Below are 243,793 nucleotides of genomic sequence, written 5' to 3'. Positions count from 1 at the left end.
AATTGCTTCTTGTGTAGAAAGGCAAGGCAAGTTTGTTCATATATAGAACATTTCAGAGAAAGGACAATTTTCTTTACATAAAAAAGAAAAGTACATTGCAGTGACATAAAGGCAAAACAAATAATCAAAAAGAATAAAAATGAGTATTTATAATAAGATGATCATATAATTAAAAAACAAAATGATTGTTACAAGATAAAAGGAATTATGCTTAAATGGCTCGGTCAAAGACAAGTCTAAATAAATATGTTTTTAATCTTGATTTCCATCAATTTAGCATTTCTGAGTTTATTCCAGATTAGGGGATATTCTGGCTCTAGCCAGAAGATAAGAAGAGAAGGTCTGGAGGACCTGAGTCCATCACTGTGCACAGATTTTCTGCCTGGTTGGTGGTTTCTAGCTGTTTCAAGTGAAGCTGTGTGTTAACTATTGAACTCTCTTCCTTTGATCTTGAAATTATTATTACTTAAGTTGTATTTTGATTCAGCTGAAGAAACAGTCTGCATAATTATGGTTGCATAATTTAGGCTTTTGTTTATTAAGATCTGAGATTAGGGCGTGAATAGGAGGGGGTCTAATTTGGACTTTGGATTTTTGTGATCATTGTTCTAAATAAAGAGAGACTTGGCTCATGGTAGAAATTGTTCTTCATAATTTTAGTTCAAAAGATAATAATTATATGTTTGCACAAAGCTGTTAAAATCACATAGTGTCACAAAAATTAAAGGTTTTAAAACACAGTAGTGAACAATGACTCAATTTCAGTTCTAAAGGAGCATTCCTCTGAAGATAGTCCCTCATAGTGACACACCTGTACACTCCACTGCCCACATGCTCACTGTCTCTGTGGTGGTGCAATGGTGAACATGGCCTCTGCTGTGGATCATGATACACAGTATTATTTATTCATGGCCAACAACGACGGTAGTGGTGTGAGCTTCTCCTGAGTATTGTCCATCTGTTTGCTCGCTTACTGTACACTAACTGTAATGTAAGTCCTCACGAGGGGCACTAATAGCCGCTCAGCTGCTAACGCTTCACACTATTTATCTCTGTAATAATACTGTCGTTGATTATAATTAGCATCCTGTCTCTGGGATGTGAAATATCCATCCCTGAAGAAGCAGGGGGGGATAAACAGTGAGGTAAAGTATGACCTTAACCATTTTTTATTTGATCACCACCTGCACCGACAGGGTTTCCCTTTCTCACAAGACACTTCTAACATGGGAATACATCAAATCTAATTGCTCCCTATAAGGCACCGTAATCAATCTCCGAGGACTGCTGTACAAAACATTTTACACAAAGCCCAAGATAATTTGATTTCCATTGAGGGAGCATTTGGCTTTACAGTTTAATAGAAAATAAAGATAGCTGCCAGACTCCCAAAACAGGTGTCTCTGTATCGGAATAAGTATTAACATGAAGGAGCAAAATCACTGGAGGTTCGTTTTTCAATAAGCACCTAGAATGATGCAGTTTTTTCACTTCACAATCATTAAATCTGTTATTACCTATTAACAAACATATATATTCTGTGCACATTGCTTTAAACATATCTACTAAATTACTGACAATATTCACAATTAGTGCAGAGAGCCAGATCCAATGCAAACTTAGCTTGGGATCTACTCACATGGAGATCCCAAGAGATCATAAATTTACTGGGGACAGCTTGACAAAAATAACCACTTGTATACATATTCAGAAAAACCTCCACAGCTTGATAGTTAGATTCATCGACCATATTAGGCTAATTAGTGTTGGAGCTGAGAAAAATGTGTCCTTTACACTGTAGGTGTTTGCCAGAGGCGGCCAGAGTTTTAATGAGGCCCTGGGGAGAATTTCATTTAAAAGTTCACTTCCACTTCAGCACCAATGAGCCCTTTCTATATACTCAATGCTTGTTTATTATTTTCTTTAATTTGACAATTTAATACAGTCGGGGAAGACGAATCAAATGTAACGTTGTGTTAACAAGCATCCAAACAATAAAATCCCTTTACCTGCTATTCTTATTACAAATGGTTAGTGTCAATATCAGCAATAATTATTAAATTAGCTTTAAATTAGTCTTAGCATAAAATTCAAGAATTTAATGTTTTCCTTTGATTGATTGGTCTCAGAGTGCAGAAATGTACTCGTTATATCAGCTCTAATTGTCATAAAAGAAGACTGTGGCAAAGGAAGAAAATGTGCATGGGATATATACAGTATATACAGTGCATGAACATAGGAAAACTTTTCTTATTTTTATAGTAGGATTATTATACAGGGTTATTGCACAGGGTGTTTACATGTTTTCTATATAAATACCTACGTAAACACCCTGTGTAACACAAGAGGTGGAATTGTTAGCTGTTCAAATTCAGGAGTATTCTGATTAGTTTTTTCCTGTCTCAAATTATATTACTGTTTCATATTTATTTATTTCAAACGTTGCAATATTTTGTTCATTTGTATTTGCAATCCAGCCAACTAGAGATTCACCCATTTATTATCTCTACCGTCTTTACCCTCCACCGCTTCATGGTGAGGAACACCTGTCTTAAGTGGTTATTGGTTTTTAATACCAGTCATTATTATAAAATAAAGAAATAGTTGAAACTATATTAACTTTATCTCTTACTGTGAATGCTTTTGCTGTTTATAACTAAATTAGTAATTATACGCCCAATTTTATCAACCTGTTAAAAAGAAGATAAAATTGAGAAGAGAAAAGAAAATAGAACCAATTTGATGGATGGTGTGCTCCTGAGTCCCCCCAAACCATAATTCAGGCTGAAGCAAAACCTTGAGTTAGCTCTGTCAGCCTACAGTTAAATCATAGAATAATTAAATCAAGCATGGCACACATTCAAATGCAATAAGATCATTATCATTACTTTACATTATGCAGCTTCCATCTGCCGCCAGACACTATGATTGATGCACTGACAGCTATAAAATAAAAATAAAACTCTTCCTCCATTCATAAAGTACTCTTAAAATAAAATGTGCATCAAAGGAAAAAAGAAGTAGATGAATGTATTTTTTTTGTGTGTGCAAAATGATAGTGAATAAATCAGCAAATAAACCTGCAGTGCACTGTTACTGCACATGTGTGTACAGTAACACATACCTGCACTCTACATCAGGCCAGAAAAAAAAACAAAAAAACATCCACATGTTCTGCAATGAGGAAGTGTCTTACTTTGATCTTTAAATACCCTCTAACGTTAACTTTTATGAGAAAGGCAGACACTCCCTTGAATCTGTGCTGCATGAACACCTAGCATCTCTTTTTATTTTTTTAATTTTCATTCTTCCTCCAACACCACCACCATCTGTCCCTTTCTTCCATTTCATGTGCTCAATCCACACCCCTCTCATAGCAACAGCACGTCGCCCCCGCGCCTTGCAGTGGATTTTTCCTCCTCTGGATCTGCGCCTCGCACCATGCAGACGGTCCCTCGGCCCTGCCTGCCTGCCTGACGGCTCCCCCCTCCCCCAACAGCCGTGCTCCTATTTCACTCAAAGATGGCGTCGGCTCTAGAGCCCCTGCTCCTCTGGCTGCATTTTTAGCCTTGTTGTTGTCTTCGCTCCGCTCGCTTCTGGCACTTTCTTTGCAGCGGCTCGACACGAAATTCCGGTGAGTACCAGCGGAAGTCGGATAAGGTTTGAGAGGATTTATTTTTTCCCCCCAATGGAGGAGCTTTACCCGAGCTTCCCTCGGAAACCAGAACCGGACCAGCTTTGGCTTTCAGGGGAACCGCGAGAGGATGCAGGAGAGAGGGGCACGGATGTATGGCTGCTTGCGGAGGTGGGTGGGTGAAGGGGGGCTGAGAGAGAAGGGGAAGCAGAGGCCTAGTGTGGCGGCCTTCTCTCTCCACCTCACCGCAGGCTGGAAGCGACATAAGAGGGCGGCTGGTGGAGGGAGGAAGTCCGCTCGGTGTGTTTGTTCGCAGGGAGCTAGGCCGCCTAGCATCCTGCTGCAGAGCCCACCGCTCAGAGACCCTCAGCGCAGCCCGCTAGCAGAGATGGTCGTTGAAGTTGCATTGTGCCTCTCGTTAAGGCCGCAGTCTGACGTTAGCAACAAGACACACCGAGCTGGATTCTTCTTCTTCTTCCTGTAAACTGCGACCAAAACTGAAATGTTGTGCGGGTTTTTTTGTGCTGCACTGTTAGTTTTTTACAGGCTGTTTATGTCTCCGGTGAGTGAGTGAGGTTAGTAACACTGTGGGAAGGTTAGCTCGCTGGCTACAGCGTTAGCTTCCTAAAGCAGCGGTTAGCGGGAACTCTTGTTTGTAAATACGTACCACGCTGGTAGGGTGTAATTAACCAGGAATAAGATGGCTTTACGACAATAAAGCTTTTATAACGACCTTTGGGTGTTGTTGGTGTTTTACCTAGCATCTAAGCTAATGTTTGCTAGCTGTGTGCGCCTTTGACTACAGAGTGTTTACGTTTAGCAACCCAGCTGATAGACCTGGTTGTCCAGTTTTCAGAATTGTATAGCTGTTATATTTGAGATCTATATTTGTGTGTTTATATCTTTTGTATATTGTAACCCCCTAAACGTTAGTCACAGTAATATTCAATCATATTGTTATTATCAATAAGTAGTGGTGCTATTTTACAGTAATTAGCAGGTCTACAGGGATCTGAGCTTAGTTATCAGCTAGGAGTTGTTTGTGTCTAAAGGAAAGCATGGCTTTGTTTACATTGACCTAGTGACCACACACAAATGAAGTGAAAAATACTCTTTTCCCACCATAGTACCCTTCAATATTTATGTAGAAAATAAGCACTTTTTGTGTCTTGGCTGCAGGAACCCCTAAATTAAACATTTGATGTAGTTGAAGTTGTGACAGTTAATTTATTGGATCAGATCATCTTAAAAAAAAATGAGCGTTTTTAGGGTCTGCAGAGTTTGCATGCAGGCTGTGATCCAATCCAACAGATGAGTTACTGAGCTTTAACTTTTTGTGAATTTAATGTTGTTTCTAACTTTCACAAGAATCCTATTTTTGTTGTTCATAAAGCTATGCATGATAGGTCAACATGACAGTATTTCCTCCACTGTGTTTATAAAAGTTTTGCCTTCTATGTCACATCTCCCCCACTTTATCTGTTATCTGCAGGATAGTTTTTACCTGGTCACACATTTGCTGTCTGTTTTCTGACTGTCTTTTATGTTTTGCACAGTTTCCATCAGATGTTGATGCACGGTGGGCTTGAAGGTGTTCAGACAAGACCTGCGGAGAGATATCTCTTCAACTCCAGATCACTGAAAGAAGAAGAGGAAGATAACTGAAAGAACAAGTGGAAATAAGACGACGCAGATTGAGAAATATTTTCTCTGTTTCCTTCAACACTAATTTTATGTCCTGGAGACCTTGAACATATCTGCCATTTTACCCTGAGAACCGATTACTTCACTACTGGCAGAAACCTGCACGTGTTTTTTGGGACTACTGCTTCAAAGGAAAGAAAACTGTTTCTCTGAAAGGCACCCTGACTGATCTATATCCTCTCTTCTTTGTTGTGTGTTGTGGGAGTTTAACTTGTAAAAGAAGCTGTTGCTTCTTCCACTTCCCCCTGCTTCCTGCCAGGGACGTTTACCTGGCTAGGAGTGGGTGGTAGGTGGACCAGATTTTACTGAATAGTAGGTTGCCTCAAGGAGCTTGTGCTATGATCAACTGCTCTTTTCCGTGTTGTTCACACTCACCTTTTGAGGGACTCTCTGTGCGGCCCCAGGACAAGGGATAGTAAGCTGGTTGAGGACAAAAAGGAGGAGGAGGCGGCGCTACGGCGCAGGCCGGGTCTTAACTTGGCACACAGTTACCATTTTTTTGTTTGTGGTCCTTGCAGTAAGGCCTTTGGGCCCCTGCCTCTGCCCAGACCGCAGCTATGGTAAAGCTGGCAAACCCAGTTTACACCCAATGGATACTAGAGGCCATCAAGAAAGTCAAGAAACAGAAGCAGCGGCCGTCAGAGGAGCGCATTTGCAATGCGGTTTCTATGTCCCATGGTTTGGACCGCAAAACGATTCTGGAGCAGTTGCAGCTCAGTGTCCAGGATGGCACAATCCTTAAGGTCACCAACAAGGGACTTAACTCATATAAAGACCCAGATAACCCTGGACGATTGGCTCTGCCCAAGCCAAAAAGTGGCAGCGGAACTGGAGGAGGAGCTGCAGTCGCCTCCTCAGGAGGCGGCAGCAGCGGCAGCAACAACAGCTGCACTGCGTCTCATTCCCATTCTGGGAAGAAACCCGGGCTCGATTGGAACAAACTGATCAAACGAGCCTTGGATGGGCTCCATGAACCCGGCGGCTCCAGCTTAAAGAACATTGAGCGCTTTCTTAAGTGTCAGGCGGATGTGGCGGCCTACCTGTCAAGCAGCGGTTCTGTCGGAGCCGCCCTCTTCCACCAACAGCTCAGGGTAGCCCTGAAGAGAGCCGTGGCCCATGGACGCGTGGTCAAGCAGGGACAGATGTTCCAGCTGGTTAGCCGTAGCGGCCCCCAGGAGGACGGGACCGGGCCGGTGTCTCTGGAATCGCTGCCGCCTGTACGGTTGCTACCTCACGAGAAGGATAAGGTAACGTCACAGTATGCATGCGGTGCTTATAAACACGTGATGATGGGTACATACGCATCAAACACCTGTTTATCTGAGCTTTGCATTTAATGTATTATCTCTTAGTGCTCTGTTTTAAGTTGAATTCTTCATAATGTTTAACTTTGACCTTGGGGGGGGGTCAACCAGGCGACCTTAGACCTACAGGTGTCCAACATTTATTTCCTCATCTGTGGTTAGTGTTGGTCCGTATGACTCAATGTATGTAATAACTAGAGGATAGTAACTTTTCTTAATGTATTTTACAGTTTCACTTGCTGATTTTGAAATATTTTAAACTGTGACATGAATCACTGCTTCTGCTGGTGTTTATTCGAGAGACTGCTTTTGTTTTTGGTCGGTTTTTAATGCTGAGATGCTTTGTTAGTGTCTGAGTGATGGATTCACGGGTGTGTTTATTTTTGTGCGCGACCTGCAGATGCTGGCTGAGGGTTGGTGGACTTGTTTTCACCCGCTTAAGAGGAAGATGAGGTCAGAGTAAAGAGTCCCATGGCTCCCAGCCTCCTGCAGGGAGGGTAGACCAGCTGCCGGGCTGCCTCCTGTCAGGAGATGCTGAGGAGGAAAGAAAGAAGGGAAGCTAGTGGGAATAGGAAGTAATGTGGATGAGAGAGGGAGAGAAGAAAAAAGAGGTGGTCTGTAGCAGAGCCAGAGGGCGAGCCCTGGATGATGCAAGCCTCTGGAAGCAGAAAGACGGAGAGGAAAGTGAGGGAGACAGAACAAGAGTGGAAGGCAGACATGCAGGCGACAGAGGAGAGAGGGAACACACCCACCTCTGTAACCTGATCAGAGAGAGAGCAGCCGCCTGCTAACCTCCAGCTGTAAGGTTAAGAGACATGTCCACACAGAGCTGATCCCTTATTGTCTTTTATTTGATATCCTAAACCTACCTAAGATGTTCCTTTAGCGAGAACACATGAGGCCTCTACAGCATTGCGAGCTAGAAAAGCAGCCTGTTAGGCCAAACGCTGTCATTTAAACTGGAGGTGACCAAGCTGCGTCTCACCAGTGTTTTGGCTAGCGTTGAGCTTTGTCTGGGATCTTTAGGGCGTGTGAGCCAAATGGGCTTCTGGTGAAGATGCTTATAGCCGTAGATGTAAACACAGAAAACGGATTAGCCTGGAGACCAGGCTGGGAATCACGTGGGGTCGGCCTAACACAGTGGCCTGCTTGGCTGCAGATGGTCCACCTCTAAAGACCAAACGATCAGCCTCTGATGCTTGTTTTGCTTCACAGGCGATTGAAACCACAGAAATGATTATTTTTGTGGATCTATTTTTTTAGGCTGCTTTGGATTTTTGATAAACAGTAGTATAAAATCAGAAATCTGGCTAAAGTGATTGGAAATTACACTTTATGTTTGTCTTCATAGGGAGCTTTGTGTAGAAAGGACATGTTGGATGATTTTTAAGAACAGTAGGAAGTTGTGGCATTCAGGATGTTGGCATTTGTGTCTGGTCTTGGCGTAGTTTCATGGCTTTTCTTCTGCTTTCCTCCCTCCTTCCACAAGGGCGTTGCTGCTCAGTTGTGTGTTTCATCTTTTGCTGCCAACCTGCCCTGCGCTGGTTGAAGTGGCATACGTGTCAAAGAGATTAACGTGTGCGCACAAAAAAGCAGAGATTGTTGTTGCGTAATCACTCCCCTCCACTGGCTGGTTTTCTACTGGTGCATCGCTGCCACATTGCCTCGCATGATTGCTAGCTGTTATGATTTCCCAAGGAAAGTAAGCGAGCCACAGAGAGGGTGTGCGTGTAAAGGCGGGGGGATCAAAACAAATGGCTGAGCACTAGGTTTGACCCCATTTGCAGGGAGATTTGTGTATTCAGTACACTGATGGTTGCATCAGGGCTTTCTATTCATAAGGCATCCCAGACCCTATTTCTGGCTCCTGTCTCCCCCTAATAGGGTGCCATTGTCAGGTCATGAAGGGGGAAGCAAATGGGTGAGGGAAGTCAACTAAGGGTCATGGATATAAAGGTGGCAAACCTCATTGCCTCCCTGAGCAGCCGTTAGTAGTGTGTAGCTGCGGCCATTAGGTGGGATGGGCTTAACATTGAGCTGTTTTTACTGGTGTCTGTGTGGTTATGTACGTCTGTGTGGGTGTGTTGTTCATCCCATCATAATAGGTAAAGGCAATCTTCCTGCCCCGCGGTTGCCCTCTCTCGAACAGCTGGAGCGGGGTGAGCCAGAGTTCTCGATGTAGTCAGGCGGTGTCACGGCGAGGACGTGTGAAAAAGCTGGCTCCGCACACGTTCTGCTCGGACACTGAGCTGTGGGGATTTTATTTTTCCTCCCAACTGTCCCGCTAACCTTCCTCAAACCTTGAAGTAATATTTTCTTCCCTATTGGCTGCAGACAGCTGCCCCCATCTTCACTGGTTAACACCTGGAGCGATCGGGCCCTGATTGTCTTCACTTGCAGGATGATGAATGCAGAATACTAATTGGGCAGCACTTTTTAAGATGCAACCTGCTTCACTGGTCTAGAACTGTCTTCTCTCTCGTCTTCTGCTGCTACAGCATCTTTCTGCTAGTCTGGTGAATACAGTAGCGACTGAGGTGGGATTTAAAAAGCCACGGCTTGGCTGGGAAAGGATTTAACTAGGTGTCATGACATAGTTTGCCCTCTATTTTTCTATTTTGGATTTTCTTTTCTGATTTGTGAATTTCTGTTTCTGGATGATGGCTGTTTTGTCTTTGACGACCTTTGACCAAATATCAATTGACAAGCATCGATAAAAAGCTTTAAATCATATAAGGTCTTTATGCACCTGTTCTTAGCACTGTAGAAGTATGCTATTTAGTGGAAGGGGGAGCCGTCATGTCAGTTGGTTTGATTCTATGTTTTTTTTTTGTTTTTCTTACCCAGTAAAGATCTCTATACTTCCATACAGAAGTCTAATAACTGAGCTTTTTTCCTTAAATCTCTTAGTATAATTTATTTAGATTTAGTAATAGAGCGGCATGTTATTTTAAGGAACTTTCCAGAGACCATTCAATCAGATCATCCAGTCAGAATGGTTGAAATATTCTAAGGAAAACCATCTGATTGCATCAGGTCCTCATAATGAGCATGCATCCAGCGAAGGTGAAGAGGAACAACTCCCTTTAACAGATGGCTGCTCTGTGTGAGCGGCAATCTGCTGAGCCCACCTGGCATTAGAAATTGGTTTTTAGAACACAATTAACCTGCAAAAAATAAATCCGGAGTATATTTGAGGAAACAATGGAGAGTGAAAATGTTTTGAGACCAGGGAGGTGGTTCACCTTCCAACAGAGATGGAAGGAGACCCTACAGATTTGAAGGGGTCTGGCAGCGTATTAGCACGCCGCCCGGCGTGCAGCTAACTCCGCCCTGAAAGTAGAGCCAATGTGTGGAGCAGCTGTGGGACTAAAGGCTGGATCCCGGATTGGCCTCCCTCCTTTTTATGCTGAGATTAAGATTTGTACTCTTTGGCTAACCTTTAATGTACAGTTCCTGTTTTTATGGAGAGCTGATGGAAGACGGGGGGCTGATATTTCCTAATTATATGGGGTGTTTCTAAGTTCTTACAGGCTGCTTAAAAGTTTGGGCTTAAAACTGTTCCCTTTTAAACTGCTCCATGTTTCTAAATAAGGAGCAGGAAGACGATACCAAGAGAGTAATTTTTTTATGATATACATTTCTTATTGTTTTGTCTCTCAGTCTGAAACAGTGAGTTTGTGTTGGAGGATGAGGATAATGTGGTGAGAGGGCAGCAGGGTGGTTAATAAGATCATTGACTCAGGATACAAGGACAGAAGCGACACCTTTCCCGTTTCTCTCATCGCTTTTCCTTTTATCCTCCTCCCTCGTCCATTTACCCTTTATTTCAAACCTCTCCCTCATTGCTCGGCCCTTCCTGTCTCCTTTTCTTCATCTTCTTTTTTGGATGAGACTGTTTGGTTTCTTCCGTTATCCCTGTGTGCAAGCTTTCTAATCTATCATTTATAAAGACATCTATAAGCAAATTATTTTTAAATTGAGCTTTAAGACATAGTACTGCAAGATTTTTGGACAAAAAGGGACTAAAATATAAAATTGCTCTGAAGTTTGTATTGCTGAAGTTATGTGTTAAAGAGAGCATGACTAATGATCTTAGGAGGATTTTCAGACATGACCTTTTGGTTTGCAACATTTAACAGCAAAATAAACAAAAGAAAGCTTGTTAGCATTAGGATATGAAGCTTTATTCTACTTGATGAACTTTTTTCCAGGAAATGCTCACTCTGCTGTTCCTCATCGGTACCTTTTGGCATTAAAATTCTTGCAATCCTTTGTAGCTTCTGTGACTACGGCGTTGGCAAAACGGAGGAAATGTCCAGGAAATCTTTGCTAGGATGGATCTGTATTTCAGGTTGGGCATGTTAGCTGTAATCTAAGGCATGTGTGAACTAAGAACTCCTGGAAGTTACTTAACAAAGTCTCAGTTTAAAGGTGGGAACATTAATGCAAACAGGTTATTTTAGATTAAAATCTTTATTTGTTTTTTTTTTTTTTATTGAAATGTTCTGGATCAGTGTCACATTAATGATGGAAAAGATTTGAAAAGGATTCACCAACGATTTAATCTTTGAATCTAAAAACAAAGCTTATGCACAGGGCGTGCTTACTTTTTTAGGAGGGAGTGATGAGATCAGTTGTGCTCACCTAGCCTTTGCATCTGGGCGTGTATTTACAAACAAAACAACTGTTACCCGCCAGACAAGTTTGAATGCACCTCATGCTACGTTTTGAAGAGCTTCATCTCAGAGCAGCTAACCGCTAACCTTCACCACCAGGTTTGACTTTGAAAAGAATTTGGATCCTAAAAAAAACGAACATCTGCTTAAAAGAAAGAGGAAAAAGTTTCTCCCGCCAAAACATTCCCCCGCCGGTTTTAAAAACCCTGAACACACATGCCATCAATGAAACAACCACCATGACACGGACAGTAAACAGACACTGTTAGAATTTTCTGGAGCGCCGTTGTGGTGTAATGGTGGTCTTGGCAAGCGAGGTAAAAAAATAAAAATAAAAGGCTGAATTGAGGAGGAACAGCTCTCCGGAGGAATGTGTTTTTACTGTCCCCGTCACAGAACCAGGATTAGCTTTTCATTTTTTAGTTTCTCCTGGGGGTTAATTTACAGGCAGCCTGTAATCAGAGCCGCGTTGTAGCAGGTGTGTTTGAAAGGCGACACCCGCTGGCTTCCAGCGCTTACAGTTGACCCGTGTCCAGCGGTGTAGGGGTTAAACGTCGGGGATGATGGAGGTGTTGGTAGTTCACAGGCTGTAGCTGCACATCTTCCCTCTGTTTAGACTTTCCATATCTTTCCCTTTTTGCCCCGTGGATTGTTATTTTTGTCCTCGTGTTTTTTTTCCGCCCTGCTCATCCTCTTTATTTCCTCCTGTCGCTTGGCTCGGTTTCTTTATAGATTTGGTTGCTTCCTACTGATCCACAGCTTTGTTTTGTTGAGATCATTATTAATTATTGTTTTCACAAAGTGTTCAGATCAAACGGAGACCTTTTTGGTCTAATTGCAGCAGATTAAATGATCATAGCTTAATATTCTCCATTATTGGGGAAAGGAAATCTGACAGCTTGTTTACCTCTCGCCGTTAAGCTCCCGCATGTCCCCGCTTATCTTCCTCCTCTCCTCCACCTCCCTCCGTTGTGTGTTTAGCTCTTACTCTCCCTGGATCCTTTCACCGTATCCCTTTTCGGTTTTTCTCAGGTGCTGTGCTGCATGAGGGGGGTAGTGGGAGGGGGTGTTAGAAGCATCTTGAGTCAGAAGGAAATGAACCTAATAAATCAAGTTCTTGTCCCTGTCTCCAACCCGCCAAAACGTCGTGCCTACCTGGCTCTTAGCCGCTGCACTGTTTTGGCCAAAGATTACCTTCAAGCTTAATGAGTTTCTCTGTTAATCCATTTATTTTATTTATTTATTTTACAGAAATTCTGCATTGCACAGAATTCTGTGACCTTGATTCCTTCACCTAGGAGTAACCTAGCAGACTTCTACAGATTTTGACATGTAGATGTTTTTCTGGATAACTTTGCTTCTGCTTAAATCATTTTTTGGGTCAAAAAACTGATCATGCAGCTAAATTTCCCTCCCTGGAGACTAAAATCTTTACAGTTCTTTAAGAATCAATGTCCACTATGGCTGAATTATGTTTGCAAAATATACATATTTCACAAAACATGTAAATAGTGTTATAAATGCTTTTAAATTCACAGCAAGCATTTAACCCACATTATAAATTAAATCAATTGTCTGTTTAGCAACTGGAAAAACTCAAACTCATTCTTTCCTAGTCGACAGCAAAGGTTTATTGAAATAGTTGCTTCAAGCTAACTGCTGTTGTTTTGGCAATCAAATAGCTTGCACTTTCTATATGACTCGACAGTCTTAACAGCTCTGAGTATTTGGAAACTTGTTAACACAGAAATAGAACATCTATTGGTGCCAAATAGGCTCACTTATCTCAGTCCAAGCAAGGACTTAGAAAGATGGATGTTTCAGGGTTTCCCCCCAGAAAACTGTCTAAAGATGGTGTTGGGTGCTGCAGCGGTGAATCACTTTTTTTTTTGTTAAAATGTGTCTTAAGATTGACAGGAAATGAAAAGCATAACTATTTATGTATTATTGTATGACACAAATCACTATATTTGAAACCTTTAATGGAGTACTACAAAAAGGGTCTCTTAAAATACAGATTATAGAAATAAGATTATTTAAAAAAATACTGTTAAAAAATTTATATTAGATTTTGGAATTGGATACATTTTTGTAAGTTTTTACTGAAAAATACCTTTAAAATATCCTAACTTCACTTGTGGTGCTTCTCCTGTTAATATGGTAAAGCCCTCTGCTGCTGTTAGGCGATGGGAAAGAAGGAGAAGACGGTGAGAAAAAGAAAGCAGAGAAAGCGTGTGATTGACACTCCATCAGACGCTCCTCTGGCTGTGATTGGTTGTTTTGACTCGTCCCGAATTATTCTTTCCAGATTGAAATACAGGCAGTATGCGGGACCAATTGAAGCAGTTTTTTTCACAGGTTACATATCACATGTACTGCTGTCTGGGCATAGAGACAGTTTTAGCCAATATGACAAAAAAGTGATTTTTAAAAACTTACAGACTTCAGCTTTAATTAGTGTCCCCTGCTATAGAAGGATATATTATGCAATGACCTGACACAAGTGGAAAACATTAAGAAAGAAATGTAAGAGTCATGAGTAGCAATGAAGCAGGCAGTTTAGGGATAGTTATAGAAAAGTTTTACGGTGGAGTCGGGTTACAAAGCAACAAGCCAAGAACTATTGAAACATTGCCTGAGCTAGCTGCTCATACAAGGAAATGATGAATCACATAAATGGTAAAGAGGAGCGGTTTCCTGAAAAGGGAAAGAACCGCCCTCTCTCGGCCATGTGTGAAGTATCGCCGGCTCTGATGGCTTTTTTTCTTTTTTTTTTTTTCTTTCCCCGTTTGGTTTTACTTGGCAAAATGTTCATTTGATTTGTGTTTATCTGACTGTGGTCATTATTATTTCTCATGTGTTAACATAATGAGTGCGCGTTTGTTCTAATTGACCCATATTATGCTGCGTGCTCCTGTTCTCACCAAGTCCACGCTTTCCTGAGTTATTCTCAAGAACATGCTTTGTGAGGACACGAGTCCGTTCTCGTGTTCTTGTGAATTGAGAAACGGCCAAAATCAATCTTGAAGGAATGTACGGCGTTCTAAGACTGAGCTCCGCCATTAAACAAGGTGAAAAAAAGTCTCCACTTATTTTTATTCTTTTTATTAACATCTGAGGGCAGGTAGGACAAATGAGAAATCTTAAAAAAGGACCTTCGTAGAGATTTTAGAAAAATAAAACTGTGTTTCTACTTGTAGAAAACAAATGGTTGACATGAATTTAAGAGTAGTGTAGCTCAATATGGCTAACTGACCGAGCTAAAAGAGGCTAACCTGTTAGCTAGTAATCACAGCTAGCCACAGCGCTATCCAGCTCTGCCCCTTTATAGCATGGTCTAACAGTTACTTTGTTTACCAGAAACAGTTTTTTTTTCAGGTCTGTTATCCACTCTGCACACCGACGCTGCTTGATGTTATCGTTTTCTGGGCAACCTCAATATTTTACCTCATGTGGCAACTTTCAGCCAATCATGTAGCAAAGGATGATTGTCCAAATTTTCACTGAGGGACTGAATACGAAGGGAAGCCATGCTGTCCAGATTTTATCTGCAAAACATGAACCATTTTCCTTTAACTTCACAATTAGCAACTGAGTTTTGCTCTATCTTATAAAATGCCAACAAGACAGATCAAAGCTTGTGCTTTCAACATGACAACAAGTAGCAACGTTCATGTTAATGAGCCTTCAGGTCATTTTATTGTAGAATTTCGTGATGCTTTTCCAGACGATAGTGTTACACTGAAACGCTTTCACAGTGCTGCTGTCTGGAAGACGAGCCTCTGGGTTTTGACTGACCGCAGCTTGTTGACAGCTTAACAACTCTATGATGACATGCATATTTTGATGTGAACTTTCTCTTTCTGCAATACATCTGGGTGATTACTGCAATCCGCTTCCTGTGCAGATGACAACTGAAACTGTCTGAGAATATTAAACCTGCGTGTGGAGGTTTCAAAAAGCTCACAGAGGAGCAAAGGCTTCAGCTGTTTGTCACAATCTTCTAATTGGTTATGAAATGTTTACCCTGTCGTTTTATGCAATAGAGGCTTATATGTAATACATTTATCATGTGATATGATTAAAGGACACTAAGCACAGAAGGGCTGAAACAGATCCTTGTTGATATTCATAATATTTAACAGAAATGAAGTGGATTTTGAGGCTCTGCTAAACTGCAGGGACTCCAGGAATCAAACTTTCTGTGAGTTGGATCGTAGGGATAATCACAAACTTTTACGTTCTTTTCTTAAAAATAATCAGTCTGTCCAGTTTGAGATGTTTGCCCTCAAACTGTGGGAATTGGACCAACATAAAAGTGAACCCGATCAAAAGCTTTGCTTCAGTGTGGCCAGATTGTGGAATATATTTCCTTCCCTTTGTTTTAGATTTTCCCCACATGGCTGTTAGCGAGCAGAGACCCAGATGTCATGAAACTTGTTTTCACCCGCTCCTTTTTCTCTGCTCAGCTTTAGAAAACCAGCTGTTTTTTTTTGTTTTTTTTTTTTTCATACCCTCCGTGTTCCACATCTTACCCATACAGCTTTGTAGCTGTTCGTCATTATTGATCTTCTCACTGTCTGAGGACATGCTGGACCTGATTATTGTCCTTCTTTAAAGCTACAGTGTGTAATAATTACAGGCATATAAAGTCAGAAATTTAATATATTATACATAACTATGTTATTTATCATCACCTATGAGCTCAGCCTTTTAACCATAATATTTGCGTTGCCTTAGAATTCGTTATTTATAATTACATAGGAGCGGGTCTCGCAGCCATGGAGGCTGACATCTTTGCGCTACGGCAAGCGCAGAGGCAACAAACTAGCGATTGCGAGATCTCCCATGACGCTCGAAAATAACTACGGCAAGTTGAGAGAGATGAACTGAGACGGTACTGAACAGTAGATGGCAGTATTATGCCTGAGAAGCATTTAGTCTGCCTGAAACCAAAGAAGAAGAAGAAGCAGGTATACTGCGCCTCAGTAACAAGAAAGGTGAACAAGGCGGCAGGCGTGAGTGACTTTGCAAACTGTTTGGCACTGTGCGGCCAAACATCAGACGAATGGAGGATCATGCCTACTCTGTATCACAACGAAAAGCGGCGGACACCGAACCCCCGTCATCTAAGAAGCGGAAACACGACGAGAATAAACGCAAGCGTGACAAGAAACGACAAAAAACACGGATCAACATTGGCACGGCATTTACACGATGGAAGTCACTGATGGAGGAAAAAGGTTTTCAAAGTGACGCTCAAGTTGCCAGTTTTCTCTTGGACAGGTAATTAATCCTACACACACAATTGTCTAATATCACTGCAGTTTTTGGAGTACAGGATGCTCAGACCTGTCTAAAACAATAACATGCTGCGTAATGATGCTGTTACTCTCCAGTATACTTATTCAGCAACGTCCCTGACGTTTCATAGGTAATGATTCAGTAATTTTCTGTAAAATAATTTTCTGGATATATACCTCGGTTACTTCTCTCCGGCTCCTTTGGAGATCTTCAAGCCTTTCCTCCTCTGCTCTCACCCCGCTGGCACCCCTCCCTCGCCTGGCCCTAGCTGCACGGCCTCCCTGCCTTCGCCCTCGTCCTCTCCCTCTCCCTCGCGTTGTAACCCCCGTGCCACCAAAATGACTTGGACTCTGTAAACGGGGAATATATATTCTTCCAGCGAACACAATCTCGCTGTTAAACTAATGACTACAATTACTTCGTCTGTTTATATCACCATGCAAAGCAGCTCACCAAAACGTCACAACGACGTAGAAAAAATAACGGGTATATTTATTATCTTAAGTCTACATGAAATCTATACCCTACACAGACTAATGAAATACTATCTGTAAAATTATCTATGTAAACAAACCTCATCACTTGAGAAGGTAGGTGATGTGGACGTCGTGGAAGACATTTTGTCCCGTAACGCTCGCCGTACTGTTGGGGGGGAGAAGCGGTGGGGGGGAGATGTTCATGTTGCTGCGGTCTGCAGTCTGACCGCTAGATGTCGCTGAAAATTACACACTGTAGCTTTAATATTTTCTGCTTAAGTAATATTATTGTGTGGAAAATCTTTTTTGTCTTTCATCTCCATGACACTTCCTGCACACATGGATTAAATACAGATCTTCATTTTACAGTTTACTTCAAGCTGTAACTGCATCAGTGTGAAGATTTGATCTAACCAGTTATGAGTTTGTGTCCTTGAATCACATTATGAGATACAACAGTGGAGTTCAAAGAATTATTTTGCCACCGTTTTGCTCAGTTTTTCTTAGTTTTGTGGCTTTTATCATCATGAACAGGAATATAAAATTCATGCTTTCTTTTTGTTTTTGTTTTTTATTTTTAGGGTTATTATTTTCTCTCATGTCTGAATTATAGTAATGCCCTCTCCACATGTCTACCCCAAACCTCCGGCTGCAGGTTGTTCAGGAGGCTGCTGCCAGGATCTTCCAGATCCTCCATTGTGTCTCTGCTGCTAATTCAAACGCTCCTACTTTAAAGGGCTTTTCAAGAGTCTTGTTCTGACTTCGAGAGCCCTCCGTGAGAGCACTGCTCGATTATGGTCGGATTATAATCATGATTAATTTGGCTGAAATTGAGATCTTGATTAATTAACATTTTTTATAAACTTTAGCATAAAATGATTTAACATTAACAGTGGCTTCTAAGGCAGACTCAGTTCTTGAGTTGGAAATGAATGAAGGGAAGTTTAGTCTTAAGTGTTTCATCTAGACTTTTTAAAAGGGGTTAATATTTATTTTAAATGGAAAATGATTTGCCTAATGGCTGCAGGGGTCATGATGGCCCAGTGGGTGTGTCCTCTATTCCATATAATCTCCAGTTTTAGGGCCAATGGGTTTGATTCTGCCTGTATGAACCGCCAGAGTGCTGCAGAGCTGCAACACAAAGCATCAGCAGCCAATAGGAGTTAAATCTGACGCACCCAGCAGCCTGTTAAACCAAAAGCTAACGTTTCTGAAGGAGGCTGTGATGCTGAACTGATTGTCGCTAAAGCCCCTTTCACCTTGCAGATTTAGACTAGCGTCTGCCTGACGTATGAAAAATCTTGTAAAAATGCTACCATATGTTATGGCTATGTTTTGTATCAGTTATAAGCACGCTGGAACGCGTCGACATACGGCGAGTACTTCAAAAAATTTCGAGCATATTCAATACGTGAGGCATAAGTTACAGGTAAGTTATCTGATCGTTGACATATGTTAATTATAAGTTACTCATAAGTCGTGGCATCTAGCTTATCCAAAACCTATGAGTAACTTGTGCATGATGTATCAAGAACTTATCTCCAACGCATATCAATGTATCTGACATGTTCCAGATGGCCGCTGAACGTGTTTCTAAAGTACAGCTACTGTTTAATGGCGTATTAGCAGCGTTTTGGTATAAAAGGGGTGTTCACAGGAGGAAACCATCAGTTCTTCTCCAGACTTTATCTCCATCATAGTGTGAGTGTGATGGATCCGCCCTGCATTAATAACCACAACCTTTTTACTCGTGTGTTATGTTATTTTTTTTTTGGTGGTTGGTAAACAGCAGCTAGGTTAAAGGAATAGTACACCCAAAACATGATTAGCCTTCATTTTCTACTCACCCCCATGCTGAACAACACTCTGGAGTACTTTTTTGATATCTCAAATGCATCTGGAGATCTGGGAGGCTTCTTGGTGTCTGCTGACATTCAAATAATGGAGGTCTATGGTGCCCGAGACAGAAAGGTCCATAAAAGTCCACAAAAAACTTCCTCCATACTGCTCGTCCAATAAATTCCAAGTGTCCTGAGTGGGTAGCGTCCAGAATTTACTCGAAACGAAGTCATTTAGAATGTTTTTAGAGCATAAACAGTAGTGTATAGGATTTCCTGAAAGCACGCGCCTGCGAGTTCATGAGTCTACGGAAACCACGGCAGACCAAACCAGATGAAAGTGCGCATTCAGCTCGGCAAAGAACTCATGCTCTTCCTAAACACTGAAGTCCTCAGACATTTTTCTTTCGTTGTTTCTTTCTTTGCACAGGTAAACAGCACATTTCTTCTTCTACGCTTGCATTATCGGCAGAGCAGACGCTGAATGCGCACTTTCATCTGGTTTGGTCTGCCGAGGTTTCCGTAGACTCGTGAACGCGCTTTTAGGAAATCCTATACACTACTGTTTATGCTCTAAAAACATTCTAAATGACTTCGTTTCGAGTAAATTATGGACGCTACCCACTCAGGACACTTGGAATACATTGGACGAGCAGTATGGAGGAATATTGACACGTTTTTTGTGGACTTTTATGGACCTTTCTGCCTCGGGCGCCATAGACCTCCATTATTTGAATGTCAGCAGACAGCAAGAAGCCTCCCAGATCTCCAGATGCATTTGAGATATCAAAAAAGTACTCCAGAGTGTTGTTCGGCATGGGGGTGAGTAGAAAATGAAGGCTAATCATGTTTTGGGTGTACTATTCCTTTAATGCAGTGATCAAAGACATCTTTTTATGCAGGCCGGGCGCCTCTGGGCGCATGGCTGGCCCCCTCAGGACACTGGCTTGTGCATCAGTTAATGGGCATTACGCTGCCGTGCGTTATGCATATGTTAGGCTGTTTTTGGACATATGCTCAGGAGTCGTTATGAACACGCCATGTATATGCCCAAAATTTAAAAAATACATAGAAAGTTCAGCGTATGCCAGCATTTTAGGAGATTCTGGGACTTCTGGGCTAAAACGGCAAGGTGTGACGAGGCCCTAATAAAACATAATGTGTTACGCTGCATTGTTACATCTCTGCACTAGAACATGATGTCACTTAGCAGCTGCGTCAACCAGCTGATACGGCGGAGCAATGTGCTGCTTTCCACCGATGCTTTGGCTTTGTTGTGCTGGCGGATTTAACCGGGACTATTTGAAGCAAAGTTTACAGACCATTGCTTCAGACTTACTGGGCTTTCCCTTAAAACCGAAGACAGGATGTGCAGCCAGAGCCTCTAGAGCTATCTCAGCTATCTGAGGAAATGTATTTGGAGGAAATGCTTCTAGTGCAGCAGCAGCTCGCTCACATAGATTTTGACAACTTCATGCGACGTTTCACTCAGATTTTCAGATGGTTATACCAAATAAGAAAAATGACTGCTTAAAGAATGAGTTCCTGTTATCTGCTGAACGTCTTGCTCTCTCACAGTAAGAATGATCTACACACACTTTGACTTGTTTTACTTAAACCTAACTCTCCTCTACTCTTCAACGATTGAAGAATGCTGCAATGACTTGTTGGGAAAACAATCAAACTTTAGGGTTTCTGACAAGCAGATCGTGGACACGTTAGAAATCAGCTGATTCCTGTCAGTTAATTATCTAATTGATTACTGCTGCTTAAAATTGGTTTTAAGATTCCTAAATTTTAAAATATGACTTGGAAATATCTGGAACAAAACAAGGTATCTTCTGTTTTGGTTTTCTTACATGTAAACAGCCATAATAACATGGATAAAAATACATTTATTTAGTTAAATTCACAGATGGTAACATTAGAATTTGATTATTTTGATTTGGTTCCACATTCCACCTGCAGAAATCAAGCTAAACACACAGCGGTCTTATTAAAGCTCTATTCTGGGGTAGGAAAACCCCTGCAGTGTATTCAATCATCACTGGACTCCACCATCTTTAACAATGTGTGCATCATTCTGTCCTTTTCTTTCCTTTGTGCTTCGTCTAACGTTTAAGGCGATCTCACTAAATGAGCAGCCTGGATATTTCACACATTTCTGGTGAACCCTGCAGTCAAAACTTACCCAGCTGAACTAACACGGTCACTCCTCCCGTCCTGTGATCAGCAGAGTTGCTCCAACACAGCATGGTCCATAAATAATAGAAGCTCCCTCATCATGGCAGCTCTCAGGTCCTCGTTACCCTGAACTAGCTGCTCAAACACAGACACACTCTGCAGCGTCATCGTCGTCTGCTGTCAGCTCACTAACATACGCAGCGACATTGACTGCGGCAGGACACGGGGCCTCCATGTTGTTTTTGTTTACTAAAGCTGTTAATTTGACACATGGTCTGAACTTTCTCCTCTGTCCTTCCACCAGCCCGTGGCAGAGCCCATCCCCATCTGCAGCTTCTGTTTGGGGACCAAGGAGCAGAACCGCGACAAGAAGCCAGAGGAGCTCATCTCCTGCGCTGATTGTGGCAACAGTGGTGAGTGACAATCATTAGAGTTCTTAAAGGGATGTAACTAAAGGCTTCTAAATAGTTTAAACAACTTTTTAAAATCACTATGAGCCCAAACAGTTAAGGGTTAAAGGTTAAATAATTGTTGTTCAGCTTATGAAACCACACAGCTTAAAATGCATTATTTTAATGTTTAACAGGTAGCTTCCCATCAGTTTTCTGTTTTTTTTTTAATGGTCAAAATAGCTGTTTCCTTCAGCAGAAATGTATTTTTTTTTTTGCCATTGTTCTCTTAGCTTCTTGTTCAGCAGTTAGTTGGCACTAGTGAAACAACGATGAGGCATATCGTTGTATTGCTAGAGTATCTATATGATAATAAAAAGCCAATCGGATTGTTTCTCTTCTATTTTGAGATAGAAAACTTGGTTGGTGCTTAGGAATTTTAAAGAAAGCAGAGAAGCAGTGGTGCTCTTCCATTACCATTAGCCTTGTGAGAAACAGCAGAGGGCAGGAAAGCACAGCTCTGACAGAATGTTTGAAAACTAACTTTGAGCTTGAAAGCCATTGACGAGTCAAACTTGGCTGCAAAGATGTATGTTTTATTTCTTTTTTTTCCCAAACTTGCATGTGTGTCAGCTGTCAGTCGCAGCAAACAAGACGCCGTTTGTGATGTTGATACAGTTGTTTGTGCGTCTTCCTGCAGGTCACCCGTCCTGTCTGAAGTTTTCCCCAGAGCTCACGGCACGAGTCAAAGCCCTGTGGTGGCAGTGCATCGAATGCAAGACCTGCAGCAGCTGTCAGGATCAAGGAAAGAATGCGGTGAGCGGAGGAACAAACATGGTGAACCAGCAGCTAGACAGCATCCCTCAGTCTTCTTCACTGAAGTGTCACATAGTGTTGCTGATACACATATCAGTGGAGTCGGGCTATTTTAGTCTTCGGCGGCATCATTTATCTGTTGTCTCATCCAATAAGGTGACATTTGATAAAATAATGTGGATAATGTTTATTTTGTTATTAGAATGGGTTCTGTGTAGAATGTGAACCTGGCCGACATCAGCGGGACGATAATTTCGGCTCATATTAGTAGTTTTTCCTGTGCACTGGTTGCAAAATTGGGAAGTATGCCTCCTAGGGATAGCGACGTGTAATTGCAGGGCAGGCTTAGTAAAAATGGTTTGAATAAATGACCCAGTCTGAGAGTTTATATTTTTTTTTTTTTATGGCAGCATTGAATTATTAATGATACTTGGATACAATTAAAAGCACTTTGAAGCTATGTAGATTTAGCAGTTTATAGTAGACTGTAGTTTATGTTATTGCAATTTTTATCTTACTGCTTTTAACTTAACACTTTGTTCAACTGTTAGAAAAGTTTGGAGTGGGGTTAGACATTGCAGGGGCATTTGTGTGGGGGGAAAAAAAAGGGCTTTGGGAACAATTGCCTCTAGCAGGCATGAGTTGAGATCATGTGAAGCACATGCATTGCTGCATATGTTCAGTTTGAGTTGGTAATGTTTTTCTTTATGTGAGAAGTCTGTAATTTATTATCGTTGTGTAACTTTTATCACATAAATGGGAGGAGGGGGAATCAATGTTTCCTCTAAAAAAAACGAGCTCGAAAATATCGGTGGCGCATATCAAGGATTGGTTAGACTGTTAAAATATTGGCTGTCGGTATTGGCCCTAACAAATCTGTTTCTGTTAATCTCTGGTTAGCATTTGAAGTGATGCTGAGAAGTTTATCTAAGGTGTGGATGTGTGTTTTTGCAGGATAACATGTTGTTCTGTGATTCTTGTGACCGGGGCTTCCACATGGAGTGCTGTGATCCTCCACTCACACGGATGCCGAAAGGTAGGAAATACAAATGCGTCGATCTGGCTTTTTTTTCCTTTTTTTTCCAACTTTTCTTTAAGGTCAGTGTGAGGGATTTGCACAAACCAGACAGAAAACCACTGAAATCTTTCAAAAAAAGGCTTAATTTATTCCCAAAATGTTTTGAAAAATGATAAACTGGGCCCGAAAACAGAGGTCAACAAAACAGAATTCAATTCAGGCTTTAACATAAAGAACTCAAGTACAAACTGACCTAACAAACAGGACATGAGGGAAACTTAGATGGTGGCTGATCAGACCACTGTTGACACACAAGGGGGATAACTGACTAATAAACAAATAAACTTAACTGAACAGATAAATACTGGCCAGATACTAAATACTTTTTAAATATAACTTATTAACAAAATTACCCAAACTAAGAATATTTAAACAAATTATAAACAAATTTTCCTTCTCATTACAAATGGTTTGATCCACTGATTAGCCTGCAACCACCAATTGAGGAAAGCTGGAGCTCATTGCAGCCTTCAAACAGCAGATCCCAAGGAAACTGGCAACTCAAAGAAGAAAGAAATTAATAAATTGCATCTTGACAAAAAAACAAAAAAAAAAACAACAACCACCTGACAAATAAAGTTAACTAAATGTGTGCACTGCAAAAAGCTAACTTAAAGTCAGGCTAATGAAAATATATGAAATGTGCAACTCATTTTGAAAATGAAAAAGTTACCACACAGCTTCAGAGTGTGACAGCAGGCTGTCACAGTCAGACTGTTCCTTTTTTTTCTGGGGTATCGTATAAAAAATGTGCTGCAGATAGAAAAACATTTCAGTCCTACATCCCTCACCTTTGTCTGATCTTTGACCAACACCAACAAGTAGAAAGGCATGAATGGTGGCTTTTTCTAGTTTGGAGATATTAAACAAATAGAGAGAGTCTGTTGCTGGTTTTACTAACTGACTGACTGCGATGACAAAGGGGAAATGGCAGAATCAGATGTTCTGATCTGCTCCAGCGAAGGAATGATTCCAGCAATAGAGCCATAAGCATGCATCAGACATCCAGGCATTGGGCAATTCTTAGTTAATGTTTCTCACAGTGCAAACAGAGGCGCTTGTATGGAAGAAGCTTCTGTGCAGATATGAAATTCCCAGTTTAAATGAGACGTCTACTGCTGAGGATGATGCTGTGGTGCCAAATGAAAAGGATAAAAACATCTCTGAGCCTCATTCACTCCAATTTTTACAATTATCTTTTTTTTAATTGAGAAAGTGAGACTTTTTTAGCAAGAATAAAAACAAATCAGTGGTCAAGTTTAAAACACAGAGGAGTCATTTCACTCTGTTACTTTTCTGTTTAGTAAACAGTGTCATAGGTTACATTTGTTTCTAAAGAACTAAACGGGTCACCTGAATTACAGCACTGTCTGACAAGAAAAGAGAGAAATTAAATTAAACTGGGGGGGGGGATGTAGAGGATAATAGAGGTTAAAGCATCTCTATTCCAGCTCCAATCAGTCATTGCTTTTTCATTTTTCTTTCTTAGGCATGTGGATTTGTCAAATCTGCCAACCCAGGAATAAGGGAAAGACGCTTTTACACGAAAAGGCGGCACAGATCAAACGACGATACAACGCGCCGCTGGGACGGCAAAAGAACAGGTACAGAGATCAGAGAGGTAGCAAAGTACTTTGTCCTGTTCCTTGGAAACATTACTTCTACATCCTTATTTTCTTTTTCATGAATTACATTAAAACTGCTCTCTACTTAGAAGTCTGTCGTCATTCTAAAGCAGAAAGAAAAAGTAAAAAACGATATAGATAGAAATCAGTGCGTTCTATTAAGCCCCCTTTAGTCTGAGACTCCTAAATGAAAGCCAGAGCAACTAAAGGCTCTTTGTTACCGTTCTCGTAAACAGAACCGGCTCATCCAGAAAGAAAACCTGCAACAAAAGGTGAGAGTAGCATAGAGTTAAACTTCCGCTGAACCCACATCAAGAAGCACAAAGGAACAGTTTATGATCAAAGCTTGTCCGCATTAGAACAGCCTAGTTAAAGTACTGATCTGAAAACAGTGTCACGTCTCAACAAGGGATGTTCACAGAAACACTCCATCGTGCCAGATCCCATTCCAGCAGGTAAACCGTAGTAGTTCCTAAATGTGGTGGAAAGGGTTCTGCACCTGCAGCAATGGGCTGGGAGATGTGGACATAAAATAATATGTTCTGATGATTAAAAACCTCTTGGTTGCTTCTTTCTGAGGTAACTTTGTCAGTGACTGCAGCTTCATAGCTGTTCTTCAGGACAGCAGTTCCAGACAGAGTGGAGATTTATATTCCTAAATATCCCATAATAACTGTAGTAAATATTTAGACTTTTTTTTAAGGTCATTATCCAATGTAGCCTCTAGACTGTTAATCCAAAGTCTTATCATGACGAGAAATATATCATGATGGCGATAATTAATCCGATAAACATCCACCCCTGTTCTACATGCTGCACAGCACCTTTCAGATTCTATACAACAGAAAAGCATCAACACATTTTCTACCACTTTAAAGGATTCTGCTTTTCACTGCTCAACTAAATCCTGTAATCTAAATAAATAACATATAAAGGTTTCAGTTAAAATTCAACAAAAGCTCTGTTTATGCTTCACTGTAAAGAAAGTTTCACAGCTTTTATCAAGCCTGAGCTTTAAGTACAAAACGTCAAAACGAGCAAATTATTTCTCCAATAAGGTTAACATCAGCTTCCTGCCTCCTTTCCCCCTCAGACCAGGGCGACCGTTCAAGAAGCTGGGAGGCCGAGGGCGGAGGAGGCGCTCCACCTCGGCCAACTCTTCCTCCAGCTCCTCTTGCGAAGGTTACCCCGGTGACGACCGGCTGCTGTTCTCCATGCGCGGTGACAACGAGCAATCCAACAGCAGCCTGCACTTCAACAGCAAGACCAAGGGCCTCATCGACGCCCTCACCAAGTTCTTCACGCCATCGCCAGCAGGCCGCAAGGCGCGGCAGGAGGTGGTGGATTACTCGCAGCAGTGCCGCATTCGGAAGAAAGCGGGTCGAAAAGGAGAGGGAGACGACGGAGGTGGTAAGGATGAGCCATATGTAACGACCGGAGAAGTTATAATTCCGTACCTTCAGCCTGGAAGCAAACACCTTTATTCTGACTGTTTCTTACGTCTTGAGAATTTTTGTACAAGCTAAAGAATTTCCAATCTATTATCCTGATGTTGATGATTTCAAGTAAATTACTTTGTAATCTGTTGTAAGAAGCTTCAGCTCCAATTTAATTTAAAGAAAAAGTCCGTCCAGCAAGGAATAATCAATGGTCAATATTTATATCTAAAACTAATACGTTCGCAGTGATTTAATAAATTAAATCAATTATTTTAAATTTTTTTAAATTTTTTTTTTTTTTACTGATTTAATAAATTAAATCAGTAAAAAAAAAAAAAAAAAAAACTTTTTATTGTCGCGATTACTGAGTCTGGGAGCGCCCATTTTTGCCAAAATATAGTAACACCTCACTCCTGACATCTTCCGGCAGTGACGTCACGGTGCGGTAAGCCTAGCGCCATTCTCCCCGCTTTACAAGCTAAATCAATGGGAACTACGAGCCACGTCTGCAATCAACAACAATTATTGTAGATTTCCAGAGGACTTCACCATTAAAATTCACCAGAGCTATAGTGAAACTGACAATGCCCACGTGCATGGCAGCTGGATGTTGGAATACATCGGGTAGAAGTGAAAAAAAGTTATTTCACCTTTCTGATTCCTGATCCTCCACGGACGGGTTGGTCGTTGGATCGCCAACTTGAGGAGGGAGGATTTGCCATCGAACTTCTGGCCAGAGAAAAAACACGTAATATGTAGCCAACATTTGGAAGAAGAATGATTTCAAGATGACTTGGATAATAGCGCGTTGTGACAACACCAGATAAAGCGCTGGGACTTGATCAACAGCCGATGGTTGCAGTAGTGTTCTATAACAAACATGGATGCCTCCAGTAAAGCACATTTAAATGAAAATTACTCTTAATTAAAAAACATGTATCATTCATTAAACAGTATGTAATAATTTCATATTTAAAGTACTTTCAGAAGTTTAAATTCTGAATATGAGCGGACTTCTCCTTTAACAAATCCATCCATGTATAGCGCAGAGTTTATTCAGTAAACTTTCTACATGCAGCTCTGACATCTGATGTATTTTTTCTCCGGTGCCGATGTTGGATTTGCATTCATGTCAACATCTTTACGATTTGCAGACAATCAGGACGGCAGTGACTGGCGGGAGGACGAAGACAAACTGCCCGGACACGAGAACCTGACAGAGAAAGACATCGAACTGTTCAAACATATCCAGGAGCTGGCGCTTCAGGTACACAGTGGGGTGTGAGGGGGGTGTCATGAATACACAATATGCTGAAGGTCAAAAGAAGACAAAAACTGTGCAACAAGCTGGTATTGATGGATTGTTGTCCCCATGCAGAGCCAGTGTGTGTAAACACATCCACTCCCTCTTCTTGGTAGGGCTCATAAAATGTTCTGTCACTAACCTGACAGGTTAGACAATAGATAGAGAGACGAAGCATAAATTCTGCCCTGTTCTCTCCAGGCCTTATGTGCCACAATAAACCTCTGAGATGGCGGGTGTTTGAGCCAGCCGCCATAAAACTTGGATCCTGACTGAAATAGCCACACCAGTGTCAGTGTTTGGTGCTGACAGGGCAGTTATTTGGCCATAAAAAGTGTGATTAATCTGGATGAATGGCAAAGCAAAGCACGGGATGATTGTCATAAACTACAGGCAGGGCTTGTCACACTGGTCTGTAAAGATTTGATGGATTAAAGTTGCAGGGTAGTGCTAGCAGCAGAGTCTGTGTCTTTAAACCCGCCTGTACGTCTCTACATGTCTCGACACGCGTCCTTCAGGAGTAAAACAGTCAGTTCTAGAAACTCACCAATTAGAGAATCTTTTTGTTTTTGTTTAGAAACTATAAGTGACAACAATATACCTCTGCTTTCTGGGGGATTGAAATTATAGGTAAATTCAAGAAAATATCAATAAATATAAAGATAATTACAATCAAGTCATATTTTCTTTCACCCTTTTCCTTCTTTGTATTCTCCCTGCAGTTCAAACTGCAGGCCTTTGTTTGGTTCATATCAGATATTAATATGCTAACAAATCCTTTAAGATTCAAAAAAAGTTCTGCTTCTTTAGTGAAACTATAAATTATGAGTTTACAAACACGGTTTTTTTATATATAACTTTTGTTTTCCCTCCTTTTAGATAAATTGGTCTGTTCAAAAACATCAGTTGATTAAATTAATATTTAGACATTTGTTGTGGCTATAAGGGAGCTTTAAAGAGCCTTTTCTATGATCTGTTGTTAATGAATCAGCATTTGGATCAGAAGCAGCACCACTGAGCTGCTGGTTTTACAGTTAAGCAGGATTTCAGTGATGTGTTAAAAACCTGCTCACAGCACATCAGACGCTTGAGGCCTCGGCTCCAAGGATTTGCAGAATCTGCCCTCATGGAGATCTAGGGCTGCAACTAACGATTATTTTAAAAATCGATGAATCGGCCGATTATTTTTTCGATTAATCGATGAATCGGACAAAAAATGTTTTTTATATTAACCTCTTTATTCCAAAATAAACATTTTAGACAGAACAAACAAGCACACAAGTACAGGTTGCTCATTAACTGTACTGGTGCAAAATGAAAAATAAATGTTTGTGTAAAAACTACGCAAACTTACATGAGAAATGTAGCTGTACATCCACAAAATATAGGCTACTTTGTTTCATAAAGCGCAAAAAGAGACAGGCATTTTTGTTTTTTAAAGCCCCTAAGGGGTTCAAACAATAGGTCCCCCCCATTTCAACAAATGAGTTTTTTTTAGACTAGAAGAGTTCTGCCTTTTAAGACAGGAAAGTATAGCAGTTAAAGTTGCTTCTTGAGAAAATACTGAACCATAGAGATAAAAATAGCCCTGTGATTCAAATTATAAATTGTATTTGGAATAAAAATGAGAGAACTAGGGGTGGTAAAAAAAAAACACATCCTCCAAAGACAGATATTTACATGGGAATGTGGCAGATAATTAATTGACATATTACTGATCTTGCTGGATTTTGTTCTGCTTTACTTCCATAAATTGCAGGATCTTCTTTTCTTTATCTTCGCCAGAAGATTTAAACTTTAAAAGCCTTGCCTTCATAATTTGCAAGTTAATTTATTTATAAAGAAAATATAAACGCTGCTTAAACAAATTTAAATGAAATTAAAAGTAAAATAAGTAGCCAACCTTATCACTGTCTGTAACCTACTAACAAGGTAAGGAAAGCATCAGATGAGCTACCTGAGAAACTAACATTACGTTTCCCCACTTTAAAACCAAACAAACATGGTTACTCATCCTGCTGATCAGCTCTCTTCACTGCCATCGAAGGCTCCAACGTGTTTTCTTTTCAGGTGCTGCGTCATAACAGTGGTGCTTCCGTGCCATGTTCATTTGTTTTTACAAAAGTTGCATGTTACGACTTTTTTCACTTTACAAAACGCAGGCTATTTTAATTATTGTGATCAATTTGCGCCGTCAATCCCGGGGCATGCGCGCTTCATTTGCAGTCTGGACGCTGAGGGTAAACTCCTCACTAAAATCCTGCGGCTCTGACTGCCGCGCTGAGAGGGATTCCTGTGGGAGAGGGAGAAAGGCGTTGGGATGGGGGAGGTGCCCCACGGCAGGCAAAAGCCGCCAGTGACACCGTAAAAAAGTCGGCAGATTTGTCGCTAGTCGCTTTTTTGAAAAATAGTCGCTGGAGGGTTCTGAAAAGTCGCTGAGTTGGCAACACTGCAACTGCGGCGCTGACTCGCTCCGCCATATTTTTTTTTCTTCCCCCGGATGACGGCGGCGGCGGATGACGCATTAATCGCGCGACACAACTAATCGATGATTAAATTCGTTGCCAACGCTTTTAAAAGTCGATTTTTATCGATTTTATCGATTCGTTGTTGCAGCCCTATGGAGATCATACTCAATTTTGTTTTTACAGTCATGGCCAAAAGTATTGAGAATCACACAAATATATTTTCACATGATCTGCTGCCCTCTGGTTTTCATGTGTGTATGTCAGATGTTATCACATACAGAAATAAAATATCAATCATATGAGAGAAAATAAAGCTTTTAATGACAGTTAGAATGAGTTAATGCAGCAAGTCAATATTTACAGTGTTGACCGCTCTTCTTCAGGACTTCTACGATTCTCCCTGGCATGCTCCCAATCAACTTCTGGACCAAATCCTGACTGATAGCAGTCCATTCTTGCACAATCAATGCTTGCATTTTGTCACAATTCCTAGGTTTTCGTTTGTCCACCCGTCTATTGATGGTTGACCACAAGTTTTCAATGGGATTAAGATCAGGGGAGTTTCCAGGCCATGGACCCCAAATCTCTATGTTTTGTTCCTTGAGCCAGTTAGATATCACCTTTGCTTTATAGCAAGGTGCTCCATCATGCTGGAAAAGGCATTGTTCATCACCAAACTGCTCTTGGACGTTTTGGAGAAGTTGCTCTCGGAGGACATTCTGGTTCCATTCTTTATTCATGGCTGTGTTTTTAGGTAAGACTGTGAGAGAGCCGACTCCCTTGGCTGAGAAGCAACCCCACTCATGAATGGTTTCAGGATGCTTTACAGTTGGCATGAGACAAGACTTCTTCTCCGAACAAGCTGTTTTCCAGATGTCCCAAACAATCGGAAAGCGGATTCATCAGAGAAAGTGACTTTACCCCAGTCCTCAGCAGTCCACTACCTGTACCTTTTGCAGAATATCAGTCTGTCCCTGATGTTTTTCCTGGAGAGAAGTGGCTTCTCCAAGCCTTGCTCCAAGAGTCTCCGCCTCACAGTGTGTGCAGATGCACTCACACCTGCCTGCTGCCATTCCTGAGCAAGCTCTGCACTGCTGGTAGCCTGATCCCGCAGCTGAAACACTTTAAAGAGACGGTCCTGTCGCTCGCTGGTCTTTCTTGGGCGCCCTGGAGCCTTTTTGGCAACAATGGAACCTCTCTCCTTGAAGTTCTTGATGATGCCATAGATTGTTGACTGAGATGCAATCTTTCTAGCTGCTATTCGCTTTCCTGTTAGGCCATTTTTGTGCAGTGCAATGATGACTGCACGTGTTTCTTTAGAGATAACCATGGTTCACAGAAGAGAAACGATGATGCCAAGCACCAGCCTCTTTTTAAAGTGTCCAGTGGTGTCATTCTTACTGAATCATGACCAATTGATCTCCAGCCCTGTCCTCATCCCCACCCACACCTGTGTTAATGGAGCAATCACTGAAAAGATGTTAGCTGGTCCTTTTAAGGCATGGGCTGAAAAGACATTGAAATGTGTTTTGTGGGATAAAGTTCATTTTCTAGGCAAATATTCACTTTGCAATTAATTGCTGTTACGCTGATCACTCTTTATAACATTCTGGAGTATATGCAAAATGCAATAGACTTTGTAAATGTTAACATTTGAATCATTCTCAAAATTTTTGGCCATCACTGTAGAGAGGCTGAGCAAACGTGTTGGTGTTTTAAAAAGGCCCAGATACGAGGAAAAAATAGGATGAGAGGTGAGAAACTAAAAATCTGTTTCCCCAAACAGAAAGTTGGAGTGACAGGTCCACCAGATCCACAGATGCGCTGTCCATCCGTCATCGAATTTGGCAAGTTCGAAATCCAGACTTGGTATTCATCTCCGTACCCACAGGAGTACAGCAGGTAAGCCAACATGTAGCTGGCTCATAAGAGTAGCATTTCCTCCCAACTTAAAGAGAGATTACCTTACAGTTCCCCTCACTTCAGCTTGTAACCAGCCCGGTGCAGGTAGGCAGTTTGTTTGAAGTACCATAAGCTGTCAGGTCCAAAGAACCATCAGCTTCTTGTCCTCAGTTCTTGTCACACATTGAGCTTATCGTCTGTCTTCACCTTTCCAGACTCCCCAAACTGTACCTGTGTGAGTTCTGCCTGCGTTACATGAAGAGCCGCAGCATCCTGTACCAGCACATGAAGAAGTGCAGCTGGTTCCACCCTCCAGCCAATGAGATCTACAGGAAGGACGAAGTTTCTGTGTTTGAGGTGAGGAAAGGATGTTTATACAGAGACAGAGCTGCTGTACTATTCAGCCCAAACACACACATACTCTCTATAGAAAGGCTTTATTTATGGCATGCTCCTCTTTGCATTGATATCGACTTCTAATTGGTCAAATGCTTTTTCTATAGAGCGACTGCAGTTTAAACATCAGGTTGTTTCTGCCTCTAGAAAGATAAAAGTCATCATTGCTGGTGTGTTTCCATTTTTTTCCCCCTTTGGCTCCAGGTGGATGGAAACGTGAGCACAATCTACTGTCAGAACCTGTGTCTGCTGGCCAAGCTCTTCCTGGACCATAAGACCCTTTACTACGACGTAGAGCCCTTCCTTTTCTACGTTCTCACGCAGAATGACAGCAAAGGCTGCCATCTTGTCGGCTACTTCTCTAAGGTAGGATTCAGAACGTCCTGCTTTGAGACTCTTAAATCAGAATTTTTCATCTTTCTCTAGTTTTATGAGATAAATAAATTCAAACCTTTAAAGTGGAAAAAAAAGGCTCAAACAAAACGTTTTCTTACAGCTGCAACCTTCAACGTCTTTCTTTGGGATTTAATTTTACATCAACACCAAGTAGTGCTTAATTGTAGTTTTTTTTTTTTTTTTTTTGCGGGTTCTCAGGCTAATAGTACGGAAGCAGAGAGCGGCCATACTCACCTTTTTTTCTTTTTTTTTTTCCTTTGCCTTCTGGAGATAATGACATAACTATCTCGTTATCACTATTAAACCATTTATTGTTATCTCAAAATGACAAGATAATTATCTGGTCATAATGAGAAAACAGTTATTGATTTGTCGAGATAAAAAGATGATTAACCTGTATGAGTAATGAATGAGGCTGGAGAGCAGACCTGGATTCCCAGGCCATCCATGCCTGCGGGGCCCGTAGTTGTGCATTCGCGATACTGCTTGTTAAAGATGGGCTCTGTGTCTGCACCTTGAAGCTTTCTCTCTCCGGTTCGTTTTCCTGAAAAGAGATCAACCAGGACAAATTCTTCATAACATATATGTATTAAATAACCAGGAGACATGACAACAAAGTCTGATAGAAATTGTAATCTTACTCAGATCAGAGTCAGGCGGCTCATTGCTTTCTGCTGAGGTCCGGTCCAGTCAGCGGCCCAGCAACCAACCTCCACCCCAGCATTGACATCAATTCGGTGCTTGGTTTGGATTCACCCGTTTTATGGTGCAAGTTTAGAATCGTGAGATTTGCATAGATAGGACATGTCGATGGGGTTTGAACTTCTCTGTACATCCATTTCACCCATTGGACTTATTCATCTTTGACAATGTAAACTTGGTTTTGCATTCTATGACCCCTTTAATGAAAATCTTGACTAATTTTTGGGGGTTAATGCAGTTAACAGGCATAACACCGGGGCTGTTCTGCAAACACCCAGTGCTATGTCCCCAGAGGCATACATCTAACTGCTTAGGAATCAGAAGTGAAAGCAAATCATCAGACTAAAAGTTAAACAAGGGATTATTTAGTGAATTACACATAGGCCGCCATAAATTCTCTTTATAAATCCTCTACCACTGATGTGGTATTGAAGGATGTAATCAGTTTTAACACACACCAATCATGTCGTTATGATGAGAAAACGGCTTTCGTTGTCCTTAGATAATTAGAAAATTAACTTGTTTTATCGAGAAAACCGCCTTGATAAAGTATCAGAGGGACACGACCGCTCTGGGCTTCCGTACTAATGGAAATGAATATTCAAGAGTTTATTTAATTACATCAGTATAACCAGTGATTTCTTTAATCAATGCTTCTTTCCATCTTTATATCAGAGGCTCCCAAACATTTCAGCCACTCATGTTGAGTGTGAAAGAAAGGGAGACAAAGTAAAAAACATCCCAGGAGAAAATGCAAAGTAATGCCAGCCTGGTTTGTCCTCCTTAAAGTTTCACCTGATAATGCAGCCTTTCTACACAAAGAGGGTTGGACTTGGACTTAAACAACCAATAAAACATTTCAATAAACAGTAGACTGACTTGTGTTTGGAGCTCAGGAGTACAGATCCAGTGAAACTGTGATTTTCTTTTAGCTTTTAAGAGCGGCAGCTGCAGCTTAATGTTTACTGCTCAGCTTGTTTATGCTGGGGGAAGTCCCGCTACATCCTCTCTGTGAATACTTGATCTCCCCAGTCTGGTGGCTCATAGAGGGACCCTCTATGCAGCCGGAATGCATGCAGCGCGTTTTAGCCTTAGTAGCTGCTACCTGTTGCCCTTCGTTTGCAGGTATTTGAAACTTCTTTTCTGTTGTGTTCAGTTGATGTGTTTACATGGACACCAATACCTGCCAAAATGAGCCTATAAGAGTGAAAACAAGTCATGTAAATATGCCAAAAATGAAATATTATTCCTAATTAGAAGAAGGGGCACGTTTTGGATCAAGCCTTTCTTATCAGGGGGAAACTGAAACTGCATGTCTGTGGAGGAAAGGAACAGCAACGCTCGAGGTTGACATCCTCCTGCTCTCTTACTGTAACATCGAAACTACAGGCCTTGCTGAGTTTGTTACATGTTGCTTTGTTGCCATTCTCACAACCTGCTGCTGGTCCATTCTAGCTGTTCAAAACAATCAGAGGATTTGTATTTATAGGCAGCAGTATAAAAGTTCTTCCTGTGATTGTTTTAGGGAAATATGAAAACTTGGTGCCTTTCAGAGTGTTTTTACTCGGAAGTAAGGCTGATGAAAGTAAATTAGTCATGATCAGATCAGTTATTTTTTCCTTTTGTGCACATATAAACTATGTTTTCATAGAACCTATTTTATTCTGATCGCATCTCAGTCTGATTAGGAGTTCTTTGCTTGAAAACATAGCCTGTGTCTACTGGTGGGAGTTGCTGCGATGCGATGGTGATGCTGAAAACTGTAGATACAGGAAAACTTAAAAAAAAATGTATTAAAAGAGCATTTTATGGAGCCATTTAGTTGGAAAAGTGACCTAAATGACTTCTGTTTTTAACTCCTTTGTTTAGTAAATATTTTGGGAATCCCTCTAGTAACGGTGGGAAAACACTGAAGTATTATTCTCTGAGGTTTGTGTTTCTCTTCTTCTCCAGGAGAAGCATTGTCAACAGAAATACAACGTATCGTGCATCATGATTCTTCCACAATACCAGCGAAAGGGCTATGGACGCTTTCTGATCGACTTCAGTAAGGACACCAGTCCTTCCACAAATACAGCTACATTTTAGTATTGCTTATTGTGTTTTATATATTTCACTCATGGTTGATTCTTTGTGTTTTAAGGCTATTTACTGTCAAAGAGGGAAGGACAACCAGGCTCCCCGGAAAAGCCTCTATCAGACCTTGGCCGGCTGTCCTATATGGCTTACTGGCGCAGTGTGGTACTGGAGTGCCTCCATGAGGTCCGTGACCAACAGATCACCATACGACAGCTCAGCAAAAAGACGGGAATCTGCCCACAAGATATCACCACCACCCTGCACAGCCTCAACATGCTGGAGCAGCGAGGGGACAGGTCTGTTCTGACTCGCAGCTGCACAACCTTGGTTGATTGAAGGGCTTTTCGGCTTCGTTCACACTGCAGGCCTTGATGCTCAAATCCAATTCTTTTGTAAAATCTGATGTTTTTTTGCGTTGCCGTTCACATTTCCAAATATATGTGACTTGTATGTGTTCTCCTGTGTGAACTGCAGTCATACAACGCAAGTGTCCCACATGGGGGCAGTAGAGGACGCAATGACATCACAGGCCAGCGCGCTCTGTGTTTAGGGAAGTAAAATGGATGGTAGTGCTGGAGCACATCTAGCGATCTTTCCCAACATAAAAACACAATCTTTTCAATATGGTTAAACATAAATACTGCTCTCCGCATCATCATCCACCATGGTTGTTGTTTTTCTTGCTGGTTCTTCATAGCAAGACCCAGAATGGTGACCTTTGTTGGGTATTAATGGCTTTCAGGTCAGATGAGAAATCGGATCTGTGTTGTTCAGACAGCCATGAAAAGGTCAGATACAGATCGAATATGGGCCAAAAAAATCTGATTTGGGTCACTTCAGGTTTCAGTGTGAATATAGCCTAAGGCTTCAGTCAAGTTGTTATGAATGTGTATATGTGTTTTAGCAGATGAGGTGTGACCACCGGGTGCTGCTGTGAAGAGTTGAATGTTAGACGTTCCCATTGAAACGTACTGGAAGTGTTGGAGCTCTAACGCTCCATTTAATGTGTACCTGCAGGCTTGTGCTGGTGCGAAGGGAGAAAGTGGTGGCGAACCACATGGCTCGTCTCAAGGCTCGACCACGGCAGCTGGAAGTGGACCCAGAGTGCCTCCGCTGGACGCCGGTCATCGTTACAAACACTGTTGTCTCTGAATCGGATCGAGAGGATGAAGAGGAAGAGGAGGAGGAAGAACCAGAGGATGACATTCAGAAGGAGGTAGATATGACGATATGTTGGTCAAACCTTCAGGGTTTCTGCCTCCATTTTCAATATTCTTCATTTAATCTATTTGGTGTAACTTTGAACAGATCAAACCAAGCCACAAGCTGCAAACGACCCCCTGGCATTTGCAGCAGAGCGCAGATGACGAAGAGACCAAGGGTTTCCTGGGGTTTCCCATACGCCAAAGCTCTCCGGCTTCCTCCTCTGTCCACGGGCCGTCCTCAGTCCCGGATGCAGCACATCCTCCTCTGCCAACAAACGGGGAGCGCCGGCCGCGGGGCCGTCCGCCCAAAAACTGTCCCTGGGGCAAAATGAAAAACCCACCACGCGTCGGGCGACCTCCCAAGATCTGTCCCGTTGATGATGAGGATGACGAGGATGAGGAGACTCCAGGAGAAGGAAGGACGGCAGCCTCCTCCAGCAGCCCGCCTTCCCTTTTCTCAATGGATAGACAAGGAGACTCCTCGGCTTTTCATTCTGCGGACTTGGCCAGGCACACGTCAATAACCCCGACAACACGAAGAGGTCGACCCCCGAGAAAGAAGAGGGGTCCAAAGCCCAGACTTCCAGACGGGCCCGGGGACGGGCTGCCGCTGTCTGTCCTGTCTAGGCTAAACGACACTCCATCTGTCGATAAGAGCGGTTTCAGTGAAAGCAGTGATGATGAAGAGGAGGACGATGAAGATGATGAAGAGGAGAGGGCATGCTCCCCACCCATCCTCACCAAACCAGCAATAGGCCTGAAATGCAAGGTACGTAACTGATTAAAGCCATTAGATTTAGATAAGAAGCAAAGTATGATGCACCTCCCCAAAATTATAGGTGACTGCAGGCAGTGCTGCGGATAGCGTCACAGGGAGGAGAGAAAGGAGGCCTCTGATTGGTCAAATCTACATCTGCTCTACACTATGCAAATTTCCTATTTGGTACCTAATCTCTGGCTGTAGTGCCGTCCACAATATCTGGCACACCTCGGACACTATCCTAGACACGGTGCAGGACGCTAGTTTGTAGCTCTGTGTGACGGTCTGTTGGTTTGCACCTGTGATTCGCCGTCTACAACCCCTCATCCGGCGGTGGATGAGGGGTTGTAGACGGCGAAGAAGCTCGTCAAACCGACACACAGACACCCACAATCCTAGCTAGTTTGTGATTGTCCCTCTTGCGTTGTGGCGTGGAATAACAGCTCAGACCATGCTTTAAAAGTTTAAAAGTACCTGCAACAAGCTAAATATGACACTGTTGCAGGAGTCTAACCAGCCCTTGAGACATGTCTGTGGTTCATTCTTTGTTGAAAGGTAACGGGAAGCACAGCAAACATCCTTCTTTTTGTAATGAAGGATGTCTGATCTGGAAATATTGACTTGCGTCTCAGAGTTATAGTGGAGGATATTCTTTTTCCGGGTGGATCATCAAAATAAATGGTCCTCCTAATTTTAAAAGTGGAGAGGATGGGTCTTTTCAAAAAATTAGCAAAAATCCTCCACAATACCTTTAGGCGAAGGTATAATCTCCTCGTCCAGTCTTCTTTTCTATCAGTAGTCTGCTTCCCTTTGGCCAACGCTTCGCTTGAACTCGTCTGCCTGGATAATCTAAACATCCTAAAACATCCACTCGCTGATGTGAATCCTGATCACGTGTCCTATTCCAGAGGTCACGGATTACCTGTCCGGATCCGGACTCTACCTGATTTAAAACATTCATAAATTACCACATGTTGTCCAACGGCAGTGTCTAATTTCCCTTGCGCCGCTTCTCCTGTTTGTACGGTAAAGCCTTCCGTAGCATCTGGGACCAGGCTACACCTGATACAAATTAGCCAATGAGCTGCTGTCAGTCTGGGTTGCTGCTGCTGCTACTTTTAGACACAGCAGGTAAAGCTCTGGGAAGTCGGGCGATGGGAAAGAAGGAGATGATGAGAAAGAGCAGAGAAAGGGTAGACTGCTGGAAGAAGCACAGTGAACGAGTAAAAGGAAAGTGCAATGGCGTGCTCAAAGATGACCCTGCACATTTAGAGTATGTTTGGTTAAACCTACTGCTGTAAAGCAGGATTCTCCACCGTGAACATAATCAAAAATAAATATGGATCCAGGGTCATTTAAACACAGATTTAAAGCCTAAAGACCACTTCTCTTATTAAAGCATAAAAAAAGAAATAAACGCTCAGTTCAGTTGTTTTATAAAATATGTGAATCAGGAATTTGTCTATATGAACAATTGTTGTTCTCCATTTAAAAAACTGTTTAGATTTTAAAATGTGAAAAAAATTGTTTTTTAATTAAAAGTCATTTTATAACATGGATGCATATAGGGCTGGGTATTGTTCAAAAATGTTCGGTTCCGGGACCAATACCAATACCTTCACTTCGATACCGGTTCCTGAACGATACTTTTTTCGATACCAGTTTTATAATATCAATTCGAAGAAAAAGAAAATTACACAACATAAAAAAAGTACAAATCTTGAGTTTTATTTTAAGCTCTGATTTTTCCATTTACATTTTTCCTCTTACATGAAAAAAAAATTTCAGTGTCTAATATTCACTGATACATTGTGAGGACCTTTTTACTTAGCAGTTTTTCTTTAGAAAAATGACCATGTCTGACAAACAAGCCTGTTGAATGGGATCCTACTGAAAGCGCACCGCTGGTATGTGGGGGTCTGAGCGGCTCCCACAGAAATATTGGAAGGCAGGATGAACTGACTGCACTGATTAAGTTTTCAGGTGGATTTTCCCACTTAAAAACATAATAAAACTACTTTATTCCCACTGATCACAGCAAATATAGCTGCAAGGTAAATAAAGGATAGAGTAGCTCTGCCCAACACGCGTCAGAGCCACTTTTCGACCGCGCAGCCAGAGCAGCAAAGCCGCTTCAGCCGCGCGTCAGAAGCTGGTACAAGCAGCAAAAAAGGAAGCAGCAGACGCGATTTTGCTGCTCTTGCTGTGTCCGGTGTGAACGCAGCATGTTTCACTCCGCTCTGGCTTTGCGCTGCCTACGGGCTGCTGAGAGGAGGATGGTTGCGCTCGCTGCGGTCCGCTCTTCTTGCAGTCAAACACCGAGCAACTTTCTGCTCTTAAATTGTTTCCGTGCGCGATGTATTGCATTGCGCACTATTGGCATCAGTCTTAATAAAGTGAAGCCACACTTTTGACCTGAGGGGCATTTTAAAGGGGTTCCATGACGCTCGCAATCAGTTCACAACAGATACACATGAACCCTGGCTGTAGGCGTGACCACCTGTGTATTTTTCCTGGATGACGCAATCACGTTAAGTGTTACAGCCAATCACCGAAACGTGGTACCGAAAGACGAGGCATGTTTGGATACTCTGTAGAACCGAAGCACTTCGGTCGGTACCATAAAAGAACCGAAGTTCGGTACCCAGCCCTAGATGCATAAACACCTCATTTTGTTTCAGTGTTAAATTCCGTTTAAAGAAACAGATTATAATTAAAAATGTCTCTGGACGTTTACTGGTTGTTGATTTTCTTTATTCGGACCTGCTGATTTTTAATTGGGGACCCCTGTGCTATTATATTCTACATCTTCCAGAAAAATCCGTATCAATCAGAGTCATTTGTAGCTCTGCAAAAACTGAACATCAGTGAATAGAAAGTGTCTTTGTGCATCTCTGCTTTTAACCTTCTGTCAGTAAAAAGTGTGATAATAATTGACTCTGTATCTTCCTAGAAGCCCCTGAAGAGGCCGCGTTTTCGCCGGAGCAGTCACCCTCAAAGCAGCGTGGTGACGGAGACCATATCTGAGACCACCGAGGTATTGGATGAGCCCTTTGTGGACTCGGACTCTGAGAGGCCGATGCCCAGACTGGTAGAGGAAAGGTCCCTGGGCCACCCGCTGCGTCGCTATCCGCCCGCTAGATCGGCTCTGAGATTATCCGAGCCGTTATCCAAACGACCCTGCCACTCCAACCTCTCTGATTCAGAGGAAGACGGTCAGTCATCTGTTTTTATTAAGAGGTAGAGTTATAGTGTGATTACTTTGTCTTACCAAGTTTCTTGCCTTTTCAGAACTGACGCCTGTGCTGAAGCCCGTATCTGCGCTGTCAGAGTTATCGATGGTCAACCCCGATGCCCCCGTGAAAAAGAAGAAGGGCTGGCCCAAAGGGAAGAGCCGGAAGCCACAGCAATGGACGAAACGCGGACCTGGAAAACTCCCCGGCAGTGGACCTAACCAAGAAGACAGCCAAGTCCAAAGTGGGGATTCCCTCGGCCCCAAAATTAAAATGAAGCCTGGCCGCAAACCCCGGAGCTTGTACCTTCAGAGGGAGGAGGCCGAGAAGCAGGAGAAGGAAAGAAAACAGCTGGACAAAGATGCTCAGCTGCTGCAGGCGGAGGACCGCTCCATCACAGGTCTGAGAGGCAAACAGAAAGACTCGGATGAAGACGACGACTATTTCCCTAAACCTGCTGAACAGAAAGTGCCCAAACGGCGCGGGAGGCCGCCTAAGAACCGCTCCCTCCACCAGCCGCCACAGCCTGCGCCCAATCCCCCTCCCACCTCCGAGCCAGATGAAGAGGATGAAGATGACGACGAAGGCGCATGGGCAGAAGAAAAGCCCAGTCGGCCACCGTCCCGGCCCCTGCTCTCCCCCTCGCCTTCTTCCTCGGCATCGGGGCCACGGGCCCCTCATTCCCAGCCTCCAGATGCAGAGATGGGAGACGGGGAGGATGACGACGACAACGAAGATGGGGAGGAGGAAGAAAGAGGCAGCAGGCGAGCGGCGGTCACACCAGGTTCCGGTAACAGGCGCAGCGAGGAGCACGACGCAGACGATGAAGGTGACGGTCATTTAGAAGACAAGAGTAACGGCTCCAAAACGAGAAAAAGACCAGACACTGACGATGAAGATGATGATGAGGAGGAGGAGGAGGAAGACGATGAGGCTACTTCAAGAGCAAACTCTCCTCCTGTCAAAGAAGAGCCCCAAGCTGGGGAGGCTTTTTTAGACCTGGACAACAGCGTGGCGCCAAACTATGTCAGCAAGCAGGAGGAAGACGCGGAGGAGGAGGAGGCTGAGAAAGATGTGCAGGAAGCCAAGACTCCGCCTCCTTCTGCTGACCCGCTGCAGGAGGAGAGGCGGCGCAGAGAGCAGGAGGAGTCGGCGGCGGCGGCTGCAGCTGTGGAGACGGTAACGGCCATGTCCGTCCCTTCTGAGAACCTGCCGCTGGACGCCCTCCACCCAGACGACAAAGATGTCACGCTGTTGATGGAACCCCAACAGGCGCACAGCCACCCCCACCAGCACTCGGAATATAAGGAGGAGATGGGCCAACACCACTCGCATCACCAGCACCAACACTCCAACGAGCTGGACCTGGAGACCATGCAGGCCGTGCAGTCTCTGACGCAGGGGGAAGCCCAGGAGGACGAGGCCGAGCCGCAGCCGCACCACGGGGCGTACCAAGACTGCGAGGAGACGCTGGCCGCCTGCCGCACCCTGCAGAGTTACAGCCACTCAGGAGAGAACGAAGAGGAAGGGCTGCCTTTGGTGGAGGAGTGTGGGGCCTCACAGCACAGCAGCCCCCTCCCAAACCCCCCGGTGCCTCCTCTGCCCAACCAGTCCGTCCGCTCCGCCAGCAGCCCCGGGTTGTCGTCGTCGAGCATCGTGGAGACGGCGCAAGCCGGGCAGAGGGGTGGGACGCCTGGCCCCGCCGGATCCACAGGCAGCAGTGGGAACGCTGGGGGCGGCTACACCCAGATAACTCCAGAACATCCCAGTTCGCTCTCCGCTCCGTCCCAGCAGAACATGGAGACGTCTCCCATGATGGACGTGCCGTCTGTGTCTGACCACTCCCAACAGGTGGTGGACAGCGGCTTCAGCGACCTGGGCAGCATCGAAAGCACAACGGAGAACTATGACAACCCCAGCAGCTACGACTCCACCATGGGCGGCGGGGGCAACGGGACGGGAAACGGAGGTAATGGAGGGCCGCTGTCGGGCGGCGTGGTGACGGGACCCGTTGCAGCGTCATCATCATCGTCTTCCTCCTCCACCTCAGCCACGCCCTCTTCCTCATCCTCTCAGTCCAACAGCTGCTCCTTCGTTCAGGCTCCCAGTCTGACGTCCCCTGCAGCCAGTGGGGGGTCCCAGCTGGGGATGGGCAGCTGTAGCCTCATTCAGCAAACCGGGCCAAACAGCGGTCCAGGAGCCGCTAACGTGGCCGGCGCCGTTCCCCAGCCCCCACCGCCGCCACCACCTTCCAACACCCCCAGCTGTGGTATCAAGTCACCTCAGAGCTGCGGAGTGATCGAGAGGCCCCCCAGCACCAACCAGCAGCAGCAACCTCAGTCACAAAAAAAGGTTCCTCAGCAGCAACCCCCTAACCCCCAACCTTCAGCCCCGCCGCAGCAGCAGGCTCTGTCCCAGTGCAGCATGGGAAACGGCTTCGCCTCCACCCCCATGATCATGGAGATCCCAGAGAGCGGAGGGGGGGGAGGCGGCAGGGCCCTCTATGAGCGGATGGGTCAGGACTTTGGAACGGGCAGCTACCCTCAGTCCACCGCTACGTTCAGCCTGGCGAAGCTTCAGCAGCTCACCAACACCATCATGGAACCTCACGCCATGCCCTATTCTCACTCTCCCTCCGTCACGTCATACGCCACCAGCGTGTCTCTCTCCAACCCAGGGCTGGCCCCCTCGCCCCACTCGCTTCCTCAGGGCCAGCCCAGCATGACGTCCCCCGCCAACCTCAGCTCCGGCTCCATGAACCTGGGCTCTCTGCAGCTCCAGTGCAACATGCCGGCCACCAACATCGGCCTGGGACCTCCTCAGTCGCACAGGCTGCAGGGTCAGATGGCGACGGTCAAAGGCCACATCTCCATCCGGTCCAAAGCCACCCAGCAGCTGGCGCCCGCCCCCCACCAGCAGCAGCTCTACGGCCGCAGCTCCGGGGCCGTGGCCATGCAGGGCACCCCCCGGACACTGGCGGTGCAACGGGGCATGATGCCTAATCTGATGCCGACGCCGGCGGCGTACAATTCTATGAACATGCCTCCTCTGAACGCCATGTCGGCGGGTTACAGGATGCCTCAGAGCATGATGAACAGCGGCTACCACAGCAACCCCCCCTACATGAACCAGCCGGCTCAGTACCCCATGCAGATGCAGATGGGCATGATGGGAGGCCAGGGTTACCCCCAACAGCCTATGCAGCCTAATCACCATAGCAACATGATGTACACGGGCCCCTCCCATCACAGCTACGCCGGAGTTCCCAAACAGTCGCCATACATGAGCAGATGAGCAGCTGAGGCGCCAAACGGAGACGTGGGACCAGAGTGGAAGCTGGCTGTGTTTTAAATGTCCATCCCTCCTTTGCCTGGTCAGCAGGGAGGCGTTTGGATCACCTGTTCCTCTCATTTTGTCCAGTTTTTATTTGGGCTCGCTTCTCCCTGCAGCTGGCTGTGTTTGGGATTCGGGATGGGACCTCCTCTCTGGAGCGCCGCTCCAGTGCAGGGGCCGCCAAGAGGCAAGCGTGGGAAACGATTCCTCCTTTTCCTGATGCCCTGCGGGAGAACAGGAGGCGACCAAAAGAGAAACGACCTGAAAGACAAAACAGGAGTTTTTTACCCCCAACAAGGCTGCGGATGAAATAAAAAACTGAATATATCCAACCATGCACACAATCTTTTAAAGCGATATAGGAAGCCTTATCTTAAAAAAAGACCATTGTAGGTGGACTGTTTTGTTAAACATAATGTTAAATATTATTTTTCTTGTTGTTTTTGTTGTTTATTTGGAATACTCATGTGCAGTCCGACCTTTTATATGCTTTTGTCTTTATATATGTGGCATTCTGAAACGGTGACACATCCGCTCGGCGTCATCCCTGAAGAGCCGAGCTTCTCGGATCCCCACGGTTTCCGCCTCAGGCACGTCTGATGGCGTCTGAGCCGTTTCCGACGTCTCCCGTCTTCCCAGATGGACAGTGTTGTACCAAAAAAAACAAAACAAAAAACACGACAAGAGAAAAGGTGTTACTGTCTGTTATATATCCATGGAAGAAACAAGTAGCATTATTTTCCAGTTCGCTGCCACTTGGAAACATTTTAGATGTAAATATTCTGGTACTTCCCCACACTCCACACACATGCACACACGGACGACGTGGCTGACAAGCCGCTGCGTTTCGGCGGCTCGCTCAGAAACGTCCGACATTCACCTCCTTTTGTCCACACTCCACTGACTGACGGTGTACAGTGTCAGCCTTTTTTAGCAGCTTAGAGAATGCAGAGTTGACCTGCTCTATATAAAGGGTGTTTCTAGATGCCCCGCCTCTTCCTAGAGGTCCAGGAGCTCGCTTTCTGTTATTCTGCTCAAAGTAGTTTTCGTTTCTGCACTCCCATTGACTAGACGTTTGGCAGCAGACATCCAACCTTTTTGAAAGGTGTGCCTAAAATGCCCGATCTAGTGCTCGGATCGGCCCTCAGACCGAGGTGCACTTAACTTAAAGCAGGGTCAGAGGCGAGGGAGCAGCGTTCAGAGGACAGGCGTGTAAAAAAAAGAAGAAAGTCATCCTGTCGCTCCTTGTACCAGTGTTGAAAGTCAAAGGAAGAGTTTTGGGTTTCTGTTTTGTTTTTTTCCTACATGCATATTTTGGTTTTGAGTGTTTTGCTCTGTTCTTTACTCGTTTCTTTTCGTCATTCGGTTTCTGAATTTTATCAGACTGGGCAGCTTTCTTTTATGACACAAGCTGACTCTTTTTGTCTTTAGAAAACTATTGTAGAGAAGATGTTTTTCTATAATATAAAAAGCTAATTCTGACATTGATATTGGTACTGTCATTTCTTTTCCCACTTCTGTTTCAGAAAACGACACACAAAAAAAATCATTTTTTTAGCTCGCCTTCTGGACGATTACTAAGAAATTCAAAATGTAAAAAAATTACCACTCACTTTTAGTGACTTTAAGATGCCTTTAACCTCTCCATTCCATCTCAGCTCTAGAGTTTTTCTATCTTTGTGTAGTATATTAATGCTATTTTAAACAAAAGGACTATAAATATCTAAAGGTCACTTGGCATTCTTTTCGTTTTTTTTTTTTTTTTTTTTTTCTTTTTTACTTGTGTGTGTATAGGATGACTTCCTTACATTTAAGAGGCATGTACAAATGAGCTCAGTATATTTGTCTGTTTATATTGCTTCCCTTTTTGTATCCTTTGTAATTGTACATGTTGCGTTGTACGCTAAGAGAGCGCAAAAATAAAGAGACTGGGTGACAGCAGAGCACACAGTGAAGGTTGAGTCGTGCTCAGCCACCTCAGCTCTCTACTCTGTCCCTGAATGCATTTCAAGTTATTCATTTGTTTTATTTTTGTTTTCTTTCTTAGCAAGAACTCTGTACATTTTAACATAAAATGGAAATAAATTATGTTGAGCCACTCATGTTTCCTTCAACTACTGGCAGGATATAATCCTTGCTCAGCCTTTGTGTCCCATATTTTACCAGCTGTAAACATAAACTATGTGCGAAGATTAGACACTTAGCTGTTTGATATTTAATTCAGTTTATATAGTACCAATTCACATGTCATCTCAAGGCACTTTACAGTTCACCAGATCATACAGTCGGATTGTACCGTACAGATTTAAAGTTTTCTTTCTAAGGAAAACCAATTGATTGCATGAACTCACTGACTCGAAGGCAAGGCTGTCACACCAAGCATGCTTGTAGCGACACTGGAGAGGAAAAACTCCCTTTTAATAGGAGAAAAACCTGCAGCAGAACTCGGTGTGAGCGGCCATCTGCCGAGGCCAACTGGGGTTCAAGGAGACAGAAGCAGACATAGAGAAAGAAATGATAAAAAAGGCAACTGTCAACCAGCTCCAGGGGCGGCTCTGTGCCGCACTTGGTTATTTAAAATCAGAGAAACAGGACTACACTGAAAAATAGGCCAAGCTCCAACATCCACAAAGTCATTGATGGCAGCAGCACAGCCGACACCCTCTCCATGATGGCGTCACAGCCAAACAGAAACAGACCAGATGAAGAACTGTAAAGTGCCTTGATGTTGTGAATTGGCACTATATAAATAAACTGAATTGAACGAAGCTACTATGAAAAAAAGCAGAGAGAGAATAACGTTCATGATTGAAGTAATAAATTCTGCAGAATTGGAAAATGGAATGAAACGGAAGGATGAAAAAGGGTCCCTATGTCCTCCAGCAGTCTAAGCCTATAGCAGCATAACTATAGAGGATAACCAGAGCCACTCTAACTATAAGCTTTATCAAAAAGGAAAGTTTTAAGCCTAGCCTTAAAGTAGACAGGGTGTCTGCCTCACGGACTAAAACTGGTAGTTGGTTCCACAGGAGAGGAGCCTGATAACTAAAAGATCTGCCTCCCATTCTACTTTTAGAAATTCTAGGAACCACTAGTAAACCTGCAGATTGAGAGCGAAGTGCTCTGTTAGGAACATAAGGAACAATCATAACTGATATAAGATGGAGCTTGGCCATTTAAGGCTTTATATGTGAGAAGGAGGATTTTAAATTAAATTCTGGATTTAACAGGAAGCCAATGAAGAGAAGCTAGAATAGAGATTGATCTCTCTTTCTAATTATCATCAGAACTCTGGCTGCAGCATTTTGGATCAGCTGAAGGCTTTTAACTACAGTTTGTGGACTTCCTGATAGTAAAGAATTACAATAGTCCAGCCTTGAAGTAACAAATGCATGGACTAGTTTCATGGATATATATATATATATATATATATATATATATATATATATATATATATATATATATATATATATATATATATATATATATATATATATATATATATATATATATATATATTTATAAAGTATTGTAATGTAACTATGTTGTGCCTTTATTTTATTTGGCTTTCCTTATAAAAAGTAATGATGAATACATCTACTCAGCTCTAGTGAATAAACATCTACTTGCTTTAAAACCCAAAGATTTAAAGTTAGAGGAATAAATATTTTTTCCTTCTGTCAAATTTCATTTATATGTTTCACCACCGTTTTAAAATTACATGCTATTTACTTTATGGCTACCAAACAACAATATTAACTTCTGCAACTCCTCAACTGAATGGCCTCCTTTAATAAGAGCAGTCCTGAATGGAGATCTACTCCACAAGATGAAATCTGATATTAGAAACAAAATGTCAGACTAAGTTACATTTTAAGCCAATCAGCACACAGATGTTTTTCATGTTACCGCTATGGACCAATCAGTGCCAAATCTCTTACAACTCACTTCCGTGTTAGTGACCTATGGGTGCATTTAATAGGCGGGACTTTATGTCGTGTCTAGCCTGTGATTGGCTCGCTCCAAGCTTCCATCCTATGGGTGTAGTGAGCGCTGCTCCTCCTAACGGGAAGGAGCCTCGACTGGTTTAAGCTTTCATTTGGAAAAAAAAAAAAAAAAAAAAAGCAAAGGGCTTCTGTTTTAGGGAAGAAAACGCCGCCTCGGTAAGTCAGTACCAACTAGTGAGTGTTTCGGCTGGTAGTTTTTGTCTGTCTAAGGTGGTTATTTGGACGCGTCCAGGAGCTTCTCCTGTGTCATGAGGCAGGAGGAGGGACGGATGGAGCATCCTGATGTGTGCGGATGGAGGCCTTCACTTTCTTCTCCTGACAGCCACACGGAGCTCCTCGCTCGCTGCAGACTATTTTCCTTTAAGATAATTGATGTAAATCTTATTCGTTTGTCTCTGACAGCCGGTATATCCGCCTCGAACCGGATAGCTTTTGTCACATGTTTAATGAATAATCCGGTGTCAAGTTCCCCAACTGGAAGTATGTCATGTGAGGAGAGAACGGCTTTTCTCCCAACAATTAAAAAAGGCTCCTTTTATATTCGTTCACAGATCAGAGTTTAAGTTGGAATTTGCAGCCTTACAGTTTTAATCTTCATTCATGCTTCATCATGAGGCATAGTTTGATTTGACAATTGTTAAAGACACAAACCAGAGCTGTAAAATACATAAACATGCCCTTATGGCTCAGTTTGTTTATATAGGTTTTACAATTCAACCAGATCATACAGTCAAACTGATTAAAAATGTTCTATCTAGTTTTCTACCAGTTTGCATGCTTGTTGCAACAGTGGAGAGGAAAAACCCCCTTTTAACAGGAGAAAAACCTCCAGCAGAACCAGGCTCAGTGTGAGCGGCCATCTGCCGAGGCCATCTGGGGTTCAAGGAGAAAGAAGCAGAGATAGAAAAAGCAACTGTGAAAGGCGGCCTAATTCAGGAAACACACAGCCAGGCAGATGAGCTCCGAGCCAGCTCCCATGTCAGAGGATGAAGAGACCACATCTAGCCAGTCACAGCCAGAGAAACAGGACCACACTGAAAAACAGACCGATCTCCAACATCTGTAAACAAAGGTGTTGATGGCAGGAGCACAGCTGATGTTTCTCTCCAGGATGGTGTCACAGCCATACAGGAACCGACCAGATGAAGAACTGGAGAACTGTAAAGTGCCTTGAGATGAAACGTTGTGAATTGGCACTATATAAATAAACAGAATTGAAATGAATGAAGCTACTATGAGAAAAAGCAGAAAGAGCATAACATTAGTGATTGAACTAACAAAACCTATAGAATTGGAAAATAGAGATAGAATGATGAAAAGGGGTCCCTATGTCCTCCAGCAGTCTAAGCCTATAGCAGCATAACTAGAGATAGCGCAGGATAACCTGAGCCGAGGCGAAGCTACTATGAGATAAAGCAGAGAGAGCATAACGTTAGAGAATGAAATAATTAATTCTGCAGAGTGGGAGAATAGAGATGAAATAAAGCAGAATGATGAAAAAGTTCATCACCCATAGAACAAAATGGCCTGGTGTTTGTTGACATTATCAGTTTTATTTTAAATCTGTACATTTATTTTAAATAATGGATACTCTGTACCTACTAGTACCTGTACCTACAAGTTTTAATACACATCCCTCTGGTGGCATCACGCAGGGAAACTCATCAGAGTTCTTCTGAGGATGATGATTAGTGATTTTTTTTTTTTATATACTATAATTTAATTTAAATTACCCCCAAATTGCTAATATGTTTTCTGTACAGCAGCATCCAAACAATTAAATATTTATAAGCTGATTATTAGGATCACAGCAATCCTGAAATGGATCAAAATGCTCATCTGGGAATTTGCACGTTGTTCCTTGTACATCTGATTGAATGAATGGGCTGAAGGGAAAAACAGGAAAATAACCAACTGAACGAAATTACTGTGTCCATTTATTCACAGCCATGGCTGCAGCTTTTTTTATTTTATTAGGTGATCCTAAGAACAACTAAATCCTGTAAAAACAACTGATCTTTCTCTGACTGATGCATCGCCTGAGATCTTAGCAGAAGATGCTTTATTCTCATCTTTTCATTCTTAATACAACATGTACAAGTTTTTTATGCAATTTAACTCTTAAATTTAACTCTCGTAAATTACTGAAAAAGTTTAATATTACCATCATTCATTTTCATTAGGTCAAGACTCTTGTGATGTAGCTTAATGTGATCTATTGTATTATATTTACAGTTCATGTCTGGGATCCTGGCAGATATTTCTCACAATCAAGGCCATTTTTGATGCTTCATCACCCCCCTTCTCCACTAGAGCAGAACGAGCTATTATAGGCCTGATCCCAGCAGTTGTTCCCTTTGTGGGTCTGCAGAGCAGCCGATACTGTCGCTATAGTTTAATGCAACACCGTTGAAAAGAAACGGAGAAAAGAACCCATTATTAAATGTTTGGGAAACTTTGACAGGTGAGAGTTTTAGTTTGTTAAAATGTTTAATGGTTAGAGAGCAGAATGTAACTTTGAATAAAGGAATCAACCAGATGGAGACACCTAGGATATGAAACATTTTGTTCAGCATCATCTGCAGCAAGTTTTGAAGGAATAGTACACCCAAAACATGATTAGCCTTCATTTTCTACTCACCCCCATGCTGAACAACACTCTGGAGTACTTTTTTGATATCTCAAATGCATCTGGAGATCTGGGAGGCTTCTTGCTGTCTGCTGACATTCAAATAATGGAGGTCAATGGTGCCCGAGGCAGAAAGGTCCATAAAAGTCCACAAAAAACGTGTCAATATTCCTCCATACTGCTCGTCCAATGTATTCCAAGTGTCCTGAGTGGGTAGCGTCCAGAATTTACTCGAAACGAAGTCATTTAGAATGTTTTTAGAGCATAAACAGTAGTGTATAGGATTTCCTAAAAGCGCGTTCACGAGTCTACGGAAACCGCGGCAGACCAAACCAGATGAAAGTGCGCATTCAGCTCGGCAAAGAACTCATGCTCTTCCTCAACACTGAAGTCCTCAGACATTTTTCTTTCGTTGTTTCTTTCTTTGCACAGGTAAACAGCACATTTCTTCTTCTACGCTTGCATTATCGGCAGAGCAGACGCTGAATGCGCACTTTCGTCTGGTTTGGTCTGCCGCGGTTTCCGTAGACTCGTGAACGCGCTTTTAGGAAATCCTGTACACTACTGTTTATGCTCTAAAAACATTCTAAATGACTTCGTTTTGAGTAAATTATGGACGCTACCCACTCAGGACACTTGGAATACATTGGACGAGCAGTATGGAGGAATATTGACACGTTTTTTGTGGACTTTTATGGACCTTTCTGCCTCGGGCGCCATAGACCTCCATTATTTGAATGTCAGCAGACAGCAAGAAGCCTCCCAGATCTCCAGATGCATTTGAGATATCAAAAAAGTACTCCAGAGTGTTGTTCAGCATGGGGGTGAGTAGAAAATGAAGGCTAATCATGTTTTGGGTGTACTATTCCTTTAAAGTCAAACACATAAGGGGGGAGGTCTTTTTTTTTACTGAAATGCTACAGAAAGACTTTAGATCTATGAGGAAATCTGTCAGAAGTCTCTTTTTTCCCCGTTATTCACTGATGCCAGCTGATTAGTTTGATTCTTGTTCCTCTGAGCTTTGATTTTTTTTCGTTTTATTTTTCCACTATCCCTCCAGTCAAGATGATCCACAGTTTGTTCCTGATCAACGCCTCCGGCGACATTTTCCTGGAGAAGCACTGGAAAAGTGTGGTCAGCCGCTCCGTGTGTGATTACTTCTTTGAGGCCCAGGAGCGCGCCACCGAGCCGGAGAACGTTCCACCGGTCATCCCGACGCCGCATCATTACCTGATCAGCGTACTCAGACACCGCATCTACTTTGTGGCCGTCATCCAGAGCGAGGTGCCGCCGCTCTTTGTCATCGAGTTTCTTCACAGAGTCGTTGACACTTTCCAGGTCAGAGGCCCGATTGGTCTTTTTCTGATTACTTTAGCTCCCTTGAAGCACCTGGCTTATCATTAGCATCTCTTTCCTCGTTGCCAGGATTATTTTGGAGTTTGTACCGAGGCGGCCATTAAGGACAACGTGGTGGTGGTCTACGAGCTGCTGGAGGAGATGCTGGACAATGGCTTCCCCCTGGCCACGGAGTCCAACATCCTCAAAGAGCTTATTAAGCCTCCCACCATCCTCCGCACAATGGTCAACACCATCACAGGTTCTTCAGCCATTCTTTATACACTGTACATTGTAGGAAAACAAAGGAAAATAGGTTTCATGTTTGCCGAACGACCTGGAATAAAAAATCCAGGATCGTATGGCAATATTCCAATAGAGTTAGAGTGGAAAATGACTTAAACCGCCCAGATTAATTGATCATCAGCAAGATTAAACTCTGCTTTAAAAATAATATCGTAAAAGCTTTCTGGGTCTGAAAGAAATAAATCAGCAATGACCTTAGAGATGCATTTAGAGTTTTAATGACTCTTCTAAAATAGAAATAAAGTCCATCATTCTATATTTTATGATAGTAAAGTTAGAAAAATACTAATAATTCATCAAAGCATCAAGATGTTGGTTTGGAGAGATGCTGCAGGTTCTAACCCGTCCGGTAGAGAGATGAGACCAAAGTAGAGATGTTTGGTCACAATAAGAGCATCGTTTGAGAAAACCAAACCCAATCACCCGGTTTCGCTGCTGCAAAGGTTGCATTTGTTGGATGAACCATCAATTTCCCCGTGTAAGACAAACTTTTCTAGGCTTGATCAAACCTGGGTTACACCACAAGACAGTGACCTCAAACAGAGCAGCACTTCTAAAGAAGAATAGTTGGAAAAAGGAGAAGAATCAAGGTTTTATGACGGCCTAGTCAAAGTCCAGAGCTCAATCTGAATGCTGTTATGAGACCTTAATGTAGCAGGGTCTAAATGAATCTCTGCTAAACCGCACTATTAATAATAATGTTAGAGACTAATAAAACCATTATTATTGAAGTTAAACAGCTAAAGATGCTGACTCTTGTTTTCTAATGGCTTAATTGGTTATGGATACAATCTTATCCCCAAACTGTACTAACTTCTGAGTATGTTTTCAGAGTACATGATAGAGCAGGAGCAAGTTATCTCAGCATACATCTTTAAACATCAGAAAACTCATCTGAACTCTTTGCCTGTAGCTGAGTGTCTCACAGCTTTCTTCAGATATTTGCTACTTTTTCTTGCAGAAGGTAACTTTACATTAGAGCTCACATGTCGTGTCCTAAGGATCCATCTTGGGTCCCTTTGTGCTATATATCTTCATGCTCCCTTTAATTTAGGTATGATAAACACCAACAAACACCAAGATAACGTTACCGAAATGCAGATGACACACAGCTATACGTCAACAATTCAAAGTTAGCACATGACTTTAGCTCATACAGCAAGAAACCACCTGTCAGGCTCTAGCCCTGGGTGTAGTGATGGATTTACACCTGTATCTTCAGAGCTACATAAAGCCAGTAACAAAGTCAGTCTTTTGTCACTAAAAGAACATATCCAGGTTAAAGGACTAATATCTCAGTAAGACCTTGAAAAACAAGTCAATGCGTTAATCTAAATAGGTCCAGACCGTGCTGACCGCACTGTTATGCCTCGAGAAAAAACAGCAGCACTGAGAATAGTGTTTTACAGCACTGCTAACACCAGTAGCACTATTAAAATTAACAGTGACACCAGAATACAGAACTTCAACAGTCAGACTGTTTTTGCTGCTCAAATCAAGTTTTATCTCTCTTTGAATCAAACATCTTGCGCTTTTTTACGCTTTCCTTATTTTTCCTCTACTACGCTGGGTGTCTTCTCCATTTCTTTGCATTGTTGACTCAATGTGCACAGATACTGGTCACATAATAATGTTTTAAATAGTAAATATACACAGAAGATCTATTTTTACTACCAAACTGAGCAAAAAATACCTGTATTTCCAACAAAGGCCGTGGGTGGTAACAGGTGGGTTTTGGCTTTGTACGCACTTCCCACTTGACTTATTTGTTGTAAAAGAAGAAGAAAGAAAAAAATAATAACTAAAAATTTCTTGCAACTCAGTAGAAACAAAAAATAAAGTTGAATTAATGTTTGAAGCTCTAAAAAAGTAGTCAAAAAAATCGTTTTACAAAACCTCCTGTCCCCACCAGACATTTACCAAACAATCCACCAGCACCCGGTGTGTTCTTAATTATCTCAATTAATAGGAGGCTGTAACAATTAACCAAGTAACCTAAACAATTCCAAATATAACAAATGAATTAAAAATGTTGGTTCTAAATTAACTTAAATATATTCTACCTACCAAAAGAAGAAAACTAAGTGGGTAGGAATGACAAATTAAAAGAATTTAGCATAAATGGCCACAACAGAGAAATTACAAATATTACACCAACAGGACACAGTTATTGGTTATAAGGACATTGTATGCATCCAGAGTAACTTAGTGGAGTATAGATATGAGAGAATAGTGTGACTATGTACTTTTAGGTCTGTTCTGCAGAACCAGAACCAAACACTGAAACAAAGCAGCTTTAGTTTTTCTGCTCTGATAATGTGAAGCAAACTTCCAGAAAAGCACTAAATCCTAAAGATTCATTAACTCAAGATAAAAGTATATATTTTTAGAGTGGCCTTTGACACTGGTGTTTAAGCAATATTTCCTTAATTTTGTAGTCCAAAGTTCTTTCATTTTATTATCGATCATTTTAATTATATCAATTCAATTCAGTTTATTTATATGGCACCAATTCACAACACATGTCATCTCAATGCACTTTCCAGTTCACCAGATCATACAGTCAAATTGATACAAAGTTTTCTATCTAAGGATAACCAGTTGATTGCATCGACTCATTGTCTCGAATGCAATCCCTCACACTAAGCATGCTTGAAGCGAGAGTGGAGAGGAAAAACTCCCTTTTAACAGGAAGAAACCTCCAGCACAACCAGGCTCAGTGTGAGCGGCCATCTGCTGAGGCCGACTGGGGTTCAAGGAGACAGAAGCAGAGACACAAAAAGCAGCTGTCTTTTAAAATGATCTTTGTGAATCAGTCGTTTTTATTCTCTTGCTATTCATGTTTTTTAATTATTTGACTCCTTACCTGCTGCTCCAAACTACTTTTGTTTTTGTTTTGCTCTGATGTTTTTCTAATTTTTGCCATTTTCTGTTGTCCTGCTGCTGAAATGTACTTTATAATAAATAAACTTGCCTCTTCTTTTTCGTCTATTTACATTATAGAGACATAATAAGCTCCTAAAATAATTTCTGAAGCAGTTCTATCTACATATATGAGGGTTTTAAACCTACCTTATCTGTTCTGCTTCATTCATGCGTTAATGTGTTGTTTTCCAGGGAGCACCAATGTTGGAGAGCAGCTCCCCACTGGCCAGCTGTCAGTGGTGCCATGGCGACGCACCGGGGTCAAATACACCAACAACGAAGCCTATTTTGATGTGGTGGAGGAGATCGACGCCATCATTGATAAGTCGGGTAAAGCTTTGCAGGTGAAGCAGCTTTATGCCCATTTTGGATTCAGAAGCACTGAGGATTAATCTATCAACAGGTTCCACCATCACAGCAGAGATTCAGGGAGTTATTGACGCCTGCGTCAAACTGACGGGCATGCCTGACCTCACGCTCTCCTTTATGGTTGGTTTTAACTGTCTGTCTGTGGAAATAAGGAGCAAAAAGGTTTCCTGACTCACTTAAACGTGACCCATCATCCCTCTTGTCTTCTCCTCAGAATCCACGGCTGTTGGATGATGTCAGTTTTCACCCATGTGTTCGGTTTAAGCGTTGGGAAGCTGAGCGGATCCTTTCCTTCATCCCCCCGGATGGAAACTTCCGGCTTCTCTCCTACCACGTCAGCTCCCAGAAGTCAGTGTTGATAAAGTTGGCATTCAGAAAGCTTTACAGGGTCTTCAGTAAAGGATGTTTAGGATTTGAACTTTTTGACATCTAGTCGCTTTAAACCAAAAACTTCAGTGCCTTGTACGGGGATCTCTAGTGATCGATCGATACAAAGTTCTTCATAATCGATGAGAAGGAAAGGAGAGCGGCTGTGAGCAGTGATTCTGATGTCCTGCCAGAGTTTTATTGACTGACTTTGAGCCTCTGCACCAGTCTGGTCTTTTTCTGCCTCTAATAGTTTCTTTTTATTTTTGTCTTGTTTGGCCTTGCTTTCAATTAGGTCTGAAAAAAATAATCAATTATTGTAATAATCAGCAACTAATTTAGTAACTGATTAATCGTTAACTGGAGTATAGAGACTCTAAAACATGCCTTTGACAGACAGAACAACTCACTTAGAGAAGGATTTATATCATATATTAAATTTTATTAAAAGATTCTTCAGTCAATACATCAAGAACTGCTCAAGTGGAAAAGTTTTATTTTTACCTGGATTAAGTTTGTATAAAAATATTTAAAGAACCTTTGGTTATCCAATTATTATTCGAAAAAAATAATCGACAGATTAAATGATTTGCAAAATAATCGTTTGTTGCAGCCCTAGTTTCAATCCATCCGTCTCTCAATCAACTTAAAAAAAAACAAGCCCCTAGCAAGATGCAGCATGTTTCACAGTTCTTTTTAAAATTTTTTTTGTTTAATCAGGTTTTTAGTCAGGGGTTCCAGAGTAAATGCAACTCTTCTTCCTCTTTAAGTATCCACTGTATTGCTTTGGACTATCTCATATAATCTCATTAGAATATTAATTTCTAACTAATTGGCTTAGTTTTTATCAGTGTGACCTTTGTGGATTTTGCTCTAAACATTCAAACTAGATCCTGTCCATATATTTACTACCTTTCTCAGGGTTTCTGCGGGTCATTAAAAGTCATTAAATTATTATTTTTTAAATTAAGGCCTTAATTGGCATTAAAATTCATTAAATTTGATAATCGTGGCATTAAAATGCTTCGGAAAAGAAGCTTGAGGCGGAGAAAAAGGCTAGAGAATGGGGAAAATGCAAATTTGAAACAAAGTGGTCGGAAAACGGGGAACTCGGGACATGGCTGCAGCCTGTCCATGGTGAAGATGGTGAAGGATTTTGCGGTGTATATATATATATAAGTCATGGGATGGCATTAAGATTATTTCTAAGAGCATTAAATAAAAGTTACTCATTCACGTATTAACCCTGTTTCTCCCACAGCCTGGTCGCCATCCCTGTTTACGTCAAACACAACATTACGTTTCGGGAGGGGAGCTCGCAGGGTCGCTTCGACTTGACGCTGGGCCCCAAGCAGACCATGGGGAAAGCTGTGGAGTCGGTCCTAGTCAGCAGCCAGCTCCCTCGAGGGGTCCTCAACGCCAACCTCAACCCTTCCCAGGGAACGTACACTTTTGACCCCGTCACAAAGGTACTGAGGAATTGTTCCAGTTTGTGTTTTTAGTTTTTCTGAGCGCCCTCACTCCATATTAAATAATTTATGCTGCTGTTTTCATTTAATTGTCACACGTTCTTCATGTTTTTTATCTAATCTTTTTGTGAATGGAAGCTGCTGACGTGGGATGTTGGAAAGATCAACCCCCAGAAGCTTCCCAGTCTGAAAGGAACCATGAACCTGCAAGCTGGAGCTTCAAAACCTGATGAGAACCCCACCATTAATATCCAGTTCAAGATCCAACAGATGGCCATCTCAGGTATCCCCCCCACACCCAGCAGCTGCAGCCTAATCTCCGTCTGTGAGATCCTTTATTTCACTTCACTACAAAAATACTTCAATGATCCGTTGAAGGAAATGGTTTGTTTGTTTAATCAGTGGTTGTGTATGTTAACAGCTGTAGGAGAACACGTTCAGATTCCCATCTCCCTGATCTAAGATCTCCAATTGTTCATTCAGGACCTCACTTTCCTCTCTAGTGGCATTAAAACAGCTATCAGCAGTTCCTCAGCTGACAACCACCTGAGTTTATTTCTTTTATAGACATTTGTTCTGTGTCCACTAGAGGGTGCCAGATACACACTCAGCCATATAATACAAAATTGGCTTCAGTTATATTATTTATTCCGTTATTTATTTGGTGCCAGTTTATAACACGTCATCATAAAATCTCAGATAATGCGATCAAATCATGCAGACAGATTGTTAGAAGGTTTTAAAGTCACAGTAAAAACTGAGAGTTAATTGAAGTGAAACTGTGTTACTATAGTGTGGATAGAAGGTGTTGTAAATATGACAGCCATCAGGACAAAGATATAGAAAAACCTTTATGCTCATTTTTTCTTTTTTTTTTTCAATCAATTTTACTTAGGCTTCCAAACAGAGAAAATAATTTCATAACCATTAATACTTCAGAGTTCATTATGCCTTAACACTCTGAAAAAGGTTTCCTTTAAAGCCCGATCCAAGAATAAAACAAAACAGAAAATAACTTTTTTTTGGTTTAAAGTCCTTATTTTGCCTTTTAACTAAATATGTAAAAAGAAAAAACAGAAATACATTTTTGATATTAATAATTTATTACTATGCGATAAGTCAAGATTATTTTTTGTGTAGTCTTCTGCCCTGTTATCAGGTATATCTGATTGTGTACAATAGCATTTTGATCAAAGTTTTTACCGTTAAATTATGCAAAAGGTGTCAGACCCAAAACATTTCAGAAACCGTATGTATCAAATATGATACATTTGGCATTACAGGGATAAAACTGAATCTCAGCATTCTGATGGGTTTAGTTTTTGCCAAAACTAAACAAACTTCTGATGGCTGGTTCTTTCCTCAGCAGGGGGCCACGCCTGGCCCTGCAGGATTGGAGTCCCTTTAGTTGTAGTGTGGTCCTTTGGTTCCAGCTCTCTGTATGTCTTTCATCAGGTCCCAATGTGTAGTCCTTAGATTTCTGTTCACTGCTTTCATGATCATTTTGACCCGTGGGATGAGATCTTGCTTTGGGCTCCAGATTGAGGGAGATTTTCAGTGGGTTTTTCCCATAGTTGATTTATTCACCCCAGCCTGCTGCCTGTTGTAGAATCTCTCTTCCTCTGATGCAGGTCTACAGTTTTTCTCCCTGGTGTCCTCCAGCAGCGCTTTGGTCTTAGCCATGGTCGAGTTTAGAGTCTGACTGTTTGAGGCTGTTCAAGTTCAAACAGCTGCAATTAATTCAGAAAAGGAAAGAGTTATAGATCTGTGAAGGAAAGACAAATATGTGTTTCCCACCATCATTTAGAAGTATTTTTTTATCCTATAATGTTTTAATGTTGTTCTTTTGTTTCTCATAGTTGAACTTTTCCTATGATGAAAATTCCAGACCTCTCATGTTTCCAAGTAGATCTTGCACAAAGAGTTGTTGATTAAATACTTTTTTTTCTCTCACTGTAAGTGATTATTATTAAAAACTAAAATTGCTCTCACTATATTCTTTTGTTCAATATTTAAAATAAAGTTTGGATTTCCCTAAAATAGGCCATGTGAATTTATTCTTAGGTGAAGATTGATTTAAGGATTTTTAATCGTCATAAAAAAAATAAATAAATTGAATTTTATTAATCTCACAATGGAGAAATTAACTTTGTGCATTTAGCCCGTCCCCTTTGGGTAGCAGTGGGCTTCCACTGTGCAGCGCCCAGGGAGGGGTGCCGGCTGTGGGGGATTGAACCGGCTACTTGCAACCTTCTCAGAGAACAAGCGCACTGCTCTAACCCACTAGATCAGGGGTCTTCAATGTTTTCCAGGCCAAGAACCCCCAAACTGATGGCAAGATGGAGCGGGGACCCCCTAATTATATATATTGTATTAAATTATGTTACATCCAACTGGTCCTATAGTTACTCTATTACATATGGAGTAATGTAATGAAAGTAATTCTCCCTGGGATTATTAAAGTATTTCTAATTCTGATTCCTGGTTGATGGGACAGGTGTTGTGAATGAAATGGTGCCCAGCTTGAAAGAGCTCCTGTGTGTCACATTGATGACTAAAGGACATCATCTGCCTCCAATTATCTGTTTACTACAGTTTGTTTAATTCATGTTAATGTGGATTTAAAGACATTTCAATTAGTGGAAAAAAAATGCAGGGAGGAATATATATATAAAAAAAAAAAAAGTCTAATTAACCAAAACTTTCGTGACCCTCTGTTGAAGACTAGGCCAACACTCCCCAAAGGGCTGTTGTTAGTTCTGTAGGAAGCAGTAAAAAATATGCTAATCTGGGCTTTAGGTTTATCAGTTCTTTACATCTGTGATTATCGTTTTAGAGGCATATCTAGTTTAACTTTCTGTTATCTGATGCTCATCCGGATGCTGCAGCCTTTAACTGTGTTTCATGGGGCGACAGTGGCGTTGGATGTAGGAGTTTGCCCTGCAATCGAAGGGTTGACGGTTCAAGCCCTGACTCTGTTTTTCACTGTCGTTGTGTCCTTGGGCAAGACACTTCACCTGCATGGTCTACTGATGGTGGTCAGAAGGCCCGGTGGCGCCAGTGTACGGCAGCCCCGCTTCTGTCAGTGAGCCCCAGGGCAGCTGTGGTTACAATGTAGCTTGCCACCATCAGTGTGTGAGTGTGCGTGTGAGTGGGTGAATGATTGTAGTGTAAAGCGCTTTGGTCAAGTCTCCTGACTTGAATAAAGGCGCTATATAAGTACATGCCATTTACCATTTACCATTTGTGTCCCTGAACAGGGCTGAAGGTGAACCGGCTGGACATGTACGGTGAAAAGTATAAACCGTTCAAAGGCATCAAGTATATGACCAAGGCTGGCAAGTTCCAGGTCCGAACATAAAGGCTGCTGCTGTGAGACTGCTGGACCAAACCATCATGAGACCAACATGGGGGGGATATGAGGCTGGGGAGGGTAATAGGGGAGCTGGTAGATTCCCTGGGTCAATGCTTATACCTGCTGAGGTTCACTCAGACAAACTGGAGGCTACTTGTAGCAGTAAGCAAAGGGACGTTTCCACACAGAAAGAAAAATGTTTGCTGCTCTGAATCTGTTAAAGAAATCTCTCCCTGAGCCGTCATGTCTCCAAAATTTCCTCACCAATAGTCACATGTGTTTCTTTTCCTTCTTTGGTCCTTGTTTTGTTCTTTTTCTAGGTCATTATAGCTCCTTGTCTTTTGTTTTTTTTTTCCTTTCTGTGTCTTTTGTTTTCTTTTTTCTGTCTTGAACACTGGAACATTCTGACATCCTTATTTATATCTGTTTACAGCTGCTGGTACCAACATTTCATTGTGATGAAAATGGGATGGCAGCTAAAGTGTCACAGAAAACCTAAGATTAACGTCCGCCTCATTTATTAAGTTCTTGTGTTATTGGATTGAGCAAGAATCATTTTTAACTGTACTGGATCAATTGGAAGCAAAGAAGAGCATAATTTTTTGGGCTTTATTTAACAATAAGCAACTGATTGGATCTAAAAATGACATGTTCGACAGCTAAATGTTTTCTCTTCCTCATATTTCTCACTGCCAGGAAAAGGGTATAATGTGAATATATAAAAAAAACAAATGTTACCACAGCAACTGAGCTTATCTGACATATTTGCATATGTGGGGTGATTTATTCATGCCTCTGCATCCTCACTCTGCTTACTATTAAAGAATGATCTATTTCTGTAATATGATGAGTACCTCCAAGGAAATGTTGATGGTTTGCATTTTGTGTTTACAAAATTATATTTGTGTTTAAAATACACCCTCTGGTGGAGTGTTACGATGGTGGAATAAGAAGAAATAAAAATGTCACATGTTATCAATGAGTGATTACATGAATATATCTTTCTGTCTTTTTTTTTATTTGATTTTTTGTTTTTAATCTGATTCCATGATATTATTTGAGGAGTTTCTCTATCATTGCTGTCTTGGCTGGTAGCAGCATAATGCAGCAGGTGACGGTTACAATGAACATAAGAAGAAAAGTCAGATCAGGCTTAGATCCAACATGCAAATGCAACATTATCAATTGATCAGAAATTTGTTTTTCTTAAGTTCTTTTAATAGATTTATGGGCGATGCTTTACAGGAATCAGGCATTGAAATTTATTAATTTAGACTCAACTTTATTTATCCCTTAGGATTACTCCTTCAGGGAAATTCTGGTTCCAGTAGCTTATATAGAGTACAAAGAGTTAAAGCAAGATGCCATTAAATATAATACTACAGACCATATAAAAATAGTGTACATTGTAGCAATACGCATAAATAAAAAAGTTATTCCACTTGCAGTGCAGAAATGTAATAGAAGCCAATTCAGTACAATGATGATTCAAAGTGCTTTACATGAATTAAACAACATAATGGAAGGAAAATCAAAGCAACTAAAGATAGAATCAGCTAGTAAAGCAAATTCAACATTTAGACCACAAACTTAAGCTAATTACATTTCCATTTCAATTCCACATTTATGATTTTTTTAAATTTATTTCATAAAGAGAGAAAAAGCATAGTTTCTTCTTTGCATGTGATGATCAGTTGGTTAGATGCTGACTTTTTCACCCCAAGCTGAAAAAAGTACAAAACACTCTTTCCATCACAGGAAAAGGCTAAATGTATTTTTTTTTTTTAAAGAAAATCAAAATACAATGTTATAATAAAGCTAATACAAAGAATCCCATTTTATAACACTTTTCATACATCTAATCTAACACCTTGTGCAATGCCATGTGTTGAATACCCCATAGAGGAGCATTACCCTGCCTACTAAAGACAATTCAATCTGAAAAACTCACAAGAAGAGAAAAGACAATTAGAAGTCCAGTTTGGATAACACAGGTTGAGAGAACCTGTCCATGATGAGCAAGCATGAAGCGACAGTGGAGAGGAAAAACCCGTTGGGAAGAAAAACCAGGTTCAACATGGCTGTCCTCTGCCGAACCGGTTGAGATGAGACATGAAACGCAGTAAGAATCTGGGAGAAATGACACTGATGAAGCTTTAGCTACAATGGAGGAGGAGGGGATGAATGTGGCTTGAAACGGTGTCATCTGCCGCCTACGCACAGGAGCAGGCAAGTTGTGGATCTGAGGCCTTTTAAGATGAACTTTTGATGCCGATTGGCTTTCGTGGAGGTGTGGTTCAAAGCTGATTGGCTGTGTCGCAGGTGGATGAAGGAAAGCAATGAGTTCCTTCAGTTTAACTTCCGCCTAGGCTCAATTTAGAGAAGGAGCAAAACTGGAGCAGAAGCTTGAATGGGGGCTATGCTGATGTTTGGAAATGCATCAACTGGAGTCGTCCCATTCCTACTCGCTAACATGTTTCAGATTGAGATACTGCTCCAAAGAAATCTTTCTGATTACTCTAATAAAAAAAAGTTTCATATTAGTTTTTTTTTTTTTTTTATAAAAAAAACGGACCCACAGCATTACCGGTCCTCCACCATACCTAAAAGTTGTTGTTTGTTCAGTTTTTTTCCTTCCCTTTATTTACACAAGGCAACATAAATGCGGCTTCTTCACCAACTGGGTAATTATAACAACCAGGCGTCTGTGAAATGCCCTGTTTACACACCTTAAAATCACAGATTAGTAACTACATGCTCACTGACACTGATCTCATTCTAATATTTATTTTGCTTTATTAATTTACAGAGTGAGATTATCTCACTCTCTTAATGGGGGCCACATTTTACCATCATTTGTCCAAATCTGAATGACACCCTCTCTTATACAGTTTTCTTCTGTAGTTTAAAGCCTCTGTAGCTTTTAGACATGCAGCCCCTGCTGTCAGTGCTGACTCCATGCTGTGGTATTTAATCTGCACACCCCCTCCTCTGACCACAGCCAGTCATTACATGTCCAGAGAGACCTGTGATCTGAAAAAGCGCCACTCCCTCGTCATGGTGCAAAAACATTGAAACCCACTCATGACATCACAGTTCACTGTTACAGACCCTATCTTTTCCGCTGATATCAGCAACCACATCAAAGGTCTTCCGTGACTCTTCTTTCTGATCATCTGTCGGTGGCTTCATCACTTCCCCTCACATGGGGCCATTCTTTTTTTTTTTTTTTTTTTACATGGGGCCATTCGGTCCCTGGGCTACTCGTCCTGTGACGTCACTCCTCCTCCCTTAATTTGCTCCACCGGGTTGGACTCCTCTCCATAATTTCCTAACCCCTTCCAAAACTTTCTACCTTTGCTCTCCCTGCCTTGCCCAGAGCATCGATCAGTCAGAGTTCTGTCAGCCTCCTTCTTCATCACTCCTCTCTGCGCTGAAAAGAAGCGCAACTAAATATTTCTTAAGCGTCTATCAGAAATATTTCATTCAGAGTGAAACTATTTACTGAGGAGGAGCAGAAACTTTGCTGGTAAGTTTGGTTTTCTTTTTTTTGTTTTTTAAACATAAATAATTTATATTTTAGTCTGTCAATGTTATCAATTAACCTCGGCAGGAAATGTTAGGTTAAAGTTATTTTATGTATTAAAGTGTATATTTTTTTGCTGAGTCAGTGTGAAAACTTTTATTGTGATAAAGTAACATGTTGTTGTTTGAAAGTGTTGCTTTTGTCACCTGAAGTAATGGGCCGCGTGCCTTCACTCACATCTCTAACTGGATTTTGTGTATCCGCGCGCTGATAACAGGCGGTATCCTAATGTAACGTCTGAAGGGAGGGTGTGTGTGTGTGTGTGTGTGTGTGTGGGGGGGGGGGGTGTTATCTCATTGCTTTGTTCTGTATTTGCCATACCCCCCCCCCCCCCCCCTGCCTGCGGGGTCTCTGTCAGAAAGCACGTGGACCAACTGTAATCATAACAACAGTAGCAGACTTGGAGCAGACAGCACGGAGGTGGCGTCGCGCGCCTCTTACCGACTTTTCCACGCGCGCGCGGATGTAACCACGTGCTTTAGTGATTTACAGTTTGTGGTTAAATGGCCCGACCGTTGAGTCAGCGTTTATCTGGCCCCACACATGTTGGTCCAGATAACAGTTTTGTGTTAAATCCACCACATTTGTAACTTTGTTATTCGTTCTGAGGAAGCCTCGATGGACAAGAGGATGCAGGTAAAAAACCTACAGGCATAAACTTTAAATCATGATGCTAAACCATTGGACTGTGTTGCGGCGATGCCATTTTTTGGCCCCTATTGGTCCACATTGATAAGGACACAAAGTAACAACCGACAAAGCAGAGGGAAAATCACTGAGTAAAGCTGTCCAGATAGAGCAGAGTTTGTTTATTAAAAACACAGACAGCAACATGGATAAAAACAGATGCTTCTGATTCTTAGACACACTCCCTCCATAGCTGCTATGTTTATCACGACCTAAAAGCCATGAACTTCTGGTATTTCTGCACAGAGTCTTTGAACGTCATTTGAAGATAATTTAGTGAGTAAGACAGTTTATACTGGTGAGGTTTGCCAGTAGAGATTGCCATTATGATGGTATTGTAAATAGTGTTGCGCCGATGCGATTTTTTGGCCCTGATACCGATACCCGATAACTGGCTGTGCAGTATTGGCCAATGCCGATACAATACTGATACCATCTGTTTGAAATTGATGTGTTTGTGTATATATGAAGAACTGCATACTACTTGGATGTAAAATAATTGCCATCATGGCTTTTTTAAGCTGCTGCCTACCTTTGTGAAGCAGGAACGACTAATACAAAGTGAATCCAGTAGAACTTTTTATTGCCTATCTGGAATGGGTGACAATACACTGAAAAAAGTGTAACATGTTCATTCAAACTAATGCTTTTCACTCTAAACTAGATAAAATTATTGATTTGATTGTCTAACTCATTCTTTTTGGATTTTGAGACATCAAGTTTGATTCAACCAGAACTAAATACATGTAGAGGGGACACAAAACAAAGTTTTTGATGTCTCTCAATATGTATATATGTATTCATGAGTCATATCTACTTGATAAAGTCCAAGTCCCCGTCTGTGACAGAGTGGCTCAGTGGTGCAGTGGCTAGCACTGCTGCCTTGCAGCAAGAAGGTTGCGGGTTTAATTCCCGACCTGGAGTCTTTCCTCTCCAGGGTGTATAGAGTTTGTAAGATGGGAAATGGAAATTATTTTTTGCAAACATTAAGTCTTGTTAATTTAGTTAAAAGTAAGTATATTAGGTTGGTCCAATGTGAATATATATGTTTGGTTTATCAACTAAAGTGTTCAGAAAATCATTTGTTAACATCAGCATAATATTATCAGGTCATAACAAGCGATAACATTTCAGATTCTGTGAAGTCAAATATTTTAGAGGTGATATCTGGACATACATTTTTTTTTAGTTTGAGTAAGGTTACTTTTTCCGGTGTAGTTGAATAAACTTTTGGCTCAAAAAATGGTATCGGTGCCCTATTTGTTGGTACCGATACCAATACCACCATTTTAGTGCAGTATTGGGGCACCGCCTGATACTGGTATCGGTAGCGGTGCAACACTAATATATATATATATATATATATAAAGTTTATAGCATGGAAAAATTGGTTTTACCTGAACAAGGCATGCAATGAGTAACTGCTACAAACTGTCAAAGTTGGAAAGTTTATGCAAACAGCGTTCATCTTTAATGCAGAACTTGTAATTCTGACTTTTGGCTTCATTGAAATTGAAATTTCCAAATCGGAAGTTGGAAATTTTGCTGATTTTCCAGCGGCTCCAGTTGGCCTGGCACTGCTCCATCACACCAATCTTCATGTGTTTCCCTTACTGCTTTCTACAGTTATCAATGCAGGCTTTGTTTTTATGGACGAACTAATTTATAATCTACCAAGAAAGCTTGTATCGGTAAAAAAGCAGTAATGGAAACATTTGAGTTGAGCATAAAAGTATGAAAACGTAACACAGCAAAGTAATTTTATTTATAAATTACAGTCAAATAACCTGAATCCCTTCTAGTTGATGTGAGAATGATTTAAATACTTAAAAATTCTGGTTTGTGAAGCAGGGATGAAGCTTTTATACTATCTCTCCATTGAACATACTTGTGTATTTTATGTTCACAGTTGAAAAGCAAGAAAAGAGAGAAAAAAAAATGTAACTTGGTCACATCAGGATCTAATAAAAATGTGACCATTTTAAATAGGAATTATACTTTTTATCCCCACACACCTTTGGTGGATCAGACCAGATCAGAAATAAATAGAGCGGAGCTGGCTGAGAAGGAGGAAGGTTGAGGTTCCTTCTTTTCGTTAACTTCTAACGATAATGTCGTTAAAAGGTAACGAAATAGAGATGTGCATTTGGTGGATTACTCTACAGCTCATATTGATGACATGTAAAATGAGAGGAAATGAACCACAGCTTTAATTCTAATTAATGACAATGATGAAAACAACTTTTACTCATTTCATCCCTAATTTAATTGTTTTTGAAAAAAACACAGATTAAATGTTTAAAAAAATATCTCATTCTTTATTTGTAAACAGGTTTTATTTACCAAAGGCGTAGTGTTTGGAAATAACCAGGTGGTTCTTCCTCAGGCTTACATACAAATTATTCCAAACAAGGAAAGACTTTAAACCAGGCTTTAGGAAGGAAACGCTTGGTTTTCTTCACACAATTCACTTTGCTGATTGTTGCCTGGAGTGCGCGACCCCTTAAACAAAGGGGACCGTTCCTGGCATCAGCCTATCACCCCCCCTCTTTCATTCAGGGAGTTGTAACCACCCCGTAAGTGTGAGCTCCGCTAGTGAAACACAATATCTTCTAGAACCGTGCACGTAGAGCTGCATGGCTGTAAGCCAACTACATTCAAAGCCCTGACAGCTGTTTTTTTAAAACCAGACGATGTCCAGACAGCAGCCAAAAGGGGTTTGCATTGTGAGGTGGTTCAAACTAAAGCTTTTAGGGTAAATACAGTTTAGACTGTGACCAACAGAGATTCTGTATCCCAGCATCCTGTGATGGAAAAACAATGCTACCAGCTCCTTCTTCATGGTTAGTCTCAGTAGAAAACGTTTTCTCTTACTCCTTTGTCTCTCTGTGGTCTCTGCACACTTCCAGACAGCCTGGAAAGACAATACCTTGAAGCCCCAGCAGCGTGCCCAACAACGTGGTGGGGTTGCCAGCCTTTCTTCAAAGGGAAGAGATGGAATCCAGACTCCAAGTTAGCGGCGGGATCCTCCAGGGCCACCCTGGCCACTGCCTTGCTCTTGTGTTTTTCTGGAAGACAACATGAGACCCAAGCCAACTCTTCTGGTACAATCCCACACAGCTAAGAAGGCTGGGACTCTTTCCAGTTTTCTTTAAATATCCAGACTGATAGAGGTTTTTTCACCTCCGCTTTTTTGTTTTTTTTTAGGACCGACATTTAGCTGTTGTTGCAGTGAAATGTGGATAATAACACAGCTTGGATTTTAAATTCTCCTTTTTAAGCTAAATTGTTTTTATCAGTGTGTAGTCTCTTTCCATTAGAGCAATTGTAAACAAGAGAGTCATCATGCCCAGGTCAAAAGCAAGACCCAAGTCGGCACAGGAAGACATGTATGATGCAGAGGAGGCTCAGTCTCTGTATTTGCAAAAATGTTCAGAAAAGAGATCTCCCCTGAGCAAATACATCGAGGCCGAGCACCAGCAAGCAGGACTCTTCTCTCTGTCTTCGTTGGAGGCCATCGCTGACCTCCAGAAGAAGAGGAGGAAGAAATGTGGCGCCTGCGTTCCCTGTCTTCGCAAGGAGAACTGCGGTACCTGCAGCAACTGTCTGAACCGCAAGACTGGCAAACAGATCTGCAAGGAGCGTAAATGTGAGGAGCTGAAGAAGAGGCAGAGTGACGGCGATGCCAGCGAGGTATGATGAGCTTAATACTGTCTGTACAGATGTTTGCTTAATTAGATCAAAACTTGATCCAAGATTTGACCCACATACACCAGTTTTAGCTAATTATTTAACCAATCATTCAAAAATATTTCTTTCTCAACTTTTCATGATATGAAGCTGCCATTAGTCATTTATTCAGGGGACCTGGAGTAAACAGGAAACATGGTTTAGTAAACTTCACCAACATTTTAGCTATTCAAACTGAGGTTGGGTAGTATTGGGTAGTTAGACAGAAAAAAATGAAAACATTTAACATTTTTGAAGCTATATCACTAAAATGTTCTAAACTCTTAATTTGAGATCTTGGAACATTTTAATCCTATACAGGGGTTGACGTTAAGGATTTTTACCACTTGCCCTTTGGGGCAAGTGACTTTTACATGTAATTTGCCCAGAAACAATTTTTACTTGCCCAGTATATTGTTTGATAAATATAGTTCCTAATATACATTTTTCTATAGATATATCAATGAAACATGTTTGTTTTTTAAATGTTTTTTGTAATTCAGTAAGTTTACAGGTTCCTGGTGTGTATATGCAAGTGTCAGATAATGAACTCAAGCCTACATTACCGTGTTAACATGCTTTTCAATCCTTCCTGCACATTCTTCTCAAACTAAACTTTGCTTTAAACTGTTGTGTGCTTGGAAAAATATAAATTTTAATGTTAAAAATCTGAAAAAACTTGTGTGGTTAAAAACGTACACTACTACTACTCACCAATTTAAAATTTTTAGCTCTATAGCATTTAAATGCACCACCCCAATGTCTACGAGAAAAAAAAATGTATGAACATTTTTTAATGTATGACCACTGTACAGAAGACTGCCATATGATAGACATATTTACACTGTGCGCATACAATTATTATTATTATTTTCCTAATCCCTGACTGATCATTTTTAATCTAGCGTGTATTATAGTATAGATTAAATTCATCATCCAGCTGCTGCTCTGCAGAATTCTCTCCCCAAGGAGAGAAAAATCACGCCATCTAGCGGAAAATTACGCAGCTTTTTCAAATCACGCGAGAATGTGTACAAAACAACAAAGATGACGCCGGCAACGCTTGTGGGTCGTTTTCAGCGAAGGTCGGTGATTTTAAAGTAATTTTGAGTGATAAATCTTTTTTTTTTTGCGATCATTGCACAATGAAATTTGTACTCTCCCGACAATAAAACTACTTGCCCCGGGCGATCGGGCGATGGTTAACTTCGAGCCCTGCTATACCCATGGTGCTTTGCATGTGTCATGGAATGCCTGGAGATAGCAGTCGCCCCATTTACACGCATGGCACGCAAAAATGAACCGGACCATGCCAGACACAACCCAACCAAGCTAACATGGTACTAGTTCATCAGTAGGGCTCAGAGCGGTGCAGTTCAGGCTCCATTCTCAGAGAACAAAGAGCGCATGAGCAGACCGTGTCATCTCCTAAAGGCTGATTTATACTCAGAAACCAGGTCGTCTGTGTGTGTGTCGCAGTGAATGCAAATGTTCCCCCGCCCCTGCCTTACCATAGATCCGTAGTACCGTAGATCGCCACTAGGAGGCGAGGAACCGTGCTAGCGTGGTGTGTAAATGGTCGTAGGAAGGAATTCTGCACGGTTAACTGATCCGGATCGGTTTTTAGAGGGTAGTGTAAATGGGGTTACTGTTTCCTTATCCACATTGTTCCAGTCATCTAGTTGCATCTCTTCAAAAAGGTTCATTTAGATCAACAATATCTGCTCCACAGCTGCCTGTTGGCGAGTCAGGATGAGCTTCTTCTTTTCAGGCTGAATTTACAGAGCCTGAGCCAAAGCTGCTACCGTGTAAATGTAAAAGCCCTCCTATATGTGAAGAAATCAACTTGTACAAAAAGGTTTTGTATTGATAATTATAGGAGTTTTCCCTCCTGGTGGAAAACATACCAAACCACCTTCTGGTAACAGTTAGTGGCACCAGAGCAGATGGAGGCAGGAGTCCTGCCAACTCAAGCACATTTATTCAGCCATAGAAGGCTGTGTGGACTGCAGGCATGGTTTCAAATGTTCAGAATAAGATAACACAATTACAGCTTCACTCACTGCAAATAAATAGTTATAACAACATTTTATAAATGAAAGTATTTTAATGCCTCCTATATACTGGAGTATTTTCATAGTGGTTTTAGAGAACTGTGTTTGCATGGCTGGAGCTGTGATGGCTACCAAACGGCAGCGGAGGAGAATTCCTGCAGTTGTCTGTGCTTTGTCCTTTGACCTTTCCAGTTTCCAATAAGGGTGGGGGTTAACCTTATGCAGTTTTGTATGTGTGTGTCTGTGTGTGTATATAGGGCTGTTAAGGAGCACAGAGAGAGAGAGAGTGGGGTTTCTAAAGTGTTTTCCTTTTGCCTTAATGGAGGTGTGCATGTGTATGTGCAGCAGCATCTTAAATACCGGGGGATGGGCTGTGAAACCAAAGATAGAGGGTGAAGTGTGGATGGTCAGCAGAAAAAAGTTAAAATAGACTACAAATGGATATCAAAAGGACCAAATACTTAGAAAACAAGCTTATTTATTTTCCTTAGGCAAAGAAAACATTCCCATCTGAAAGAATGAAAGATGATTTACTGAAAAATGTAATTATAGAGAATAAAACTTATTTATCTGGTTTAAAGTTTCATATTCACGACAAAGAATCAAATAACAACATTAACTGAGAATAACTGTCTTGTCACATAAAAAGGGTGAAAAAGAACAACATGGAGGATTCTTAATTGAGAAAGATGGAGGCTCCTCCCAAACCGTGACCTTAAAAAACATGGTGATAGCTGCAGGGATAAGTGGCATATTTACACATCAGGCAGTTTGTTTCTCATCACATCTTCTCTGCACATAAATTCATGCACAACATCTATTAGGGAACATTTCCCTTTTTTTGTTTGACATGTTTCACTATTAGCTTGAATTTTCCAGCAGTAATCATTCTGGTCTGTAAGTAAGAAATTTGGAACATCCTGTTGGTTTCAGACTTTCTGTCGAGTTTGATGTTTTTCTTACATCCTGTTTCTTAGGTTCTTTCTCTTTCCTTTTTGATAAGCATCTGTTTCTAGCACATTATTGCATCTAACTGATTCATCATTTGAAAATTTGGGCTTAATACATTTGTGTTATAGATAATCATCTTTTTTTTTTCCATCTAAATAATTCATAAATCAAGTTTTTCAGAGTAACACTTAATTAAACCAAAGCACAACAGTTTCATCACTTCAAGAAAACAAAAACTCTTTTGTAAAATGTAATAAGAAAGGAGAGTTTGACTCATGTTTGTACAAAAGAATAAGTGCACCAAGTGACCTTGAAAAAAACCTCTTTGAGCAAACATTTTATATTGAAGTTGAAGTGGAAGATGCAGTTTATTTACCCAAAAACACACTCTTAGTTCCTAGCATTGCTCTTCCAGTTTGGCTGGTCTTGTCTGTTCAGAAGCTTAAAAGTTTCTTCATTTTACGAAACTGTCTGACTTTGAAGGTGTGGTAAAGTGTGTAGGTGTTTACAGATTGTTATCATGCTTTTGCTACATGATTTCAATAAAGATAAAGTTAGCAGAAGTTATGTAATTTGACATTCTTTATATATATATATATATATATATATATATATATATATATATATATATATATATATATATATATATATATATATATATATATATATATATATATATATAAATACTGTTGAAGGCTTTTGACTTAGATATAGGTGGAGAGCCTTCTAGTTTGTCAGTAGTTTATTCGTACGGCTGTTATAATGAATACATTTTGGGCTGCATAATATATCCTGATAATACAGGATACATTCACAAAATACATTGAGTTCATTTAACATTAGTTTCACGGCAGCAGATACTCACACCCGATGCATGTCATTAAACAAAATGCTTCAAAAAGTTCACAGACTGATGGAAGCACTGATGAGAAAGAGATGATGAGGAATATAATGTAACTGACAATAGCAGTAAAAAGTAAAATTGTGATATTTCATACTGGGCAACCCTAGATCCATTGAAGATTTCCGTGCATCCACACACCATTATTTTGTTTCAGGTGTTGTTCTGCTTGTCATTGGTCCAATCAACTGTCCAAATAGGATCCATGTGTGCAGTTTGCCACACATTCGTGCCTCTCTGGCTGCACATGGCTGAAAAGTGACTCTGAAGACAGGCACTGGTGACAATATTAACATTAGACAGGGTTTCAGCTTTGGCTGACATAAAAGCTATAGATGAAACCTATTTTTGAAACAGTGGACCAAGTGTTAAAAGTTTTTTAAACTGCTTGAAAACTGTGCTTAGGTTTGTTGCTTACATCTGTATCCCTTCCCCCATGGTGCTTCCTTCCACCTCTGACATCTGTGTGCATTCAACAGCAAAGCTCTTCACTGCTTGCCACCCACATTCTCTGTCTTTTTCTGTGAGAACTGCTCTGTAGCTCACTGCAGTTTTAAGATTGTAATGTTATCAAAATCAATGCTCAAACATTCTGAGCATGAATGAGAGGAGGTTGAATGAGTTTTTCTATTCAGTTTTTAGTTGGGGAAAAAATGTTTGACTTGAGGATTAATTGAGATGTCAAAAGATTCTCTGTGTCTATAAGAATATTTTAGATTTCTCTTCCATTTTAACTGAAAAAATATATAAATCTAGATAAAAATCTGAAATTTAATCAAGAGATTAGAATATTTCCTCTGGCTGTTGCCTAATCTGCCTTGATTAGTACTTCTTTTTTTTTTTACCATATTCTTGCACATTTAGTTATGCTAGAACTACAAACTTAATGTGGTTATTGAGGTTATTGTTTATGAAGCAGAAGGGAAATGATGTATAGTTTTGACATTTTTGGTGTTGAAAATCTAAAAGGTGTGGTGTGCAACTGCACTTGTTACCCAGTAGTCTGATGCTCCTAAATGATATCTAATGCAGTTATACTGCACAAAAGATAAGCACAATTTTCTTACATTAAATGTATTTACCATTCATTTTATTTGGTGAATAAGATGACCTGCCAACCGAATGAATATTTCTACTCTTAAAATAATAATAATTAAACTTAATTGATCTCACATTGGAGATATTTAGCTCTGCATCCCCACTGTGCGGCGCCTGGGGAGCAGTGTGGGGTTAAGGGTCTTGCTCAGGGAATCAGAGTGCAGGCTGTGGGGATCGAACCGTGTACTTGCAACCTTATCAGAGCACAGGCGCACTGCTCTAACCACTTGGCCAACACTCCACCATTATGCACCTGAGATATTTTATTGCTATTTTATTTTTCTTATTTTAAATTTAAATGGCCTTATTGCATTGGCAAAGGTTCTCAATTACATGCTTGATAAAAAAAAAAAACACTTTAGGAAAAATTACTCTCTTGAATTTCAAAATTTCTGCCGTTAGCTGCATAATTAAGTTACTTAATTGTAAATAAGAGTCCAAATTTGTGCACTTTGACCTCAATATTGGTCCATTTATTGAAGGCCTCAGAGGATCGTTAGAGAACGTTATTCAACAAGGTTCAAATACTGAGCTACAAACATCCTATTAATCACTTGATTGACGAACTTGTGCGTCGTCTTCATCAGTCTTACAGAAACAGAGTGTCTTTAGTCAATATCAGCAGTAAGCCAGACCGCTACAGGACATCCTTCCTGCCTCTATACCAGCATCCCTTTGATATGAGTTACAACATATAATCTCCCTTTTAGATTAATAAAGTATATTTTATTAGAATTGAAATAAAATGTAAAGAGTATGGCAAAGTTTAAGTTACCAAGAAACAGACGACACTTCAGTAAACACAGAAGCAGCTACAGGACATGGTTAGATCTGGAGATGCTCCAGCAATCAGGAGTCCAGACAGATAAATCCTCTGTCATACAGGTATCAGTAATACACAGATTAAATCGAGTCTAGCTTTAAACTCACAAGCAGGGGTTCACATTCAAACAGGAAACAACCCCGAATGCTCAGCCAGATCTATGCTGGAATGACTTAGATCCAAGCTACATACAGACATAGATCAAATTGAGAAAATCTAGAAAAAGTTGAAAATTGATGCTCGAATATGGCCGTCATCTAAACTGAACTGTTGAAATATCCTTCCAAGCAGATTGGTTAAACAATCAGGTCAGCAGATTGGAGGCTGCAAAAGCTGAAAGCTGAGTCTCTGGGGGAGCTAAATACAAGTGAATATGATATGTTCAGGTTTAATTTGTAAAGCTGTTGAAAAACATCTAGTTTTTTTTTCCCTTCACATTTTTAGCTATTTTGCATTTGTTTATGGCATGACACTTTATTGTAATGTGGCAATGAGTGGAGTTTAGAGGATATGAACGGCATGATCTCTAAGCAGAGTTAGTTTTACTTCTATCTGTTTGTACGGCAACGAAGCCGTAAGTAGCTCTGGCTGAAGATCTACAACTGCTTGATTCCACCTGTAACAAAGCAAATAGAGAACTGATCACATAGTCCAGCTCGCCACAATCACGCCTCCGCTCATACATAAATATCACACACACACACACACTAACACACACACGTGGTGCATCTTACGTCAGAGGCGGGGATTTCCCATGCCATACAAGAGTGTCAGACAGACACCACAAAATGCTACGTCACGCTGAGGCTGCCCTGCTTCACCGTGCCACACTTCAGCTCCCTCCTTTTCGCTTCTCACACAGTCTGTCAGCTTCTCGCCGTATGTCCAACTGGGCTCCATCCGCTGTGTCTTCACCGGCCTCCCTGAACTTTCGCTGACTTTCGCTCGCCGCTCTATGGTCGCTGCTTCTTCCTTCTGCGAGCGTTCTTTTTCGTGGACTTGAGTGGAAAGAAACACAAATTGCATCCTCGCTGCTGCTAGATTGTTGTTCTAGACAAAGCAAAATTTCATCTGCACTTTTGTGGCTTGAACTCACTCAGCGTACAGCGTATATGCTCTGAAAAACCAGAATTGCTATTCAGATTATTTTTACCCCTCAGAATGCAACAGCATGAACTCTTATGTCTATAATCTAAAAGAACAAAGTGAGTTTGTGGCGTTTTGTCCCCTAAAGTGTAAGATCAAGGCATGTTGTTCCACGTGTTGGCTTTACAGCTCACATACATGACGACACAGTCGCATCTGTCAACCTTTTTGGGACAGATTCCAAAACAGTGCTCGTGGAAAACCAGAATCTGCAGCGTTTGATGTTGCTCTTCTGAGTCAGCACCGAAGGCGTTCTGCTGAGTAATCGTGCTTTGCACCCGTCAGACCTGTTGTGTTGGTCTCATCGAGAAGGTCTGTGTGACTGAATGTGAATGCTGGGCTTCCGCTGCAAAGTCCAGTCCAGTTATTGCAGGCAGCTCTAACACAGATGGTGCACAGCGATACCACATACCAGAGGCATTGTTTAGGGAAGGCGAGTTCGAGGAGATAATTGACAAGCATAGAGAGAAGCCCCCCCCCAACCCAAGCACACACATGCACACCTCCCACCTACCTTCACTTTGTCTCTTTATGTCAGCCTTTCTTTTATTGCACTGCACACACACACACACACACACACAAGCCTGTTTTTTGTATTTAACCTCCTCTTTCTACTTTTCCTCTCCACACCCCAGCCTGCTCTCCTTCATTTTCAGCCTAGCAGCAGAGCCCTCGCCTGTCCTCTGATTGGTGGACAGACCGCCTTTGTGTGCTATCTGTAATGTGACGTCTCTCGAGTGAGCTCTGTACATTTGTGTGTGTGCTTTTAGTTCATGGGTGTATATTTTGTTAGAGATGGGGGGGGGGGCTGTCTGTAGGGGACATCAGATATGTGGGAGGAGAGAAAAAAATACTGCATGAGTGGGAGGAAGCTGTGATAGCAGTCACATAGAAAAAAGATCCCTTGTGCGCGCGTGTGTGCGTGTGTTTATGTGTGGCATATGAGAAAGAGAGACAGCCAGGGGAGGGAGGGGGGAAGTGCGAGGGAGAGCAAACGCATCGAGAGAGAGAGAGAAAGAGAGAGAACGTGCGTACGAGGGCTCATGTAAAACCTGATTAAAAACACAAGATGGCTTCCTGAATGGGCTGCTGGGACACAGACGAAAGAGAGACTGAGAAGGAAGAGTGGCGAGACGTGGAGACAGAAGAAAGGGACAGAGGGGAAGGGGGTGAGGACGAGAGAGGTAGATTCTCTTATGGGGGATTCTGTCAGAGGACGGAGGAGTACGAACCGAAGCAGCTCCAAGGCTTGATGGGTAAATATTCCTCTCTCCAGACTATTTTAGGAGTGATAGGAGGGTGGAGGCAAGGAGGTGGGAATGGTGGGGGAGTGTGTATCTGTATGTGTGTGTGTGTGAATGTGCATTTGTGTGTGTAGGTTAGCAGGGCTGGCGAGCAGCTTGAGACAAAACACATCATATGACATAGAGACAGCCAGAGCATATTGAAACCACAGAGACATGCTGTGCAAATAAAAAGATGCTTGTGTCTCTGCACGATATCCCATTCAGTTACGTATGCTTCTGCTGTAATTGTTCCTGTTACCTGTAACAATGTCTGTGTGGAGACCTCACCTAATTAAAGGAGGAAAACTGAATCTCATCCGGCGTCCTGGCAGCGGAGGAAAACGCCGGCTCACTCTTTGCACAAATCAAAGATTTCTGTTCATGCTTGCTTTTTTTTTGCAGGAATGGTTGTTAGAATGGTGTCATACATTTATTGTTGTTAGTACTTTTACTGGTACAGCACCATGTCATTCTTAATATCTCTCTCCCCCCCACCCCTAACCCCATCCCTTACCACACCTGGCTGAAAAGGTGGGATTTTCTGAAGACAAGAGTCACGGCTGTGTTGAACCCCCTGAAGTAGCAACTCAGGTAAGAGGGGTCCCTGGTTTGTTGTGTCTTTAAGTGTTTTTATGTTGCTACCGACTTAACCCATCAAGTTTAGAAAGCACAGTTAGCAGTTTCTCATTTCTATCAATGTGAAAACCATCGGTAGTCTTTATGTAATTTGGTTCACAGCCATTGGTCGGAGAGATCTGGAAAGGTCATTTGACTATTTGCAGCGCCGCGAATGTTTGAGCGCTTCCTTTCATCCTGGATCTCACCTCCAGAGAGGATAATGTGCTTCAGATCAACTAAGGTCTCCTACAAAAAAGTTACCTCTTCGAAAAAGGCAACTTGATTCCTTTTTCGATGACACGCCGGCATCCTCGGTTTAAAGCATCCCACGCTGCGAGCTGATTGGTGCAAGAGTCTAGCATGTGTAGATACTGCGAGAGACCAGGAAAAGAAGGAAGCCAGAAGGGAGGGAGGGAGCAAAAAGGAAGCCTGCACGCTGGCTCACTAGCCAGGAAGGGAAGCTGTCCTGCTTTTCCTGGGTTCTGGAGTTAAATGAGGTAAAGGGAGTAAAAGTTAGTGGGTCACGCATGCGTACGAGTCGGATCGCTGGGTGTAGTAACCTATGAGGTGCGGATGATGAGAAATCTTTTTCTTCTACGCGTCATGTCGGGACCCGATCTCTGTTTGTAAGGAAGAAAATCGAGGAAACGTGAGAGAGAAAATAAATAATGCTGTAAAAGAACATTGGCGCTGCCAAGGTCTTACATTTGTCCCACTGGCAAAGTCATCAGACATCAAATGTAGCTTGTTCCGTTCATAAAGAGCTACTGCTCACCTTTTTTTTTTTGTAAGCCTGCTTTAATCTCTGTCCAAATGTAGACAGCCCTTTTATCTTTTAAGTATATATTGCCATCTGGTCTACAGGGAACACGATCATGTGTCCTGTCCTGTGTTCAACTAGTTGGTGTTCTTTTTCCTCCGGCTCCTGTTTGGAGAGGTTTCTGAGAATGCCCTGGGTGGAATGTTTACCTCATTAAGATCCTTTTCCTTCTCAAACATTCCCGGCTTGTTCAGAGATAAACACCCCATACACCCCACATTCAGAGAGCATTCATTTTGACGATCCAAATAAGCAGTCATACTGTATCATTAAGTGTTTTTCTGCCTTTGCACAGCCATCTTCAACAAGCTGAACATTGTGGTTGCAATGCAGACGAGCAGCGTTTTCAGGACCCTTTTTTCAGTTTTTCAGCACATTTTCTGTGCTGTTCAGGAAACCAACCTGTATTTAATGGGTTTACCACAACAGGTTACACGATAGACAGACTGCACTCACAGGATTTTTTTCTCTCCACACCCATGCACAGGATTTCCTCTTCATACATGTGATGAAATTCACACTTTGCACAGGTGGTAGAGAGCACAGCACAAGCCTCTCAAGGCAGCGATAGCATCTGGAATAATCGCTAATATGTGTTAGCTTTGCATCTGGAATCCCCAGCCTCGCATGCAAAGCGTTCATTCTGACCCAGTTTCCGTGGCAACCCTGAATGTCTGATGACATCATCACTGCAATTTCAGCCCAAGCATTAAAGGGTGACCACGTGACCCATCCAGCCGGCCCCACGTGTTTGTGTTTGTGCGTATGTGCGCGTAGTAAATAGCTCACCATATATTACAGATTCAGGAAGTGGAGGGTTTGACATCAGCTCTTCCATTCAGTGTCGGCTTTTATGTATTTGCTGCTCTGTAAGATTTCCAGTCTTCAGTGAAGAACCGCAGCCTGCTTACCGAGCAGCATTGACAAAGCTTGAAACGTAACAGATGGTCAAAGGCTCAGACGTCCGTTGCAAATAGTACAGGCTTTTCCTCTGATCTGGAAGGTTTTTAATCTCTATCAAAACTTCCTGTACAGAAATACGCATCGTACACATCTTAATGTGTCTAGTAATGAATGAAGCTAAATTTGACCTGAAATGGTTTTATGTTTCAAGCTTTATTTTCATCAAAAATGTGTTCATTGAACTCTTGAGCTTTTTTAACATTTTCACATAAACACAATATTCACAGTTTCCTTTTGATGTAAGCCCTGATTGGCCTGCATGCAAAACCCTTATGGCCAAATATTAAAACTGCATAGCACGCACATCATGACTCAGGTCAGTCCTAAAAAACAAAAACAAAACATAAAGAAAGCTGTGATAGTTTTCCACAAGTTATTAAGAGGAAACAAGTAGGAAAACATTCCCTATTAGGAAGACACTTCAGTCAGAGGCTTTTATTGTGTATCAATATAAGGGCATTGTGGTAACTTTAAAAAACAATAACTAAAACATACATGGGTCTAATTATAAGTCACTACTCCAATGAAATGTAAGAAGATACAGAATAAATGCAGCTGGGGTAGTAACATAGAAACATGCTGCCAGAGCTACAATAGGATTAAGTGGAACCCCAGTCGGCCTCAGCAGATGGCCGCTCACACTGAGCCTGGTTCTGCTGGAGGTTTCTTCCTGTTAAAAGGGAGTTTTTCCTCTCCACTGTCGCTACAAGCATGCTTAGTGTGAGGGATTGCCCTGGAGTCATTGAGTTGATGCAATCAACTGGTTTTCCTTAGATAGAAAACATTGAATCAATTTGACTGTAAGATCTGGTTAAATGGAAAGTGCCTTGAGATGACACGTGTTTTGAATTGGCGCTTTATAAATAAACTGAATTGAATTAGAACAAAGCATGTTCATGTGTTCAACTGGTTTATCTGAACACATGAAGTGGCCTATATCCAGTACTTTGGTGGAAGAAGAAAATAGTTGTTCACAGATGCTCTCCATCTTATCCAAACGAGCTGGAGATATTTCCACAAAATTTCAGACTTGGATATCCAAAGCTATTAGAGCTAATCCTCCACTAATCTCTCATCTGCACAAAACAGTATATCAAGACAGAAAAATGCAAATGCATACCAGGCTTCTAAGGTTTTTAACTTGAAAAAAGGTTTTGAAAACCTTTTATCTTCTACTGGAGGCTGGTACCTCCTTCCATTATTCTTTGGGCATACCCTGTACAGGTTGCCCGTTTAGGGCAACACGGACACACTCATATTAACAAAGTTACACCTATGGGTAATTTAGAGTCCCCAATCATCCTAAAAGTTATGAAAACCTACTCAGACACAGGGAAGAGAGGAAGACTTCATTCTGAATTTAGGACAAGATTCAAACCCGCAATGCAACAGTGCTACAAACTGCAGCACCCTGCCGCCCAGTGGTACATTGTTTCTCATCTGCCTCACAAAAAATCAAATAAATACATTTAAGTTTGGGTTAAAGATTGCCAGAATTGTTCAAGGAGTAAAAAAAAAACATTGCAAAATAATGTGAAGGTCAAGATTGATGTCAAGGATAGGTGGTGGTGAAAAGCAACCCTTTACCTGACTGCTTACAGACCAAGCAGTCAGCTGTTCTCAGGCTCCTCTTCCTATCTTTAAGAATAAAAGCGCTGTCTTCAAAGGACTTAAAATGACTGCAGAATATCTTACCCTACACATGAACCAGGACAGTGTGTCCCCCTTAGTGTGTTCAGCTCCTAAAAGCTTCATTTTTAACAATTTTTTCCTTTCCAAAACCTACAAATATGTAATATATTAGCTATAAAGTAATCTGCCAGTTTGCTCTTCTTGCTGCTCCGCATATGATATACAGCAAAGCTGGATTGAATTCTGCAGCTGGATTCATGTTTCCTAAATGGCAGCAGATAAGTTAAGGCTAGCGAACAGTTGGCGTCTTTGGTCATGTCCCGGCTGCTTGTTGAAGGGAGGTCGTCAGCCGCCTGGTGCCGCAGTTAATAAAAAATGAATGAAAACTAAAGGGGGAGGAGCCATCGGCTGTTGCTGAAGCTTTTAACTCTCACTTACCTGACGGGTGCGTCCTCTGTTGCTCCCAGTGGGCTCATGGCGCACACAATCCTGAATCCCTCTGCTGGCATACACTGCCAGGTTTTATGCAATACAGTGCAACAGCTGTTGGAGCTTTCAGCACCTACTATAGACACACACGCACTTGAAACTCTTTGTTGCTAAGGTCTATTTAAATGGATCCAGGGGAACCTCTTTATGTTGGAGGATTTGGCTTGAGCAGAATATGAAAAAGGGCAGAAAGCTGGGAATCGCTCAGTTTACCCAGATCGTATCCAGCTGTCATCTGCTGTAAACATTGGGCATTTTAAAGAAATGTGCGCACAGTAGCAGTGAACAGAGTGGGGTAGTGGTCCCTTTAAGTCCGGCACTGCCAGACTGGAGCATATGGGAAGCTAATCTTAGCCCCGGTTCTGAGAGACAACACTGGCAACAAGCCACAGTGCAGGTCTGAGGGATGGCTCTCCTGTTTTCTCTCTTTTCTCAGAGAAGCTTTTTATCTCTGCTCCTGAATATTGTCATTCTAAGTGGAGAGCTGCTAATGCATGTTATTAGCAGGTAAACTGTATATCCAATCTGTTTTTATGAAGCATTTTGAATCTGTTTATTCCACCTGTTCTCTTTGTTTGGGTAAGACTGACTGCAATCTGGTCCTTCTTTTCATATCCCAACCTTCAAGCACAAAGAGATGCCTTTTAAAAAGAGGCCCCAAATGCTGCGAAGCTCCACCCTATCAGGCCACTCCACCTATCACCACCTTTCCATTTATTATTTATTTTTCCCTCCTCCCGCCCCTATTCCCTCCCTCCTTTTTTTCTTTGTGAGGAGAGGTGTGAAGGTTTGGGGAATGGGGGCGGGGGCATCAGAGGTGCGGGCTAGCCCCAGCTGAGCGAATCGTGCTGACTTGCACGTGCTGAATGTCAGCAGATATGACTCAGTCTGGATACACAACACACTGGGCTTTAAACCCACAGCCAAACACACCTTGGACCTAACACCAATGCTTAGGAAGTTAACAGTAGAACGGCAATAAACAGACTAACAGGCAGTTTTAGAAGCTAAAACAACAAAGCAATTATTGTTATGATAAGGGGTCAAAGTAACAATCGACGTATTTGTTCAGTCACATGTAGAGGACTTTATATCGTTACTTTTAAGCCCACTATGCCCTTCAGCCTGACGCCCCGCCCACCGCTAAACCCATTGACCCTCTGTGAACAATCTATTAGTGTGTGAGGGGTTTGGCTGCATGCATGGAGAAAAATCATTAAAAGCTCTTTTTTCATTTGCTAAGTGAACACCAATTTAAAGGGACATTTAGCTTTGCAAGCTTGTGTGAAATTGATATTTTTGGTGTGCAATGTGTGTGTTTGATAAAAAAAAAAATACAGAGATGAGGGAGAGAACGAGGCAGGAGGGGTGACCTTGATGCTGTTTGACTGCAGGACAATAGATGTGGGGAGGGGATTGTTCCGAGTTAGGTTCCAGTGATGGAGAACCAATGTGTCAGCTGACAGAAAGAGATCAGCCAAGGTTAGCACTCCAAACATGACTGTTATGTTTCTGTTAGCTGGTAAATAAAGATAGAAAAGGAGAAGAATGGATGAAGACTATAACACCTCGGATTTAGGTTGGTTTGAAAAACAGAATGTTTGTCCTTTAATCTTTGACTTGTTTCCGTCATGCATTCAGACCTCCCACTTCCATCGTGCTAGAAACATTTGAAAAGCTGCCTTCAGTGTGAGGGTTGTTTCAGTTTGATCAGAGAATAGATGAGTCAGGCCTAGTCATCGCAGCAGCTCAACACACACTGCTGAGGATGGATTCTTGTTCTCAGTCATCCCTCCTACTACAAGAAACCTTCCCTCCATCCTGCTGAGAACCAACCAACACGAGGCAGAGAGAGAGAGAGAGATGGAGAGAAAAAGACAGAGAGGAGGGCATGAGGCAACTCATTTGGAAGACAGTTTGTCTTCTGTGTGAGCTAAGGTGATTGAAGGGAGATTAGGAGTTTCTCTTGGGTCTTCCACTCACCCTGTTCTCAATGCCGGGTTACAGCAGTTTTACCGTAAGTGTGATTTCATTTCACCAAGAAAAGTCTGAATGGTTGATTTGAGTGTTTCTTACTGAATGCTTGGTTTTATGTGAAGATGAATATAATAAGATAAGGCTCCATGCTGTTTTTTAGTTTCATCATTAGTTGCTACTAGGTTCTGCTTGTTAAAACTTTGCTACTGAGTGAAATAGGAGCCTAAGTTGTTGATACAGATGACCTAAAGGAAAGTTACCATATAGCTAAACTGTTAGTCTTATTTTTTATAATTCACTTGGATTGTGAGTAATAATGTTTTCATCAATCCGAGCAGTAAAACCAGAAACGTTGAGTCGTTTTTAGTAATATGAGCCCACTCTTTATGCTAATGTGGATGAATCATCGATTAGTGTGTGTTGGAAACAAGTTGCCTAACTGCAGTTTGGTTCAGTTAATTCATGCAAGTTGAAAACAAAAGTCATTTTAGGGCAATACAAAGATTCTTCCAGCTGAAATTCTACTGTCTTTCTTTTCCAGTTCAGTCCAGCTATAATCAAACTGAAGTTATATAGTCTGACTGTATAGATGTAAAGGTATACAACCATCAGTACACCAAGAAAGAAACTACTAATACTCATATTTTTAACTACATTCTACATTTTTAAAAATATTTTTCAATGTTTAAAAACCAAGAAATATGCTGAGTTTCTAGAGAGTTTGGGTCAAGTATTTACCAAGTTTTGATAGACATGAAAGAGGAGATCTAGCGACCTTCTTTTTCTTCCCACCAGCTTTTCCTTTCCTTAGACGTCACCGGTCAAAATTGTTTATTCCATCAAGACACATTTTCAGGGATCTTACATTTAAAATGAAGTTAGATTTGACAGAATATACAAGATAATTGTAACACACTCCTCACTCAGAATACTGAATTGCTAGTTTTGACCACTTGAGAGAGAGATTCAGGTGAAGAGATGATACTGTTTGGGAGGAGAGCGTTAGCAGAAGGTAGAAATATCGAGATTGATCTTATGGATGTGGCTACATAACATGAATAGATATCAAAATCGACTGGGGTATCTCATAAGGAGAGACTCAGACATGATATGATGGGCAAATCTATTTTCTAAATATTGGTAGCCATTTTTAGACCTACTAGCTCAAAGGAACTTACCTCCTCCTAATACAAGAACTACTAATATTAATATATCCATACTTTAAGAACCATATATACAGAATTTTGTGTATGCTTTGTGCTTATCTAGACTTTAATTCCCTTATATATGACTGTGAGACTCTATAAGAATCTAAATAAATTAATATATAAAAAAGGTTTTTGACAGATTTTTTAAAATTATAACTACATTTGATATTGTACATAGATTCTCTGTTGTCATCGACACTGAAAACATGAAGTTATGCAGCAAACCAAACATTGTAAACTAACTCTAAATATGTGTTAGAGTATACGATTAATCAAATTAGCCACCTTTTGCTTAAAAGACTGAAATATGAACCATGGTCTTCTCTTAATGCTCCTCTTCCAGGCTGTTATAAGATTCCTTTCAAAAACATTTTGGGTGACTACCTCATTAAGCACATCAAGAGACTGCCAAAAGTGCACAGTAGTAATAAAAGGAAATATTATTAAATATAAAAGATGTTTAGATTTGTAAGCTTCTGGTTTACTATACATTTCTGTTTTTATTCAGGTACAGTTTAAATTATTAGTTATGACTGCTAGTTCATAATTGCCTTTTTTAACTGTTATGGTATGTATTTAATCTTTAAAATCTATGAAAAAAGATCAGGAACTTAATTTTGTTGGAACCCTAACCTACAATCCTTATGGTTTTCTCTGGTTCAAGCACTTGTCCATGGTTTTACCTTTGCCCATGCACAGACAGTATATCGAGCTGCTCGGGGACTGTAGAGCTGTGTTCATGCTCAATGTATTGTTGTTATAACCTACTCTGTACTTGGCTTAAGTTAGGCATTAAAAAGGGCATGGTTAGTTAGACATTAACTAAGTGCATTAGGAAAACATCCAGCTTACGACATAAACACAATATTGAGTTAACAAATGTTTGACTTCTTTCCTTTTTAGAAACTATGGGTGATTTTATACATTTGGCAAACTATATGTGAATTTAGTTTGATCCATATTTAAAGGCTCTTGAAGTTTGAAAAGTTCATAATTTGCATTTTTTTTTATGCATGTCTAGAGTTTAAACCCACATGCAGAACACCACAGGAAACGGAGTAAAAGTTTAACAGTTTATTAAATGAGAAGCACACAAGAATAATTATGAGCAGGTTCTGGTACTGGTCCGGGACTGGAATCACTGAGTATCTGCAGAGATGGATAGTTTGGTTAGCCAGGCAGCGGTGATGACTTGTCAGGTGTTTGATTCTGGTTAATACCTTGATGAGGTTCAGACTGATCAAAGGAGAGAGGGAACCGGTTGGGTCCAGAGACTGTGGATACAGCAGAGAGCTCAGCAGCAGCAGCGTCTAGCTTCAGGCTAATGAGGTTCAGACCTTGAGTTGATTTCCTAGCTCTCCCTTGAGAGCAGGTTGGGGAATCCAGACTGATTGTCTTCAGGTTTGGCTTCCTAGGGCAGGCAGGCAGGTTTCCAAGCAAAGCTCCTCCAGAGCTACAGACTTCAGTCAGGCTTTCCTGTGAGCAGAGAAGACAGAGGCTTGTTAGAATCTGGTTACTCTCCAGAGCAGACAGAGATTCTATGTGCAGGCTGAGGATCAGGTTCTGCTAACCAAAACTGGTCAACACTCCGGCGACGAAGACAGGTCTGGCTGCTGCTTATGTAGGAGGTCCCCTGATGGGCTGATGATCCTCAGGTGTGCTGGAGGCTCCAGCCCTGGAGACCCACAGCGCTCTCTGCTGGAGACAGGTGGCAGATCTCCAGATCCCAACAGTAACCCAAGTCCCAACAGAAAAACATACAACAGGAGGGGATCCTCGGCGCCCTCTGGAGGGCAAGCCTCTGGATCCCAACAGAGCCCCCCCCTCAAAGGCGGATTCCAGACACCCTCAGAACAGTCCATGAAAAAACAATAAACAAAAAACAACCCACCCAGGGTGGGCGGAGGTTGCACCAGGCAAGGAGGGCAAGAAACAACAAAAACAGAGTCCAAAACAAAAAACAACCCACCCAGGGTGGGCGGAGGGGGAAACAGGCAAGGAGGGCAAAAACCAAAAACAGAGTCCTGAACAAAAAAAAAAAAAGAGTCCGCTTAAAGTGGACGAAAACAACAAAAGTCTCTGAAAGATTATAAGGTAGAGTCTCAGGTGGCCGGCTGTGGGACCGGCAGCGAGGCAGTGTCTCAGGTGGCCGGCCGTGGGACCGGCAGCGAGGCAGAGGTTCAGGTGGCCGGCCGTGGGACCGGCAGCGAGGCAGAGGTTCAGGTGGCCGGCTGAGGGGCCGAAGGCGTGGCAGAGGTTCTGGAGGCCGGTCGCGGGGTCGGAGGCGAAGCTGACGCTCTGGAGGTCGGCCGCGGGGCCGTAGGCGAAGCTGACGCTCTGGAGGCCAGCCGCGGGGTTGTAGGCGAAGCTGACGCTCTGGAGGATGCCCTCTTCGTCGCTGCTGAATTTTGGGAGGAGGATGACGCCCCAATTTCAACAGGTAGCCCCAAGGGGTACCCCGTCCCCTCCTCAGCGAGGAGGCCGCGGACTGCGGCTCTGGAACAGGGTCCGAGGAGGTCGCCGGCTGCGGCTCAGGAACAGGGTCCGAGGAGGTCGCCGATTGCGGCTCAGGAACACGCTCTGTGGTGGCCGCCGACTGCGGCTCAGGAACAGGCTCTGTGGTGGCCGCCGACTGCGGCTCAGGAACAGGCTCTGAGGGGACCGCCGACTGCGGCTCCTGGACAGGAAGAGAGGAGACCGCCGACTGCGGCTCCTGGACAGGAACTGAGGAGCCCGCCGATTGCGGCTCCGGATCAGGAACTGAGGAGCCCGCCGACTGCGACTCCGGGTCAGGAACAGAGGGGACCGCCGCCTGCGGTTCCGGGTCAGGAACAGAGGAGCCTGCTGATTGCGGCTCCACATCAGGGACAGGGGAGTCCGCCGATTGCGGCTCCACCTCAGGAACAGAGGAAACCACAAACTGTGGCTCCATATCCAGCAAGGGAGAATCCGCCCATGAAGGCAAAGGTTCAGTCTCTGAAGAGGGTTGTGATGCTTGCGGAGGACTCTCGGCGGTCAGGGGCGCCTGCAGAAAGGTCCTAGGAGGTGAAAAATCACATACCTCGAATTCAGACACCTTTTTGAAGTTCTGCTCAGGGGTCTCTGGACGGCACAGAGCTAACTCAGGGGTCTCTGGACGGCATAGAGCTAACTCAGGGGTCTCTGGACGGCACAGAGCTAACTCAGGGGTCTCTGGATGGCACAGAGCTAACTCAGGGGTCTCTAGACGGCACAGAGCTAACTCAGGGGTCTCTAGACTGCTCAGAGCTGGTTCAGGGGTCTCTAAACGGCACGGAGCTGACTCAGGGGTTTCAAAATGGCACAGAGCTGACTCAAGACGGCTCAGGGCTGGCTCAGGGGTCTTTAGACGGCTCAGAACTGGTTCAGGGGTCTCAAGATGGCTCAGAGCTGGCTTACGGCGACGCCGTCTCTTACGTCGGGGTTCCTTAGAAGCTGGGCTAATGGGTTCACAGACTGACTGTGGCAAAAGGCTAACTGGTGTGCAAGTGGGTTCATGATGAGGTGACAAAAAGGGGAACAGATCATCTCGATCTCCGTAATAGAAGTTCCAGAGGTCCGACTCATGGATTACTGGAGCTCTTACTGTTTGGTTTGTGACTTGTGGTTTGATTTTAAGCTTCTTAATGGATGGTGCTAACTGACAATCATGTAAGTGGTGGCTGAACTGGACTGAACTGGACAGAAACGGACGGAACAGGGCTGTACAGAACTGTACTGGGCTGGACTGAGCTGGACTGGGCTGGACTGGACTGGGCAGATCTGGACTGAACTGGGCTGAGCTGGGTTGGACTGGGCTAATCTGTGTTGAACTGGTTTCCTAGATCTGTGTTTGACTCTTGTGCGTAGTCTGTGATCAAGATATAAAGCTGTGTGAATGAGCTCTTCCAGGGTTTCAGGTTCATCTATGGCTGCTAGTTTGTCCCTAATTTCTTTGTTTAGTGCGTTGCGGTAGATATTCTTAAGAATAGCATCAGTCCAGCAGGAAGCAGCGGCTCTGACCCGGAAGTCTATTGAAAACTCCTCAACGTTTCTATTCCCTTGTGAAAAGTTAGACAGACCCTGAGACTGAGTAGAGTTATCGGAGAATACTGGAGTGAATTCGTTTAAAAATTGATCTACGGTACATGTAATACTGGATTCAGGAGAAAAATGGGTCTCTTTCCATTCGCTGGCTTTACCGGATAATTGTGAGAGAATAAAAACTATTTTTCTCTCGTCATCAGGGAAACTGGACGGATTGAGTTCAAAAAATAATTTGCATTGCCACAGAAAACTTTTACACTCACTAGATAACCCAGAAAATAGTGAGGGACGGAAATCAGGAAGTGACGGAGCAGATTCTGACCTTAGAAGCGGAACTGAAACCGGAAGTGACGCACGGAATTCCGGAAGTGACGAAACAGGCCCCGGAACCGGAAGTTGAGCTGCCGTCGTGTTAGCGTTTCTCATGTTGCCTGGTAATTCCTGATCTGGATCCCAACAAATACCTCTGAATTTCGGAAGTATGTTTTGAAGAATCTCTTTTTAGTACAGATTGTGTTCTTTGAAGGTTTAATTTGTGTAAATAATTTATATTTTAAACTAGACAAATGATCCAGTCATTCAGCAAAGCTCAAGTAGCCCTTTAATGTTCAACAATAGGTTGCTATTAAATGCATATTTTAACATCATTAGCACCTAGTGGTTTACTCATTGTTGCACAATGTTTACCAATCGTATATATTATGTCTGTTAATCTGTCGCTGTGAAAGGACTTCTAGAACACCTAAAATACTGCTACTCTAATGAGGTGGTCTGAGTCTAATCTTTATATCACCCCAGTCTGTTTTGGTTCTTTAAAAAAATCATTGATGCTATTGTCTTTACCGGACCCTGTGATGTTTCATTTACATATAAGAAGTACATAATAGTTTGCCCCTTGGCCAGGTCTCCCTCGAAAAAGAGATTTTATCTCAAGGGACTTCCTGGTAAAATAAAGGTTAAATAAAATAAAAATAAAACCATGCATGGGTTTGGAAAACGTCAATGGTAATCATACCAATGTTTTTTTTTAACATTTCAGCTGTAAAATTGTATATTTTTAACACTTTACCCTAACTAGCTAATTCAAATAATAATATAAAACATACAGTTAATTCAAATAAAAGCACAAACTTGCTCAGCTTTGCAAACAGAGATTGCAAACACTCCTCCCTTACCTAAAATCACAAACAGACCTGCCGAACAAACAAACCTAAGGTCCACTGGTGAAAACTCCGACTAAACGTTACGCTGGCTATCTGAAACATAGAAAATATACCAAGTTTTTTGTTTGTCGTGTGATTCTGATAAAAAAAAAAAAAAACATTTCCACCATTGAGACTTCAACTTAACCTCTTGACGCCTGAATTTATTTTTTTTATTTTTTTATTTAAGTATTTGCTTTATATTTATTTTAAAGATAAATAGAAATGTAGGCATATTAAACATTTTACTTTCCAAATGTACATCAGTCAGTGATCAGCATTAGGAACCATTGTAACTGAAACAATAGCTTGCCAAAGGTCCCTAGGTCCATGTTGAATGTGTATCATGTGCTTTTGGTTGTGTATGATATACAAAGTGTTTGTTGCATATTAGCAACAATGACTGTCAAGCAGTTAATGTTTATATTCTCATCCACAATTTTCTAGTAAACATGTTAGACTTACTGAGGTGTCTGTTGTTAAAGTGTAATATACTTTTAGATCTTTATAATTACTAAGAAGAACCTGCTGCAGCTGTGTTGTGTTATTCTCACTTAATTTCTTTACTTTATTTGTTTTGGAAATGAACTGCAGTCCTTTTCCATCCCAATAAACTGTAAAATGACAAACTGCTGATAAGAGCGTAGCATTCCAAGACTGAACAAGGACAAGCACTGTTTAGTGTGCACAGAGGGCTGTGGGTGGAAAGCATGTGACTCGGGGGGAAGTCGAAGCTTGAGTTAGAAACGCTGTCACCATAGCTGAAGATTTAAGCCAGCGTGAGCAACTAGGGTGTGTTTATTTAAGTTTTCACTGGTGTGTGGAATGTGTAATATGGAGTAGGCTAGCTGAACCAGTATAACTTATGCCCACCCAGTGGTGGAGGCAACATCCTTGTGGGAGACGTCGATGATGACAAGGCAATTGCATCATCACTATCTGTGTTTGCTACCTCTCTTGCTCCCTGCTCTCCCTCTTCCTGGTTGGCACACAGTGGTCACATGACCCAGCGCTTTGCTTCTCTTTTCCTTTAACAGCTCCAGCTGTGTCGTGTTTCTCCTTTAGTTTGATGCTCATCTGTGTGTGTGTTGATACGAATATGTGCGATAACAACCAGACAGGCGTTGTTAGGTCTAGATCGGTGCATCAAAAAAAATGTTGGCGCGGTAATTCAGTGAGCTGTCGGAGGGGAGAGGCTCAGGAAACTGAAGAACTGAGCGATAAAGGGAGTCTGATGCTGTTGAAAAACCTTTATAAAATGAGAAATGAGGAGAGACCAAGAGAGCAAAGGAAAGTCACAGCAAGTAAAGCAGGGATAGTCAGTCTAGCTGTAGGAGATTGTGGAGGAAACGCTGAGTAATGTCAGAGAAACCCCAAGCAGGGGTTCTGACCGATCCGCATGAGGAGACGGCTAAGTCCCTTCTTTTTCCTCCACCTCTTCTTCCTGGTCCAGCTATCCAAACTCCAGGACTGTAGAAAAGAAAAAAAGGATGACAAGTCCTGTCAGCGAGTTAGCGAGAGGAAACGTCCTGCTATCACGACGAGGCTGATAATGATAATAGCAATGAAGCAAAGGCAGAGCAATCGTGAGGAGAGAAGATCAGGTGTGTGTTACTGAAGACCGCCGGCGACAGAGTTTGAGTTCACTCTACACAAATGTAATGTCTGCTATTTGCTGTAAGCTGACAATCATGTGTCGATATGTTCTGCAAAGCTTTACTTTCTAATGCCAGAAAGTGAAAATTGTAGCGGACCGTCTTCTGTCTGAAACTTCCCTCACTGTCTTTATCCAGAACCATTCCTTTCCTCAACTTGCTGTTGTTAGTGCTGCCCATGTCTGTTCCCACTGTGGATGGATTAATGCATGGTCCTAAAACCATCTGATCAACAGAACCATTCACTTCAGCTGCATCCTTTGGTTTGTTGAGTGTGGGCCAGCAAGACCACCAGGCAGACGGCTTACCCTTTACCTACCAACACTCTTGTGCAGGTAGCCTAAGTCAGCAGGAATCTTTTTTTGTCAGTATGAGGATGAAGAATTTGCAAGAAACGGGGAATTGTTATGAACGCGGAATGTGGAAGTGTCACCGGCGGCATCGCCAAAACTAGATGCTCTGACAAGGAATGGAAAAACGATATTAAAGAAGAGCAGATGATGTTTGCAGCAGTTTCACAAAATAATGCTGCCTTTCTCTGCATATTTCTTTTTTGGCTCTTAAATGAGATTGTCTGTTCTCCTGGTAGCCGCTGCTTCGCCTCATCCATCGACAGCAAGGAGCTTTGACAAATCCAAAATGGTTGTTTTTAAGCTTTATCAGATAGATGCACATAACCTGCAGTGTAACGCCATCGAATAGAGCAGAGCGAGCAGCACTGGAGGGCGTAGATATAGTCAAAGAGAGGTATTCTCATTGGTAAAAGCTCTGCTGCACCAAGCTGTTTCCTAGGCTGCTGCTACCAGCGACTCTCCCCCACTGCTCTCTGTGTTTCTGCTCCCTGTACACTCCTCCATTGAATTGTACGTGCTCGCTGCAGCCCAGATAATGGCCTCTCGCTAAGCATACTCATATGAGAGAGAGAAAAGGAGATGGAGGGGGAGGCTGCACAAGAGGGAGGGAGGGGAGCAACGAGAGGGGGTGGTGGGGGCTGTGAAGAGAAGCCGACTGCATGTGTAGTCAAGTGAGAGAAAGAGGATATTGAAAAAGGGAAGGGAGGAGCAGAAATAGATAATGAGAAAGGAAAAAGGACAGATCAGAAAGCTTTGGCAATAAGAAGAGCCAAGAGAATGAGAAACGTGTGTGCTGTGCCAGGGGGAGGTGTGGGTTGCGTGTGCGGCTGGCTGTATGTGCGTGCGTGAAGCTGTGCATGCGCGTTTTGGTGCTCGCTGTGCGTGTGTGCCGCACAGACACAGACAAGAAGGAATTAAAAGGGAATACGACCCTGCGAGGACAGATTGCTTGTGGACTTCTGTGCCGGCAAGCGAGGCTCATGCCCTTCTCCGTCTGGTCTCTGCTTTTCAACCAGCAGCGCTGTCTGGCCGCCTAGCTCGCTGTAAGTATGTGTTGTGAATCTTAGACCCTCTCAGCCGGCTCAATTTTGTCAGGGTATCTGCTTCATGTTCCTGTTCGTCACGCCAGCAGAGGAAGGGGTGGGGGGAAGAAAAAGGGGAGGGAGGATGGGGTGGTGTTGTGTATGTGGGATTTAGCTTCAGCTGTCTACTCGCAAGCTGAACTTAACCCCCTCTGCCCCACAACTAGTATTATCCAGTGCTTTGTTTCCTCCCTCCATTTCTGTAGAGTGTCAGTTAAACTGCCTCACTTACAAACAAACCTGGCAACCCTGTTTAAATGGGTTTCAGTTTTTCTGGTGGACCAGGTTTGACAAGATTTGATCCGGTTGGATGGAAATATATGTGTGGGTGTTTGTGTGTGTGTAAGGTACACTGTAGCATGGGTCAGATCTGCACAATGGTCTGTGTGTGTTTGCAAGTAAAATAGAGGTATTTAGAAATGGATCACAACTCTCAGCTCTGTCTTGGTATAAATATTTGGCTCGTGCTGTGCAGTCAGTTAAGAAGTATTATCCTTAGAAATTAGACCATATCAGCAAATTTTTCTTTTTTCCAGAAATACAGTTAAAGCTTATACTATGAGAATTCAGGATACATACACTGAATATTAGGTGAAATTATAAACAGTGGATTAAAAGTCCATTCATTTTACTTCCATCTTAAGAGAAGTGACCTGTGCAGCTATGGTTTGTGTATGCCACTGTGAGAAAAACAGGAAAGGAGAGTGACAGTGTGACCCACACCACATGGTTGTGGGATGTAAGGTAGTGCAGTGTTGCAGTCAGTTTCAACACACTGCAGTTCTCATAACTGCCGCACACTGCTGACCTCCCCCCCAGCACACATACACACACCCCACCCCTTCCTCTTTCCCATCTGATGCCGTTGAAATTACAGACACGTATTGCATGCCGGCTGTTTGCCGCCACTCCTTCCCCCCTCGCCCACCACCCACCCAGGAACCACTAGCAGACACCCTGTGCAGAAGGTGGATTGAAAAGACACAAGCACAAAGCCTGTCCAGTAATTAGCCACTTCAAAGACTGATTTTAATAATATTCAAATGGTGGGGAAGCTGAAAGTCAGACTCACTTCTGCTTTCATGCCCTTTTAGATCCTCTGTTCTAGATGGACTTTAAGAAGGCTATTTCATAGACATCACCCTACAACATTTCACAACAATATTGAATGTGTATAAATGCAGATATTGCTATGTATGACAGCCCAGTTATCATAATAACATTTATATTGTGTATTCTAATAACTAAAAATTTAGCTGTTTTTGTGTATTTTTAACCAAAAACAGTTGTAAAACTTCAGGGTCCTGTCACACCTTACCAATTTAGCCAGCGTATGCCTGATGTTCCAGAGTCTTCTAAAATGCTGGCATACGCTGAACTTTCTATGCATAGCGTATTCATAACTAGTCCAGAGTGTACGTCCAACGGCAGCCTAACTTATGTATAACGCACAGCAGCGTAATGCCCATGAAATGATGTACAAACCAGTGTCCTGAGGGGGGCAGCGATGCGCCCGGAGGCGCCCGGCCTGCATAAAAAGATGTCTTTATTCACGGTATTAACCTATCAGCTGTTTACCGACCCCCCCCCCCCCCCCCCCCCCCCCCCCCCCCCCAAAAAGAATAAATAAAAAGAAAATGGAAAGAAGGTTTGTAGACGAAGCAAATTCAGCATCATGTCTGCTAGGAAGTTTGTTGGTCATGGCTGTGAACGCAGGGAGGATCCATCATACTCAGCTTCTCTCTCACCCTATGATGGGGATGAAGTCGGGGCGAGAACTGAGAAGTTTCCTCCTGTGAACGCAGTTTATACCAAAATGCTGCCAATATTCAATTCAATTCAATTCAGTTTATTTATATAGCGCCAAATTCACAACACATGTCATCTCAAGGCACTTTACAGTTCAACCAGATCATACAGTCAAATTGATACAAAGTTTTCTATCTAAGGAAAACCAGTTGATTGCATTGACTCATTGACTCAAATACAATCCCCCACATTAAGCATGCTTGTAGCGACAGTGGAGAGGAAAAACTCCCTTTTAACAGGAAGAAACCTCCAGCAGAACCAGGCTCAGTGTGAGCGGCCATCTGCCGAGGCCGACTGGGGTTCAAGGAGACAGAAGCAGAGATACAAAAAGCAGCTGTAAAAGGCGGCCCCGTCCAGGAAACACACAGCCAGGCAGACGAGCTCCAAGGCAGCTCCCATGCCAGAGGACGAAGAGAGCACATCCACTCAGTCACGGTCAGAGAAACAGGACCACACTGGAAAACAGGCCGATCTCCAACATCTATAAACAAGGGTGTTGATAGAAGCAGCACAGCTGATGTTTCTTTCCAGGATGACGTCACAGCCAAACAGGAACAGACGAGGCAAAGCTACTCTGAGGAAAAGCAGAGAGAGCAGAAGGTTAGAGATTGAACTAACAGATTCTGCAGAATAGGAGAACAGAGAGAGAATGAAGCAGAATGATGAAATGGGGGTCCCTATGTCCTCCAAAAGTCTAAGCCTATAGCAGCATAACTATAGAGATAGCTCAGGATAACCTGAGCCACCCTTACTATAAGCTTTATCAAAAAGGAAAGTTTTAAGCCTAGCCTTAAAAGTAGACAGGGTGTCAGCCTCACGGACTAAAACTGGTAGTTGGTTCCACAGGAGAGGAGCCTGATAACTAAAAGATCTGCCTCCCATTCTACTTTTAGAAATTCTAGGAACCACTAGTAAACCTGCAGATTGAGAGCGAAGTGCTCTGTTAGGAACATAAGGAACAATCAGATCTCTGATATAAGATGGAGCTTGGCCATTTAAGGCTTTATATGTGAGAAGGAGGATTTTAAATTCTATTCTTGATTTAACAGGAAGCCAATGAAGAGAAGCCAGGATAGGCGAGATATGATCTCTCTTTTTAATTTTCATTAGAACTCTGGCTGCAGCATTTTGGATCAGCTGAAGGCTTTTAACTACAGTTTGTGGACTTCCTGATAGTAAAGAATTACAATAGTCCAGCCTTGAAGTAACAAATGCATGGACTAGTTTCTCAGCATCACCCCTGGACAGGATATTTCTAATTTTTGCAATGTTCCTCAGATGAAAGAAGGCAATTCTAGAAACCTCTTTGATATGGGATTTAAATGACAGGTCTTGATCAAAAATAACACCAAGATTTTTTTACTTTATTATCTGAAATCAGTTTAATCCCATCCAAATGAAGTGACTGGCTAATCAGTTTCTTTTTCAGAGACTCTGGTCCAAAGACTATAACTTCTGTTTTGTCTGCATTCAGAAGCAGAAAGTTAAGAGTCATCCAGGTTCTTATGTCTTCAAGACATGCCTGTAATCTATGTAATGGGTTAGCTTCATCTGGATTTATAGACAGATATAGCTGGGTATCATCAGCATAACAGTGGAAATTAATCCCATGCTGTCTAATAATTCTACCAATTGGGAGCATGTATAAAGTAAAGAGAATTGGTCCTAGCACTGATCCCTGTGGTACTCCACAGGTAACCTTTGAGCGTGTTGAAGATCTATCATTAACATGAACAAACTGAATTCGATCAGATAGATAAGATTTAAACCAGTCTAGTGCTGTTCCTTTAATTCCAACAAAATATTCAAGTCTTTCTAAAAGAATATTATGGTCAACTGTATCAAATGCAGCACTAAGATCCAACAGGACGAGCACAGATACAAGTCCATTATCTGAGGCCATGAGAATATCATTAGTGACTTTCACCAGAGCTGTTTCAGTGCTATGATGAGCTCTAAAGCCAGACTGAAACTCTTCAAAAAGTTCATTATGGTGGAAGTGATCGCAAACTTGTTTGGCAACTACTTTCTCAAGAATTTTGGATAAGAAAGGAAGATTGGATATAGGTCTATAATTGACCAAGTCATCTGGGTCAAGAGACGGTTTCTTAAGCAGAGGTTTAATTACAGCAACCTTAAAAGCTTTAGGTACATATCCCTGTAACAGAGATAGATTAATCACATCTAAAATGGAGGAGGAGATCAAAGGGAATACCTCCTTAAATAACCTGGTTGGAACTGGATCTAACATACAAGTTGAAGGCTTAGATGAAGACAATAATTTTGCTAATTCAGAGAGTTCAACTGGATCAAAGCAGTCTAAACCCGGTTCAGATTCCATGACTACCTCAGGTACAATCGCGGATAGAGGAGTGCTTATGATCTTATTTTTAATAAGATCAATCTTATTTATAAAGAATCCCATAAAATCATTGCTGCTAAGAGCAGGTGGAATGGACGGTTCAACAGAGCTATGGCTCCGGGTGAGTTTGGCAACTGTATTAAAAAGAAATCTAGGATTATTCTTATTCTCCTCTATTAATGAGGAGAAGTATGCTGCTCTTGCTTTACAAAGGGTCCTCTTATACAGCAGTAAACCATTTTTCCAGACTAGGAAGGACTCTCGCAGGCCTGTGGAGCGATATTTTCTCTCCAGTTTCCTAGCATTTTGCTTCAAAGTACGCAGCTCTGCATTAAACCAAGGAGCAAGCTTTCTATTTTTAACGGTTTTCATTTTCAAAGGAGCTGCGTTGTCTAAGGCAATACGCAGAGAACTAGCAACCCCATCAACAAAATCATCAACCTGTGAAGGGGAATAAGCTATGCTTTTGCACTCTGCAGCACTGCTCAGCGACACAGAGGAGAGAGAAAGTGAAGCAGATTCTTTAAAATTTATAACTGCACTATCTGATAAAGATCTACTAAAATTGAACCTTCTTTTGGGGGAGGAGAACTCTGTTAAAGTAATCCTGAAGGTTATTAGAAAGTGGTCAGAGAGGACAGGGTTGTGAGGAAATACTGTTATTTCTTCACATTCTATGCCGTATGTCAGCACAAGATCCAAAGTATGAAGATGAGAATGCGTGGGACTATTCACATTTTGAACAAAGCCAATAGTGTCTAAGATAGCATTAAAGGCTGCTCTTAAGCTATCGCCTTCAATGTCAGCATGGATGTTAAAATCTCCCACTATGATGACCCTGTCAGTATTTAATACCAAATCAGAAAGGAACTCTGAAAACTCATCTAAAAATTCAGAGTAAGGACCTGGTGGACGATACAAAGTTACAAAAAGAAGAGGTTTTCTTGCCTTGAAATTTGGATCAGGGAAATTAAGGGTTAAATGTTCAAAAGAGTTGTAGGTATTAATTGTTTGTAAATATGCTATTAATATGCCATTATACAGTAGCTGTAAGTCAGAAAAACGTTTAGCGGCCATCTTGAACACGTCGAATACGTTGATATGCGTCGGAGATAAGTTACGCATAAGTTATGCACAAGTTACTCATAGGTTTTGGATAAACTAGACATCACGACTTATACTTACACTTAACGTATGTCAACGGTCAGATAACTGAACTGTAACTTATGCCTCATGTATGAGCATACGCTGTCAACGTACCCATAATTTATCCTACATACCGTATTTTCACGACTATAAGGCGCACTTAAACATGTTTTTTTTTCCTCAAAATGTGCGGTGCGCCCTTTGGTGCGGTGCGCCCTATGTGTGTTGTAACTGCGACTTTTGAGACCACCTCATTGAGGAGATGATGAAAGAGTGGCTGAATGTAAGGAGACCAGGTGTTTTTTTTCCACTCATCACCATCGCTGTTAATATGTAACTCCATGCGTGCCCATCTCACAGCTGATGTGAAAAACATGGGGAAACAAATTAACGCTGTGCTTGCTGTTATTCAACCGCTCGACATCGGTGTGAACCGGACCCAGCAGGTGCAGCAGAAGCAGCGAGTTTACATGCAAAGTCAATGGTTGACGCGCGTATAGGCGCAGCAAAAGGTCCCTCAGCGCGTTTTGAGCAGCAGGCGCAGCGCGTCGGGAGCGTTTAAGCATCTGCCAACGCGCTGCTGCTGCTCGAGATGGAAAAATTTAAGTTTTGCTGCTGGACGCGCCGCATCAACCAATCACAGAAGCTGATCTGGGAGCTGACAGCGAGACAGACACAGCGCTCTGATGACATATGATATTAACGCAAATGAAAAAGGCTGGATGGATGAGGAGATGATGAAAGCGTGGCTGAGGGAGGTGTATGTGAGGAGACCAGGTGGTTTTTTCCACGCATCACCATCGCTGCGTGCCCATCTCACAGCCGATGTGAAAAAAAAGGTGAATCAAATGAACGCTGTGCTCGCCGTTATCCCGGGGGGTCTGACAAAGGAACTTCAACCGCTCGACATCGGTGTGAACCGGCCGTTCAAAGTAAGGCTGCGAGCGGCATGGGAGCGATGGATGACAGACGTAGACCACAGTTTCACGAAAAGTGGAAGGCAGCGCCGGGCAAGTTACGCCACCGTTTGCGGATGGATTGTAGATGCTTGGACTAACGTGTCTGCTGGCTCTGTTGTTCAAGCTTTTGCAAAAGCCGGCATTATTTCTGAGGAGCCGCACGGCACGGAAAGTGACTCTGACAGCGAAGAAGGGGAAATTGACATGTCTGATTTAGCGCAGCTGTTTAATTCAGAAACAGAGGATGACTTTGATGGGTTTGATTAATACTTTGTAATAAATACATGAATAAAGCACAATCATACTCGGTTTTGCTCCCGCTCTATTTTTCTACCTCTAAACTTAATTCAACAGCAGCCTCTGGACCCGGTCTACTCCGCGTATACCGCGGTGGCTGGCAGGTGTTTTTTCATCTAAATAATCTAAATCTTGCAGCTATATTTGCTGTGATCAGTGGGAATAAAGTAGTTTTAATATGTTTTTAAGTGAGAAAGTCCACCTGAAAACTTAATAATTGCAGTCAGTTCATCCAGATTATCTATTTCTGTCGGAGGCGCTCAGACCCCCACATACCAGCGGTGCACCGACAGTAGAAATCTCTTCATCAGCAGCCTCTAGGCTGGGCAGCCTCCGGGTTCACGCTGTGGCTGGCAGGTGTTTTTCATCTAAACAATTTAAACTGCAGGCACCAGGATACCGGTAATAAAAGCGAACATATTCCGTCGGCAGGTTTCAGGATTTTAAGTTAATTTAGGAGCGATCACAGCGCTGTGTCATCTGCGATGTGTCTGTCTCACGGCCAGCTGCCAGGTTTGATTAATACTTTGTAATAAATACATGAATAAAGCACAGTCATACTCAGTTTTGCCCCCGCTGTATTTTTAAATACGCAGTAGAGGTATTTAAAGGTAGTAGAGGACATGTACCTGTATATAAAAAACGCGCCCTATAGTCCGGTGCGCCTTATGTGTGTGTTAAATACAGAAATGGGACACATAACTGAGAGTGCGCCTTTTAGTACGGTGCGCCTTATGGTCGTGAAAATACGGTATGCCAGTTTTTTTGCAGATTTTTCAGGCTTATGCTGGTCTAAATCATCAAGGTGTGACATGGGGCTTCACTCTTTATGTAAAATACACAGTGAACAGTTAAAGGTATCTAGTAAGTTTCTAGTAAGTAGGGCTAAAACAAACAGCATGTATTGGCAATCAAATAATCATCATTCATCTAAGCAGACTCTAAAATATTTAGAGTTTGTTAGTAAGATTTAGAGTTAGCAGTAATTTCAACGAAATTGTCTGACTTAAGATGACAGTCTTTAAATATGCTATATCCAAAACTTCTTAACTGAAATTTGTAAGCATTACATGTATTTATGTTAAATGTTTTAACCAATGACAATACAGGGGTTCGGGTTACTAACACTGGAGATCCGAGTTCAAATCCCGGTTGCATTAGAAGAGCATCCGGTGTAAAAACTCTGTGAATGAGTCATATTGACCCACTGTAGTATCTATGAAATAACGGAGTAACAGATGGAAGCAATCAAAACCCTGTACAATGCATTTAAAATATGAAATGAGATTATATTTCAAATTCAAACACTATTTTATTGATACCTCACTAAGACTCTCTTTTAGATTATTGGAAAAAATGTACTTAGTTGCCAAGATACATGATAGCTGCAGCCCTACTTATGAAGGCAGTGTTGGACAGATTTTAAGTCTAGATTTCAATGTTCTCTTTAAGAACTGTATAGAGAACATATAAGACTTTTCTCTATAAAGGGATATTTTAAGATGGCCCGAATGATTTATTTATTACCTCCACCAAGAGGTTATGTTTTTAGGAGAGTTTGTGTGTTTTTCTTTTGTTTCTGTACAGGATAACTTTAAAGTTACAGACAGATTTTTTATAAATTTATGTCAAAGGTGCCCCTCTTGCCAAAGAAGAATTAAATTTAGTGGTGATCCAGGTTATGTAAATGATTCTCTGACATTTTGATATAGGGATATCTGGTAGAACAAGCAGTTCCCCACTTAACCAGAGGGTGTCAGAAGTGACAATCCACAGCCTTAACATCTGACTCAAAAAATCCGGACAAATTTTACTGAAGACAAAAACATGCCAAAGAACAATTCATTAACAATCTGTAATGATCTAGATCCCGTGTGAGATTTAGCTATAGGTATGAGTCACACTTTGGGCCAAAATTTGCTGATTGGCAGAGGTCCGTGCTCTCTGAGTTATTTTCTAGTATTTTGTATGTTTTTGACTTTTAACAGATAATTATCTTTAAAGTATATCAGCTTTCCCTAGAAACCTTTCCTAAATTTTTGATTGACCCCAACTCATCAATCAAGATAACAGAGATATCTTGATTGGTCAGTTGGGGTCAAAAATGATATCGTTGATCAAGAGCTGCGGTACCCCCAATCAGTAATCACAGATATCCGGATCCTCAATGACAATTACTGGACACAGAGACAGAATATATGCACAGATGTGTTCAGATTAGACTCCAAAGACCCTTGTTTTTAATATATCTGACTAATATCTGCTCCCTGACTAATGAAACAGAAGACTTGGATTTATGTGGATCTAAAGCGCTTTGTTTCACAGAAACATGGTTTGCTAAGAACACCCCAGGCTGTGTACTACAGATGTGCTCTCAGCTATTTTATGTAGACTACTCTTGGGGAAAAAGAGAGAAGGTGCAATCTTCTTTTACATAACAAAATATTTAATGTGCTAATAAAGTGTTATGGGAGACGTAGTCCCTGTCTGTAGTCTTTTTGTATACAGCAATGCCTCTTATTCATGAGTTTATGTTTTTTCTGGTCATCGTCTACATTTAACCACAAGCCTGCAATATCAGAGGCTAAAAAACAGCTTGCAGAGCTGATAAGAATTGTAAAGAAAAATAAGACTGTCATAATTTGCCATAACAGGCTTAACCAGAGGACATCTAAAATACTGGCAGTATATTAAGTGGCACACCAGAGATAAAAACACAGTGTGTCGTGACTTTAAAAGAATCATATTGTGTTTTTGTGTTTGTGCTTTCCCAGATCTCTGCAAATAACTCATTACAGTCTGCTTTATCTCATTCCAACTTACAGGGAAAACTGAAAACCTCTAAGCTCGTGGTTTTTGATTTTGAGGAAATAGACTAATGAGTCAGATGTTAGAGGCCTGCGATTTCGCAGTGAGTGTTTATAAGCCTTTTTTTTTTTGTGATATGAATAAACTTGCTGAAACTGTTACTCTAAGGACATGTTGCTGACCAAGATCTTTTGCACAGATAACAAAAATAAACGATGTTTCACAACATTTCTGAGGAAACTATTTAGACACAAAGAACAGGCTTACAGCAGTAGAGCAAGGTCGGTTTATTTTATTTCAGTGGCAAGACAATTCAAAATGGTATACATTAGAAAGAAGGGAAAAGTAATTTGCAGTGGTATGAAGGCAGAACAAATAATTAAAGAGAACAAAGGTGAATAATTAAAATATATAAGCTTATTTCAAAGTATTTTCTCTGAGATATTGTTTCAGTTTTAGAACTAGGGTGATGTGCAACCATTTTCTTAGTTTTGGTGAGGATACATGCAGCAGCACTCTGGATCAAATGCAGCTGTCTGAGCAATTTATTGGCAGACTTGTGAAGACACGGTTGCTGTCATCAATCCCTCTAAACATAAACTCATGATTTAGTTTTTCAAGGTCCTGCTGAGACATTTGTCCTTTAATCTTGGAGATGTTCTTTAGGTGACAAAAGGCTAACTTTATTGTAGAAGAACCTAACCTGACCCTTTGAAATGTGAGGTCAGGGTCCAGCCTTAGGAGGTACTAAGCCCTGTATAAACAGCCCAAGAACAAACTCATCAAAAAGATCCAAGTCAGACAAGTGAAGGTACAGCAGGAATCTAAAAAATAGATCCTCAGCTAACAAACGGATTCATTGCTAAAAATGCCTACATAAATAAAATTAACCTGTGCATCCACTTAAAAGCTTTTCCAGATCACAGCTTCGGAACCATTAGCAGAGGCGCCCCTCAGGGGTATGTTCTGTTCCAATTGATCTTCTGTCTGTATGCAATTAACTTGCACTACAGCCAACCTGGTTTTGAAACTCATGGTGTTTGCAGACAGCATCAGAGTCTTTTGTCTGATTCAGGATGGTGATAATTGTCTAATTATCACCATCCATCATTACCCAATGGCTGATTGGCTGTTCCACTGGTGCTGTCGCAGGCACCTGGAGCTTGACCCACTCAAGACAGTGAAGATGACTTCCTTGTGGACTTCCTGGCCGGACAGAGAGTGTACTTCCTGTCTAGACCCAAGAAGTACAACTTTCCAAAAAAGAGTTGTTCTTCTTACAGATTTTTACATGTTTCTCTTGTGTAAAAACAAATATATAATATATAATCAAATAAAAAAGAAAATACCAGCAATGGGAAACGTAAACGCAATATACTGTATTTTCAGCATGTTAAAAAAAACAAAAACATCCTAAGATAAAATAAAGCAACTCTCAACAACAATAAGCCTTAGCTGCATCATAACCTACTTTTGTCTTCCTATAATGAGGGGTTTTATCCCTATAAAAAATTAGATACATACAGCTATATGTATTGAACTATTATTTATATATATATATATATATATATATATATATATATATATATATATATATATATATATATATATATATATATATATATATATATATATATAGGTGTTTATTTTGCAATATGTAATTCCTTCACCTATGGATAGTGACTCTTTACATTAGATCGGTGGACAGAGGCAGTGCCCTAACTTAAAGATTAAGGAAGCCATTTTGATATATGTTGTGTTCATTTTTTAGCTCAGGTTGGGAACACTTGTTAGGTGGAAAATATGTGATGTTTTACAGAGGTTACAAAGAAACTGATTCTCAAACGAGTGTGATCCTAAGATTTTTCAGGTAATTCGGGAAAGAAAAAAAATCAAGGATATTGATGGAAAAAGCAGGATAAATAATTCAACTCCTTGTGATAATTGAAGATATGCTGTAAAATCTTAAATCTGATTCTTTGAGGAAGTATTAAGGAGGAAGGAGCCTAAAGATTAAATTAACCGCACTTTTCCAAAGTTTTGCTCTCTGTAGGAGCACCAACGTACAAGATAAAGTTTTTCATTTCATTTATACATTAAATATCTGCTTAGTCTTCTTCTTATCTTCTCAATTAGCAAAAATATTCATTTTTCTATAAGACCTGGTGATATGTTAATTTAGCTGGTCTGACACAAGCCATAGCTGTTCAAGCTAAAGGTTGATCAAAACATAATTTCAGTTCTTCAACTGCCCTACAGTTTGTTGGCCTTCTGCAATAGTGCTAAGTAACCATTAAGTCTGACAGTGTTTCCTTTTCACTAAACCATTGAGCATGTTGGAATATACTTTTCAGTGAAGACATAACCTCTGTTAATGATTTCTGAACATGCCCTTAAATCGTCTTTATTTGTTGGTCCCCCTGACTTGGAGATCAATCTAAAATGAGTGAGACTGGGTTGAATGCTGCAAGAAAGGTAGTAGGATACAAATGAATTTGGCTCATAGTAAGTAGTTGTTTTCTTCAAAAAGGTGGAATTGTAAAAACTTATGTGACAGCAGTGACCTTTATTTGGGAGAGAGCACTTTGCAACTTTGAACTACCTCCAAGTAGACTTATCGATTTTAAAACTCAGGAGAAGTTAGTTTTCGATGAATAGTATTACTTCTTGAAAGACATTTAAGCAGCTGAATCAGCTTCTCAGCTGTAAAGAGACACCTTATCTTTTGCTTGTAAAAAGGAAATGCTTTTCCTCAAGGTTTACTTCAATACGTTCAAAGCATTTTGCATCAGCACAGAAAGAATACTTTTAAGAACCTTGAATACATTTAAGAACATAGTGGCTGAATACAAATATTTATTCTCAAACCTTTTACTTTTGAAAATCCTCCTAAAACCTTATGCTGTTAAAGTAAGTGTATTCATAAAACAATTAACTCCAGGCAAACTGTAAAGAGGAAGCCTTTTGGTCGAGTGATTTCCCAGTTGATGCCATATGCTTCTCCTAATTATTTGTCTTAGGTTTTTTTTTTTAAGTTACTCATTACATGTTTTATCACAAAAAATGACAGAAGACCATTACCACCATTTTGTTTGTTTTACTATTAATTTGTTTTAAGTTGAAGTGAATTATTTTTAACAATGAGCTTCAAGTTGAGCTTGGGTGGATAATTGTTAAATGATTATCTACTCTTTTTTGTGTGTGTCATGACTAAGTAACATATTACCAACAAATATTACAGCCTTGGCTCCGCTCAAAGAAAACCTTCTTTTACTGTTTCACCAAGAATCCCAGTTGTCCTCTGAGGTTCTAAAGTATACATTTTGCTTTGCATCTAACTAATGTGACAATGTTGATGCAAAACTCAGAAACTCAGCAAAGCCCAAATTATATGTACATAAACTGTATATTTTAAGAATTTATTTTATTTCTTATCACTAAGCCTAAAATTACTGACACCCTGGTAGGTTAACGTTTATAGAAGCCTGTTTTGTTATTTTAACCACACTTCTTCTAATTAGAACAGTTTTTATTTTTATTCTGATCTCCAAAGTGAGGTAAAATGATTGCGGGAGCTAAAGATTAGGACAACCACACAGAGGCTTTTTGAGTCTCAACACTTTAAGCTCATCACCAAAGGTGAATCATTAATACATCACTTGTATGTATTGCAAGTTAATGATTGGATGCAATCAACTGTTGCCTGTTTTCTTGATAGAAACTTATAAGTTTTTATATATATATAACTTACTATATAACTTATGTATATTGTACATTTGAGCTATATAAATAAACTGAATCCAATCGAATTTAAAATGGTTTAATTTGATCATTATCTCATATAGCCATAAAAACTTGAGCAGTTGAGGATATAATATTGAATTTAGTTAAGTTTAGGTAACAATAATATAAGTTTACTTCTTTGTAATCAACCATTATCATTTTGTATCTGTTGACCTACCTTTGCCACAATGAGCTTCTCTTAACTCTAACTCCAGATGCCTACTTTGCATAGCCAATCTGATCCACAGTGCAGTGTCCAACTGTGAAACTGATGTAGTACTTGTGACAGAGTTAGCTCAGTGTGGGTCTGATGTGAAACAACTATGATAAAAAATGTTGCTTGTGTCCTTGTCATCATTGCTTTATTTGTTCTTACTTACACCACCTCTTTTTTGTTGGGGTATACCATTGTTTATTTTGCAGAGATTTACTTCACCTGTCATTATTTTGTCTTTCAGACTGCTCACAAAGTCACTACAGTGGATGGCCTCACAAACGGAGGCCAGATGGAAATTGGTTCACATGACCGCCTCCAGGAAGGCACGTTGAGCCTGGAACTGGCCAATGGGGTGAACCCCTACTGTAATGATGATGAGGCATCTTTGAAACCAGACGGGCAGAGGACAGGAAGAGAGCCTGAAAGGCAATGCTGGACACCAGGACAGAGCAAGGTCAATGGCAGCCAACATCAGCAATCATGCTTGAGCAGCAGTGGTAGAACCTCCCCTGCTGAAAGGATCCACCATGCAGATGTGGAAGATGCCCAGAATCTAATGGCTTTTTCTGTTACTGCAAGCTCTTTACCCCTTTCTTCCGCTTCATCTTGCCTTGTTATCCAGCCTAAAATAGCCCTATTATATGAGAAGTTCACTCAAGAGACATGTGCTGATGGCGCTCATTCCAGAGTGTCTGCAGGAGCTCCTGAAACAAGCTGCGAACCTCTGGAAGATCTTGACATCTTAAAAACAGCCCTGAGCCAAGCTAAACATGGGGAGAAGCCCCCCAAATGCAACTGTGATGGGCCTGGTTGTCCAGACTACCTTGAATGGTTGGAGAAGAAAATTAAATTAGCAACTAGAAGGGATCACAGATCTCACAAAATAGTTGGTGAGGCCCCACATTTGGAACAACCCCATTCGCAGTCTCAGCCTCATACCTATCAGCAAGTGAATGGTATCCACCACATGTCCAATCAATGTTTGGAGCAGCAGGATGTCAATCAATACTCTCACCAAGACCAAGTGTCCTCCAAACCCCCTATCCCTTGCTCCCCCCAGGTGCTCTCGATAGCCAAGGAAAAGAACGTCAGTCTTCAGACCGCCCTTGCAATAGAAGCATTGACACAGCTATCAAGCCCTCTAAGAGTCAGTTCTCCGGGTCAAACTTTCTTTAGAAATAACTTCCATAACCAACAAAACACACAAAACATCACACCTAATTTGATCTCTTCCTCACTTAACGACAACTCCTCATCACAAACCCAGTCTGTCCCTCCAGGAGTACATAACAATCAGCAGTCTCCAGCCTCATTTGAAAACCATAGACCCCAGTCACAGGGCCATCCAGCCCGTGCTTCCCCTCTCCCATCTTCTACCTCTCCCTTCCCAAGTCAGGTCAAAGCTGCAGGTTTCAATTCTAATCCTCAGCAGTGGACACAGGGCTCTGATAGAGGTCCTGAACAGAGGCATACATTGATACATTTTAAGTCTGCAACTGCTCCCCTAAATTACTCGGACCCCATGTCAGAGCTTAAACAGCTTCTTGGTGACACAAAGTTCAAAAATGCTTCTTTTAAGCTTCCACTCTCACAGCAGCTTAACTTGAACCAGAATGGTGGAATTCATGTCCAAGGTAATCAAGTGTTGCCCAGGGTTAAACAAGAGCCAGACTCTGGTGAGCACTACCATCACAACCCCCAAAGTGGACATTATGGAATGTCAAATGGTCAACAGCAGCAGCTTTATCCTGGAAATCTTATGTCTCCAAGCCAAGCAGCCATAAGTCATTGCACTCAAGCAGCTTTGCAACAACACCTTCGTTACAAGAGAAATCTGTTTCATACTCACCCTTCTAGCTTTGGAACACCAGGCGCTCGTGCACCTATGACTTGCCAAGACTTAAAGAAATGGTGGCCACAGATAGATACAGAAGGTTTACCCCCTCTACCAGTCAAACAGGAACCTAAAAGGAGGAAAACCTCCCAAGGATCTCCCAGTATGCTTATAGGTCCTCCCCAACCCAAGCCCAAACAGATTATCATTAAGAAGAACAAACAGAAAGCCTCCATGCCAACCTTTCTCCCTCAGACTCAAATTGCTGTACAAAAAACATCAAATCAGATGGTTGACAGATCGCCATCCTTGACAAATTTGCAGATATGCTCTCTCCCCTCTTTGGCCCCCCTCAGTACATCCACTCAGGCCTTTGCTGCAGGTCTCCCTGCCCCAGAAAAATCTCAGGAATCTATTTCCAACACCTCACTAACTCCTTCTTCCACTGTTACATCAGAAAATGCTCCAGCTCTTATGGACCTTTTGTCCACACCTGTGTTTCCTGCAGCTATCACAAAATCACTAGGTGCAGGCATCAGCTTAACCTCCACTAATACCTGCAGTGCCATCCCTGTGACCTCAAGTCCTTCCAGCACCACACAACTGGAGAAAGTCATTAACATAGATCCAAAGTTTGAAGAACTGATTCGCCAATTTGAGGCTGAATTTGGAGACACATCAATGAGTCAGCACAAGGAGAAGAGCACTTCAACCCCTATCCCCGAAAATCCATCCAAGATTAGTCCTCAGGGCCTCAGTCCTACATCATCACACAACACCCAGTCTGTTTCCTCAATTTCTACTCCTCAAGCCAACACCACACCTCATTCAGATGATCAGCAAATGCAGTTCAACAAGATTGAATCAGATACCCAAAGTGGATTAACAGATAGCCAGCCATCCACAGAGGGGTCTTTGGGCAATCAACATATGAGCCCCGTTGATGTTTCGATGAATCAGGAAACCAATTTGGTCAAGCAGCAGCTTCATCGAAGAATGCTAGAGGATGTGTTGGGCATACAAGACTCTCCACTCCCTAAAAGAATTAAAATTGAAGCCTCAGGAGAATTAGCGGTACTGTCGACCACATGCTATTCTGAGGAGGGAACACCAATAAAGGATGGCCTAAATTCTTCACCATCTCTAAAAGGCTTTTTGGACTCCCCCTTGCGCTACCTAGACACACCCGCAAAGAACCTGCTGGATACTCCAATCAAGGACCCACAATTAGATTTCCCAACCTGTACATGTGTTGGTAAGTGAATGCATTGCTGTCAGCACATAAACATGTGTGTTAATAGAGCTTTTAAAACAGGGCAAAGAAGCATGCTCATTGTTAGTGTCAAATGTTAGTACTTCTTTTCTTAGTCTGCGCAAATGATCCACCTTACTACAAGCTCTTGCCTGGAAATTTCTTTATGTCAGATAATGTTTCTGGTACTGGGTTTTAAGCCTGTGATCATCCAGACGACAACAGCATGAGCTACTAAGGAAGCAGGCAGGAACAATAGCAGTGTTGGCAGACAGAGCCCTTTGTGGAGGGGGGGGTAAACAAGCAGATCCAAATATTTGCCAGACACAGAGCATTTTTTGTTTTATACATTGCTTCACACCCTTTTTTGTAAGTTTATTTACATTTGATTGGCAGTTGTCATGCCATTAGCGATATGTAAAATATCATAGCTATAAAGAGCTACTTTATATCCAAAATCTTGTTGGTGGTTTGATTTCAAATGTGAGGCATTGACATTCTCTATCCCAACAATACATTTTGCCAGCTGACTGTTGCCGCCCTTTTATCAGGGTAGAAACTGTAGCTTCTTAGTTCCTGAGAGCGGTGTCAAGAAATGTAAGCATTTCATTGATTTCGCAGATATTTATTTTTAACCAAAGTTTTAAGCAAGTCAGTTAAATAAATCTTCTGGACGCAGTATCTGATTAGCTTCATCTAGGATAGGACCGCACCAGAAACTAACTGCTATCTAGAAACATAGTTAGGCTTTAAACACTATAATTTAAGAAACCCCCCCCCCCACACACACACACACACACCTCCAGTATTTTCACATAGGAATATGATTCCTCCACTATCTCCCACGAGCCACGCCTTAGTGCCTCAACGCACAGCCAAGAAAATGTGACCTCACGCTGCCTTTTAACCAGAAACACTTACAAATCCCTTACTATTGCACATATGCATCTTAGAAAATAATTTAATAAAAAAGTTACATTGAGACAATATTTAAATAGAGAGTTAATGAACTACTTTGCCCATTGATTAAAGCTATGCAATGGTTAAAACATGTGGCACACTGTTTCAGATTAATCTGGTACAGTTTGAGGTAGAAACTCACCTGTATAATATGCAAACAATGCAGAAATATCTTGCTTTGTAATTACTGGTGTCACTGTTATAGGAAATATCAGCTTCCATCATCAATACACTTAAAGGTATAGTGGAGGATGTTCTTAAAGGGGAGTGGTGGCCTAGAGGTTAGGGTATAGAGTTTGGAATCCTGAAGTTCTGAGTTTGCCACTCTTATCCCCACACTTCTCCCTGTTCGCCCGACGATGGCAGCCCACTGCCCCCCAAGGGGATGGGTTAAATGAAGAGGTAAATTTATCCAATGTGATCAATGAAGTTCAATTATTATTTTCCAGGTGAATCATCAAAATAACTGGTCATCCTAATTCTTCATCATTCTGGTGATATATTTAAGTAAGGCCGTCCTACGTGCTGGTCCCAAGGTAGCTATTTTACCGGTGGTGAGTCTGACTTAGTGGAAAAGTTGCAAATCTTCTTTTGGAAAGTAATCTTGCATGAGCAATGCAAACAGCAATTTTTAAACAGAGCGTGCATGAGGAGAAATAAGCTCATGCATGTTCTCGCACGCATTTAATAGTTGTTCCCTCTCAGGAGTGGGTACAGGGTACAAGTGGAGAGGGTGGGTCTTTTCAAAAATTCATGAATATCCTCCACTATACCTTTAAGCTTTTGCTTATTCGCCTATAAATCAGCTTGAATTGAGTAAGACTGGATGATTGGCATCTGTGAGCAGACATTAAGTGCAGACACAGATTCTGACATAGATTTTAGATACATGAAATCAATTTCTCCCTGTCCCAGCTGAAGAAAGGTCTTCCCACAGCATGATGTTGCCACCACTGATTCACTTCAGGGATTGTATGTTTAAAGTGATACAAAGGGTTTTTACCACACATAGCAACTTTTCTCCCTGACCAGTTTGCTGTGTTTTAGTTAGTCTCCAAGATGCTGTTAGTTCAGTAATGTTCCCTAACAAACCTCTGAAGCCTTCATAAAACCGCTGTTTATACTGAATTGGAATCATAAGTTGACTAATAATCATGTAATGTCTGAGGGCAATTAATTATTTAAAGGTTTCAGAGTAAATATGGCTGAATACCAATGCAAAGTCGCACTATTTAGAAAAATATTAAGAAAAAACTTTTAATTTCTGGTTACATTTTGCAAAGAAATTATTAGGCTGAAAGGAAAGCATAACGCCCTCTGCTGGTCACACTACTGCAATGAGAATAAATGTCTAAAGCATTGTATTAAAAGTTGTAAAATACAGTTTTTAAGTGATTTGAGATATTTGCATGTTGATTCCTTATTCTGTATTCTCTCTATTTAAGAACAAGTCATTGAGAAAGATGAAGGGCCATACTACAATCACCTGGGATCAGGACCTACAGTAGCCTCGATACGCAGCCTGATGGAGATGAGGTGTGTCATTTCTTCTGTTGGTTTTCCTTACTCTCTACCACTTTCACCTGCATGTCTATGCCTTCCTCCCTTCCTTTTCTCCAACTTTCCTCCTCTTGTTTTGCCCTCGGGGAATCCATGACCCAGAATTTAGTTGGTGGAACTGGAAAATAAGTATTATCAAGATATCACAGGCTGAGCAAGAAGTGTGTGGAGTAGCAGTAGCAGTAGCAGTAGCAGCTGAGCATGGGAGCAGGAAGGAAGAATAGATGCTGATTAAAAAAATGCTTTAACAGAACAATAAATGCAAAACAGGCTGAATTTGCTGTTCAAAATGTTAACTAGCATAAACAGCTGCTAGAACAAACATACTAGTGTTGGATATCAGAAGTAATCCATTCTCAACACATGCCCCATAAATTGTACTGTAGATTCTGTGTTTATACTGTATACAGTAGTATATTTATTGAACATTGTGTTGTCCCAGGCTAAGGATGGGATCTGTTGTGCTGTGATTCATGAACCCTCTAAAGTGTTGGGGGGGGATGCCAAAGCTGATTGTTGTTCGAGAAATGACGTAAGATGTGAGGAGCTCATTGTCCCTGGCTGACCTTTGACCCACCTCTGAACCCAGAAGCCCCTCTCTATAGTAACAGCCGTTAATCCTCAGGCTTTCTGAGGTACAGCAGGGTGACTCCTCTATTCACTGGGAGCCCCTTGTCCTCACTGTCACGCCAAATCTGCTCAGGACTGAGATTTTCACAATGGCAGGTATCAAACTGCGGGGGTGACCTGATATGAGCTGCGAACAGATATGTGACAGGTTCTGGTGACCTGGCGATGCCCCAGAACAACCTCCGACCTCTGTTCTTCCTTCAGTGCACCTAACAGAGAAACACAAAACATCCCTGAAAAGCATGTGTCAGCATAGAAATAAATGCATTCATGTATTACTAAAATCAGAACAGATCTCCATGAGAGGGCCTGATCCTGCAGAAAGTTTCGGCAAGGCAAGGCAGGGCAAATTTATTTGTATAGCACAGTTCAGTACAAAGACAATGCAAAGTGCTTTACATGATTAAAATACAGGAAAATAAAACAGAATCAAAGCAAGTAGGAAAAAATAAATAAATAAAATAAAATAAAAAATGCAGAAACAAAAAAAGAATATTAAAAACAGTTGGATTAAAGAAAATATGTTTTAGTTGAACTGTTTAACTAGAACAGTCGAAGGCAATCCTAAACAAATGTGTTTTTAGTCTTGATTTAAAGGAACTCAGGCACTTTTACAGTTTTCTGGAAGTTTGTTCCAGATAAGTGGAGCATAGGAACTAAATTTTACATTACATTTACATTTAAAAGGATTCAGCCCCTGATGCCGTTAAAGGTTACTGGGAAATTCAGAATTGTTCTTAATGCTGAATTTAAAAACATGCAATCATAAGTTGTTGCATATACTGTAAACAAAGAAACACACAATAAACTAACATCAGCTTGTGTTAAAGCAATTCAATTGGATATCAGGCATGGTATCTACTAACTCATTCCTATTAAACAAGGAAGTTTAGTGCATTAATTCATTTCCAGATAGCTTCAAAAGGATGACTTTTACTGTACAAATAATACAAATAATGTGCAAACCTTGTGTCACTCTATGTTCCAAGGCTTTTTCTGGGTTTCTGCACTTAAAAGAGAGTATATTATACCAAAACAGTATTACAGCCTAACATCTGAATGTGTTTCATACAATGACCATTAAAGTTTTTGTATGGATAGGAAAAAAGCATTCCTCCCACAGTCCAAAAACGTGACTGTTAGGTTGATTGGCTTATCTAAATTGTCCTTAGGTGTGAGTGTGTGCATGAATGGCTGTGTGTCTCTGTGTTGCCCTGCGATGGACTGGCGACTTGTCCAGGGTGTACCCCGCCTCTCGCCCATTGACTGCTGAAGATAGGCACCAGCACCCCTTGCGAGCCCACTCGGGACAAGCGTGTAAGAAAATGGATGGATGGATGGAGGAAAAAAACATCATTCTGTTTGGCTAATTGGATCAGCTGATGAAGTGCTACCCTACAACTTTACAAACATTTCCATACTTTTACAATTTGCAGTTATCAGGAGGAATGTTTCTCCATTGTGTTTTGTGGCTAAATTGTCTGTTTCCTTGTAGATATGGAGAGAAGGGGGAAGCCGTCCGGATTGAGAAGGTGGTTTACACAGGCAAAGAGGGAAAGAGCTCCCATGGTTGTCCAATTGCCAAGTGGGTAAGTAGGACTGTTTGCCCAACAGTGGGTGGTAGATAACAGGACACTTAAAGCCAACAATCAGAGTTTCAAAAAACATGTGTGGCCATCGTGAAAAGTGTGACAGCAAATCAAGCACTGATTTGTATGGAAGGAATGTATTTTTGTGCATATTTGGGTGGTGCAGAGAAACAAACTTGTTCCCCACAGTAAGAAATACAATATACAGTCTTACTATTTAAAAACACCAAACCAAACAGAATAAAAAAATGGAAAGAAATTTGGTAAGCTATCAGAAAGAAAATTGTGGACTCCCACAAACTGGTTCATGGCACACTTGGGTACAATTTACATTTGCCTCTAGGTCCCACATCTCTCTGTTCTAAGAATCATATGCAAACATAAACAGCATGAGAATGTGGAGATGTTGGAACTGAACAAATGACAAAATCTTGGAAACAGGTTCTGTGTCTCGGCTGTAAATTTTTGGATATGAACAGAAAGAAAAGCAAAAGACCTTATGAAGATGTGGCTAAAGCTAACGAGAGAGTTTCGTTAGATTATGTGATGCAAATGCAAAAACGTTTGTTTTTGGAGAAATGTCATTTGGTCTGATGAAAACACAAACTATTGTGCTATAATCACCATTGTGATTCGGAAGAACAATTCGAATTTCTGACTAAAAACACAGAAGTGAGGTTTGCAGGGGTTTTAGTTTAGGAAGGAAGAAGGAATGCTATGAAGAAACATTCAAGCAGCATCTCGAGACATGGGCTAGGAAGATAAACCTCTACTTGATTTTAAGAAAGCCTCCAAATTGATCACAAAGTTGCCATAGAACAGCAAATCTAAAGTTTTGCATTGCCAATCACAAAGTCCTCATCGCGTTCCTATGGGAGACGTGCGGGCTGAGCTGAAAAGGTGTTTCTCTAAGCAAATCTGGCTACAAAATGATTCAATTACTTCGTCTTTCAGAGGGAATAAATAAATATTCAAGCAATATGTTGTGAGAGGATTGCAGAAGTACTGGTGAATATAGTTTAAAAGATGAATAGAACTGAAAGAAAAACAATTAGAGCTTCATTTGGTTTGCCTAAGTAACAAAGACTTAAGAAAATGTGGCTGATTTAACGTTGGACATTATGGAAAAGATTTTCTCTTTTTTTGTGATTTGTTTGAATCTTTTTGGGTTTAAGTTTGCACTGGAAAAAAATATCTAGAAATAAGTAAAAAAATATCTTAAATTAAGTGTATTTACCCTTAATTTCAGCAGGTAAAGGAAAATAAGATAATTAGATAAAATGCAATTGAAAGAAGACAGTAGAATTGTGTTTTCTTATTTTAAATGTAAATTGTGTGGTTCCATTGGCAAGATGTCTCTTTTACCTCCTCAATCCAAGAACAAATGCACTTATTTTAAGAAAAAATGACTTATCTAGATTTAGAGTTTTCCAGTGTGTAAATATGTTTTGGTTTAAGGCTTCTGTGAACTCATGATCTACCCCTCCCTCTTCATAATAAAATACATTACGGTATGTGTGCTGGACATCTACTGGACAATCAAAGCTACTGCAAACACTGAAAACACTAGCTTCTGAAATCTAATTAACATGTTGTTTTTTGAGTTTGTGGATTAAAAATGGAATCACTTCATGCAGTATTTGATCTCCTAACAGGTGATTCGTCGAAGCAGTGAGAAAGAGAAATTGCTGTGTCTGGTGCGTCAGCGTGCTGGCCACCACTGTGCAAACGCAGTCATCGTCATCGTCATTTTAGCCTGGGAAGGCATCCCAAGAGCCCTGGCAGACAAGCTTTACCATGAGGTGACAGACACCCTCACAAAATATGGCAACCCCACCAGCCGACGCTGCGGGCTCAATGACGAGTGAGTAGCTGAAAGGACATGCTCATCTCAACACCATAAATTGGTTCTGTATTTTAGCAACATTGCACATTCCAGAATAACCGTTCTTCAAATGACTACAAGTAAACACCAAAGAAAGGAAACTAAGAATATATTTTTTTTTTCTGTGAATAGAAGAACAATGTTGTTTGGCTCTTCAATATAATATAACAATGCTGTATTTTTGCACAGATGTTAAGCAATCTGTAGAATTACAAAAATGATAATTACAGTCAGCAACTTTTACCCCACTTACACTACCCTTGAAAAACCGATCCATGCCGAGACCGGTCCGTTCTGACGACCGTTTACACATCACGCTATCTCAGTTTCTCGACTCCTCGCCTCCTTGTGACGATCTGCGGTATTACTGCCAGTATTGAAGGAGGAAATCAAACAGTTGGTGGCGGTAATGCACCAAAAGTTGTTTGCCAACCGCCAGAAAACACAAGAAGAAGAAGACAAAGGAGGGAATCAAGCAAATCAAAATGGCGGCGCGGGCCACATTCAGAAAGTTATGCTTGATTATTATTGCTGTACTTCGGTGTTATTATTTAAAATGCCATCATTTAAAATGTTGCGAGGAGAAGATTTCGATTGTTGTTTATAGTTGAGGAAGGAGTGGTTCTTCTTCTTCTGTTTCTGGAGGGGCATTAGCGCCAACTACTGGAATGGAGTGTGAATCGGGATGTGCAGCCAGACGGAGATGACGCGTTCTGCTCATGCGCTCTTGTTATCAGAGAACCGAGCCAGGAAAAAACCGAGCTGAGCCCACCTCTGGAAGTGGTCTGCAGTTAGCGCGGTCCGGTTGTGTCTAGCTCGGTTCAGTTCAGTTTGCTTTCCATTTACACACAATAAGTTATCTCAGTTACTGAGCTCAGACTGGTCTCGGCACGGTTTTTCAAGGGTAGTGTAAAAGACATTATTTTATTAATTTCTTAAGGTTATAGTTTAGTTTTTTGTTTTTTTTGTTCTCACATTCTTTTAAATGTAAGCTTACATTCAGAATCAACCAAAAGCCATAGAGGGCAATGATTCTGCACCAGCTGCCTGAGCAGGTTATCAGGAATCAGGAATGAAACATATCAGTTTTTTAGTGTAGGGTCCTGTTGCTTTCCTAGACATAGCTATGGGCTCAGCTTTTACTGTGAATAACTGCATTTGCTTTCTTTTATCAGTTTCGGCTTTTGAACTGTCTCAGAGCTTGCTTGCCTTAATTTTCCTAGAACGAGCCACCTATGGGGCTGCTTTACTGTTACTTTTCCTAACACAAAAGTATTTATGGAATCATTACTTCTAGGCTCCTTTTGTGTTTCTGCATCTGTGTCCTTAAAACCCCAAGTTAGCTTTGACAGAAAGCTGCTCACACTGAGTCTGGTTCTGTTAAAAGATAGTTTTTACTCTCCACCATTGCTGCATGCAGGCTCAGTGTGAGGAATTGCTGTATGCTTTTATGAATGTTTAATATTTTCTCCAACACAGTTTCATGATAAATGAATATTTATGTTTTGTTTCTTATGTTGTTTTCTTATATATATTTGCCTGATGTTCTCCACAAATATTTTCAAAACTCAAAAATAAAAATGTAATGCACAGGATGTCTAACATTTTTTAAGGCAGTTGAGAGTTTGTGGTCTCTGTCCCTTGCAGTCGTACCTGTGCCTGTCAGGGTAAAGACTCAGAAAAATGTGGTGCTTCCTTCTCATTCGGCTGCTCCTGGAGTATGTACTTTAATGGCTGTAAATACGCCCGAAGCAAAACACCACGCAAGTTCAGGCTTCAAGGAGATCATCCTGAAGAGGTACGCATCAAACACATCAAAATTGCTGCACATGTTTGGATTCTTTTCCTTTATCTTCATAGTTTGTGAGTTCTATGATGTTTTTAATGTTTCTCTCTGTCAGGAGGAGAAACTCAGGGATAATTTCCAAAATCTGGCGACGGAGGTGGCTCCTTTGTACAAGCGACTGGCCCCACAGGCATACAGCAACCAGGTTTGTAGCCCAGGCTAATCACAAATTAATCTGAAACTCACAAGCCTGTGCGCTATTTAACCCATTTCACTTTAGCATATGTTTTAGTCTAAACTAAAGCAACAACTAATTTAGTTGAATCAGTGCTAAATGCAAGAAAGTAAGTTTGATCACATGGTTCCTTTCTGTAGCTAATTTAAACATTTTCCTTTACCTCAGTGTGCAGCAGAGCACCGAGCTCCAGAGTGCAGGCTGGGTTTGAAGGAAGGCCGTCCGTTCTCTGGAATCACAGCTTGTATGGACTTCTGCGCCCATGCTCATAAGGACCAGCATAACCTGCACAATGGCTGCACAGTGGTAAACTCCCTTATCATCATCTGGAATCTGTTGTTTTTAAGGGTGTCAACACAGATCCTAGTCCTTTCACATTTCGTCACATTAAGACCATGAACTTTGATGTTTTTAATTGGGTTTAATTCCGGGGTCGGCAACCTAAACTGCTCAAAGAGCCATATTGGACCAAAAAAACAAAAAATAAATCTGTCCGGAGCCGCAAAAATGTAAAAGTATTATATAAGCCTCTTATGGCAACACGGGCTCTAAGCGTATTATCCAACTATAGAAAAGGACTTTCTGGGCTTAAATATATAATAAGCATTCATGGTTAAATGTTTATCCTGGAGCAAATGTCACATAGCAGCATGAGGCGAGGGAGGAGCAAGGAACGCTCCCACCGCGCACCGCTTAACCGTCCTTCACCGCACGGTTTAAGTTTTGTTGCATTGATGAAATGATAGAAACACAATACAGGAATCCTTTTATGGTGGTAGTGTTTCTGTTGGGAGCAACAGAGCAATTTATCCAGAAGTTCTGCAATCACACCTTTTCTCTCCCTCCCACCTTTGTGATCGGCTGCATATTTAGCTTGCCTTCCCTGGAAATGCCTTTCCAAATTTTTATTTTTATTTTTTGCCAACCTCTCATTACCAAGCAAAAATGCAGGCAATCCTTCCACATTGACAATGAAAGAAAATGATTCGGTCCTCCCTTTGAATTCTCTTTTCTCAACAGCTATCTTCCTTTTTTCCCCTTTGGGATCCATGGTCCGAGACACTCCAGCAGCTTTGTTTGCCTGACACCGCGCAGCGCTGGTTGCAAGTTATGACCACTGATCTCTATGGCTATGACGCAAATTATTGTTTAAATTTATTCATTATACAAATGTTTACAGCATTGGAAAACATAATTATTTTAAATTTTTGTTTGACCTCTTGCACACCATATTAAAACAAACAAAAAAAAACAAAAAACTATTTTCATTAATTTTTGAAAAAGCTCCAGGAAGCCACAAGGGGAACGCTAAAGAGCCGCATGTGGCTCCGGGGCCGCGGGTTGCCAACCCCTGGTTTAAATGTAACCAACCAACACCAAGTACCTCATAATTATGAAGTGGGGGAAAAATCAGTTTGGGATACATTATTTTTATAAACGAAGGAAATATTTGTCATTTCTTGTTAGCAGAACTGCTGAAGTTCAGGCAGATTGGAGGGAAAAACCTGAGCATTAATTATTAAGTGTTGTCAGGGTGTCCTAATTAGATGAAGTTACTTTGAGTAGGCCATTTTTTTCCCGGAAATATACTTTTACAGGACAACCGATTAGGATGATGGGCAGTTGTAATGTTTTTGCTTTCTGCTTGCTAATATATTTCAAGTTAGCCGGTTACTAATGTCCCTTAAGCGAAATGATCTGCCTCGATGTTTTATTGAATTGTATTTACATATTCAGACCCTGTGTTTATGCTGGGTGGCTCTTTGTGTTGTACATTAACAGTGGCTTATGCTGCTCATAATCCAAGTGTAGTTATCAGCTTTGGAGGGAGGAAGTAAGGGTGAAAAAGAAGCGGCAAAAAACTAAATAAATAAATATTTGAAAACTGTGGGATCACTTAAAATCTCACCAAACTTACTGCCAAATTAAACTAACTCTATATAAGAGGCTCCTCTACAGATCAGAATACATGTATCAGCTATACGCGCTGTCGTTATACTGTACACTTAGAGATAGTTTTTTTCCGTTCTGTGGATTTGTGTTGTTTTTTTCTGTATTAAAATATATAACATAATGAAATAAATTTCTGTGAAATATTTAAGAAATGTAATAGAAAAAAATGCACTAAATGAAATTATTACATAGGGCTATATGGGTGTTATGGCCTAACAATAAAAACTCAGATTGTTTCATTTTTATTTAGAAATTACCATTTTTTTCCAATTTTCCCCGCCACCTCTTAACACATGAAAATAACACAGGTTAAGTTTTTACTAATATGTACATGTTATACATCCTTAGAAAGCTTAGAATCTACACAATTTAACAAAGTTCCTTTAATGGACACCATGAGCACCAAAGCACAATTAATAAAGATATAGCAGCATATTAAATCAGAATTTTTAAAATTAAGCTTCCAATTCCTACGTTTGAAGTGATCCTGAATGTAAAGCCAATCTTAGGTTGTTTACATTCCATTTGTCCGTAAGGGTCCACAGCTAAAAAGTAATCCAGCATATTCGTAATAAAAACATTTCATGAGATGAGAAAATCCCCACATAAAGTCATTTTCTTTACCATAAGAAAAGTCCGATCCTTTTAACTAATGCCAACAGACTTGCTAATCACCCTAGCTTCTACAAACATTTCCAGTTGATGTTTGGTATGTTTGTTTTGCTCTTTTCATCCTCTGACATCAGAGGTGGCTCGGAGCTTTCTGCCTGTGGAGCTGGTTTAAAGTTCCCTTTTGCAGCTCTGCTTCTTTCTCCTTGAACCCCAGTCGGCCTCGGCAGACGGACGCTCACATTAAGCTTGATTCTGCTGGAGGTTTCTTCCATTTAAAAGGGAGTTCTCCACTGTCGCTACGAGCATGCTTGGTGTGAGGGATTGCCTTCAAGCCAATGAGTTGAAGCAATTAACTGGTTTTCCTTAGATAGGAAATGTTGAATCGATTTGACTGTATGATCGGTTGAATTTTAAAGTGCCTTGAGGTGACGTGTTCAATTCAATTCAGTTTATTTATATAGCGCCAATTCACAACACATGATATCTCAAGGCAATTTACAGAAATAATTCTGAATGCAGCTGTTCCCATGTTAATTGGAGCTTTATAGATAGACTGAATTAAATTAAATTATTATCACCTTTCAACATCAGTTTCAAGCCGAGGTTTGTTGGTTTGTTCGTCCTGGAGAGACTGGTTTGTGGTGCTGCTGCCTTTAACTGCGACTCCACTTCTGTCGCAGCAAACCCAAACCAGTTCCAAACGACAGATAATTTTTTACCTTTTTTCAGAACTAACTTCCCACTCTCTCCGGTAGTCATGATGTCGCTTGCCGAACTGCACTGGTGGAGTACTCCAGCTACAGAATGTCTGTGTTTTTGCTTATGAAAAAATAGAAAAAAGTCTAAACTGGCTGCTAGTTTCACTACCTTTTTACTTTAATTACTTAATTAGTATTTGAAAAACGATACAAATCTATCATTATTACTAAAATAATTGTTAGTCACAGCCAGTCTTTAAAATTATCTTTTAATTTACTATATGAAAGCTCTTGGAACCTCTCTGAAAAGCTGCATTTACATGGAATTAAAATAACAAAAAAATATATACTTCTTATATTTGTTCTGCAATGTCAGAAGGCAATTGTTGTGTCCGAACGTCCACCTTAAACCCTAAATCCCTCAATCATAATGGACTCAGTAAACTGACCTTGCGGACCGATGATGTCTACTATTTTGCTCCCCGCATGGTGCATGCACTATCTTTGTTATTTTTCTTTGCTTTCACAAGTCGACATTGGGCCGCTGTGACAACAAATCCTATAATGCTTTGCAAGGAGAGCTCTTGCAAAGCAATCTGGGATATATCTGCTCTTCTAGTGATCATGGATGATCACTACTTTTCAAGGTCCACTGTGGGAAATTTATGCAAACATGATAAAATTGATCTCCCACTTTCTGATTACGGTTTATCAAAGACTGATGCCAAAATACATTGATGATTGTGGCAATGTGACAAAATGTGAAACTTTTCAAGAGATGTCAGTTCTTTTGCAAAACATCAGGTTAAGTGCTTTTGCATATCTGATATGTTACTTTTTATCTTTTGTTAGGTGTGTACTTTGACTAAGGAGGACAACCGAAATGTAGGGGGGATCCCTGAAGATGAGCAGCTCCATGTGTTGCCACTGTACACAGTATCACTTACAGACGAGTTTGGCAGCGCAGAGGCACAGCGCCGCAAGATGGAGACTGGAGCCATACAAGTACTCCAAGCTTTCCGTCGTGAGGTACGCAAGTTACCCGAGCCTGCTAAATCTTGCCGACAGCGTAGGCTGGATGCCAAGAAGGCTGCCTCAGAGAAGAAGAAAAATAAGCTCGCACAGCAGGCAGGGGAAACACCTGAGAAAACAGTGATCAAGACTGAACGGTGCATCACCAACTCTCCTCACGTATTGGGCAATAAAGGTTAGTCATTCTTTTGGGGTTTTTGATTGTCACTTAGGTTAAACTAAAGATGTAATGATAATTTAATTATTTTTCTTTTTTTAACCTACTGTAAACCTTTGCTCTGACCTGACCTTATTTAAGTATTTCCATAATTCAAAAATGTAGAGTGAAATGCGCTTAAACTACTCAATACAGGGCCTGGAGTGAAAACGTTGCACTGATTTGTAATCTGTCTTTCAGAAATGATAAAACAGGAGATGAAGCCAAACATCAAGATGGAGCCCCTTAATGGATCAATAGACGGATTCCCTGTGCAGGCGTCAGACCCATTCAATAACATCTATCAGAATCCTGCCTACTATGCAAGGGGAGCCCATTCCCCAGCAGGCCAGCCCTCTACCGCAGACACAGTAAATGGCTACCACTCCGATTTGCCAGCAAGACCCTATGGCTACTACAACCAGCGCCGAAATACCCTTTTTGGGCCTGGGATGAAGACGTATAGTCGAAGTAAACATTTTGATGCAGATAGAAAGTCTGACCTTCAGAGCCCTCAGGGCCAATTGCATCAGTCTTCAATCAGCCACCCAGAGCAAAACAACCAACAAAATAATAGCTCTTATAGCCAGCCTGCAAACTATAACCTGTCCCGTCCTTCTTCTGTCTCCTCTGAGACCTCCAACAGAAGCACACCACTCATCAAACAAGAGCCCATGGATGTGCCAGTCTATGAAGGTGCATTACCAAACCAGTCGTGTGCCAATACATCAAGAAGCACCCCTCAGCCTGCGCATTGGCCTGGTTATAAGATTAATGGAAGCATTGTTCCAAATAACTGGGAGGGCCATATAAACCGTGGACAAAGTCCTGATGTCTCCTCAATAAATGTAGACAAGCAGCAATTTCACCAGCATGCCCATCAGCGTCAGTCGTCCCCTTATCCTCCACAGTGGGTATCCCTCCCTGGCTCAACCCCCCACATAGCCTCTACCAATCCAACACTCCAGGTACCTGAATCTCCACCTTCATCTCCTCACCTTGGCACTGGGTTCCAGGATAACCTTTACCGAGGCTCCATTTGCCACAGTGCTCCTTATCCGGGTACACCACAACCTCTTACCTCACACTCAGGTTCAATGACTCCAAAGCCTGGTACCCCAGGTCCAGGCACCATAGTCACTGGCATTCCAGGTCCACCCAATTCTCGCACTGGAACCCCAGGTCCAAGTACCCAAGGTTTAAGCACTCTACGACCAGGCACTCCGGGCCCATCCACCCCTCGCACTGGAACCCCAGGTCCAAGTACCCCAGGCTTAAACACTCTACGACCAGGCACCCCAGGTCCAGCCACCCCAGGCCCAATGACCCCAGGACAACCTACCAATAGGCACTGGGCTAGTCCTGCTCCTAGCCCTCAGCCAAATCCTTGGGGTATCGGACCTGGAGCTTATAGCCCCGGTTTGAAACACAGCAGTGTGGCAGGAGCCTATCCTGATAAGATGTGGTCAAAGACTGGGGAGAATCGGTGTTCCACTCCCCTGGGGATCCAAGAAAAGGCCTGGAAATCTTGTGGAGGATCATTTGCCGGCAGCACCCCATCCCCTGCACCAGAGGGTCGCCTGTTCCCTGATGTGCTGCAACAGTCTGATCAGGCCCATTACGACCCCTGTCGAGCTGAGAGTGACATTGAAAGTTCAAAACATCGTGAGGAAGATGATGAGGTGTGGTCTGACAGTGAACACAACTTCTTGGATCCCACAATCGGTGGTGTTGCAGTAGCACCAGCCCATGGTTCCGTCCTCATAGAATGTGCCCGTCGGGAACTACATGCTACCACTCCACTTAAGAAACCTGATCGTACCCATCCCAGTCGCATTTCCCTGGTGTTCTACCAGCACAAGAACCTTAATCAGCCAATGCACGGCCTGGCCGTGTGGGAGGCCAAAATGAAGCTGTTGGCAGAGCGAGAACTACAGAGGCAGCAGGAAGCAGCTCTCCTTGGCCTCTCCCAGGAAGACATCAAGGCACACGGGAAGAAACGCAAATGGGGGTCTCTGTTGGCAGGTGCTAGTCCAGGACCTGGGCAGTCTAAAGACAAGAAGGACGGCCCAGTGACACGGTTATCTCACACGTTCTACACGACCTCTATGGTAACTGTGTCTCCCTATGCCTTCACTCGTGTCACTGGGCCCTACAGCCACTTTGTCTAAGGGCAAGACAGACACAGAAAGACTGAAAGCCCTAAAGTGGTGCATTGGACAAGTAGGGAAGGCAACAAGCAAAACGGAAATGTCTGTTTGCTGTTTTACAGTCTGGCATCTCTCCATCCAGCCCTCTTCAACATCTATAAGGAGAGGACGTTTTTATTGTTTTTACCTCATGTCAGGCAGTGGTTTGGGCTGCAGACACACTGCCTGTGGTGCTCTTCCTCTCTCATTTCTGGAGAGGAACTCCATTGCTTTTTTTCTTGTTCATAAAATTTTAATGATTCTAATTATTGCTATTATTATGATTGCTATTGTTACTGTCAATGTTGTTATTACAGGTATTATTATAATGAACACTTGTTTTTTATTGCTGTTTTCATTAATGTTAATATTAATGGGATACTTGTTTTTTTTTTATTTTTTTTTTATATTTTTAATCAGTACCCCAAGTTGCTTTTTCCATGTTTGAAAAACAGTACCCATTTTTCCTGTTAGATTTCCTTTTTCTTTGTCAATTTAAAACTCTATCTATAGGAGAAGCACTAATCTGCCCAATCAGACAGAAAAGTGATATTATAGAAAACAAAATTGGCCACATGCATAAATATGGATCTGACCAAGATATCTTCCAGAAATTTATATCATAACAAAAACTCCTAAGAGTGATTTAAAGCCCAAAGTTATTTAGTTTTAACCCTGGAATAGTTAAGTCCAGTCTCTTCCTCTGAAATTTGGCTGGAATTGTTTTTATAAATTATTATATACTTCTTTGAAAAACCTCCTGAAAAAATAGGTTTCCTTTACCTGTGAGCACAGAAAAGGCAGACTCACTTTTTGTCTGCTTGTGGCTAGGTTGATGTGCTCCTCCTATTTATCTGCACTCCAAGAATTTTCAACTGGTGCTCGACTCTGGATCTGACCAGTTTTCCATCAGCTTCTCTTCATGGCACTTGATGCTGTATTTTGGTGCTCAAATCTGCCTCGACTAGTTTTGGCAAGGGGGATTTGTTATTTTTGACAGGTGTTAATATAGAGGTCTCCTTTTTCTTCACAGAAGTGAAAATAAGAAAATTTGCAAATGCTTTTCGAGTCAGATCAGCAATTTCCACATAGGTTTGATGTGAGTTGTGCTCCTTATCTTCCTACGTTTATTAGGGATAAAAAGTTTCCAGAGTGAACTCTAGAGGGCAACAGGGACTGCAAATTCAATAAGCACTTGAGGTTCTTTCAGAAACAAGTGAAGCCTTGCTTTGCTGCATTAACCATCCAAGGCCAGTAGATGGGGTCCTCCTCCCCTGTTTGCTGGCCTTTGGGAGACAGCTCAAGCTGATTTTGTTGTCCCTTCTAGGAACAGGTGTGGCTAAAGTATGGCTATGCATATGGAAAGCTATTCCTAATCTCCAAGAGAAGGATTTACTGATTGGACTGCAGTGGGCTTGGTGCTCTTACTCACATTTTGGTGCTGTCCTTTTAAACTTGATTTACTGCAGAGAGCCCAGTCCTTCCTCTGTATGGTGCTGTCATCACTGGGCAGAACCAGGCAAGTCCTTCAATAGGCACCTTGTTTCCACAAAGCCAGCCATCAAATAGTTTTTTGGGGGTTGCAGCTTTGCCACTGGGCTCAAGAGTTGGTTTCTGTTGAGGTGTTTTTAGTGTTTACCCTAGCAGAAAGAAACAGAGCTACATTGTCCAGGGCAAAGAAAGCACAGGTAGACCTGACACACCTTAGTAACACATCAGCAGTGCTATCCACTGAGAGAACAGAACTGAGAGGCAAACTGTAATGCATTACTGTAGCTTCAGGGAGTAGGAGCCGAATGCAGATCAAATAATCTCTCACTTTGTGTGCTGGAGGTGTATGATAGTGTTTTTCTGGAAGAACGGCTTTATACCCAAAACCAAAGAGAGAGGCTACTTGATAGCATTGTCAGAGTGCTTTGAATCACTTATCTTTTTCTTCCTACACGATCCCGTAGTTTACTTATTGAAAATGATAACGAGTGACCTACAACTCTATAGAAGTTGTTGTTTTGGTCAAGACCCAGGTGAAGGATCCTGATCCTTCCCCTGAAAGGCCTCCAGCTCTCTACCTCATGCTGTAGAGACACTGGTCACGATCACAACTTGCTACTGAGGGCAGAAAGTCCTGCATGTCCCTTTGTGTGCTCTAGATTTCTACACTCATTTTAAACTAGCTTTTTTTACTCTTATTTATTACTACATTGTGATGATGATGATTGTCTTTGATGTTATTTCCTTTTTAATTTTTTATATAGCTAATACAAATTGTAAATAGATAAGAAAAGATTTATAAAAGCACTTTTAATCTTGATTTTAAAGACAAAAGAAAGAACCGATTATTGACAACTTGAAGCCTAGGTTTTTCTTCTTTTTGTTGCTGTTTTCATTTTCTCTAGAGAGAGATACAAAATGTAAATATTAAACTATTTAGGTAAGATTATTTAACTGGTGAGGATAGTAACTAAATCATAATGACATAGGGGGTATGCTAAACTCTCAGCAAACCCTTTACAACACTTGCTCTTGATGTGTTGTGTATAAACTTTCCCTCAGTTACACTGCTGTTGTTTTCATAAGTACTGTACCCCATAACAGCCGGTAATGACAGAGTGTCATTGCTATACAGAAGGTAATTCATAAGCCCAGGTAAGTGATGTGTGGTATCTGACAGTACCCATTGTGGAACTTACTTCCTTAATAGAATACAATTTAAACTGGAACCCCTGGATTACAGTTTTGTGCCCACATATAAAGTTTAATTGACCAACTTTATCTGGATATTGAGCATGAGGAGATCGAACTTAATGACAGCAATGGCTTGGATCAGAAAACAGTGTTTTAATGAGATAAGCTAAAGCCTGCTAATCACTCCCATTTGAGTCAGACCATCAGGCCAGGTGCTGCTGCCCTGCTTTCGTAGATATGTCTCTAATTAACTCCTCTGGTGTTTCTTATATTCTAGGATGCATACAGCGGGATTAGGAGTTCCACCGGGGCTGTTTTGCCTTTTTGAGCATATGACATAAACCACATTATACTATCCTAATGGTGCTGAGGATGTTGTGTCCCACATTTCTAATCTTACTTTGTAAATCTCTTAATGTCCCACATGTTCTGTTGGGGGTTCTCACAAGGTGGGATATTTTGTGATTGGGGAAGAACACAGGTCAGACAGGTGGTGCTATGATGTTAACACCTTAAAATTCACTGTGTAAAAAAAAAAAAAAATTTGAATACCACAAATATTTTTTTTTCTGAGGTCTTTGAATGTCAATAAAACTGTATTTTGAATCCAAGCAGTTTCATAGTTCAGGAAAGATTCCCTTCGGTGCTGGCTTTATATAAAAGTCTTTTGTTACAACGCTACATCTCTTTCTGACGCCGATCATGTTATTCATTCCACAAGTATACTTCAAGCCAGTGAATTTAGGATGAGAAGTAGAATCAGAATATATGAGGACTGTTATTTGGGGTTTATATTTGGTACAGCGAGTACCAAAGTCTATTAGAGTAATTTTTTTGAGGATGTTGTAAATGTACATGTTAGACGAATGCTAAGGTTTTTGAACAATCCCGGAATTGTGTACTGCCTGCCTCTTTAACTCCCTTGTCATGCACTTCCTTTTCCTCATACCCATCTATTACTGCTAACCTTATACTATAGTTTGATGTTCTGAATCACTCACGGACGAAAAACATGCATCTCATTTTCTTTGCCCTATTGCTAGGAAATAGAAACACCCAATTCTCCAAATAAGAAACAGAGACTTGAACCCTGGCCCAGATGAAAAGTAAAAATGCACCTACATAAGTGGCAGCTACATTCCTTTTTGATTTGTAGGATTGTTTTTGGTTCTTTTATTTTTGTCTCAATGATGCAGTATGTAAAAAAAAAAAAGAGGTGTTTTTGTTGAGTCTCTTTCTCCCTCTCTTTGTAGCTGTATGGTGTATTATGTGAATACATAGTGTATGTGGTTGGAAACCCCACAATATTGTTTTATGTTGCGCGACAAATAAAAAAAAAATATTCAAATGAAATGGTTTGTATGTAATTCATTTATTGTTTAGGCTGGAACTGATTCTGCTTTAATTGGAGCATCACAGTGATGGAGACATCAGCACCGCGGTGCTGAGCATTTAGCTCAAGCTAGAACCAAACATGCATTATTTCACTGATTTGCACCTGCAAGTTGATGAGAAACCGCATAGTGGAAACAACATAAGGATCAATGTTTCAACTTATTATTGCAAACATAGGAGACAGAAAAACAGCTCAAAAAAGGGGTTGATATTAAATAAGTTTCTAATATCAGGGGTGTGAGGGTTACAAATTTAAACAAATACATATGAATAATAATTTAAAAAAAGCTGTGGTGGATTAGGCTGAAACATTCCTTAAAAAGAAGGAGCAGAACCAACATCTCAAAATAACAAACGGTATATGAACTAAGGAGCAAAGCGGAAAAAAATGTGTACAAATTTGAGTGGTGTATTAACTCCCTGTATTATATGAAGATATAGATGGACTACAGAAACATATGTGGCAATCATAATTAGTGTTGCACCGATACAAGTATCAGGCGGGGCCCTGATCCAGAACTACACTGGACACTGTCATGATTTTATCAAGAGCTCGGACCCACATGCAGAGAAACCAATTCAGAGAGACCAGGGAAAAGGTTTAACAGGTTTATTGAGGAGATAATGCAGGATCTAGTGTTGCTCTGAACACTGCTCAACCGGAACTGGAAAGTCAGTGGAAGACACTGCGGTTAGTTCAGGCTCAGTGGGAAATTTGATTCTTGAACTTGAAGAAAAGAATTAGGTTGCTGACTCACGTTTCCAGAAAAGTGGTTGACTCTTTCACTCCGGTCTGTGTGCGGTAGTTCCAGTGTTTGTCTGATTCGGTGGAGGGCGGACAGGGTATATCCAGAATACGGTTGTTTGTAGGTGAACGGAGAAACTTACTGCCACTTGGATTTCCTGCGGTACTTGAACAGGTTGGTGTGGAGATTAATCCCTTGTTCAGTGTGAAGCTCAAACAATCCCTGGGAGGAAAGTAGATCCAAACTTCAAGTCTGAATCACCAGCTCAGTTTGAAGCGCAGATGATCCTTCCAGGGAGAGAAGGTCCGAAAACATCCAGTTTGCAGGATGACTTCCTGCCGAAAGGCAAAGATAAAATAACTTGGTTAGGACTCCGGTTGACAAAACCTACCTGCCTACCTATACTTCTACTTCAAAGTAAAAAATTGGCAAAAAAAGACCTAACTGAGGTGAATATAAACCATCAAGAATAGAAATTCAATTAGAAAAAAGCAGTTCAGGGGCTGTAGCTAAGGTGCAGCCCTATTGCTAAATTGACAGTAGGAAAGGCATGGAGGTAAAGGTAAAAGTGGTTAGGGGAGGGTCATGCCTCTTGGTTTCTTCAGCTTTCAAAACATAAATACATTTATTTGCAAAATAAATGCAGTCTTTTATACCCAAACTCAAGGTCTTTATTCTGAATGGATCTTCCTCCTCTCCTGTACATACAAGGATAAAGTCGGCTTTTCTTATACGTCCATCATTGCATTGAAATTCACTCATGCATTCAAACAACATACACAGGCTCAAAATATTTATTATTAATTCTTATCAAAATCTGCTAGGGGGCTTTCAAATACAGATGTACACAGAAAAAGTTTTTCTGGGTCAGAGTCCTAAATTTTCAAACAGAGGAAGTATTTTTTTTTTTTTCTTTCAGTTTGGATTATTTTTTTTTCACCTTTTAGCACTAAACTGATGGAAATTTGTTATTTTGGGTTAAAAAAGAGTTTGATAGTTGACAAATGTAATATAATAATATAAAAATATAATAACGTAATTAAGGTGGCAGCTGGTTATAGTAGCCTAAAAGAGAGAGCAAGAGCAGCTAGTCGTTTTAACATAAACACATTACTTTTTTGAATTAACATTTTAAGTTTCTGTTTTATTTCCTTGTGGCAATTTGAAGAATATTAACACTGGATATGTGTTGAATCAGTCATGATGTGGGCATCTGAAATGTTTTTTCCAGTGATCCTGTTTTGGCACTCTAAATGTAAATGTAACGATTCTAGCCTGAATTTTATTTTGAACAAAACAATTAATCCACCATGAAAAAATATCTTTGTGTGCTTTGTCTAAAAATACAGTTTCAATTAGTTTGTTTCAAAAGGAAGCAAAACACTAAATATTAAAGCAATTCAACCTGGAAAGACTCACTCAAGCAACAATGAGAAATGAGAAATATAGATTTTGGTGCTCAGAGATCTCTGGAAGACATAAGTATAAAGAATTATGATGTTATAAATGAGCAAATGAATAAGGATAGGAATGTTTCCCGCCTGGGGAGATTGTGGTTTGCACCTGGATGGCAAATCCCAGATGATGATTGGCCATGGTGGAGGCGGCCACAAGGCTGATAGGCTCTGATTACGACTGAATGAGAAGTGGGACTAAATTCAATCTTTTACTCTGAATTTTCGCTCTTGCTTCTTTAGTTAATTCCAATTCAATTCTGAGCCTAAATCATCTGTTTTATGATGTAGGAAATGCTGGATTTCACATAAACTTTTTGGGACTAGGCCAAATGTCACAAAGTCACAGCATATTGTTTCAGGGGCAGTAATGCATTGATTGAGAAGAGCAAATAATTGAAAAAATATATCTTTCACAGGGTTTCTCACACTATCTTGCTACTTTGATGTTCAAACTTCTTAATTTATAACTTTAACCTTGTAACTCTTACATCACATTATCTTTCTGCATTTATCACACTGTTTGTGTCCGGGTTTGCTTTTATTGGTCCATTGCAGAGGATGGATTCCTACCAGGCGACCTGCTCCAGAAGCTGGACTATGCTATAGTCAAAGGCTTTTAACCTCCTTGCCATGCTTATTTACTGCAGATCACTGCATTCTCTCCCAGCTCATTCTGTGTCAAAGGCAAAACCACTGAATTGAAAAGTAAGTAAAGGTGAGAGGGAAGCAATAGGTCAAAGCAAACCCAGACCAGTCATATGACTGTGGGCAGGACAAAGGGACGCTGAGCTGTTTCCTGAACTGAACCTGTTGCAGGATGTATTCAGTTCATTAGCTCTGACCAGACTTCCATCCAAATTCTGCTTGAAACCTGTAATCCTCTGCATCTCTGACCACATATCTCTAATATTGTTCTGCTGGAGCTTGCTTTGCGGGTTATTTTTGTATGCCTCTTTGCCTTCTGTTATCTTGGCCTTAAGTTACTTCTGTATACTCCTCAGTAATTCCCTGCCCCCATTATCCCTTGTTGTTTAGCAGTTCCTTCAGGTCTCTAGTGCTCTGCTGTTTAATGTTGGAGAAGAATTTCACTGTTCTGGTAAGGGTGGTGTTATTTACACAGAGGTTTATTATTTAATCAGTCACACAGTCATTGCACTGATGTCCTCTCCATGTTACTGTCACAGTTCATCCCAGTCGGTAGCCCCAAAACAACCTTTGCAGGGCTTCTTATTGTCTCTTGCAAAGGATTTTAACTTAATTCCACCTCCCTTAAAATTTCCAACCTTCTTTCAACCTCTGTCAGCTTGTATGGTCGGAAACTCTAGCCGAGTCATGTTGGAATATGTAGCCTGGCCAGCCTAACTTCTACAGTGTAAACACAGCGTATCAGTCTGGTAAAGAGCTGGTAGAGCTCGGTTTTAAAGGCGGGACTAACAGGATCCGTGTCATCAGGTTGGAACCAAACAGACAGTGGTGCAAAGACTGCAAGCGACGTTTCCTGTTTTCGTACTTATGTAGTCCATGAAACATGTCAAGCTGAGAATATTAAATATGAAAAGAAATTACCGGTACACTAAAGCTGTCATTTGTTGTTTTTAAAGTTATATCAATCTCAGTAATTACATTAGAAAGGGCATCATTAAAACATTGCTCCGTTTTGGTCGCCTTCTTGCTGTTAGGCTAGTAGAAAAGCAGAAAGAGTGATACATCATAAAAGTCTCACCTTCTGCCTTGTGATTGGGTCGGCCAGATATAACCGGAGCCAACGGCAGAGTCCTGGGGTAAACTAAGCTCCCTGCACTTCAGTCTGCCCAGAATAAGGAATATTACCCTATCCAGTCAGGTCTAGGTGCCATTCCCCTTAGGAGGAACAACCCACACACCTAGGAGGAGATTCCCAGAACTGAAAATGTATAGTCATATGTTTATATTAATGTTTTTATATATTTATTTTTTACTATTTTTCAAGGCTGCACTAAAAAAGATGAAATTGTCCAGAGAGCTGCTCCAAATGAAATTCATTTTTGTTTTACACTTGTGTTAACAAAATGACAAATAAAATCTGTCTAAGTCAAAGTCTACAAAAGACAACAGTAAACCAGCTATACAGGCTTCACGGAAACACACAGCCAGGCAGACGAGCTCCAAGCCAGCTCCCATGAGAGAGGATCAAAGAGATCCATACCGTAAGAGAAACAGGACTACACAAAAAAAGGCCATCTGTAAACATCTACAAACAACTATAAACAAAGGTGTTGATGGCAGCAGCGCAGCTGATATTTCTCTCCAGCATGGCGTCAAACCCACATGGGAACAGACCAGATGAAGCTACTACTATATGATGAGAAAAAGCGGAGAGAGCATAAGGTTAGAGATAACAAATACTGCAGAATTTTAAAATGGAGATAGAATGAAGCAGAATGATGAAAAAGGGGTCTCTATGTCCTCCAGCAGTCTAAGCCTATAGCAGCAGAACTATAGAGATAGCTCAGAATAACCTGAGCCACTCTAACTAGAAGCTTTATCAAAAAGGAAAGTTTTAAGCCTAGCCTTAGAAGAAGATACAGTGTCCTCTTCATGGACTAAAACGTTTTGTTGGTTATAGGAGAGGAGCCTGATAACTAAAAGATCTGCCTCTCATTCTTTTTTTTTTCTTAGAAATTCCAGGATCCACTAGTACGTATCTGCAGATTAAAAGCAATGTGCACTGTTAGGGATATAAGGACCAGTCTGATATAAGATGGAGCTTAGCCATTTGGGGATTTATATGTGGGAAGGAGGATTTTAAAATCTATTCTGGATTTAACAGGAAGCCAATGAAGAGAAGCTAGGATAGGAGAGATATGATCACTATTGATTTCTTCCAAGGGAAGAGAACAGCAGTGTAGCCCATTTCGAGCCCCAAACAGTTTGCACACTTTGCACATTGGTATGTTCTTGACCAATTGCATTTGAGAAAGGCTTTCCCCAGGGAGAGCAAAGTTTTTCAGCTGTTATGGTACATTCCAAAAATATAAGGCAAAAAAAAAAAGAAAAAATAGATGATAAAAAAAGAAAAAGGGAAGACAAAAAAGGCCATTTAACACATTGCTTCCAAGTTAGCGACTTTGTCGGTATATTTAGCCCTATAGGGAGATTTTTTTTCTTCAAAAAAATTGCTTGCAACAAATCTTTTTTCTGTTGTTGGAGACTTTGGTATAAACACATGAAAGCACTGATTGCTCTGACTTTAACAGTCTTCTACAGCAAGAAGAGAGCCCCTCCCAGTGCTGAAGTTCTGACAGGAAGTGAAACGCAGCTCTGCAGCTAATGCAGCAAGCAGAGAGAGAGGGTGTTTTCCTTTCTTTCTCTTAATCAGTTCAGTTTTTTTCAAAACATGTCATTCAAGGTACTTTGCAGACACAATTATTAAACAGACAATTATTAGCCTTTTTTATAATGAGTTATACATGTGTGAAGCTTCCACTAACCCCACTTAAATTAAAAAGTAAGATTCCAATAATATACAGGTCAGCCTGCATTCAATTCATGCAAAGCCTAATCCTGTAATGGCCTCTGCTGTTTTTAAGTGGAATTTCATAACATATGATTGATTTGTGTAAATTTGGTTCAGTCCACACATTACTGGATGCTTAAAATTACTTTAAAGAGTTCATCTTTAGCGAGTGTTTTTAATCTCTTTCTGTCTTGTTGATATTTCTATTTATCTCTCAGCTGGATCTCATACTCTTTTTTACAGTTTAGGTTTTATCTTTTAAATTAATCCTCTACTTGCTTATAACACTTATAACGTGCAATAAGAGACATTTTCTTTTTAAATGTCCTTTGCCTATCTTCATATTAAAGGGGCTTTACTGAAAACATCATCGAAGCTTAAAGGGGTCATAAAATGCAAAACCGTGTTTACGTTGTCATAGATGAATAACGATAGTTCAGTGGGTGAAATGGACGCACAGAGAAATTCAGCTCAGCAGCTTTGCTCGTGTTAAAACAACCAATCAGTGCACAGCTCATCTAAATATTCATGAGCATACCATAAAAAGAAGAAAAGCTGTAATTTCATTCTAGGGCATGGGGTGTCAAAGTGGTTCCAGAAAGGGCCAACTCATCAAGTGAGTCCAATCTGAACATTAGATTAGATTAGATTAGATTCAACTTTATTGTCATTACACAGATACAGGTACAAGGCAACAAAATGCAGTTTAGGTCTAACCAGAAGTGCACTAGCAGCAAGTGCAGGATAAATAATGGTTCTATAAATACAGGACATCAGTTTCTACTGAATAACTATAGAGATGAATACTATTATAAACAGAATCTTGCTAATAGTTGAATATAATATATAGATAATTAGTGTTATGAACTAAATTTTGTCATGATGGGTTCTCAAATGGAGACCCAATTATGCAGAACACCACTTGACGGACACAAGGATGAAAGTTTAACACGTTTATTAAGCACAACACACAGAATGTACTGATGACAGGTTCGGGCCTGGGTTCTGGTTTCACCGGAGTCTGCGTGAGAGACAGAGCGGTTAAGGACTGCTGACAGGATTTGATTTCCAAGTGAGCTCTGATTGTACCTTGAGGGTTCTTGAGGTTCTCTTTTGGGAGAGTCACTGTTGGTTCTGGAGAGGTGTTTATCAGCAGAGTCCGTTTGCTGCTTCAGCGTCTCACGTCTAGCTTGAACAGACCTTAGCCTTGGTTTCCCAGCTCTGGTCCAGAGCTGCTTGGAGGTTCTCAGAGAATCTTCAGGGTTTGGCTCAGAGGGTCGGCTCGGCAGGTTAGCTCTTCCTGAGCTTTCACGGAGGAGACACGGGTTTCCTGGAAACACAGAGATAGTGGTTAGAATCCAACCTGGATTCAAAGTCATGGAGATACTCAAAGATCTAGGCTTTAGCGCTGACCAACTGGAACAACACTGCGGCGTTGAGGCAAGGTCTGAAGACAGCTTATATAGTGGATCCTCTGATGATCTAGATGAGCTGCAGCTGTGCAGGAGGCTCCCTCAGAGGATCCACGGCGGACTCTGCTGGAGAAAGATGGGATTTTCTCCAGCTCCCAACAAATTTACAGCTGGATATGTACCGAATATAATATACAGGTAGATATTACTATAAAAAGGGTTTTTACAGTTATGTACAATAGCATATATACAGATGGGTTTTACTATAAAATGAATAAATAAAGTTTGGACAGAAGCTATCTAGATTAAAGTGCAGTGGAGGGTAATTGCATATTACATTAAAGTACGTTATTGCAGATGTAAATGTAAACAATTGGTACTGTGATTAAACAGTCAGTCGGCAGTGCAAATATAAGCAGTCAGCAGTGCAAATCAATATTCAGTCAAAGTGAGTATTGCAAGATGCATATAAACAGTTGTTACAATAGTAACAGTCAGGAGTGCAGGTGAACACTACAGTCTTGTAAAAAAAACAGAATAGCAAAATGGTGGTAGGCGTGAGGAAGGAGAATAGAGTCTATCCGTGAGGGTTAGAGTTCAGTAAAGAGACAGCTCTGGGGAAAAAGCTGTTCTTTAGTCTGCTGGTTCTGGTCCGGAGGCACCTGAAACGCCTGCCGGAGGGTTGGAGAGGAAACAGTCTGTGGGCTGGGTGGGATGAGTCTTTAAGAATGCTGCGGGCTCGATGTAGGCAGTGTTTCTTCTGGATGTGTTCAATGGTGGGTAGTGAAGTTCCAGTGAAGTGCTGGGTGGCTTTCACCACCCACTGCAGTGCCTTGCGCTCTGCAACAGAACAGCCTCCGTACCACACTGTTACACAGTTGGTTAGAATGCTTTCTATTGCACAGCGATAGAAGTTCACCAGGATAGTTAAGGGGAACTGATTCTTCCTCAGTGTTCTTAGGAAGAAGAGGCGCTGGTGAGCCATGGAACATGATGACTTGATGAGATGACTGAAGTCTGGTGTGCTATTGCTTGGTTGGAAAGAAAACCTGCAGCCAAACGTCCTTTTCTGGAACCATTTTGACACCCGTGTTCTAGAGCTTTTAACCAGGCTTGCATTCGGGCTCATAGAACAGCAAATATGCAATTTTCAGCCCAACCAATGTTACACACCCTATTCAGAGACCTTTAGGGTCAGCACCAAATACCCTATAGAATCATTCTATCACCCCTTTAATGCTTGATTTCACCAGTAGTGATTAACTTTTATGAAGTTTTTTTCAAGCATGTATGATGGTCATTTACATTTTATAAAGTTATAAATCTAGTTTAATAAACTTTAGCCTGTCATAGTCAGCTTTAATTATATTAAACATACCTTTCTAACAACAGAACTATGGCTTGTGAAAATGCTAACTGACTTGTAACTTTGGAAAACCACTAGCTACAGTGGTCAATGAGCAAAAAATGTATTTCAACCCCTGCCAATATCTTACCTACTTTCATGTCTGAAATTCTTAAAAATATGGTTTCAAATAATGTGTGAACACTTACACTGGAATTACATTTTTCAAGAGTTTTAAAGTTCATCATACTTCTGAAACAACACCGGTAAAGATCACTAATGATATTTTCATAGCTTCAAAGAGTGGATTTGTGTCTCTCCTGGTCATTTTAGATTTCAGTATTGCATTTTATACAGTACAGCTGATCACAATATTTTGAGCAAGGCTTAAACTTGATATACAGATGAAAGTAACAGCACTAGGTTGTTTTAATTTTTTTGTCTTAAGGGTTTTAGTTTAATTGTTTTATTGATAAATCTTCAAATACAGTGTGACTCAGCTATAGCCTATTTGTTCATAAATCCTACTGAAAGTGAGCCTCAGACAGACTACAGTCCTGAAGACATAAAAACTGACTTTGATTTTCTGCCTCAAATTCAGATAACACAGAAATTATGTCTTTGGACCAGAGTCATTGAAAAGGAAAGTTGCTTTGTAAGTCATTTTATCTGGACAACATCATATTGGTCATATTGAAAAAATGTGAGCTATCTTGTCTGGGGGTGAAGGTTAAAGTTTAGTCCATGATTTGTAACTACAAGGCTGGAGCTTTTTAAGTCATCTAAATGTATTTAAATTCTTCAGAATTGTCAAATTCACAATGCAACACTTGTTGTGACTTTCTAACCTTTTTGAATGGAAACTAAATAACTACCAGCTCCCTGCTTGTACTGCATTAAGTCAAAGGCTTTTTGTGTCTCTCAAACTAAAATAAATCTGGCTTAGCCTTGTATTGTTAGAAAACAATAGGAGAAAAAGAAATTTAGCAGCAACTTAAATCCACTCACTAACATGAATATAATTACTGTCAGCACCTGCTACTCCATCCTTCCAGAGAATTCAAATAAATGATTTGCTATTGCAATACTGTATGTTTCAACGTCTGGAGGGGAGGGAGGGCCGTTTTTCAGTGAATAACGTTTGCTGTGATTGTGATATGCACTAAAGGGAGGGGGAACCATAGAGAGTAACAAAAAATATGATTAAGCTATGCCTTTTGTGTCTGTTTATTTACAGTAAAGTATTTCATTTTATTATTTAATGCATGACTTACTGACACTAATTCTGACATGTTGAATTGAAAAAGCTTTCTGAATGGGAGGAGAAATGTCTTCAAACTTAGAAACAAAGTCCAGTCGATTGTTTTTTTTTAACTGCTTTGGAATCACTCTGCTTATATTTCACTCTGCAGGCTCCAACTCAAATCTTTTTTGTTTCCTGTCACACTAGCTATGCAGAGGTTTCACTATAAGGTGCCCAGATGTCTCAATGTGTTCTACAGTTTTAACTTATTTCCTGGTGTCCCACAAACTGAAAAAAAAAAAAAAGAAATCCAACATACAGTAACTGGGTCAAATTGGGAATAGAACACTGTGTGATATGCAACAGAGGACCCAGCAGGATTTTGAGATCATAGACTCCCAGGTGAAAGTCATGCACACTTACCAGTCAACCAAAGGGATGTCGCTCCCAGCCATGTAGCCAGGGCGCATGGTGTTTTAGTGGCATAGTGACAGGACCACACTGCAAACAGTTAACAATTATCCAAGCACAAGAGAGCTGACTGGAGGTTGCTGGAACCCAATAAACTACTTCTTAAGAAGCAAGTTGAGTCTATAAGAATCTACAAATTGAGATTATCAGGAGGTAATAAAAAAGGAGAAAATGTAGTTTCTGAAAGAGTAGCATGAGACTTGAAACCTTTTTCCTTGTATGAGAGCCTAATGAAACTGGGAGAGTAACTTGGGATGGAGGCAGGTGGGACTCAACTCTTGATTTTGAGGAAATCATCATCTTCAGAGAACAGAGAAAATGAGTCAGATCGTGCTGGGCCTCCTCAAAGAACTTTGAAACATAAACCAGGCGGTGGAGCTCAGTGGAACGCTTCTAGAGCTACACTGCTAAAGCATCTGTTGCAAACATTGCAATTTGGTCAATCAGAGACTGAAGACGTTGCATTATCCACATTACTCCCCTGTAACAGACATGTGATCCTGCAGGATTTAAGTGAAAACATATAAAGTGGCCTTAAATAGACAACATTTGCACAGACATTCCCTCATTACAGTAACACAAGCAGAGATAGCATATGAAATAAAAGATAACCCAGAGTTAAAAGCTGCATAAAAGTTTTGAAGGATTAAAATAATTAATAAAAAAGTATTAATGCAGGGATCTTTATGTGGATGGATTCAAATGACTCAAATTAAATCAAATATTTAAACACAGCATGCTTAACGAATAGTCAGGGTCACAGCGAGCTGCTATGACCTCACATGTGTCAGGTTAATTTAAAGCAAAAAGAAGGCAACCAGTGGAGAAATATTCAAAAGAAAGTGTTGCATTTTTAAGAAAAAAGGGGTTAATGTGCTCAGACTAAGAAATTTCTAATTAATACCTCATTCTGGATTACGTGCACACTTCAGGATACAGCTCATTGCCACAATATGAACAACCCTATTCCAGGTGCTACAGTCTGATAATTATTTGACATGGGGGGATTAATTTGGGTTTATGTGATTGTGAGGATCCATGTGTAATATTTGGTAGGACATTATGACCTAATCGTTTTTCTCTGTCCCTTGTTGCCAAAAGCTCCCAGAGCCGACAGGGTACTTATTAAGTCGACTGCTGAAGGTGTGCTTTGGTGTCTGGCAGCAGTGGTGGTTGATAATAGTGCGAGTGGTCAGTGAGAAGATAGCAAAAGAAAATGAATAAAATAAGATAAAGGTGAGTGGCTGTAAATGTGAACGTACTGGTACATATTGATCAATGTCCTTTTTTATCCCTTTAAAGTTTTCTTTGCATACTTTGTTTGGACTGATATTTGCTTCGGATCAGAAACATGCCAGTGAATTTGATTCTGATGCTGACTAAGCAAACTGAAACAGAGAATATAGTAATAATTAAACCTTTATTTCACAGAGCAACACATTAAGAACAAAGTCTTGTTTGTAAAGTTTGCCTGGAGGTTTTAAAACACCAAAAGGATAAAATGGGGAGAGGATAATTATTCTATACACTGCAAAAATTGAAATCTAAGTAAGTCAAATTTTCTTGAAATTAGTGTATTTTTCCCTTTATTTGAGTAGATAAATTAGACAATTCGTCAATAGAATACGACTAGTTTTAAATTGAGAATGAGAAAAAAACTGTCACTGCCTTATTTTGAGTGAATAATATGTATTCATCTCATTTCAAGGCCAAAATTACTCCTTTGTGTCATGATTTTACTAAAGTTCAGACCCAAATGCAGAAGACCAAACAGGGAGACAGGGGAAAAGGTTTAAAAGGTTTAATTGAAAAAATAATACACAGAGAAGTGTTGCTCTGAACACTGCTCAACCGGAACTGAAAAGTGAAAGGAAGACACAGCGGTTAGTTCAGGCTCAGTGGGAAATTTGACGCGTGAACTTGAAGAGGATTGGGTTGCTGACTCACGTTTCCAGAGAAGTTGTTGAATCTTTGACTCCTGTCTGTGTGCTGTGGTTCCAGTGTTTGTCTGATGGAGGGCAGAACAGGGTTTACCCAGAATGCGGTTGTCTGTAGGTGAATGGAGAAAACTGACGGCTACTCAGATTTCCTGCGGTACTTGAACGGGTCGTAGTGGAGATGAATCCCTTTGTCAGTGCGAAGCTCAAACGATCTCTTGGGGAATGTGGATCCAAACCTCCTGTTTGAACCCCAGCTCAGTTTGTAGCTCAGTTGATCCTTCCAGGGAGAGAAGGTCTGAAAAATCCAGTTTGCAGGATGACTTCCTGCCAAGAGGCAAAGACAAAAAAAATGGTAAAACTCAGGTTGACAAGAACTCAGTTTGACTTAGCAAAACTCAGCTTGGCTAGAGTACCCAAAACTGGCAAACACTCGTTGAGGTAGTGGCAGTCAGCAGCTTAAGAACACTTCGTTAACGAGGTAACCATCAGGAGGTGTGTGATGAGGCCGACCAGAACCAGGCGCCTCCTGGTGGATGAAGGGTGACAAACACAGAAACACAAACGCACAGACAGGAGTCCTGACACTTTGGCATATCAACCTATTTAGCTGCTCATATTTGGGGCAGATATATTATCATTATAAGGGATTTTTATTTATATTTATATTTTAATTTCAACATGTATTTGAGAGATTCCTGTTTACCTCTTGGATGCCCCCTTAGAAGTAGATTCAGTTGTTCTTCTTGAGCCTGGGTTTCCAACCCTTGCCTAAAAGGGTTTTACAGGTTTCAAGTCTCTGTGTCTACTCCAGCACACATTGTTCTAGTGAATGCATAACCGCCTCAGCTGCCATCAAGGCTACAATAGCCTGTTGATCATATATTAATTCAAGTTGGGTGCGTATACTAACAAGGAGACTACTGGAACATGAAGGAGAGTGGTCTCTGAGGACAATGGATGGAAATGGAGTTGAAATTGAAAGAGTTTATGAGACAAATTTTTAGGGATTATTATAAACAACAAACTTAGTTGGAAGTCTCAAATAGAATATATTAGAAATAAAATTGCAAAAACTATTGGAATATTATTTAAAATAAAATATTTAATACATATTAAATGCCTGCATATTATATATTCCTCTTTGGTTATGCCTTATTTGTCTTATTGTTCAGAAGTATGGGGAAATGCAAATAAAACAATTATTGATAAGTTAGTTAAGTTGCAAAAAAAAGCTATAAGGCTTATTAATAAGGTGGGATACCGTGAACCAACTGATAAACTCTTCATTCAAAGCAACACATTAAAATTCAAAGACATTGTATATATAAAAATACTGGAAATAATGCATAAAGCAGTGAACAAAAGTCTTCCTTCTGGTATTCAGAAATGATTTAAGTTAAGAGAGAATAAATATAATTTGCGAGGTTTGTTTATATTTGAATTGGTGTGAAAATGTGGAATGAATTGAATGATGATTTAAAATTATGTCCTTTCTTGGTGAATTTTAAAAGGGATTTAAAATGTAAAATGATAAAATCCTAAGTTATGTAGATTTGAATATTTATATACGCAGTAATGAACCTGGCAGGTTGTAAAGGTTGTAGGTATAAAACAGGGTAGGCAATAATAAGCCTTGCTTCAGCCTATTCCTTTTTTATTGGTAAATTGTTGGTTTTGTTTTGATATTGTTGTTTTGTTGTTTAATGTTGGATTATTTGCTAAAAAAAAAGTGAAAGTGATGTAAAAGGATGGGAACTCATGGCACAGAGGAGGTTCAGATATGAGACAATGTTGTTCTAGAGTACTGCAAAAATTGAAATAATGAATACATTAATGAAACATTAGTAAATCAGTAAGTAGTGGTGGTAACAGCAATTAACACTAAGCAAAATAGAGGGATAACAGATCATCCATCCATCCATCCATCCATCCATCCATCCATCCATCCATCCATCCATCCATCCATCCATCCATCCATCCATCCATCCATCCATCCATCCATCCATCCATCCATCCATCCACTTACACAATTGTCCTGAGTGGGGTCGCGAGGGGTGCTGGGGCCTATCTCCAGCTGTCTACAGGCGAGAGGCGGGGTACACCCTGGACAGGTCGCAAATCCATCGCAGGGCAAGCCACCAAGCAATTTATCTTAACTTTATCTCTGAAAAAGAAGGAGTTCAGGCTCCTCTCAAATAAAGACTGTTAGAGTTCTGGTTCTGTTATATTTTTCTTTTGGATGTTCAGTTTTGCTTTGCTCTATGTTTTCTAGTTTTTTATGGTTTAATTCTTTTTTTGTTTTGTTCATTTGTTTTTTTTTCTCAGTTACTGTCTTAGTCTTGGTTCTGTTGTTTTCTTTTGAGGGTTCAGTTTTGCTTTGCTCCTTGTTTTCGAGTGTTAGTGGTTTTATTTTATTTTGCTGTGTCCTCTAGTTTATTCCTACTTACTGTTTCAGTCTTGGTTCTGTTGTGTTTTCTTTTGAGTTTTCAGTTTTACTTTGCTCCATGTTTTTTAGTCTTAGTGGTTTAATTATAATTTTGTTGTATTTTTCAGTTATTTCCAGTCTTCCAGGTTTTTCATTTGTTGCCCTCTGCTGTCCTCTTGTGTTCTCCCTTTTCCCCAGCTCCTGTTTTGTTTCTGCTTCTGTGCTCACCTGTTTCCTATCTGCTCATTAGCCCCTCTATGTCTCTGTCTCCTTTAAAAGCTCTCTCTGTTCACTTCCTCTTTGCTGGGTCCTCGTCTAACTTCGTCTTACTTGCTCCAACTTCGCCTTCCTCCTAGAGTTTTGATTCCCCTGATGTCTCCATGGTTTTCTGGTTCGATTTCTACTTATTTTTTCATGTTTTGAGTTTATAATTTTGGACTCTTGGTTTCTTGTTAGTTTTGGACTATGTTTTCTTTTTTTTTGGATTTCGTGTTCTTGGTTGCTTGTTTGTTTGGACTTTGTTTTTCTTCAACTCTTCATTAAATCTACTATAATTCACCTCTGCCTGCCTCTGCTTTTAGGTCCTCAATCCACAAACAACTCCTGACACAGTGCAATAAGGGAAATAGGTGACTGTATTTACTAAGGTCATTCGGTGTTTGCAACAAGATGCTACATATCTTCTTTAAATATGTTGTGAAGAGTGCGGTCTCATCCCCCATCATCTGCTGGGGTAAAAGAATCAAAGCAAATTACTTAAAACGTCTGAAAAAGCTGATAAAGGACCTCTGAGAAATTCTCAAGAACCTCTGTATGTCATGAAGCGCTGGTTTTACTAGCCCAGATGCAGAACTCATAGACAGAGAGACAGGGAAAAGTCCAGTATTTTATTGGAACAGGTTGACAGACTTACAGGTTTGCAGATTCAGACAGGCATGGTGGCACAGGAAACACAACAATCCAGCACAGAGGGGAGCTCACACTCAGCTTATATAGGGAGAACTTCCTTAATCAGCAGATGGAAAACTGCTGTCCATGCTGAGCCCGAGCTCCCCAGGCATGGATCCGCGGCGCCCTCTGGTGGGCAAAGCCCCGGATCCTAACACTGGAGATTATTTCACAAAGAATAATTCCCCATAAAGTGAAGAAGATTCTTAAACATCAACAGAATGTCTTCATTCAGAGGCTTCTCCAGATTCGTTGCAAGACAGATCGATAACAAAAGATCCTTCCTACCTACAGCTATGACCACCTACCACAACTCCATAAAAACACAGACATCAAAAACAAAAACCCTATGAGCTACTGCAAAATTCTATTTCCCTTTAGGATTATTAAAGTATTTTTTATTGAAATTAATTTTCCTTTAAAACAAACAATGGAGAAAAATCAATAGAAAGTGCAGTCACTCCACAAAGATGACAAAAGGAAACGAAGTAATACCATGGTTGTATTACACATCAACAAGGAAGAGAGGACACAGGAGATACCAGAAGATTAAGAGAAAGACAAACACAGAAATATATTAAGAGTTGCACGGTTTGTTTGAGGAAGAATGAAACAAAAGTCATAATAAAAGTTTCTTTGTAGAAACAGAACACAGTGCTTCACAAATTTAAATGGAGAAAAAAGGATGATATGAAAATATTGAAGAACAAGAAACATACAAAGTTAGGTTACTTTTGGATACAGTGAAGATGAAGATGAAACAGTTTAGAAAGTGGCTGTTCAGGACAGGGACATAGTTTTGTTCTTGTTTGTTTTATGTATTTCTTCCATTTTGTTTTTAGGCTTTATAAGAACCTTTGAGCATGTTGAGACACTCTATATCATTAGGCACCACCTAACGCACCTTACTGCTCAAAAGACTATCCTTGATTTTCCTTTCACAACCGGCCCCTCTAACCATCCCATTACCTTTGATCACCAATTTCCTCAAAATATCTGTTCTTCAACGGGAAAATCAGTACATATTTTGAAAGCACACTGAACCAAGATCCTTAAGAATAATTATAAGCTTCAGCTGATTTCAGCTCCTTGTACAAAGAAAAATACTGAACACACAAATGCTGGGACTTCTTCTTTCCCCAATGGCATGCTAATTGCTGTAGTAAATAAGCATCTAATCCATGTATCTCAGTTGACATGAACCCCATTAAAAACACTCCGGTAAAAGTTAAAGTATCAACTTGATATCATTACTCAAGTTAAAGTGAAAAAGTTGGTGCTCCAAAAACTACTTAAAGTATAAAAGTATAAAGTAACTTTAAAAAAAACTGCCGGGTGCCACTATATGAATTGAAAGCTCAATTTTTCGACTATTTCGAAAAATGCTGAGATAGAGCCAAGGATGAGGGAGGTCTTGTTGGTCTCCGTCTCCCGATACGCTTTCGCCTGTGTCCGACCTATCAGACATTTCAACATCTTTTTCTGAATCCAACATTGTAGCATGGCATAGACAATTCACGTTTGCAGTTTGAAGAACACCAGCTTGCTTCTGATAATTTCCTTTAGCTAACCAATGAGTGTTTGCGTTATAAGACTCATCCAATTACACTAGTTTTCACTAGATGTGGATGGAGCCAATGATCTGCATTGGATGGCGCACATGAGGTGAAAAAAATATTTATAGACATTAAACCAGGGGTAACCAATTAAAAATCAGAAGGGTCTGAATAAAGAGAGTCATCAAACAGTAAAGGTCCGGAGACATTTTAAATGATCTGTTGCTTTAAACAGAATTTAACACTGAAATAAAATGAGGTGTTTATGCATTCTGTTATACATTGAATAAAAAAAAAATAAAAAAAAAAATTGAAATTGCATAAAATTGCATCCCGTGCTATCTCATAGGAGTTGACACTTGTATGACTGCATTACTGTATATCCCAAGGACAAGAGTCAGCAAATGCCAATTCTGCGCTGTAAAACAATGACAGCGTAATTGTTGCTGTCTGATCTGAATACGGTGGCCGAGAGAGGTGCGAAACATTACAAAATCAAAAAAATTTTTACAAGTAGCAAAACAAATTATCATTTCAGAAAACAAATTCACATTTAAAAAAATAAATACAAATACACAAAACACTTTTAAAATTTCAAAAGAAATAGCATTTTAATAAAACAAATAAAACACATTCAAAACACTTTTACAAGTCCCAAAACAAATGATCATTTCAGGAATTCAACCAGAAAGGGAGGGTGCAAACTCCGAGGCTGAACCAGTCTAGTGCAAGGATAAACAAATCATATCAAAAATTACAGCTGGAAAAATTATCATAAAGTACGGGATACAGGGCTTTGCAGAAAAAAAAAAAAAAAAAAAAACTTGGATTCTTACAGATCATGATTCCAGAGATCAGAAACTTTTTTGAAATATGCAGAGGCCCTGCAAACACCTTTGCAACAACATTGAAATCTAAGGTCAAAGACTTCTTCACACGGGATGATGTGAGTCAGGTAACAACAGAGAAGAAACAAACACTCACCAGGAATAAAGTGAAGAAGCAGAAATGATTTCTGGTTGAATCAATAAAAAAACTACAGTAATTTATTTATTTTTTGAGGAGCTGTTCTTAAATAGAACAGTGGTTTTGTCTGTCATTAATTGTGGCCTGAATCATATCTACCAAATTTGAGCAACTATGAAATTTAAATTGTGCAGTTCTTAGATTTGTCCATTCCACTTCGTCACACTATATTCCACCCCGTCACAGAGTGATTTTTTTTAATATATTTTCAAAGACAAAAGGTAATTTAGTGGTCAAAGCAATTATGCACATAGTTTATAATTCCAATAATCTACATAATATGTACGTTTCATTGTAGATTTTGAAGTCAGACTGTACATTTTTATGAAGAAAGTATGATTTCTTGCATATTACACTTTTTATTAATGCTGTACATAACAAAAAAACATTTTAAAAAACACCTTAAGCTATTGTTATTTCTGAACAAAAAGACACTTTCTGAAGTGAATATCATTTTGTTTGTCTCACTTTTATCCAAAATTACTCTTAAATTTATTAACCTTTGTCCTGTGATGGGGGGAAAAAGAAACTCTGATCTCTGGATATAATGTCCTAAAATACTCTCAGAAAATGCTTTCTGAGCTTGAAAAATATGTTTTATTGCAAGCGTTACATGTTCTATATGCGATGAAACTACAGTGAAAAAAAAAAAAAAAAGTTGGATGAACTCAACATTTCAAGGCAACAAACTTCGATAAAATTTTAAGTTGGCCAATTAAACTAAATATCTTAAGTTTTGCTTTTGAGTTTGCTCAACTCTAAATTCTAATTTTTGTGAACTCAGCTGTAAGTTGAGCTAACTTCTAATTTTACATTGTAATAACTTCAAATTCCTTAATACTAACTATCCTAAAAGTTGTAGTAACTTATGATTTGTATAAATATTTACAGATACAACATATACATTCAAAACTTTTGTTTTATTTAACCTGCACCAGGATCAAAGCCCTTCCAACAGGGCTTAGCCAAACTAATGAGACCCAACTGTCCCAGTCAACATGTGCTACATTGTTTAGCACATCCTTTTGTAACACTGCTCAATACTATGTGCCATTTTACAATCACTGAACCGTAACATGTAACATATTTAAGGAAAACCCAATAAAGAGTAACAAGAATAGAAAATTAACATGGGTTGGCTGGACAGAAGGAACCTTTCAGAGGTCAAACAATCCAGAACCAAAAGTATCAGTTAACTTATGGATTAACTGAAGGAGCACTAAAGGTTTTAAACGTGCAACAGCAGTCCCTGTGGATGCATGGCCAGGTTGAACCTTGATAGTGTTTCAGCAGAACAGCTTCAACGGCGTGGCTGAACTTGCAGGACTTGCACTGCATTGATTTAACCTGGAAAACAAAGAAGACAATTTGTTAGGGATTAGTGAAGCAAAAATGTAAAAAATATTATCAATTTAATGACAATATAAAGAATAGATTGGGAATTAAGGTTGACAAGAGTGAAAATGTAATATTCTGTCCGTTTTTTTTATTTTAATAAGTTCTATTGCAATAAGATGATTTAAAATTAACATATATTATTTAAGGGCACTACTTAACCTACCAAGACCTATAACAGTGGAGCTTAAGAAAGCCAACAGTCAGTAAAACATAGCAGTCAATAAAGCAGTGACACATGCAGGTACCGGTAAATTAGTCTTTCCTAACCCTACACTCAGTGTTGGGAAAGTTCTCTTTCTACGCGAACTAGTTCAAAGTTCAGTTCACACATTTTAAAATGAACTAGTTCAGTTCATAGTTCATAATTCAAAATTTTGAACTAAGTTCACAGTTCCAAAAAATGAACTAGTTCATAGTTCTTTTTTTTTTTCATGTATTGCTCAATTACACCATAGCCTAGAACCACAGACGGCAATTATTTTATCAGTTGTAACTCTGAAACTGTGCGTCAGATTTCATCTTTATATCCAGTTTTGAATCCTTATCCAACCAGGGTTTACATTAGCATTGAGGGGACAGCATTTCCCCATTGTTGCTTTAACGCTTTGTTGCTGTCCATTCACTTCACACTAGTAGCAGCTGCAGCTTTCACCCCTACAGTATATTCTCAAAAACATCAGGAAAAATGTGCTGCTTGAATGGTCTTTTTTATGAGGAATTATTAAAAGAAAAACAGGAAAGTAATCTTTAAGTTGCAAATATTTTTTTTTTTATTTTAATATTTTTTTCAATTTGAAATTCCATTTCAGTACATACTAAAAAGGAATACTGGAATCCTGGAAAATTATACCAGGCAGGTTTAACAAACAAGTTACATGAATAGTAAAACCCTCAAAAGCCTTTTACTAACACAAACTGAGGGACCAGGCTGAGGTAGGAATTTAAGGTTACTGAAGTGCGGATTTTTTTACTGAAAGCCGGCGGGCAAAGTTTGCAGAGAAATGTAAGATTGTTGCCATCATCCTCACCGACCACCTGGTCATAAAACTGTTTTAAGTGATCATACTGCTGCTTTGTCGCATCCACGGTCGCCTCCATGCTGCTGTGGCTTCCACGCTGCATTTTGTTTTGATGACGCACGCGGCTGTAGGCTACGACACTGGTAGCTGGTGTTGCCAGATTGGGTGTTTTTCCTGCTACATATTAAGGCCTGTTTACGGTGTGATTTAGCCGGGGTTTCACCTGGAGGGCTCTATAGAAATTTGGCAACCTATTGAACGAAGTTGAACTGAGAGAGCGTGCGGTTCACAGACACCAGAATGAACGAGTTCACAATAACGTTCATCAGCTGTTGGGATCTGGAGCTGTACCACCTTCCTCCAGCAGAGTGTGCCGTGGGTCTACTGGAGCTGGAGTCTTCCAGCACACCTGAGACACATCTACTCATCAGGAGACCTCTCCTTTATAACCAGCTGCCAGACCTTGCTTCGACGCCGCAGTGTTGACCTTAGTTTGGTTAGCAACCTGAGCCTTGAATCTGAAGAATCTTAGTTGTCTCTTGAGAGAGATCAGATTCTAACTCTCCTTTGTTTTTGCCACACAGGAAACCTGTCTCTAGCCTGAAGCTCTGGATGAGCTTAACCTGCCAAACCTGCCCTGGTGAGCCAACCTGAAGATTCCTATGTGGATTCCCCGGCTGCTCTTAGTGAAGAGCTGGAAACTCGGATCAAGGTCTGCCATTCAAAGTCAGAAGCTAGATGCTGCAGCTGCTCTAGAACTCTGCTGAACAAACAGTCTCTGGACCCAACGGTTCCCTCTCTCTCTCAAAGAGAAGCCCGGACTCAGTCAAGGTATAATCCTGAATTATCAAAGACTCATAATTCATCTGCCTGCCTTCTAATCAAACTATCATCTCTGCAGACTTCAGTGAACCAGCCCGGACCAGTTCCTGACCCAGTACATTATCTTGTGTTTTGTGAAACCTTCAATAAACTCTGTTAAACTTTTACCCAGCCTCCGTTGTGTTCTGCATGTGGGCTAAGAACCTAAAACCCATCATGACATCAGGCAGTAATACAGTACGTTCAGTTCACGTTTGCCCAAAATATGAACGAGTTCATGAACTTTCGTTCAATGAACACGTTCAGGCACAACACTGCCTACACTATTATGATGATATTAACTCTGATATGAAATAATTCTTATTACATAAATCCTAACCCTGTACCAACCACACGATAACATGCCTACCCTGTTTTATGGGACTTGCACAAACAAGCTAACGACTAATATATGCAGTGCTATTAGCATCAGTTAGCCGCTAGCTTTCGTGACTATAGAGCTGTTGGTGTTTAAATGTTAAAAATGTGTATGTCGCCTCTTCATTAAACGACGTGCAATACTGCACAACACAACTTAGATCAAAATTTAACTTTAAGTTAATTTAATTAAAGGTTACTTAGGCTACCAGTGTGGACTCCAGCTTGCGGCAGCACAGCCACAATGAGACTTGAAGTGCTAAGTGTCAACTCGGAAAGTTGGCTGTCCCGCATTTCACAACAAAGAAATAAGAGTTTGCAGAACTCTTGTCCCTTGGATTGAACTTCAACTTAACCCTGTAATGCCAAATGTATCATATTTGATACATACGGTTTCTGAAATGTTTTGCGTCTGACACCTTTTGCATAATTTAATGGTAAAAACTTTGCTCGAAATCCTATTGTACACAATCAGATATACCTGATAACAGAAGGCAGAAGACTACACAAAAAACAATCTTGACTTATCGCATAGTAATAAATTATTAATATCAAAAATGTATTTCTGTTTTTTCTTTTTACATATTTTATTAAAAGGCCAAATAAGGACTTCAAACCAAAAAAAAAGTAATTTTCTGTTTTGTTTTATTCTTGGATCGGGCTTTAAAGGGTTAAAGAGTTACGTATTACCAACTCACCAAACTGTTTTAGAGTACACAACTGGCTTTTTTTTGTTGTGCTAACTATTTTTATTGCCTCAAATGTCAACAATTTATATTTTCAAGTTTAACCAACTTAAATGACTGTTTTAGGCCAAAAAATACAAGTTGGCTGTTTTGCAGTGTAGCAAGATGCTAAGCATTACCTATGACCAGCTAAATTTTCTGATTTCAACAACCGGATGTTATCTGGCAATTTTCTCATCATAGAATATTTTTATTATGCATATGCTGGATTACTTTTATCTGTGGACCCTTATGGACGAATGGAATATAAAAAAAATGTATATTGCATTATTAAAACACCTTCAAAGACATGTAGTTTTAGCTGCTTTGTCATGTTTACATTTTGACATGCCGTTATATCTATGTTAATTGTGCTTTGGTGCTCGCTGTGTCCATAGAATGACCCTAGTGGTTGAATGGTGGAGAATCTAAGCTTTCCAATAATGTCTAACATGTCTATATTGGTTCAAATTTTACCATTGTAATTTTCATGCGCTCTGAGTTATCAGTTGTAAACGCTATAAAACGGGTTACCGGAGACCCGGAGGGTTTGGAGAGGTAAGAGTGAGAATACACATAACAGATTCCAGGTGATGATTTGGCTAATAACATGGTAGCATCATACGACTGGAATTTGCAAGTTACCAGAACAGGCAAATTGCATAATTAATTAGATAGAATGGAGAATGAATGCAGCCTCTGCCCACAAAGAGAGCGGGAGAGAGAACCTCCAGTAACTTTATCCTAATTGTTATGCTTAATATGCATGACAAAAGACTACAAAAACAGATCTCTGCTTGACTTCAACCCGTACAAAACACCCTTGAACCCGTAATTATGTTTTGAGATGTATCTGAAAAGACTATGCCCACCATAAGTCAATATCAGCCTGCTTTTAGTCATAAATGAAGCTCTCATTAGTCTAGCTCACTCAGTTAATTGATACAAGAGTTAGAGGGAAAATCTTTTTTTAAACTACTTCAGTCCTTTTCTAATTCACACAATTATATTTCAGACAAACGTTTCGTTTATTTATATCAATGATAATTATTGGAATTTGATCGTTAAATGGCTGAACATACATAGTCCCTAGTCTTATAACCTTGAGGATGAGGTGCCTGGCTTAAGGCTCCTACAAAGGAGTTAGTATTCACACAGGATGTACTCTTTAAAACCCTTATGTTTTACTGTAAAGTTTGTTTTCAAAGGAAAGGCAGGCTGACTTTGAAATGTACCCAATAAATTAATGAAGCGAATCATTATCTATACAGTGTAATACATTTTAATTATACAGATAGAAGTTGCAGTTGGATTTAAATCTGATTTCCTAGAAAGACTTCAGACTTATTTCATAATACTTTTCAGTCAAGAATTGCTCACTCCTGATTTACCGCACTTGAGTTCTTTTTATAGAATCAGTTTTTTAAAATTTTCTTCACGTTGAAAAGCATGTCAGACACATTTGAACAATGATTTTTATAACAACACAAAAGGTGTTTTATTTCAATTTTCAAATCACTTTGGTTAAATAAGAACAGATTTTTTGTGTTGTATAGTAAGAATCACCTTACTTAAACTGCTTCTTTTTAAAGGATATAAGCTATTGATGATCAAACTGAATAAACATACACACACACACACACACACACACACACACACATATATATATATATATATATATATATATATATATATATATATATATATATATATATATATATATATATATATATATATATATATATATATATATATATATATATATATATATATATATATATATGTATATATATATATATGAAGAAGCAAGACTCCACTAACTTAGGTGAGATAACTGATGATTTAAAGTTTACAGTTCACACAAAAAGAAGTGGATGACCTGAAAAGTGACAGCAGAAAACATGCTGAGCGATGTGAAATCATGCAAGCAGATATCTACAAAGTTTGTGAAAGTCTGCTGAAAATAACAGATAAAATGGAATACTTGGAAGGACAGACAAGACGCAACAACCTCATATTTAAGGGAGTACCTGAGTCACCCAGAGAAACCTGGGCTGAATCAGAGGAGAAAATCAAGAAGATACTGGTGGAGAATTTACAACTACAGCACAAGGTGGAGCTGGAGAGAGGACACCGCATAGGGAAACCCGGCGGAGGCGAAAGAACTAGGCCCATACTTGTTAAATTCCTCAGGTATAAGGACAGAGAGACCATATTACAACGTGCAAAGTCTCTCAGAGGAACAAAAATCTACATCAACGAGGATTTCACAGACACAGTCAAGCAAAAGAGGAAAGAGCTGATGCCTGAGCTGAAAGCTGCCAGAGAGAGAGGGGACATTGCCTACCTACGCTACGACAAATTGGTTGTTCATCCACGCACTAGCACACCAAAACAATCGTAAAGACATTGGACAATGGTATGTTGAACAACTTTTCATATGACACTTGAAACTACACATCCGAAATCGGAAAAATTGTTAAGAAAACTTGTTGAATTGAACCATCTGGAATCAAATACTTCAAAACATACTGCATACAAATCACAGGCCAATCAAATTGATATTGACCCAGATATAAATTTTTTTCTTAATAATGATGACTGCCAATATTATACTGATGACCAATATAACGACACTTTTAAGACTGAAAATAAAATCTCATTAATCCATATCAATAGTAGAAGCTTGTATGCTAACTTCAGTAAGATTAAGGACTATTTAAATCAATTTACACAGTCGTTTAATATAATTTTGGTATCAGAAACATGGATTAATAATGAAAGGGGCATGGATTTCGAACTTGATGGATATGAGTTGTTGTGTGTGAACAGGAAGAACAAAAATGGTGGTGGTGTAGCTATGTATGTGGATATGAATTATAATTATAAGGTGATAGAAAATATGTCAACTGTGATAGATAATGTGCTTGAATGTATAACAATAGAAATAAGTCGGACAAAAAAGAAAAATATCATTGTAAGCTGTATATATAGAACACCAGGTTCAAATATAGATACTTTTAAAAACTGGATGGAAGATCACTACACAAGTGCAAACAATAAAGTCATGTTTATTGGTGGTGACTTTAATATAGATTTGATAAATCCAAATAAACATAAGTTGACGGATGAATTTATAAATACAATGTATAGTATTGGGTTACATCCCAAGATTACCAGACCCAGCCGAATCACAACTCACTGCGCAACGTTAATTGATAATATATTTTCTAATGAAATGGATAATAATACAGTAAGCGGATTATTAGTAAATGATATCAGTGATCACCTTCCAGTCTTTACAATCTATAATGATGATCAAATTAAAAATAAACAGGGCAAGATAACACTGTACAGAAGGGTGAGGTCTGAAGAAACTTTGGATGCATTCAAAAATGAATTACTAAGACAAGATTGGGAGTTCTTGTATCAAGAAAATGATACTGATAAAGCATACAACGAATTTTTAAGAACATTTAAAATATTATATGATAAAAATTGTCCAATTAAACAATACTACAGAAAACAAAAGTATATGAATGATCAATGGATGTCAAAGGGACTGAAGAATGCTTGCAAAAAGAAAAATACACTATATAGAGAATTTATAAAACATAGAACTAAGGAAGCAGAAGATAAATACAAGAAGTATAGAAATAAGTTAACTAATATTATGAGGAACTGTAAGAAAGATTATTACAAGAAGTTACTGGATGAGAATAAGCACAATATAAAAGGTATATGGGATATTTTAAATAGTATAATTAGAAATAAAACTAGAAATATTAATTATCCACAGTATTTTATAGAAAATGAAAAAAATATAAATAACATAGATGATGCGGTTAACAAGTTTAATGAGTTTTTTGTAAATGTCGGACCAAAACTTGCAAATGAAATTGAAGATCCAGTGACATTCAATGAAGATAATCTAATAGATAGAAATCCAAGCACAATGTTCCTTAAACCTGTGGATGAGAAGGAAATCATAGATATTGTTAGCGAGTGTAAAAGCAAGACATCTACTGATTATGATGAAATAGATATGAAAATAATAAAAAAGGTTATTCATGGGATCTCCAAACCATTAATGTATATTTTTAATTTATCATTACAAACCGGTAAATTTCCCAATAATATGAAAATAGCTAAAGTTATTCCTGTGTACAAAACTGGGGACAAGCATCATTTCACAAATTACAGACCGGTTTCTCTTCTCCCACAGTTTTCAAAAATTCTGGAAAAAGTTGTCAATTACAGGTTAGACAATTTCATAGAAAGACATAATTTACTCTCAGATAATCAATATGGATTCAGACGAAATCGATCAACATCACAAGCATTAATTGAACTAATAGAAGAAACAACAAATTCCATAGATAGCAAGAAATATTCTGTTGGGGTTTTTATTGATTTAAAAAAAGCATTTGATACTATAAATCATGATATATTAATTAACAAATTAGAGCAATATGGGATCAGGGGACTGGCACTAGAGTGGGTAAGAAGTTATTTAAAAAACAGGAAGCAATTTGTGAAGATGGGAGCTCATCAGTCAAGATGTTTGGACATTGTGTGTGGTGTACCACAGGGGTCGGTCTTGGGTCCTAAATTATTCATCATGTACATTAATGACATATGTAAGATATCACAAAAACTCAAATTTATTTTATTTGCGGATGACACAAATATAATAGGATCAGGTGAGAATTTACAGCAACTTTTGGACACTATCACCTCAGAATTCATTAATATTAAATACTGGCTAAATAAAAATAAACTGTCACTAAATTTGAGTAAAACAAAATATATGATATTTGGTAACAAAAAAATAAATCATCATGCACGGGTACAGATAGGAGGGGTTGATATAGAGAAAGTATATGAAACTAAATTTCTCGGGGTGATAATAAATGACAAGATTTGCTGGAAGTCTCATATTAAATACATCAGCACTAAAATATCTAAAAGCATCTCTGTAATAGCCAAAGTAAGATATTTTTTAGATTACAAATCACTCCATGCTCTGTTCTGTTCTTTGGTCTTACCTCATTTAATTTACTGTATAGAGGTATGGGGAAGCACATATAAAAGTTCACTAGAGCCACTGTTCATATTGCAAAAAAGAGCCATGAGAATAATTCATAAAGTTGGATATCGAGAACACACCAACACACTATTTATAATGTCTAAAATCATGAAGCTTTATGATATGATAGAATTCCAAACAGCACAATTTCTATTTAAAGCTAGAAATAAGCTGTTACCAAGTCACTTGACAAATTTGTTTTATGAGAGAGAGGGGGGGTATGATTTAAGGGAGATAACTAATTTTAAGATTCAAAGATACAGAACTGCAAGGAAAAGATTTTGTATAACAAATAGTGGAGTGAGGCTATGGAACAGACTGAACATGGATTTGAAGCAATGTCCAAACATCAACCAGTTTAAAAACAAATATAAACAAATGATTTTTACAAGATACAGGGAGGAGGGGACTTGAGGGGGAATAGAACTTGCTCTGCCACTATGAATTAAAATCGATAAGAAGTCAAGAGAGATGAAATAATAAAAAATAAAAAAAAAGTGTGAGAGAAAAGGGTTTTTGGTTTATGGATATGTATGGATATACGTGTACGTAGATAGAGATATGTGTATACTGTCTATAGTAATTGGGGTGTGTATGTATATGCATGTATGTGTGTATGTGTTTGAGATACGGGTGTATGTGTAAGTATGCATGGGTGTATATACGTATATGTATAGGTATCTATGAGTATGTGTATGTATATATATATATGTATATATGTATGTGTGTGTGTGTGTGTGTGTATATATAGATATGTATGCATGCTTAAACATTGGTAGATGTTAATATAGAACAGGGGTAGGATTTAATAAGTTTTATTATGTCTTCCTACTCCTTTTCGAACATGATGGGATGTACATATGTTTTTTTCTTTTTCTTCTTTTTTTGTTTTGTTTTGTATGACTTTATTAATTTACTTATATTTGCTTTTTATTAAGTGTTCGAAATAAATTATCAATCAATTATTGTTTTTTAATCAGTTAGTGTATTTGGCAGCATTGAATTATGTCCATATAAAGTATTTCCCTTCCTATATAACAGGCGGTTGAACACTTTTTTGAAGATGCATGTGAGTAATATTTTTGATTACGTACAAGTTGAGTACCTAAACTCTGCATTCTATACCAAAGTAATGTTGTTGGTCTCTCATCCTGCTCAGAGTCAACAAAGGTGCTGCAGATGATAAGTACCCCAAATCCTCTCCCCTGTAGTCATGAGGATTTGTTTCACAGTTGAACGGGCTCTTGAAAAGAATTTTGCAATGGCTAGCAACTCCTAATTGATGTTGTAACAAGGTGGAACAGCGCTCATCACATGCTGCAACATTTCCTGGAGCAGCAACCTGCTATATCTGCTGCTCTTCTATCCGGTGAGTAAGTAAGGCAGACAGAGAAAGAAGTCTGCACCCTCAGTGAGTCAGACATAACATCTGCTGAGGAGATTGTGGATGTCATGAAGCCCATGAAGGCAGCAACACTTGTAATGTCTCAGGAAAACTCCCCAACCTTATCAGTTGTGCCTCTCCGTAAAAGTAAAAAAAAAATAAAATAAATAAATAAATAAAAATAAAAAAAAATCAACTGGACTTGGTTTCCAAAGTCCAGTGGAGTTTTGCCAGCTCTCCAGGAAGCTTTCTCAATTCAAATGTCTGGATCCGCAGTGAGATTGAGTCTTTATATAGACAAGGCCTTGTATTGCTTGGAAACAACCGATGAGTGGGTCGTTTGGTTCCATTTTTAGCCTGTAATATCTGAAACCTGTGTATGATTCTGAAGGTCGGTCGTTAAAGGGGGGGATTGACTCTTGTAACACCTGAAACCTGTCTATGATTGTTAAGGGTCGGTCGTTAAGGAGGTTTTGTTCACCGGGTAGGTTGTGGCACCACTTCATGCTCAGCTCCTCCATGACTTTCAATAAAACCGACCTGATTCTGCATTAGTGAAAGAAATAAAATCAGCCATTTCTGAGGACATAAACAAGAGATACAGGGATCAGCAGAGAGAGACTTTATATGTGTGTGCAGCTATGGATCCAAGATTCAAGGCCCTCCCATTCCTCTCTGATGATGAACGTCAGGAGATCTACATGAGGGTTGTTGCAGAGGCAGGAGAGAGCCAAACATTTCAGGTGATGTATTTGATTAAATTATCACTGAGTTACAAATTTATAAAGACAAATATTTTTGTTCTTACCCTGTTAAAATGTATAGTCATATTTTTAGGTTTAAAGAAATGCTTTGAATTAGTATTTCCATAATGTTAAATTTGGGGGGTTGGACACATGGCAGATTGTTAACTTATGGTAAATTTCATTTCACAGATGCATGTTATACTAATTGATTAATTTATATACTAACTGATTTTTCTTATTATTATTTACTTCTATAGGAACTGACTGAAACTGAGACAGAAGAGCCTAATAAGGTGCCAGTGAAGGACGACACTTCTGTGAATATCAACAAGCAAGACATCGCTGCTAGTCCGCCTATAAAGAGTGCACGGCAGTCATGCAGTCTAGCAGATCTTCTAGGTCAAACATATAGTACAGGTACTGCAGCGAGACACAGAACCACACAGGACCGGGCTGAACAGGAACTGACATGATACAAAGAAACTGCTCCCATGTCTCTTGCAGGTGACAATCCACTCAACTGGTGGAAAGAGCACCAGACAGAATATCCACTTTTGTCACGTCTTGCAAAAAACTACCTGTGTATTTCCAGCAACAAGTCTCTTCAGAACGTGTGTTTTCTACTGCAGGAGATATAGTCACTGCACAGAGAAGTTCACTTAACCCAGAACATGTTGACGAACTGCTGTTTCTAAACAAAAATATTACGGAGTAGAGTTGCATTTGTAATAAGTTAAAAAAATTTTTTTTTGAAGAAGAAGAGTTCTTTGACAATGTCAAATTGACATTATGTTCTGTTTTTATTCAATGCTGATATTTCAGCCAGCAGTTTTTAATAAGTTAGTGAGAGTCTTTGTTACTCCTGATGTTCAGTATGTTTTGTTAAAAACAATATAGATGCACTTTTTCTTTATGTTTAAAAAACTGAAGATAAATATTTGCTAGGTTTGTTTTGCACAAAAAGTTGTTATAAGTTGTTATAAATAAAACTGGGCACATTTTTGGTTTCTTTAATATGTTAAATGCATTGAACCAAATGCCCTTTATTTTCTGTTTACTATATCAGTGTTTAATAATTTGAACATAAATATAATATTTGACTGGTTTTGTTGATTGAATGGATTTTGAGTATTAATTTGAAAGTAATAAATCTATATTTGTCATGATGGGTTCTCTAAAGTGACCCAAGTATGCAGAACACCACGGAGACACTGGGAAAAGTCCAAAGAGTTTATTAAAGAGCACAAGCACATGAATAATAAACTGAAAACAGTTCAGGCAGGGGGCTGGTTCACTAGGTCTGTGCAGGGAATGGGAGATGGCTGGTAGCTGAGTTATGTGAGGCTAAGCATTAGCTTCAGGCTTAGCCTGGCAATCCTGGGTTTGAGCTTCCAGCTTACAGCAGAGAACATCAGGGGAAACACGAAGGACTTCTCAGGCTGAGCATCCAGCTCTCAGCAGGGAACATCAGGGAAAGATCCACGTGGGAACCTCTAGGGAAACTCCACACGGAAGTCTTCAGGCTTAAACCACGTAGGAATCTTCGGGTTGGCTCACCAGGGCAGATTAGCCGGTTAGACCTTCCAAGAGCTTCAGGCTTGAGATTGGTTTCCTGGGATGCTGCTCTCCCTGAGCTGCAGACCAGAGACAGGGTTCCAGTGAGGTTGCTCTTACTGAGCTTACGAGGAGACAGGAGGTTAAGCTCATCCAGAGCTTTCACTAGAGACAGGATTCCTGTGAGGCAGAGACAAGGAAGAGTTAGAATCTGATCTCACACTAGAGATAACAAAGATTCTTCAGTAACTGAGGCTCTGGAAGCTAACCAACTAAGATCAACACTGCGGCGTGGAATCCAGGTCTGAAGGCAGCTTAAATACTGTGGTCCTCCTGATTAGTAGATCAGCCACAGGTGTGTGAGAGGCTCAGCTCAGGAGGACCCACGGCGCACTCTGCTGGAGGCAGAGGGTAATCTCCAGAACCTGACAGTGACTCCAGCCCTAAGAGAAAGAGACAAAAAGAGAGCAAAAGAGGATCCTCGACGCCCTCTGGTGGGCAAGCCTGAGGATCCCAACAGAGCCCCCCCCTCAAAGGCGTATTCCAGACGCCCCCTGAAAAAAAAATTCCAAAAAACAAACAAAAAAACAACCCACCCAGGGCGGGCGGAGGGGGCACTAGGGCGAGGAGGGCCAGAACCAACAGAAAAAAAGGTCCGACCAACAAAAAACAACCCACCCAGGGTGGGCGAAGGGGGAAACAGGCCAGGAGGGCAGAAAACAAAAACAGAGTCCAGAACAAAAAACGATCCACTTATGGTGGACGACAACAAAAGAAAACCCAAAAACTTTCTTGGGCAAAGTCTCTGGTGGCTGGCCGAGGGACCGGCAGCGGGACAGATTCTCATGCGACCGGCCAAGGGACTGGCAGCGGGACAGAGTCTCAGGTGGTCTACCATAGGGCCGGCAGCAGAGGCGTAGAAGCTGCTCAGGAGGCCGACCGTTGGGAAGGTGGTGAGGTCGATTCTCAGGGGGCCTACCGCTGGGCCGAAGGCAAGACAGATGCTCAGGAGGCCGACCTCGGGGCTGGGAACGAAGCAGCGTCTTATGAGGACCACCGCCGGGCCGGAGGCATGGCAGAGGTTCAGGGGGCCGGCCAAGGATCCGGTAACGGAGCAAAGTCTTTGGTGGCCGGCTGCGGGGTCGGAGGCGAGACAGATGCTCAGGAGGTCAACCATGGGGCTGGAGACGAAGCAGCGTCTTGGGAGGACCACTGCTGGGCCGGAGGCACGGCTGAGGTTCAGGAGACCGGAGTAAGATCCGGCTACGGAGCAGAGTCTTAGGTAGCCGGCTGCGGGGTCGAAGGCGACGCTGACACTCTGGTGGTCTGCCACGGGGTCGGCGATGGAGATGACGCTCCGGGGGTCTGCCGCGGGGCCGGAGGTGAAGATGACGCTCCGGAGGTCTGCCGCGGGGCCGGAGGCGAAGCTGACGCTCTGGAGGTCTGCCGCGGGGCCGTAGGCGAAGCAGCTTATCAGGAGGATGACACCCAAGCTTCAGCAGGTACCCCCACGGGGTACCCCGTCCCCTCCTCGGCAGCTCAGGAACAGTCTCAGAAGCGGCCGCCGACTGCGGCTCAGGAGGTGGCTCTGAGGAGACCGCCGACTGCGGCTCTGGAGGAGGCCCAGAGGAGACCGCCGACTGCGGCTCTGGAGGAGGCTCTGGGGAGACCGCCGACTGCGGCTCTGGGTCTGGAACAGGGGAGCCCGCCGATTGCGGCTCCGGGTCAGGAACAGGGGAGCCCGCTGATAGCGGCTCCCGATCAGGAACAGGGGAGCCCGCCGATTGCGGCTCCGGGTCTGGAGAGCCCACCGATAGCGGCTTTGGAGCTGGGGAGCCCTCCGATAGCAGCTCAGGAGCAGGAGAGCCCGCCGATTGCGGCTCTGGGTCTGGAACAGGGGAGACCACCGACAGTGGCTCCACCACAGGAACATGCGGGACCACCGACTGTGGTTCCGTCTCAGGAGCAGGCGACACCACCGACTGTGGTTCAGCCTTAGGAACTGGGGAGGCCACCGACTGTGGTTCCACCTCAGGGAACGGAGGGACCACCCATTCAGTCTCTGAGGTGGCTTGAGGCGTCGGTGGAGGGTTCTTGGCGATTAGTGGCCTCCGCTGAGGGACTCTTGGAGGCACATTTTCACCTACACTAAATTCTGAAGCCCTCTTAGGTGTATGCTCAGGGGTCTCTGGACGGCACAGAACAGGGTCAGGGGTTTTTAGACAGCACAGAGCAGGCTCAGGGGTTTCCAGACGGCACAGAGCTGACTCAGGGGCCTCTAGACGGCACGGGGCTGACTCAGGGGTCTCTAGACGGCACGGGGCTGACTCAGGGGTCTCTAGACGGCACGGGGCTGACTCAGGGGTCTCTAGACGGCACGGGGCTGACTCAGGGGTCTCTAGACGGCACGGGGCTGACTCAGGGGTCTCTAGACGGCACGGGGCTGACTCAGGGGTCTCTAGACGGCTCAGAGCTGGCTTACGGCGACGCCGTTTCTCACGTCGGGGTTTTATGGAAACTGGACTAATTGGTTCAGAGGCTGACTGAGACCAAAGATTAACTGGAGTGTTAGCGGGTTCCGGTGCGGGTCTAGTTGGTTTATGAAGAGGTAACAAGAAGGGGAACAGATCATCTCTATGCCCGTAGTAGAAGTTCCAGAGTTCCGACTCATGGGAAATGGGGGCTCTGACTGCTTGGGTTGAGAGATGTGGTTTGATTTTAAGTTTCTTAATGGACGGTGCTAACTGATGATCATGTAAGTGGTGGCTGAACTGGATTGAACAGTGCGGAAATGGACTGAACAGGGCTGTACAGAGCTGTATGTATATATTAGCTGTATGTATATATTAGGGCGACAGTGGCGTTGGATGGAGGAGTTTGCCCTGTAATCGAAGGGTTGACGGTTCAAGCCCCGACTCCGACTTTCATTGTCGTTGTGTCCTTGGGCAAGACACTTCACCTGCATTGTCTACTGATGGTGGTCAGAGGGCCCGGTGGCGCCAGTGTACGGCAGCCTCGCTTCTGTCAGTGAGCCCCAGGGCAGCTGTGGCTACAATGTAGCTTGCCACCATCAGTGTGTGAGTGTGTGTGTGAATGGGTGAATGAATGTAGTGTAAAGCGCTTTGGTCAAGTCTCCTAACTTGAATAAAGGCGCTATATAAGTACATGCCATTTACCATTTATTGGGCTAGACTGAGCTGGACTGGGCTGGAGTGGGCTGAACTGAACTGAACTGGGTTGGACTGGGGTCCTGGATCTAGATCTAGCTCTGATTCGTGCTCGTAGTCTGTTATCGAGATAAATGGCTGTGTAAATGAGTTCTTCCAGGGTCGCAGGTTCATTAATAGAAGCCAGTTTGTCTCTAATTTCTTCATTTAAGGATCTGAGGTAGATGTTTTTTAGCATAGAATCACTCCAACCTGAAACAGCGGCTCTGACCCGGAAGTCTATAGAATATTCTTCGACGGTTCTATTTCCTTGTTTAATGTTAGACAGACCATGAGACTCAGCAGATTTACCGGAAAAAACTAGAGAGAATTCGTTTAAAAACTGTTCAAAAGTACAGGTAATAATGGATCCGGGAGAAAAACGGGTCTCTTTCCATTCACGAGCTTTACCAGATAATTGTGAGAGAATAAAAACTATTTTTCTCTCATCGTCAGGGAAACAGGACTGATTTAAATCAAAAAATAATTTGCACTGCCAGAGGAAACTCTTACATTCACTAGATTCGCCGGAAAATAGTGAAGGACGGAAAACAGGAAGTGACGGAACTGGTTCTGACCTTGGAGGCGGGTTTGGCTCCGGAACCGGAAGTTGAGCTGGCGCCATCTTGTGATTCCCCCGAAGCCTTGAATCGATAGTTTTCTTTGACTCGGAATTGGTTTTTAGCTCACGGAGGGTTGAATCGTGTTCCTGGGTGTGATCAGCTTGCCCCTTGGTTAAGCTCCGTGGTGTGTCTGCTGGGTTTGGTGTTTGGCCGCAGTGTTCTGTCATGATGACAGAAAGTGACCCAAGTATGCAGAACACCACGGAGACACTGGTAAAAGTCCAAAGAGTTTATTAAAGAGCACAAGCACATGAATAATAAACTGAAAACAGTTCAGGCAGGGGGCTGGTTCACTAGGTCTGTGCAGGGAATGGGAGATGGCTGGTAGCTGAGTTATGTGAGGCTAAGCATTAGCTTCAGGCTTAGCCTGGCAATCCTGGGTTTGAGCTTCCAGCTTACAGCAGAGAACATCAGGGGAAACACGAAGGACTTCTCAGGCTGAGCATCCAGCTCTCAGCAGGGAACATCAGGGAAAGATCCACGTGGGAACCTCTAGGGAAACTCCACACGGAAGTCTTCAGGCTTAAACCACGTAGGAATCTTCGGGTTGGCTCACCAGGGCAGATTAGCCGGTTAGACCTTCCAAGAGCTTCAGGCTTGAGACTGGTTTCCTGGGATGCTGCTCTCCCTGAGCTGCAGACCAGAGACAGGGTTCCAGTGAGGTTGCTCTTCCTGAGCTTACGAGGAGACAGGAGGTTAAGCTCATCCAGAGCTTTCACTAGAGACAGGATTCCTGTGAGGCAGAGACAAGGAAGAGTTAGAATCTGATCTCACACTAGAGATAACAAAGATTCTTCAGTAACTGAGGCTCTGGAAGCTAACCAACTAAGATCAACACTGCGGCGTGGAATCCAGGTCTGAAGGCAGCTTAAATACTGTGGTCCTCCTGATTAGTAGATCAGCCACAGGTGTGTGAGAGGCTCAGCTCAGGAGGACCCACGGCGCACTCTGCTGGAGGCAGAGGGTAATCTCCAGAACCTGACAGTGACTCCAGCCCTAAGAGAAAGAGACAAAAAGAGAGCAGAAGAGGATCCTCGGCGCCCTCTGGTGGGCAAGCCTGAGGATCCCAACAATATTGGAGACAAATCAAATCGAGACGAGCTATATCAAGAATCGTATCGAATCGGGGCATCCCAGAAGATACCCAGCCCTATATCCTACTATATTTTATCTCCATTAAATTTTTCTTTTTGTAATGTGTTTATGTATTTTAGCCTTCAGTTTTTATTTTATGTTCCTTAGCTGGGATTCCTGTACAGCACCCAGGTTGTTTTAAATGTGCTTTACAAATAAAGTTTGAGTTGAGTTAAATAAAAACTTTCAGTTAACTCTATCAAATACTTTTTCTGCATCTAAAGACAATATGTAGGATTTTATATTTTTACTGTAGGGATACTGTATTAAATTAAGCAGTCTGCGTGTGCTAGCGGCTGACTGCCTTCCTTTAATGAAACCAGTTTGATCACGGTGGATCATGAGAGGAGTGACTTTATCTAATCGTTTTGCTAAAGCTTTACAGATTATTTTAATATCTACATTAATTAAGGATATGGGATCTTTACCTGGCCTCAGCAGAAGACTAATGGTGGCAGAATTCATATTACCTGGAAATGTGCCATTAACTTAAGTTATTTGCAGAACGTTGGGGCCAGAATGTTCCAGAACTCTTTATAGAGCTCAGTAGGGAACCCGTCTGGACCTGGCGCATTATTATTTGGCATGCTTTTTAATGCTTCTTGAACTTCAGCTGTTGACAGCAGTGAGTCTAGGGTCACTCTTTGACTCTCTGATAATTTAGGAAGAGTTATTCTATCCAGAAATCATTATCTGATGGAGTTAATTGTGATGTTTAAAGATTTATGGCATCTCGGAAGGCATTGTTAATACCCTCCAGATATAACCAATAGAGTCTGTAACTGCAAATATAGTCGTTTTTTCTTTGTTTACTCTGATTAGCTAAGAAACTTCCTGACTTGTTGCTATGTTCAAAATTTTCTATTCGGAGTCTTTGTATTAAAAATGTACTTTGTTTTTCAATATATTCGTTTAATTCGAGTTTTGTTTTACGGATTTTACCAAATTTTTCCTCATCTTGCAAGATTTCTAGTTACTTAATTTTTCCTCTTATTCCTGGATCTTTTTTTGTTCTAACTTTTTTTTATGAGATGAGAATGACATTATTTTACCTCTCATTGCTGCTATCCAAGCCTCCCATAGTATAGATGCTGATGTTCCTGGTAAATCATTGCACTGTGTGATGCCCATTCTTCCTTGAAAAATTTAAGCAATAATCATAATGTTTATCTTTAAGCAATGATGTATTAAATCTCCAGCTCTTGTTATGTGGGGCTACTTCTTTATTTATTAGGGTTAAAGTAACAGGAGCATGATCACTGACAGCAATAGGACGGATTACAGCATGTGAGACGTCAGACAGCAGCGAGCTGCTGATTAAGAAATAGTCCAAACGAGAGTAGGAATGATGGACATTAGAAAAGAAAGTGTATTCCTTACTGTTCGGATGAAGAGATCGCCATGCATCGCAAAGACCAAAATCACTCATGTATTGTGTGACTACATTTAATGATTGCCACTAGTTTTCACTAGATGTGGATGGCTTTAATGATCTGCATTGGATGGCGCACATGACATGAAATAAATATTTATAAACATTAAAACAGAGGTAACCAATTAAAAATCAGAGGGGTCCAAATAAAGAAAATCATCAAACAGTAAAGTTCCGGAGACATTTTTAATGATTTGTTACTTTAAACAGAATGTAACACTGAAATAAAATGAGGTGTTTATGCATTCATATTATACATAGAATATTGGGGGGGGGGGGGGGGGGGGGATAGAAATTGCCAAAAATTGCATCCCGTGCTATCTCATAGGAGTTGACACTTGTATGACTGCATTACTGTATATCCCAAGAACAAGGGTCAGCAAATGCAATTCTGCCCTGTAAAACAATGACAGCGCAATTGTTGCTGTCTGATCTGAAGCCGCATTTTGGAGCTTTTAAACAGGCTTTGAAAAACTGATAATTCGATGCTGTAATATTATAGATTTTTTTAGAATAAAATCTTGCAGATCTGTGTTGGGATATATTGCCACATGAGAGCCCAAATCAGTTGGATGAACCATCTAAAACCCTCCCCCTTTCCTTTTTCACAAAGACAACAGAAGATTCTCTGGAAAGTTCTGTAACTGCACACTGTATAGGCAGTCAGCTCATGCATGGACCAATCAGCTGATGGAGGATGCTGATACTTCAACAGGAAATGCCCCTACGTCACTCATGGTTTAAAACTCAGAGCGAATTAAATCTTTCTCCTTCCCTGGGTTCACCACCTGCGAGGAGAGGCCCGTTTCACGTGAAATGCCAAAAGAAAGCTAACTGGAAGTAGCTTTCGTTTTTCCTGTGTCAAAAGTCACGGATCGCAGTGTCCCATTGCGGTACACTATGCAATAACAGAAATACAATTATAGACCATTTAGTATTGTAAGAAAGCCCACACTGTTTCTGAATAAATACATTATTGTATGAGTTAAGTTCTGTTCCGTTTATGTCTCTTTCCTTGTAATGTATGAAATGTCCCATACTCATGAATGCACCATAGCTAACTGATGCTCCTGAATGCATCACACTGGTCTGTAAACGCTATACTGTGCAGATGCGCATTTGATTTTCTGCTTAAAACAAAGCTTTGCAGTTTCCAAACTCACGTCAGCTATCACTGTTTATTGTTGTGTGTGAATAACAAAAGACTACAACAAATAAATCAGCCGTACTTCGGACAAAATCTTTGGATACACCCGTACTGGGGATGCATATCTCGGCAGGCATGCACTACAACACTACAAAAGTATAAAGAAAGTGAGGCCTGATCAGATGATTTTAAATTCACGGAAACCTAGGTGTACCAACACATAGTAAAACTAAGGAAATGATCTTATATGTGGTAAATTCTATATATAGATCTATATTTCAATCTAAAAGTGCCAATGAAGTACATCTATAACACTATATTTAACATCAGAATGTGGATTAGAAACTCATATTTGCTCTGACCTACTCAGAACAGAAACTTCCCAAGTAGAGACTGACATTTTTTCGGGAATCCCACGGGTCACGGGATTCCCGTGGGATTCCCGTGGGATGGGAGTCAGTATTAGTAACGATCACGGGATTGGGACGGTACAGGATTAAACATTAACGGGAGCAGACGGGAGCGGGAGCAAACCAATAGTAACTTCCGCTCTGAGTTTTTCACCCGAGCTCAAAAACAACAAGAATGGGAGTGGTGCAGGAGCGGGAGTCATTCTGAATGGGAGCGGGATGGGAGTGGGAGTAATTTCACCAGGAGTGGGACGGGACAGGATTTAGATTTCTACTCTGGCCCGGGATCGGGACGGGACACCATTTTTTTCTGTGGGAGTGGGACAGGACAGGAGTGAAAATCCACTCCCGTGTCAGTCTCTATTCCCAAGCAATGCTAACAGAAAAGCACATGACAGCACCATGAACCATGAATTAGCACTGTTGAGTTAACAGAACATATGCTAACAGAGAAATAAGTGCAGCTACCTAGGAAAAAATACAACATACACAATAATACAAAAAAGAACAACTTAAAATATTAGTTACTAGGTATTTTAGCCAAATTTTAGTGAATTTACTGAGCCAAATGTTGAGTGCGTGCGATCACTCACCGACGCTCTAATGCTACAAGAAGCTAAACTGGGAATTTTCCGGACTCAGTTGCTCACAAGGGAAGCTTTCCGAGATTTAACAAAACAGATTTACCACTTTGAATGATATATTTTAGGAAACTATTTTAATATTGTTATTTCTTACCGATTTCCAAGATTCTTCATCAAATTTGACAACATTTTCCAGGCTATTAGTGGAAACAACCGTCAGCTGTGAGCTCTCTGAGCAAAATCTCAGCCTGTGCCAGCTATTGGTTGTTTAATCTGTCACTGAAAACAATTAAGGCATATTTCAAAGTTTTTAAAGATTTCTAGCACTTTTTATCTATATTTATGAACATATTCATTAAATTATTTTTAACTTTATAGTTTTTTTTCACTCTTGTTTTAGAATAAGACATGAAATCTATACCTTTTAAGTAGAACAAATATAGTAGAAGAAGATATTAAATCAAGATCTATATTTTTTTTTTAACTTGTGGTTTTAACACTGAACGCTAATGCTCACTGAGCCTGACTGAACAATCCATTCTGTGGGTCCTCTCTGGTAATTTTCCATAATGAGGTCATAACATTCAGTTAGAGAAGCCACGCCCACTTTAGAACTGTGATGTCATCATGAATTCTAAAAGAACCCGCCCCTGTTCCAACATTACTTAAACACCCACAAACCCCACTCAGCTCACAGTTTGTCTAGAAGAGCAACAGGCAACAAGGTCAAAACCACAGCGAAAAAGAAAGAAAAAAATCACCTTCATTCATGTCGACAAATCAAGATAGTAACACCAGGATGAGACCTCAGAGTTCAGAAAACAATTCAGACGAAGAACCAAAGAGAAGATCTGAATGTGAGGACCCAAGCAAAAGACAGAGGGTCTCTGAGGCTGCTGAACCATCCACAAGCTGCCAGAACCAGCAAAGGACCATGGAAAGCGTAGAGAAGAATATAGCAGAAGAGGAGCCTGTCCTGTCAGCCAAGAGAAAGAGAAAGGAGAAACACACTGAGAAGAATCCAGTTACAGATTCATCTTCCTGCTCCTCGGAGAGCAGTGATTTCATCACGAAACAACACAGTTTAAAGTCCAGCACGGACAATGGACCAAAGGAAATATCCAACCATGAGAATTCAAGAACCAGGGTTTCTGAGGAAGTAGGACTCTCAACAAGCTGCCAGAGCCAGAAACAAAGGAGGGAAAGTGAAGAGCTCGGAATAGCAAGTGATGATCTGGCACTGCCAGCCAAGAAAAAGATGAAGACCAAACACCTTGATGAGAACCCAATTACAGATTCATCTTCCTCCGCATTGGAGTACAGCACAGACAGCTACAGCACCACGAGACAACAGATTTCAGAGTCCGGTACAGTCTGTCAACCAAAGGAAAGATCTGAATGTGAGAACCAAAGTAAAACAAGCATAGTTTCTGAGATAGCAGAACCCTCAACAAGCTGCCAGACCCAGAAAAGGAGGGAAAGTGAAGAGCTAGGAATAGCAAGTGAAGATCTGGCACTGCCAGCCAAGAAAAAGATGAAGACCAAACACCTTGATGAGAACCCAATTACAGATTCATCTTCCTCTGCATTGGAGTACAGCACAGACAGCTACAGCACCACGAGACAACAGATTTCAGAGTCCGGTACAGTCTGTCAACCAAAGGAAAGATCTGAATGTGAGAACCAAAGTAAAACGAGCATAGTTTCTGAGATAGCAGAACCCTCAACAAGCTGCCAGACCCAGAAAAGGAGGGAAAGTGAAGAGCTAGGAATATCAAGTGAAGATCTGGCACTGCCAGCCAAGAAAAGGATGAAGACCAAACACCTTGATGAGAACCCAATTACAGATTCATCTTCCTCCGCATTGGAGTACAGCACAGACAGCTACAGCACCACGAGACAACAGATTTCAGAGTCCGGTACAGTCTGTCAACCAAAGGAAAGATCTGAATGTGAGAACCAAAGTAAAACAAGCATAGTTTCTGAGATAGCAGAACCCTCAACAAGCTGCCAGACCCAGAAAAGGAGGGAAAGTGAAGAGCTAGGAATAGCAAGTGAAGATCTGGCACTGCCAGCCAAGAAAAAGATGAAGACCAAACACCTTGATGAGAACCCAATTACAGATTCATCTTCCTCTGCATTGGAGTACAGCACAGACAGCTACAGCACCACGAGACAACAGATTTCAGAGTCCGGTACAGTCTGTCAACCAAAGGAAAGATCTGAATGTGAGAACCAAAGTAAAACAAGCATAGTTTCTGAGATAGCAGAACCCTCAACAAGCTGCCAGACCCAGAAAAGGAGGGAAAGTGAAGAGCTAGGAATAGCAAGTGAAGATCTGGCACTGCCAGCCAAGAAAAAGATGAAGACCAAACACCTTGATGAGAACCCAATTACAGATTCATCTTCCTCTGCATTGGAGTACAGCACAGACAGCTACAGCACCACGAGACAACAGATTTCAGAGTCCGGTACAGTCTGTCAACCAAAGGAAAGATCTGAATGTGAGAACCAAAGTAAAACAAGCATAGTTTCTGAGATAGCAGAACCCTCAACAAGCTGCCAGACCCAGAAAAGGAGGGAAAGTGAAGAGCTAGGAATATCAAGTGAAGATCTGGCACTGCCAGCCAAGAAAAGGATGAAGACCAAACACCTTGATGAGAACCCAATTACAGATTCATCTTCCTCCGCATTGGAGTACAGCACAGACAGCTACAGCACCACGAGACAACAGATTTCAGAGTCCGGTACAGTCTGTCAACCAAAGGAAAGATCTGAATGTGAGAACCAAAGTAAAACAAGCAGGGTTTCTGAGATAGCAGAACCCTCAACAAGCTGCCAGACCCAGAAAAGGAGGAGGGAAAGTGAAGAGCTCGGAATATCAAGTGAAGATCCAGCACTGCCAGCCAAGAAAAAGATGAAGACCAAACCCCTTGATGAGAACCCAATTACAGATTCATCTTCCTCCGCATTGGAGTACAGCACAGACAGCTACAGCACCACGAGACAACAGATTTCAGATTCCGGTACAGTCTGTCAACCAAAGGAAAGATCTGAATGTGAGAACCAAAGTAAAACAAGCAGGGTTTCTGAGATAGCGGAACCCTCAACAAGCTGCCAGAGTCAGAAAAGGAGGAGGGAAAGTGAAGAGCTAGGAATAGCAAGGGAAGATCCAGCACTGCCGGCCAAGAAAAAGATGAAGACCAAACACCTTGATGAGGACCCAATTACAGATTCATCTTCCTCCCCATTGGAGTACAGCACAGACAGCGGCAACAACACCAGGGGACAACAGAGTTCAGAGTCCAGTACAGACAGTGGACATGAATATGAGAACCAAAGGAAAAGGATAGCTGAGCCCTCAAAAGCGGACCTCGAAAAAGCTAAATTTCAGGAAAAATATGTTGAGCTGAATAAACTGGTAGACAGAGGCTCTGTATCTGTCTTTGCAGGCTATCGCATAGAGGATAACTCACCTGTGGCCATCAAACACATCCAAAATGTGGTATTGAAACATAGAGATGAGAACGGTAGAGAGCTCCCACTGGAGGTAGCCATCATGTTTAAACTGATGGATGAAACAGTGGAGCAGTCATTCGTGGTGTCGTTGTTTGACTGGTATGACCTGGGCAAGGAGGTGATTTTGGTGATGGAGAGACCCATGCCTTGTAATGACCTCGCAGGTTACCTCAAAGACCTCAAACGTCCCCTCAAGAACAAGGAGGCAAAGGTCATATTAAAACAGCTGGTGAAAGCAGCCATTCATCTAAAAAACAAAAACATCTTCCACAGAGACATTAAATTGGATAATATCCTAATTAAGACGGACTCAGAAGAGCCGCAAATCTACCTCAAAGACTTTGGGTTAAGCAGCTTTGGTGAAGGAAGACCACATTTAGATTATTGTGATGAAATTAATCAAGCCCCACTGGACTGGTTCATGCACGCTAACTATACATCTGGACCCATAACAGTGTGGCAGATAGGAGTGGTCCTGTTTGACTTGACACACTTTAAGTCATTTGAAACCAAGAAATTACATTTAAAGCAGCTACGGTTCAGCAAAAGGCTTTCAAAAAAAGCCAAAAATTTTTTGAATAAATGTCTGAAGCTTCACCCTCTGAATCGACCCACCCTGGAAGAGCTGCTGGTTCACCCTTGGCTTTTATAAACTACACACAAAAACACAATCACACACACAATCACTCATAGATTTTTTATTTAGTTAGATTAGTATATTTTACGGATTACTTAGGGATGGGGTAAAATGCCGCAGTGGGTAAGTGGTTTTCTCCTGGTGCCCCGGTTTCCTTTTTTATATTTGAAACCACATCTATTTTAGGTTTAACTCGATTTTAGGCTTTTCTCCGGGTGCTCCGGTTTCCTACTCTCTTAGAAAAAACATTTTAAGGTGATATTGATATGTTTGGGTTTTCTCAATACATCTTGCCCATATATCATGGAGTTCATCATTACTGGGGATCTTTTTTTTTTTTTTAGTGGTGTAGTTCTCTTCTCTAATTAAATGTGCCATCTACTTCTAATACTCAAACTTGGATATCTTCCAATACTGATTTACAATACATCTTTTGGTGTGTCTGGATTCAACAGATATTTTAAAAGTGACATTCTAGCCTTTTCTTCTTGGACTCATATTTTTGTCCCCCTTTTTTCACAGGATATTGGACCTGTGGGCAACTTCAGCCTCAATCTTTGAGTGTGAGATGCTAATAGCCGATAGCTGTTTTGCACTAGGGGTTAAAACCAGAGTTTATCTATACTGAAATGTAAAAAGGTAATGTTAAATTAAGTGGCTCTGCCTCTTAAGAGTTGCAATTGGATCCCATTCACCATCTCATATTTCTTTGTGCATAGGGTCAAGAAAAAATGTACTTTATAAATGCAGCATTGCAATTTTACAGATTTTTCTGTTGATTTTATAGGAGTATGCTGGCATTACTACCAGCAGTGCAAAAAGGATCACAAGTTGACTGAAGGGAATAACCTGAAGGATTATAGAAGATATAGGGCACTGAATAGCAGGAGGCAAAGGTTAAAGAAATAACTAGTTTTGGACATGAGAATTCTCATTATCATGGAGAATTATCATGATAATTCATCATGATAATGATGGTAGCCATCATTATGGCTACCAGTATGCTGTGGTAGCCATAATGACGGCTACCATCATAATGGCTACTTAAAAGTTTGTAAAAGTGTTTGAACTACATTAAAGGCAGACTGTAAATACTGTAGTGCCTGTGATAATGATGAAGAGTTGCAGTACATTATTAAGTCATCTGCATAAAAATGATAAGAAGTATTTGACAAGCTGACGCCCAAGTTATTTATATAAATGGAGAATAAAAGTGGACCAAGAATTGACCCTTGAGGTATGCCATTTAAAATAGTGAGAGTAGAAGAGTTGAAGCCAGTGTTGTCGGAAAATTTTTATTTCTCTTCTATTATTTACTAATTCATCCTATTTAATCTTTATAAAAGTTTCACTCAGTCTGTTTCACCTTGAAGGCCACACCATTCTCTGCAGGATGGTGTTTGTAGACCAGACAGAGCTTCTTCCCATAACAAACCAGATTCTTTCTCAAGGTTTATTCATATCATGTTACTGTTTAACCAAAGTGACTGTAATTTGTTTTGACTCTGACTACTTTTCCATGGTTGTAAGTAAGGGGGAACAAATGCATCTTACCCCTTGCTCACACTGGCTCCGGTGCAGTTACCGAGCCGACGGAGACCGCAACTCCCGCACACCCCCTCTCACACCGCCCTTTTGACTACGGTGCGGTGCGGCTCTGCGGCTCCGGCAACAGGTCCGGAGATTTACCCCTTGCTCACACTGGCTCCGGTGCAGTTACCGAGCCGACGGAGACCGCAACTCCCGCACACCCCCTCTCACACCGCCCTTTTGACTACGGTGCGGTGCGGCTCTGCGGCTCCGGCAACAGGTCCGGAGATTTAACAGAAGTTCACTTGAGTTCACGTAACTTCACACGATAACACGGCCCAAATAAAGGATTTTTGCGAGAGCTTGTTGCGGAGGGCTCCGGCACGACGCAAGGATAGCTTTCTTGCGGAATTTTCTGCAGCGCCGGAGTTTCTCGGTAACCGCAGCCGGACAGCTCAGCAGCCGGTGAGAGAGGTTTACGTCTTTTTAATGACTTGGAATCCTTGCGGCGCCGCACACACCGCACCGCAACGGTAAGACCGGAGTCTGTGTGAGCCTGGGGTTAACAGAAGTTCACTTGAGTTCACGTAACTTCACACGATAACACGGCCCAAATAAAGGATTTTTGCGAGAGCTTGTTGCGGAGGGCTCCGGCACGCCGCAAGGATAGCTTTCTTGCGGAATTTTCTGCAGCGCCGGAGTGTCTCGGTAACCGCAGCCGGACAGCTCAGCAGCCGGTGAGAGAGGTTTACGTCTTTTTAATGACTTGGAATCCTTGCGGCACCGCACACACCGCACCGCAACGGTAAGACCGGAGTCTGTGTGAGCCTGGGGTTAAAGTATCAGAAACATAAATTCCCAGCGGGCTGGGAATAGAAAAGACCTATAGAATCACAACAAAGACGACCCATTCTTTTTGAGATGGTGAGATGAATCTTTTGTCAGCACAGCTTAAATTAAATTTCAATAACTAAATTACAAAACAACAGGTTGTTAACAGATTTAAAGATTATTAGAAATCAAATACTGGAAAATTAGCTCAAACAAAGTTGTCTTCTTCTCCATAAAAAAAATAATCAAATAAATAAATGTAATCTAGCAAAAAACTAACTACATTAAAGATTAATAGGTTAATAATTTTAATGCACTAAAATTTGTATAATACTAAAGAATATAGATACAAAATAAAAGATAACCTGTCTTTTTGGGGAGCAGAAAGGCAATTCAGGTTTTTCCACATGTGAACCAAAAGACCTCGCATAGGAAGGTGAGGCTCTCTCTAAGCACTGAGAGGAAGGTTGTAGGTGCCACAAGAAGGTACTTAATTTTACGAAGACGTCGGTAATCTAGAGTGGGATCCCCCCAGTTATTCAGGTCGGCACCAGAGGATTGGTGTGCATATCGGGCAGAGTTAAATTACCTGTAGATAATGGGAAAGGTTTTGCAGTTCTAGGGCAGTAGACCAAAGGCAAGGTTACAAGGAATTGCCAACTGCCCAAGGAGACATTTTTGATAAAATGCTAAGAAAATCTGGTTCTTTTAATGTTGCAATACAAAAATGTTGAAGATAAACCAATATTATGAGAAGTTAGAGGCTAAAAAGAAGGTAAGGTGAGAAGATTTACAGATTTTGCAAAAAACAAAACAAACAAAAAAAAGTTTTTTTTTTAATGATGGATGGATGAGAGGAGAGTTCAAAGAAACTCTCAGCTCCAGAGAGAAATTGGTTAAAATAAGAAGTCAAAAAGACAGTGTTTAAACCTGATACTAAACATATTTACACTGTATTATATATTAAACTTACACTATACTAAGTGATATTAATGAATTTTAATTTCAATGGTGCTTTTAAAGAAACAAAACTCTAAACTCTTACAGGAATTAATAACTCATAGCTAAAAACATTTAAATTATTAAAAAAAAGTAAGTAGTAGCATTAAATAAAGTGCAATTAAAAGTTTAAAACAGAAAAATTTGAGGAATTAACCTAAAATGAAAAAAAGCAACAAAAAAAACTAAATTAAATAGAGAAAAGTATGTTGATGAGAAAAGCAAATATGAGAAAATAAGATGAGAAATGTATGTGGGGAGAGGGAAAAGTGACTTAAAGTGACTGAAGGATGAAGTGGGGCAATTGACGAGACGACATTCCTTTCCTGAAAAAGGCTTCTTCTTTTACATGGTGAAGATGAACAACTTTAACTTTATTATTTTTTTTATGTATTTTTTTTGTATTCATTTGAAGGATTGAAACTCTTCCTTAAACTAACCATTGTTTTTTGTTTTTTTTTACTCCCTGCCCTTTATTTCAATTCAATTCAATTCAGTTTATTTATATAGCGCCAAATTCACAACACATGTCATCTCAAGGCACTTTACAGTTCAACCAGATCATACAGTCAAATTGATACAAAGTTTTCTATCTAAGGAAAACCAGTTGATTGCATTGACTCATTGACTCAAATACAATCCCCCACACTAAACATGCTTGTAGCGACAGTGGAGAGGAAAAACTCCCTTTTAACAGGAAGAAACCTCCAGCAGAACCAGGCTCAGTGTGAGCGGCCATCTGCCGAGGCCGACTGGGGTTCAAGGAGACAGAAGCAGAGATACAAAAAGCAGCTGTAAAAGGCGGCCCCGTCCAGGAAACACACAGCCAGGCAGACGAGCTCCAAGGCAGCTCCCATGCCAGAGGACGAAGAGAGCACATCCACTCAGTCACGGTCAGAGAAACAGGACCACACTGGAAAACAGGCCGATCTCCAACATCTATAAACAAGGGTGTTGATAGAAGCAGCACAGCTGATGTTTCTTTCCAGGATGACGTCACAGCCAAACAGGAACAGACGAGGCAAAGCTACTCTGAGGAAAAGCAGAGAGAGCAGAAGGTTAGAGATTGAACTAACAGATTCTGCAGAATAGGAGAACAGAGAGAGAATGAAGCAGAATGATGAAATGGGGGTCCCTATGTCCTCCAAAAGTCTAAGCCTATAGCAGCATAACTATAGAGATAGCTCAGGATAACCTGAGCCACCCTAACTATAAGCTTTATCAAAAAGGAAAGTTTTAAGCCTAGCCTTAAAAGTAGACAGGGTGTCTGCCTCACGGACTAAAACTGGTAGTTGGTTCCACAGGAGAGGAGCCTGATAACTAAAAGATCTGCCTCCCATTCTACTTTTAGAAATTCTAGGAACCACTAGTAAACCTGCAGATTGAGAGCGAAGTGCTCTGTTAGGAACATAAGGAACAATCAGATCTCTGATATAAGATGGAGCTTGGCCATTTAAGGCTTTATATGTGAGAAGGAGGATTTTAAATTCTATTCTTGATTTAACAGGAAGCCAATGAAGAGAAGCCAGGATAGGCGAGATATGATCTCTCTTTTTAATTTTCATTAGAACTCTGGCTGCAGCATTTTGGATCAGCTGAAGGCTTTTAACTACAGTTTGTGGACTTCCTGATAGTAAAGAATTACAATAGTCCAGCCTTGAAGTAACAAATGCATGGACTAGTTTCTCAGCATCACCCCTGGACAGGATATTTCTAATTTTTGCAATGTTCCTCAGATGAAAGAAGGAAATTCTAGAAACCTCTTTGATATGGGATTTAAATGACAGGTCCTGATCAAAAATAACACCAAGATTTTTTACTTTATTATCTGAAATCAGTTTAATCCCATCCAAATGAAGTGACTGGCTAATCAGTTTCTTTTTCAGAGACTCTGGTCCAAAGACTATAACTTCTGTTTTGTCTGCATTCAGAAGCAGAAAGTTAAGAGTCATCCAGGTTTTTATGTCTTCAAGACATGCCTGTAATCTATGTAATGGGTTAGCTTCATCTGGATTTATAGACAGATATAGCTGGGTATCATCAGCATAACAGTGGAAATTAATCCCATGCTGTCTAATAATTCTACCAATTGGGAGCATGCATAAAGTAAAGAGAATTGGTCCTAGCACTGATCCCTGTGGTACTCCACAGGTAACCTTTGAGCGTGTTGAAGATCTATCATTAACATGAACAAACTGAATTCGATCAGATAGATAAGATTTAAACCAGTCTAGTGCTGTTCCTTTAATTCCAACAAAATATTCAAGTCTTTCTAAAAGAATATTATGGTCAACTGTATCAAATGCAGCACTAAGATCCAACAGGACGAGCACAGATACAAGTCCATTATCTGAGGCCATGAGAATATCATTAGTGACTTTCACCAGAGCTGTTTCAGTGCTATGATGAGCTCTAAAGCCAGACTGAAACTCTTCAAAAAGTTCATTATGGTGGAAGTGATCGCAAACTTGTTTGGCAACTACTTTCTCAAGAATTTTGGATAAGAAAGGAAGATTGGATATAGGTCTATAATTGACCAAGTCATCTGGGTCAAGAGACGGTTTCTTAAGCAGAGGTTTAATTACAGCAACCTTAAAAGCTTTAGGTACATATCCCTGTAACAGAGATAGATTAATCACATCTAAAATGGAGGAGGAGATCAAAGGGAATACCTCCTTAAATAACCTGGTTGGAACTGGATCTAACATACAAGTTGAAGGCTTAGATGAAGACAATAATTTTGCTAATTCAGAGAGTTCAACTGGATCAAAGCAGTCTAAACCCGGTTCAGATTCCATGACTACCTCAGGTACAATCGCGGATAGAGGAGTGCTTATGATCTTATTTTTAATAAGATCAATCTTATTTATAAAGAATCCCATAAAATCATTGCTGCTAAGAGCAGGTGGAATGGACGGTTCAACAGAGCTATGGCTCTGGGTGAGTTTGGCAACTGTATTAAAAAGAAATCTAGGATTATTCTTATTCTCCTCTATTAATGAGGAGAAGTATGCTGCTCTTGCTTTACAAAGGGTCCTCTTATACAGCAGTAAACCATTTTTCCAGACTAGGAAGGACTCTCGCAGGCCTGTGGAGCGATATTTTCTCTCCAGTTTCCTAGCATTTTGCTTCAGAGTACGCAGCTCTGCATTAAACCAAGGAGCAAGCTTTCTATTTTTAACGGTTTTCATTTTCAAAGGAGCTGCGTTGTCTAAGGCAATACGCAGAGAACTAGCAACCCCATCAACAAAATCATCAACCTGTGAAGGGGAATAAGCTAAGCTTTTGCACTCTGCAGCACTGCTCAGTGACACAGAGGAGAGAGAAAGTGAAGCAGATTCTTTAAAATTTATAACTGCACTATCTGATAAAGATCTACTAAAATTGAACCTTCTTTTGGGGGAGGAGAACTCTGTTAAAGTAATCCTGAAGGTTATTAGAAAGTGGTCAGAGAGGACAGGGTTGTGAGGAAATACTGTTATTTCTTCACATTCTATGCCGTATGTCAGCACAAGATCCAAAGTATGAAGATGAGAATGCGTGGGACTATTCACATTTTGAACAAAGCCAATAGTGTCTAAGATAGCATTAAAGGCTGCTCTTAAGCTATCGCCTTCAATGTCAGCATGGATGTTAAAATCTCCCACTATGATGACCCTGTCAGTATTTAATACCAAATCAGAAAGGAACTCTGAAAACTCATCTAAAAATTCAGAGTAAGGACCTGGTGGACGATACAAAGTTACAAAAAGAAGAGGTTTTCTTGCCTTGAAATTTGGATCAGGGAAATTAAGGGTTAAATGTTCAAAAGAGTTGTAGGTATTAATTGTTTTGGGAGTAATCAGTAAGTCAGACTGGAAGATTGTTGCTACTCCTCCTCCTCGCCCAGAACTTCTGGGGATGTGAAAATTTAAATAGCTTGAAGGAGTTGCCTCATTTATGCTCACATAATCCTCTTGCTGCAGCCAGGTTTCTGTAAGGCAAAACAAGTCAATGTGATTATCACAAATCAAGTCATTAACTAGTAGACTTTTAGAGGAAAGCGATCTTATGTTAAACAGACCGCATTTAATTGTTTTAACTTTTTCCCCAATTGGAGTTATTTTGATTTTAATTAGATTATCATGATTTACTCCTTTGGGAATCTTTGCTAATTTATTAGATTTTGGTCGTGGGCAAGACACTGTCTGGATGGAGTAAAGAGTGGGTAACAGTAACCTTTAAACATGGACTCCCTGAACGGAGCCGCTCCTTGTGGAATTCAGACCTGGAGGAGGTGCCCCCCCTCCCATCAGCCCGCCGGTGAAAGACAGCCTGCAACAAGCATCAATCTCCCCCCACCCCCCAACGCACACTCACCGTCACAGGAACCGGATGGAAATGATGAGTTAAAATAAGGGGAAAACAAGAAAATAGGATTTTCATCTGCTCTGAACCCCTGACCCTAAATAAGGCTTTCCTTCTCTCCGGTGTTAAATTATTTTTAATTATTGAATTATTTGTTTTTTTGTATGAGAAGTGGCTAACCTTTTTGGACTGAGGTGGAGGAGCTCCAGGACACTAAACACTGAATTTTTTTAATAACGAATTTTAAACACTGAATTTTTTTAACACCGAATTTTAAGCACTGAATTTTTTTAACACCGAATTTTAAGCACTGAATTTTTTTAGACATTGAGTTTCTTACACTTAATTTTTATCTGGTAAAAATTCACCAGAAAAAAAATTCAGCTGCAAAAAAATTCAGCTGCAAAAAATTCCGCTGCAAAAATTCAGCCGCAAAAGTGTTGACCTTTTGGTGAACTCAAGCCAAAGCAATCTACACTCGATAGAGTTTAGCAGCTTCTAGCCAATGAAATTAGCTCATTTGGTCATGTGACACAGCGCTCAGCGCTGTTCCTGGCTGAATGAGGAATTTCTTATTTTTATTTTTTATGTTAAACAGGTAGAATTACAAAACGTCGGTTAACTACTAACATACAGCTATTAGAGTTTTTCCGATTATCAGACTGGGTGCAACAACTGAGCCGATCACAGCTAGTACGGCACCCCTGTCAGCCAAGGCTCTTGGTTTGATCCGGAAGAAGCGGCCGGCAGCAAACTTTTTTTCTTCTTCGGCTCTGTTCGAACCCTGGGCTGCATCCACCAAGGACGCGGTCTACCTATGCTCTGTTCGAAAACCTGGGATGCGTTCGTAGAAGGCCAGATTCGAAGGACGATTACGTCATAGCGTGGCGCCGAGGTCTGGTCGGATTCCAAAACTCCTCGTTATGCGACCTTAAAATGCATCCCTCTTTTTGCCTGATTTGAAGGACGGGTCCGATGTATCCTCAGTGTCTTTGGCTTACCCAGGATTCATTGCGAGACCAAGCAAGCCTGGATTTGCTCCGTGATCAGAGGAAAGGTTACTTGGCGCCGAACAGTGCTGAAAATTGGAAGTTAAGTTTAATATAATACAAGTCTGTGAATAGTTCCATCTGAATTGAATGAAAATAGTTGTTTAAATGGTTATTGAGTCAGATATGTGGCGGTAATGTTTGGTTTATCTAAAGGTTTTTATCTGTTACTGTGTAAATGGGTTTGACTGTAATTTAATGACAGATTCTAATATATCTGCAGAGCGGGAACTATAAGCACAATACGCTTAACTAAGTATTTTTTGTTGTTAAATGTTAGAGATTTTGTAAATACATATTTTTATACATACATTGTTTAGATTTACTTATATATTTCTACCCTTTTTAAAGAATAGCAAATCTCTTTATTGTCCCACAATGGGCACATTTACAGCAGCAGAAAGATTATTAAAAATGGTCACATAAATGAGGACCTTAGAAAAATGTATAAGAATAACATAATAGGGAAGAGTTAAAATATAAACAATACAATACTGTAAAGTGTTTTAACAATATAAAACTGTGCACCTGGAGAATAAATAACCAATATGCAGCTATGGACATTTTTACAGTAATGGATATTTGAAAATAGCAGCAACATCAGAGATGTGCAGAATGACAGCAGCATGTTATTTAACTGACGAAGGTTTCTATCATTACATTTGATTTTATTTGTTCCTGCTCCCGGTGGTTGGAACCTTTATTCCACTCTGGATTCTTGTGAGTGTAGTCTTTGTTGTCATGGTCCTGGCACTGGTGGCTGGCTTGATTGCTTATTCCACCCACCTGTTTTACTCTGCCTGTTTTCTCATTATTGTTTATCCTTTCCACCTGGTTTCAGCCCCTATATATACTGTTTGTTTTCAAGCCACCAGTGCCAGATTATTCTAGCCTTGTGGTAACTCTAGCGTTGGACTATCATTCTGATTATTCTGTTAGTGACCTGTTTCTGTCTTGTGGATCCTGAGTTTTGCTTTGCCCCTGTCTGGTCTGTTGGTCTGACCAGCCCTGGACTGTTTATTGGATGCAACTGGCTTACCGAACCTGGACTGTTTTCCTGACCACGGCTTGGATTCCCTCATCAGTGCCTCATCGGCTCTCTGATCATCTGGTTAACGAACTTGGAACCGCTACGACCTCGGCTTGGATCTCCCTTTCTGGACTCAGCTGCTCCACGGCGTCGCTTGGCATCAGCGCTGCTCACCTCACGGAGCTCCGGGGGCCGCGCCCACCGCAAGCGGAGGACAATCACCTTTGCGGATTCCTCTCATCCCTCAGGGATCGGACTGAACTGTGAACCAGGTCAGTGACTATAGCTCTCAGTCGTTTCTTGACATTTATTCTTAGTTACTGACCTGGGTTTCTGTTTCCACAGAGGATCCGGCTTATCCGCTCCAGCTTAGGCGCTGACGCACGCCGTTTTTAAACAAAGTCTTTGGCAATCATCCAGATCTGTTTGTTAAATATTGGGTCCAGGGTTTCGGGTCCCTGACATTTGTTCACTTTACAATTAAAAAAATAAACAGTTTTGAAAACTTCTGTATTCATTCTTTTCCTGCTTTGTGTCAACTTTCACGGTTGCTAAGCAACAGAGCATACGGCGGTAAAACCCGCTGAAGGATAGACCTGTTCGAATTCACAGCCAAAACATTTCCGGGCTCCTTATTTTCAAGGACTTCGAAGGATCCCGTCTAGGTAGACCACGTCCTTGGGGGATGCAGCCCAGGATTTCGAACAGAGCCCTAGACTGGATCCTTTGAAGTCTATGGCGTTACATTTATGTCATAACCAACGCGAGCAAAATAAACATACTCGCATGTATGTTAGACTACTTCTGCGCATGGTTTATCTACTGCTGCGCGAGAAACTGTTGCTTCAAGAGGAGAAAATCTCTCTCCGCGCGCGCCAGCCCCTCCCACGTGCGTGCGTGATCTCCCTGCGCACACAATTTTCTATCCAGCGGCCACGCTCGAAGACGGCTGCCCTCTTGAAAGCGTCTCTGCGCTCGGATAGATTTTCTCCTCGCGAGGAGGAAAAGTGGTTTTGACAGGTTGGGCGGAGACAACTGTAAGCCTCTCCTGATTGGGCCTTGCAGACACAATCTCACATGAAGTAGTGTCAGGAAGCATTTGACTGACAGCTCGTCAGTTAAGACAGATTCGGACTTCCGGGATCAATAACTCTCACACGAAACGTTGTTGAAACACAAATGACGCATCTTTCATGTCCTGATAGCACAGACTATGATCTACAAGAATTAAAAAGCGTTATTTTCGAGAAAAACGAGCCGTTCTCCGAGCTGGATGTATTACATTGATCTCTATGCACAGGCAGGGGCCAGGCGAGTGGTTAGGGACCGTCTGCAAATGGTAAAACAACAAGATCAATAACTCCACTGCCATAAAGTGCAGAGACTACAAAATCACCACACACACCAAGGGGCTCTTGGTGATCGCACTACAACAGCTATTTTTTTTAAAAATACACTTTTTTAAAAGTTTTTAAAATGTTTTTTTTTATTGTTTTTAACCATCAATATCATCCTATTTTAATCAATAGCTCTGTGATTATACAGTACAGACTCTCCAAAATCACCACACACACCAAGGGACTCCAGATGAACATACTACAATAGCTGTTTTGGAAAAAGACACCTTTACCTATTTTTTAGAATTTTTTTATTGTTATTAACCATCAATATCATCCTATTTTAATCAATAGCCCTGTGATTATACAGTGCAGACTCCAAAATCATCACACACACTAGGTTGATGATTTTGTTGATGGGGTTGCTAGTTCTCTGCGTACTGCGTTAGACAACACAGTTCCTTTGAAAATGAAAACCGAAAAGCTTGTTCCTTTGTGTAATGCAGAGCTGCGCACTTTGAAGCTAAATGCTAGGAAACTGGAGAGAAAATATCACTCCACAGGCCTACGGGAATCCTACCTAGTCTGGAAAAACAGTTTACTGCTGTATAAGAGGACCCTTTGTAAAGCAAGGGTAGCATATTTCTCCTCATTAATAGAGGAGAATAAGAATAATCCTACATTTCTTTTTAATACTCACCCAGAGCCATAGCTCTGTTGAACCGTCCATTCTTTATAAATATGATTGATCTTATTAAAAATAAGATCATAAGCACTCCTCTATGCACGATTGTATCTGAGGTAGTCATGGAATCTGTTTTGATCCAGTTTAACTTTCTGAGTTAGCAAAATTATTGTCTTCATCAAAGCCTTCAACTTGTATGTTAGATCCAGTTCCAACCAGGTTATTAATTTCCTTTGATGATAGATGTGATTAATCTATCTCTGTTACAGGGATATGTACCTAAGGCTTTTAAGGTTGCTGTAATTAAACCTCTGCTTAAGAAACCGTCTCTTGACCCAGATGACTTGGTCAATTATAGACCTATATCCAATATTCCTTTCTTATCTAAAATTCTTGAGAAAGTAGTTGCCAAACAAGTTTGTGATCACTTACACCATAATGAACTTTTTGAAGAGTTTCAGTCTGGCTTTAGAGCTCACCATAGCACTGAAACAGCTCTGGTGAAAGTCACTAATGATATTCTCATGGCCTCAGATAATGGACTTGTATCTGTGCTCGTCCTGTTGGATCTCAGTGCTGCATTTGATACAGTTGACCATAATATTCTTTTAGAAAGACTTGAATATTTTGTTGGAATTACAGGAACAGCAAAAATCTTATCTCTCTGATCGAATTCAGTTTGTTCATGTTAATGACAGATCTTCCATATGCTCAAAGGTTACCTGTTGGGTACCACAGGGATCCGTGCTAGGACCAATTCTCTTTACTTTATACATGCTCCCAATCGGTAGAGTTATTAGACAGTATGGAATTAATTTTCACTGTTATGCTGATGATACCCAGCTATATCTGTCTATAAATCCAGATGAAGCTAACCCATTACATAGATTACAGGCATGTCTTGAAGACATAAAAACCTGGATGACTTTTAACTTTCTACTTCTGAATGCAGACAAAACAGAAGTTATAGTCTTTGGACCAGAGTCTTTGAAAAATAATCTGATTAGTCAGTCACTTCATTTTGATGGGATTAACCTGATTTCAGATAATAAAATAAAAAATCTTGGTGTTGTTTTTGATCAGGACCTGTCATTTAAATCCCATATCAAAGAGGTTTCTAGAATTTCCTTCTTTCATCTGAGGAATATTGCAAAAATGAGAAATCTCCTGTCCAGGATTGATGCTGAGAAACTAGTCCATGCATTTGTTACTTCAAGGCTGGACAATTGTAATTCTTTACTATCAGGAAGTCCACAAACTGTAGTTAAAAGCCTTCAGCTGATCCAAAATGCTGCAGCCAGAGTTCTGATGAAAATGAAAAAGAGAGATCACATCACTCATATCCTTGTTTCTCTTCATTGGCTTCCTGTTAAATCAAGAATAGAATTTAAAATCCTCCTTCTCACATATAAAGCCTTAAATGGCCAAGCTCCATCTTATATTAGAGATCTGATTGTTCCTTATGTTCCTAACAGAGCACTTCGCTCTCAAGCTGCAGGTTTACTAGTGGTTCCTAGAATTTCTAAAAGTAGAATGGGAGGCCGATCTTTTAGTTATCACGCTCCTCTCCTGTGGAACCAACTACCAGTTTTAGTCCGTGAGGCAGACACCCTGTCTACTTTTAAGGCTAGGCTTAAAACTTTCCTTTTTGATAAAGCTTATAGTTAGGGTGGCTCAGGTTATCCTGAGCTATCTCTATAGTTATGCTGCTATAGGCTTAGACTTCTGGAGGACATAGGGACCCCCATTTCATCATTCTGCTTCATTCTCTCTCTGTTCTCCTATTCTGCAGAATCTGTTATTTCAATCTCTAACCTTCTGCTCTATCTGCTTTTCCTCAGAGTAGCTTTGCCTCGTCTGTTCCTGTTTGGCTGTGACGTCATCCTGGAAAGAAACATCACCTGTGCTGCTTCCATCAACACCCTTGTTTATAGATGTTGGAGATCGGCCTGTTTTCCAGTGTGGTCCTTTTTCTCTGACCGTGACTGAGTGGATGTGCTCTCTTCATCCTCTGGCATGGGAGCTGGCTCGGAGCTCGTCTGTCTGGCTGTGTGTTTCCTGGACGGGGCCACCTTTTACAGCTGCTTTTTGTGTCTCTGCTTCTGTCTCCTTGAACCCCAGTCGGCCTCGGCAGATGGCCGCTCACACTGAGCCTGGTTCTGCTGGAGGTTTCTTCCTGTTAAAAGGGAGTTTTTCCTCTCCACTGTCGCTACAAGCATGCTTAGTGTGAGGGATTGTATTTGAGTCAATGAGTCGATGCAATCAACTGGTTTTCCTTAGATAGAAAACTTTGTATCAATTTGACTGTATGATCTGGTTGAACTGTAAAGTGCCTTGAGATGACATGTGTTGTGAATTTGGCGCTATATAAATAAACTGAATTGAATTGAATTGAATCAGAAGAAAGCAGGTGTCCTTCAAAGTGCAAACATGAATTGTCTATGCCATGCTACAATGTCAGCTTCAGAAAAAGATGTTAAATGTCTGAAAGGTCGGACACAGGCAAGAGCATATCGGGAGATGGAGACGGAGACCAACAAGACCTTCCTCATCCTTGGCCCTATTTTAATGAATTTCTCCAAATAGTCAAAAAATTGAGTTTTCAATTCATATAGTTGTAGCTGGCTGTTTTTTTTTTTTAAATGTACTTTATAATTTTATACTTTAAGTAGTTTTTGGAGCACATACTTTTTCACTTTTACTTGAGTTGATACTTCAACTTTTAACAGAATGTTTTTAAACTACAGTATTTATACTTCTAATTAAGTAACAAATGTGTGTACTTTTGACACCACTGATTTATATCAATGATAATTATTGGAATTCGATCGTTAAATGGCTGAACATACATAGTCCCTAGACTTATAGCCTTGCGGATGAGGTGCCTGGCTTAAGGCCCCTACAAAGGAGTTAGTATTCACACAGGATGTACTCTTTAAAACCCTTATGTTTTACTGTCCGCAACATGTTTAGAGTTTTCTCCACAGTTCAGCAGTCTAATGGCAGTGGGGAAGAAGTTGTTTTGGAATCTGCTGGACCTCTTCCCAGAGGGCAGCAGGGAGAATAGTCCATGGTGGGGGTGTGAGGGGTCACTGATGATGTTACGGGCTCGGGACACACAGAACTGGGATGAAATGTCTTTCATGGAGGGCAGAGGAGCCCCGATGATCCTTTCATCTGTTCTCACCACTCTTCTCACCTTCTTCCAGTCTGAGGCTCTCCAGCCTCCACACCACACAGTAAAACAGCTGGTCAGAACGCTCTCTATTGTGCTACTGTAGAAAGTCGTCAGAATGGATCGGGGCAGGTGGGCTCTCTTCATCCTCAGCAGGAAGTAAAAGCCCTTTGTGCCCTTTTGACCAGTGCCGTAATGTTTACAGTCCAGGTGAGGTTGTCTGTGAAGTGCACCCCCAGGAATTTGGTGCTGCTGACCACCTCTACAGCTGATCTGTTGATGACCAGTGGAGCGTGGTTGGGACGGTTCTTCCTGAAGTCTACTATGATCACGTTCATTTTCTCCACATTCAGGATCAGGTTGTTGTCTCTGCACCACCAGCTGCTTCACCTCCTCTCTGTTGTCATGATTGTTATTGTCTCTGATGAGGCCCAACACGGTGGTGTTGTCAGCAAGCTTCACAATGCATTTGTAGGTGAACCTGGGGACGCAGTCATGTGTCATCAGGATGAACAGCAGGGGACTCAGAATGCAGCCCTGAGTTTGGCCTGTGCTTAGACTGATGATATCAGAGGTTTTCTGTCCGACCCGGACTGATTGAGGTCTGTTTGTAAGGAAGTATAACAGTGTGGAACGCTTTCCACACCAGCCTTTCCAGATGGATAGAACTTAAGTTGAACACAAGTATCAATCTAGCTTATGCCAGGTTATAAACATAGCACTTTTTGTGTGAGAACTTTGTAGTGTAGAGCCCTGGGAACTGGCCATATTGATGTGAAAAGCTAGATTAAGAAAACAGAGGCATCCTATTACCGCCTGGTCGACATAGGTTGCCAATCTGCAAAGAGGAATGACAGGACTGGGTTTGCATACTGAGGTGCCCACTAGTTTGTATGTACTGATATTTTTGATATGTTGTTTTCTGCATCCAGACTCTGTATTCCACAAACTTATTGCTAGGAACTGAAAATTATTAGGCTGACTGACAGTTATTATCAGACATATTAAGAAATTCCTTATTCCTGGATATATATGTCTCATACATGTCACTGTTATTTTGCAATTTGAGTGAGTAAAAAACTTTTTTTGAATTTACAGCTCAATGAGGGCCGGATTGTCAATCTACTTTCCCCTCCTGCGTACCTATATTTGTCTTTAAATTAGACCCAGTAAACCCTTGAAATCTGTTAATTTAAAGGAATAAACAGCAGCTCAACTATCAATTTGATACATTATTTATTGTTGTGCTTTTCAGCCTTAAATGCTTTCATTAATTTTTTATTTAGGCCCAATATAAACATATCATCTAACCTGAACCTTTTTGAGTTATTAATAAGTTCCTGAGAAAACATACAACTATATGTCCAAACTGGTTACATGGTTATTGTATATCTAAAACTGTAGTAAAAAAAGGACAGATTTGTCCTATTATGACTGTCAATAATCGACTTACGAATAGTTTTATTCTTTTATTTTCTATAGAGTGTTTTATTAAACCAAATGGCAAGTGTCTGCCCTGTTCGACAAAGGACTGGGGTCACATAATAGTAAGGGAGAATTGAAAAACTAAGTAGGAATGATCCAGCAGCAGGTAGGGGGTAATTGCCTGGATTTCGGCACAACATATTCATAGAATGTGAAGTGCAGGATGTGCCTGAGGCTGAACCAAAGGTCCATCTGAAATCTAAAATACCGTATTTTCACGACCATAAGGCGCACCGGACTAAAAGGCGCAGTCTCAGTTATGTGTCCCATTTCTGTATTTAACACACACATAAGGCGCACCGGACTATAGGGCGCGTTTTTTATATAAAGGTACATGTCCTCTCAGGTGGATTTTCTCACTTAAAAACATATTAAAACTACTTTATTCCCACTGATCACAGCAAATAAAGCTGCAAGGTGTATTTATTACAAAGTATTATTCAAACCTGGGAACCAGCCGTGAGAGACACATCGCTGATGACACAGGGCTGCGATTACTCCTCTGATACAATTTATTGACGCATAAATTAACTTAAAACATAGGCAGGATAATAATCTGGATGAACTGACTGCAATGATTAAATTTTCAGGTGGACTTTCTCACTCAAAAAGATTTAGATTATTTAGATGAAAAAACACCTGCCGAGGTGAGTCTGGATGCGCCGCGGCCCAGAGGCGGCTGTTGAATTAAGTTTTCAGGTAGAAAAATAGAGCGGGAGCAAAACTGAGTATGATTGTGCTTTATTAATGTATTTATTACAAAGTATTAATCAAACCCCTCAAAGTCCTCATCCTCTGTTTCTGAATTAAACAGCTGCGCTAAATCCGACATGCCAGTTTCCCCTTCTGCGCTGTCAGTCACTTTCCGTGCAGCGCAGCTCCTCAGAAATAATGCCGGCTTTTGCGAAAGCTTGAACAACAGAGCCAGCAGACACAGTCCATCTACAATCCATCCGCAAACGGTTGCGTAACTTGCCCGGCGCTGCCTTCCATTTATCATGAAACTGTGGTCTCAGTCTGTCATCCATCGCTCCCACGCCGCTCGCAGCCTTACTGTGAACGGCCGCTTCGATGTCGAGCGGTGGAAGCTCCTTTGTCAGACCCCCGGGATAACGGCGAGCACAGCGTTCATTTGATTCATCTTTTTTTCACATCGGCTGTGAGATGGGCACGCAGCGATGGTGATGCGTGGAAAAAACCACCTAGTCTCCTCACATACACCTCCCTCAGCCACGCATCCACCGAGCCTTTTCATTTGCGTTAATATCATCAGAGCGCTGTCTGTCTCGCTGCCAGCTCCCAGATCAGCTTCTCTGATTGGTTGATGCGGCGCGTCCAGCAGCAAAACTTCAATTTTTCCATCTGAGCTGCAGCAGCGCTTAAACGCTCCCGACGTGCTGCACCAAAACGCGCTGCGGGACCTTTTGCTGTGCCTATACGCGCGTCAACCATTGACTTTGCATGTAAACTCGCTGCTTCTGCTGCACCTGCTGGGTCCGGTTCACACTGATGTCGAGCGGTTGAACAGCGAGTTAATTTGTTTCCCCATGTTTTTCACATCAGCTGTGAGATGGGCACGCATGGAGTTACATATTAACAGCGATGGTGAGGGGTGGAAAAAAAACACCTGGTCTCCTTACATTCAGCCACTCTTTCATCATCTCCTCAATGAGGTGGTCTCAAAAGTCGCAGTTACAACACACATAGGGCGCACCGCACCATAGGGCGCACCGCACATTTTGAGGGAAAAAAAAGACGTTTAAGTGCGCCTTATAGTCGTGAAAATACGGTAGATGGGAAAGGATAAGAAGTGCCTACCCTTAAGCACAAACCAAGACACGTGTCCATGGGCACACAGTGGATGGAAAAATTAAACACAACACGTACACAGGTATTTGATAAGACTCTAAGTATTGTAAGAGCAATTAAAAATATGATTTGTATTGGTTCGATTTTTTGGGGGGTAAAAATGCTGTAAACCTTATACATTTACAAGATTACATATTTTGGAGTATGGTCACATTTGCAATAAAAATGCATTTGTGGCCTACACCTTTTTAAACCTTACAAATTCTCCAAAAATTGTCAGGACCTCAGAACCTTAGACCCAATATTCAGACAAACAGATCAGGGCGATTATCAAACAGGCTTTATTAACAATTTGATCTCCCCCTCCATTTTAGATGTGATTAATCTATCTCTGTTACAGGGATATGTACCAAAGGCTTTTAAGGTTGCTGTAATTAAACCTCTGCTTAAGAAACCGTCTCTTGATTCAGGTGACTTGGTCAATTATAGACCTATATCCAATCTTCCTTTCGTATCTAAAATTCTTGAGAAAGTAGTTGCCAAACAAGTATATGATCACTTACACCAGGGGTCTTCAACGTTTTCAAACCCAAGGACCGCCAAACTGATTATATGAAATAGTGTTATATCAAACTGGTCCTATAGTCACTCTATTACATATGGAGTCATGTAACGAAAGTAATTTCTCCCTGGCATTATTTAAGTTATTTTGAATCTGAATTCTGGTTGATGGGACAGGTGTTGTGAATGAAACAGTGCCCAGGTTTGAAAGAGCTCCTGTGTGTCGCTGAATGTGTGCATTGATGACTGAAAGACATCTTCTGCTTTCATTTATCTGTTTACTACAGTGTGTTGAATTCATGTTAATGTGTATTTAAAGACTTTTTTAATTAGTGCAAAAAATTGCAGGAGGGAATATAAAAAAGTAATCAACCAAGACTTTCGCAACCCCCATGCAGTACCTCCGCGGACCCCCTAGGGGTCGCGGACCCCCTGTTGAAGACCTCTGACTTACACCCTAATGAACTTTTTAAAGAGTTTCAGTCTGGCTCTAGAGCTCATCTCAGCTCTGGTGAAAGTCAGTAATATTATTCTCATGGTCTCAAATAATGGACTTGTATCTGTGCTCGTCCTGTTGGATCTTAGGGCTGCATGTGATACAGTTGATCAAAATATTATTTTAGAAAGACTTGAATATTTTGTTGGAACTAAAGGAACAGCACTAGACTGGTTTAGATCTCTTCTATCTGATCGATTTCAGTTTGTTCACGTTAATGACAAATCTTCCACATGCTCAAAGGTTACCTGTGGAATACCACAGGGATCAGTGCTCGGACCAATTCTCGTTACTTTATATATGCTCCCAATTGGTAGAATTATTAGACAGCATAGGCTTAACTTTCACTGTTATGCTGATGATACTCAGCTATATCTGTCTATAAATCCAGATGAAGCTAACCCATTACATAGATTACAGGCATGTCTTGAAGACATAAAACCTGGATGACTCTTAACTTTCTCCTTCTGAATTCAAACAAAACAGAAGTTATAGTCTTTGGACCAGAGTCTTTGAAAAATAAGCTGATTAGCCAGTTACTTCATTTGGATGGGATTAAACTAATTTAAGATAAGAAAGTAAAAAATCTTGGGGTTATTTTTGATCAGGACCTGTCATTTAAATCCCATATCAATGAGGTTTCTAGAATTTCCTTCTTTCATCTGAGGAATATTACAAAAATGAGAAATCTCCTGTCCAGGGGTGATACTGAGAAACTAGTGTCATGAACTGGGGACATATGGACCCAGTATTCAAGGCGAGACAGTCAGGCACAGTGGAAGAGGGTAGCTGAGACAGGACGTAGGAACCGGAACTTGAAGCAGGACTTTAAACTGGTCTCCTTCCTGGAGCCAGGCTTACTGAATAAAAACTGAAACTCCCCACATAATGAGCCAAAAACCCAGAGGACTCCGCGGGGGAGGAACAGTGGACGATCAGGAGAAGAGACAAACATAAAAACCCTCTTTCCACTGGCAGCTAGGATCCAGGACATGAACCAAATAAAACTGAACAGAAAGACTGACAGAAAGACAAGCAATGATCTGGCACTGAATGCTCAGGCTGAACTGAATATGAAACAGAGGAAACAGGTGAGAGGAATAAATTATAATTGAGGCAGAGAGGGAAAACGACCGGTGAGAGGGATTGCTAATTAAGGGAGAGCAAACAGGCCAGATCATGACAGAGCCCCCTCCTCAAGGGCGGATTCCAGATGCCCAAACCAGAACCAAACAATACGAAAAAAGTAAACCAAGCAGGGTGGGTGGGGGGGGGGTCAAGACCGGACACAGATAAAAAAGAACGCAGGCTTCTGACATCGGGAGGCACAGACGCAAAACACAGACTAACAGAACCTCCCGCATGTCAGAACCGGGACAAAAATCAAACCCGAAAGAAAAAACCAGCATTATCCTACTGACTGTCCCCCGATGGGTCCTGTTGTGGCCAGATCATTCTGTTATGAACTGGGGACAGATGGACCCAGTATTCAAGGCGAGGCAGTCAGGCGCAGTGGAAGAGGGTAGCCGAGACAGGACGTAGGAACCGGAACTTGAAGCAGGACTTTAAACTGGTCTCCTCCCTGGAGCCAGGCTTACTGAATAAAAACTGAACCTCCCCACATAATGAGCCAAAAACCCAGAGGACTCCGCGGGGGAGGAACCGTGGACAATCAGGAGACGAGACAAACACAAAAACCCTCTTTCCACTGGCAGCTAGGATCCAGGACATGAACCAAATAAAACTGAACAGAAAGACTGACAGAAAGACAAGCAATGATCTGGCACTGAATGCTCAGGCTGAACTGAATATGAAACAGAGGAAACAGGTGAGAGGAATAAATTATAATTGAGGCAGAGAGGGAAAACGACCGGTGAGAGGGATTACTAATTAAGGGAGAGCAAACAGGCCAGATCATGACAGAGCCCCCTCCTCAAGGGCGGATTCCAGACGCCCAAACCTGAACCAAACAATACGAAAAAAGTAAACCAAGCAGGGCGGGTGGGGAGGGTCAAGACCGGACACAGATCAAAAAGAACGCAGGCTTCTGACATCGGGAGGCACAGACGCAAAACACAGACTAACAGAACCTCCCACATGTCAGAACCGGGACGAAAATCAAACCCGAAAGAAAAAACCAGCGTTATCCTACTGACTGTCCCCCGATGGGTCCTGTTGTGGCCAGATCATTCTGTTATGAACTGGGGACAGATGGACCCAGTATTCAAGGCGAGGCAGTCAGGCACAGTGGAAGAGGGTAGCCGAGACAGGACGTAGGTATCGGAACTTGAAGCAGGACTTTAAACTGGTCTCCTCCCTGGAGCCAGGCTTACTGAATAAAAACTGAACCTCCCCACATAATGAGCCAAAAACCCAGAGGACTCCGCGGGGAGGAACAGTGGACGATCAGGAGACGGGACAAACACAAAAACCCTCTTTCCACTGGCAGCTAGGATCCAGGACATGAACCAAATAAAACTGAACAGAAAGACTGACAGAAAGACAAGCAATGATCTGGCCCTGAATGCTCAGACTGAACTGAAAATAAACCAGAGGAAACAGGTGAGAGGAATAAATTATAATTGAGGCAGAGAGGGAAAACGACCAGTGAGAGGGATTACTAATTAACGGAGACAGAAGCAAAAATCCAATGACATTAATCCACAAAATCCAAAAATACTGAAAACCAGGAATACTCACAACACGGGGGCAAGAGATGATGACAAACCAGCAACTTTGACTGAGCAGAAAGTGCATATATGGGAGAGAGAAACAAAGACCAGGCTTATCGGCAGATTGGGTGCAGGTGTGAACAGAGGAGTCTAGAAAGGAGCCAGGGAAAACTCAAAGATAAAACAAACAGAACCAAAACCATGAAAGTATCTATCTTTTATATCCATTTTATTTATCAAAAAAACTCAAGAATAACTTTTTTTCCCCCATTGTCATGAAGTAATATTGCTTAGAAAGTGAAATATGTTTATTCAGTTTGGAATAAGGAGATGGCTGTGGAAAATGTTCAGAGCTGTGAATATTTTCTATATCCAATGTAATTCCCCTCATAGATTTCAGCTGTGTTATAGGTAAACTCACAGTAAAAAAAAAGTATTTATGTCAGTTAATGGTGACAATCGAAACTGGTTGATGAAGTGCAAAGGAGGACCAAGAGTCTAACTAGCAGTCTAACAGCCAATTGTAACTGCTCTGATAATCAATTGTTCCTTCCAAAGTGCTGAGTCATGCTCCGATAAAAGCATTAAAGGAGGCTGACGGATGGATCCGAAGGCCTCTACCCATATAAATTGTATTGTGTTAAGATCAAGCTGCACACTGACAGTTCTGTTTAGAAAAAAGCTCAGAAAAAAAGCATTGATAGGGATCAGGAGGGTGTTTTCTACCTAAGTGGATGTGCTGCCTGAAGCTTGTGCCTGTCTGTGAAGGGATCTGGGTCCTGAGCTTGGCTTGCTCTAGAGAAAGTGACTTAGTTGGTGGTCTGGTGTCAAGTGTCTTCAAACTCAAGGAGACACACTCATACACACCTACCTAAGCGCCAATAGAAAATATCCAAATGCTTGAATCTCATGCCAACCCAGCTTCCTTTTTAATCAGCATTGCTTGTGTGTTTTGATGTCAGGTGCTGTCTTGATTTTATTAAGTCAATCATTGGATTAGGATATCAGATCTTGAGATGCAGAATATAACAACCAGCACAAAAGAACATTTCATTAATCAGAGGCTTTGTAAAATCGTGATTGCAACCAATTAATCACTTTTCTAAATAAAATACCTATACTTATTACCAATAGACTTTGGTCAATTAATGAATTAGTGTATCAAAATAAAAATTGAATTATGACTATTTCTGTTTCGATTTAATGGAATGATGTGGCTCTGCTTTCATGTAGTCGTTTGTTCCAACCATAGATGCAGTCATACTCTTCTTCATACAACTAACTTTGGTAAAAAGTAGAAAACATTCAGTTTTACACATAGAGGTATTGGGCATCTCTCTGTGTCATTCTTTATAAACACTGCATTTTAGCAACTTTTTTTTTAATAATTCAGTCTAAACTAAAGGCTATAATTGAAAGGGTTATCTGTTTCAACATTTAAATCAGGTGTGCATTAAGACTTTTTTTAAGTTTTATTTTAAAAAGTAAAATCTATTCAGTTCAAATGAAAATACTTTATTAATCCCAATTTAGATTGAATGCTGGGTTTAGCACAAGAAAAAAGGCATATGCTTGGATAAAACTTCACCATTTTCTACTTTTCTGTAGAAAACAGCATACTTTACAATGTTGACTACTGAGCTCAGATAGATGAGCAAAGCAAACTCCCTGCCTCATTTAAACACCTGCTAAGATGACACATGGGTTGTATTTCCAAAGCTACAAGATTGAGAGAAAATTTTGTTCAACACTATCTAAAAGGAGATTATTGTCAACAGTATCATATACAGATACATGTCCATTATCTGAGACCTTGAAAATATCATTAGTGACATCAGAGCTGTTTTCAAGATGAAATCTTACAGATTCGTTTTTTTTTTTTTCCCAACAACTTTTAGTAGAGTTACAAAAATGTACTGTATATGTCATGGACTGTTCACCCGCTCTGCCCTTGCCTGTTCCACCTCCTCTCTACACCTCACTTAATTAGGTTCATTGTTCCCTAACGGTACACCCCTGCTCTGCATCACAATCACACCCCATTCATCATGCCTGTCATTCTACCTACATATTCTACTCTCTGCTGGAAACCTTTACCTGAGTAAATGTCCACTGATGTTTCCTTTCCTATATGCTATTGATCACATTTCTGCCTCCTGGATTTCTCTGTTCTTTGTCTCTCTACTCTGATATTTTCCAGGCCTCTAATCTCTAGATGAGGGGTTGGCAACCCGCAGCTCCGGAGCCGCATGCGGCTCTTTAGGGTTCCCCTTGAGGCTCCCTGGAACTTTTTCAAAAATTTCTGAAAATCAAGTTTTTTTTTTCTTTTGTTTTAATATGGTGTGCAGGAGATCAAACAAAAATAATTATGTTTTCCAATGCTGTAAACATTTGTATAATAAATAAATTTAAACAATAATTTGCGTCATAGCCATGGAGATCAGTGGTCATAACTTGCAACCAGCGCTGCTCGGTGCCAGGCAAACAAAGCTGCTGGAGTGTCTCGGACCATGGATCCCAAAGGGGAAAAAAGGAAGATAGCTGATGAGAAAAGAGGATTCAAAGGATGGACCGAATAATTTTCTTTCATTATCAATGCAGAAGGATTGCCCGCATTTTTGCCTGGTAGTGAGAGGTTGGCAAAAAATAAAAATAAAAATTTGGAAAGGCATTTCCAGGGAAGGCAAGCTAAATATGCAGCCAACAACGAAGCTGGCAGGGAGAGAAAAATGGTGATTGTAGAACTTCTGGATAAATTAGAGGAGAGCAAATTTAGATTTAAGAAGTGGATTACATCTCCAAACTCCTCTACTGCTGCTAGTTTGGTTGCAAGGATGGAAAGCTGTCCACAGATCGAACAAGTAGAGCTCTGATGCAGGGATTGGAACTTTCTTCCATTTTTTCCCCAAATCCTCAAACTATAAATCACACCAAGGAACGCTGGGATGGGGGATTTCAGGGTTAGAGATCTCTGCTCTGATGGGTGTCAGTTCCTGCTTGGTTCCTCCTGACTCAATCAACTGCTCCCAACAGAAACACGTCCACCATAGAGAGATTCCTTGATGCTGTTTCTATAATTTCATCAATGCAACAAAACTTAAACAAAACTTAAACTTAAACCGCACGGTGAAGGGCGGTTAAGCGGCACACGATGACGCAACGCGCGATAGGAGCGTTCACTGCTCGTCCCTCACCTCATGCTGCTATGTGACATTTACTCGAGGATAAAGATTTAATCATGAATGCTTATTATATATTTAAGCCCACATAGTCATTTTCTATAGTGGGATAATACACTTAGAGCCCGTTTTTCCATACGAGGCATGTTTAAGACTTTTACATTTTTGCGGCTCTAGACAGATTTATTTTTTGTTTCTTTGATCCAATATGGCTCTTTGAGCAGTTTGGGTTGCCGACCCCTGCTCTAGACAAAGATCTGGCCTCTGCCTCATGATTCCTGACTATCAATTCAAGTGTAATCCTTGGATTCCAGTCATCAGTATCTAATTCAATGGCTCTGACCCAGATTCTGTATCCTGACCTTATCCTTCTGCATTATCCCTAGACTTGTTTCCTCAAAGATTTTTCCCTGTGTAGCCTGGCATAAGCCAGATTGATATGTGTTGCTCAATTTGAATTCTACACAGTATCCATCTGGAAAGGAATCTGTGGAAGGTTTGCAAAAGGGAGGGACAATCAAATCAAACTCTAACAAATCAAGTCAGGAGGAATGTGCAAACATCTTTCCTATCCATAAGGGCATAAATCCTTTAGCTCATTTTTCAAAAAAGAAATAGAGGGTGCTCTAGCCAAAACCCATTGCAGCAATGTTTGCTTTTTAAATTTGAATTTGTTTTTTACTGGTTGACTTCATACATGTTCTTGGTTGGAAACATTTCAGTTTTCAGTACTGGCTTCTGGCAAGAGGTATTTTCAGAAGTTTGTCAATTCACAAATGTCGCAACAATTAATCTTGCTTGGAAAGTAATTTTGTGATTTACTGAAGAAATTTTCCCTCCACTTACTGTAGGGGTTCACGCTGTTATCACTAGTGTGATTTTAGGAATCAAAATGTCAGATTCTCTGCTCTCCTCTAGATTTCTGAGGTTAGTGGCTTTGCTATCACTTTATTTATATCTCAAAATTTCTACCCAAACATTTACCTAATCAGGTTCTTGAGCTTGTTCCTCGTATTTTTCAACAATGTCGTTAATTCTATTATCAATAAAGCATTAAACATTATTGTGTCAGACTAAATTATTGGGTCCTAAGTGCTGCCTGTTAGAGTAAGAATGTTTAGCAAACACGGACCCAGAAGTGAAGTGTTGTGAAGTCCTACATTTAAAAATATCCCAATATTTTTTGTCTTAAAATATGGATTTCTGTAAGATTTTCTTGTTTTGTTATTGTGTGTGCGTACAGAAATATATTTGACAGATGGCTGTGTTCGTGTGTGTCTGTGTGTGTGTGTCTTCTTTCTCATCAATATCAGCAATTATCAAGTTCCAATGACATCCCCAGGCCTTAAAGGGTCTGGCAAGTATTAGGTCTGCTTGGTGTTTTCTATTTAACATGTTAAGGACTCATACAGAGATACAGAGTAATCTCTATGACTAATCTGTACGAGTTAATTGACTCATAATAAAAAACGTAGGGGCAAACTGCAGCACCAAAGGAACAGTAGTGGTTGTGAGTTTAAGTTCCCTACTTTGTCAGCGTCCCTGTGCAATAGACTTAACCAACAGCTGCCTATCAGTGTTTATGTGGTTGAATGTGACTCATGAAATGCCCTAAAATATCAGAAAATTGTTATGTAGGATTTGTCCATTTACCATTTGGGAATTTTAGAACTATTTATTCATCAGTTCAATTCAGTTTATTTGCACACACCAGTTCACAAGACATGTAATTTCTAGGCACTTTACAGAGATAATGCTTTTTAAAATGATAACATGTGGAGTGGAGTGTTAAGGACATTGCTCTTGGAATCCAGAGGTTCTGAGTTCAAACCCCCCCCACAGACTGCCACTCTGGGTCCCTGAGCAAAGACCCTTAACCCCACACTGCTCCCCGGGTTCCACACAGTGGTAGCCCACTGCTCCCCAAGGGCATGGGTTAAATGCAGAGAGTTCAATTTGTCTCTCTGTACTTGTAAGAATGTAATGACAATAAAACGCTGGGAAAAAAAAATACAACCAAATCATACAATCAGATTGGTTCAGTTTTCTATATAAGGAAAACCAGCTGTTTGCATTGACTCATTGACGTTAAAGCAATACCTAACACCAAGCATGCTTATACTGTAGATATGCTTGGTGCATGTGGAGAGGAAAAACTCCTTTTAACAGCAAGAACCCTCCAGCAGAACCAGACTCAACATGAGCGGCCATCTGCCAAAGCCGACTGGGATTCAAAGAGACAGAAGCAGATGTACAAAAAGAAGCAAAGATACTAGAGGTAATTGTCAACCAACTCCACAGGTGGCCCCATCCAGAAAAGCTCCCATGTCAGAGGATGAAAGACCACAGATACAGTTTGTCATAGTAAGAGAAACAGGACTACAATGGAAAACAGGCCAAGTGCCAAAATATATAAACAAAGGTATTGATGGCAGTTGCAGAGCTGATATTCCTCTCCAGGATGGTGTCATATCCAAACAGGAAAATACCAGATGAAGCTACTATGATGAGGAAAAGCAGGGAAAGGATAATGTTAGAGACTAAACTAACAAATACTGCAGACTGGGAAAATAGAGATAGAATGAAACAGAATGATGAAAAGGGGTACCTATGTCCTCCAGCAGTCTAAGCCTACAGCAGCAAAACTAGAGAGATCACTCTAACTATAAGCTTTATTAAAAAGGAAGGTTTAGTCCCTATGGACTAAAACTGGTAGGTGGTTCCTTAGGAGAGGAGCGTGATAACTAAAAGATTTACCTCCCATTCTACTTTTAGAATGTCCATCCACTCATCCTCTCCCACTACATCCGTCAGGGTCATTGTGGGGCTGGTGTCTATTGAGACTGGTGCCTATCTCCAGCAATGTAAGGTAAAAGGAAGGGTACATCCTGAACAGGTCACCAGTCCATTGCAGGGCAACTTTTTAGAACCCCTATGGTAAAACAGATCTTATGTAGCCATTAGTGACTATATGATTAATTTCAAATATAGCTCTAACCTATTTGGAGGTTGCCTTTGTTGAGCTTTTCAGTAAATAAAATTTAGAACTCTCCACGTTTTATCATAAAAAAAAAAAAAAAAACATGCAGGAAATGTACACATTAAAGTTTTTCCTAATATCTTGGTTGAGAAAAAAAAGATTTACACAAATTCATCTAATCTACACCATAAAGTTGATGGGTGAAACTTATTCAGTCTCAGAATAATCCTAAACAAAAACAACAACGGGAAAAGAATAACTTCATTTACATTTGAGAGTGAAAAAGACTGCAAAACTTGACGAAGAGCTTTTTAGCTTTTCTGGAAAAACTTAAATCTCAAAACATGTATGTCAGATTTATCCTGCCTCAACATTTTCCATATCCACAACCTCCTACATTGGTTAAGTCTGAATTACCAGCTATAGTGCTCTGCTTTTGCAACAAATTATCATTTGACTTCAAATAACTGTGTTTAGTGAAATCCCTCTCTAATGGCTAAAATGAATAACTATAGTGTTCTTGCTGACTTCTATCTGAGAATCCTCAGCTGTAAGAATAAACAGATTAATTTCCCCTTTAATGCTAATTTCTCTGCTGGTCCATACTTTTGTGGATTTATTTACATGTTATGTCATTACAGCTAGGTAAAGAAAGCTGCAGTTATATTTATTTTTGAATTATTGTAAGCTGGTTGTTTGGTTTTTTTTTTTGCCAGATAATCCTTTAGTTACAGAATGCTGTATCCTTTAAGATTGCAACACCATCAAGGATCATATCATTATTTTAAAGAAGTTTATAAAATTCAGCTAAGCCTACCATTATATCTAGATATACTGTGCAATAAGGGGTGATAGTGGAAGTTTTCCAAGATGAATTCCATATGTTCACTCAGTCCCTAAGGAAAGGGCTAATGGGATGTAGGATGTTGGTCCTGCTCTTTCTGCTTTCTCATAACATAATTGGATATGCAGTCTCCTGTTTTTTCCAGAGAAGCAGCAAACACCAAAATACATATAGAAGTTTCCAGCCACAAACTTTATAAAGTGCTTCCTAATTATTCTGTATGTGTGTCAGCAGCACCTTTTAAAAATATTGTATCTTTAGCTATACACCTACAATTATTCTACTGGAATAGTGCTTGCAACAGAGCAGAACAAAAAGGAAAACCCTTTCTGTATCAAGGTAAAATTCTTTTAAACACATTTTCTGGATAAAAGCAGGATATAATCCAGTGATTCAGAATAATATAATAGTGTATTAATTCATTTCCATAACTCATATTTCAGCATAAAAAACTTTCTTTATAAATGATAACACACAGACTGCTGCTTTAAAGCCTTTATTTCTGTTAAATAGGATTAATAAGTGTTCTCCACCAACAACTTTTAAAATAATATCCCAATCAAGACCTCAAAAGTATTGCTCAACCGCTAATCTCTCACAATTGAAAGAGTGGGGCAAAGTTCTAATCGTTTTGTATGAAGATGTCACAAAACTATTCAGGTTTCTTGACTGCAAAGGTATACAGCTAGGATTGGGAATATGTTGACAGAACACCTTTTGGTTGTGATCTCCATATAACTGCATTTTTTGTAACAACTAAAAGGAAAAAGTCACTTGTGTAAAAAAAAAACAAAAAAAAAAAAAACATGCTACAGTAGTTTGCAGAAAGCCATGGAGAACACAACAAATATGTACCAGAATCCTACGTGATTCTGTCATGCTTGGTTAACCTGTCTAACCCACATGCAGAACACTCAGAGGCAGGAGAAAAGTTCAAAGGTTTATTAAATGATGAATGTACAGATTTTATGATCAGGTCCAGTGGGAAACTCGTCTGGTCACGAGTGGGTTCTGAAAAGGTACACAGATTTATCAGATCCAGGAAGGGACTGAACTGGTCACGAGTGGGTTCACTGCAGAGGAGGACAGTGGAGTTAGTGGAGGTCCAGGTATTTTGCAGGAAAGAGAGTGTGCAGGTCTGTACCTGTTCTGGAGTAGAGCAGAGCAGCTGAGGGGGGGAATCTTGAGGGTCCAGAGGCTGTCGGCAGGCAGAGGGCTAGGAGGAGGCAGAGCTTATTGAGTGCAGGCTGATTTGAGTTTCCTTCCAGTAATCTTCTGAGAGCGGGCACGCAGATCTTAGACAGGAACTGTTCTCCAGAGTTCTTCTGAGAATGGACAGGCAGATCACCGGCAGAGAAACTCTTCAGGGTTTCAGGTTTCAGGCAGGTTCTGTCTAGGAAGCAGAGAGGAGAAAACAGATCAGGTTCGGTTCTCAAAGAGTCAGAGTTTCAGACAGGCTGGTTGGCTCAGGCTTGCTAACCGTTACTGGCAAACACTCTGGCACTGGAGAGAAGCCCTCTGCCTCCTTAAATACGGATCTCCTGATGAGCAGATGAGAGGCAGGTGGTGCTATCAGCTCCGGCTCCAGGAGATCTCGTACGCCCTCAGGTGGAGAAAGTGGACAGACCTCCAGATCCCAACAGATTCTGGCACATATCTGAATTTATGATAAAAAAAATGTACACTAAATATTACTCTGAGAACACTCTTCATCTTTAAGATAAAGCATGACTGAAACCACCTTATTTGTAAACTGAGTCCCACATTGAAAAACATGAAAGACACTATTTTTCTTCTAAAGGTACAATTGAAATTTCACAGCAGTTAGGAGAGGGTGAAAGGTGAATATCTAGAAAAAATACCACATATATAACACATCAAAATATTACAAGTCGAACAATAAGAAATAGTGATAATATACAAGATAAAGTTCAACATTTTAGTAACACACTATTGTGAGCGGATGCTCCGAAAGAAAACCTGTTTTAGGCTGCAAAGGTATATTATGTTACAGCAGTATAAGCACACAAAAAGTCCACACCAGACTAAGGGCCGGATCTATCAAAGGTTTGCGTGTATAAAAACGTGAGCTATTTCACTGCGCACGCTAAAAAATGTACAAACTGAACTATCAACAGCGTGCTAAAAGGATTTGGTCTTTAAAACGTGCTAAATAGCGCCTCTTATCCATTTAGTACTTTTTCTGCTATGAATATGCAATTTGGGGCGTTTACACGCAAAAGTGCGTCTTGTGGGAGGAGAACATGTAAATATATTAATTTAGCACTCGCAAAGTGATTTATTAAACCTGAAAGCAATTTTGCTAACGGTATCTGACTCTATATTTAACACGTTTCAAAAGAAGGTGCAAATGGTCTGGATGCGTAATTGCGCACACATGGCAGCGGTTACTGTCGCAAGAAGGAGACATTGAAATGAAGCAAAGAGACGCAGAGAACGCATTTTTTCACTCCGTGTGAATATTTTTGGAATGAACGAGGAAACGATCATCAAAACATATCGTTTATCCAGCATTGCCATTTTGGAGCTGCAATTCCAGTGATTTGCTCCTCACAGAGCGTCAGCTGTACTTGTTCCTCAATGCTGGTCAGAGGCATCTCATCTACTGTGCCCCCTCCTCTTTTGTTTGCAGATGTTTTGTTATATGCCAGTTTTTCTTTGGTTCGCCTTCTAATATCCTGGTATCTTCTTTTTACTTCATCCACTGTTCGCAAGGTTTCACCAACAGCGTTTACTTTATTACTGATTTGTTCACATATAGCGTTCCTCTGTGTGACAGGCACACTTCTTTGCTGTAGCTCACTTAAATGTTTGTTGGCTTCATCCACCAATACCTCCATTTCCATGGGGTCAAATTTCCTTTTGCGCCTTCTGCTGTCCAAACTCGCCATGCCGCAAACCACAAAACGCGCAAAACCATCATTTAAATAGGGTGTCTCCAACAGTTTTGCACCTGCCACCAGTTACGCAATCGCTCTTGTTAAATCACCCGCAAACCATGGTTCAACCCCTCGCGCAAAATTCCAGTTTGCGAGCGCAAATTACTGCACGCAAAATTGGATCTTGATAAATCCGGCCCTAATAGTTGATTGGGAGTCTGAGACTGTCATGATCGGTTTAGAGATAAACCCACATGCAGAACACCACTGGAGACTTGATAAAAGATTTAACAGAGTTTATTGAAGTTTCACACAAAAGACAAAAACAAGATTCAGGTTCTGGTCCGGGCAGGATTCTCTGGCGTCTGCAGAGACGGATAGTTGGTTAGCTTGGCTTGCAGATGAGTAAAATGGGTTATCAGATATTTCAGTGGATACCTTGAAGAGGTCCAGGCTAGTTCAGAGAGAGGGAACCGGTTGGGTCCAGAGACTGTTGGTTCAGCAGAGTGCTTGAGCAGCTGCAGCGTCTAGCTTCTGACTTCCAGTGAAAAGACCTTGGTTTGAGTGATTAGCTCTTTCCCAAAGAGCAGCTAGTGGATTCCAGAGTGAGGTCTTCAGGTTTGGCTCTCTAGGGCAGGCAGGCAGGCACAGGTTAAGCTCATCCAGAGCTTCTCTCGAGAGACTGGTTTCCTAGGAGCGAGAAGACAGAGGCAATTAGAATTAGGTTTCTCTAAGAAGATAACGATTAGTAAATTCAGAGGCTCAGGTTCGCTAACCAAACTTGGCTAACACTGCAGCGTCGAAGGAAGGTCTGGCAGCTGCTTATAAAGGCAGGTCTCCTGATGAGCTGATGAACGTCAGCTGTGTTGGAGGGCTCCAGGCCAGGAGGATCCACAGTGCACTCTGCTGGAGAAGGTGGAGAATCTCTAGATCCCAACAGAGACAAGACTTGGAAAACCGATGTTTATATTTGCTTTTCATCTAATTTCACTAAACCTGAGTGATTTTTTTATTTGTGCAGCTCATAGGGTGAACTTTCTCCCATTAACTGCAGAAAAGGTTATTTTCTGTTTAATGACAAAGGAGAGCTGAATTCAAATGCATGCCAAATTAAACATTACAAAACAGCACATTTGTTTTCTCTAATTTCAAACATAATAATAATCTTAATTTAAGAAATGTGGAAAAAGTGAAGGAATGCAAATATTTTTGCTACTCTAAAAATAGTGATCATACCTTGTATGACCTTTATGTGAACATGTATGGCTGTAATCATGTTTATATGTGAATCTATCTGTGCCTGCTGCCAAGATGGGCTTTAAATCATTCTCGTGTATTTGGCAGCCAGATGTATCATCTCCACATCTACTTAGAAGTAGAAATAATAAGACCTACACCAAACATAAAGTTGAAAGTGGATTTAAATCCTTATTTAAGTGTGTTTTCAGAAACGTGATGCTCCAAATTATATTCCTAGTAGTATCTATGAAAGGAAGAACCTGCAAAAATGAAATTAGGGTAAAGCGTAAAAAACTACTTCAACATCCTGGCACCCCATTACAGTCAATTTCCTCTGTTGCCAGAATCTCTGATCACAGCAAGTGAGGCCTGAGATTAAACTTGCTTGCAAGATAAAATCTTGTAATATTTGTGTGATAACAAACACACAATAACATGTGGAACTCAACCTGAGAACCACACATTATCAATTTTTTGCCTGGTTAGCCTGAGATGCTAAATGGAAAAAAAGACGGAGTGACTTTTATATTTTGTGATTGTACATTTAAAGAAGAAAAATAAAACAAACTAAATGTGGACATGAAACGATTTGCAACAGCAGATAGCAAAGGAACAATATCTTAGGAAAGTCTTCCATGCTTGGCGTTCATGTTGATCTGATCATTTGCATATGGACCCAGAAAAATGAGATGAAAACAAGCAATCAACTCTTATGTTCCATTTTTTAACTGCACAGATCCTCGAAAAGCTCATATAAAAAAGGCAAAACAAATGTCTATTCCTGCCATTGAGCTGCTTTTTGTCTGGGGTCAGATTTAATGTAGGAAGAAGCAACCAATCAAGCATTCCCAATAAGAGCCTTTGAAGGACTCATCTTGCAGATTGAGATTGCTTATTTAGAGAATGAGATCAATGCCTGTAATTTAAAATTCACATTTCTCTGTTCATCAAGTACTCTACTAGAAAACAAACCAGTGAAGAATTTTCCAGTATTGTCCATCTTGTTTTTTAAATAGAACGGGTATCGAGCAGACTAGATCATGATTCTTTTTGCTTTTATCCCCTCTAATAGTATTATTGTTTTATCTCAGTACATTTTTTGGTACAAAAAAAAGGAGAGCCTGACTGTGACTGAAAAAATGTATCAAAAAGAGATGAGCATTGTTATTCTGGACTCAGATGACTTGTAGGTCAGCCAGCATTCGGGTCATGGAAAAGATAACAGCACTCAATTATCTTGCTTCTTATCAATCTTTGAAGCACTACATTTCTACTCAACCCTGTCTGGATTCCATGGTGTACTAAGACAATAAGCTACATCCTGTAACGTACAGGAAATAAGATCCAAGATACGACACAGACAGGTCAGTGGAATGCAATAGATTTTATTAATGAGATTGTGGGCTAAGTGTGGCACTGGGAATTCCCTGTTACTGGGTCTCAGAGTTGGTGGTAGGCTCCGTGATGGGTGCAGGGCAGGAGTCAGTTTCAGGACGGGGCTTGGGGGAAGCGGTGGCCTTTGAGCGGCGGATGGTTTGCAGAGGACTGAGACTGATGAGCTCCATGCAGTCCGGTTACAGATTCCAGAGATTGAGAGTACAGAGTGGCAATCCAGAAAAAACGTCCAGGTCCGATCCAGGGTCTGATAACTGGCAGGATCAGAGAAGCATAGGGGTTAGGAAGACTCTGTAATTCACAGACAGAGTGGAGGTCAGGCTCACAGGCAGGCAATCCCAGGCTGAACTGGTGCAACGCCCAGAGGCAGATCAGGTTGGGTTTCCTGGCAGGCAGACAGAACCAGATAAGGGATCAGGCAGGCACGGTGAATAAAGACAGAATCAGATCAGGTAAGAGGTTGGCAGGCAAAAAAGGTTTGAAATGCTGGAAAGTACTCAGTGGCTAGTCTGAGACGATCTGGCACTGGTAACAGATCTAAACAGGGTATATATGGAGGTGGAACCACTTAGTGTTAATAGCAGGCAGGGTGGAGTGAGCAGGTGTACCGAGTTGTGGATTAAGCCAGCACCAGTGCCAAGATCATCACACATCCATTAAATTATGAGAATTTTTAATCAGGTAATTATTTTTCCATATTATGTTCAATAATGATTAATTATACCAACATTAGAATTTCCTTTTAGCAACTATTTTGTAAAAAAAATATTGCTATTAGAAGTGTCTGTATTGAAATTAAATTGTGAGTTTAGAAGATGCGTCTCATCATGTGCAGTGTCTGTCAGAGGAAGTTTTAATATGTTTTATAAGCTGTATTGTCAATGCACCGATCTGTAAAAATGGCTGCGCAGTGGAGCAGTAGGTAGAACTGCTGCCTTGCAGCAAGAATGTTCCAGGTTCAACTCCTGGCCTGGGGTGTTTCTGCATGGAGTCTGCATGTTCTGTCTGAGCATGCCCAGGTTCTCTCCAGGTACTCTGGCTTCCTCCCACCGTCCAAATAAGTGACTGTTAGGTTAATTGGCTTCTCTAATTCCACCTTAGGCGTGCATGAATTGTTGTTTTGTCTCTGTGTTGCCCTGCGATGGAGTGGTGACCTGTCCAGGGTGTAACCCGCCTCCCGTAGACAGCCAGAGATAGGCACCAAAACCTTGCAACCCCAGCAGGGATGAAGCGTAATGGAAAATGGATGGATGATCAGTAATAATACAATGACCAACCTCTTAAGATGTGTATATTTTTCATTTTTTGTTACCAAAAACTGACTGCTGAGGCTGTGCCTTATTGTTTGCCACCAACTGATTAGTTGCATATCCTTTAAGTGCTGTGACCTGGGAGGGGAATATGTTTGTTGTACTCCCATATAGGCTATTGAAAGTGAGATATAAGAAATGTAGAGGCTAAGTTGAAATAATCTGCAACAATGTTTTGTTAGGTTATAAGAAGGATAATGATACCAAGACCCAATAATTCCCAGGAGAAAATTGTCTAAAGCATCAGACTGCTGAGTGTCAGGGCTTTATCTTAAAGTTCAACCTGGTGCCACATATTCCAAAGAAGCTGGTCATTTTCTAAATGTAAACGATGAAATAATCAGATCCGGGGCACCAAATGAGCAAAATAGTTTGAAGCTTTACATACACATACACATTGGTGGGAGTAACGCTGTTACTAACGGCGTTACATTTTTTTTAGCAACGAGTAATCTAACTAATTACTTTGACTGTAACTATAACGTAGTTACCATTGCCGACACCCAGTTACTGCACATTACTCAGGTCGCACAATTAACCTTTTTTCCATGACAGGACTCATGCACGCCTTGTCATGAGAGAGGGTAGGAGTAGATTGGCTGATGTATAGTGAGATTCCGTCTGTCATTTGGGTAGTTGGGTGTTTCTGCTGGCAGGTGTTAACCTACAGCACACACAGAGAGATGGAGAGTGAGGAAGACTCCAGCAGCAAAACAGCGTTTTCCAGATGGAAATACCGGTGTTTCGTCGAGCTGTGTTTCCCCATCAGATACGGTTTCCCCCGCATCTCAGCACAGCGCAGGCGCACGATTCACGCCGCAAGCGACAGGAAACGCACAGGCTTGCTAAAGGCGCATAACAGCCACCCTGTGCTCGCGCCATAGGGGAACTACGGAGAGCGTGAAGGATCAAATGTTAGCCTATATGGAGAAAGGGAGAAATCGGGATGGATGGATGGATGGATGGATGGATGGATGGATGGATGTATGGATGGATGGATGGATGGATGGATGGATGGATGGATGGATGGATGGATGGATGGATGGATGGATAGATAGATAGATAGATAGATAGATAGATAGATAGATAGATAGATAGATAGATAGATAGATAGATAGATAGATAGATAGATAGATAGATAGATAGATAGATAGATAGATAGATAGATAGATAGATAGATAGACAGACAGACAGACAGGATTTCAGAATTAGACATCCCTAGTTATTAATTTCATACACTCACCAGATCTGTTAAAAAACTTCACACCCATGAGAAGAGGGAATGCAGACTGAGGAAATTCACACTATACAACACTATCAGACGGGGTTTAGAAGCCCATCAGATAGCGTTCCCCCCTGATGTCATTTACGTTGAGTTGCAATAAATGCAAAACTCTCAGCAGGTTCTTGTCTTTGTCTTCCACTCTATTCAGTTGGCTTTTAAAACACACAGCGAGAAGGTGGGGGCCGGGTTGTGAGGGTTACGGGCGCAAGAAATGCATAAGTAATGCAATAGTTACTTTTACTAGTAACTAGTTACTTTTATTGTGAAGTAACTCAGTTAGTAACTCAGTTTCTTTTTGGGAGAGGTAACTAGTAACTCTAACTAATTACTTTTTCAAAGTAATGTGCCCCACTCTGCACATACATAATTTAGTAAGATAAGAGTATGAAAGATGGATTCTCATAGCCATTTTAATGTGCTTTTATGTCGTTTAATAGTTTAATCCAAGGTTCTCAAATACTTGAAGTTCAGTGTCCTAGAACCTTTAAATGTTTCCCTTGGCCTTGGCTACATAAAGCAGAGATCAGTCTATAAAGGGCAGGACATTGGCCCCCCGGAACTGGAGTTTGAAACCCCTGCTTTATTTGTTTTCAGTATGAATGAAAACTTAGTTAGGTTTCTTGATAATAGACCTAGGCAGTATCACCTAGCTCTCTTCATAACCCTTGAAGAGAGTGGCTTAAATAAAGAACTTATGTGGCGTCTGTCACATGCAACCATGTTTTTGTATTCCTTATCAATCCATCCTTTTTTTCCCTTCACAGCAGGCCTGACCCCTTGCTGGCTGTAATCACTATACATATGAGTATGCTAAGAAAGGAAAAGTTAAGGACCACAGTGCACGTGTATTGCACAGATGCCATAGATGACATTTAATTTGTTCTAATGCTCTTGACATTAAACCCTCACCTGTTAATAAACTGTTGGAGTACTTTGAAGAGAAAATAATTTCTCCTGGGTAGCTCAGACATAAACTTGATTCCTTTCTTGTGTGGCTAAAGAAAATGTAGATAAGCAGACAGCTTAAACAAGGATACCAATGAATCCATCTCAGTAGTTTATTATTTTATTAATCTGACATTAATTTAACTAGAAAAAGCCTAATTGGCATTAACTTTCTGTATTATAGAATGCACATGACTATAAAAGTATGTTTTACAATAATATAATAAAACATACATTCCGAGTGATATATGACATGTAGCTCTAAATCAGGCAAAACATCTGCACAGATGATCCAGGCATACTTCTGAACTAATTACAGTGATTTACTGACATAAATGTAATGCATTATCTATATGTATGGTATTCATTATCAGAATCACAATCAGAATAATCCATCCATCCACCCATCCATCCATCCATCCATCCATCCATCCATCCATCCATCCATCCATCCATCCATCCATCCATCCATCCATCCATCCATCCATCCATCCATCCATCCATCCATCCATCCATCCATTCATTTTCCATCAAGCTATCCCAAGCGGGGTCCTGAGAGGTGCAGGTGCCTAGCCCCAGGTTTCTATGGGCAAGAGGCGAGGTAAACCCTGGACAGTCTCCAGTCCATCGCAGACAATCAGAATCATTTTTTTAATCCCTTGTGGGAATTTTCTTTTATTATAGTGGAACCGTTTACAGGAGAGAGAAATAAGATTGTAAATAAAATAGAGCAAAATAAAATATGCTATAATAAGACAGAATATAATAGGTAAAAATAGTAAAATTACAACCCATGCAGTAAAATTACACCCTTCCCATATAAACAGTGTATAAGATATAAGAACATAATAAGATAAGGATAAGAAATAGAGTAAGATAAGGTTTGTGTTATATAAAATCAACAGTATTTTCAATTTACAATGCTGCTCAGTGCCAAATTACAATTATTGCATTTGACCATGTTTTTGTTTATAGTCAAGGGTTGAAATAAATAGATTAATAAGTAATTAAATGAAATGACTGTCAGAAATTATTCATCTTAATGTCAACAGACAGGAAGGACTTCCTATGATATTAAAGTCTCAATCTTAGAAGTCAGTTCCCATTTGTGGAAGCAGCCTTGTTTTGTGCTACGGCCGTGCAGAGCTGATAAACAATGAGATAATAGAGACAATAGAGATCGCCATAATCCTCGAACGGGACTGTGGCAGGTTAGTCCTTTTACAATCCTACATAGACTAATAAAATACTTTTTAACAAATTATCTATGTGAACAAGACTTAAAGGAATAGTACAGCCAAAACATGATTAGCCTTCATTTTCTACTCACCCCCATGCTGAACAACACTCTGGAGTACTTTTTTGATATCTCAAATGCATCTGGAGATCTGGGAGGCTTCTTGCTGTCTGCTGACATTCAAATAATGGAGGTCTATGGTGCCCGAGACAGAAAGGTCCATAAAAGTCCACAAAAAACGTTTCAATATTCCTCCATACTGCTCGTCCAATGTATTACAAGTGTCCTGAGTGGGTAGCATCCAGAACTTACTTGAAAGAAAGTCATTTAGAATGTTTTTAGAGCATAAACAATAGTGTATAGGATTTCCTGAAAGCGCGCACCTGCGAGATCACGACGCTACGGAAACCGCGGCAGACCAAACCAGATGAAAGTGCGCATTCAGCTCGGCAAAGAACTCATGCTCTTCCTCAACACTGAAGTCCTCAGACATTTTTCTTTCGTTGTTTCTTTCTTTGCACAGGTAAACAGCACATTTCTTCTTCTACGCTTGCATTATCGGCAGAGCAGACGCTGAATGCGCTGAATGGTCTGCCGGCTTCCGTAGCGTTGTGAACGCGCAGGCGCGTGCTTTCAGGAAATCCTATACACTACTGTTTATGCTCTAAAAACATTATAAATGACTTCGTTTCGAGTAAATTATGGACGCTACCCACTCAGGACACTTGGAATACATTGGACGAGCAGTATGGAGGAATATTGACATGTTTTTTGTGGACTTTTATGGATCTTTCTGCCTCGGGCACCATAGACCTCCATTATTTGAATGTCAGCAGACAGCAAGAAGCCTCCCAGATCTCCAGATGCATTTGAGATATCAAAAAAGTACTCCAGAGTGTTGTTCAGCATGGGGGTGAGTAGAAAATGAAGGCTAATCATGTTTTGGGTGTACTATTCCTTTAAATCGCCAATGCCCTGGTTATTATAGAGACAACTGATTTCAAGTGCCAGTTGTAACAAAACATCGAGATGATTCCCCTGGAGAACAGAACTAAGGGGAAACATTGTTTCTGCACTCAGACAGGGGTAGCAGTGATAGCATGGAATCAGTGTGAGAACAGTGGCTTAGAGGGCTGAATAACTGCTTTAGAATCACAACTGGACCTACTCATCTCCTAATTTTTTATACTTGTCATTGAACTTGAGAAAACAGTATTAAAGAATTTCTAAATTTTATGCTATGATCTAATGTAAAAAATATCAGTACTGGAATAGATCGGTAAAGAGGATGTCATTTTGTTCGTTTAGTTCATATCTTTTGAGCGGACGGGCAGTTGGTGGCTGTCAGGAAAACCTGGTCTCAGTAAAACCTGTTTTGATGTCAGCAATTTCAATTCAATGTATTAGTCCCCAAGGGAAATTAAAATGTTAGATTAACCCATAAGTAATTTTTTAACCATGTGTTTTAGGTGGTCATAGCTGTGAGCAGGAAAAATCTACTTTATCTGCCTCTCTGACACCATCTTTTGTTGTTTTAAAGTCTTCTGAGGAGGATACTTACTTTGGTCTTCCATTTTATGAAGGACTATTTTTGTGGAAATATTTCCAGAGGTTATACAGGGGTTCCTACAACAGAGCTGGCCTTCTTTATTTACGTGTCAAGCTTCTTTAAGTAATTTGCTCTGATGCTTTTACCCAGCAGATGTTGGCAGAAGCGATTACAATCTCCACAACAAACTTACAGAACAGTAACAGGAAATAAGCACTGTCTTGCTGCAAACACTGAAGGAAGTAAGCTATCTTAGGAATTCCAGTCTGCTCTGACCCTCCAGTAGACAGCTGCAGAGTTGACTCTCTTGTTTGATATTGTCCAGGAGAACTCTTAAGTACCTATACTCCACCACCTGAACTTCTTTGCCAATGCTGTTAATAAGATTAAACTTGTTCTGTTTTCTTCTGAAATTTACAATAATCCCCCTTGTTTTGTTGAAATTCAGGATCAAATGTTTGTTTCGACACCATGCCACGAAACGCTTCACCAGCTCCGTGTACACAGTCTTATCAATCTTTGATGCACCCAATGACTGCATCATTTGACTCTGTCTTGTTCTGTTGTCATAGGTGTACAACATAAGAAGAAATGGTGAGAGTACTGTCACCTGTGCTGCTGACTAGTTGATTAGACAGCTGAGCTTTCAGTGTAACTGTGTTGTGTTTGTCAGTCAGTCCTCTGAAATTAATCAGGTTTAAATACATTGGAGAAATCAAAGAACATTATCCTAACAGTGCTCTCTGCCTTCACTAAATGAAACCGTGTTTTTTGAAGCAGGTTTATGATGACACATTCAACTCCAACTACATGACGATAACTAAACTGCAGGGGTCCTGATTGCTGTTTGCTTGCTTGCAGGGCTGAACAAACAGACGTCTGTTTAGGACCTTCTTGATGTGGGATGTCAGGGCAACAGGTCTATAGTCAACAAGAAATGTTGGTTGAGTTTTCCATGGTACCACATCGGTGGAATTGTCTCTTGGGTCAGGCTAAGGTTGAAGAGGTGTAGAATTCCACATAGTTGCTCATCACAGGCATTCAGGACTCTGTGGCTGAAACCAGATTCCTCATCTATATGTTAAAAGCCTCCAACCAGCTACCTAACAGTTGTTTCTACACACAACATTCTTGCACTCTCTTTCTACCGTGATAACAGTCTATACACTACATTTCGCCCCTCATTCATAAAATGGTAAAATAGGGGACATTTCCGGGGACAGCTTAAGCTGTGGACAGGTGGTCCGGAAATTGGGCACATCTGGTCACCAAATGCAGACCTGTTTGTTGAATTTAACTTGTTAAAGAATGCATTAAATTCATTGGCTCTGATTTCCATCTGTCTTAAACTCTTTCTACTTGCAGCCTATAATAATTCTCCATCCCTGACCAAGAAGGTCTAAAATTGTTCTGCCGGAGACTGCTTTTCAGCCTATTTCTGTATGCTTCCTTGTTTTCTCTTATCTTGACCTTACAAGTTTGGTCTGTATACTTGTCAACAATTCGCTTTCCTGAACGTTCTCTTTTTCCTTGTATAACAGGTCCTGTAGATGACTGGATGATAAGGATCTATTTCTTAAGATTACCCTCTTGTAATTCACAAAATGTAAATCAAAAACATGCAAATATTATAATCACTTATCTACTGAAATACAAATATAGATTAATCCAATAACTGTATGTACAGAACTCTTATGAAAAGGAAGGTCCATCAGATAGTAAAATCTCAGATTCAGGAGGAGTATTGTGCTTTTTCTCCTGGCCGTGGAACACTGGATCAGCTCTACCCCCTCAGCAGGATTCTGGAGGGTGCATGGGAAGTTCCCCAACCACTCTACATGTGTTTTGAGGATCTGGAGAAGGCATTCAAGAGTGTCCCTCGGGGCATCCTGTGGGGGGTACTCTGGGCGTATGGAGTACCAGGCCCTTTAACAAAGGCTGTTAGGTCTCTGTAGGACCAGTGTCAGAGCCTGGTCCCCATTGCCGGCATTAAGTCGCACTAGTTTCCAGTGAGGGTTGGACTCTGCGAAGCTTGCCCTTTAATATCGATTCTGTTCACCCCTTTTATGGACAGAATTTCTAGGCACAGCCAAGGTGTTGAGGAGATCTGTTTTGTTGGCCTTAAGATTGTGTCTCATTTTCACAAATTATGTGGTCCTATTGGCTTCATCAGGGCTTGATCAACAGCTCTCGCCGCAACGGTTCGCAGCCAAGTGCGAAGCCAGGATGTGGTTCAGTGCCTCCAAATCCATGGTCTTGAGCCGGAAAAGGGTAGAGTACCTTCTCCGGTTTGGGGAGAATGTGCTGCCCCTGGTGGAGGAGTGTAAGTTTCTTGGGGTCTTGTTCACGAATGAGAGGAAGATGGAGCCCGAGATCCATAGGCAGACTGGTGCAGTGTCTGAAGCGTGCGCTGTTGTGGTGAAGAGAGAGCTGAGCCAAAAAGCAAAGTTCTCAATTTACCGGTTGACCTGCGTTCCTACTCTCATCTATGGTCTTGTTTGTCAAACTAAGTTATAGTTCTTGTGGCGTAATGCTCCTTAGAGAGGAGAAAACTCAGTCAATTAATGAGGTGAGATTTTCCAGTTCCACAGACAGATTATTGATCCTTTGTGCTGCATTAACAACCCCAAAGTTAGAACAGGGATCAGATCCTGTTACAGATTGCTTGGAGTGACTTCTTTGAGGCGGCACACATGAAGCATGTATTATAGCTTTACAACCTTCAGACTTCCCTATAAAATTAGCTATAGGTTCTTCTTTGTGCAATACAGACATATGGAGCCCTTGTTGGATGTCATTACTCTGAAACTTGTAATGAATTCCTTTAGTGACACAGATCAAATCAGTCATATCATAAATCATACTGCTCTCCCTCTTTGGCTTTATGGTTTAGTTTTATCATTTTGTTCTTTACCAAAGTTTAAAAATACCCTCCGTTAGCCTGCTTGAGGAAGAAAAGGGGCTAAGGTGTAGACTGTATCAAGGGGAACAGGTATCAACAATAGTTCATCATGGAAAGCATGTGGGACTGCTGGATGTTGGATCTCTATTTACCGTATTTTCACGACTATAAGGCGCACTTAAACGTCTTTTTTTTCCCTCAAAATGTGCGGTGCGCCCTTTGGTGCGGTGCGCCCTATGTGTGTTGTAACTGCGACTTTTGACACCACCTCATTGAGGAGATAATGAAAGAGTGGCTGAATGTAAGGAGACCAGGTGTTTTTTTCCCACTCATCACCATCGCTGATGTGAAAAACATGGAGAAAACAAATTAAGCTGTGCTCGCTGTTATTCAACCGCTGGACATCGGTGTGAACCGGACCCAGCAGGTGCAGCAGAAGCAGCGTGTTTACATGCAAAGTCAATGGTTGACGCGCGTATAGGCGCAGCAAAAGGTCCCGCAGCGCGTTTTGAGCAGCAGGCGCTGCGCGTCGGGAACGTTTAAGCATCTGCCACTGCGCTGCTGCTGCTCGAGATGGAAAAATTGAAGTTTTGCTGCTGGACGCGCCGCATCAACCAATCAGAGAAGCTGATCTGGGAGCTGACAGCGAGACAGACACATCGCTCTGATGACACATGATATTAAGGCAAATGAAAGGGCTGGATGGATGAGGAGATGATAAAAGCGCGGCTGAGGCATGTATGTGAGGAGACCAGGTGGTTTTTTCCACGCATCACCACCGCTGTTAATCTGTGACTGCGTGCGTGCCCATCTCACAGCCGATGTGAAAAAAAAGGTGAATCAAATGAACGCTGTTATCCCGGGGGGTCTGACAAAGGAACTTCAACCGCTCGACATCGGTGTGAACCGGCCGTTCAAAATAAGGTTGCAAGCGGCGTGGGAGCGATGGATGACAGACGGAGACCACAGTTTCAGGAAAAGTGGAAGGCAGCGCCGGGCAATTTACGCCACTGTTTGCGGATGGATTGTAGATGCTTGGACTAACGTGTCTGCTGGCTCTGTTGTTCGAGCTTTCGCAAAGGCAGGCATTATTTCTGAGGAGCCGCCCGGCACGGAAAGTGACTCTGACAGCGAAGAAGGGGAAATTGGCATTTCTGATTTATTGCAGCTGTTTAATTCAGAAACAGAGGATGATGACTTTGATGGGTTCGATTAATACTTTGTAATAAATAAATGAATAAAGCACAATCATACTCAGTTTTGCTCCCGCTCTATTTTTCTACCTGAAAACTTAATTCAACAGCAGCCTCTGGGTGGGTCTCCTCCGGATTCACAGCGGTGTTTTTTCATCTAAATAATCTAAATCTTGCAGCTATATTTGCTGTGATCAGTGGGAATAAAGTAGTTTTAATATGTTTTTAAGTGAGAAAGTCCACCTGAGAACTTCATAATTGCAGTCAGTTCATCCAGATTATCATCGTGCCTATACTATTTCTGTTGGAGGCGCTCAGACCCCCACATACCAGCGGTGCACCGACAGTAGAAATCCCTTCAACAGCAGCCTCTAGGCCGGGTAGCCTTCGGGTTCACCGCGGTGGCTGGCAGGTGTTTTTCATCTAAATAATTTAAACTGCAGGCACCAGGATACCGGCAATAAAAGCGAACATATTCCGTCGGCAGGTTTCAAGATTTTAAGTTAATTTAGGAGTGATCACAGCTCTGTCATCTGCGATGTGTCTGTCTCACGGCCAGCTCCCAGGTTTGATTAATACTTTGTAATAAATACATGAATAAAGCACAGTCATACTCAGTTTTGCCCCCGCTGTATTTTTAAATACGCAGTAGAGGTATTTAAAGGTAGTAGAGGACATGTACCTGTATATAAAAAACGCGCCCTATAGTCCGGTGCGCCTTATGTGTGTGTTAAATACAGAAATGGCACACATAACTGAGACTGCGCCTTTTAGTACGGTGCGCCTTATGGTCGTGAAAATATGGTAAGTAATTTGATGAATGTGATTAGAATGATCTCTCAATTCAGTAGAGAATTGCCAGACAGGATAGACAAGAGTGAGTCAACTGAAGAAACATCACTCTAAACTAAAGAGAAAGCAGGAGTTAATTACTTTCTGCTGCAAGTTTTTGGGATAATTAGACAGTGATGGACATTTTAATTTAAGGAAAAAGTATTATCGTTATGATCGCTTCACTTTCTCTGGGCATCTTTTATCTGCAACATATTCCATCTGTAATCAAGCCAGATGCTCAGATGGAGCAGTGGACCATTAGATAGGAATCAATTTTAAACATCTCTCAATATTTAGGCTCTAGAGGTTTTTTGACTGTTGCTAAAAGCAATTTTTTTGATGTCTAGTTGTCTGCCTAGAGTGTGATTGTAGGTGCTGGTCCCTTGGAGTCATATTGTTGTACGTGACTCAGTAGAGAGCTGACATGTTTACACGATTCATCACAGAGCAGGCCACAAGCAGCAGGGGTAGAGGCAGTAAACACTTCTCATACAGGTGCTGGTCATAAAATTAGAATATCATGAAAAAGTAGATTGATTTCAGTAATTCCATTTAAAAAGTGAAACTTGTATATTATATTCATACATTACATACAAACTCATATATTTCAGATGTTTATTTTGTTTAATTTTGATGATTACAAATGACAACAAATGAAAATCCCAAATTCATCATATCAGAAAATTAGAATATTACTGAAGACCAATAAAAACAAAGGATTTATAGAAATGTTGGCCAACTGAAAAGTATGAACATGAAAAGTATGAGCATGTACAGCACTCAGTATTTAGTTGGGCCTCCTTTGGCCTGTATTACTGCAGCAATGCGGCGTGGCATGGAGTCGATCAGTCTGTGGCACTGCTCAGGTGTTATGATAGCCCAGGTTGCTCTAATAGTGGCTTTTAGCTCTTCTGAATTGTTGGGTCTGGTGTATTGCATCTTCTTCTTCACAATACCCCATAGATTTTCTATGGGGTTAAGGTCAGGAGAGTTTGCTGGCCAATTAAGAACAGGGATACCATGGTCCTTCAACCAGGTACTGGTAGCTTTGGCACTGTGTGCAGGTGCCAAGTCCTGTTGGAAAATGAAATCTGCATCTCCAAAAAGTTGGTCAGCTGCAGGAAGCATGAAGTGCTCTAAAACTTCCTGGTATGTGGCTGCGTTGACCCTGGACCTCAGAAAACACAATGGACCAACACCAGCAGATGACATGGCACCCCAAACCATCACTGACTGTGGAAACTTTACACTGGACTTCAAGCAACGTGGATGAAGTGCCTCTCTTCTTTTCCTCCAGACTCTGGGACCTTGATTTCCAAAGGAAATGCAAAATTTACTTTCATCAGAGAACATGACTTTGGACCACTCACCAGCAGTCCAGTCCTGTTTCTCTTTAGCCCAGGCAAGACGCTTCTGATGCTGTCTGTGGTTCAAGAGTGGCTTGACACAAGGAATGCGACAGCAGAAACCCATGTCTTTCATACGTCTGTGTGTGGTGGTTCTTGAAGCACTCACTCCAGCTGCAGTCCACTCTTTGTGAATCTCCCCCACATTTTTGAATGGGTTTTGTTTCACAATCCTCTCCAGGGTGCGGTTATCTCTCTTGCTTGTACACTTTTTTCGACCACATCTTTTCCTTCCCTTCGCCTCTCTATTAATGTGCTTGGACACTGAGCTCTGTGAACAGCCAGCCTCTTTAGCGATGACCTTTTGTGTCTTGCCCTCCTTGTGCAAGGTGTCGATGGTCGTCTTTTGGACAACTGTCAAGTCAGCAGTCTTCCCCATGATTGTGTAGCCTATAGAACTAGACTGAAAGACCATTTAAAGGCTTTTGCAGGTGGTTTGAGTTAATTAGCTGATTAGAGTGTGGATCCAGGGGCCATCAATTTTGAACCTTTTCACAATATTCTAATTTTCTGATATGATGAATTTGAGATTTTCATTTGTTGTCATTTGTAATCATCAAAATTAAACAAAATAAACATCTGAAATATATAAGTTTGTATGTAATGTATGAATATAATATACAAGTTTCACTTTTTAAATGGAATTACTGAAATCAATCTACTTTTTCATGATATTCTAATTTTATGACCAGCACCTGTATATATTTCTGACTGTTGCAGGGTAAAGGGGTTATTGTCTGCTGAGAGAAGTTTATTGAAGTGGCTGAATTGGAGGGATCCCATCCAGTGTTTCTCTTTAACATTATATCTTGTCTTACTGTGTGAAAATTATTATCACTCCAGCCAGAATAACCCCCCAGAAGCCTTTTACTTTTTATATATTTATATCAGGTTTATAGAGCGCTGTAGAGAAGTTTACTGCTACTCCTAATGATCTTGAATGCAAGGTTTAATTAGGTTGTTTAATTATGTATTTAAACTTTTTCCAGGCTATACACTATCCAATATGCAGGGTGTTTTTTCAAAAGAGGAATCAGCTCCTCCAGTTTAATTTTATTGAGGATGTACCCCACACTACGCCACTAAGCTATACAAATGAGCTAAAATGTGTTTTTGCCCTTCTATAAAACATTACGGGGTGTCTCAGCAACATATCGATCAAATCCTGAATCTCTTCTAAACTGTAGTTGTAGTCACATATTAGTTTTACATTAAAAGCAATCAGCTGGCAATTTATATCAAAACATGATTATTAACAGGAACTTTTAAAATCAGGACCCATTTAATTAGCGCTCAAACTGTCTTTACAGCTATTTTTAAAACGTTGCATATTTGGTTTGAAATCTAACTTTAGCCTAAATCTAAGATTTCTCTTTAACTCATGACAGGAATGGGATGTGAATACTTTGAAGGTTGTTTTAATAATTATATGCTTAAGAAGTGGCATACTCTAGTTGTCTTACAAGTTCCTGTTGAGGTGCTATATTTTTGTTTATGAATCAAAAAAGAAGTAGATTAAAATGACAAATGAGCAGATATAGCTTGTTAAAGAAAATGTACTGAATCAATGCAACGAGTTTCAAAACTAGAGTCCAACATTTATATTGATGCTTTATGATACAGTTAGTCTGTTTAGGGTTATTGGTGAAAGGAATTTTTCAGGAACGGGTACAAATATGTTTGGCTTTGGAGGAATGTGTATTTTTTCATGTATGCTGATTTAAGGGCATAGTGCTTTAATTATTTAAACTACATCATTCTGACGCTGTCAGGGTTCCGTTGTCTGTGAGTGTGAGTGCCAGTTATGCATCTCTTCCAGAGAGGATCTTGGTGGAGAACCTGGGTAGTCTACTCAGGTGGAGCTAATCAGTCTCATCAGACTGCTGGGCTTTAAATAGCAGCAGAGCCTTCACTTAGTGCTGGATGATTAACGTATACAGTTTTATCTCGGATGTCAAGAAGATTCAGTTCTACTGATTGACCTCCTGTTGATTTACCTACAAGTTACCTGCCTGCCCGCTCTGCCGTTCATCATTTCCAGCTCGGATTCATCAGGCTCCTGGTTCTCTGTATTGTCACCTACCACACACAATCAGAATTATATCATCAACCTTTTCCCTCATGGGACCCTCGCCATCTTCCCTCCACACCTCACTCAGAGTCATTCAGAAGTAAGCTCTCTTTCATTAATCCCAGATCAAACATTTCTGGCCCCATTAACTCCACTGTCATTTCAGACGCCACAGTTCCCAGAAACCTCTTCACAAGAATTGTCTGTTATTTCTCTTGTATATAAACCTTTTTTCAAATTCAAACTAGGTTGATTCTGCATGTGGATCAGAATCATCCGGGAAACCTGACCCAGCAGAACCTTCTCCGAACCCCACTCAAGATCATGCTGTTCTCTTCCGTAATGACTCGATGCTTAAATCTTTATATCAGGAAGAAATACATACAAACCAATGATTAGATCATATTCTGAAATTCTCAAAGATCTTCATCAAAAACTTGTCTATACAGGACTGTCTCAGGTCATAATTCCATCTACTTCTCAAGAGATAGGTAAATGTGTTTTTTTTGTTTTGTTACAATGCTCTCCAGTTTTTCTCTTTTCACACCAAAGCTTCCAAACAGATGCAAAGAAATTCTGTTATGTCATGGGCTTTTTAAGGGGAAGAACGCTAAAATGGATGGAGGGCAAACTTGGACAGCAAGTCCTTTTTCATGACACTTCTGAGTCATTAGTGTTCAAATTTGAACACACTTTTGCATGTTGTGTAATCTAAGGCAGGGTTGTCAAGCAGTAGCAGATTTAGCCATTGGATTTAGAACCCTGGCCACCTCTTCTGGTTGGAACACAGAGGCATTAAAAGGAGCTTTTCTACAGATTAACTGGAGTTACTGTGCTGATTTAAAGTCATTGGAGGATCTTAATACTGTAGCTATTACAATCGACAACAGGATCAGAGACCGAACTCGATCTCAGAGGGCGGGCAACCTGCGGGCAACTGTCTGAACCTGCCAAAAGACAAAGCCCATCACTAGCTACGGGAGGAGTGATGAGCAACTCTAAGAAAACTTCCCGTCTAACACCACCTTGTACCTTGGTTACAAGTAACCTGTCCTTTCATGCTTTTGGTTTAATTGATTCTAGTTGTGGAAAAAAACTTATTGACAGCAACCTGATAAACCAACTGAAGATAACCACTGTTCCTCTTCCAAGCCCCACTCTTAAGTGCTGGTTATACTCCCGCAGCAGTGTGTCGCAGTGAGGTTGTCGCAGATATGACGCAGATATCTTTTGATTTATGCCCAATTTTGAAGCGCGTTCTGCACTATGTTATTCCACACCACAACGCAAGAGGAAAAATCACGAACTAGCTGGGAGTCTAGTGACGGCCGAGGCAGTGAGGAAGTGGGAAAAGGCAAGGGGCAATTTTGTGCCACAACGGAGGGACATGAGGGCAAAAAAGGGCGGGGATGCAGGTGGAAAAAAGGTCCCAGCGTTCTCGCACACCTCGCTCTTCTAGCTGGTTCATCTAGTTTTCCACAATGGCGGTCAATCAAACAACACAAGCCTGTAAGGAACCACACAGGAACTATGCATAGTGTAGAGCGGATGTAGATGTGACCAATCGGCGGCCTCATGTCTGCAGCACTGTCAGCGGTCACCTACAATTTTGAGAGGTGCACCAGAGTGTCAGCGGGAGGGGTGGGGGCTGCTAAACATACGCAGACGACCTGGTTTCTGCACAAAAACCAGCCTTTAGTCCAGGGGTGTCAAAGTCATTCCAGAAAGGGCCGTGTGGCTGCTGGTTTTCTTTCCACCCAGGCAGTAGCACACCAGACTCCATTCATCCCATCAAGTCATCAGGTTAAGACTTGACTCACCTTGATGAGATTAATGGAGTCTGGTGTGCTACTCCTTGGGTGGAAAGAAAACCAGCAGCCACACGGCCCTTTCTGGGACGACTTTGACACCTGTGCTTTAGTCTCTGCACTGAACGGAAAAGCCTTACCTGTCATAACTCATTGAGCTTTCCCCATTGAACTTTTAGTTTCAGGAAATTCCAAAAAAAAAAAAAAAAAAAAAAATCCACTGGACTTTGTTTTCCAAGTTTGAAGACGTTTTTCTTCCCATCCAGGAAGCTTCTTAATTCAAAATGTCAGGAAGCTTTGTTTTGGCTTAGGAACATGCAAATTCAGCCAAAAGAACAGCCCTGCCCCTTAGGAATGGGTAGTCATTGAGGTCTTTGTTAGCATGCAATACCCAATACTGGTCTAAGCCTCTGAAACAGGGAGTCTTTAGCCTCATTGTCTGGGTCCCCTGCATGGCTTTGAGGATTATGATAAAGGGAAGGAATCAACGTTATCGCTGCGTTGTAAGTTATAGAGAGCTGAAACTTGAGTCCACCCCCCTCTGTTTAAGGTTGATTTTTCTCTTAAAATGGCTTCCTTCACACCCCTTTCAAAACCCCTTTCTTTCTTATCCCAAATGTGAACATTCTGGTCCTAAAAGAATGTCCATTGTCCATAAGGTGTAGGTGTACAGCCTAGTCTTGTCCAGTGGAGGTAGCTCTGCTGTGTTGATCCATGCTTCTGTGGAGAGCTTGTTTGGTTTTCTTCAAAACAAAGATCAGAGCGTTCCTCACTGCATTGAACAGCATACACCACTCCGCTCATCTTAGGTCTGGGGGTTTTGTTTTTAGGATGCACAACTCTCTGTTTAAGGGTCTAGTTTGGTTTGAAATGTACTGGAATTTCGTGTTTGTAAAATATCCTCTTGAGTTTTTCAGAGACTCCAGCAACATATGGGATGGTGATGTTTTTGCGTTTAATCTTCTCACCGTTATGTTCTGCTGCATCTCTTATTGATTAATTTGCTGATTTGATAAACTATCAGTTTGGGTATCCATAGCTTTGAAGAGCATCTTTGATGTGCTTCTGTTCTTTGTGCTTCCATTCAGAAGGGAAGCACAGAAGAATTAGATATGTTTGTGAAATGAAGGGAACCTTGGCTTTTAGTCTCCGATGGTCTACATTCAGCATTACCAATAGGCTAGAAGGTATAGCTGCAGTAATGACACACATGAAAGAAGCTGTGACAAGACTAGGGATGGGGATCGAAACCCGGTTCCATCAAGGACCTGGTTCCACTTTTTTCAAAACCTGAAAATCAATAACGTTTGGGCTTATCGATACCACTATCGAGTCTGGTCGTTTTTTTTTTTTTTCTCCCGGAGGTCCTGTAACATAATTGTGTGTCCCTCGAGTCGCGTCACAGCATTTAAATCTAATCAATCCAATCACTGCAGCATGTACACCAATATTTTGGAATGAAATTGTAAGCAAACAGATATTAAAAGTAAAACAAGTGAAGTCTGGCACTTAACTTTGCTCGCGACTCGAGAATGGCTGAACGGAAAAGACTCCTCCTCCTCCTGCGGCTGCCGCCGCACCACAGTCGGGCCCGTCTTCATCATCCACTCAGAGTACCACTGGTAAGCGCGCACACAGACTTTGTAGCTTGTCCGGTCAGTTAAAAATAGTAATTGTGAAATCCGTCTTGTAATCGGAAGCATACAATCTAGTTAGCTTGAAAAGTAAATAAAGTTTCAGACGTGCTGCGTGATGATGTGTTCAGATTGGCTCAGTAAAACGACAATTAGGGTATCATGATGCGTTCAAGTGTAACGTAAAGAAAACGGCAAATTGATTTTTTGGCGAGAAACACGAGTAATACAGTTGTATACTGCTCTAATTATTTTAGAATATATAATTAAACTACTGATGCCAACATCTATTAAAAATTACATTTAATTTAAAATACAATTATTTATTTGTTAAATATTTTCCTAATCACTAAAAACATGATGAAAAGTGACAATAGACAATAAATTAACCAACAATTGTGAAAATATATTCTAGTTAGTTTTATGTCATTTCGAAGTGGCCTATTACATTAGCCATCTTTATTGAAGGCTAGAAACGTTTTTGTTATGCTCACTTGTTAAGCAATAAAAGCAATACCAGTTCTGTTAAAAAATATTGTTGCATCATCTTTCCACCAAATAACAGAAAAGTATTGATAGTGGTATCGATAAAGACTCGGATCGATAAGGAGTATCGATAAAGGTATCGATATCAATAAATATTAACGATCCCCATCCCTAGACAAGACTTGATCTACTGTAAGCAACTACCCTCAGCCTGCATACATGAAGTCCCTAATCAAACTGTACATTGTGAAGGAAATACTTTTTTAATTCTCTGGGAAATGCTTGGACCTTGCAATAATCAGCACTACTATGAATGTAAAACGATATTTAAACCAATTGTACAGTAGAAGTTTAAGAAGGTTTCATGCCTTTTCAGTACACGTTGGATAGTTTAACATGCAAGGGTGTATTTGTATTTTAAGAATTTGGCATTAAAGGTGTGGGTTATGTAAGAAAATGTTGTGGTGAGAGTAGAATGGGACTGCAGACAGCACCTTTGTGAGAGCTGTCCTCCACGGACAATGCTGTGATGACAGTTTTTTACGTTGCAAGTGCCTTTTCTCAACCTTCTAGACATTCGTCAAACATGTTTTATCTAAAAGGCACTCTTCCATTAAACATTCAAGAATTTGCTGTATTCATGTCATACTACTATTATTAGTTGTATAGGGGCAGAAAGCTGTCAAACCAGCCAGAAAAGTAGCAAAGTGACAGAAAAGGTGTTTTTGTCTGCTTTCTATATTTTTCTTTTGGTTTGAGCAATAGCAGAAAAGCTATTTTTTAAAATATGTATATAAATAATTATACGCACTTCTGTGGAAATGATGAAGAGATATTTACTTATGTGTAGTTGAAGTGGTGGAATTTGAGTTAGGTTGTCGAGCCCCCTTATATTCTTTGAGGCAAGTCAAAGTTTATGAAGGGGTTCAGTAGGGTTAGTTAAAAAGAATGATAACTAAAAGATGGGGTGCTAAGAGCATGTGAGTGGTCTCTGTATAATCAAAGCAAAATATATTTTTTAAATTCCTTGCGCAAACTAAGGAATGTTTATAAGAAGCACCAAAAAACTTTTTTTTTCCACTTCCCTGACCTACAAAAACAAAAATGACTTCATTCTCTTATTTCAGACTTCTTGCAGCTTATTTTTTTTACAATTTCCTGGCACATCTTTGTTTGTGTCTGAGAAATCCCAGGCTGCTATAGTGCAGTTGGAGGCAATTATAAGCACTTCATGGACGTCTGCTCTTAAGTTTTCTGTGAAATATAAATGTTTGCTCTTGCAGTCTAAATAAATAAATTAAAAAAATTGCTCTTGAGGAAAATGTAGGGGTCTTTAAGATTTTTCCCTGGACAAGTTGCAGTTCCCAAATTTGCAGTGTCTGTTTGTGGCTTTCACCTTTGAGATCAGTCTTGCTGAGGAGGTCTGAGGACCTCCACCATCTTGACCTTTAACAGGTAATGTGGTACTGCTAATATCTAAAGTCTTGACCTTTAGTGGGCACCAGAGCCCAGTCAGGGAAAAAAAGATATTTTCCCCAAAAAACTTGGTAAACTACCTCTTCAGGTGTCCTCTTGCGTTTAAAAGTGTCATCAACTGAAAAATCCTTTTAGTGTTAAACCATGTTTGTTAGTGTTGGGGCATCTTTTAAAAACTAGTGAATAATGTAGTGGGCTGTTTGTTCAAACCAGAAAAACCCACAAGGATGGCGCTCCACAGAAAGATTTGGTCCTCCTGTGTGGTTTATGTTATTCGTGGATGGATGTCTAAATGATGTGCTTCCATCTACCTCTCTTTTTTTGTCTGCCAAAATAAGGAAACAAATATTTTCAGTTTGCTTGCATCTGTGGACCCAACTACCTGGGAGCAGTGGATTAACCTAATCTTTGATAACAATGTATAAGTGACTCTCCCTCCAATTCTGTATCTACAGGTGCTGGTCATAAAATTAGAATATCATGAAAAAGTAGATTGATTTCAGTAATTCCATTTAAAAAGTGAAACTTGTATATTATATTCATACATTACATACAAACTCATATATTTCAGATGTTTATTTTGTTTAATTTTGATGATTACAAATGACAACAAATGAAAATCTCAAATTCATCATATCAGAAAATTAGAATATTGTGAAAAGGTTCAAAATTGATGGCCCCTGGTGCCACACTCTAATCAGCTAATTAACTCAAACCACCTGCAAAAGCCTTTAAATGGTCTTTCAGTCTAGTTCTATAGGCTACACAATCATGGGGAAGACTGCTGACTTGACAGTTGTCCAAAAGACGACCATCGACACCTTGCACAAGGAGGGCAAGACACAAAAGGTCATCGCTAAAGAGGCTGGCTGTTCACAGAGCTCAGTGTCCAAGCACATTAATAGAGAGGCGAAGGGAAGGAAAAGATGTGGTCGAAAAAAGTGTACAAGCAAGAGAGATAACCGCACCCTGGAGAGGATTGTGAAACAAAACCCATTCAAAAATGTGGGGGAGATTCACAAAGAGTGGACTGCAGCTGGAGTGAGTGCTTCAAGAACCACCACACACAGACATAAGAAAGACATGGGTTTCTGCTGTCGCATTCCTTGTGTCAAGCCACTCTTGAACCACAGACAGCGTCAGAAGCGTCTTGCCTGGGCTAAAGAGAAACAGGACTGGACTGCTGGTGAGTGGTCCAAAGTCATGTTCTCTGATGAAAGTAAATTTTGCATTTCCTTTGGAAATCAAGGTCCCAGAGTCTGGAGGAAAAGAAGAGAGGCACTTCATCCACGTTGCTTGAAGTCCAGTGTAAAGTTTCCACAGTCAGTGATGGTTTGGGGTGCCATGTCATCTGCTGGTGTTGGTCCATTGTGTTTTCTGAGGTCCAGGGTCAACGCAGCCACATACCAGGAAGTTTTAGAGCACTTCATGCTTCCTGCAGCTGACCAACTTTTTGGGGATGCAGATTTCATTTTCCAACAGGACTTGGCACCTGCACACAGAGCCAAAGCTACCAGTACCTGGTTGAAGGACCATGGTATCCCTGTTCTTAATTGGCCAGCAAACTCTCCTGACCTTAACCCCATAGAAAATCTATGGGGTATTGTGAAGAAGAAGATGCAATACACCAGACCCAACAATTCAGAAGAGCTAAAAGCCACTATTAGAGCAACCTGGGCTATCATAACACCTGAGCAGTGCCACAGACTGATCGACTCCATGCCACGCCGCATTGCTGCAGTAATACAGGCCAAAGGAGGCCCAACTAAATACTGAGTGCTGTACATGCTCATACTTTTCATGTTCATACTTTTCAGTTGGCCAACATTTCTATAAATCCTTTGTTTTTATTGGTCTTCAGTAATATTCTAATTTTCTGATATGATGAATTTGAGATTTTCATTTGTTGTCATTTGTAATCATCAAAATTAAACAAAATAAACATCTGAAATATATGAGTTTGTATGTAATGTATGAATATAATATACAAGTTTCACTTTTTAAATGGAATTACTGAAATCAATCTACTTTTTCATGATATTCTAATTTTATGACCAGCACCTGTATGCTACACCGGAATAGTTCAATAACTTGGGACAGTACCATGTGAAGAGGAGAAGAAGATTAAGCCTATTTTTACACAGCAAAAAGGTTAGTGTTTCAGTTTAACACCCACTGTGTTAATTTTAACACCAAAAAGTGTTGATATGTGTCCAGAGTAACTAGTGTTAAAATAACATGTATTGATGTATTAATAGACTGACACCCAATTTTTTTTTACATTTACACTAGCCATTGTTGATTATCCGACACTAATGGGTGTGGTATTAACATTACAATAAAGTTTATGGTAAATATAATTTTAAAATTAACATTATATAATTATATAATAATTGTGGTGTTAATACCAAAACTAAATGTTTTTTGTTGTTGAAGTCTTTTATGTTACTAGTGGCTTGTATTTTTGTACAGTGGGCCCTCAGAAAAGGGGGTACGAGACAGGGGGAGAGACATGTGGGAAAGGATTCAAAAGTCAGATTCAAACTCGGTCCACCACATCGAGGACTAACGCCTCCCTGTGATAAACGTTAACCACTGCACCACCGAAGCGCGCCCTGAAATGTTTTTTTATGATAAAGAATGGACTACTAAGCAACTCATTCCCTAATATAATGGGAAAAACCCTAAATATTTAAAACAATGCACAGAACTTTAATCTTTTTATCAAACTTTTTCTTTCAAAGACCTCATCCAAAGCACAGTTCATATAAAACAGCAGTGGGGCACTATATACTTTTTTTATTTCGTTATCAGAAGAAAACTGTCACAAGGCTGCTAATATATCAGGTCTGATGCACAGATAACAGCAAACGCATCCTCCACAATCTCTACTTTGAAAGCACTAATGTCCTCATCAAAAAGCTCTGTAGTGACTTTATTAGTCAAAAGAAATGCTTTATCGTTGTTAACTATCATGCTGGCAATTTTTTTGAAAAACAGGCATTTCCACATTGGCAAAGAAGATGCTTCTCCTTCAAACTAAAAATTTGGTTATGCTGTATGCAGCCGTTACATGAGGGTGTGTCTTAAATTAAACAGCAAACAGTTGACGCTCCAATCTAACAACATAATTATGTTATTTTAATTCTGTGTATTGTCAATACAACACGCAATTATTTAATTTAAACTACGCCAACAATTTCAACACCAGCATTTTTGCTGTTTAGAAAAATGTAAGATTAGAACAATCCGGGACTTACCTGCAAGGCAGCCGCTAATTCTTGCTGCTTGTGCAACTTTTTACCTACAGTGTATGAGACCAGGAAGAGTGTGTGGGTGTGTGGGTGTGTGCTCTATATCTGAGCACAGGACCAATATCACATACTGTAAAGCTATGCTAATGTATACTATGGTATTGTATTGTAACATTTTGCATGAACAGGGATAGGCACAAGCAAAATTCCTATTCACACACTTTAATAATAATAATGAATTTTATTTATCATGCACTTTACATTTGATTTCAAATCTCAAAGTGCTACAAAACAAGTTTAAAAGACCATAACATTAAAAACAGAGTAAAAAGACAGTCATTAAAATCAATACATTAAAAGGCATACGTAGCCTATTAAAGAAAATCTAAAATCAACAATTGTAGGAATTTCTAAAAAGGAAAGTTTTTAGTCCTTTCTTAAAACAATCCACCGTCTGTGGGGCCCTAAGGTGGTCTGGGAGGGCATTCCACAGACGGGGAGCTGCGGCTTCGAAGGCCCTGTCGCCCATTGTTTTTAGCCGTGTCCTGGGTGGGGCCAGACGGTGCTGTTGGCCTGACCGGGTCCGGGAAGAGGTGTGTGGTGTGAGCAGTTCAGTGAGATACATGGGGGCCGCACCGTGCACACAGTGATGGGTGTGCAGAAGAATCTTGTACTCTATACGGGCGTGAATGGGCAGCCAGTGTAAAGTGTGAAGGATGGGAGTGATGTGCTGGTGTTTCCTCACCCTCATCAGGACCCTGGCAGCGCTGTTCTGTACATACTGGAGCTTCTGAAGGCTCCTGCCAGAGATCCCGACGAGGAGAGCGTTGCAGTAATCCAGCCTGGAGGAGACTTTGAGAAACAAAGGGTAAGAAAATGGGTAAGGAAAACTCAAAATGTTTTAAAAAAAAAAAGATTAAACGAGTTTAAAATGTTAAAATTTTAAAGGGATTATGTATTTAAAATAAGAGGTTATGACTTCTTAAAATATCTGGGTGTCTAATGTTGGCTAGTTTTGTAGGGTGATGTGGATAAGCAGAACAAAATCTGTTCAACTCTCATTATTTTAATGCTGAGAAAGATTTTAATTAATCAGTTCAATAACTTTTTTACCTTCAAATACACCCAAAAGATTTGGATCATGAGGAAAAGAATGAAAACAAAGGAGAGCTTGTGAGCTTACCAGATAATAGTAGATTAATACATGTTGTTCAAATCTTAAAAAATGAGGCATTAGATCTATCATGTAGTATCACAACTCTGTAAATGCTAAATAGTCTACAGCTGTTTTCTAAAAGCCAACAGAATCAGAACCTCTTCCTCTCTTGGTCTATACAGAACCAGAACCAGAACCAGAACCAGAGCAGAAATAGCAGCCAAGGGCGTAGGTTTGATTACAACTTTGGTAGGGACACTGTTGGTCTGATGTCATTGGTCCTATGCAAAAATATGCATGCTCGTTTTTTTATGCTTGAAAGTCAGGGTGTATTTCGTTTAAAGAGAAAAGCAGCATTTCATTTGAAAAGGTTTGCATTTGAAATTACCTAAGACAGTAGGTAAATCTGTGCCTATTTGACAGAATATAGTCTAAATATGTCTGCTATATGTGGATTTATACTTTTTTTTCAAGATATAGAATTGTGCAGAGGTTTTCACTATTTCTTACTATTATTATGAAAAAAAGAAAGCATGGTTTGCTGTGATCGGCCATTGATTTCATATGAATGCAGGGCCGAAAACTCCAAATAATTACTGTCGCGTTCAGCTGTTCACAGCAGACCTGTTCATCTTTTACATTTCTTAAGACTCTTATTTAAGTTTTGGGAGCATAATTAACTGTGGTCCACTACCTAAGCAATTTGGGATAAGGATGTCTAATTGCATTTTTCCCCCTAACAATATCTAGCCTTTTATTAGATGTCTTAATTAGAGCAGCTAAAACAGATGATCTGCCAAATTAAAGAGGATTTTGCCCTTAGAACATGAAAACTAGGTACATGCACTTGAAAAAATATAATTGTTATTTTCTTTATCTATTTATAAATCATCATATTGCATCTACAAATTATCTTACCCTCATGCATGAATGAAGGCTGATAGTGATTTAAGACAAAAATGACTCAGATTAAAAAATGTTTTAAGTACGGGGCCAGGACCAATTCTATAGGAGTGCTGACCCCTGTTGGCCCCTGTCTAGAACCACGCATCCACATAAATGGCCACGATCAGCTGTGATCAATATCAAGCTGTTCAAATCAATGTTCAAATTCTTACTGCATTACTGATAAGAAATGTGTGTATTTCATAAAAGAATCAAACTACTGCAGTGGTTCTTTATTTGTTTAACACATTTTTTTCTGTATTGGCGATTGTTTTAGTCATTATGGAAAGTAGATTCCTCAGTGTACCGCCACTCCCTTTTGCAGATGGTCTGAAATGCTGTCTCAGTGTAATTTTCTATTGATCATAAATCTAAACCTAAGGGCTTTGGAGGAATGTGAACTACAGTCTTGCTAATTGGGCTCTTGGAATAATAATTTTTCTCCTTTTGTTGGGTATATAAATCAAGGAAGGGCCCTTGCCCTCTGCATAAAACTTGTTTTTTCTTGGTTGTTGTTTTTTTTTTTGTGTAAAGTGAACTTAAGTAACCTAGAAGTGTAAATCAAGGACCGTTTGTGTTCCTTTTTCTGTCATCAGAGCATTTGACCTCTGAACAGTAAACGATCTTTTGTTTTTCTTTAGTATCTTTAGTTAGTCCTGTCATGCTAAGGATGTGGCATGGAACAGGTAGTAAGGGGTAAGCATGGTAAGTGGAGGACTTTTACTAAAAGAAATGAAAAACTTAGATTTAGTCATTGGAATCAAGTAGCACCCAATATCTACCAGGCACACAATTCATTGATATTCATATTTAAAGCAAAAAATGTTCCCCCTTTTCACTGAAAACGCCGGTGGTGGAAAAAAGTTCTCATTTAATTATTTGTCCATCTCTTTAGACTGTGTAATGATTGGATACAAAATGTTATTTATGTTTCCACAAGGCAACATTAAATGCTTTATGTGTTAAACCTAAACTTGCATCTTTAATTAAGTATTTATTTTCCCGTTTAAAATTTCTATACTGCTTTTAAATCTTTCTCAATCTAACATATTTTCTAAGTATGATTTATATACTTAAATAAACATAAGTAATTTATTGAGACTTAGGATTGGTATATTCTGACCCCAAGAGCTTTTTAGTGTGATGCTGTGTGGTTAAACTGGTTTTGTTAAACCACTATTCTGAACTAAGATCTGTGTGCTAAGTTTGAGGAACACATCCTTACCCTTCATCCTTAGCAACATGTTAAAATATAGAACAGCAAGCTTCACTACAAATTTTTCCAAGACAAAAGGTTAGGCTTCAAGATTAAACTACTGATACTAAGCAATAAAAAACACAAACTTATTACATGTAGTAAGCATCCCAGCTTGCATAAAAAAACACTATGCCCTAAACAAGAAAAAATATTTTCCATGCACAACCAGCTGATGAGTCTAAATCCAGCAGCATTATCAATGCATTTCCTCTCTCTTTCAAGATTGCCATGAAAACAGCTGTTTCTATAAGACTTTGATCTGACAAAACCAACATTTTCGTTGACCATATTTTATTATATACTTTATATATATATGTACTCTAAATATATATATTTTATTTATTTCTTGTCAATGATATGCTTTTTTAAAGCCTCAGGTATGATTACTTATCTCTGAATCTAGAAAGGTTGCTTCATGCTTCAGGGTGCAGGTGTGAAGAAATTCTGTGATTTAATCCTGCCCCAATGAAGGCAGGATTATTTAAAGGTTGTAATGCCTTGGCACTACTCCCAGAGTGCCTGTGTCCTATCATGTGCTTGCAGCTGACTTTATGTTTAGACACAAACAACAAATGAGCATTTCATGATGTCACAAGTAATTGCTGCACTAAACTAAATCCTATGATTTTCACATAAAAGTTTTTTCTAGAATGTGGGACATTAATCTCAATCAAGTTTTATATAGAAGCTGCTATCATGGGCGTAGGTTTGCATAGGGACCATAGGGACATGTCCCTACCAAAATTTTGGACGGACCTACCTGTCCTTACAAACAATTAGATGTGAATACCATGTTTATAATTTACAATACAGCGTTGTTGCAGCAGTAGAGGAGTTCTGGAATGGGTATTATTGACAGACGAAAACATGTTTTATCTAAAATGGAAAATGTTTATCAATTTTTTTTTACAATTTTGGTATAATTCTTGCTCTAAGTTGGTCGCTCTGTGAGCTAAAGACATCTTTTAGAGTATCGATACTCCATAATGATCAATCGATTACTAAATTTGTTGAAATTATATCAATAATTGATTAATCCAATGAATTGTTTCAGCCATAAATAAAATACATGAAATGGGTTAAACAGAGTAGCTACAGCCTAGATGTAGAGCTTGTAGAGTGAAGTTAATATATTAAATGCTCAGTGTCAGTTCCTCTTCTATTTCCAGTGCTCATGCAAATACAATACATGTATTTGGCGTCCCTTGAATCTATTATTTTGCTTTGTTTTTATGATACAAAGAGAACATTTAAAAGATAAGAGTGGGTTTTACCTCTGCACAATTCTATATCTTGAAGAAAAAGTATAAATCTACATATAGCAGATATTTAAACTATATTCTGTTAAATAGGCACAGATTTACCTACTGTCTTAGGTTATTTCAAATGCAAAACTTTTCAAAGTGGAAAAAAGTCCTATTTCCTCATTCATCAGAGCCAGTGAAGCGTCAGTCATTGAGAAACAGCATCTAGTGAGTGTAGTGCTTATAAAATATGTATAAATGTAGCAAGAAATGCTGCTTTTCTCTTTAAACGAAATACACCCTGATTTTCACGTCAAGCATAAAATTACGAGCATGCATATTTTTGCATAGGACCAATGACATCAGACAAACAGTGTCCCTACCAAAGTTAAAATCAAACCTACGCCCTTGGCTGCTATATAAAATTTCTGCTCACAATACAATAAACGTTATGTATTGTGAGGTTCTGGTTCTGATCACGAATAGCTCAAGTTGTTATTATGAAATTAAGGTAGCTCACAAAGGGAAAAAGGTTGAAGACCCCTGTTCTAGGGGCTTTGAAAGGTGGGCTACACCTGTGCAGATCAGATTTGTTGTTGGTCTGTGCGCAATGCACACCAGATACATTTCTGTCTGATTTGCTGCAATCTGCGTTTGATGTCTGGAGCACTTGAGCAACTGAAATCTCAGGAGACAAGAACGAGATCAGGCATCTGAGGTAGCGACCACAGTTGATCAGAAGCAAGTGCGGCAGCTGCAATGCATGGTGGATGAAGAGAAAACACCCTCAGTCAGCGGTGAACAGACAGGTGATTGGATCTAAGTTTTATAGATATAAACACCTCCACATGTCCTCCCCACCAGTGGCGGATCTAAAGAAGAAGAGGTTGTCACCACTAACTGTTAATAAACAAACTGGTGTCCCAGGGATGTGAAGCTCTGACTGACTTCCAGACGTTTTTTGTCCTGGTGTTGTAGGAAATTCTGTTTCCCTTGTTTTGGGAGTTGCGCACTGAAGCCAGAGAGGCGGACATGGTGGATCTAACCATTTTCCCAGAGCTTTTGATCAATTTCTCTGTAAAAAGAACTCATATATTCATGTCAAGATTGTAACATCTAATTTAATCAGTAGCTGTTGTTTACAAAATTGTGAAATAAATAGATTAATAGACGAGGTCCTTTTAAGCTGTTTTGTGTTGTTTTTTTAAACTGCAAGAGAATCTGTCTTTTTCCAACTTCTGTCACTTAATCCTGACAGAAATAAAAGTCAGTCACCAAACACAGATTTTGAACACGTAGTGTATTTATCATTTTTCATTGCTGATAAAAGGGGATGGAAACTGGCTGATAGGACACAAAAATTTAGAATTTCTGAAAAGATGAGAGTGTAGATTTTCTGGATATATATGACAGATTACTGGATTAAGGAAATATCTAGTCTTATAATTGTTATCCCATATAACTCTTTATTTCCCAAAGACATGGGAGAAGGGGAGGAGAGAATGGATATTTCTAGCCTCGTGAGACCATCCTGATCTCGGGAGCTTTCAAGGTTTCACTCGCAGATCAGTCTGGCTACTTTCCGTTAAAGAAAATTTGGAGCAGTTCACCAAACGAACGTCAAATCAGCGTTGGCTTTGAGGCCGGTTGAGCTGTGAAGCAATGAGAAGCGCGACAGTTCAGTCTAAAGAACATGGCGGCTTCAGCCGATGAAACTAGCGTTAGCGTGGCTATCGAGCAAGTTTTATTAGAATTACAGAGTATTTCTTCACTGAAAGAAGAGCAAAACACTGCTCTGGAGGCTTTTCTCTGAGGAAAATATGTTTTTGCTCTTCTCCCGACTGGTTTCGGCAAGAGTAGCCTGGCTTGTGGTTGTGTTTTCCTCGTCGCTCTGTTAGTACGTCATATGCTTCGTTGATCTGATTGGTTTATTTGGCCCGTCTATCACCAACATAGGCCAATCAGCTAACCAGTATTTTCACCCCTTCCCAAAATTGCTTCAACGGAAGGTTTACGGATGGATATGTGGAGCAAATCCATCTGGCGGAGTCAGGTTAGGGTATTTAAGCTGCCTGAAATAATTTGTTTCCCTTCTATAACATGGGAAGAAATAAATGCACCTGCAAGTTTTTAACTGTGTTAATTCCTCTCTTCATCAACGACAAACCCTTTGGATATGGTGACATTTGATCATTATTTGCCAGAGTTATCAGAGGGGATTCATATATTTTAGCTGACTGATATAATCCTTTGATTATATTCCCATTCCCTTTGATGAAATGTATTTTTTCTGTTTGAATCTTTATCTAACAATTTATAAATATAAAAAAAAAAAAGTTAAAAACAAAACCAATGGACTTTGTTTTCGAAGTTTGAAGATGTTTCTCTTTCCATCCAGAAAGTTTTCTCAATTCAAAACGTCTGGAGCAATGCTACTCCAGACATTTTGAATTGAGAATTGAAAATACATTTCATAAAGATCATCGAACCAACTTACATATTTATTTTAAGTAGCTTGGATTTCAAAATATAAAATAATGTTTCAAACCATGGGCGTAGGTTTGCATAGGGACCATAGGGACATGTCCCTACCAAAATTTTGGACGGACCCATTTGTCCCTACCAATAATTGGATGTGAACAACATGTTTATAATTTACTATACAGGAGCCGCTTCTTTTCCTCTCGCAGCTTCTCTGCCTGGTAGCTGCAGCTGCCTGCTCTTTCCTGTCCCTTTCACATAGCAGCGCATCAACTGTGCTGCGCGGTTTAACTCTGATTATTCTGCCTTAAGTTCCGCCTTCTCTCTTTCTGATTGCGTGTTTTCTAGTCTGTATGTGCGCGCGCGCGGGTGCTTGGAGCGCAAAAAAAAGGACGCTAAAATAAATTAATATTGGGCTACGAAACTAGTCCAAATTAAAAAACTTATTATCTACGCTAAAACAGGCGAAAGCTTCTGATTGGAGTTCTGTAAAGAAGCAGGAGAGAGTTTTTTGATTTGTGGAACTTGAGAAATGTAAGTTAACAACGTTATGATTTCTTTTATTTTATCTTTTAATTAGATAGCCAACGGCTCCTTAAAGAAGATCTTTTAAGAAATGAAACCAGGTGAAACAGAAACGTTTAAACGTTTCCTTTGGAGGAGTTCTGGATGGAGAATATTGACAGACAAAAACTTTTTTTTTTTACTTCTTAAATGCTAAATGTTCACATATTTTTTTACAATCTTGGTTATAATTCCTGCTCTAAGTGGGTCGCTCTGTCGGCTAAAGGCATATTTTAGTGGCCCTATACTCCAGTTTACGATTAATCAATTACTAAATTAGTTAACGATTATTTAAATAATTTGTTAATATGATTGTTTCAGCCATAGATAAAATACATGGAATTAGCTACACAGAGTAACCACAGCCCAGATGTACAACTTCTAATATTAATATTTTAAATGCTCAGTGTCAGTTCCTCTTCTAGTTCCAGTGCACATGTAAATACAATACATTTATTTGCTGTCCCTTGAATGTATTATTTTGCATGATCCAGAGAGAGCATATTAGATAAAAAAAATAAGAGTGGGTTTTACCTCTGCACAATTCTCTATCTTCAAAAGAAAACACAGGATAAATCCACATATTATAGACTATATGTGGTTAAACAGACACTGTCTTAGTCGCAGGTAAATTTAAATGCAATCCTTTTCAAAGTGGAAAAAGTCCTAATTCCACATTCATCAGAGCCAGTGATGCTTTAAATATTGATAAACAGCATCTAGTGCATGTAGTGTTTATAAGATTTGTATTAATGTAGCAAGAAATGCTGCTGTTCTCTTTAAACAAAATGAGCCCTGAAGCTCACATTAAGCATAAAAAAGAGCATGCATATTTTTGCAAAGGACCAATGAAACTGAAGAATAGTGTCCCTACCAAAGTTGAAATCAAACCTACGCCCTTGTTTCAAACATAACATAAAAAAAATAATGAAAGTTTCAAAATAAACAGGATTTGTTTATTTTTTCCCATATTATGGGGGAACGGATTATATCAGGTGGCTGAAATATTTGATTTCCCTCTCATAACTTTGGCAAATAATGATCAAATGTCCCCAAATCCAAAGAGTTTGTTGTTGGTAAAGAGAGGAAAGAACACAGTTAAAGACTTGCAGGTACATTATTTAATCCGGTATTATGGAGGGGGAACCAATTATTTCAGTCAGCTGAAATATATGGTTACCCCCTTTTAACTCTGGTAAATAAAGAACAAATGCTATCAAAATCAAAATTAATAACCTAGATACATTATACTAGTATTATTAATAAGCATAAAAGAGCTTTTATCCCACATACGGGCAACAGCAGCCAGCATCTATCTATCTGTCTGTCTGTCCATCCGTCCGTCCGTCCGTCCGTCCGTCCGTCCGTCCGTCCGTCCGTCCGTCCGTCCATCTATCTATCTATCTATCTATCTATCTATCTATCTATCTATCTATCTATCTAATGTCTTTCTGTCAGTTTTCAAAGCAGACATTTAGATTTTTTTTAAATGTTTATTAATTTATTATTGCAGTGAACAATGTGGGCTTCTATGGCAAGTACCTCCTCAGGGAGAAAACACAGGATAGTGACCACGTCTCTCTGGCGGAGGATGACTATGACCTGGTCTTAAAGTTAAACCGTGCCCAGAGAATGAGGTTGGTTTCAGCCAGTAAGCTGCCTACAAGACTGCTGCCCAGAGAGTCCCAGACATTGAAGTCCAGGACAGGCAGGAGATCAGAACTGAGCAGATGAAGGAAGGCAGGATAAGCCAGAGGGCAAAGCCAAAGCCTGCATCGAGGAGATGCTCAGGAGTCCAGGCCAGAAGATCAGAGCACTAAGAATATATTTCTGAGAATTCTGCAGAGTGCCAATACATCCAAAGCAGCATAAACTACCACTGTACCTCTTTCTTTTTTAAGCTTACATTAAGTATTATGCAGTTTGTCCTGATGAACATCAGTGTTACAGCTTCCCCTCAGTCAGCATGACAAACACTTTTGATGCGGGGGGTGGTTGTAGGTTTTGATGACACTATTCTGTTGGTGTTTGTTTCAAACTACCCGTGCTTTTTTCTCATGATCAATTCGGAAGTCATGTAAAAGAAGTACTGGAAGAAACATAGGGGGTTCTTTGTTATGGCAGTACATTTTCTGTGCTGTGAAGGTTTCTTGTAAGTACATTTATATTTCATATCATTTGTTAGTTTTATATTTCTAAATTCTTCAATTTTTTATCAAAGAAGTTTGATAAAAATGAAGTGCTAAACACTTTAAAAAGTTGTTTAAAGACAGCTAACAGATTGCCTTGCCTTATAAAAGCATTCTCAGCCAGTTATCTTTTTCACTTTGTAAGCATATTCCTCTGTGGTTAAAAAATCTGTCTGGCACACATAGCTCACTCATCTCCAATCATAATGTTTTTCGTACTGTAGCTCTACAAATCTGACTGAGATACAGGTAATACAAACTAAGGCCCTCCTAAACACAGGTATGTTGAAATTTAAAGAGGATCAAAAAAGGGTTAAGATCAGATCAGGTCTTACCCAAATTCAGATATACTAGCTGAAAAAAAAATCAAACGTGTTTTTCATGTACTTTGGGTAGCTGAGATTAAGTGCATAGGTATGTTTAATGCTAGATAGATTGCCTTTGAAAAGCTCTCAACGTGCATCACTACATTTCCCTTTAAGACGATTCCCACCAAGGATGCATTATGGTGACAGGAGTGCTTGTGGGGAGTGATGTTTTCTTCATCGTTGTACGCATTTCTTCTTGATTGTCCTGAAAAAAAGAACAGTGCATGAACATTTCAACATCATGCAATAAAAAGCTTTTACAGGTATAGAGCCGGCATGGCTGGCCTGGCCAGTGTTCGCCCCCTGCCTACTTCACAAGTTAGAACAAAAAATTAGGCAGGACAGGTGAAAAGCAATAAAAAAATCTTTAAAAGGCACATGATACAATTTTGGAGTGCCTTTTTTATGTTTACAAACCACTTTGATATAAAAACAACCAGATAATCAATCAATTCCTCAAATAATATGTACAGTATAGCCCCAGGCTCACACCGACTCCGGTCTTACCGTTGCGGTGCGGTGGGTGCGGCGCCGCAGTGATTCCAAGTCATTAAAAAGACGTAAACCTCTCTCACTGGCTGCTGAGCTGTCCGGCTGCGGTTACCGAGACACTCCGGCGCTGCAGAAAATTCCGCAAGAAAGCTATCCTTGCGGCGTGCCGGAGCCCTCCGCAACAAGCTCTCGCAAAAATCCTTTATTTGGGCCGTGTTATCGCGTGAAGTTACGTGAACTCAAGTGAACTTCCGTTAAATCTCCGGACCTGTTGCCGGAGCCGCACCGCACCGTAGTCAAAAGGGCGGTGTGAGAGGGGGTGTGCGGGAGTTGCGGTCTTCGTCGGCTCGGTAACCGCACCGGAGCCAGTGTGAGCAAGGGGTAAGAGTAGGAGCGATTGAGATGCAGCGAGTCGAGGGCAGGTTATTCTATTATTCTGGCCTGTCATGTTTGCCATTGTTAACATTCCTTTCTGTTTCCCAGAGCATCGATCATTTATTCCACCTGAGCTGACACTGTTCATTCAAAATCAGTTCCAATTATTCTGACCTAGCAGCTCAATGGAAGACTAAAGCTGGCTTTATACATACCACTTCACATGTCAGCTTTGTTATCCACCACAGAAACTTGCCATGCAGCAGTCCTCACATGATGTGTGCAGGATGTACTCCACATCGCATCTTATTTTTAGATTTACCGTAACCACTTTTCCTTGCCTTATCTGACTTCATGTCAAGCTCATTTGGAGGTTAGACCAAATACCTATATTCGATGGAGGAGATGGCTGTGACAGCCAGCTCCTCCATCGAATTTCAATCGTATTTTTGTTAATTGTACACTCTTTTTATTACTTATCAAACGCTGCAATTTACATAACTTTCCCGTTACTGGATAAAGTATTCCTACAATTGCATTACTTTGCAACTTTAAACAACTTGTTTATCAACAATCAACAATGTTGATAATGTTTTCTCATTATCAACATTTTCTAGCAATCATCATACCTTTTATCTGTGTGTCTCCAATATCTGAACGTTCATCAACGCTGTGGTCATTTTCTGTAGTTGTGCCAGGTCCACTGAAGAATAGAAAACAAGATATAAACATTTCAATCTGTGTTATTTAGATTATAGATATAAGCCTTTAGAAAATAAAGTGATAAAGTTGGTTTCTACTTACCCTTTTGTTGGATTGGACCAGAATCTTAAAAGAGATGGCTGTCTGGCTTTCTTGTTTGGCCTTAAAGGAATAGTACACCCAAAACATGATTAGCCTTCATTTTCTACTCACCCCCATGCTGAACAACACTCTGGAGTACTTTTTTGATATCTCAAATGCATCTGGAGATCTGGGAGGCTTCTTGCTGTCTGCTGACATTCAAATAATGGAGGTCCATGGCGCCCGAGACAGAAAGGTCCATAAAAGTCCACAAAAACGTGTCAATATTCCTCAATACTGCTCGTCCAATGTATTCCAAGTGTCCTGAGTGGGTAGCGTCCAGAATTTACTCGAAACGAAGTCATTTAGAACGTTTTAGAGCCTAAACAGTAGTGTATAGGATTTCCTAATAGCGCCCCCATGCGCGCTCACGATTCTACGGAAGCCGGCAGACCAAACCAGCGCATTCAGCTCAGCAAAGAACTCATGCTCTTCCTCAACACTGAAGTCCTCAGACATTTTTCTTTCGTTGTTTCTTTCTTTGCACAGGTAAACAGCACATTTCTTCTTCTACGCTTGCATTATCGGCAGAGCAGACGCTGAATGCGCACTTTCTTCCGGTTTGGTCTGCCGGCTTCCGTAGAATCGTGAGCGCGCATGGGGGCGCTATTAGGAAATCCTATACACTACTGTTTAGGCTCTAAAACGTTCTAAATGACTTCGTTTCGAGTAAATTCTGGATGCTACCCACTCAGGACACTTGGATTACATTGGACGAGCAGTATGGAGTAATATTGACACGTTTTGGTGGACTTTTATGGACCTTTCTGTCTCGGTCACCATAGACCTCCATTATTTGAATGTCAGCAGACAGCAAGAAGCCTCCCAGATCTCCAGATGCATTTGAGAT

The 243,793-nt window shown here is 40.7% G+C and overlaps 4 protein-coding genes across 9 annotated transcripts; all 4 read left to right on the top strand.

Moving 5' to 3' along the window:
• The first annotated feature begins 5,347 nt into the window (after positions 1-5,347).
• Positions 5,348-45,777, top strand: kat6a (K(lysine) acetyltransferase 6A). Of its 2 annotated transcripts, none has more exons than XM_038297062.1 (16): positions 5,348-6,585; positions 21,428-21,536; positions 22,213-22,328; positions 23,283-23,364; positions 24,896-25,010; positions 26,125-26,441; positions 27,625-27,737; positions 32,028-32,143; positions 32,359-32,500; positions 32,744-32,905; positions 35,591-35,684; positions 35,781-36,012; positions 36,734-36,932; positions 37,025-37,690; positions 40,638-40,896; positions 40,973-45,777. In XM_038297062.1, exons 1-16 carry the CDS (start codon positions 5,896-5,898, stop codon positions 44,206-44,208), a joined length of 6,648 nt encoding a protein of 2,215 aa, XP_038152990.1. In that variant the 5' UTR covers positions 5,348-5,895; the 3' UTR covers positions 44,209-45,777. The 2 variants fall into 2 exon arrangements, with proteins under 2 accessions (XP_038152990.1, XP_038152989.1); XM_038297061.1 differs by having other exon boundaries at positions 40,635-40,896.
• Positions 45,778-48,272: 2,495 nt separating this feature from the next.
• On the top strand, positions 48,273-62,003 carry ap3m2 (adaptor related protein complex 3 subunit mu 2). The gene is made up of 9 exons (XM_038297066.1): positions 48,273-48,410; positions 51,944-52,221; positions 52,309-52,480; positions 55,642-55,779; positions 55,853-55,938; positions 56,033-56,166; positions 57,446-57,653; positions 57,792-57,936; positions 60,914-62,003. The coding sequence occupies exons 2-9, from the start codon at positions 51,949-51,951 to the stop codon at positions 61,012-61,014; spliced, it is 1,257 nt and encodes a 418-aa protein (XP_038152994.1). The 5' UTR covers positions 48,273-48,410; positions 51,944-51,948; the 3' UTR covers positions 61,015-62,003.
• A 2,400-nt stretch (positions 62,004-64,403) lies between these two features.
• On the top strand, positions 64,404-129,142 carry tet3 (tet methylcytosine dioxygenase 3). 5 transcript variants are annotated; one of them, XM_038297056.1, is made up of 12 exons: positions 64,404-64,537; positions 68,191-68,974; positions 77,801-77,860; positions 106,935-109,782; positions 112,185-112,275; positions 114,425-114,518; positions 116,174-116,382; positions 118,051-118,201; positions 118,305-118,394; positions 118,593-118,730; positions 122,540-122,894; positions 123,117-129,142. In XM_038297056.1, exons 2-12 carry the CDS (start codon positions 68,627-68,629, stop codon positions 125,084-125,086), a joined length of 6,354 nt encoding a protein of 2,117 aa, XP_038152984.1. In that variant the 5' UTR covers positions 64,404-64,537; positions 68,191-68,626; the 3' UTR covers positions 125,087-129,142. The 5 variants fall into 5 exon arrangements, with proteins under 5 accessions (XP_038152984.1, XP_038152985.1, XP_038152987.1 ...); XM_038297057.1 differs by lacking the exon at positions 77,801-77,860; XM_038297059.1 differs by lacking the exons at positions 64,404-64,537; positions 68,191-68,974 and adding an exon at positions 76,853-77,239.
• A 56,532-nt stretch (positions 129,143-185,674) lies between these two features.
• Positions 185,675-186,571, top strand: LOC119791138 (the record flags this gene model as incomplete). Its single annotated transcript, XM_038297065.1, has 1 exon — positions 185,675-186,571. A coding segment is annotated over one exon (897 nt), but the record flags the coding sequence as incomplete, so codon positions are not given.
• Positions 186,572-243,793: the final 57,222 nt, after the last annotated feature.

The sequence above is a fragment of the Cyprinodon tularosa genome, unplaced genomic scaffold (assembly GCF_016077235.1).
Source record: "Cyprinodon tularosa strain WSP-4 unplaced genomic scaffold, ASM1607723v1 ctg380, whole genome shotgun sequence".
Lineage (NCBI taxonomy): Eukaryota > Metazoa > Chordata > Actinopteri > Cyprinodontiformes > Cyprinodontidae > Cyprinodon > Cyprinodon tularosa.
This window is presented reverse-complemented; position numbering and strand designations above follow the sequence as displayed.

Coding starts and splice junctions, on each gene's coding strand:
- kat6a (XM_038297061.1), top strand. CDS start 5,896: ATGGTAAAGCTGGCAAACCCAGTTTACACCCAATGGATACTAGAGGCC. Junction 32,144..32,358: donor TACCCACAGGAGTACAGCAG/GTAAGCCAACAT, acceptor TCACCTTTCCAG/ACTCCCCAAACTGTACCTGT. Junction 37,691..40,634: donor CAATAGGCCTGAAATGCAAG/GTACGTAACTGA, acceptor GTATCTTCCTAG/AAGCCCCTGAAGAGGCCGCG.
- ap3m2 (XM_038297066.1), top strand. CDS start 51,949: ATGATCCACAGTTTGTTCCTGATCAACGCCTCCGGCGACATTTTCCTG. Junction 56,167..57,445: donor TACCACGTCAGCTCCCAGAA/GTCAGTGTTGAT, acceptor TTTCTCCCACAG/CCTGGTCGCCATCCCTGTTT. Junction 57,654..57,791: donor CTTTTGACCCCGTCACAAAG/GTACTGAGGAAT, acceptor TGTGAATGGAAG/CTGCTGACGTGGGATGTTGG.
- tet3 (XM_038297056.1), top strand. CDS start 68,627: ATGCCCAGGTCAAAAGCAAGACCCAAGTCGGCACAGGAAGACATGTAT. Junction 77,861..106,934: donor CCCCTGAAGTAGCAACTCAG/GTAAGAGGGGTC, acceptor TTTGTCTTTCAG/ACTGCTCACAAAGTCACTAC. Junction 118,395..118,592: donor CACAGGCATACAGCAACCAG/GTTTGTAGCCCA, acceptor CCTTTACCTCAG/TGTGCAGCAGAGCACCGAGC.